Here is a 245,488-nt window from a genome sequence, read left to right on the forward strand (position 1 = left end):
AATCTGCAGCAGATCCACAGTCTTGAGGGGTGATCATCTGCCTCAAGCAGTTGTTGTTTGAAGCAAGCAAAAATCCCAAGAGGTCTTGGGGTTTTGACCCTTTTCAAGACTTTTTACCTTTTCTGTGCTGTAATGGTGGAGTCATCCAAGAAATTCCTTCAGGCAAACTTCAAAGGGAAGGAGAAATGAAGAAGGTGTTGTTGCAGCATCTTTTATTGCCTCTCCTTTGTTTGAGTATAAACTGCTTGCAAAATGGGTAATGGCTTGCAGATAGTTAGAGTACAGAAGTTAATTACATGGTCATTATTGAATTGTAATAATGGGCAATGTTTAAAGAGTGACATGGACGATATATGAATATGATGGGATGACTTGTAAGCCAGGATCAGTGCGCGTTTGGCTTGACTGTAGAGTGCAGATGAAAACATGGACATGTATTCACGGTCTGCGCAATACAGCTGAAGGAAGTACCTTAAAGCTGCATTCTCGCTAATGACCACCAGACCTCTAATTGCAGAAAAAGTCCAGGTTTATTTAAATCTCATCCCTGCTTCTCAGTTTATTTATGACCACAGTAAACATTTTCCTGATGAGTTTATAGTTTTGATCACTAGTTCTAAGTCCCACTTAATACAGCATGATGATCATTTTTGTAAACTATTGTTTGATGGGGGTATTTTGCTTTCTTCGGTTTGTCAGTCAGATTGAGGCTGATGATGTCAGTTGTTTTTTTCAAGTTAAAGCATCAGAAGTTGAGAAATCTGTCTGATGTCACAGTAACAATATGTATATGTTTTATTTACATTTTAAAGGCTTAACCAGTCCTAATGGTGACACCACAAAAGGTGTAGACCTGCAGTATACTGGTAATCCGTCCAGGGTGTGCATCACCTTTTGCCCTGTCACAGGTGGGATAGGTTCCTGATTTGGTTAAGTGGTAAAGAAAATTGATGGATGGATGAGTTTTAGTTGGATTTTCAAAGTAGTCTTCCAGTGCAGCATGATAAAACAAAATTATTATTATACTCCATTATAATTATTTTTTAAACGCCCTCATAAAACTCTCAGTGATAGAGCAGAATGATGTTCAGCATGTAGTCCTTAGTGTGGATGCATTTTCTGTCAGAGTTCACTGTCTTAAGAAGTTTTGGATTGTGAAGCCTGTCAGTGCTCATGAGCACTTCACATAATGGGCTGCATGGCTCTCGTTGGCTGCGCGCTCTGAGGCGTCACCATCTGTCATCCTGCAGCAGCAGCGTCTGTGCGGATCTCCTCCCATTGTAGAAACAGCTGTAGACCATGAACCGTGGAGTTCGGATCTGACACGGATAACCTGGGCATTGATTTGAAGTCTGGGTGGGCAGCAAACTGGCAGGACTAGAAAGAGATTTTTACAAAAAAAAAAAAAAACCCAAAAAATTAATTTATTATTAAAAATAGACAAATAAATAATTGTATTGATTGAAAATAATTTTAATAGAATCTGCTTCCACATCAGCTACGATGGAGAACCGGATTTTTTACACCCTGTGTTTACTGGCGGTCCTGGAGTCCAGCTGGAGTTACTTTCAATCTGAAGGTCTGGAAAGAGCCGTGCGTCAAGGTGCCGAAGTCTCTCCGGCTGCAGAGCAGCGCGTCTTTGCGCAAGAAAGCGCGAACCGAGACATGGTCACCATCAACATGTTCAAAGTGTACGAGAAGTACAGTAAAGAGCCGCAGAGCCAGAAGGAAGGGAACACCGTGAGAAGTTTTAAAGCTCTTCCGAGTGAGTGACAACACCTATATTTGTTTAAGTTCACCGATAAATAGGTCAGAGCAGAGCCGCGCGTGGTTTTGTTTAACAAGATTTTCATGCGTAAAACTACAAAGTAAATATTCAGTTATACATTTTTATTGGATGACGTTAATTATTTGGTAAATATGTTAAAATGTTTTAGCACAAATTGAAGCAGGTTTGTTGTTGCTGATATCATAATTACTGTAGTCGAACACTAAGTCAGCGCATTAATGCAATTGGTCGAATTGCAAAAAAGGGGGGAAATTACAGAAGCAACAAAACTAATAATGTGTGGATCTGGATACCAACATGTATGTATTTATCTTTGACATGTCCTTAAATAAAAGTGCAGTTCTCTCACTGTAGGGTTAATTTCATTTTTGTTTCACCAAATATTAACTTAAAAAAATAGAGGAGGAAAAAAATGTCCAAATTAAACTTAAGTAGATAAGATAAGAGACTAAAAGATCTGAATTACTTTTAATCTTTCAAATTTTAACTTTTCATTTCTTTATCCTAAGCATCCTCAGCACAGGTGTTTTGTCAATCGCCCAGCAGACCTCGATTCCCTTTGTGCCAAACGTCTTCACCTCTGTCTCTGCTGTGATTTACTGAACTCAGAAAACTTTATGTCTCAAACACTGTTGTTTCCCCAGTAGCTGTAACAGCTTAGGTGTCAGACAAGAGCCCATTATCACACTCAGACACCGCATAAAGCCTCAGAGGAGCTCTTTCTGCTATAAGCATTTCCATATGTCAATGATAGACCTGCTGGTCCGACCCAATGTTTGTCTTTCAGGCTGCGGTGGAAGTGCAGGAGACAAGATTTGAACTTCAATAGTGTAGCTTTCGAGGGTGAGGTTTTTTGGTCATGCACGAGGCAGGCATTTAACCGTGCCGTGCTTAATGTTTTCCATGCTGCTGCTGCTGCTGCTTATGTCCGTCAGATGTGTTGAGCAACATTTTGCGAGTGATATATTGACATTGTTACTGAGTTGAATCAAACGTGCCAGCGTGACATGATAAAGGAGTTGCAAAGAAGAGAAGGGGAAAGGGTCAAGGCAGCAGTGCAATCACTTCACTCATCTTTATTGTTCATTTCAGAGAGAGGTGCTCCCTCAGGGCTGTAGCATCTGTTCAGCAAAAGATCTGTATAGCTGAGCTCATCACATCACTGTTTATGTGTGTATTTCCTGTATTCGGATCATAAAAAGCACTGTGCGCGGGATGAAAATGTTTTTCTCTCAGACATTTTGTAACCTGAAGAACTTTTTCTTTCCAAGCTTTTCATTTGTCTCCTGATTCCTTTTCATATTCCCCAGGAGTCTCACAGGGCAGAGACATGTTCCAGTTCAACCTGTCCTCAATCCAAAACGCCGAGCTCATCCTCTCCGCCTCTTTTCACTTCCTCTACAAGAGGCCCCGCCACCACCAGAGACCGGCGTGGCGTTTCCGAATGCCTCGCCACCTGTCTGGAGGCATCCAGCATCCCGATCCTGCTCATTCGCGGCTCCTCTTCTATGGGTCGTCCCTAAACTCGGCTTTTCTGACGCCTCTGGGAAACGTAACTCTGTCTCCTTTCAAGAAAAGCTCTTGGCAAACGCAGGACGTAACTGCAGTGCTGAAACATGCCAGAGATGTCAAAGAGCTTGTGGTCATGGTGGAGTTTGATATGGGATTTGGGGGGGCTCGAGTACAGCAGAGGAGCCCTCATGGCCAAGAACGCCTCTCACCAGCCAACCTGCCGTATATCTTGGTGTATGCCGACGATCGAGCTATAGATGAACCAAACAGCGTGGCCATGTCACTACAGAGGTATGGGCCTTTTCCAGCAGGGGATGACTCATCCGCCTCAATGTCAGCCTCGAGGATTCGGAGGGAGCTTCATCTACAGATCCAAACCAACGACATACCGGAGGCGCACTTCAATAACCTGAAGAACCACGAACTGTGGCAGAGCACATATTTCCCAGCAAAAGCAAAAACTGTGGTCAAAACGGGAAGAAAGCAGGGCCTGGTAAGCAGCGAGGGCCTGAGCAAGCCACAAGTGCTGAGCTTTGATGAGAGGACGATGAAGAAGGCCAGGAGGAGACAGTGGAGTGAACCCAGGGTTTGCTCCAGGCGCTACCTCAGGGTAGACTTTGCAGACATCGGCTGGAGCGAGTGGGTGTTGGCACCAAAGGCTTTTGATGCCTACTACTGCGCTGGGACCTGTGGATTCCCCATGCCTAAAGTAAGACATGAAAACCTTCTTATTGTCACTCCAACCATTAGCTGATTTTTTATTTCAGTCAGTAGAATACTTCATTATTTTACCAAATCCACAAGTAGAAAAACTATTAAAACTATTATAAAAACATGACTTTAACTTTATTTTAAGGGTTAGGAAAGTTCTCTTGTTATTGTACTAATAATCAGTCCTTTACAACTCCTTACTTCCTCAGGTGGCACGTCCTTCCAATCACGCCACTATCCAGAGCATTGTCAGAGCTGTGGGAATTGTCCCTGGTGTGCCTGAGCCATGTTGTGTTCCAGACAAGATGAGCCCCCTCAGCGTCCTTTACCTGGATCCAAGCAGGAACATGGTGCTAAAGGTTTACCCAAACATGTCTGTGGATACATGCGCCTGCCGGTAGGGCCACTGCATGAGCCGCTGGAAACTGTGATCAATGAAGATAGGAGACAATGAATACAAAGAAAGTGTAGACTCAGCGCGTAACAGGAAGCTCGTGTCAGATGGAAGAACAGTTGTAGAGAGAAACAGTGAGAATAACTGATACATACAGAATTTTCTTCCGAGATCTTGGCCTTGTTTCGTGTCTGCCAGGATTGGACATTGCCTTAAGTATTTTTCTGCTTGTCTAACAGTGTTCATAGATGCCTTTCATCCAAGTTTATTTTCTGAAAATGCTTGGGTGCCCTTAAAGAAACACGTGTTTGTATTACTTTTAATCTACAAGTTCCTGCAAGTAGATCAAGTTCCCACTGATCCTTAAAAAGCTTTTTTATTTATTTATTTGAAGCAGTTTATCAAGTTTTTTCTCTGTTTCAGTTTTTAGAAGGATGTTGTTTTACCATCACTTTGGACTCAGACTTAACTGGACTTGGTTTGGGAATCTGCTCAGACTCAAAAAAGGCTGAATTTCAGCAGCTAATCAAATGTTCTGAACTGTGGTCAAACTGATAAGAAGAACTTTGGACACAGATGCTACACGGCAGCATATTCATATTCTCTGTTACTCAGCATTTGTCATGGAAATCATTACACACGAACATTAAGTGGTACTTAGCGAGTTAAGCCCATTATCATGCATGAGAGGTCATATCTTCTTCAAACTATATCTCAGCAACTATTTGTTTATATCTTGTATATAATGAGTGTATTTTGCCATACGGTGACTGTTAATGCATTGAAAGCAGGGTTAAGCCCGTTCACCAATCACACATAACCAATGCACTGCTGCCACCTGCTGTGCATTTTGTTCAGTTGAAAGGATGTCAAACTTGGACGACTTTCTGTACTTCCCGTGTTTATTCACTGCTTCCTTTAAACACTAAAACATTATTTATCCATAAAGACATGTACAGTTTTTAATGTGTACAGTAATGAAAGTAGATTTCCACAGTAACTAAAGGAGATATTGCTAAACTGTAATCAAATATTAATGGGATGTGCTGATGTGTGCTTTAATAGACCACAGACTTGGTGTATGCTTGGTGTAAAAATAAACTGAATTGTACATACTGTCAAAAACACTTGTTAACGTAGGTTTTTATGTATTAAAGTATGTATACCTAACCATAACATGCAGTACTTTATACACACTGTACCTCTTGTCATGTAACATTAAATTTCATATATAAAGATGGAGGGAAAAAATTAATCATTTCACTTTAGAGGAAGTGCAAAATTGTTCACCTTCATTTTATAAATACTTATTTCCTGAGGATGATAATGCTTGAATCATATACCTTAATAATCAGCAGATGTCAGTCCAGTTTAAAACCTACTACAGACTTTGGATGAATATGCTCTCAACACTACTAACATCATCAAATGAGGAAATATATTTTGAGGTAATGGTTTCCATGTCTCCAGTAGATTTCCAGACACTTAAAGAACCAGTGCCAAAGGGTATTTGTGCTGACCTGAGACACTTTTGTGAACTTTTCCTTTAATTTCCAACTTTGCTGATGTTTTATTCAGCAAATTGGGACATTGGGTCTGATCTGTAGGTTTACTGATTTTATTTAATTTTATCTAATTTATTTAGAAAGAGGGACAATACATATTAATGAACATTTTAACAAATGGCTAATTTCCATCTGCAGACCCTCTGGCAGGTTACAGGTTTTTGTGTTTTTTTAAATAGTGGCAGGTTAGTGCTTTTTAGTTATGAATGCTAGTCTACATGACCTGTAAATACATTTGATTAAAAAAAGTTTTGTGTTTGTTTTTGTTTGGTACTTTATATAAACCGCTGTGATATATAAGTCACTATTGATGATAACCACAATCCCAGCTCCAAATCCCAACCCTGCTGTCTGGAGACAAGAAAAAAGTATTTAAAAATACATTTTATTTTATTTTATCCCCTAATTGCCAATAATTGGGAGAATAATTTTTTTAAAAAAAGCACTTTTTGATAGCATAGTGTTACAATTAGACTCATCACCAGTGATGACTTAAACTTCAAATTGTTAATGTAATGTATGTTTTGAAGATTCAGAGTAGCTGTCACAGGGCAGGAGTCACTTGTATGAAGCTACAGAGAATATCACCACATAACAGAAACAAACGTAGACCTCATGGAGACTATTAAGGTCTTTAATCTAACTGTTTTTATTGTCTAAAAATGTTTTTATTCAGGTTGGAGACTGATTTGCTACCTGATGAGAAAAGAATTTGGAACAAACATGCAGCATACTGACAAACGCCTGACCTTGAAAACAAAGCTTGGGCCAAAACATATTGCTGGTATGTCACATGATCAAGTCCTCACTACCCTAAAACATTTTTATTATTTCTCTTTTCTTTTCACAAGTTCATCCAACTGATCAGGTGACTGCACTTTAGATCATATTAAAGTTTTCTCAGCGTGTTTGTTTTCCTTCTGCATGCCTACACTGTTTGCTGTACCCATGCCAGTACATTTGCTCCTCGTCTTTCATCACTGATGGACTCCATAGAGCAGACCTCTTAAGACCATGAAAGGGCCACAGCGAAACCATTTTATGAAACCCAGTGTGAACCAAGTAATAAGAGACTGAATGATTGAGAAGAAGAAGAAGAAAGAAATTCCAGTATAGGTTGGATGTAAGCCAACGTCCCCAGACTCACTGGCTTGTGGTTTGGGCTCAACCAGTTCGTCAACATTCTTCCATATGCTGCTTTGCGTCTGGTTCTTCTTCACACCGAAGAAGTGCACAACAAGAGATACAGTCACACACTTTTTTTAAGATTAGTCCACAACATATAGAACTTGCCTGATATGCAATCTCTTATTTTATTTTTGTAGTATCTGTACTTTTACAGTAATGCATTACTGCTATTAAATCTCTCCAAAACTTCACATAGGGTCACATCTCATTGTTAGTTTCTTTCATTTTATGAAAGAGTTTCCATTGAGACAAGAAACTCAACATAAATACATTTTGAAATCAAACACAGATTATATTATTAATATTTTATCAGTATAAATATGATTGTAGCATATATGTCTGTACATACTCTATCACCTCCTTAATGTTGGGACAATCTGAATGAAACAAACACAATCGCACATACAGTGATTATTAATATCTATATGTTTAAAAAGAAACAATCCAAATTCTTTGGCTTTTCGTGTACCGGTATATTATGTTAATTTCATCATCCCCCTGTGAATATGATGTTATGCTCTCCATTGTGTTTGTGTTGCCTGTACATAACTTAATCACCAAAATGTGTATCCTCAGTGGACTCTGTGGGACTAGCAAAAGTTTAACATGAGTATAATGGTTGTAAATAATGGGATTATTAGGTCATTGTAAAGAACTTTTGCATTTGCAAAAACAAGTAGTGTTTGAGCAATAGGCTAGAGGCTAGCAACATGCCAGAGATGTGAAATGTGAAATATACACACTGATAGGATTGGTTGGATCCTGCTGCCTAATTAGAAATTTAATAAAAACATGAACATTTCTTGACATTTTGACCACAGCACTAAAACCACGAGAGCTACAATGCTAATCTAGCTACAGATTTTAACAAGCAAGGCTGTTACGCCTTCAAGCTGACATTTTATCACTTTTTCTTTCTTTCTTTTCTTTTTCTTTTTCTTTTGGCTGGTTTCGTTATGAAGCCACATCCGAGTTGGGGAAAGTAATTTTATAAATGTCTGTTTTTCAGTAACCTCGCACTTTCCAGCACCCCCTTCATTATCCCTGTCAACTGTTTACAGTGTCTTCATTAGCAGACACCCCTCTAATGATAACAAAGCTTTAAAGAAGGCATCAGCTGCAGTGATAAGCATGGCCAAGCTACTATTTTGGTTGACACAAGTCCCCCTGTTTACTCTGGGAGCATGGGAGCGGACACCAGGAGTCTGATATGTGTACTGAGAATTGCCATTTTCAAAATTTGCCACAGCAAAGTCTGTTTTCGCGCAGGGGAGACGGTGAAGTTCTCACCAGTTTAGTCACATTCAAAATGCAGCTCTCCAGAAGCTCCCTGTTCCAGGTGTGTTTAAGTCTGGTGGCTACCATTGGTTCCTGCCACTGTAAACCTATCAACAATGACATCAGAAGGAACATGGAGGAACTCTACTCTCAGCTCTCAGAGGACCTTCTGGAAGAGGAAGAGACAAATTCGAGGATGGAGAACCTCCTGGGAACCATGAAGGAGGGTTTTCTGAGACAGCTCAACTTGTCAGACGTTCCTCAGGAGCACAGCAAGATCATCCCCCCTCAGTTCATGATGGAACTGTACAACAAGTATGCCTCGGACACCTCGGCAGCCCCTCAGTCTGATGTCATACGAAGCTTCACTGTGCAAGGTATCTGAATTGGATTTAACTGGACACAGCAAAAGTACACTCTGAGTTACATGTAGCTGATGGCAGAGGGACATTCATGGATCATGAAAATGAGTCTTGTTTATTCCAGTATTCCAAATCAAGACTCATATCTGGAAAAGCCACCTTGAGAAATGCACATTTGTGTTATATCTGGTTTAGATCTTTGCAGCTAACACAGGTAATACAGGTTTCCCTCTTCAGAGCTACAACTAGCTGATAAATCCACATTGCTATTTTTTTGTTGTTTCTTGAAATGTTCAGCTGGGGTAATATTAACATTTCCTAGCATATATGAGCTGAAACTTCTTAGAAGTAGAGAAATATTTACTTCTAAGCCCTCATCAGTGGCTTTTCCTTTGCTATTACATGATTTTATATATTCTGGTGAAGATGCAGGATGTAAAGTACCAACGAAAGTATCCCCAGATGATTTCCTTTGATTGATTAGCCAATGAGAACTACACATCAGTTTCTGTATTATGGTTACTGCCTGTGTGGTCTTTGGATCTCTAGTGTTCGTAAACTGTTTTTGGTCTCGACAGACAGATATTGAATCTATCAAATATCATAATATTGTCAATGTTAGGGTACTATTTCAGCAGAAAGACTCGGATTTCACTTCTGACTGTAATAGGTACACAGTCCGTGGCCGACCATGACAATCCCTGCTGCTGTTTCAGATCTATCAGTGATCAGGGTGTTTTTTCTCTTTGACAGATTTTACTCTCTCTATGACGAATGGGACAAAGTCAAAGTACAGGCTGCAGTTCAACATCAGCATCCCCAGCCATGAAAAGATCACAACTGCTGAGCTGCAGCTTTTCTTCTTCCCAAACTTCAGGCCAAGAGTCACCTCCCACAGTTTCAAGATCATGGTTAAAGTCTATGAAGTCGATACAAACAACTTCACATCCTCGGCCCAACTGCTGGTGGGCAAAGAGGTGGCAGGCTCTCAGAGCACATGGACAACGTTTGATGTGACCACGGCTATTCAGAGCTGGATCAAGTCAGGCCCTGCACCAGCTGTTTTTGACGTAGCGGTGGATATGAAAGATTGTGGGGATTCTGGAAGCGGGGCGGCAGGGGCCAGCTGTTTAAACATGAGCGTGTCCGTCGGCGATAATACCTCCGCGGCTTTGATTGTCTTCTCAAATGACCTTAGTAACAGGAGGAGGGAGATGAAGAAGGAACTAAGAGAGATGATCCTTCATGAAGAAGAAACCATCCTACATTCAGGGGCTGACTGGAACAGAGGATATCAGCTACCAAACGAGATCCCTGATTCTCAGCACCCACAGAGAACAAAAAGAAGAGCACCGAGGGAATACTGCCGGCGGACCTCGCTCAAGGTCAACTTTAAAGACATTGGCTGGGACAGCTGGATTGTGGCGCCTCGGGAATATGATGCCTTTGAATGTCGCGGCCAGTGTTACCATCCACTGACGGATGAGTCATCTCCATCAAAACACGCCCTTATCCAGACGCTGATGAACATCAGGGACCCCAAGAAGGCCAACATGGCATGCTGCGTCCCAATCCAACTTGACCCCATCACAGTCATGTATCAGGAGAATGGGCGCATCACTATAAGATATCTGTATGAAGAGATGAAGGTAGCAGAGTGTGGCTGCAGGTAGTTTGCCCTTAACTTAGCAAAGGTAATGATCATGCTAAATTTAAATTTTATTCCATTTAGTTCAATGTTCAAGGATAACAGGTCATATGGCAACTTTCATGCCCTGTATTGGTCCAAAAGGTTGTAAAATATTTTTTTGTTTTTTTTTAAAGTCTTTTCTATTAATTCTACTGATTTTTTTTTATTGATCTGTTGATTCAACTGATATATGCACATGACTTATATGTAGAAAAAAGTTCAGTAGCAAACTATGGCTTCATGTGGGAGTTAAACGCCACCCTCCCTCGTGGAGGTTCATAATAAACGCGCACCACCTGTATTTAGCTTTAAGTTCTCCATATTATTTTATTCTTACCGTGAAAAAAGCTGTGATTAGCTCTTCTAGACTAGAAGGGGTATTTCTAATCTATCATTGTGGACTAGAATTCTCTACAGCGTGAAAAGAGATGTCATACAAGGTACAGGAGTCTGTGCTCAAAATATCTCCCATCCCTAGGTTCAATTTTAAGTTAAGCTAGGAAGAAGCTAAACTTCAAGACAAGAACTTTTCTAGCAAATATTCTAAATAAATGAATACTAAGGAATAAAGAATTGCTCTAAACTATGCACATATTTTTTGTCAGAAGTAAGGTCCTATGCATAATTGATGAAAAAAACAAAACAAAACTGGCAATCACTTAAATTAATACCCCAATGCTAACAGCATGACAGACTTGCTGCTTTTGAGAGTTCATTGTAAGATATGCGTGACGGTTTGTCAGACCAACAGAATAGTGGAAGAGCAAAGGAAAGGGACACATTTTGCATTTATTGTATTTAATTCTCATTATGTGTACATTAAAGGTTTTCCCTGTATGTGTGGAGTACATAATAAAAAGCATGTAGAAAGCAAAGTTAAACAAGTTTACTATTACAGGTAAAACAGGTATAATTATTGTTTGTAATAAGCTGGTGAAACATAAATTCACATATAATCACTGCTCATTTGCTGATATAACACATCTGTATATTGATATTGTATGTATAAATTATTTATATTGATATATATCTGGTATTAGTCTGTAAATTATTAACAATGCATTCATTGACAGCATAAACATGCCCACCATGGGCTACTACAGAGGGGCAGAAGAAAAAAATTGATAGGTGTGTATCTGTACTTATGATCCCTGAGAGAAAGAAATTACAGAAAAATGTATATTTAAAAGAAATAATAATTATTAGAATATTTGCTCTCAGTGTGCAGATTTTTACTCTCCTATATGTAGCATGATGTCATCATTTTGTTTCTAAGGCATTCCAACCCTGAAATTAATAAAAATTCTTGGGCTCTTCTCAGCCAGAAGTCTCCTTTTTGACTTACTCACCTCCTCACCTGTTATTGATATTTATGGCCAATAAATGAAATGCTGTGAGTGTCAACAGGGCACAGTTTGTCCACTAGAGGGCACTCTGCCACTTCCCTTTTGGCAACATCCGTGAGTCTGGAAAACCACAAGCACATCAACCAGCTGACCTGACCGTAGCTGTCCAGTGCATGAATTAATTAATATGTTCCTAAAACAACTGTAAACAAATACATATAACAAATGTCAGGGAAATCTGTCTTTTACATGCATATGAAAGGAAAAAACAGCCAAAATATCAGATTTTTAATCATCAAATATCACCATTGCTCCTAAAAATCCGATATCAATTGGACTCAAAACACAAGATACAGTTGGGGAGACTGGCTGATCCACAAAGACAATTAGTCATTAGGTACTGAAACAGCTGCTATACAGTGGAAGACTAATAAGATGATTAGAGGCAGGTGATGAAGTAAGAAATATCACAGTTATTCACATTGTGCAATGCTGACTTTTTATTGCACAGAGTAATAGCGTTACAAAAAAGCCTGTATAATGTCTCCATGAATGCTATTTTCCAAAAGTCCACAAATTATAGAAAACAACAAAGAGAAAGAGAAAGTAAGGTTCTACATTTTAATGTAATCGTGGAAAAATGACTGTATAAACTAATGACTATGTGGAAAAAACAATTAGTTATCCCCCTTACACACACTCATCATACAGTAATCTATACTGTCAGCTGTGTAAATATTAAATGTCAGTGACATAGTCTTATCTGAGTTCGACCCACCATGTTGAAATCAATGAGGGGACAAGTTTGTGCAAACACTTCCATGTCCTGTAGCACTAAATTGATCTTGTTTTAAAATAACATCAGTGTCGGGGTCAGAATTCCTGTTTCCTGAGAACCAAGGAAAAAGCTCCATTAGTTTTTGCTTCATAACAGTGTGTTCCTTCAATCACCAACAGCATGGGACAACAGAGCCTTTAAGTCTCTGCTTCTACTGTTTAATATTATCATTTAAGAACAGCGATTAGAACAGCCATGAAAGGCAACATGAAATGGACACTGATGATTCTTGTGTTTGTTCATTCCTGAATGTGTGTTGGGAACTCAGCTCTAAATCTTGCTGACATTAATACGTTTTGTTGCGGGACTATCACAGCTAACATCTTAACTCTTACGCCACTTCATTTCTACAGTCTACTTTCTGAATCAGTAATTCAAGAATGTTAACCCTTAGGTATTTTATTATCAGCGAAAATGATATAATCTGTTCTTTTATTTGACACAAAGTGACAACATCAGGAAGTATTCAGTGTTTCAAAGTTCTCGATAAGCACCCTGGGAATTGGATGAGACTGGGATTTGTTATGTAAGGTATGAGGCCGTAATACAGGCTAAGACGTTAAGATTAGCAAGTCTAGTATTTGGAATAAGCTCATGTCTGGCACTATTAGTTGTGAGCTGGTCTTATGATGTCTTGCTGTTTAAATCTGAGTAAACGATGGAAAGTTACCAGCTATCAATTTTCTATTATATCCAAACTTTTCCTTGTTGTGAAAATAAGGCATTCAATAGACATAAAACTCAACTGTTTGTTCCTTTATTCAAAGTGTGGGTGTTACACACACTTTGAATTAAGGAACTTGTTACCCAGTTCTGATCCTGGATGTGTTTTAAGAAGGCTTTGTCTGTAAACTGTGTAATCATGTCACCAGTGAAATGACCCAGACATGACCCCCTAAAGCTACCAACAGCACCAAAATACACCACCATAAGCTTTCGTAACAGGCAAGGAAGAAAGAGGGAACAAGGAGTGGGAGTGTTTCAGTTGGGGCTTTGGCACAAATCAGTGCAGCCTCATTTATCACCTTTTTAGTACTGAGTATTCCACGGGGAGAATTTGGTAAATGATGCAGACTGTAATAGAAAAATAAATAGAAAAATAATAAACAGTAAACTGTCTTTCAGTTACAAGTGTTAAAACTAGAGGTACCAGAACCCAAACCTCTATTACATTTGTGTCAAAAACAGTGAGAAACTGTACCTCCCATTTATCATTTTTCATTCTGTCTGCTATTGTCTGCAGGCTGAAGCACCACATATAATGCGATTAAAGGTTTATTGTAGACAAAAGCCTCTTATGTTGATGTTGCTGCCCAAAAAACCTTTGACAATGACATATTCCTTCCAGTGAAATCCACAGTCTCTGAACACAAATCAACTAACACAACCCAGAAAAAGCAAAGACGGAGGTGGTTCTCTTTCTATCAGCGTTGATGAAGATATTAGAGATGGCGCATACGACAGTGCCACTTCTGTTGATGTTTTTTCTATGTACTCTATCCAGCAACCCGTCATTCCAGCCTGCTCTAGTATTAGAAATGGCCAAGATTCTTTTGGAAAACTACTGCTTCCCTGAGAACCTGGTTGGGATGCAAGAGGCCATCCAACAAGCTATCAACAGTGGAGAAATCCTACAGATTTCAGATAGGAAGACCCTGGCAACTGTGCTCACAGCTGGAGTACAAGGAGCACTGAATGATCCTCGGTTGACCATTTCCTATGAGCCTAATTTTGTCCCAGTGATGCCACCAACTCTGTCATCTCTTCCAAAAGAACAGCTGATCCGGCTGGTGAAAAACTCTGTCAAGGCGGATATCTTGGAAAACAATGTTGGCTATCTACGGATAGATCGGATCATTGGGGAGGAAACAGCAGTAAAGTTTGGCTCGCAGCTCATGGGAAATATCTGGGATAATATTGCTCACACATCCTCACTAATCTTTGACCTAAGGTACAGCACAGCTGGAGAGCTCTCTGGAGTTCCTTTTATTATCTCCTATTTCTCAGACCCTGAATCCATTATTCATATTGACACTGTATATGACAGGCCTTCAAATTCAACCAGGGAACTATGGACCATCCCATCTATAGTGGGGGAAAGGTATGGAAAGAAAAAAGATGTCATTATTTTGACCAGTAGATGCACAACGGGGGCTGCTGAGGCAGTGGCGTATGCTCTAAAAAACCTAAGGAGGGCCATCACAGTTGGAGAAAAGTCTGCTGGTGGGTCGGTGAAAGTCCAAAAAATTAGGATTGCTCAGTCGAAGTTCTACATAACAGTTCCTGTGGCAAGATCTGTCAGCCCAATTACAGGTCAGAGCTGGGAGGTCACTGGTGTTTCTCCAAATGTCCACATCATTGCCAAGGAAGCTGTTGCAAAAGCCAAATCACTTCTGGCTATAAGGAATTCTATTCCAAAAGTTGTCCAAAGAATCTCTGACAAAATCGACCGGTTCTACACGTTTACTGAAAGAGTTCCAGCTCTTCTTCAATTCTTGGAATCTACAGACTTCGTGTCTGTCGTATCTGAAGAGGGTCTAGCAATCAGACTCAACCAAGTGCTCCAGACTGTGTCTGAAGATCCCAGACTGACAATCAAATACATGCCAGAATATGCAGCCAATGTAGAGGAAGGCCATGAACATGACAAAGTTCCAGATGATCCTGGACTATTAACGGAATACATTGATACATTGCTCAAAGTGGAAATTCTCCCAGGCAACACTGGTTATGTCCGCTTTGACAGGTTTGTCAAGTCATCTGCTAAATTAGAAGAGGTCATGGCTAAAAAGGTATGGGTACCCCTCAAAGATACTGCTAACTTGATTATTGATTTGCGCTATAACACCGGTGGATCCTCTACCTCTCTAGCCATTATTTTGTCTTATCTACAGGACACATCACAGAAGCAACACTTTTTTACAATATATGACCGAATTCAGAATAGTACAACAGAACACAACACTTTGCCTAAAATTACAGGACCAGTGTATGGCTCAAAGCGGGAGATTTACGTGTTAACCAGTTATTACACAGCAAGTGTTGGTGAAGAGTTTGCTTATCTGATACAGTCATTACATCGTGGCACAGTCATTGGGGAAATAACATCTGGTACCCTGATGCACTCAAAGACCTTTAAAATAGAGGGGACCACTATTGCCATCACTGTTCCTTTCATAAACTTTATCGACAACAATGGAGAATTCTGGCTGGGAGGTGGGGTGGTACCTGATGCCATTGTGCTTGCTGAAGAAGCAGTGGACCATGTTCATGAGATTGCTGAATTTCACAAAGGACTAAATTCCCTCATACAAGGAGCTGGAGATTTGTTAGAAGATCACTACGCAATCCATGAAGTTGCGCTAAAGGTTAGCAAGGTGCTGGTAAGTAAATGGGCTGACGGATTATATCGCTCGGTGGTTGACTTTGAGTCTTTGGCATCACAGCTGACAGCAGATCTCCAAGAGACTTCAGGTGATCACCGACTGCATGTTTTCCACTGTGAGGTTGAGCCTGAGTCACTTCATGAACTCCCAAAGATTCCTACAGCAGAGGAAGTGGGCTATATAATTGATGCTCTTTTTAAAATTGAGCTTCTACCAGGTAACATTGGCTATTTAAGGTTTGATATGATGGCAGACATAGAAGTGGTAAAAGCCATCGGGCCGCATCTCATAAAATCTGTTTGGAGCAAGATAATAAATACAGATGCCCTCATAATTGATATGAGGTACAACAGTGGTGGTTATTCAACCGCGATTCCACTTTTGTGTAGTTATTTCTTTGATGCAGAACCTCTACACCATCTTTACTCTGTTTTTGACCGAACAACAACCACAATGACAGAAGTCATGACAATTCCACAGGTGAGGGGTCAAAGATACGGATCCTCCAAGGAACTATTCATCTTGACCAGTCATATGACTGGGTCAGCAGCCGAAGTATTCACTTGCACAATGAAGGACCTAAATCGGGCCACAATTGTTGGCGAGCCAACAACTGGTGGGTCTTTATCAAGTAGAACCTATCAGATCAGAGACACTGTCCTGTATGCCTCCATTCCTAACCAAGCTGTTTTTAGTGCCGTCACTGGAAAAATGTGGAGCTTTTCGGGGGTTGAGCCCCATATTGCTGTCCAGGCAAATGAGGCTCTATCTGTAGCTCAGAAAATCCTAGAGTCAAGGTTGCTGAAGAGAGTGCAAGGTAAACAATAAAAATGCAACTAAAATGACTAGTTAATTAGTTTTTCTGCTTAGGCACCACTTCAATGTAAATGTGTGTGTTGTTGTGTTCCATGTGTAGCATGTGTGGCCTTGTAATTAGATGTTTTGTTTTGTTTTTTATTTAATTTCTTTGGCGTTTTACAGCAAAGTGCAGGGATGGCTCAATAGGTAGAGTGTTTGCCCCATGCACGCAAGGTTGCAGGTTCAAATCCACCAAATGGTCTCTACGCACTGCTCCTCGGTTGCTAGATTGGTAGCTACCCACTGAATGAATGGGCATGCTCACTCACTGAGCTAAACTGGCACCTAAAGCAATTTTATTTTAAGTCATGGGTGTCAAACTCATTTTAGTCAATGGGTACTTTCCTCAGATTGATTTTAGATCCAAAATTGTGGGCCAACTCAAGGAAGACAGTGGTTTTAGAGAATCTTGAAACTCATGGGGACCTTGATACTTTCAAAAGAACTGTCTGTGTTTCCAGCACTTTTCCCAAGGTTCCCACAGAGGCAGGCAACTGTTGGTCTTTAAAACAGTCAATAAGTAAAACAGCATAGGAGTGATCTTATATGCTGCACAAAAGGATCAGAGATCATTCAGAGGTCAGATCTTGCAAGAACAAGCAACTGCAATATAACAGAACAGTCTAAAGATCAAAATGGGGTAAAGCAACAAGTATATGCTGGAAATCTTCACATTTAGCACACCGTTCATTTACAAAACTGATGAACAGATTTGTCTCAGTTTCTCAACATTTCTTCAGCTCACTTTTATTACATGCACTGAAAATCACTGGATTTTTAAAGATCCAGCCCTCAAATAATATTACAGTACACTACAATAAAACTATAATAAAATTAAACTTTTTTGTTTTTACTTTTTCCATACATTTAAGATTGCTTAATCACAAGAAGATTTTATTTAAAAATTAGAAACTTTAATTAATTCTCTGCTGTTTTCACAATTGATATTGCAAAGATATTCAGTGGGACAGAGTTGACCAAATGGCATGTTTGACACCTGGATTTAAAGGCAGTGTATTTTAGTAGTTTAACAAAGAAGGTCTTCTATTATACCAAACTGTCATCAGTTGTTGGTTTGTTTTATATTTTTTTGGCATTAGGCTTCACGTAATCTAGTCTTTTTACTTTTTTCGAAGGCCTTTCAACAGGAACTCAACTTCACTTCAATATGAAATTTTAAGCTCCAAGAGCACTTGCTTGTTATTTCATTTAGAGAGACTTTGAGTAACTAAGTAGCACGAATTAGTATTTGATCTTATTACAGAAGGGAATGTATAAGCTGTGGACATTTTAACTGTGAAAAGCATGTGATAGCTGATGATTCCTTTACAATACATTTGCCCCATTTAAGTGTGAATATTGTGTAAGTAAAACAACTTCCAGTTATTCATAACATAGGAAAGGTTTTCGTATTTTTTCTTTCTTCTTTACTTGTTTTCTCTGTGTTACTCTTTAAAATTATCACATTTTAAATTGTATGTAGAATAATGTGGATATTCTTTCGACCCTGTCACGTGAAATCCCTGTTTGTTTTTTGTTTGAGTTTGCCTACTTGTTTTAGTGTACTTTTGCTTAGTTTACTGTAATAATGCTCTATTTTTTATTTTTATTTTTTTGTTTTGGTCTTTAACAAAAGAACAGTCCAGCAGAGGGAGCAAGTACCAAGCAAACAAACCTAAACTAGATCTCCCTCTTTAGTTTTCATTTGTGATGCTTTGCTGTTAAATGTGTATAATTTCTAAAAAATAATAAAGACTTAGGTGTTTCTCAGTTATTGATGGAACATTATTGATGGTGTATTCAGCATTTGCTGGGTTTTTAATGTTTTTACAGTTATTCTCCATTTCCATTGTTTTCCTTCTTCAAATATTATGTAAGATTTAAGATATAATGTTGACCCCCATTTGTATATTGTATTTGCAGGTAGTGACTTACCCAGGTCATATCTTCACTACCCTCAATGCCTTTCTTGACCTTTATCAATTATAAAACTGACCTTATTTGACACAGGAACCTTTCACTCCAGGATACATTGCGTAACTCTAGCACCAGTATCTTTAGCAGCACCTTGTATTACTACATCTACTTAGCTAGGTTGTTATTACCTTGCAGAAGCACTCAGGATAATGCGATTAGAGGTTTAATGTGGGATAAATCCTCTTATGAGTGTACTAACCAGAAACCTTGCAGCCAAAACAGTGCCATTTGACAGAAGACCTCTTTGGGGAAAGAGGTTTGGTTCAACAACGTGCGTTTTGTGTCTGCTCGCTTTTTTGTCAGGCTGAACTGGCAAAAAATGGCAAAGACTCTCATTCTGGTTGCATCTCTGCTAATTTTGGGAAATGTTTTCTTTAGCAATGCCTCCTTTCCCCCCAGTGTCATCGTAGACATAGCAACAATCATCTTGAACAATTACTGCTCACCAGAGAAGCTGGTGGGGATGAAGGATGCAATCGAAGCAGCCAGCAGCAACACAGGTATTCTCAACATGCCAGATGCCGAAACTCTGGCGAATGTCCTCAGCAGTGGGGTTCAGCACACAGTCAGTGACCCACGCCTGAAGGTCTCCTATGAGCCAAACTACGCTCCTGCAGTTCCCCCAAAGTTGCCTCCCCTGCCCCCTGAGCAGCTCATCGCAGTCATCCAGAACTCCATGAAGCTTGATATCCTGGAGGGCAACATTGGCTATCTGAGGATTGATCACATCCTTGGAGAAGAGGCAGTTGAAAAGGTTGGTCCTTTGCTTCTAGACCTTGTCTGGAGTAAAATCTTGCCTACATCTGCCCTGATCTTTGACTTGCGCTACACTGGCAGTGGGGAAGTCACTGGAATCCCCTACATTGTGTCTTACTTCACCGAAGCTGAGCCTCTGATTCACATCGATAGCATTTATGACCGTCCCTCGAACACCACCACTCCATTGTTTACTATGCCGGATCTGCTTGGGCAGAGATATGGTGCAACTAAATCCATCATTGTCCTAACCAGCAAAAACACCAAGGGCATTGCCGAAGATGTTGCCTACTGTCTTCAGAATCTGAAAAGGGCCACCATTGTTGGTGAGAAGACAGCGGGAGGCTCGGTGAAAATTGATAAATTTAAAGCTGGTGATTCTGACTTCTATGTCACTGTACCAACTGCTAAGTCTATCAACCCCATTACTGGCTCCACTTGGGAGGTCACAGGTGTCACCCCAGATGTGGAGGTAAATGCTGAGGATGCCCTTGCTACCGCTATCAAGATCATCAACCTCCGTGCCCAAGTTCCAGCAATCATTGAGGGATCAGCAACCCTGATCGCTGACAACTATGCCTTTGAAAATATTGGGTCAGATGTTGCAGAAAAGCTCAAAGAGCAGCTGGAAAGTGGCACGTACAATATGGTTGTCTCCAAGCAGAGTTTGGAATCGAAGTTGTCTGCTGATCTGCAGACCCTTTCTGGGGACAAGAGCCTGAAGACCACCAGCAACACTCCAGCCCTACCACCTATGGTAAGACACTCACACTTGAGTTTGTTATTTTGTTTCAGTTTGATGGACAAAAGTTCCTGTTAAGCAAATGAACTGGTGAGCTATTTAAAAAATAATGCATAGAAATATTGGTCACAATTATGATACATGTTAAGTTGGTGCCTGTTGCTTTCCACAGGATTATACCCCAGAAATGTACATCGAACTGATCAAAGTCTCCTTCCATACTGACGTATTTGAAAACAACATCGGCTATCTGCGTTTTGACATGTTTGGAGACTTTGAGGAGGTGAAGCCTATTGCCCAGGTTATTGTTGAACATGTCTGGAACAAAGTTCTCAACACTAATGCTTTGATCGTTGACCTCAGGTGAGTAATATTACTCAACATGACAGTCCAAGTTTCTATTAAAAACGTTCCTTGTGTCTAAATCAGTCATTAAAACTGCTATAGCTCAACAGTCTAGCTCTTAATAAAGTGGATTTGATCATTATTGAAGAATGTAGAATGCTTTTTCCTCAAATCGTCAGGTTGATGTCCAGAGATAGCCTAATGTGGGTTGACATCCATCAATAAAAAGAAATCACAAATGACCATTAAATTTAACTAAGAATCAAACCTTTCCATGAATGAATTTGCAGGAACAATCTCGGGGGGCCAACAACAGCCATCGCAGGCTTCTGTTCTTACTTTTTTGACGCGGACAAGCAGATTGTGTTGGACAAGCTTTACGACAGACCATCTGGAACCATCACAGAGCTCCAAACTCTGCAGGAACTCACCGGTAGTTAAAAAAAATCCAGTCTGTGTACTTTTTTGAATATGTGCAATAGATTTCAGTAGAAGACAGGTGTTTCAATAAGAATCTGGTAAAGATTCAAAACCAGAGCTGAAACGAGACGTTCATCTGGTATCCAGAAACTTGTCTCCAAATTGTTCCCATTGCTTCATTTATATATATTATTTATATATTCATTTATTTATATATATATTTATATTTGCAAGTCTGATGAAACAGTGATACGCAGATTTATGAACAGACAAAAAGGCACCTTTGCTTTTTAATACGAACAGACCAGCTGGCCCTGTGCTGGAGGTTGTAATGCTTTCTGAATTTAATACCAGTCTTTCAAAGTTATCTGCAGGGCAGCTGTGGTTAAAATATATCAAACTATTTTCTCATCTGTACCCTCACCTGGAACCCCACGATATAATCCAGCCTCTCTGGCATACAGTTATCCATATCCCTTTTCTACCAGCTTGTTATCATGCTCAAACTTAATCCTTTCCATTATCCAGAAATAACTTACTTCCCTTGTTTACTTGACTTTCAGCCATATCTCTATCTACCTTTCTCCTATTCAGGTGTACGGTATGGCTCCAAGAAAAGCGTAATCATCCTGACCAGTGGAGCTACTGCTGGTGCTGCAGAAGAGTTTGTTTACATCATGAAGAAGCTGGGCCGCGCCATGATCATTGGCGAAACTACAGCTGGGGCGTCCCACCCACCCAAGACCTTCCAGGTCGGCGAGACCAATATCTTCCTCAGCATCCCCACTGTTCACTCCGACAATTCTGCAGGGCCAGCCTGGGAGGGAGCCGGCATTGCACCTCACATTCCCGTCCCAGCTGATGCTGCCCTCGACACCGCCAAAGGCATATTCAACAAGCACCTCGCAGTTAAAGAAACAAAGTCCTGAACAAAGTCATAGGGGACACAATCACCTCTTTGTTTTGGCAGCCAAATAATCTCAAGAGTCTAGACTTGTTTAAGAAGTGAACAATGTAGGTTTTATGTAAAAAAATAAAGTATAATCTGTTGTTCATAACTAAGCCTTTTTAGTCTGTTCTTAAAGTAGAGCAAAGTTTTCTGTAGTTTTCATTTCTGTCAAATATTACTGTGCTGAGGTGGTTGAGAATGAATGGCTCTCAAAAGCCTATGCAATTCTTTGTGAAGTTAGTGTTTGTCAAAGACGTCTGGAAAAAACATCAACAAAACTTTGTAAAATTATAATTAGGAGCTCTGTATAATAATCAATTTGTTACTCTGATGAAGAAACCATCACATGTGATGTTCTTACTGTGGATACAACATGCATCGTTTTTCCACTATGTAGTGAACTTCGTGCCATGTGAACATTTCTGGGTTTTATCAGACACAATAAAAAACAAACTGAAATATATGACGGAGAGTGTCGTGCTCATTTTTTAAAGCATGACATACGATAAAATGTTTTTGCATCACTACAAAAGTTATTTCATTATTTTAACAGTATATTTGGTTTATTTTCATGTAATATGCAAGATTTACAGATTAAGGGAGAAAGAAGACTTTACTTGATGTGCAGATGGTGTTCAGTAGGTAGAGTGGTGGCTCCGTGATCGGAAGGTCGGGGGTTTGAATCCAGTGAACGGCTACCCCGAGGTACCCCTGAGCAAGGTACTGTCCCTACACACTGCACCCTGCAGAGAGGAATTTCCCCACGGGGATAAATAAAGTATATGTTATATGATGTTTAGCTCTGCAGAGCATTTAGTTTAAGGGATTATGTGCAGTTTTTCAGATGGTGTTTTTTTTCCTCAGTGATATTTCAGTTGGGAAGATTACACCATGTTATGTGAGAAACTGAAGAACTGTTTGCCTTGGATAGATAAGTGAGCACATGTTTTGAGCCTGGGGCCACGGGATTAATGGAAAAAAAAGAGACTGTCCAAGTGATGCAACAAGGCTGCTGTTTACTTTTCAGGAATCTATTTTTCTGCCTGGTTTTTGTACAAGTGACAGCATAATAGATCACAGCAAATATGGTTTTGGAAGAGGAAATATGAAAAGAGCCAGAAAACTAGGACTTTTTCCTGGCAATTACTACAAAAAATCAGTGTAAAAAGTGAACTGAAAGAACAAAACAACTAGATTAGATTTTGTCAGATTTTGTTAGCTACACTCAGCCTGAGCTGTCCTTCTGATGTACTCATTTCTAACTCTGTCCATTCTGGTCATTCTTAGCATCTCCAGCTTGGCCTTGTGTATTTTGGACAGTACCACCATCATCAAACCAGACATCATAGCAGGTGTCACATCCATCTTGTAAATCTTGCCGTTCACTCTTGCTGCTATCCTCCTGTCGCAAATCACTCCTGACACTTGTTTTGATCCACTCCACCCTGCCTGCATGCTCTTCTTCACTTCTCTCATGCACTGTCAGTTGATTTGGATAGTTGATCCCAGGTATTTCTACTCATCTACCTTCACTAACTCTACTCCTTTCAGCTTCACAGTTACATCTCTCTTCCTGTTTTCTGTCCTGTTTCTATTAACTGTCATTTCTCCTTTCTTTCAGATATTATTTGTTCAAGATGTTATCAGGGTAGCAGCTGATTCTGTCTTTCCTGGCATACACTTTTGTGCGTCAAAAACCCTTTGGTCATATTGGTATTTTGGAGCCACAAATGACCATATTTGATCATAGAGTGAATGATTACCTATTAGCTAATAAAAGCTCAGATGACAAGATGCATTCAAGCTCCAAAACTCAAAGAAAAGCTAAACAGGTTATTTATTCAAAACAAACCAAACCAAAGCAAAACACACATTTAAAAATAGGACGCCATAATTTCTAATTAAGTCATCATTTAAGTGTATTCATGGCTGTTCAAAATAATCGTACACCTATTTCTAAAAACATATTTTAGAAGAAAGAGATTACCTCATGTGATTGATGTATGGCAGCACTCATATGTGAGGGTTTGCTTTACCCTTTAAATGTGCCCTTCACCATATCTGCCACACTCATTACAGTCTCAGCCTCACTGAGTTGTAATTACTGTGGCTATTGCTGCTTATAGTTAACCATCAGCAGCATGCTGAAAGTAAACGAACAAATGAGGACAAAGTGCTAAAATGCTAGGCTCGGTAAATAAACGCGCTGGTGTGGCTTGAGGACGCAGTGCCACAGTGAATTTCATATACCTTGTATAATTGTAATGATATAAATTGTTGTCACCCATGCGCCGGTCTGCCACGTGAGGGAGGCGCAAAATGGGATGTTGACCCATTTTTTCTTCTTTTTTTTTTCTTTTTGCCTCCCTTCCTCTCTCCTCCTCAAGATGAAATTTGAAACCTGGGCCATTTCAGCCAAGTCTGTCCCCCGGGCTCTCAGTTCCTCCGGCTTCAAACACAGCTCTGCATCACCCAGCTCCATTTGGCTTCTTTAGAACTAAATCACTTTTGACACACTGACAGGAAAATATTATCCGTTTTTACGAACCACCCATTCAATTAACTTTTTATTTTTTGCAGTTTTTTTTTCTTTTCTCTTTCTTTTTTTTGCCTGTCAGTTGCATGTGGATTCAAAACTATCCGAAAAAGAGCCTGAAGACCACCAGCATTAAAAAAATAAAAATAAACCTCTCTGAGTCAAAACACTTCTCCTGCTGCAATCAAGCCGGGATGCGGGTGGTCCTGATTGCACACTGATCTCAAAATAGTTGAATCATTACCGGCATCCTTTCTTTTGTCTCGGTAGCATCCCTGCCTCTCCACTTAGAGTATTGTTTGTGGGATGTAAAGACCCGCTGAAGTACTTTGGCTTGTTTTGGCATTTTTTTCCCTCTCCATAAAGGAATTACGCTGTTTCGCCGGGAGGAGAGATTATGGCAAGATTTTTGTTGAACATAAGTCTCGTTTTGGTTTTGTTCGGATTATTTTTGCTCTCTTTTCCATCTGCAAGAGCCGAGCCGGGGCTGCTGGATGAAGAGGAGGAGGAGGAGAGCTCCTGCCAGGGTGCTTTTGACCTGTACTTCGTGCTTGATAAGTAAGTGGAGGTTGTTAGCAATACACCACAAATAAGCTAACTTTTTGTTGTTGTCAGAGGTTTTTTATTATTATTATATTTTAATATTCTTTTGAAGCATGTCATTCTCAAAGTGTGAACAAACTAGCCGCCGCTGTTTTAAGGAAAGGGGAATGATAGAAAAGTTTAACTTTTGACATAAAAAAAAGACTGAAAAAAGAAAAAAAAAGTCGGGCTCGAGAGCTTGCATTAGCCGATTAGCATCTGCGCGTGTGTGCGCGCGCGCGTGATGACGTTGGAGAGGAGGCTGACTGTCAGAGTTCAGGCTGCTGAATAAGCGAAAACACCGAGTGGGGTTTTGGAAGCAAATCCCGCGATATATGTTGGCTTAAATTGTTTAACCCTCGTCTTCTATATCTGGCAATTCGTTTTTATAAAGAAATAAAACTGTTTCCTTTATTCCCATCCATTCCGAAGGGATTTTTTTAATGTGACTGCTCACCGTTCGCTCTTTCATTTCCACTCTGTACGCCCACATAGGAAAAATGTTGTGGTTAAGTGACATCTTTGAACTGGACTTCAGCAGCTGGAGAGAAAATAAAATGTCAGAGAAACTTCTGGAGTGCCTGCCCTCTCTCTTGCTCGCTATTTTCTAACATGTCATTTTTTCTGCATTTACTTTGAAGACATGAACATGACTGTGATTCAGTTATATTCCGTTTATTTTAGAGCACAAATGGTACAAATGTTGTGGAGAATCTGTTTAAAGTAGTGATGCTGCGCTCATGTTTTGACTGCCAGCAGTTATCTTGAGATAATCTTACTATGATTAAAAAACATTTAATCAGCACCTACAATCTAATTTGCGAACATGAACCAGTGCCAGAAATGGGAGGGGAAAGAAGAGGAGACAGGAAACAACAACATTTATGGATAATGTGGTATTAATTTGGTGAAGGAAATGTTGCACACACCACCTTTTTTTTTTTTTTTTGGTGGGGAGGGGGTGCTTCATGGGGTATTTACAGCATCTCTGTCGCCATTGGCTTTTTCCAGAGGGGAAAAAAAGACTCCATATGTAAAGACAGTAAAAGGGTCTTCCTATGTCCATTGAAGTTTACAGAATCTTAGTAAGGCTTAGTTTTTTCCTGGAACTCAGTCCCAAGAAAACACATGCAAAGACACACACACACACACATACACACACACGCAAAACACAGGACTGCTTCCCAGATGTGGACGGCTGTGTTCGTCTTGTGCTGTGAGGTAAACACTGACACATGCTGCAAATAAAGAATCTGCTCATTTTTGTCTGTGTGTCTGATGCTATTGTTAGCACTCTTGCGTGCTGCGGTGCCCACTCCAAGGTTGACTAACAAGTCATCATTTGCGGACTTCAAACGAGAGGACGCTCATTAGAGACCGGTGTCGGCCTCCTACAGCCGTTGCTCACCACCGATCCCTGAGGCCTCAGCTGGCTTTATGAGACAGTCTCAACCCTGTGCCCTGGTTTATCTTAATGAAAGGTGAAATCATTTAGCTTATTAATACATAAGCACTGTAGTCATTCTCGTTTTTTAAAATATGTGAGGCAACACTGGCTGCAAGGTTGTGTGTTTCATTATTTTTGAAGTGTTAAGTTGCTTTATAGTAAGATTAAGCCAGATTCACAGATTTCAACTCTGTTGTTTTTCACTTTTTAAAGATCAGTTTTAAAGCCTAAAGCTGTGCTTAAGCAGAGCCATACTTTGAGTTAAATCCTCACAAAGACATTGCTAACACGTTGGTGTTTAGCAAGTAAATGTTAGTGTTTATACCCTCAGATCAGTCGGATACTGGCTCATTTTCCAATTCATACTAAACACACAGTACAGTTTAGGTTCTTCTGTTTCAGTCCTCACCATCGTGATGGACAGACTAACCACCTGATCGATCAACTGCAGATCAAATTGGTAGTTTGTAGAAAATTCGATGGATCAGTTTAAATGTAGAAAAAGGGATTCATGCTGTAAGTGGAGTTTATTGCAGACTTGAGCATATGATGTCATGTGATGGCTCAAAGTTGTGAGATGCTACTTGTTTAGACATCTGGGTAGCTGCACTCTGATGACAAGGTGGCTAATGGCTGCATGGCAGTCAGCTGAATTTAAAACATCTGGGACAGTGTTTGGAAAAAGTGGTTGCTGTAGCAATATACCTTATTTTAAAATGGTATGTGCCGTGAAGATCTATATGTGAAATTCTCTAGGAGCATCCAGTCACAGCCTGAAATCCGGTAAATATAGATGTTGGGTCTCATTTTAAGCCCCCAAACCACGCACATCTAAGTTCTACTTTAATACACAGGCCATTACATATAATATAATACAGATGGTTGTGTAAATGGATGCCTTCCAACACATATGATGGTAAGATTTACAATATACATATGTAGAAAACAAAGGGTGTCCAGATAAAATGTTATGAAAGAAGAGTACTCGATGACAAAAACTAAAAATTGTATTAGTAAATAAAAGTTATCAAAAAAGGGTTTTAGGCACAGTAACCATCCATAGTTAATAATGTGACATCATATCCCTTTGTTGTGGTGTATTGTTTATGGTCCTCAAGTTAACACAGAAACAAGACTAAGAAGTGTACGAGCAGCTCTGCGAGGCTGTGCTGTAAGCATGCTGACATGCTGCCAAAACGCAACATGTTTTTATCAGCTATTAGCAAAAAAAAAGAAGAAGTTTAGTGAAATAAATCAGTCATAATATTCATCAGCTTGTTACTTAGTATCAAACCTAACGATTCCTCTCGGTTTTGGAATAGACACGCAGCATTAGCTCAGCAATCACGCAGTAAAGACTCTGACTTCTGCAGTGGCTGTAAAAGTAGGTTAGTGGTTTCAAACAAACAAATCCTTGTTCCCACTCAGTTAAGTTGGTGCGGCATCATTGGCTGCAGGCTGGGGTGGTGTGGGTAGGCCCAGTTGGAATGGTAGATGGACTCCTTAGTGGAGTTTTTTTGTTGTTTGTTTTTTGGGGGGATTGTTTTTTCATCTTCAACACTTTGAACCACGAGAAGAACGTCGCACCACTAAGCTTTAAGGTGTAGGGAGCTTTTTCCCACATGCATGCTGCCCCCTGGTGATTGCATTTAATTTTTATTTGTCTATTTTTTGCATTTGGCAACTGATTGCAAGTTGTTGCAGCAGCCAGCTGGTTGCCCAGAGATGCATGTGTGCAACACTTTCAACCTCGGGGCGACCACTTTCCATCACTAGGCACAGACCAGCTGATAGGAGGCAACCTATTTACAAATTAATCACGGTTCATATCAGACTGACTGCAACCACACTCAAGCAGATTGGAGGTTTATATAATTGCCAATTAATTTCTAAACATGGAGAGATTGCCAACAACTATGGGAGTAAGCCAGAGAACCCACACTAGACAGTGAAAATATGCAAACTCCACACAGAAAAGTCCCATTCTGGTTTTAATACACAGGCCATTACATATAATATAATACAGATGGTTGTGTAAATGGATGCCTTCCAACACATATGATGGTAAGATTTACAATATACATATGTAGAAAACAAAGGGTGTCCAGATAAAATGTTATGAAAGAAGAGTACTCGATGACAAAAACTAAAAATTGTATTAGTAAATAAAAGTTATCAAAAAAGGGTTTTAGGCACAGTAACCATCCATAGTTAATAATGTGACATCATATCCCTTTGTTGTGGTGTATTGTTTATGGTCCTCAAGTTAACACAGAAACAAGACTAAGAAGTGTACGAGCAGCTCTGCGAGGCTGTGCTGTAAGCATGCTGACATGCTGCCAAAACGCAACATGTTTTTATCAGCTATTAGCAAAAAAAAAGAAGAAGTTTAGTGAAATAAAGGTCAGCGATATGGCATCATCAAACTCGTGCTAATTCCACAGAAGTCAGTGTATTAATCTTCGTTCGTCTCTATACTGGGCCCCTGGCTGTGGACAGCCAACCCTGGGCTGTTCGTGGCACAGTCATTTTCTAAGTAAACTGCGCATGTACACTACCAGTCAAAAGTTTGGGCACATCTTCTCATTTTATGGTTTTTCTTTATTTTCATGACTATTTACATTGCAGATTCTCACTGAAGGCATCAAAACTATGATTGAACACATATGGAATTATGTAGTAAACAGAAAAGTGAAATAACCCAAAATATGTTTTATATTTTAGATTCTTCAAAGTAGCTACCCTCTTTGCAAACTCTTGGCATTCCCTTGATGAACTTCATGAGGTCGTCACCTTAAATGGTTGTCCAACAGTCTTCAAGAGTTCCCAGAGATGCTGAGCACTTGTTGGTGCTTTTGCCTTCACTCTGTGGTCCATCTCATCCCAAACCATCTCGATTGGGTTTAGGTCAGGTGACTCTGGAGGCCAGGCCACCTGGCACAGCACTCCAGGACTCTCCTTCTTGGTCAAATAGCCCTTAAACGGCCTTGGATAATAATAAAGGATTTAGATTTAGGCTTTTGAATAGCAATAAATCTCATAGGATGATAGGGTCCCAAGACCAATACTAACATGCCCTGACCTACAGGCTTAGGCTTACAAACAGCGTGCAAACTAAACTAAACCAGCCAACAGATGATGTCCCGACTTTCCAAACAGGACGTTATGAATTTATCATTTAAGTTAGCTTGGTGCGCTGTGCATGATGTTCCTAAAATCATGAAGCCTTTTAACCTCTGTGATAATATGTTGCATATCTTTAAGTCCTATATAGCTGCAGGTTTGCATACTTTTTGCATTTGCTGATTCAGACCGGGTGGGACGCAGCTTGCTGTTTTATATGGAACACATTGCCTGAGGAATGGTTTTGGGTGTGTTCATAGCAGATAAAGGAATTCACATATAGGGTACATGTTAATGTTCAACCTCGAAATGAAGTTTGCATTTCTTTTGATGAGTGGGTGCAGATTCAAATATGGTAAATCAACAGTATCCGGTGATTGAATTTATGCAAAAATGCATTACAACAGTGTTATGCAGTACTAGTCCTTTTTTCCACATCCTCTTTCCATTTTACAGTATCACTTTTATTGACTACAGATGGGGAAACACATTATTCAGTTTATTAATTGTGTTTAAAAAAAAAAAAACCAGTTTATCTGTTATTTTCTCATCAAGTCTTGTCGTTGTTTTTGCAAAATGTTTCTCTTGTCTTTTAATGTAGTCACAAGTTAGCGCTCCGGCTGGGCGTTGGGTCATGCTTCCGGAATCCAGACGAGTCAGTGGAAAACCTTAAGTGCAGCTGCAGTCTGTGAATACATTTCAAATGTCTGAATACGTTCTCGCTGTGGAATGACACCCACTCTGTGTTTTGCTGTCTGGGGCTTTTTACAAAATGTTGCTGTGACGTTTACAGCAAGGACAAATGCCTGTTGACATGATATTGTGTTATCTGTCATTCAAGAATTTGGGTTGCAAAAACAAGACTGGGGGAATAAAAAGTAGGTATACTGTATCTCATTCTAGCTCTAATATTTGATGCAGAAAGAAGAGCATGCTTTGAAGAATACATAATATTCATCAGCTTGTTACTTAGTATCAAACCTAACGATTCCTCTCGGTTTTGGAATAGACACGCAGCATTAGCTCAGCAATCACGCAGTAAAGACTCTGACTTCTGCAGTGGCTGTAAAAGTAGGTTAGTGGTTTCAAACAAACAAATCCTTGTTCCCACTCAGTTAAGTTGGTGCGGCATCATTGGCTGCAGGCTGGGGTGGTGTGGGTAGGCCCAGTTGGAATGGTAGATGGACTCCTTAGTGGAGTTTTTTTGTTGTTTGTTTTTTGGGGGGATTGTTTTTTCATCTTCAACACTTTGAACCACGAGAAGAACGTCGCACCACTAAGCTTTAAGGTGTAGGGAGCTTTTTCCCACATGCATGCTGCCCCCTGGTGATTGCATTTAATTTTTATTTGTCTATTTTTTGCATTTGGCAACTGATTGCAAGTTGTTGCAGCAGCCAGCTGGTTGCCCAGAGATGCATGTGTGCAACACTTTCAACCTCGGGGCGACCACTTTCCATCACTAGGCACAGACCAGCTGATAGGAGGCAACCTATTTACAAATTAATCACGGTTCATATCAGACTGACTGCAACCACACTCAAGCAGATTGGAGGTTTATATAATTGCCAATTAATTTCTAAACATGGAGAGATTGCCAACAACTATGGGAGTAAGCCAGAGAACCCACACTAGACAGTGAAAATATGCAAACTCCACACAGAAAAGTCCCATTCTGGTTTTAAATTCAGGACCTTCTTGCCGTGAGGCAACGATGCTAACCACCACACAGCTGTACTTCCCATTCCAGCTGGTTGTATCCAGAATACTTCAGTAGCTGCGTCAATGTTTGCAATGGAATTTGTGTTTTAGAGTTACTTCTTGGAATTTGAGTGTAAATAGTTAATGTGAATGTTCTGTTTAATTTGAATTTCTGTCGAAGCAGATCGCAACATATTTGCAACAGACAGGAACAGATTTGTGGTTTTCTCCAATTTCACAGTATTATCACAAACAATTCCGTACTCGACCCCATTCATTAGCAAACTGATAGAAGACGAGATTGCAAGTTTATTGCGCATGGTCTTAACAATTTTGGTCACACTGTGGTCGGCAATCACTGTTTTCTCCAGTGTGACTGCAACGTTGAGCAATTTTATTATTACTTAGCCAACTGGAGGTAATAGAGCAACCAATTGATGCAACAATAAAATAATTTTAACCTTTTTCCCTTAATTTAATTTGTTGTTAGGAAATGAAAGCCTTTTCTAGATCATGTATGTTAATGGTCAAATAGCTGTTAAGGTCTGTTTCAGTTTCCACCAGCTCCAAAGTTAATCGTCAAACCCGTCACTAAATTTGTGTGTCAGCTGGTGCTATATAGGTATTTTACATCAGGCTTATTGCTTTCTTCACATGGCTGATGAGAGCAGTGAAGCAAAATAGCCATACACCCAGAGAGGTGAGCTGAGAGATGCTACAACACTTAATAAACTTAATAAAGTGCAGAGCTGTGTGTTAATTATCTGGGTTTGGTGAACACCTGAAATATTTTCCAAAGCAGCTTTAAACTGGTATTTTCTTACATAATGCTAATCGTGTTGCAGTGTGTCATTTATCCCACTTAACCATTGAAAGCTCTGAGCTTTTCAGCTCATTATACTAATTAGCAAATATTAGCAGTCTATCACTCTAAACTGAAATGGCAAGTATCTCTTACAAAGAGATGACTGAAAAGTAAAAAATCATGCGTGTGTCAAGACTGTTCAGTGGATGGAAATAAAAAGAAAGCCAGTGAACGCTTGAACGCTTCAAGTTCTTTGTTCTGTTGATGCCCTACCCTGCTTGTTCTGTCTCCTCTACAATGTTTTTCTTCTTGTCTTTCTTCTGCCCCTCCCCTCCTGCTGAACTTTGTGCTTTCAAGATATACACACAGTCTCTGAGTAATTTTCTGCAGGTCCACTCACTGCGAAATCTACCCAGTCAGCAGAAAAAGACATTACTGAGAATGATTAAAGATATTTTTATTCTTCAGGGCTACTCAAAGCCATGGGGGACTTCAACCCACAAGTCACAGTGTGTTTAGCATCAGTGACTAGTAATGATGCATAGTACCTCCCTTTGTGCTTTTAGCAATTTTGGAAACTCAAGGTTGCTACAAATAATCATACATGTGCATAATGTTGCAGAAGATAAGATGTTCTCAATACTGTATAATGCACAATAGCTTGGTCTAAGGGCTGAATGTAAACTCAGACTGTTGAAAACCTGAATGTAGCACCTATAATGTGACTCAGCTGCAGAGACAAAAGAAAGCAGGACCGACCGATTGTAAATTCAGCAATCTAACCTGAAACTATACGTTTTAAAACATTAGAAAAATAGATATTATCTAAATAGATATTGTCACATTTGATCTTCTGTATTAACAGGGAAATTGAGTTTTCTTCTACTGAAAATCAGATGGAATTGCACCACAAGTAATTTGGATGTTTGAATGCTTCATTCTAGCGTGTCTGAAGCGCTGCTCCCTGAGATCTCACTTTAGTTTGGACAAAGAGCTTAAATGTGTCTCTTACCCGACATTCTTCTTCTTCATTTCCTGTCCTTGCATCTAAAATTATTAGACAAACAATTCAAGAAAACCCCTACAGGTTCCCTACAGGACAACGTAAAAGCAACCATTGCTGGACTTGAGAGCAAAGCTGCAAAAGCCACTGTGAAACGCCAGAGGCCTTTTAGCTGTATTTTCATTATAAACCTACACAAAACCTACATTAAACACCTTTCCTCCATCTGATTTATCTGCAATATGTTCATCAGATTAGTACATTCAATGTTCTTTTAATGTCAAATTATACAGTGTTCTGTAATTGGCTGCCACAGTATTTTTCATGTTAAGCTAAGCGTGCTTACTCTTTTTTTTAATGGATTACAGTGTTTTTCCAGGAGTGGTCTTAAATCTGGCAAAACAACTGAAAACTAGCTATTTAGCAACACAGATCTCCAGTCTCTGTAAAACAGAGAACTGCACAGTGACTAAACAGACTATTTACTTGCTGCTTCGGTCTTCTAGTGGCCATGCTGGCTCAGACAGACCAAAGCAGGTCAGAAACTTGGCCTTGGAGTTGAACTAAATCACTGAACCACTGGCATGTTTTCTTGCAGTTCGATATGAGCCAACAGGTTTTTCCCATTATCTCACTCCCACAGTTGAATTGACTGATAAAGCTCTTCATCTTTCCCTTGCTCTGTCCTTCCTTTTCTTTTGCTTCTTTGTTTCTCGGCTCTCAGATGGCTTACAACAAGACACGTGGTTTTCATCTCATTAGTACAGAGAAAACGCTGTCACTCGGCTATGACAAGTTGCTATGACACAACTTCACACCACCGTTGGGCTTCATCACTTAGTCGGCAATCTGTGGCCGGCCCTCACCTTTCTGAACTTTTGCTTTCTGAGTCCAGACCGCACACTGCTAAACTTCGACGTTCAGCTCAGGTCATTAAAATTAGATCAAGGGATTGTGGTGGGAATAAGACACCGTATAAAATGGTGTCATCAAGAATCAGAGAATGAAAAGGACCACTTCCTCTCCCAGCACTGTTTGGACAGGTGAGTGAAACTGCAAGCTAGGCCTCAATCCCAAGACTGTAGCCACCTCAGACAATCACAACTGCTCCAAGGCAAACATGAGCCGCAGTGGTCCAGAAGCACAGATAAGCAGCTAAAAACTAAACGTGGATGTCCTCAGATTCACCCTCGTGTTAAGTAAATACTCAAGAATGATCCCCACACTTCGTCACAAGTATTAGCTGCAAATTTCACCAGACTTTTTATTCTTTCTCCCCTCCTCTGTTGCTATAATGGAACAATTTGCACAAGAAACTGGCTGCTGCCTTTCCTTCAGGTTTGAACCCGTCTGCATGTGTATGTGGGACTCTTTCTGTTTGCGCTGCACTTTTTATTGAACTAAATGCTACAGTCTACCTCAGACCTTTTTTTTCTTCTTATTTTGGGAGAATTTTGTTTAGCTTGTAGGTCTTGTCCTCTTTCTCTGCTCAGTCAGCCTCCCAGGAATGTAAGCCTTGATGTGGGGGGAGCAAGTCATGTCATCAGAACTGCAAAAACAAAGAGAAAACGCTTAGAAGAGGCTTTTTTCCCAGTTGACCGGCGTTTGTAACCATTCTGAATTAAAGGGTAAAACCACTAAGAGTTACATAATACATAGATATAATAGTGCAGAGGCGTTTTGGCTTCATTTGAGCAATCAATTGGTTTGGTTTTTTAGCATTTGCTCTTGATAAGGTTTTTGTATGAGTCAAAGAAGTTCTGATAAACCATGCTGACAATATTTGAAATTTCTGTGCAGTAGCTGTAAAATAAGTCTTGAGCTTTGTAAGTCAGACATTATTCGTGGGCAGCTGTACTGACCTCTTGGATATATTAAATGAGCAGTGGAAGTATTATTTCCTACTTTAAACAAAAATTATATGAAACAAATACATCTAACAAAGCATTTAATGAAGGCTTAGAGTCTGGTTTGGCACGATAAAAAGTCTTGAATGACTAAGGCATGATGGGAAACTCCCTGGTATTCCCTGGCTCTATCCTCCCCCAAATCTGGGCCAAATTCAATAATTACCCCTCTGCTTCCAAGCAATAATACAAAAACACCAGGGGTTAAAACCTCTTTGACATGCTATTGCAGGAAAATAACATTAGTCACAATTCATTTCCATTTCAAGCCAGGCCATGCAACTGGTGCTGTTTTCCAAAACACCCAACTCCTATAAGAAAGGCTAAGTTGGTTCCTGCAAGTTTAGCTATCCATGTAATACAAATACAAAAACACATAACAATTATCAGCTTAAAGCATGAGAAACCTGTTTGCAAGAAATGGTTGATTCACCTTGTTGTGTCTAGAGGTCTCAGACAGCTATATGGACCGTTAGTGTGCAAGGAACTCATTCAGCTAGAAAGTAGGATAACAGAGTGGATGTTTAGTCTGTTTCCCATTTTCTCCCATCACAAGGATATGAACTTCCACTTTAAGCATATGACATGCCTTTGTGTTTCGTCTCTTTCTTAGAGAACTGCATGGATGAATGCAGGTGAATAAGTTGAATTAAGATTGAAACAAACAAACAAAACGTACTCATATCAGTACTGAAAATAACACTGAATAATTCCTGCTTCATCCTCTTCCAATTTTACCACCATCATTTGGCTCATTTACAAGGTGTTATCTCTCTGGCTTCTTCCCTAGCTACTGACTGGTTACTTTATGCCCAAAACTCTCTCCCCTAATCATCGCTCTTAATAAAATCGCCCCACAGCACACATGGTGTCTGGCTAGAGGAAATGAAGGCAGCTCCACAGGGTATCATTTTATGATAGTTCACTTTTATGGAGGATCATCTAGGGAGACCACGGTCTGTTTCCTCATCCTCAAGGGCCACGTTAATGATACAGGAGTTTGCTAAATCATACTCCCGTTCCTGCCGCAAATGACTATTACCACACATATTTTTGTTACAAAATAATCCATATTCATAACAAAATTAAGTTTTACATTTGTCCCTCTGAGGATCACTAACAAATGGCGTATTAGATTAACTATTTCTTGCTAATGAGTATGATAGGATGCTTGTTATGTTTGGCAGCTCAGGAATGAAAGTCAAATTACTTTAATTAAATAAATTAAAACAGTACTTTTATTGCAAGTAAATGACACACAGTAAAGGCACTGCTAACAGGGTGAGCAGTTCAGTTGTGTTTTGCCTGGCATATATACAGCTTGTTCTTCATGTTGTGGAGCTAATGACTAGACCCCCTGTCATTTTTGGCTAGCGAAGCTCTTATCCTCTTGTATGAGTACTCTAGCATATGAAGGTTAGAGTCTAACTGATACAGTAGATAACTTATGAAGTTATGTTTTATGTTTTAATTTTCTTATTTTTATTTGAACTGCTACAGTCACTTACTATGATATCAAGCAGAGTCATATTTCTCACATTTTTCTTGATATAACCTTTTTTTAAAATGCCATCCGTTTTCTAGATCTGGCAGTGTGAAGGATCACTGGAATGAAATCTATGAGTTTGTGAAGAACTTAGCAGAAAAATTTAAAAGGTAAGAGACACTTAATGAGCGTGTGTGAACAGACACAATTAAGCCAACAGATTTGCATAGATAAATGGGATAATATAGGTGATATACACCGTATAGTGCAAGATCAACATTTGGAACCAACATTGTCAGTCTCCAAACAGCATGTTGCCTCGTATTCGACTTCCTGGAGCCCAGAGATATAAATTACTGAAGAGTTAAGCACATTTTACAGAGTAGTCACTCTGGTAAAGTGAAAAAATCTGTCCTTACAGCTACAGCTTGCCATATGCTAAGTCACTCAGTATCCGGGCTGATGATTCACTCAGTCTCCAGTAGTTGTGTCAGTGACTACAGGCAAAAATGTCTTTATGTATGTGAGCTGGCTTGGTTTGATGGACTGTCTTTAGTTTAAAGTTCTTTTCCTCCAAATGTCTCTAAGATCTCTCTCATCTCTCTAAGATGCAGATATTGCATCTATAATTTCAAAATTGAAATATCATTCTTAAAATATGGCATATATTTAAAAGCAAGAAGTTTCAATAAATAGCCAGCTTTCAGCCAGACTGAAAGGCTTTTCCCCCACACAATTTGAAGGCCACAACACCTGGAGCTTTGTGGCCTAGTCATAGCAAAGAACAGCTCCTCCTCAAAGCTGTAGTTTTTTAACAACTATGCAAAAAGTTTTAAACAATCCAAATCTGTCCTAACTTACTGTCTCAAACAAGCAACACACATTCTTGCTTCAAATAGTTCAAGTGTGTCTAATTCCTTTCACCAGTAAACAGAACTTTTCCACAGCTGAAGATTCAGCAATGCAGCCTCAATATCAACATTAATGTCACTGTCACGCAACAAATGGTTCAAATCCTGCACACTGGAACAACTTCATGTCATATGGCTTCTTTGTGTGCTCTAAACAAATAATCGATCTCAAGCTAGAAACACAGATTGCTGGAGTGAATCAGTTAAGTCGTTTGTCTCCAGTAAGATATCTGTTGAAGAAAAGAGAAGAAAGAAAAGTCATGAATACGAAGAGTTATTTTATGTTTTCTAGAAAAATTGTTATATTGTTTGTGTTTTATTGTTATTACTTAGAATAACTGTTTCTGATCAATCTCAGATGACATAGAAATGTTTGTATTGCTCACACAGGCTGTTGTCCTTAGTGGACGAATACTAATATCTTTACTTCCTGGTCATTCTTTTGGGTGAACCGTTAATAATATGTGTGATGCTTTATTTGCTCTTTCTTTTTACCTTTTATAGTCCTATGCTGAGGATGTCTTTCATAACATTTTCCTCAAGAGCGTCCATCATTTTGAAACTGACGGAAAACAGGTGAATTAATTTTTCTTATATAACCTTACAATGAATACAACCTTTTAATGTCAGTATTTAGACACAGCTAACATTAGCTGAGTGTTTTCGTGTGCAAACTTTTGTAGCATGAAGTGATCTCATGCGACAGTAAACTTAATGCATCAGAATCAATGCAGATAAAACTGAAAATTGGCCCATGTCACTGTGGAACTGTCACAGAATAACATTTGTTGAATAAGAGACAAGAATGAGAATGAGAGCACTGATAATTGTTATTGTGTAAACAAGTTTCATTTCAAACAGAAGTGGCTATAGCTTAGAATAGAATAGAATAGAATAATCCTTAAGTAGTGAAAGTATTCAGATATTTTGCTTAGTTAAACATGTGACTACATTATAAATGTGTTTTGTGTCCTTCATGAATAATAAGCCAAAAAGTTCAAAATTTTGCATCAATTAGAGGTACGTTTCACTCGTTGGGTGCAATAGGTCAAAATCCAGGTCAAGCCCCCAAATATGTCATTGTCAATAAATTCACAGCTCAAAGGAACACAACACATAAGAAGCAACGATTTTAATGCAGTTAAAAAAATTCTTAAATGCAAATATTGAATACATGTAAGCAAGATGGGATCCCCCAGAAGCTAATATTAGTAAATTAAACTAATAAAGACAAAGCTGAAAACAGGAGTGCTAGGAAGTCCCAAGTGAGTCAGTAATTAATAAGCAAAAATGTAAGCAGCAACTGATGCAAAATACTGGTGCTCTGAGAATCCCCAGAGCACTATTTCCTTTGGCTTGGTGTGCAAGTGTCTTGTTGTGTTTTAAAAGTATTTTTGAGAAAAAGTTCTGAATCAGTTTTGTGTCTACACATAACTTTTAAGCTGTATCTATAGGCACTTTGTTATTAGCATCTTATTATTTGTTCTCATTTCCTTAGTTGAATCTACAAGAAATTGGCAAAGATAACATAGTTTAGTGGATAAATAGTATATAAAATAGTATTTTTGCACCAAGAGTGGGATACCCACCAATTAGCTGAATCACCTTGGCATACTCTGCAGAGATATGCCAAGGTGATTCAGCTGGGATTGCTGGGAAGTTAAATAATTGCTGGGAATCACATTGCTCTACATACATACAAATGCTGAGGTATGCCAAAGTATACAAGAACTGGACTGAAAATTAGTGGCAACAGGTCTTTGTGGAATGATGAAATTTCAAATTTTTGGTGCAAATAATCACCCTACATATATATGAAGGAGGTCAGCTGAGAAGTATAACAATGAGCATCTAGAGCCATCTATAAAATATGGTGAATGATCTGTCATGGTTTGGGGCTGTATTTCAGTCAGTGGTAGGAATCTTGTAAAAACTGATGGAATTATGAATGCAGAAAAGTAGTTTCAGAGTTCAGTCCACCATGCAGTATCAGGAAAGCATCTGACTGGCAGCACCTTCATTCTTTGGCTTGACAATGATCCCAAATGCACTGCCAATGGAGTAAAAGCATAACTGGATAGAAAAATACACAATGAAACACTGTCAGTCATGGATTGGCCTCCACAGAGCCCAAACTTCAGCATTATTGAATGACCCTGGAGAACTATTCCTGAATACTTAAAGAAATTATAAGAAAGTTTGAATATAAGAGTTGAGTTTGTGTTGAAGAATAATGGTGGTCATACCAAATACTGACTTTCAAGCTCATTAGAACTGTACAAACCCTGTATTTGCTTTATATACTGTATTTCCATAACCAAAAAAGTTTAATCAGTACCGTAGGTTAGCTTCCAGAAATGCACAGGTAGGACAGGAATCCAATTTTGCTTTGTTACTTTCTGCAGAGTCGACATCACGAAGGGTTTGAACGCACTGAACAGAGAGGTTCCCGGTGGAGATACCTTCATGCACCTCGGATTACAGCTTGTGAGTGTGTGCTGTAATGTGTAACATTTTTACACTGCAAAATCAGTCTGTTAAGAACAGAGCTACTCAAGGCTCCTTCTATTACCTGTTTAAATCTGAAATGTGCTGTGACTTTATTTAAAGGCAAATCAGCAGATAAGGAAAGAGAACTTTGGTAAGCATTAATAAACATAATTATCTCATTTTTTGGACAACAATGGAGCACATGGTGAAGTTACAACACAGGCGTATATGATTTGCAGGTACTGCCAGCGTGATTATTGCTCTGACTGATGGAGAGCTACATGAGCATCAGCTTAGAGATGCACAACATCAGGTAACAAATTCACACTAACACTGATTTTCCAGAGGACTCTGGTTAGAGCTCAGTAACAGGGCTAAACTGGAAGCAGAATTGCTCTCATTAGCTTCATGACTGACAGTTTTCTGGAGTTTGCTCAACTTTTTGCCTTTGTTGTTCAAACAGGCGAATGAAGCCAGATCTCTGGGAGCTATTGTGTACTGTGTTGGTGTCAAAGACTTCAACGAGACACAGGTAATTCAGATGTAACAAATTTGTGCAGTATATGGAAGTTTATTCCCTTTAATTCCCAAAATATAAGACATTTGATTAGGGAAAAAAGCAAAAATTCTCCACAGGACATGTGCTCTACCACATGTGCTCATTATTCTGGAAAAGAAGAAATCTTACAAATTGGCTAACCCATCATTTTCCCTGTGAACCAACTCCAGTGATTTTTAACTATGATATCTTCAAGTGTTCTCTTACTGTACAGTTCTTTACCTCTAAAACATCTGAAATTGCTTCAAATGAGTATGAGTGCATTTGAGGCAGCTTTCCCCCTGTCATGGCCTCATCTTTCATTGTTGAAGTTTATTTAGCCTCCTTTGATTATTTAGTTTGTTAATCCTTCCTCTGTTCTCTTCTGTTTGTATACCTCTGTCTGAACTTCTTTCCCACTGTAGCTGGCCACCATTGCAGACACCATTGAACATGTGTTTCCTGTGTTGGGAGGCTTCCACGCCCTGCGGGGTGTCATTGATTCGGTAAATAAACACTTTTCCTTGCAGAGAAACTAGCCCATACAGGCTCCGTTCAGACATCTGTATTTACATATTCAACACAAGATCCCTTTTCACTGCAATGTCATTTTAAACAGTTGTTTATTTGAAAGCAAAACCTGACTTTTGAAAACACTATTGTACAATTTCATAATGACTGAATATCTCTTTAAGATTTTAGATTTTATTTTCTCTCAGACCAGTTAATACAACTAATTTTAAGCTTTTAAAAGGAGCTCTGACTTGTCTAGGTTTCAACTCTCTGCTCAGTATTCTGTCATGCAACACGCAGAACTGTAACTCTTTGTGTATACTGGCTGAAACACACACAGAGTTCAGTTCAAGCAGGGTAAGCTACTTCAACTTGCGTTCTCTCCTACAGCTAGCATGGTGAAAAAAAAGCTTTTTATCAGCTCACTGAGCAATAGTTTGCTTTTTCAGTTTTGGATCTGTGACAATCACGGTGACAGTGTAGGATCAAGTGAATCAAGGACCAGTCGCGCAGGTTTGAGACTTGTTCACGAACATCTGGCAACCACCGGTCATGGGGGTGAAATTAGTATTCATCAACTGGTGGAGAGTGGTTAGTTGAGGTTGATGGCAGTCACTGGAAAAATGACTGATAAAGCTCCTGGCACATGGTCTTGTTGACTGATCAGTGACCCCCATTTTTCCCTAGCAACCTACCTGTCAGTTGGGAAAAATGTGTGTTCCTCAGCTGGTCGGCAGAAACATTCTTTGTGATTGCTTTGGTCGCTAGGATATTGTTGCGGTCTCCCGTGGTTTGCATGGAAGTGATGGACTTGTCTACAAACACTGGCCAGCTGCTCTCTGAGCTGAAGTGAAAATGTAAGAACTGCAATACAAACCAGAATTGGAGACCTTCATTGTGAAAGTTGTTTCTTTTGAAACATGTTGGCTGAAGCTCTGAGGCAAACCTCCATTTCTGTTTAATACCACTCAGCTAGTAGTTGGAAGTGTTTGCAGACAGACGTGAATCTACAGGCAAAGCTGTCACTAGGATATTTTTGGTTTATTACCCTCTTCTTTCTCACCCACCAACAGCCAGCAACCTCCAGGAACGGCTGCCAATCAGTCTGGGAAAATGTCATTTTCCCTTGAAATCTGTGGCTGTATCACATCCAATTTTAGGCAATGACATCACATGAGAAATCTCAATATACTCAGCTAAATCACAATTTTCTAAAGCCTAATATTCTCAGCTGCAGTCGTCCTTTCGGCGAATAATAAACAAAGGTAAGCTCATAGTCGTTAGCCAGTGACCAGATCATTTCCAGCTGAAATGATTGTCATTTGAACATTTAATCTGTTGTAGCTAACAAGCTCATAATTATCTTATGTAATTACCAAATCATTTTTCCTTGACCTTAATGGAATGCATCATGTGTCTCACTGTTTTATTACGCAGAGTATATAAAAAAGAAAAAAACAGTGAAAAATATCTAAGGCTGGAATTTCTTTTAAAAGATTTTCACTTCCTATTTAAAGGATCGATCATTTTTAAGTCTTGCTTTTATTAATGCTTTAAACATCTCTGATGCAAAAGTATTAAGATTGGAGAACATAACCATCGGAAAGTAAGTTACACTAGTCCCTTCACTTTGATAATTTATGATAAAGTTGTCACAATGAGATGTGCAGAGCGTAGAGTCAGAGTCATAAAAGGCAGGATTCAGAACTCGGAGGATCCAACAAAACAAAGTAGGTCCAACAAAGTAGGATAAAAGGTATATCGATGTAAAACAAATCCATAAAGAGAACTGAAGATCTCAAAGGGTTGCAAAGAGGGGAAAGAATCGCAAGCATTACAAACCATGTGACAAAAATAAAACAGGATTATTTCTATGCACATGACTAACTGGGGATTGGAAACAGAATGGGGAACTAGAGGCTGATGGAGGTAATCAAGACATAAGATCTTTCAAAGCAGGAAATAACAGGAAATAACTAAAAGAGCACTAGTGCTGACACGAATACTTACACTTAGCAAGATCTCAGACAGGGGAACAAAGAGGAACCAACACAAAAACAGAGAAATGAGACAAAGGGTGGGAACTGCAACTGTCATAGATAAAAATCAAGACATTAACCACGACACATGATCGCAAAACTCAAACTCAGAACAAATCAGTCATCAAGAAAAGACAGAAATTAGAGACTCAATAATAATATCACCAGGGAGAAAAACTCATTGTACTAAAATAACAAGGAAATCAAAACATGAAAGTATTCAGCTGTATTTGCAAAGCAGTGAGAGTTTTGAGTATTCTGGGAAGAGGTTTAACCCAAACTTGTTTTTTAGACACACACTGATAAGTATTATTAAGGATTATTTTACATCAGATGACTCCCAAATATACTCAAAACATATTAATTGAGCTCTTGGCTCATGAACAAGGCTAGTATCAAAATAAATGTGGAAAAATCACTGCTGTCTTTTCTCCCCCAGATCATCAAGAAATCCTGCATTGAAATTTTGGCAGCTGAGCCTTCCAGTGTTTGTGCAGGAGGTGAGGAGCTATAAAACTCACACATTCACAATTACAGCTTGAACTCGGTCCCTCCTGAGTCATCGACACATATGCCAGCAAACCATTGCTCCTTCCACTGTGTCATTTTCATTAGTGGGTGCCTGGTCTCGGCTTCTTTGAATTATGACAATCCCAGACTGAAAGAAATGACCATATATGGCCATCCAGGTCACTTACAGGAAATCTGCTGGGACAGGGTAACACGGAGGGAATAATATTACAGAGTCTCATTAAAAGGAGGGACCGTGAGACGGGGGGCAGGGGTGAGATTTCCTGCAGATATGATGTAAAGTAGACAACATTCTTTACTCTCCTGCCAAGAGAAAGATTATGACAGTTAAAGCAACAATAAATGGACATTAAAAGCCACAAATGAACAGATAAAAGCAGGGTTGGATTAAAAGTTTCTGGCAATAGCAGAAGGACTTTGACTGTTTTTCACATCTGCCTTAGCCTTTTATGAAGCAATGAATTACTTTCACCCATAAAGAGGGAACTTATTTAACTTCACACTGAATATTATACCATGGCCTGCTGCTAGAGCAAGCTGCCTCACAGATTTAACCTTATTATATACGTATATGGCTGATATATAACAGTAGTTTCAATTTTTGACAGGCAACATTGTAACTATTTAAGGTCCAGCAGAGACATTAGTTCTATTTATTTTATATTATTCATTTTTATTGTATTTTAAAGCAATGTAAGGAGACTAAGGCCCATGCTATTTTCTCTCCATGACAATGGTGGAAAAATAAGCTCAGTTTCACTCAGGTCCACTACAGTCAAGATATTGTTATTTTCTCATCCACCTTATGACATGGATAAGATGGAGAAAACCCTTGTATTTGCAAAGGTGCATAAGTGCAAGCCAGGGAGGACATTAATAACAGGAGATGTGGCACTGATTTAGTCAGAAACAGCAAGAAAAGCAGGAGCTGCAATAAGGGTGGGTTGCAAGGCAGCTTGCAGACGCGCAGCAACTGTGGAGAGGCTTAAATAGAACGACCTGTGTGAGACTGATAAGCTGAGCTGAGCTGAGCTGGAGGCTTCTTGGCTTTTCTGAAATAATACTACATTATTAGAGAGACATCACACCATGCTGGTGTGCAACTGTGCCACATTAAACAGGAAAGTGAGCTTTGTTTAGGATAAAGTAATAAAGTGTCAGATTTTTCTTAGCAAAGACTGTCTGCCAAGTGTCTAAAATGTAAAATTACCTTGTGTAACCAGAGTCTTTTCAAGTGGTGGTGAAAGGGAATGGGTTTCTCCATGCAAGAAACATCGACCAGGTGCTCTGCAGCTTCAAAATCAATGACACCATCACCATCAGTGAGTACACCTATGCTTTGTTTCCTTAATATAAATCAAGCTGAACTGTGACAGATGCATGTGTTATTAGTATGCAGTTTCTATGAGGAAAAAGTAGAAACCCTCACAAAGAAACAAAATTCACTTTTCACTCGTGTATGTTGTCTGTACGTGCTACATATATGCCACATAGCTCAGTTCTTTTTTCTTGTAGATGAAAAGCCAGCTGATGTAGAAGACACATTCTTATTGTGTCCAGCTCCTGTTATCGATGAAGTTGGAAAGTAAGTCTCTCTTCTTTAAAACTTCATGATTTCATTTAGTTATGCAGATCCCCTTTCATCACCCTTTCAAGCAAAAGTGCTCATACTTCAGTGCCGTCCATGTGCATCTTAGACCACATAAATATATTCGCATGTATATGTGCACAGACCATAAGACGCCTGCTGTACATTAGCTGTTTATGATCCCCATCCGAGGCCAGATTCCTCCGTTCTCGATCCCAGTAGAGCTTACCAAAATAAAAGAGGCTCTCTCACTGTGGCAGCATATTCAGTGGTAAACCCTTCATAAATACGTCTTAGTTCTATCGTAAATTAGAACAGAGCAGTGAAAACTAAAGCAAATTCTTGGTAGACACAGATAGAAAGTACTGCCTCAAGAAGAAAAACGTAATAAAAGCTAACACTGTTCCACATCTGCATGTAAATTGATACCACGTCAATAGTTTGTTTAAAATTTGCTCTGAAGTGTCCAAAAATGAATCAGTTCTGGTATAATGACTTTCAAATTATTGTAGTCCAAGTTTAGATGAGATTCAAATCAGGGATCTGTGCTTGTTGAGGTTCATGAAGCTGATTAACAGTACAATAGAAAAAATGAGCTGCATTTTAAAGTTCAGGATCACAGGGCATTAAAAAGAAGTGTTTCTGTCAGTGTTCAAAGGGGCAATGAAGGGCTCTGAAAACTAAGACAACTGAGGTTGGCCTGCTCGAACTTTGACCACATGACGGTCACACAAGTTTTCGGTGTAACCCAAGAAGGGGCCAGAATTGCTTCTCATCAGCTAGCTGTGTTCTCCTTTTAGAGCCCAACTATGCTCCAACATCAACAATCCACAAACCTCTCTAACCTAAGTCTTTATGGGAAGAAAAGTACACTGGGCCACAGAATACAAGGTTGAGTGGATGGTGGTAAAGACTTTAAACACACAAAGTAGGCAGGCGAGACCTTGTCAGCTAATACCAGAGGTTCTCTTCTCACGCTTTCTTTCTTGACTTTTTTAGGGTACTTCTTGTATTTCTATAATTGTTTACAAATTCCTTTATTTAACACAAGAGGTAATATTTGTGCTGGCTGTGGTACGGTAGCAGAGAGAAGTTGATTTGCGTCCTTGGAGAAAGATTTAGGAAACCTGGAGTGATGGCTCCGATGCTGAAACTTCAGTCGAAGGTGGAAGGACTGTAAAGCAGATGTGGTGGCATTACATCCCCACAACTTCCCACTGATTAGATTCATTTGGATCTTTGTTTGTTGTTCTGATCTGATCTTAGCACTTGTAAACTTTCAAGTTCTTTCAAATCTAAACACTTCAGCTCCAGACTCTCTCTTTTACTCCACTTCTGCAGCTTTTAGTGCCAGGCTGGCTCTTTTTGACCTATTTGCTAGTTTCTGTGAAACCTCACCACAGCTCCTGCCTGCCCATCTGTTTATTTTTCTCTCTCTTTTCTGTCTTTGATCATTACCTCCTTATTTGATCCCATCATCACTCCTCTGCGCTGTCTGCTTCTGCAGCCTCGGCTGATCAAAGCTATGTAGCGCCTACCCTGGCCTTGCCATGTGTGTTTATGTATGATTCTCAGCAGAGTGTAAAAACTTAGTGAGGTTTTGAAACTCTTCTGAAACTCAGACTAATAAAGTAGGTTCTTGACCAATTAATCAGTGTATCGTTTCTATACTGCATATTTTGTGGGCATCTAAAAGTGTGAGTGGGTGTTTATCTCTCCTGTCTGTTTCACTTCCTTACTTAACAGCTGTCTATTACAGTAGCCTACATTTCCTCCCCAAGTTTTCTCTAGCTTTTTATTCTTGTAATAGTTTCCTTTTATGAGACACTACATTATACTACAGACCACTATGATTAGTGATGGTCATTAGCCTTTTGCTCCCATTGGCATTTTTTGCTGCAGTAAACTTGATGACATGGCTCCATATCAAAAGGACTTAATCTCTATTTAGCCCTTAACAGATGCGCTAGTTAGCATTAGGATTTGGCGCTATATAAATGACATTTTTATTGGTTTTATTGGTAATATGAAAACTAAAATGCCATCAGTCAGCCACTGAGATCAGCTAGGATGCATACGTGGACTGATGCTATTAATACCACACTCTGTCTACAGATGTCCAGACCTGAACTAAGGAGACGGAGTCGGCATCCATGCAGAAGTGATCAAACGCATGCTCGGGTCTAGGCTATCTTTAGGTTTCGATCCACTCGTGTCCAGATGTCTGTCGTCAGCACGATCCGTATGATGTTGATCATGAACTTCACCCACTAACCCAGCTCACCTCTCTGTCCGCACCCACCTTCTTTCCATCTGTCAGACCTCTTTCACATCCAGGCATGCCTTTCATCCATGTTTTTATGAAGTGAATAACAACAGGCTTTGGAGAGGTCTCTGGGGGTCACTTGAATTGTTTTTCACCTCTCAAAGGGAGAAGGGATTCAGGCCTTCAGGAAAACCTACATGGTTTCCACTGGAATACAGACACAAATCTGTACTCTGTACTCTTTTTGGCAAGTTTATACATTTTTGAATTGAGAAAAATATTTACTTGAGATCTGTTGAACAAATTATTTTGTAGTTCCAAGTAGATATGATGAACTGCCTTTAAAGAGGAGAAGTGGTTGTTGTTGTTATTCCTCGTGATGCTTTTAGCATGTTGTCATTTCTTGGAAAAAAAAAAAAAAAACACACAACCTGTCCAGAACCATAAAAAAATAGCCCGAACTAGCAGGTTGTGTTTTCAGTTCTTCCCTGGATTGGCTGCCGTGCTTGCTGTGTTGCACAATCAGTCACATGAAAACACTCTAAACTTTCTGTCTTTGTTTATTAACCGTTGCTGATTCTTTTCTTTTTTTTTTTTTTAAAAAAAAGGTTTGGTTTATTTGGAGTCAGATTGCACAATTTGCGAGTGATACGGGGCTTGTAAACAAGAGTCACACGACTCAGCGCATACCTCATCTATTAGGAAGAGTTTTTAATAACATTTCCTCCTGCTGGGTTGAGATTTTCGCAGCTGGAAACAGTCAAAAGCAACCTCTTTCGAGTTACTGCAGAAAAGAAATTGCTCAGATTTCAGTTTTCTCCTAAGCTAAAAATCTGTCACTTTCAGCTCATAATCCTCCGCTCTTGTGGTCGTTCCCTGTTGGTTCAGATTTCGTTCTCACATGTAACAAACCACCTCACCTTTCGTAGACAGTTCGGTGACGTTATTTGGCACGAACCCAAGTTTAAATGACATCATTCCCATCAAACAAAGTCGAGCTTGAGCTGGAAAAACTTCAGACAGACTAAATAAACCGATCTAAATTCGCTTGGCGTGGATTGCAATGTTATACCCAAACACTGATCTACTCTCCTTTCCTTCATCCGTGTGCGTGTGTGTGTTGTTTCAGGGTGATTTATCTCCAAGTGAGCATGAACGACGGTCTGTCCTTCATCAGCAGCAACGTTCACATCACCACCACAGAGTGTGTAAGTGGAAGCTTCATGTATCCACGCAGGGACACTGCAAAGATTTTAATTGTGACAAAATAGAAAGAAAAAACGTTTTTGCAGTTTGTACTCTTCTTCTGCTTCTTCTTCTGCTTTCTCCAACATTTCTCTCTTTTCTTAGTTGTCTCGCTTTCTCCACTCTCAGTTTTGTTTTTCTCCTTTTTTTTTTTGGTAGCCAAACCACAGAGGTTGGTAGCAGTGAGCCACCCAACAAAGACCTTATGAACCTCCGTGTGTCGGGCACAAAAAAAGGTTAAAGAAGCTGCTTGGTGACCTTGGAGTTCCCGGTTTAATATTTTAGTTTTGTGGGTGAAACATCTGTGACAGATGCACTCTTGGTACTGCTATTTAGAGGTGGTGCATGTGTGAAACGGAGCAGCATTTCAGTCCATGAAAACAAGTTAACGAATGCAATTTAAAGCAGTTTAACTAAATGAAGTTGGTATGTTGGAACATATTAAATAGGCCCAAAAAACAAAAAGATATGCAGTCTTTGAAGCTGCACCGCCTCCATTCATGCAGCATCATATCCACGAAGACGCTGCAAATTTAAACAACTATGTTGTGGTTCACGATAAAGAGACCTCAATTAGACATACCATTGCAATTAGCTGCCTCATGGCACTAAACTAAAACATATAGACTGAAGTCACACCAGGCTCGAGAAGGCACGGAAAGTTGTCAGCTGGAGATTGGAGGGCCTGGTGCAATAAACAACATGCAAGTTGGAGTCTCTGAATCAAAGCTGAAAGCAAAAGCCACAAACCCACTGACCCCCTGCATCCTTTCCCCAGAATCTGTCAAAGTGTCACACTGAGGGGTTTCAGCCTTTGTACTTAGCCCACAAAAGACACCCATATTGCATGGGAGAAAACGCACACTTCACATGTGAAAAAGCAGCAAAATGCAGATGTGGCCACTATTAAAATTTTCAGCATTGTTTGCTAGCAGTAACCCTGCCCCATCACCCCCACCCCACCATCTATTGTTTTAACTTTTCTGCAAATTAAGTTGTTGTCACAGGAAATCATAATCTGGGTGATTTTTAATAAATAATCATTTGGCTCCGCTGACGTGCTTTCTGCAGCGGGCCCCACTGCTGAGTTCAGATAAATCCTCCACAGCTTTGCCACAAGATAGATAGATAGGGGAAAGTCTAACCACATGTGATCCTCATCTGTGGTCTCTAATGAGAACCATGTTTGGCCAGCGGACGTCTGCCTAGCTTAAAGCGAGAAATGTCAACATAAGGATTCATTCAGGGATGGCAAAAGCTCACATTAACCACTGTCCTCGAGAAAGGAAAACATGAATATTGGAGCCTATATGCTTTTACTATTTTCCTTCAAATCAGTCATACCACAGCTATGATTAATCTGTTGTCGCTACTGCTATTAGTGCTGAAAATACTGTACTACTTCTTCTTGTCAGCACTACCACTGTGGATAATACGAGCATTCAGTCACTACATCTGGTTCTACCACTACTCCTGTCACAGTTGCTGTTGCTGGTACTAATATTAGTTATAGTTGAAAACAAAAAAACAAAAACCTTCCCACTAGTACCAAAAGTGGAAACACTTATTCTTATTATTTCTGTTTTTATTATATATGTGTTGTCTATCTCACTATACAACAATTAAATCGAGTACAAAGTCAAGATTTCTATGCGCATACATGGAAGGCTAGCACCTTATGCATGAGTGAAGAAGGGCAGCGAGGTCCCAGATCAGAGCTATGGATGTATACATGCCACAAATTTGGTAGTTGAGGTACTTGTAAAATAATTTACAAGTATCTTAAAATTGTCAGCGTTACTTTCCCTTTTTACTTGTACTACTACTTTTATCAGGTGTTGTGCCAGTTGCCATCTTCCTTCTATCTCCTGGAGATACGGCGCCTGCATGTTTTTGTTAGCTAGCATCTATGTCCAGCCTGTGAAACATGATGTGCACGGTGCACTTGTCGTAATGTTCTAGCGTCGTGTGTTTGTGTCTGCCCTCCAGTTCGATGGCACCATTCTCCTGATCACCTTGCTGGCGTTGTTCCTCCTCCTTGCTCTGCTCTTCCTGTGGTGGTTCTGGCCGCTCTGCTGCACTGTGGTAAGAAACACCGACTAGTTTCACAAATAATAAACACTTGCATTGATGTTATGGATGAGCTTTTTAAAATCATGGCATGTCTGTTATTTGTCTAAAGGTGATCAAAGAGCCTCCTCCTCCACCTCCTCCTGAGCCTGTGAGTCAAAACACATGCACATAAATACAGCCTAACTAAGTAATACCCCAAGACTTTCCTGCACCTTTATTTCATCTGTGAAAGACAAACTCTTTTGTGTACCGGTGTTTAGGAGTCAGATGACGACGACGGTCTTCCCAAAAAGAAGTGGCCCACTGTGGATGCCTCATATTATGGAGGAAGAGGAATTGGGGGAATCAAGAGGATGGAGGTGTCAAAACGATGCATTTACGCTGCTGAAATAAAGTCACGATTAAATCTGTAGACAACAGATTACAGTGACCTTTTCTGTTTTTGTATGGTCTACCGTCTTGTAGGTGCGCTGGGGAGGGAAGGGTTCAACTGAGGAGGGGGCTAAGCTGGAAAAGCCAAAGAACGCTGTGGTGAAAATGCCAGAGCAGGAGTACGAACCCTATGAGCCAAAACCTAAGAAACCTCAGAACAAGAAGCCACCTCAGAGCCGGAAGTGGTACACGCCCATCCGGGTAAACACAGCTTCACAGAATCAGCACACAATGGGACACTGTAATGTAAAATATATCCACACACTCTGTTATCCCGTATAGACGCTCGTACTGCTTGCATTTAGTTCAGGAATTCACGCTCACCACTCTTACATAAAAACCCTCCTTTTTTAGAAAGTCAAAAATGTGCTTTGTTTACACTCAGACCACTTTGCATTTTTGAGTTTTCACCCACCGACTTTTTTTAAAGGCATGAGGGCAGCAGAAGTTTCCCAGCACACAGCACACATGTATATACATGCTATATACATGTAATTAGTTGATAGTGCCATAGCACCAACACATGCCCATAGTGAGACTGCCAGCACAGCATAAATATTACTCCTAAAATAAAACCACTCTGTGTGACGCTTTTCATACAGTAAGCGTACTGTTATCTGTACACACTGCTGCATTCATAATTCATTCACAGCAGCCTAACAGCATGTACAGAAGGTGAATGTGAACACTGAACTGTGGGGTAAATACTGTAAATTGATCACTGAATGTGGAAATTGGGCTGTGGCTGGCCCCATCTTTCTAAAACTTTTTGATGTGTGAGTGCACTTCTGTTTAGGATCCATGCCACCACTGCTTATTTGTCCAAGCAAATGCAACATCTTTTAGCATTTTTTTATTCGGTTAATCCAGAAGATTTTATCTCAAAACATTTGCCCTTCAGCTCTGTCAAATGTTAAATACTGTCTACAATAAAATACACGCTGGATTCCTACAGTTGTTTTAGCTGGGATCAGCTCTTTCCTGTCTCTGAGAAGTAAGCCCACGCTCTGATTCTTGGCAGATCGTGTGTTTTATCATGCTTTATTAATTGCTTTATGTTGCTAAAGGTTAAAGCGTTCATGACCGGAGTTAACTAAAATATATCCAGCAGTCTTTGTGACTAATCAGTGATTCAGCAGCTTTATCCAGAGGGGAAGGAACTAATCAGTCAAATCAGCTGCCGTGGTGTTTGTTTGGGATTAAAACCTGGTCTCGGCCTTGAAAAAGAACCACAGACCAAATGTTTGCTGATATAGAAAAGTCAGTATGAGCAGTCTTTTATTAGGTGATAGATTGCAGTGTGGAGAAGTGTGCAATTCACATCTGGCCAGCTGTTTAACTTCTCGCTCCTCTCCTTCTTTTTCAGGGGAAACTGGACGCCATCTGGGCTCTGTTCCGCCGTGGGTATGACCAGGTCTCTCTAATGAGACCCCAGCCCGGTGATCATGTAAGTATCTCTGTTTCATCAGATGTCTAAGAATTCATCTGCAAGGTCATCCCTCCTTCACTGCATTCTCTCCATCTTAAATTATATGTCATGTTTTTATATGTTCGTTTCATATATGCCCTCTTGTTGAATTTTTTTTTCACTGGACAGCGAGAATTCAAAAGTAAAAAAGATTTATTTTTCATCCAATAGTAATACGAGTGGCACATAAATCAAGGGAGTTTTTCAGGAATAATGAACCCCTGATTTCAAAGCCTTGGTTTTCAAGCGTCTCAATTCAAAACTATAAATCAACTGAAACACTTGCTGATAGATTTAATCATCACTAGTTACCAAGGCAACTAAACACACATGCAAAGCCAGAGGTGGAAGAGCAACACCCTAACACAGAGAGCAGGCGTCAATGACAACAGCTACACTGTTCATTAAGTCACATTCCGCATAAAAGGAGGAGCTATAGTCAAGTTGGGTTGCAAAGTTGCTTGCAGATCAGTGGGCAGTCAGAAGTAGCCTAGTTTAGCAGTGCTCATGTGAAGTTTGCCTGTTAAATTTGTATTTTATCACCCCCACCCGGTCATGGCAGATGGCTGCCCCTCCCTGAGCATCATTCTGCTGGAAGTTTCTTCCTGTTAAAAAGGAGTTTTTCCTTCCCACTGTTGCCAAGTACTTGCTCACTGGGGTCATTTAATTGTTGGATTTTCTCTCTGTTATTGTAGAGTCTTTATCTTACAATATGAAGCACCTTGAAGCAATTGTTGTTGTCTTGTTATTTGGTACTATATAAAGAAACTGGAATTGATTGTTGCAAAATTATGACATCACAACATTGTGACTGGTCAGCTGCAATAAAAGTGCATCAATTAGTAGGAACGAATCTAACTCACTAATAATGGATGTATCCATTTACTTGCACAGTTTTGACCAAGTGCATATTGAGTGTCTAAGATGAGCGGTGATCCACTATAGGCTGAGAAGTGGTGCAGTTTTAAAAGTGTCCAGCTCATCTGTGCTGTTTGCTCACCCTGCCCTCCCTTCCACCATCTGGGAGCGCACTTCATTCACTCCTGGTGTGGCTGTGCTGGCTGACACCTCAGCTAGCCCATTCCATGCTGTTGAGCTAGCCTCGATCTCACACCTGCTTCACATTATACGCCATAAATCGGATGTTAAGCCGAACCGCAGCTCACATCCTTGTAGCTCAACAGGAGAGTTTTGTGATGTGTTCGTGCGCGTAAGCTGGTAAAAAGTCTCTCTTCTTCAGCGCAGATAAGCCACATGGTTTAGTTTTAACGCCTGAGGCCTTTCTATCAAAAAGCCTTAGATAAGAGTTTGGGCTGAATGTTGGGAGAGGAAGCTCTCTAGGGATGCTTTAAATCCCTCCGACAATCTTAGCAAAGACCGTTTTAATGTTTAAATGTGTTGCATATTATTTTCATCTCTGTTGGTCTTAAAGGCCACTTTGTAATTCAATGATAGATCATAACTGTGTTGCACTACCCTCAAATTCTCTATGGTTTGACTCAAAGCCATTTTGGTGACATATACAGTTGTTAGCATTTCCTTTTTCCCCTCCCTTGATTCTTCTCCACCTTTTTCCTTTTGCCAGTTGTTTCCTCCCTGTTTCTTTTCTTTCCTCTCCATAGCTGACTCTCCTGCTGATCGGGACCCATCCAAAGCACTAGTTAAAATCCAGCCTTATTAGCGGAAAATTTCCAGTGATCTTCTTTAGCAGGAATTCCACATTTAAGACTGTTTTCTGGGCACAACGAACATGTACAGCGATAGAATTTGCAGCCACATAAACATTCAGATTCCCCAAGACCTAAAAAAGTCACCCTCAGCTTAGAATTCCATCTTCACCAAAGACAACCTGGCACACAGATAAAAAGAGATTTCCTTAATGACAAATTTCTCTTACTCAGAAAAGCTTTTTTAATGATGATTGCTCGGGCAAGCTCAACATGACGCAATGCGTATTTTGTCGAAGAAATCCTCTCTTTCCAACGATGTCGCCTCCACCAGTCATTTGTGGTTTGTAACAAAAGAAGCAGGCCTACAGGCCAGCGTGCCGGCTCGTTTCCAGGCAGAATAATATGTTTTTATTAAAGAGGAAACAGCAGAAACAAGAGTCAGACACCTCATTCCCTTTTATGTTACCTGAAAAGCTGGTGGTTTTCAATTTCATCCTGAGGTTTTCAGATCTACAGTCTCACACTGCAAAGCTGGCACACATTCAAATCCATAAGAAAACTCTCTAAATGAGTTCCATCTGCATTCCCGCATGCATGTTTCTTTATGCTAATTGCAACAGCATGACTGTCACCCTGGGGACTGACTTCGGCTGCAGTCCTGTAACAGTGAACTCATTTTTTTGTGGTTATGCAACTTCCTGTTTTTTTTTTTTTATGATGATAAAAAACCCAAAATATTTTAATGATCAAGCAGTACACAAGCTGTTTCCTATTTGTTGTCAGAAAACTCACAGTTTGCTTGGTTTGCTCATTGGTTTATTTTCTGTCATTAAGACACAAAGTCTAAACCTGTACGCTGTAGACTGCACAGACAGATGTTTACAGTCCTCACACAGCAGTGGACCAGTCAAAAACTCTCTGACCAAGAAAGAACTATTTATTATATCAAAACAAATAAGAAAGCAAATGTGTATGTCTGTTGTTTTTTTTTATCCAAAAGTATCTGATTGACAGTTAATTTGGTAACGAAATGATTGTGATCACTCTACTAGAAACACTGGTATTATCAGACACCCACGCAGTTGCTCAGTAGGATCAGATACAGTCTCAATCTTTTTTGGCTGTTCCATCTTCTTTTCACTGATAACACGATTATATAAAAAATATAGAACTAAAACTTTCCCTTGCTAAAACAAAAGTCAGAGGACATTCAGTGATGATCAAGTATGGCGATTCAGTTCAATTCAATTTTATTTATACAGCACAAAATCAGAACAAGAGTCGCCTTAAAGCGCTTTATATTGTAAATTAAACCCTACAATAATACATACAGAGAAAAAAAATCAACAATCATATGACCCCCTATGAGCAAGCACTTTAGTGACAGTGGAAAGGAAAAACCTCCAGCAGAACCAGGCTCAGGGAGGGGCGGCTATCGGCCACGACTGAATGAGATAACAACACCAAACATGATTGTGCTTTTTTAATATAGGATGATGGATTCATGGTAATGAATGCAAAAGACTTGGATTGACTGACTTGACTAAAATTAGGTCATTTGGTGAGGAACAACCTTCTGCCAAAAAAATACCCAAACCAGCATCTGTTCTGTTAGTGGGACAGCTGGTCCTGAAAGAAGATGCCATTTAAATTAGCAAGTGGGTGATACCAGAGCCACATTTGTGATTCAGATGAGCTGTCCAGGGTTAAAGAGAGGAAGTGTGTTTGTGCTCCTGAGCTTCAGGTAAATTTACTTAAGGATCCTGTAGTGCTTAAAAATATGTAGTGTTCTATAGAGCAATGACTACACTTACTGTTTCTCGCTCAGCAATGAACCTACTAACATCTCTGCTTCTTTAAATTGTTCATCAAAGGAATGTTTGAGGAATTTTTGGTTTCAGCCAGAGACAGCAGCATAGCTAAATCTCCAGCGTGACAATAAATCACTCTGTTTTTAAGCATTTTATTCAGCTGGTATTTGGTTTTTTTTTTCAACTATAACAGACATTTATGTTTGTTGAATAATCAGAAATAACACAAATATGACTTGCTGTCGAATGCAGTAGCATTGACTCTTTGCCATATGTGAGTTTTCATCCCTAAAGGCCTGTTTCTAACCGTGGAAAAATACTGCAGCAGCAGTGTGTGAGAATGTGTGTGTGTGTACTTGAAGAGTTACAGTAAAAGTTTCTAAACTGGAGAACGGAGTTGGTGACACACATTATGCGAATGTGTGTCACCAAACCGCATCCATTACACTGACGTCAGAGTGTACAGTATGAAGCAGAGCTAGTCCACACTGCCTCCCCTCTTTGTCTTTCACTGACATAAACACGGAGCTCTACAGGGAGCCATTTAGCTGGCTGAAGGACACAAGGTAATGCCTTTGGCAGATGTCTGCCAGGCCCGTCTTCAGAAGCCAACTGAACAAAACTCTCTCTCACACACACACACATACATTTTGCGTTGTCCTAGACAATTTAATGACCTTGGTAAGACTGTAGACAGTGGTGGAGGTCAGTGAAAAAGACCAAGCGAGTGTGGCTTTCTTTAATCCAGGAAAATGTTGAGAGGTTCAAAGATGGATTAAGGATGAAGAAATTGAAACAAAATTCACATACAATTAATGTCAACATTTCTTAGTTAAATACTTATCTCAGCCCCCCACAGTGTAATTAGTTTAATGATTTTTGTTATTCTTCAAACACCTTTTTTGAAAAGGTTTTCGAGGCTTCTTGAAAGACGCTCTTCTTTGGATGTTGGCTGCGTTCTGTTCTCTGTTAAGATGATGCCAGATTGCTTCATTGAGGTGTGGGCTCTGGGGAGGCCAATCCACGACTGATAGTTCTTCATTGCGTTTTTTTTTTTGTCTGTCCAGGTGTGCTTTCATTATTGGTGGAGTATTTGAGATCATTGTCATGCTGAAAAATAAATCCACTGCAAATCAAACACTTTCTTGGTATTGCATGGTGGATCAAACCCTAATTGTAGTCTTGACCATGTCTGCACTGAGTTGTTGCAATGAGAGTGGCTGATTAGATATTTGCGAGCTGAACAAGTGCACCTAACAAAGTGGCTGATGAGTGTATGTATGTGTTGCTGAAAAAGACACTGCTTAATCTGCATCATGCTTTTTTTATATATTTACCTTATTTTTAATATCTAAAGTATCCCTTAGCTTTAAGTTACTCTGATGAACGTCAACATCAGTGCCAGGGTGGAGTCTGTTGTAGATCCAGAGATGTTCTTGCTAAATGGAAGAAGACAGGAGAGGTTGGTTGGCTTGAATAAAGGGAAAAACTTAAGAATGGGAAATTCTCTCAGTTCAGTTTGGATTATTCTGTCTTTCATTTCTTCTCTGGCTATTTTTCTCTATCTGTGTCTCACTTTTACTCACTGTCGTGCTTTATCTGCAACACTGTCACATTATATTAACATTAAAGATCAAAATCCATCTTCCCTTGTGCCTAAGGTCTTTTTCATTAGAGTTTTACGAGTGACATCATTTCCCATTCCTTCGTTTTCCACTATGTAAAACCAGGGACCTGCGGCTCAAGTCGCTGATACTGCTTATTAGCAGATTAACATTACTTCATTCCACCCTGACTGCCAACCGCATGCAGCTATGCAGCGGGTAGAGTTTCACTGGTAACAGTGACCTCTGTGAACTCGCTGAAACCAGTGGTTGGTGTAACATTTTATGAGTAACTAAAATGTGATTTCTGTCTAAATAAATTTGTTGCTTTTACGCCCTGATAAGTCAACCTGTTAAAGTATTCCAGCTTCACTGCTAACGTTTACCACCTCTGGCACAGTTCAGCCCCAGCCTCTAACCCTAATCTTCTCTCTCCATATGGACCGTTGGCATTCGGACCTACAGTTCTTGGTACAGAACATTGGACTAGCAGGGATAATTTGGAGTGGGGGCGTAAAAGCGGGGATTTAAGCATAATCTGGAACACCAGCTGGCCACACACACAGACTGGCACACACAAGCATACAAAGAGCAGTGACTGTACCATGACCTGAGCTCGGATGCCTTCTTAGCCCAGATGTAGCCTACTTTAGATTAGACACTTTTTTCCTCCAGTTTTTTTTTAATCTAAATATATATAGATTATGTATTATATATTGCATCAGATGCTTTTTATCAGTAGTATTTTCCATGTTATCGTAAAAAAATACCACTTTTAACAACACATACTCTGTGTCTCAATTCAGATGTTTCATTTAGTACTTTTCCATGTAATACTCTATTAACTTATTTGTGCAATGCTTGAATTTTGGCAAGGTAGTGTGATGACTGGAAATAGGTACAGCAGCATTGGATCACAAATGCCATGCAGCTGCTGCATTTGCTGAACATAAGTAATATTATATTTTTCTATCCTGAAGATGAGAACGTAACATGCATAAACACAGAAAAACCCACCTCACGTACCATCACTGACTGAAAACTACTGCTGTTGCTATGCTACAGTGATCCTACGGATGGAAACTGCTCCAAGATCATATTTACCCTAAATCAACAGCAAAATGACACAGGTCCTTTGTGACCAGTTGCAAAGAAATGACTCTATTTACAAGATTTCTTTGTATCAGACAAAGAGAGCATTTCAAGACGGGCCTTATTACAGCTGGTTAGATATTTCATTGTAAACATTAGCATCGTGGTTGCTAATGCTAGGCGCTGTTAGATATCATTCATCACTGTGACTATCTGTTAATACTTCAGTCTGGACTAAGTTTGGGGTCCAACCAACATGAAAGACCTGAAAACAGGATTATATAATTATTTTATGTTTATTTTAAAAATTATTTTAAAGCTTTTTTAATCCCACTTTTCTTTCTTTTCCTTTAGGGTCGATGCATAAACTTCACAAGAGTGAAAGAGGAGTCAGCGGCAGCCAAGGCCCCACCTCGTACCCCTATCCACACCCCTTCGCCACCACCACCAGACTACCGCCCCATAACTTGCACCACTCCACCATCTACTACTGCCACCAGCCCCCCTGCCAGATCTCCACCATCAGGCCAGGTGCCCCCAGGACCACCGCCATCGCGCACTCCCCCAGGGCTTCCCTGTCCACCGCCATCGCGTCCTCCCCCAAGCCTTCGACCCTAAATCACACAGACAAACTCCTCCCACCTTACCAATGCACCTGCTTTGATATCACATTGATATTACCGTCCTGTTGACTAGTTCTTTCACTTTGAAGGTTGTGGTCCTCACTGCCAAAGGTACTCCTACTATAAGCCAAAGATCAGCAGTATATTGAATGCCAGTTGTTCTGTGTGCCACATCTGGTATGGGATAGCATATCAAGTGAAACTGTTAGCTGACAATTAAACCATTTTAATACAGGATTTCTAACTGAGCTCTGTATGTAGTTTTTTATGTGGCAATCTAAGATTGAACCTCCAAAAAAATAAAAATGTATAGTCACATGAAAAAGTTTTCACAGGCCTCTGTGCAGTTCTGTGAAAAACAAAGTGTAACCCAGGATTGTAGAACCACCATTAGCAGCAATAACATGAAAAGATGGATGGATGGATGTTTATGGCATTGCTTAAGTTCACTTGACTCAGTGACTACAAGCTGTCCAGGTCATTTAACTACAAAACAAGTTGAAATCATCACCCCTCCACCACAGTGCTTGACAGTTGGTATTAGGAAGTTTATGTTTATATGCTTTATATACTCCACTTTGGTTTTATCTGTCCAAAGGACATTGTTCTTCCAGAATACTTGTGATTTGTTCAGATGCAACGTTACAAACCTAAGCCCTGCTGTCGTGCTGTCATGTCAAGCCATACTGGTTCAGTCTTTTTGTTACTTTACCGTCGTGAACTTTAGTACTTAACATATTAACCGAGGCCTGTTGAGTCTGAGATGTAGCTCTTGAGATTTTTGCTGTTTCTCTGAGCATTGCATGGTCTGGCATTAGCGTGACTTTGCTGTGATGATGCGACTTGCTTCTACTTACTTTATGAACTCCAGTAAGGATGTAAGGACTTTTTAACAGAGCTGATTAGAGTCCTGGTAAACCTTTCTTTTTCATATGGCTGTGAAAAAGACTATGTGACTATTTGCTGATAAGCAAAAAAATTGTTTTGCATAGCAGTTCAACTTAATATTCTGTCTCATATAAAGTGAATGGGGCTATTTGGGAAAGTATTTTACTTTGCATTTGTGAAATCAGGGAGGATTGTTGCTGGACAGCAAAGCATGTGGGAACGGAAAAGTCCAAAAAAAAGATTACTGCAATGGATGAAAGTTTTTTGTTGTCTCTATCAACTACTGAGTTAGGCCTTTGTTAAGTTAAAATCAAAGTAACTGTGTTAAGCGCTAGGTAGAATCAATTGGCTTATTTCTCCATTGCTGTGTGACCAATGAAGGGTTTTTAAGAACTGGATTTCCAAGTAATCTTAGCTGATCATATTTTTAATGGTGTTACGTAACTGATAAGAAACATATGTTTTTCTAAATTTCTTCAAAAAGATTTGCAATTTGGTGCTGTTTTGTTACCCAACAACAACGTACCAAAGTAACAAATCCCGACTATATAGTCCAGAGATGATCCAGTTATATAATTTGTGGTCAGGTTTTTGTACCTTTTGTGACAGGGAAGTGTACGGAGGTTATGTGGAAGGTGTGTTTTTACAGTATATGTTTGAGATATGTTTTAAATACTTTGTTGGTTGATATCTTGAGGCTTTGGAATTTGTCCTTAACCGCATTTTCATGTAGTTGATTTTAGGTTACAGCAATTTATGTTTTTTGGTTTGTTTTGATTTTGGGTTTTTTTGTAACTGCGCACATAGACTGCTGGGAAATTACAATGTGTATTTGCTTTTTTTTTTAGCAGTGAAGCTGATGAAATCAATCTTCAAAAATCAGGTTCATGTCTCTCCTCACATTTTTATACACAATGCTGATACTGTACTTTAATACCATTATTATGTGTATTGTATGTCTTCAGTTATATCATCACCGGTCACGTTGCAACTGCAGGGCAGTTCAAAGCGCATCTAATTTATTTTACTCCCCGACAGGAATATAGGAGAGTACTTGAATATTGACAAGGTGTCCAATCACCGAGATGAACACTGTGTGAACAGTTAGGAAACACAACAGATGACCATTTAAAGGTCATTTTAGGCTTACCAGCATTTATCAACCCCTTAGCTACACTAAAAATGAGCATTTTGGTAAATCTGAAAAAGATTTTGTCTACATTAGAAAATCGTTCTAGCTAGCAGATAAAAAGACATTTTTTTAGCCTAGCATTAACTCATCGTAATTGAGATAAAACCTGCCAGAAATTAGCAAAAACATTTAGATTTCTTGGTTTAGGAAAGAGGTTGAAACTGCTGGTATTCCTCCTATATCCGATGCCCTTTCAAGTTTTCTTCTTCATCATCTTTTTTTTTTACAATTACAATTTCAATGTACGTCATTCACTTATGTCCTGTACCGTTGTGTTGCTACATGCATTGGTAACTCCAATTAGCTCATTGTAGTTCATACCTTTGATGTCAACGTGCTAAATCAAACCAGTTGGTTTGTTGTAATGTCCATAAACAAAATGTAACATTAGCAAGACAAACACGTGCTTTGCTAGCAGTTTCTAGCATCATATTTGGCTGCATTGCCTGTTGCTTGGAGGTGTTGTATGGCCCTACAAGGTGTCAGTATATACATCAGGGATGAGGATGAAAATGGAGATTATACCACCAGCCGCCCTGTTTTCTATGGCTCCGTTTGATATCCTGCTATGGATTACTGTTACCTTTTTGTTTTTATGTGCCACTGCAAAAAATAAGATTCTGCCTTAGAAATGTTAATTGTTTTCAGACTCCCAAACATTGTGCTTTATTAACAGCTGGAGCATCAATAAATTACAGATTTTTTTTATGTCTTGCAGACTGGGTATATTTTTTTATATTCTGCTAATTGAGTTCAGCTGTAATAAGAAATAAGAAATGCAGCATACGAGTATAAACAGCAGTACTGAAGCAAATATGAAAGACGTATATAATTTTCTGTTGTTTGATGTGATTTTTTTTTAACAGTATCAATAAAGGTTGACTCCTAAGCTTCTAAAGAAAGTTTCATCTTTGTGGTCTTTGTTAGATTCATATAAATGCCTGTGTTACTGATTTGGACAGTTTCATACTCTCCCAGCTGACTCCCCATATACATTTTGACTTCACTCATAGGCCCAAGATGTATGTACTATTTCCAGTCACTAGTGAAAAATGTTTATTTGCCGATCAGTTGGCATGTGGTCGCTGGCTATTCCTTTTGATTGCTTTGGTCATTTGCAGATGGACGAGTTCACCTGTAGTTTGCGCCTCTCTGTAAACAGAATGTCTGCCACCAAAATAAAAACGAATGCATTACCACTGAAACCAACATGTTGTAAAAGGCACAAGTTCGTTAGAAGGCAAACATTAACTGTTTATTCTTTCTTGCACTTTTCGAACAGTTTCTTTATCATTTGGTCAGCAGTCTGAAAGTGTTTGCAGACAGATCGGCATCTATCATGAGAACTACTGGCAACTATGGCAACCTGTTAGCATCCAAAGCAGTGGCGGAGCGGGGGGGGGGGGGGGCTTACTGGGCTTAAGCCCGGGTTGTTTTTTCAGAAGCCCGGGGTCTTTTGGAGTGTAATTCTTTCATAGTTAGATGCCTGGCTGACAACTATATAAAACAAAAACTACACACAATATTCGAAGCACATAGTGCACACTGTGGGAATTTACGACTGTGCGTAAATCCCCCCTAATATTGGTATGATCCGAGCTCAGACACTAAGTGACTGAGCGAGGGGGCGGGGGGAGCTGCTGCCTGCAAGTGCGCTGTTGGAGAAGCGCAGCGAGGCAGACAGAGGAGAACTGAAGTTCGACCAGGTACCAAAGCAAATCATTCGTACTGTACAAATAATGTAAATATGACGGTGTATCACGAAAGATTGATATCAAACCGAACAACAACAATGCTGTTTCTTTAGAGAGTCTCAGCTTACATGTGTGTTTATTTCATATTTTCAGTTGTTTCCCTCCACGGCTAAATAAATCGGTTTCAGTTATGTACTGATATACAAGAATGGACATAAGGAGCTTCTTTCAAAGAAAAAACTCTGGTAGTATTTTATATATTATGCTTTGTATGTTGTTCAGTATATTTCTATGCAAAACAAAAGGAATTTCAATACACAGCAGTATATTCACAGTTTAAACCAGATATTTACATACACTTTATGGAAAACAGAAGAACATTTTTTTTACTGTACAACATCAATTTAGAGTAAACTTGTTTTGTTTTGGTTAAATAAATATTGAAATATATTTTGAATTAGTTACAGTTTTTCTCAAATGTTAAAACACAAAAGCCAATCCTGTAACCCAAATGACCAGTAGTCTAAACACATTTACTAAATGTAGCCACCATATTCCAGTACCATAAACACATGTCACATGAAGACACAATTCACAAAACACAACCCTCTGTACTCATAAATCTAAACACATTTTTCCTTGCTAAAACACATGTTGCAAAACAACTCTGCTCATATTCTCAAATGAAAGCCCATGTGATGCAAAATGCTTGCCACAGTCACCAATCTTTGAACACAGGGAACACACCTGGCGTCAGTCACTACACACAACGACTCAAAATTGAAGACACCTGTTGCTAATGATGTGACCCCACCTATAAAAGCATAGTTTGGTGAAGATGCCAAACAATCACAATGGATGAAGGCATTCGAGCGTGCGGAAGGAGAAGAGCTGCAGGCCAAAGAGGAAGAGGGGTTGAGATCAGAGGAGGAAGAGGTGAAGGCCTAAGAAGAAGAGGAGTTCGGAGTAGAGGAGGAAGAGAAGGAGGCCAACAAGAGAGAGGAGAAGGTCCAGGTGGGAGAAGAAGACAACCTCGCACCATCATAACAGATGATATGCGAGCAACAGTAATTGATCATGTCATTGGCCATGGCATGACAATGGCTGAAGCGGGACGAAGAGTACATCCAAACCTGAGTAGGTTCACCGTGGCCACCATTATCAAGGCATTTAGACAACACAACAGGTATAGTACGCTATTGCTTTCTTTGTCACACTACAGTTTTACCGGCCTGTGAAAGTGGTCTGTTACTTTACATGTAGTTTTACATATAAATCAGTCAATTGACAACACATGTTTCTTTCTTTAGAGCTGAAAGGATGCCACATAGAGGTGGGAGGGTTGCCATATTCACAGCGGCACAAGAAACCCTCATTGCAGATATGGTCTGTGAGAACAACTGCATTAGACTCCGAGAGATCAGAGACAAAGTCATTGCAGATAATGTAAACTTTGAGAACATTGATGCTGTCAGCGTGTCCACAATAGACCGAGTTCTCCGGCGCCAACAGATGAGGATGAAACAGGTCTACAGGGTTCCCTTTGAGCGCAACTCTGCGCGACACATAGAACAACGTTACGAGTATGTGCAAGTACGTATACATCCATGTCCACAGTACAGTTAGTGGACATACTGTGTTGCTTAGTGGCCTACATTACTTCTGGACAATACTGTGCTACCTGATTGACCGTTCTGAACACCTGTACGCTTTTCCATGTTCACAGAGGATAATGCAGTTGGACGCGATGGCCAGACCCCATGAGTACCTCTTCCTGGATGAGGCTGGCTTCAACCTCCAGAAACGAAGGCGAAGAGGCCGTAACATCATTGGCCAAAGAGCCATCACTGAGGTTCCTGGCCAACGGGGGGGTAATATTACTCTTTGTGCAGCTATGGGTACGGAGGGGCTTGTCCACCGGCATGCTGTCCTTGGGTCTTACAACACCCAACGTCTCCTCACCTTCCTAGAGGAGCTAAAAGACATCCTCCTGGACCGTCAACAACACCATCCTAGGCTAGCACATCACATGTATGTGATCATTTGGGACAACGTCCGCTTCCACAAAACACACCAAATCAGAGAGTGGTTCACCACCAACAGTGACCACTTTTTAAACGTCTGTCTGCCACCCTACTCCCCTTTCCTGAACCCTATAGAGGAGTTCTTCTCATCATGGAGATGGAAGGTGTATGACAGACAGCCATACACAAGAGAGAACCTCGTACGGGCAATGGAGCTGGCCTGTGCTGACATCCCAGTGGAGGCCTTCCAGGGATGGATTCGCCATTCCAGGGCGTTTTTCCCGCGGTGCCTAGCAAGGGACAATATAGCCTGTGATGTGGATGAGGTGATGTGGCCCAATGCAGCTCGGCGACATGATGCCGCACAGTGACTGTGTGTAATACTGTAAAAAGACCGTGTAGACAATAAAAAAGACTTCACACCCTGATCATGTTTCCGAGAGTACTGTTGTGTGCGATAGATTCTGTTTTTGCATTGAGTTGTTACAGTAGTGTACGTACATGCAGGATGTTTTTGTAGATTTAGTCTTCATGTGAAACTCACAAATCTAAATGCCTAATCCTCTGCAGGGTTCTATGACGATCCGTTACTGTACAGTTTATAAAAATATGCATTGGCAGTTATGAACCAAAGAACCTTCTCACAAATTGAGCATTGTGTTTTCAATTGTTTTGCTGTAGTGTGTAATGCTGTGTATAGTGTTTACAGTTTTGACAGCTTCGAGCTGCTCTCTTGGTGTGGGAGTCTGAGTTTTGCAGTGGGAAGGTGTGGTTGTGTTTATGTAGCTTTAGAGAAGGGTGTTGTGTTTGGACATTGGGGGACCTGGTGGTAACGTTTGTGACATGTGTTTTAGCATTTGAGAAAAACTGTAAATGTCAGAAGAAAGAGAGACAGAGCTGTCTATTCTTACCACTTTCATCAAATTTAGGAGTACATGCATATAAGGCAAACACAGAGCCTGTTTCTTTGAAATGGGAAAATCAAGAGATAACAACCAAAACACCAGGAAAAGAATTGTGGAGCTCCATAAGAGTGGCTCAATTTTGAATACAATTTGGTGCCATTTACAATTAAGAAATACAGATAGTTTCTCTCTTTACTCTTAAAGTTATCAAATATGTTTTTTTTATATGTATCAATCTAAAAAAAAATAAACATTTAGTCTGATTTGATGTTACAATTAAAAAGTGTTTTTATCTGAAGACTGTGTAAATATCTGGTTTCAACTGTATATTTGATGATGTTGGTGTTTGGCTTGATTGTCAGCACAAAGAGGGAGAGAGAGGGGGGGGAGAGAGGGAGAGAGAGGGGGGGGGAGAGAGGAACAGAGAGGGAAAGAGAGGAAGAGAGAGGAACAGAGAGGGAAAGAGAGGGAAAGAGAGGGGAACAGAGAGGGGGAGAGAGAGGAACAGAGAGGGAGAGAGAGGAAGAGAGGAACAGAGAGGGAAAGAGAGGGAAAGAGAGGGGGAGAGAGAGGAACAGAGAGGGAGAGAGAGGAAGAGAGAGGAACAGAGAGGGAAAGAGAGGGAGGGAGGGAGGGAGAGGAACAGAGAGGGAGAGAGAGGAACAGAGAGGGAGCGAGAGGAACAGAGAGGGAGGGAGAGAGAGGGAGAGAGAGGAACAGAGAGGTTAGAGAGAGGGAGAGAGAGGAACAGAGAGGGGGAGAGAGATGGAGAGAGAGGAACAGAGAGGGAGAGAGAGGGAGAGAGAGAGAGGGGGAGAGAGGAACAGAGAGGGAGAGAGAGGAACAGAGAGGGAAAGAGAGGGGAACAGAGAGGGAGAGAGAGGAAGAGAGAGGGAGAGAGAGGGAGAGAGAGGAACAGAGAGGGGGAGAGAGAGGGAGAGAGAGGAAGAGAGAGGGAGAGAGAGGAACAGAGAGGGAGAGAGAGGGAGAGAGAGGAACAGAGAGGGAGAGAGAGGAACAGAGAGGGAGAGAGGGAGGGAGAGAGAGGGAGAGAGAGGAACAGAGAGGGAGAGAGAGGAAGAGAGAGGAACAGAGAGGGAGAGAGAGGAACAGAGAGGGAGAGAGGGAGGGAGAGAGAGGGAGAGAGAGGAACAGAGAGGGGGAAAGAGGGGGAGAGAGATGGAGAGAGAGGAACAGAGAGGGAGAGAGAGGAACAGAGAGGGAGAGAGAGGAACAGAGAGGGGGAGAGAGGGGAGAGAGAGGAACAGAGAGGGGGAGAGAGGGGAGAGAGAGGAACAGAGAGGGAGAGAGAGAGGAACAGAGAGGGAGAGAGAGGAACAGAGAGGGAGAGAGAGGAACAGAGAGGGGGAGAGAGGGGAGAGAGAGGAACAGAGAGGGAGAGAGAGAGGAACAGAGAGGGAGAGAGAGGAACAGAGAGGGAGAGAGAGGAACAGAGAGGGGGAGAGAGGGGAGAGAGAGGAACAGAGAGGGAGAGAGAGAGGAACAGAGAGGGAGAGAGAGGAACAGAGAGGGAGAGAGAGGAACAGAGAGGGAGAGAGAGAGGAACAGAGAGGGAGAGAGAGGAACAGAGAGGGAGAGAGAGGAACAGAGAGGGAAAGAGAGCGGGAGAGAGATGGAGAGAGAGAGAGGGGAACAGAGAGGATTTTCCACATGCCTTCATTCTCCTGTGGCTTCTTTATTTCAGATGGAGTGATTTCCCTTTAATTTTCCTGAATACTTCAGGAATACACCATTGGCTGCTTCCTGGTCATAAGCTTATTGCTAACCTGTCAACCTCTGCCTCCCTAATTGTCAGGAAATGGTGTCACAGGAAGACCTGAATTCAAGTGTATCAGAGCATCACCTTCCTGCTCAGTAAATTGCCAACAACCCTGCATGTAACACTGATAAATTAGTATATATGAAGACTTCTTCAGAAGTTTTCTGATGACTCTGCGGTGGTTGGATGCATCAGCAGGGATGATGAGACAGAGTACCGGGCTGTGGTCGACTCCTTTGTCACGTGGTGTGAGCAGAATCATCTGCAGCTCAACGTGGCAAAGACCAAGGAACTGATCATGGACTTCAGGAAGACCAGGAAACACTTGACCCCTGTTTCAATCCAGGGGGTCAGTGTTGACATTGTGGAGGACTATAAATACCTTGGAGTACACATTGACAATAAACTGGACTGGGCTAAAAACACCACAGCACTTTACAGGAAGGGCCAGAGTCGTCTCTATTTTTTGAGGCGACTGAGGTCCTTCAACATCTGCCAGAAAATGCTCAGGATTTTCTATGAGTCTGTTGTGGCCAGTGCGATCCTCTATGCTGTTGCATGCTGGGGGAGCAGGCTGAGGGTCGCAGATGCCAACAGACTTAATAAACTAATCCGTAAGGCCAGTAATGTTGTGGGGATGGAGCTGGACTCCCTCAAGGTGGTGTCGGAGAGGCGGATGCTGTCCAAGATAAAGACAATGTTGGATAACACCTCCCACCCACTCCATGACATGCTGGTCAGTCACAGTAGCACGTTCAGTGAGAGACTGAGATTACCGAAAAGCACCACTGAACGACACAGGAAATCTTTCCTGCCTGTGGCCATCTCCCTGTACAACGCATCCACTTAACACACTGGTTACTGCTACAACTACACGTTTCTTTTCCAGCTATTTATTTATGAGTGACTTATGTATGTATATATATGTATATATTGTACTATTCTTAGTTAGCGTATTGTCTGTCTTGTCTTAATGTTGGTTTATAATGGAGCACTGTAACAAAAAATAATTTCCCCCAGGGATTAATAAAGTATTCTGATTCTGATTCTGATTCTGACACAATCTGCGCTTAGAGCATACTCAGAATCTCTTTGTCTTTGGTTGGTAATGAGTTTAATACAGCCTGAACAGTCCCCATGAGCAGATCCAGCTGGATAATTACTGTGGAGTCTGCGTTTTTCCCCCTCTGCATGCAGAGGAGAGAAGGATGTGGGATGTTGAAAGGGGAGGGCTGAATGAGAAAAAATGGAGAAAAGAATGGAGAAAATGAGGCAGTCGGTCCTCAAACAGACTTGAGGGAGAGCTGAAGAAAGCAGAAAAGTAAGAATAACAGCAGGTGGGACTCTCCCTTCCTGTCGCATCACCTTCACGATCCTCCGTCCTTGTCATCCTTCACTTTTGCTTAAATGTTTATGTCTTTGCTTTTTTTGTTTTTGTTCAAAATAATAAACCACAAATCCCGCCTGGATAATTGGACACACACTGAGAGATTAGCTCAGCCAGAATGCTCTATCAAAGCACAGTTTGAGTATGTCTCAGGTTTATAACAGTGCTCTAACTAAACTTTGTGGCCTTGATTAAAAGAAACATATTTTTCCACACTGACTTCTCAAACCTACAGCTGACAGCTAAAAAGTTCTCTGCATCCTAATTTACTCTTAACAAAGCTGCACGGGGTTACAAGTGGGAATTAAGCGGCCCTGCAGCCACACCACAACAATAATTTTCAAGATAGCTCTCTGTTTGTAGTCTGGCTCACAGATATTCAGACAATATTTGTGGCAAGTAAATTCGGCAACCCACCCACCCCCAAAACACCACAATGTATCTGCGTAAAGCTCCCGCGAAACATTTCTTTATGTAAAATTTAAATCAACATACAGAGTAATGAGAGGTGGGTGAGTTATTGCCATATGATTATGATTGTGACTAAATGGCAGCTGCATCATTTATAGTCCAAGACATGTTTACAGCTGTTTCTTTCCCTCCCTCCCTCTTTCTCTCTCGAGGCTGAAGAAAACCGAGGCCCATAGGAATGTGCTGATGGCTGAGGGTTTCATCTTGGTCTCACATTACCACCAAGACTGAACCTCACTGACCCAGCATGCACGCACACACACACACACACACTGGTATTTGTCATTGTGCCTGTATTTTGATGCCCTTAGTATCCATGGTAACTGGTGTTAGTGCAAACAGCAGGCTGGAAAGATAGAAAGCTGTCCCGTTAGCACTGCGGTGGTTTATTATGACCGTATTCGCTATTTCTGAACCTCCACACATGACTACAACGGATGAAAGTTAATTTTAACTTTATTAATATTTCTGCACAGTCACTTGAAAATGTTAATGCAACACAAGAATCTCTTTTTTCCCATTAAATCACAATTCTTGCTGCGGGTATGTGGGGATAAGTTTGTTACAAAGATCTAGCCATAGCATATTTCTAATGTTGCTTTTTTACTCAGCATTGACAACTTGAGTTGCATCGTAAAGAGGAAAAAAAGCTAAATTTTAGACCTCCAGCATGATTTTGGAAATATGAATCATATATCAAAAGTGCACGTTGCTGGGGTCATACTATCTGTGCTTTCAGCCTGAGATTGAAGGTTGCGACAGCCATCCCGCGATCGGTTCAATAAAGACCACCTGGCCGTCAACTCTGAAGGAGTTTTCCAGCACTGGTGATGTTGTGGACTTTGGAAAACCCCAAGTGTCACGGAAGGCTGCTCCAATCTTCCACTGGAAGCTACTGCTGACTCACACTGCTGCAAGACTGTGTGTGTGTGTGTGTGTGTGTGTGTGCGTGCGTGTGTGTGCGTGTGCGTGTGTGTGTGTGTGTGTGTTCGGCTTTCAATTTGATTTCAGGCTTTCATTCAACTCTTTTCATTTACACTTACTGTAGTAACACTAATCCCTAATCATGCCCCACAGTAACGACTGCCAGTGTCTGGATCTATGTCTGCCAAATCATATATACTCACTGGCCACTTAGCTATGCAAGTTCAGCAATAACACATGTATTTAATAAACTAATCCTATGGCAGCTACTCAATGCATTAATGGAAGCTGAAGTCCAAACCGAGCATCAGAATGAGGAAAAAAAGTAATTTAAGTTACTTTGAAAGTAGTGATGGGTCGGTCGCGAACGAAATGGCTCTTAGAGCCGGATCTTTGACGTGAACGACGCGAGCCGGCTCCTTATCGCGAGCCGTGTTTTTTTTTTTTTCTTTCTCTCACCCTCTCTCTCGCACTTTTTTCCCGCTTCACTCCGCACACGAGCCTTGTGCTTGCGCTGAGAAGGGGAGGGGCGGTAGTTACACTCGCAGTAGCACAGGAACAGAGCAGGAGGGAGAGAGAGAGCAAGAGAGCCAGGGACAACAACGTCACATTAGAAAGGTATAGTAATCATCCACAACTATTTTCAGTTGCGGATGATAAATGATTCAGAAAAGTTTATTCATGCAGGTCCATATGACAGAGAATATGCATCTTCTTTTTGTTTTCATATTTTAATTTATATTTAATTGTGTTGTGGTTTGCAGTGTTTTGTGTTGTTTCACTTTAAATTTGTTTAAAAGGAAAAAGCTGAAAATTTAAATAGTTAAATGCATATATTTATATACAAACATATATAAATAAAACCACTTTTTTTTTACATTAGTAATTCCTTTTGTGCATAATTTTATATTGTTGTTAATAATAAATTAATTAAAGCAACAAAACAACCTAAAGAGCCGGCTCTTTTTAGTGAGCCGAGCCGAAAGAGCCGGTTCTCTAAAAAGAGCCGGAAATCCCATCACTATTTGAAAGTGCCATTGTTGCTAGGACCAGACAGGCGGATGTTAGTATTTCAGAAAGTGCTGATCTGCTGGGATTTTCCCAAACAGCCATATTTAGGGTTTACAGAGAACAATCAGAAAAAGAGAAGAAGAAAATAACAGTGAGTGTCAGTTCTCTGGGTGACAAAGCTTCACTGATATTAAAGCTCAGAGGAGAATGGTCAGAAGGCAACAGTAACTCAAGTAACCATTAATTACATCAAACTTTTTTCAGAGATGCAGAAGAGCATCTCAGTGCCACTCTTGTCAGCTATGAACAGGAAAATGAGATTACAAATCTCACACAAATCACCACAACTGGATGATTGTAAGAGTGGATAAGTCTCGATCTCTTGTGTAGCATTCAGAAGTTAAGGTGAGAATGTGGCATACTTAAACATAAAACATGGATCCATCCTGCCTTGTAACAATGGTGGTGAAGGTGTAATGGTGTGGGGGATATACTTTGCACACTATGGTAGCAACTGAGCATGGTTTTAATGCATCAGCCTGCCTGAGTTATTGTTGCTGTCCAGCCCTTTATGACCACAGTGTTCCCATTGAATGATCTCAAATGGGTTTCTTGAACACGCCAATTCACTCTTTTAACTGCATTCAAATGGCCTCCACAGTCACCATATCTCAGTCCAGTTCTCCACCTTTGGGATTTGGTGCAACAAGAGATTCATGTCATGAATGTGCAGCTGACAAATCTGCAGCAGCTGTGTGATGCTGTGATGTCAATGTGAACCAAAATCTCTGAAGAACATTTCCAGCACCTTGTTGAATGGATGTCGGGAAGAATTAAAGGCGGTTCCAAAGGCGACAGAGGCTCCAACCCAGTATTAGGTAATATATTAGTGTATATTACCTTCAGTTTACTAAAATGTCCTGAATGCATTTAAATTTAATCTTCCACACTCTTTATATTAATCAAGATATAATGGCTGTGAGCTCGTACAATATCCCGTCTTTGTAGCAACAGAAATGACAGTTAGGAACATCCTGTCAGATGTGTTTGTGTGGGTCCACTCGCTTTCCACCAACCACAAATACATCAAACTCGTTTCCAATGTACTTTTGTCACCTTAAGCTGTGTTTGTTATCATAACTCACAATGGGTCAGTCCTCAGCTCTACAAAGAATCTACAACTGCAACATAAAAACCGTCAGCTATTACTAAACTAATACTAATAATTAATAGTTATGAATAACTATCAAACTTCCCACTTTTGTGCCATGTGCAAGTCTCTTGCTTTGGATCCTGCTCCCCAAAGGAAGGAAAGACTCCGACGCACAGCTGAAAGCAACAAATATGTTTTCAGTTCCTGTGAACAACGTGGTTCTCAAACGCCTTCTGGCTTGCCCCAATTTAGAAGCAAATTCTGACCCCCACAACCCACTATTTCTATCAGCCGCCAAACAAAGATCAGCCTGATAGCATCAGCACATTTGTGCATGTTTCAGAACAATCACATTCACGCACCTCATTTTCCCATCATTCACCTGGTTGTCCAAACCCCATGTGCAAACTTTTAGAACAAGTCAGCTGAGCTGCCATTTTAAATGGCAAATTTCACAGTCGCTGGGTAAAAAAGAAAAGCCCGCTTTTGTCGGTCATAGTCTAAAAATGCTAAAGCTATTTTCTGATGTTAAAATGTCCCTCTGTGGGTGTCAGCTGAGCAACGACTGGTCGAAGTAAGTCAAAAAAAAAAAGAAAAGTGAAGCAGCCACTGTGACGGCTCTGCTCTGAGGTGAAAGGAAATACAGTCCTGTGATGCAAACGTGGCACCCGGAGCTGCCCTCCCTCCACACACCCACATGCCCCACTCCCCCCTCTGTGCTTCCTCTCTCCTTCTGCCAAGCCAACATGACCGCTCAGGCCCCAGGGGCAACTTGTGTGGCACAGACTCCCCTCCCCTTCCATTTCCACCTCTTCTCCTTTACCTCCACCACCTCAGTTATACACATTACATGTGCTCGTGATCTTGTAGTGTCTGTCTAACTCTGCCATTACCTTTCACCACTATCTATGCTACTATAACAGCTCTGTATGAGCTATGGAAGTTCTCTGTAATGATTCTAAAAAGCACCAAACCAGCAAACTTATAGAATAATATTTTCATGTAGCACCAGTCACAGTGTAGTTATAAAATGATTGCTACTGTAACATTGTTACATTGTGTTCAGGTTGGTCTGACCCAGACTGTCTCCAGTAGGCTTTGATTGTACCTTAGACCCTTTATTACACTGCAACCCCCCCGACAAGAAGCATAAACAGAGCTCACAGCGTGTTCCTTCCACACGCTCAGGCACACACATGGAGCTTGTTTTCAGGGATCAAGAGAAATGAGGGTGGCCTGGTTTTAAAATGAGATGGTGGGAGGGGGGGTGGAGGATGGGGGTGAAGCAATTCAAAAACTATCATCTATTCTCTAAAGTTGTTTTCTTAAAGGTCTCTGACCAGTGAAGAAGCACAAATACATGGTATCAAAGCTACTACAAACAAATGTCCAGACATTTTATTAGCACATACAGGGCTCTAGAGTGCGACCAATTTGGTTGCAAATACGACCAAATTTTTCAGTGGTGCGACTAAAAAAAAATATTTGGTTGCACCTGTGCGACCAACTGTTCGGGTAGCGAAAAAAAAAAAAAAAAATCTGCAACCTTCCCTGTGGTCAACAACAGACACAGACACACAGACACACATTTTGCCCCTATCGTGGACTAAACCAATCAGAGATAGTAAGGGGCGGGACCTCTCTGATTGGCCGTGGTCCAGTTGAAAGTGCAGGTGGAAGTGGGAGGTGAGTAGCTTGAATAAAGTGATATCAATTCATTAAATCCTGAACCGACTTTTAAATATAACCGTGTTTTGCCAGAAACGCCAGATTCTCAGATTAAAGCTCACAAAACCATTTCAACAACAACCAAACAGCAAATGAGAGCAGGTACACGGATTCCACACAAAGACGTAAACACAGAACGGACCCGACGCATCAGAATTAACTTTGTCTTTCTCGGCTTTCTCACCCGACGGCCCGTAGACGGACACGCTGTCGGAGCTTAGCGATTCTGATGCGTCGGGTCCGCGCTGTGATTACGTCTTTTTGCTCTGATTCTGAGCTGCAGGTTTTGTCTCTCTCCAACCAAAATTCACCGAGCCAGCAGCAAAAGAAGCAGCAAACTGCGCTTCACATTTGATCAATGTCGTCATGAATTTTGCTGTTTTGCTTCCACGACAATTAAAATCACACTTCATGCACAGCTAGCTCTCTCTCTATCTCTCTCTGTACTTCAAGAACAGTTTCCCGTCTCCAATCTCTGTTTTCTGTATTATTCATTCGCTTATTACCCACCAGTCTACCGTTGTTTACAGCGCTGTCGGCTGCTGTCTTTTTCTTTTCTTTTAATTTTCTTTTTCTTTTTTTCACTTACCTCGGACAAGAAAGCCTATTTTTTCTGTTGTTCAATACTGAAGAAATTTAAACTTTATATGCAGAACATTGTAGAATATTTTTAAGGTTATCTGCTATAAAAAGCCAGACCAGGAAAATCTCCTTCATGTTTTTCTGTGTTTTATTCTCAGTTACTTTCACACAAAGGCATCTGCTGTGATGTTCACAATTCTGATGAAGTCAGTACTGATAAGTGATCAGAATTATAATATTTCTGACTGTCTGAGGCTAAGTTGAATCGAATCGGGACTTTGAAAACCGGAATCGAACGGATTATAGAAATCAGTGATGATACCCAGCCCTAGTGAGCAGCCTAGGCACGACAGAAGTGGATCTAGCTGTAATAGGAAAATAATTATTGCTAACTTTTCTGTTAAGTTAAGGTCTGATCCTTCTGAAATTCATAGCCAGTGCTCTGACACGGTGTCATCAATCTTTGAATGCTGAAAAAGCACAGTGTATCCAGAAAAACACATTATATTATATAAATTATTATAAAATTTGTGTGCGCCTAACTTTTGTGCCGGTACGCCTAACTTTTTAAAGTTAGGCGTACCGGTACGCCCATGGCAAAAAGTTAGTCTAGAGCCCTGACATATAAAGCAGAATGAAGTCTGCAATCTGCAGGATTACTTTAATATTATATGTTATGCATCAATAGTGTAAAATACACATTAATGATATACTAGAAGAAAGAAGAGTAAAATAGAAGCACTTGAATAAAATACTTTAAAAACTGGATTTAAGTACAGTAACGTCGTAAATTTATTTTCACCAGTGAATGTGCAAAGAGCTGATTCTGATTTGACATCATTTGTGGTTGGAGTAAATCATTTGTGTGCATTTAGATTACTTTTTAAGACGGTTTCATTAAAAACTGCCATAGAGCAACAGAATTGTGCTGCAGAGGTGCAATTAGAAATGGTTGAAAAATAACAGTTATTGTACTGCTCAGGGGTTACATGTTATTTTCAGCTGTTGAATGTGATATTTATGTGTGTTATCACTGCATGACCTCATCAGAGGCCTGTACTGCAGCAGATTTGAGCTTACTGAGGTCACTTTAAGCCTGCATCTTTAGCATTTTAAAACCAGTGTAATGATAACTTACACTGCAGACCTAACCTGCACTGGATCAGGTTCATGATAAAAGATCGTTAGATATGAAATTACTGCTCACTAACCAGTTACATGTCTGAAAAATTATGTTCATAGAAAAGACATTAATTGGGTTAAGCAAGTTTTAAAAAGTTTTTAAAGTCTGTGTATTTCCTTGACAAGCAATATGTATTTCAAATGTAATATTCAACCACTAAAATTATTTTTTTTTTCTTTTAAGGAATGCAAGTAAGTAGCTGTAATTTTGTATCTTAATATATTTTTTCATTTTTTTGAAATATGAAAATTATTTACATTCAGTTCAACTACAATAGTTTTAGTATTAAAAATATTATTTTGATTAAAGATCATGTGGAATAAATAAAATGTTGCTTCTGAGGAAATCATTGATACTCTCCATTCAGAAAATAAGTAACTAAATAAATCTACGTCCACTGTGACCTTCACTTCCTAATAAAAGCTTCGCATCACTGGAAGGAAGAGCAGATGAGTTCATGTATAAAGACACAGGAGACACATCCAGAGACGGGGAGGACATGATGTGACCAAACTCTGGGATCAGATACAATTCTCACAGTTACACAGCATTTACTTCAGCTAGCTGCACAGCCAGGACACACACAGGCTTGCTCCGTTCTCATGCTTCAAATGCACTCATGTCCCTCACTTTTCCATATTTTCTGGAAGCCTTGCTTGCACAAATCCCCACATCCTATCATCATGCCCCTAGAAAGCAAATGGAGAAGTCATTGCCAGACATTTAACTGAAATAATCAGTGCTTATATAATAAAGAGTCTCCGGTTTCAGATCAAGTTTAAACAACAGTGTTTTGGTTGCAACCATCTCAGCATCTTTTCTTTGTCTTTTTTCTGACATGTATGAAATCATCAGGTAAACACCTGGATTTAACAAAGCAAATAGGTAAGCACTTTCCACTGGATAATTACTACAGCTACCAACAGGCTATTTAACCCAGTGATGCAGTGAGAAGCTTCTCATTTCTCATTGGAAGACATATTCTGTGGTTGTGGAAAACATATTTGGTTTTTCAGAAGGGTCAAACTACTGGCATGCATCAAGCAAAGAAGACAACTAATGAGGTTGTTGAAACTACTATAACCAGATTAAGAACAGCCCAACACACTATGAATAGCAGAAAGAAAAGTGGTGAACCAACATCTTCAGTGTGAAAGTAAAAGCCTCAAGAAAACCACTTCTCAGTGAGGCTAATCTGGAAAAAAAGAAACAGGCCTCAGGTTGCTAGGGAGCATAAAGACTAGTGTCTGGAGCGATGGAAAAAGGATCATGTGATCTGACGAGTCCAGATTTACTCTGTTCCTGGGTAGGAAAAAAGGCATGTGAAGTGATGCCCAGTGCCTACCTTATATAAACCGATGATGTCATCGTTATGAACCAGGGTTCCTTCAGTTGCTCGGGGTTAAGCAACATTATGAGTCCAAAAAAATGAAGCTATCTGAACATACTGAATGTCTGGGTGGTTTCATCAGTGGATTTTTTCTTCAATGGTTAATCTCCCTATAATCACAAAGGACTTTTAGTACTGTCACCAAAGTTGCTTTGAAGACTGCAAGTGGTTGCAGACCTGGTCCCTGTATTTGAAGCAAAAGCAGAAAGACTGCAAATTCAGGTGTGACGGTGTTGAGGTGCTTTGCTGGTGACACCTTGGGGGTTTATTCAAAATTGAAGGCCCACTGAACCAGCATGACTACCACAGCATCCTGCAGAGACATACCATCCAATCCGGTTTACAATGACCCCAAACACACCTCCAGGCTGTTTGACCAGGAAGGAGAGTGATGGAGTGCTTTGAGTTATTTCAGACTTTTTTGTTTAATACATAATTTCATATGTGCTCATTCATAGTTTCGATGCCTTCAGTGAGAATCTACAATGTAGAATGAAAATAAAGAAAAAACATTAAATGAGAAGGTGTGTCGTATTCCATGTTCAGTGTGTTTAGTTTTGTTTCCCCTGTGGTGTTCAGGTTCATTTGTGTCAGCTGTGTTTCCACTTCCCTTATTACCCTTTTGTGTATTTAAGTCCTCTTTCCTTCTCTGTTCTTTGTCAGGTTGTTTGTTGTCTCCACGTCAAGTCACGACTGGTCACAGAGTTTTATTTCTACTGCTCAGATTCATGTTTCGCATATACCTGTTCAGTTTTGGTTTCATGTTCCAGTTATCATAGTCATTTAGCTGCTCCCAGTACGTTTAGCCTTGTTCTCTGTTTTTGACATCAGCCCAAAATAAACGGCTCACTTTTTGTTAATAATTCAGTTCCGTCTCTCGCTTGTCTGCCTTTAGGTCCGCTCCACAAACACACTGGCCATTCTGGCCGTGACATAACCACTAATGTATTTCACAAGAAACCATGAGCTGTAGTGTCGGTATTATCAGCAGTGAGGAAGTGTGAGCAGTGAAGTAATAAGCAGCACAAAACAAAGATGCCTGCAAACCCACCAAAATTCTTGATAAAATAAAACCAGGGAAGGAAGGAAGTCTGTGTTTTTTTTTCCTGCATCTAATTTAACACTTCACTGGAACTTCAAACTGTACCTACATCATTTCCTGTGAAAGAAGATTGACAAATTTTTAGTCAGATATGAAGATGTGGAAAGATCCATGTTAATAATGCACAAATGGAGAAACACCAGTATACCGTTTCTGCTTCAAATCCACAGTGACAGTCAGATGTCATCACAAACCACAGAATGACAAAAACACACAGCAGGGGCAAAACGATAGGACCTCATCTTTCCTCATAAATTGTCATGTTCCTATTATCCTGCCATGTCACGCGGTTTGGATGTAGCAATATAGGCCAGCAGTAATTGTGCATGATTAGGGTTATGTGTGCGTGTGTGTGATTCCATTAAGAATGTTACTGCCCCTCTACTGTGACAGCCAAACATTTATTTGGTTTGTCCCGAAGAAAATATCTGCGGTGATTTCTGACTTATCCGTGTCATTATGCCAAAATATAAAATGTTATTTAAATGGCTCTTAAAATATAATTACAAAGTGCCCTAAATTGATAATGAGAGACTATGGTACAGCACAAGACATACAAGTTTAAGAGAAGCGTAAACACATAATTCAATTGATTTAATTATTTATTGTTTGCTGGTGAGCTGCCTCTTTTTTTTTGCATCAATATCCTTAAAGCTGCTCTCTCAGCGACTCAAACCCAGGAGACAAAAACTTGAATTTTGAATTTGAATTTTGCAAATATCTCTGGTGATTTGCAGCTTCTGAAATTTCACTTTTCTGTAACAGCAGAACATTTTTAAAAGAAAGAAAGACATGACTTTAATGTAACAGCCTGATTTGTTGACTATGTTTCCGTTTCTGTTTCTCAGTGGGGTATTTCTTTTCAAACCACACTGAAATGAGAGGCTTTCTACAAATTATGGAAAGTTCAATTTGATTTTATTTATATAGCAGCAAATAAAAACAACAGTTGCCTCAAGGAGCTTTTAAATTGTAAGGTATAGACACTACAATAATACAGAGAAAATCACACAATCAGATGACCTCTTGTGAGAAAGTGCTTTTGCGACAGTGGGAAGGAAAAACTCAGTTTTAACAGGAAAAAAGGCTTTTTTGTTTGGTTTGGTCTTTACTAGTCTAGGAGGACTGTTAGCATCTGGTGGCTACAACCATTTTTTTTTTAAATTACATGTTCTACTTTTACACCTCAGTTTAGCATCTCACTCATTAGCCAATAACTTAGCTAATGTTTTGTATTTAGACTGGCCGATGCATGGCTGTTTCTACCTTTGCTGATGCAAGCATGAGTAAAGCTAGCCAAGCAGCAGTAAATATGTGAAGCAAGGCAGAAGGATATAAGATGATATAAGATGAACAGAATTATAAGAATATAACACCACTAGCACTGCAAATGTAACAAAAATATGTTGACATCAAATGGTATGTTATTAGAAATCTATATGAAACAATGACACATCTATTTCCCCCCCCCCCACAATTGTCTAAATCAGTCAATCTGGGGCTGGCACAGCTAAAAAGCCGAAGCAGCCCGCTTCCTCTTCTTCTTTGGTTTTTTCTCTTGCACAGTCTTAGCTTCAGTTTTGACTTCAGCTGGCTTGCTAGTAGTCATTTTCTGTCTGTCTTCTGTTTGTTGTAAAGAGTTATGTACAGACACTGCAGTCTTTGGCAGGGAGTCCTCTTTTTCTTCTTTGTCCTGTTCTCCGGTGTCTTTTTCCACCAGAGGCTCAGATTTTTCATTTGCAATGGTGGAATTTTGTTCATTTTGCTCTTGTGTGATTTTAAGGTAGGACGCTTTGGCTGCTTTCAGCTCTCGATCAAGAGTCTCTACCTTCATGTCATGAAGGGCCTTGTTGCAGCAGAGCTGGGATTTAAGCTCACTGATTTCCATGTTCAGTGTCTCCTGGTCCTGCCTATGTTTAACCGCCTATTCTTTGAGTTGGTTTTGAGCTTCTAGGAGCTGTTGCCGGAGCATTTCTATCTGCTCTTGTTGAGTCCTGCATTGGACCTCAAATTCAGCCTCCTTCAGGCCTACGGAGTCCATGTGTGAAGCCTTTGTGCTTTGCTTTGAAGAATCCACGCACTGCTCTGTGGTAGGGTTGCCGACATCTTCATGCAGGACACGGATAATGTCATCCAGTATGACAACTGCTTGGTTGTCTTTTGTGCGAACCTATTTTTCCCTGTTATCAGGCTTATTATTAGAAGCCTCCTCCAGCTGCTCTATGAGCTCTTTAATTGTTTCTTCATGCTTTCTTTTTGTCGTAGTTTATCTGTGCATGACGTTTGTTCACCTTAGACTGGTAATAAGAAGCCCTCTTATTAACAGCTACCGGTTTCCAATAAAGCTCGTTCTGATGGTTTTGGGAGGCTTGAAGTTGATGTCTGAGAGCAGCAATCTCACTCCATGGATTAAACTGGAGTCTGTCCTGTTGGGGTCTAAATCTGGGATTGGGCTAATGTTGCCAAGTCCATTCATTATGCCCAGGGTTTTGCCGGCTGGGGTTATTCGCATTTCCCTTTGTCTCCATATTCATATCCTTCTTTGCTTCTGAAATAGTGAGGGATTCAGGGTCTTCCCTATCGGAAGTTGCTTCGGTGTTTTCTTGCATTTCTTCATTCCTCTGGTTTGTTCCATCAGCCATGTTGTTTTGAGCTTCTAGAAGAGCCCGAGCATATGCCCGAGTAATCGGTCTTCTGGGTTCTTCAGACACTTTTTTCGGTTTTGGCCCCTTTTTTTTCTTGGGTTTCTTCTGTTTGAGCTTGTGCCACAGGACATGTTTCAGGATTTGGGGTTTTGGGGTTTTCATGCTAATTTTTCGGTCTTTGCAAAATCCTTATTTTTGGTCTGACGGCCGTTTCCATTTTTGCTTCTGCCATTTTAGATGCTTCAGCGTTTGCGTCCGCATTTCTCTGCATCTGCCTTATCTTTGTTTTAACAACCAAGTTGTTTAAGTTGGCCGAATTTCTCCCCACTTTATGCATTTAAACAACAACAAACAAACAAACAAACAAACAAACAAACTTTATTTGGCACATACAAAATCATACAGGGTACAACATGTAGTGAAATGCTTTGTGTCCATGTGATGACATCACAGGTTTTGTGCCTTTTGTAGTGCTGTGATTGGATACATTTCAAAATAATATGCCCACAAACCCACTGTAAGGAAAGGCTTTTATTTTTAGTATATGTTGAATTAAAACTATAAAAGCTACTCGAACAGAATTGCAGTAAAAAATAAAATAAAAGCAAAACATAGGTTTTAATAAATGGCTGTTAAAAACAACCCTAGTCAGAGTAGACGATGACTTTTTAGTGGAAAAGTATTTGACCTTCTCATTCATAACTTTATATTTATTTAAAGATATTTATTAACACTCTCCAATGACCAGCACATTTTACTGAATGTCTGTAGGCAGTGGGATCTTGGTGGTTGCCTAGACGACAGACGATCTATGTTTTGTTTTAAATTCAGTTTCATTGCACAATCTAAGAAACAAAAGGCTGTAGAGGGAGACTTTAATAGAGGTTTCCAAACTCTTACTGTCATATCTAATGTGGGAAAAATTGTATAGATGTAGCATATTATATTAATCATTCATTTGAATAATCCAAGTATGCAAACTGAATATCACAGGAGAGCTTATGAGGCCACAAACACTGACAAGGTCCAGCTCAGAGACACAGGTTTAGCAGAGGTGAAGCCTAGATGACATCTGGCAGCTACACCCATGTATGAGAGCACCCACCTGTCACAAAGAGCAGCCTTTCCAAGCCTGACTCTGCATAACTGTAAGCATCGAAGCATTTTAAATGAAGAGTCATCTAAAGAAATCATCCTGTGCACAGTTCTAAGTAAGTAAAATTTGGCTAACAGCAAATCTAACTTGATAATATAGGTATAATATTGTATAAATTATTACAGAAAACTTGAAAGACTTGAGTTTCATAAACACATGTATCTTTTTCTTCTTCCTTTTTTCTATCACAATATCCCAGTTATCATTGAGTACCAGGCTATCATGGCACCCTAGTTCACTTAAAGAACATCAGTGCAAAGACAGACTAACTTCAAAAACACACAATTACACAGGTTGAGGTTCTTAAATATTAGAGAGAAACATTTCTGTTTTTAATTTTTCAGAAAATAAATCAAACTCCTCAGACTTCCAGTCAAAGGTCTGGGAAAATCTTCCTCTGACAGAACTCATATCAGCATCTAATACCCTGTGGCTCCATGGGAGATTCACCTAAGCTGCAGTCGGGTACAGTCAGAGCTCTGACAGTCTGCTGATTAGAGCGGATCTGGTTTCTTGGCTGGTCTGGTCAGTGTGTTGATTCTGCGAACAGAGTGCGCCTAATTGGCTTTACAAACATGCCTACTCATGTGCAGCTGTCCATGTCCTTATGTGTTCTGTATATGTGGGAATGTACATCCAGCACTCCATCTGCTGCCGTCTCACTTCACCCGGGCCTCTGATTTTGGTCATTGCAGGGTTTTCAAGAAACATTAACTTAGCTCCATGAATCCCACAAACATCACTGCTTATGGGGTGAGAAGTCTACATGTGCAGGTGACATAAGCTGTCAGAAATGATTTCCTTGTGAACAATCGTGATGCTCCTTTTGATGTAGCTTTTATGTGTCTTTGTGACTTCCTTGCATCTTTTTGGTGAATATTCTCTTTTGAGGTCATTTTGAGTACACATCATGCCTTCAGAGCAAATTTTTTGTGACGTGGAAGCAACATTTCTTTTAATCCTTGTCGACTTGATAGCATCACGTAGTTGCTGCAGGTCAGATTTATTGGCTCTACACGAACCCTCTTTTTTCATCACATCCGAAAGGCGCTTGATTGGATCGAGATCTGGTGACTGTGGAGATACATTTGAATAAAGGGAACTTAATGTTACGTTTAAAGCACAGGTGTGAGATGGTTTTAGGTTTGTGGCATGTTGTGTTATCCTGCTGGAAGCAGCCATCAGAAGATGGGTACACTGTGATCAAAAAGGGATGGACATGATCAGCAACAATACTCGCCCCACCACAACCAGACGTAAATGTTGACACAAGGCAGGATGGATCCGTGCTTTCATGCTGCTGATGGCAAATTTCTTTCCGTTTGAAGCAATCTGGCTGTTTCACTCAGACAAGTGCAGCTCACTGGATGTTTTCATTCTTTCTTTCAACTCTAGAGATGTGGGAAAATCCCAGCAGATCAGCAGTTTCTGAAATACTCAGACCAACTTCAGCAGGCCATCTTGACCACGACGGCTACATGTCTAAAAGCATTGACTTGCTGCCATTAGGTATGAGCAGCTTGACAGGTGTACCTTATAAAGCAAGTGTATGTTTGTGATTGTTTGAATTTGGTTGAAGACATTTTGCATTTTTTTGCAGGCTTTTTAAATATACTTTGTATGTTTGTGGCCGTTTCACGGATATTTACGTATGTTTCCTTTTTGTTTTCTTTGGATAGTTTTGTGCATGTGTGGACATTCTCTGTTCTTATATCTCTGCGGCCATGTGTTCTCTGATGGTGGTTGCTTGTGGTCTTCGAGGGTCGCTTATATCATCTGCTTGTGGTCATTTGTGATGATTTTTTATTTGTATTTATGTCGCTCTCTCTACATGCTTGCCTGCAGTTTTTACAGACTTTCCAACAAAGGCTGTGGACCAGATCCCCAGACCCATGGCGCCTATGACGACCCATTCAGTAATCCTTCGATGCTTCGCACAGCGCTCAGCTTTGGAAACCTTCCTCATCTTGTAACACCTCTCGCTGACTCTGCTCCAAGTGGGTGCTGTGACGTGTCTGTCAGGCCATGGGGTGACCAGGTTCGCAATAGTAGTTTATGGTAGAAAGTATTAGGTGAGTCACACACATAACATAGAATTAGAGGAGGTTTAGGCGTGAGCTGTGTGTGCAAGGTGAGCGTTAGGTAAGTGGATGAGGGTCCAGTTAAAGAGGGATTTGATTTAAAACCTTCAATACCTAGAGCCAAACACACACACACACACACACACACAAACACAAGCCACCAAGCTCTGCGCTGAGAGGATTGAGCTTCATCTATTCTGGATGAAAGTCTGCTTTGCATAACAATTCCCTGTATTTATCCCACAGGGAGTGCAGACACTCCTCTGATAAACATCCTGATGACTCAAGAATGACCTCTATAGTTCCTGTAAGTCAGTGCGGCTGATTATTGTAGGTTCACTGTAAGTCTGCTTTACACTGAAAGGAATCAGTGTTTGGCCACAATGGCAGGTTCTGTTGTAAAGCAAACCAGCATGACACTGATGACAGAGCAGCTGAGAGGAGAATTAACAAGAAAGCAGATTAGTGTTGCCAGTAAAACAAAAAAAACCACCATGTTTAAGGAACCACTTTTGAATGGTTTACTTTTGCTATGAAACAAATTTTATTTGGAAACTTCTTCTGCTGTCTGACAAAAATAATCAAACTATCAAAGTATTTAAAAAAGCAGCAGTAAAATAGAAACTATCTCATGAACTGAGATAAGATGAAAATAAGATGGAAACAGTAGAAAAGGAGTGAATGGGATCTGAAATTAAATGCTTTAAACTCAGCAGGAGCAACAGCCATGAAACAGAAACCATTCAGTGCCTTTATGTAACTTTATGGTTCTTTTGGTGTTTTCTGGGATTGTGGATTGTAGGAAATTCCACTTAAACAACCAAGGAAAAATGGCAGTCAGAGCTTCAAGATGGAAACAACAGATTTTTTTAAAGACCTTATTTCTTTATGAGCTACAGTTTGTATCAGATGATGGAGGAATACAAAATTTTAACAGGGCATCAGAGCCATTGACTGTATATAAAAGATGAAAGTAGCTGTGTGGAGAGCACTTTTAAACCTTGAGTTTAAGATTTTTGCTTCTTTTACGATGGGTATTGTGTTTTTTTTTAAGTAAGAAGTGATAAGTGTGTGTGTGTGTGTGTGTGTGTGTGTGTGTGCGGGTGCTAGCTTATCAGCTAATGCTAGCTAGCTTGGTTAAATTAAAAAGAAAAAAATCTTTGTACAATTAAAAACAAAACTACATTATCCCTCTATATGGTTGCTTTAAAAATGTTCTAAAATTCCCAAATACCTACCCCTTCCTCAATTTAATTCAATTCAAAATGTATTTGTATAGCACATTTAAAAACAACAGAGTTGACCAAAGTGCTTCACAATCAGTTAAAAACAAGAGCAAACAATAGAGAAACAAATGTAGATAAATTAGAAACAAATACAGGTAGATAAGAAGACAGTGAATTAACAATAAAAACATAAAACAGGCCTGATGGTACTCATACTGAACTCGAATTAAAAGGCAAAGTAAAAGAGTGAGTTTTAAGATGCGATTTAAAAGACTGAATAGACTCTCTCCAAAAGTTGATTCTGTTCATCTGGACGTAGCGTTTTGTGGGAGAAACGTTTCATCGCTCATCCAAGTGACTTCTTCAGTCTCAGCTGACTGCAGGTTTCCCCAATCTTATAAACAGTACATTTGCATAATGACTGAAACCAGCCCACTGAAGGAACAATGGGCTGAGAGGTCAGTTCCTTAATCTTAATTATGCAAATTCTCATGACCATTGATCAACAAGCACTGACCAAAACCCACTGATCAAAGACCACTGATCAAAGACCACTGATCAATGGCCATGAGTACCATTCACAGAGAGTTGGGGAATGGCTGCAATCACAGCATTGTAAGATGGCAAAAGATGTACCCTTAGGCCCCCTCCTCAATTCAGTGATGGTCTTTCCCTTTTCACGTAAATGGCCTCCTTGACTCTGCGCTCAAACCAGCGTTCCTCCCTGTCCAGGATGTTACATCCTCATCCTTGAAAGAGTGTCCACTGGCCTGTAGGTGTAAATAGACTGCAGAGTCCTGGCCTGACGAGGTAGCTCTTCTGCGTTGTGCCATCTGCTTCGCCAAAGGTTGTTTGGTTTCCCCAATGTATAAATCCCGGCAATCCTCCTGGCACTTAACAGCGTACACTATGTTACTCTGTTTGTGTCGGGGGACCCGATGCTTGGGGTGGACCAATTTTTGGCGCAGCGTGTTTTGGGGTTTAAAAGCCACAGAGACGCCGTGTTTAGAAAAAATGTGTCTCAACTGCTCCGATACTCCTGACACATATGGGATCACTACAGGTTTTCGCTTAGGCAGCGGTTGTCCTTCTCTCCTGGATCGGCTGGAGCTTTCTTTAGGTGCCTTTCCAGCTTTGACAAAAGTCCAGCTGGGATAACCACATTTACTCAGGGCCTTCTTGATGTGCTGTTCTTCTGCCTCCCTGGCCGCTGTGTCAGTGGGGATGGTGTTCGCTCTGTGTTGTAGCGTCCTGATGACACCCAGTTTGTGCTCCAGTGGATGATGAGAGTCAAACCTTAGATACTGATCCGTATGTGTAGGTTTACGGTACACGTCAGCTTTTAGATGTCCCCCATTACTGATGATCTCACAGTCTAAGAAGGCTAACCTGCCACTTTTCATATCCTCCCTGGTGAATTTGATGTGTCGGTCCACCGAGTTAATGTGATCTGTGAATTGTGGTACATCCTGAGATTTGATTTTGACCCAGGTGTCATCCACATATCTGAACCAATGGCTTGGTGGTGTTCCAGGGTAGGATAGCAAAGCCCTCTTTTCCACTTCTTCCATGTACAAATTGGCCACGATGGGTGAAACTGGGGAGCCCATGGCACACCCATGTTTCTGCCTGTGGAACTGACCCTTGTATGTGAAGTAGGTGGAATGAAGACACAGTTCCAAAAGCAAACACACTTGGTTGATGCTGAGAGTGGTCCTGTTGCTGAGGTTGGTGTCATCCTGTAATCTCTTACGGACTACCTCCAACGCTTAAGTGACGCAAAATTCAACCCTTTAGCAAGGATGTTGAAGAAGTCTCTTGGATGAGTGATGAAACATTTCTCCCACTGAAGACGCTACGTCCAGATGAACAGAATCAACTTTTGGAGATTTACTTTCCTGGATGATTGAGAATGCATCAAAACTGAATAGACTCTGTTTGAAAGAGACTTCTTCTTCCCCACCATCGCCAAGTACTTGTTTATAGAGGATAACTGCAACACTCTATGGTCAAGATCAATGTTTTGAATTACCACTGTATGAATAAAATGGAATTCACCTAAAGTGAAGAACAAATATTTATTCAATCATGACAGTAAATCCATAAACTGACTAGAAAATTAATCTCAGTTGTGCAGCTGGAAATTATCAAAGTGACTCATTTGCAAACATCCTTACTGACCAGCAAGCTTTAGGTTTGCACAATAAGGTAACAGTCAATAGGAGCAGAAGCCTTAGAATTACAGTGAATAACTTGGGAATTTCCAGCTTTGAGCAGAACAGCATGTCTATGTCTACTGGGGGTCAGCAAATGTGGATTTTCACTTGCATTTTTGGTTCACCTCTTCCTGTCAGGCCTGTGAGTACTGCGTATTAAATTGATCCTGTAAAAGTTCAGAGTTTGCCGTTCATTGGGGAGGATTAGTGTAAAAATTTATGATGTCCACTACAGTGGTTTTGCGGCACAGAGAAAAAAAATTGAACGTCGTACATTCAATTTGGAAGGTTACATAAAACAATATGACTGACATCCAGTCTCCATGACAATGTTAGGACCCCTTGGGCATCTGTGTCTGTCCAAGTTTTCAAATCCTCTCTGCTGTGGAGTCAGGGTCATCCTGGGACTGTCTGTGGGGGAACAGAGTGTAGAATAAGACTTGGACGAGTGACCGCAAACACAGCGCTCCCTGTGAAATTCCACTGTCAAAAGGGGCTTTTTCCAGGCCTGGTGCACCACAACCCTCCGGAGACCCTCTGTTGACTGTATTTGCAGAGACTGAGAAAGAGGCAGCCCATAGCTGCGCTACAAGTTCCCTCTTAAAAATGTAGGCCTTTAAAACAAAAGTGCAGTAGAAAAATGATAAATGCCTATGTTTATTATTTACGGCACCAAAAACTGAAGGTTTGGGGGGGGGGGGGGTTAACACTGCACTCCCTGCGGTTTCCTACCTCCTAGACAGGAAGTGATGCATTTTACAGTTGTACAGTCTGCTCACCACAGGTCAGCTGCATAAGAGAAGAGCGCCACCTACAGAAACCAGAACTTCAACAGGGGAACCTTCTGGAAAGACTGTCTGATTGTTTTGCCATCCACACTTCTGCAGTGCAGAAATATTAATGTCAAGCATCTAAAAAGTGGGATACAACAGAATCCCAAGTACTTTAACAGGTCTATAACACCCCTGCTGATTAGAATTCCCTTATTTTGAAAGGGCTTTAAAGTATGTTTATGAAAGTCAATACTTTTATCAGCTTATGAATTATAATTCCTACAAAAGCTATGAGGCAAGCATGTGAAAATGCTAAAATGCAACGGTTTTCCACTAAAAAGGAATTTTTGTACTCCACAACTCTTTCCCTGAACCTCTTTATTTCAGCAGTACTGTTTTTGAGAAACACACATCCTGTAAATCACGCAGTGTTTCATCCACCTCTGCTGGGACCAGCTCACTCAAGTGTTTGCTTTGGAGCACAGCGCCATCTTGTGGTAAAGAATGAAAGAAAACCAAAAAAATATATATCCTTATTTCTGGAATAAAAACACAAACACATGCTTCATTTGTATAATAGTTTGATTTTATTCAACCTTTTAAAATTATGTTTTAAAAAGAAGTCAGCACAAAAATGAACCCAACAAAGGTAAAATTATTTTGCAGATGTCATTCAAGACATATTCATTAAAAGACGCTTGGTTTTTTTTTATGCACTTGGATGGTGTGGACAATTTCAAAAATATGTATTAGGATCTCTCTATTTTTCTTTTTTTTCATTTCCTTTTTTGAGTGCTTTACATATGGCTGCTCTTGTGCCAGAATAATTAAAGTTTTTTAATAGTAATGTGTGGAGTGTTAATAGCCACAAAAAAAAAAAAGAATTTTAATAAATATCGCTAGCTTGTTATGGCTTTTATAACCAGCTTTACATGGAATTTAATTCCTGGGTATCATGAACATATGTCCCTGATGTCACATATTTATTTCAGTCAAGTCTTACATGTTTGCAGATACGCAGCACTATTCCAAGGAGTTTGAGACCAGTACTGAGTGTGTGTGATCAGTGTCCATTTGCATTGCTCGATTGAAGTTCGACACACTGAGAGTGCTCAGCAAATGACGAAAGAGGCTAAACGGCATCTGATGAGAACACAGACTGTATATAAAAGCTGGACGTAGCCGCAGTGACGTCACCCCTAAGTTATGACCATCAAGGATTTTCGTGTTTAAAACTGGAGGTGATGCGCAATAAACATAAACATGAATTTGACTCTTAATAAACACAACTTACAAAATGAACATCAGTCTGTATGAATGTAGACTTGAAACTAGTGACTGAGCCCATAAAGTTCACCAGGAAAATGTTTAGTGAGATTGTAGATCATGGGAGAAGTAGGGTAATTTTCATGCAAAGATTCTATGCAGCTGGATTTCTGCTACACTGACAGTAGCAGCCCCCTGCTGGATATATAAGAGAATGCAGGTTTAAGGCATGTTCACATTGTCACTGTTAAGACCTGAAAACTATGTCCATGTTTTTTTATACAGTCTGCAGTTGAGAATCACCTCAAAGTGTGGTTAAAGGATTTGCTCTCAAGTCCCTGCCCATTTAAAAACATCTCCAGATGCTCAAAAATATCATAAAGTTGATTTAAGCACTACTTTATCACATTTTTGAGTGCTTGACTTCTCGTAAACTGTGATTACATTTCGCTGAAAAAGATGAGTCACTGGACTCAACTCAAACTAAAGGAGGTGAAGTGGTTCAGGACAGAAGGGGGGGGGGGGCTAAATAAACACACATGTTGCCTGTGCTGATGCATCTTCACAGATTATCTTAAGTCATCTTTATCTTGAATTACCCGCTGTTACTTTAAGAGTGAGCTCCAAAACACAACTCGACTGACAAACATGTATTAGTGCTTAATCTCACGCCTCAGAATTGGAATTTTATCTCATCTTTCCTCTTATTCTAAGGTTGAGAGGATAAGTTATCTCCTTATGGGAACAGATTTCAGTAACTTGTATCTAATGAGACAAAGAAAAGACTATTGTGAGTGGTAACATTTTTCTCTGGGTTAGTTCACAAAGCTGCAGAGCAGTGATTAGAGCAACAACGCAAAACACAAACCTGTCTTAAATTCTGTCTGACCTATATGTGCAACAGCATATCAGAAAGACTGATAACAAGAGAATTTCCAGAGTAACCCAAGAGGGGTGTGCTACGGCGCAAGATTAATGTGTTAGCGAGGTAAGCCAGTGTTTTTAGGCTCCCCTTTAACCTGGACAAGGAATGGTTTCCCATTGACGACTATAGGATGAGAAATCTTTTTATGCAACCACAGTCGTGGCCCCCTGGTGGCCGTTAAAAACAATACCGGTTTAAGGCACTTAAGTGTAGGCTTCAGTTTTTAGTCCTACAAGCCATGTCCATATTTTATATGATATGGTGAGTGTGCACAGAGCCTGGTTTAACAAAGACAATTAATAAAAAATAACCAAGGTTGTGATTAGGGTTCTAGGTTTAGGGGGCTAAATAATGCAATAACTAAATGTCTGGCTGTGCTTTGAAGCACACTCCTATGATGCAACCATACAGATATTTACACTTTGCCTTTAATTGGCATATTGAACCATTAATGGGAGGGGGATGGGCTTTAGTAGTTTGTATACTGTCGATCAGGGGTCCTGTTTGCAGTTCTCTGAGGGCACCTTAAAGCACTTTACAGTGTAATAACATGTGGTCCCTTTAATGTCGGACAATGGTCAGTGCTCAAAGTCTCAAAGACATTAATAAAGAGGACAAATTGAAGACACGGAGCAAGCAAACAAGCTTACTTCAGCAAGAATGGCATAACAGGAGATGCCATAATTAAAACTGTCAGCAGAGCACCCTCAAGTCCGACGACACTAACCTTAACGGCCGAGATGAGCGCCGCAGAATGCTAAATGGACACTAAAATTAAACTGTGTAGGCAAATTTTAATCTTTAGATATTTACTCTAGAAATATTAAGAGCCCGTGGGGACGGGGCGGTCAAGGCGACAGCTAGCAACACATTTTAAAGAGACAACACAAACACAGGTGATTGCAGCACTTCAGATTGTACCTTTTGACAATACTCACGGCTGGTGCTGTTGGATATCAGCAAAAAGCAGAAATCAGACACGAAACTGATGAGGTCTATGTCTATTGTATTGCACATACAGAGACAAACGCTTGTTCAAGTTTGCATACGATAGTTACAAAACATATCCCTTTAGGAACCACAGGTAAAAGGTGAAGGAGGAAAGAAAAACATCCTTAAAACACACACAAGTTAATGAACCACAAGGCTGAAAAGTGGCTAGACAAAGAGAGAAGGAACATCATCTTGATGTGGTGAACTGCTGCTGTGGCTCAGGTCAGTTTTATTACCTCCGCGATGCTGATGATGCAGGATATTTGTGCGACAGGAGCGGAGAATGAAAACAAAGCTCGTCCAGCTGTGGACGTTTGTGACAGTGAACCAGCTGATGCGTTATTCTGCAACGTGACCTGGAACTGATGCACAGAGTGCTCTTGTATCTTTGGCTTTCCTCCTTTGTGTGCAGAAACAGGACAACAGAAAAAAAAAGTAGCTTAAATGCACTTTGAGTTTGAAATGAGTCACTGAAGAAAAGAAAAAAAGAGAAAAGAAAATCAGCTGGGGTGTGCTACGCAGTGACATAAATGTCATGATCAGGATTATGGCTTTTATTTTTCCTCCCATACAGACTCTTGTGCAAACACACTGCTCAGGAAAGCAGTCTCATATCTCTGATTGCAAATACAAGAAAGGGTGATTGTGATAATAAAGCATGGTGTTTTTCCCACCGAGTGATCCATGGCTATTATTCAGGCAAAATCATCTTCACTGAGCTCCAGTGTGAACACAGCCACAGAGATTTAAAGTGGATTCAGATGGTCCAGCATGAGGGAGATGAATGATGAGCTACAAACAAAACAGCCCCACAATCTGGGAGTCCAGCCTCTCGTGACAACATCCAATTTTTCAGGGATTCCAGCATCTGCCAAGCTTATTTTGTGCACTGGTCATCAGTTATGAATACTGTTAAATTTAAAAAGTTCCCAGATGATAGCTAATGCTCTCCATGGGTACATACAAACAAAGACTGCTTAAGGTGAGCGAAGTCGAGTGAACTCCGGACTGCTAGCAGCTATAAATAAAAAGTGAAAATGTTCCACTGCCAAAGATCTTGCAGCTCGTCTGCAAAGTCTGCAGATTTACATACAGATATCACATCTCACTCGTTTGTTTCCTCTGGTGACCGCTGCGGCTGGCGACAAACCTGATGGCTCTCTTCCCTCCAAACAATTATTGTTGCTCTTCAAAAGCCGGTTAGAGTCGGGGCATGAACACTAACAGATGTGCTATGATGTAAAGAAAACAGGCAGTGCGTGCTCACCGCTCAGTGTGAAACTAAGACAGACAAACAAGCTCGGAAAAACCTCTCCTTGTTCTCTGAATCGACACCAGCTTACAGGAAAGCCACCACAGAAAAAAAACATTCTCGCCTTGAAGCACAGATTTTGGTTTGTTTTATTTTTAGCTTTCCAGTCAGATCTGTGAAAATATGATTAAATTAAAATTTGTTAAAGGAAAACTCCAGCAGTATTAGTGCCCCCCTAAAAAAAAATCCCATAAAGCAGCATGCTGCATTTCCCTTTCCCTGCCTGCTTAAGACCATACCTCGCCTACTGCCATACGCTGAGTTTGCTAAATGAATGCTTAGTTCCCAAATCCACCTTTTTTTTAAAATCACTCTGTGGGGCCTTCCTGCCACACAGAAGGCCTTAAACAACTGCTTTTACATGAGAAGCAAACTGGACATCGTGTGGAAATCCCTGGGGTGTGTTTGTAAGCAACAGTCATGATATGTAGGGGATCACCAGTATGGCCAGTTTTACTGAAGGGAGAAAAAAAAAGAAAAAAAGAAATCAGCTTGAGCTTTTTGTTTTCACTCGCCGCTCCGTATCATACCTGCTGGTGAAGAGAAAATGCCCGTTTTCCCCTCCTTTCTTTCTTTTATTGTTCAACATTACCAGACCACATCGAGAGCAAAAAAAGCTGGATTTACATTCATCCGGTGGTGGAAGGGGAAAAACAAAACAAAAGAAGTGACCATAAACAACTGATCTGATCAAATTTAATAAGGCCTGTGCTGCTCCCTCCTGCTAGTCGGGGCGTCACTGCGCAGTCAGCAACGCAGCGGTTAAGACGACACTTTTTTCAAGGGAATTCCGCTTTCCCTTAAATCAATGACATTAATCACTTAAGCTATGACTTTTAGTCCAGTCTCGACTCTCAATGCATCGTATGGGTCAGCTTCGTAATCTTGTCGCACACCCCCTCCACACACACACACCCACACACATACACAAACATTCTCTTCTGTCTGCAAGACTTACGAAATCTTTTAAAAGAAATAAAGGCAACACTTATAGCTTAGGTCCATCTAAAAGTTCCTGAATCTAAAAAAACAAACAAAAAAAAAAGAAGATATATTAGCCCAACAGTAAAATTGCAGGTGATTACCCCCCCCCCCCTTTTGTCTTGTAGAAGGCACACAAACTACCACAAAAGTATAGTACTAATCTTTAAATGTGCAAAAAAAAAGCCCAGTTGACTTTATTTCCTTAGTAAGGGAAAGGGAAAAAAAAGAATATTCAGCACGTTTCTTTTTTCCTGCTTTCCTTTCCTGTTTCTGTGGAGGAGAAAGAGAGCAACAGTGCTGAGTTTATAGGTGTCATAGCAGAAATACGCTCTAGAACCAACGCCTCTGCAGTTCCTCTGTTGGCACTGTGTTAGCAGGCTAAAGGGCAAAGGCAGAGTCTGCATGTGCAGCTCTGATGTGCACGTTCTGTGCACTGAGAAAAGGCTTGCACACCAGCGCGAGGAGCTCTGCTTTAATATGCAACGATGACAGGCATCTCTGGTTAGTGTGATGACTGGAACGACTCAGCAGATCCCCCCCAAAAAACACACACGTGCACACACAGGGACATTTAGAAAAAAGGAAAAAAAAAAAAAAAGCAGCACTTTTCAGTTTCTTCTTTGTCTGTTTTTGTTTGTTTCACCCTCACAGTTTATTTCTCTTTCAGTAACAGTAGCTTTTGTCAAGAAGAATAAGTTATCCAGCATTGGGAGGCACCTCTGGTCCATCACAGACTGCATCGCTCCTCTGACGGTCCTCGGTTACTCGGGCACAGGTGAGGAGGCGGTGGTTGTCGGTGGTGATGGTTTGGGGGCTTGGAGTGCCTGTGGGTTGACGATGACCTGGATCACAAAGTCCTTCTGGATCTTAGTGTCTTGCAGCCGCGTCTTGTCCGTGAGCAGCTTCCCGGAGAAGAACCAGCGCTGGTGAACGGCGTCGATGTCTTCCTGGGCTTGCAGTTGCTTCTTCAGCTGGCCTATGGTGTCAACCATGCTGACGCTGAGACGCAAGTCCTTTCCTGTGGACAGCCGCACCTACAGGGGAGCAGGGAGCAGAAGAGTGAGCTAACAATGCTGCATGGAGAGGTGAGCCAAGTTCCAAATCCAAAGAACTCAAAAACTGGTCCGTGGCTTGTTTTGTGTTGGCATTTTACAGTTTTAACCCCGTAAGAAGTCTTAATAAATGTCAAAAGCTGCATGAATGTTAGTACATAAGCTTCTCTAGCATCTGTTTGCACTTATTAGGCACATATGAGGATATGACTCATAACCACAGGAAGTAAATGTTGGATGAAATCTGTTTTTCTGTCCAAAGGTGAAACCAGCTGCTGATAAACCGGCTCAAACAGCTAGCTAACACAAAAACAGAGTAATGTGTAACTACATCGACTTTCCCAGAGCCTGTCAATCTGCAGCAGTTTAACAATTAATCAGGAGAAGCACAGCCACAACATTAATGATGATTTGACCCAGATGTAGTCACACTCTACTAATATTAAGGTTTTCCATATCAGAACATAATAAAAAATTACCTAGACTTTAGCAGTTCTTGAAACCTAAGACATGCTGCCTTGTTCTTTTTAGAGAGAAGAGACTTTGTTCAGTCTTTGTCTAGTTGTTCTGTCAAGAACTTTAACAGTTCACTTCAGCATGTTAAATGTTAAAGTAGGGCTGTAGAGTCTGAGACGTGGGGGGAATTTTCTGTTACTTCCACTGCTGGGAAGAATGGTGGCTGACATAATTGTTTTCCACGTGAGAGTCATCTTTGTCACTGGAAATGGCCTCATAACCCTTCCCACATAGGTGGAAGCAATTGTTGTTTCTCTTAGGGTGTTTTCATATCTGCAGTGTTTGGTCCATTTAAATTGAACTAGTTCGTTTTCCCCCTTGCGGTTCGTTTGTGCAGGTGTGACCACGGCAATCGCACTTGGGTGCGGACAAAAACAACCACACCACTGTGGAGGAGCTGGTCTTGGTGTGGTTCCAAATGAACTCCAGAACACTTTCTTTATGGTGCAAATGCTGTAGGCTTGAGCTAAAATCTTCCTGGACCCTTGTATGCTTTGTATTCTGGGATGAGGCAAGGTAATATAGATGTACAAAGGTCTGTACAGACAGGCAACTAGTTGTGACGTGATTGTAAATTCTTCATGGTTATGTTCAATAGTCGGGAGCACAGCACCTTCTTCTTGTATTTACTTTAGTTGTTCTCAGCTCAGACACATCTGGCCAATCAGCAAACTGAACACTCTCACTTGACTTGCAGTGAAACATTTTGGTTCACTTGGAATTAATATAGATTTTTCTGTGTGCAAAAAGAAACCAAAATACAAGCAAAAGCTACAAGTTTACAAAGTCATCAACTGATTTGGAGCAGACTAAATGAACTGTAGGTACGAATAATGCTGTCTTTTCTGTCTGGAACTGTGTCAACACACACCTGAATGCTGCAGAATAGCAAACTACTAAAACTTCTGCTTTTATAGAAGTGCTCACACTTGCTGACCAGCAAACAAATCCATTCAAATTACTAGCACCTGGCTGCTATCTACCCCCTTAATTGTTGTGGAAGCAGTGGTGTACTCAGCATTTCACACACTGTTTCTGCATTTTTTTATTGCATGATTAATGGCAGTATAAAAAGTCAATTCTATCAGTTTTTATGACTTGCTCGAGGACTAGATCACTTTTTAGCATGTTCTGATATGCAAAACCTTGGAACTGTAGTTTTGGCATGACTATATGGAGATTTACATATTTCGTTTTTTATGCAAACTTCAAGGAAAACCCCAAAACACAGACTGAGGCAACCATTGCCTCTTGAGTTGCCAACATACCCAACTGAATATTCGTCTAAACTTAATCAGTTACTCTGAATTGACTATGTGCACGTTAGCATATGCTACTTCCGGTGCGTAAACGCCTGTGGGGAGCTTTGTTTCCGGTGTCCTATTCGCGCCTGGTTTACGGTCCAAAACAAGTTAAGCAAATGAATGAATCAAGCGGCGATTTACATTTCTATAGATGTCTTGGGCATTTACCCAATATATCTGTAAATGATGTTCATCGACTTGTCGATATTTTTCCCCCACGCCTCAGAGCAAAAGAGAAAATGGATTCAAATGTTATATTTCTCAGCTGTCCCTCATTTATCGCTGGTGTTATGTTCTAAAAATAACCAGCGATAGGTGAAATCAAGTAGCCAATTTTATTTTTTGACGGTGCAAAACGTTTCGTGGACATCGTGGACATACAGTACTGCACTTCAGAGTCACACTGCTAGCGATCGATGCAGCGATTCTGTACTGTACAGGAGAGACGTCACGGAGGAGATCGTCTGCAGCGATCAGGACGCAGGACACAATGTGACGTAAAAAAAAAAAAGCATGCAAACTTGCACTAAAAAATCCGCGAAACAGCGAGGTGAAAGGTGAACCGCGTTATAGCGAGGGACCGAAGGTAAGTCACAACATACCCTTCGTAAATACTAATGTATAGAAACCCTTACCAGCAATCATTCATTTTGTGTGTGGCTTTTTTCACGGTTTGTTAACATGCTGTGTAGGTGTGTACTTGACTAGCTGATATCGACATAACGGGGGAAACATCTGGTTTGACTATTCTTCACCTGTAGTTTGAATGCTGAACATTTGCCTGTTTAAATCATAAGACCAGTCACTATACAGAGATGTGCTTCTGAATGTGGACGATGTGTCTTCTGCATGCAGTAATGCAGTTCTGCTTGTGTTGAGTGATGTAAACAACTGATCGATCGAAACGCTTTAAACGTCAAAATTGATCATTAGATTTTTTTTATGACACAACAGTGGTGAGTGTTCCCACCTTCTCCTCTTTGTAACTTAACGCAATCTTTCCGTTTTCGAGTTTTGGACATGATTTTGGAGGATATCTTCGCAGTAGCGATTGACCGCAAAGTAAAGCTACCGGAAATGCACAACCCCACATCCGGTCTCAAACCAGGAAGTTAGCATTGTCTCGTGCACATAGTCAATTAATATTAGACCAGTACATCTATTTGATTACATTGAGTACAGTGTTTACAGTGTGGATTAATATGCAGATGACACCATTTAGTCCTAATCAGTTGGTAACGTGACCCGTGTCTTACAGGAGATGTACTAGTCGTGGTACCTTGAGCTGGAATTCCTTCTTGGATGCTGCTGGGGGTTCAGGGCTGTCGCTGGGGTCTTCATCACTACGCTCTGAGATGAGGTTGATGGGTGGTGCCAGGCAGTAGACGGGCAGCTGGTAGCGATTCCCAAGTTCATCGTAACACTCTGTCAGGGTACCTGAGAAGAGGATGCCACAGAAAAACAGGTCACATTGTAAGTTAAGTCTGGTTTAAGCAGCCTATGTGAGAGTGAGGTGAGAACTGTACTGTATAAGTATACTGTGTGTGTTCTGTCCTCACCGTGTGGCAGTGTGATGCTGGCTCCATCCACTATAGCCTGAGCTAATTCATGGTCGTTACACTCCAAGGCCACAGCGGCTGCTTTCAGAGCATCCCAGATTTCCTTGCGGCCCTCGAAGGCCGGCGCCGTGTCCCAAAATTCATCCCGCTTGCTCCGTAGCTGGCCCTCCGTCATCGGGTAGTCACTCTTCCACTTAGGACGATCTTTTTTCAGAGGCTCGTTACGCCCTGTAAAGGTAGAGGAGTGTATTAATTTAATGCTGAAGTTTCACACTCATAATACGCAACAAATAAAACAAACACCCCACTAAATTCTAAGGTCAGAGGCAGAATTCTGAAAACACCCAATTTAAGGTAACATTTGAACACAGCATGAGGTCCTCTCATTACAAAACAAGTGTTGATTAATTCACCCACATGTACAATTTATTTCCCTTCTTAGTATTGTAAAAATGGAGGAAGAAACAACAGGAATCCAAACACGACAGTCAGTGGAAGTCGTTTTCACAACCCTCATTATCATGTGTAAATGCCGAATGCAGAGAGCAGGCAGCTTGGCTAATGAGGAAAGCTCAGCCTTAACTCTGTTCTTTCATCTCCTCACTGTAATAAACAGAACTGCCAGACAGAAACTCGAGCTGTCATCAGAGAAAGATCGTCCTACCCCACCCTAACATGTCTTCTCAATCTAAAATTAGGAGGTCATTCAGAGTTTGCTGTATCCATGAAGCGTATGCTTACTCTATATCTGTCTATGTAACCTTACCTTCATGTTTCCCACTATTCAGTATTAATACAGAGCACACCTAGGCCAGGAGAACACTGACTGATCTGGAGGGAAAGCATAAGGACAACAGGCTAGGATCAGCCACCCATCATTGAAACTTCCAGTGATTTTCCACACCTGTTTGTATTATAGCCGGCATAAAATTCCTCTGACTGAAGCTACGGATGTCCAGAAATAAAATACATGAAGCTATAAATCAATGTAAAAGCTCGACAATAAAACTGAGTACTAAACTTGCCTATAGTTGCTAATGCCTGCGTCACAGCTGCCACACATTGAAGAGTGGACTGATGGAAAATACAGCATACAAAAGGGACACCTCGCATGCAGAGTTGCCTTTCTTCCAGACTAATTATCTATAGTGCAGGAGGCTCAGGACAAGTAATCCTGGTGTAGGATTAGCATTTAAAGGCGAGTGAATCCCAAGTAAAGCAAAGCAGGTTCCTCACTACCACTGAGCAAAAATTAAAAAAAAAAGGCCTGTGGTGTCCATGAGAGCCAAAAACATTTGAATTGATATCCAATGCCGATTAATTGCTGTGTCCCAAATGTTATGCAGCCATCTGCCATCAGATGGAGGATCATTGTTGAGAAACAGCATGAATGCACCAATCTTGGGACTGATCTTATTATTAACACAAATATTGTTAGTCCTTTTAAAGGTAAAAGCACGAAATCGTGGATACAAGCGGCGGAAATGGACTTTCACCCAGGGGTGCATGGTTTTTCCCTGAGCGATAGAGTGAGAAGTTCAGCCATTCAGGATGGGCTCAGGGCCGCTGCTACTCCACATCGAAAGGAAAGGCGGGCAGTTTCTGGGTGAGGTTTCTGGGTGACCGGGCATGTCTTGCTGAGAGGAGGCACCAGATATGCTGGAGAGATTATATCTATCGGATGGCCTAGGAATGGTACAACGTTCCCCAGATTAAGCGGATCAGATTGCAGGCGAGAGCAAGGTCTGGGCTTCTCTGCATAGGCTGCTGCCCCTGCGCCCCGACTCCAGATAAACAGAAAAAAAAAATTGCTATCGTTCTATCGTTTCGTTATTTTAGATTTAAACTTTTATTGAAGTGGTTGGCATGAATATGGAACAGCGTGCATCATTCATAACACACAGCACAATGTGCCACACTTTTCAGTCACAGTTTATTTGTTTTTCTGATGATAATTTGTCACATTTTCAACAGGTGAAAAAGTGTTTTTCTGGAGAACATGAAATGCTCATAATGCTCATAACCAAGGTGCTGCACAGTTAAGCAACATGATTGATTAAAGAATGTGTTAAATGCTTAAAATGCCTTTGTGTAGAGAGTTTTTGACAAATTTAACTTGTTTCTTCATTTTAGAATAGTTAGTTAGTTGACTAAATGAAGGGGAAAAGTACGCTAAGAAATTAGTCACTAGGAACATCCCTAGTTTTAGCTTTATTTTCATAAATTTTATAGCATTACTGATGAAAACCTCCATGGCAATATATACTAAACCAGGTAAATAAGTAATTCATACAGAATGAAATGGCAGAAAAGTAGATTTTTTTCTCTACCTACAACACAAATGTTTTTGTTTTTGCTTTTTTAAAAAATTTATTTATGGGTCCTGGTTAAAAAATGTCATATTATTACAGAGTAACAACCATTTTTTTCTGTGATTTTACACACCTAATATGTACAACTTGGTTCCACAGAGTGATGGTGACAGATTTCTTTAACTTACAATTTCAAAAGTAAGTTTTTCTACATGATGAAGAAAGGTTGTAGTACTTCTTTCCTTAATATGAAGATATCTGAGGGATTCAATGTATGGTTAAACTTCTGTATACTGACAGAAAGGAGTATCACTGGTCTGATTAGGCTGTATGTGGCCCATGATGTGAAGATGTGTTTGACATTTGTGAGCTATAGACATATTGCAGTTATGTCAACGTGGACGTACACAGTGTACAGCAGCGGTCCCCAACCTTTTTTGCGCCACGGACCGGTTTATGCTCGACAATATTTTCACGGACCGGCCTTTAAGGTGTCGCGGATAAATACAACAAAATAAAACTAGTACCGGTACCGAAAAAAAGAAGATTTATTCATAACACACGTGAAAAGACCCAGGAAAACCGAGTTAACGATAAAAACGATAACAAAATAACGCTGAAAACCGATAAAAACCCTCAAAACCATACATTTCACACCTTAGCCTCAACTCTCGCGGCCCGGTACCAAACGACTCACGGACCGGTACCGGTCCGAGGCCCGGGGGTTGGGGACCGCTGGTGTACAGGACACCCAAGTGGGCTCAACCCCGTAGCCAGTCATCTTATCACCACGCTACATCATTCAGCTTTCTGCAGTTAAAGACACGGCCCGCCTCTGTAGTTTAAAAGTGTTTTTAAAGCATCTGTAATGGTACTTAAAAAAACCCCAAAAAACACATGCATTATTACTACAATAGTGCCGCCACTGTCTTTATATGCTCTGTTTACAGATCACTCAGCTCAGAAAAGCTACCGACAGGTCCACCTGCTCCTATTTTGTAGCTCATAGCCCTTAACATGGAACATGCTGGCTCTTAGAAGCTTATTGCATCAGTATCATCAGTAATAAACACTGCATACATTAAAGGCACTATGAGATTCCAAACTCTCATGAGCTCATTGAAAACTCCATTGTGCAACATGGCTCTATAAAACTTGGGTACACCATAAAGACCTCCTCATTTCTAAGATGAAACACATGCTGTAAATCCTCAACTATCTGTTTCCATTCTGCCGAGGCAACGTGACGTAACACTTGCAAAACGCGTCATACAAAAGAGGCTTGTATTACAACAACAACAACTACTTAAATGTCTTCTTTTCAAGTTTTGCATGTTTTGCCTACAGCTATTGCAAACAGTTTTGTTCCTCCCACAGTCTGTGTCACTTTATTCTGCATTTATATCTATTGGTTAGTACAGGGCTGTTCTAAAGTCTTGAGCCAGCCCTTATTTCTTTATATTTTGCTTCCAAGAAACCAGACTTGTAATTTTTAATGGGATCTTGAGCAATAGCTCTCCCGGCTTTCTGAAGGTCTTGCAAAGGTTTTCTTTGGACCCTACTCCTTTTCTGTTTGCTTGTTAAGCCATTTAACAACGACCTATAAATCATTCAAGCATCAAAAAGGCTTCTAACTCAAGGAATGAACCAGTTTTGTGCCTAACAGGCAACTTAGAAAAGAGCCAATTGTGAATGGCTTCTTTAGGCACTTTGTTACTAGCAGCCTGTCACCAAAGCACGAAATACCCATTTCTTTTGCTGAATCTATGAACAATGCCAAAGATTACACATTTTGACAGGCACAGCATTGTAATGTTGCCCTAAAAGTTGATTCCTAAAGAGGAAACCTGACAGGTGGAAGACCAAAGATAAATGGAGTGGCCTTGAATGTCATCTACAGCAAATTAAGTGTCTAAAAGTCATGTTCTTAAGAATAATAGCAGACAAGCCAGCAAAGACTTGGCAAAGGTCTTTGCTGGATGAATCCAGATATGAGATTTTTGGTTCAAAGTGTTATCAGTAAGTACAGATGAGGTCAGGAGTGGTGCAAAGGGCAATGTCTACAGCAGGGGTAGGCAACTCCAGGCTTCAAGGGCCGGTGTCCTGCAGGTTTTAGATGTGTCCTTGATCCAACACAGCTGATTTAAATGGTTAAATTACCTCCTCAACATGTCTTGAAGTTTTCCAGAAGCCTGGTAATGAACTAATCATTTGATTCAGGTGTGTTGACCCAGGGTGAGATCTAAAACCTGCAGGACACCGGCCCTCGAGGCCTGGAGATGCCTACCCCTGGTCTAAAGCAGTCTACTGCCCCTTAGTCAGTGATGCTGGAGATCTTCTCAAAACTAACGGAATTATGAACACAGGAAAGTACCATTAGGGTATAATCTGCCAAGCAGTGCCATCTCTTTCCAAATGGTACTGCATGGTATTGATTCACAGTTGGCATTTTTCACCATGACAATGATCTCAAAAACACTATCAATGCAGTAAAAGCATACCTGGGTAGGAAATATGTACGTGTAACACTATCGGTCACATACTATCCTTCACAAAGCCCAGACCTCAACATTATGTGAGCAGTGTAGTGCACATATAATGTCTTAGTCATTAAGCTTTTTTTTATTTTGGTCAAATAAGGTAACAGAGACTTTGGCCTCATACTGGTTAATCCTCTTCATCTTCCACTGAGATGCTCAGGAGTTTAAAGTTTGAATATTAACAAAATTCATCAGAAGAGGGGATGGGTTGATACACGCAGGCAAACAGCAGTGCTGCAGTACACTCCTATGAATCAGTGTCACTGTGTCTGTACTTATAAACAGTGAGCTAAACTGTATAGAAAAAGAATAGGGAGTGTGACCGCGTGCAAAAATGTTCACATTATAGGAGAATACTGCTGAAACTGCAGTACGGTGAGAGAGCGCGAGTGACAGAAATAAAATTTATGGGGATAAGTGTGTGTGTCTTAAAAAAACCCCAAAACAACAGAAGGCAACACATTACAGACACATGAAGCAATATCAAGGTGTTGTTCATCATGATGGGCTCAGAGAAGCAAGTGTCACGTTATGAGGTTGAACTATTTATGAGACTCGGTGAAATGCCTCATAAAACAGAAACAGCAACAAGGCTTCCTTGTGCTGCAAAAACAGCACACCCGACAACTACAGGTGGCTGATGAAGATTACCTAACGCTAGGAACAAATGCTTTACTTTACCAAGATGTTGCTTTGAACCTGCAAAGACATTTAACAGCTGCACACATTCCCTTTAAATGAGGCAAACTATCAGGGGGGAAGGTGTGGTTGTCCACGTTCTTCCTTTAAAGAGCAACAAAGATAACGCCGCTGCCAGATGACACTGACCGAATTGCCACTGACCAAATCAATATGAGGACGTACTGGCACACACTCACTCACGTGCGGTGAAAAACATGGGCTCATTCTGTAACTGCTTATCTTATCACCACTTTGTTTCCTTCACCTTTCTGCAGCTAAAGATACAGTCAGCCTCTAAAAGCTACTTTCGGCTGCTCCCTTGTTCACAGGGGGTCGTCACAGCGGGTTGCTCTGCATGTTTGATTTGACAGGTTTTTATGCTGGATGCCCTTCATGACACAACTCCAAAGGGATTCATGTCTCCTCCCAGGATGGATCTGGCGGATCTTTTCCTTGTCAAACCAATGTTTACACTACACTAAAGATACAATGAGTCTCTGTAATCTGAAAATGATCCCTGAAGCAACTATAATATTTTACAGAATATTTTCAGCAAACTCTGAGCAAAAGTAATTAATCTTAATATTGAGACTGGGTAATTATTTTTGTTTTTCCAATTATAATTTGGGCATTCAGCAAACATAAAAACAAGATAATCATAAATGCAATAAAAATCAAGCCCAAGCATGTACTGTAAACTGTAAGGCCAGAAGTACTGGGACACCCACATGTAACACAAACTGCTCAGCTGTGCCATACCTTGTAGTTCCCGGTGTACAGTTTTTGTGCTGATGTTAAAACCAGAGAAGGACCCCACTCATTAACTTTAGCTGGCTGAGCAGCTGTCTTTCCACTTTGCAAAAAGATCACATAAAGTCGATCGTGGAATATTTTGGAGGAAAGAGGCTTCATGAACTGACTTGTCACAATGGTGGCATCCTATTATAAAATCATCCTCTTGAGCTCTTTTGAGCGACCCATTCTTACACAACTGTTTGTAAAGGCAGACGGCACGACTATGTGACTGATTATATACGTTGTGACAAAGCCTGCATTCAAAGATTAAGAGGTGTGGCCCATTACTTCTGTCCATGTGTATGTTTATGTTGTTTATGCTGGATTGATCACTCTAATAGCGGTCACCCTTTAAATGGGAATGTGCTTGAGACAGCTGTGAAACGGGTTTGGTTCAACCAGAGCGATGATGTGTTGATGTAGCAGTAACCCTGCTCGGTAGGAGACGAGCCAATAAAGTGAAAATATGACTTGAACGCCTCCAGGTCAGAATCCAGCCTAGACGTGACAATACAACAGCCCAGCTGATTTCTGGTTAGTCTGAGACAGCTGGATACAGACAGTGCTGAGAGCCACTCATGGGAAGGCTGGTTTGAGGTTTGATCTATATTTGCTTTTTACTGAAATTGTAAACCACTGTTACAGAGATGCTTAAAAAAACAAAAACACAACAACACTTGTAAATTATAGACATTGTCAACTAAAACAATGTGTTTCTCCTTAATCAAGCGGTTTTCTAAAGCAATTACATTCAAAATAGATAGACCACCTTGGAACGGGCAGGTTTCACTTTCATTTACAGTTCAGCTTACTTTCCAGTGAATTGTTTTGTTGATTCTTGAGATCCTAATCATTGAGAGCTTTGACATTATCATGGTTAATCAGTCTACCGTTATTATTAGGTGATTTACAAAACTAGCAAGCGAACCTTGTTAATATATATTCAGCAGGTTTTGTATACTCTTATAGCCTGATTGATATTTGACTTTTTAAAAATCAATATTTAAAATAAACTGGAAATTGTGCATTTCTAATCACCTTTCAGTTACATCCATGCTGCTTCTAAATGCGTTACTATCTTATAACGGGTTTCTGCAGATCTTTATTTAAAGTCCAAACATGTTCTTCCATTATTTTTTTCAGCATCACAATGCAAACGAGCCTCCTTTTTGTTCCTTTAAGCGTGTGGTAGGCAGACCTAACACGAACATAGTAACACAAATTATTGAGCTCTCATCCAAACAAAATTGGAACAAACGAAAAAATTGAGATCCCAAATGAGCTATCCAATTCTTCCTCTTATCAAATGGGGTTTCTTTATGAGCATGTATGTAACAGAGAAAAGTCCGTCTCAGTCACTGATACAGCGGGGCATGATGTGACTTGTTCTTGATCGAAGCCTTGTCTAGCAAAGGGAGCGTGTTGAGTCTAATCAAGTTGGGAAATCAACATAAGCCACTGCCAGAAAGCCTGGGTATCTTGGCTCTGACAGCTTTAACTTTAAATAGCTACTCTGGCACACGACAAAGAAACTTACTTTGAAGGTCATATTGGCATCAAAAATCTATGTTAGAGTCTAATTTTAGGATGCAACTATATAAGCAGGGGTCAGAAAGTCTATTCAAACAACGCCCTTTTTTATATGGTGAAAGTTGGACTCCATCTTCAAAACCTCCCATCTTTCTGATGCAAACTGGAGACAATTCCCACTGGAAAAAGGCGGACTGAAAAACTTTCCAGCAGTAACAAATCAAGGGGACAGAACCTGCATCCAAATGAATAACAGACATTTAGTTTCCTGAGCAGCCACTCTAAGGCAAACACTGAGCTCAAGTGTGCTTGCACTGTAGTCACATAACCGAGCATGCTTTTAAAGCAATATGACAGAAATCTGAAAAAGCTGGAAAGTCTTTTCCCATCCCAAAGTGTTTATGTGACCCCCATTCATGAACCTGCCAGGCTGTAAAGCCCTAATCTCCCAATAATGACTGTATCATAACAAGGTCACACAAAATATAATCACCATTGTTTTCTGGAAAAGTAGAAGTTCCCAGTGTCTAATAATTCAGCTGCACTGCGCCTGTGTGTTGATGGTTAACTTTAGTTTGGTTAACAAAGTAGCAGTTTATTATTATGTTAACTTCCAGGAAAGTCCGTAACCAACAGACATAAACTGATGTGAAAAGAGAGCAACTTCTGGAATTAATGTAACGTAGCTCGCTGTTACAGTAACCACAACACAGAGCTTACGCCCTAGATTTTAATATACGAAAATCACCCAACGAGCTTACTGTCATCAACTTTGGTACAGATGTTATCTGAATATACAGCTTCACCAGTCTGAACTGATAAGATGAAAAACTACCTCGTCAAAGCTAAAGAATCAAGCCCTTTTTTACTGATACAGAAGAGGCACACATCAAAGTCAGACAGCTACAGCAGAATCCAGTTTCCTCATGTGTGTGAGGAATCGTGAACGGAGATTTCGTGCACCTGCCCTCTCGTGGCTGCTGTTAAACAGAGGTATCGACCTCTGTTTAACAGCAGCCACGACACAAAAAAAGGATGCGAATCTCAAGTGGTGGCCAGAAATGCACTCTCAGATAAGTCTGAACCTGCTATTGTTATAGCAACACAAAACTATCAACGCCGAAATATTTCTCTTTTTTTGGCATCACTGATCATCAACGGACAGAGACACTGTTGCTGTATGATTTTAAGTTTCCAGCTCTTATATTTCAAAGAAACCTCTCCGCATATTAATACAACATCCACACAATGTTGCCTTACCTCCTCGTCCACCGTTCCTGGAGGAGCCCCGACTCTGCGAGTCTTCCCAGCCTTCTAAGTATCTGCCCATACATCCCCCCATGGCTAACGGGCTCCAGATCGCTTTTACGGGTCTCACTGGCTAAACAGGGGCCCCATTGCGGACGAGGACGATGTACTAGGTCCGATGAGGAGGATGGTTTGCACGCACAGGGACGCAAGCCTGATATGTCATTCGTAACCGCACTGAGGGCGGCAGTTAATATTTAAATCACGTTTTGCAGGTCTATACGTTTGAGATTAGGGCTCAAAGTGCCCTCTTTGTAAATAACTTCTGCCTGCGTGTTGACACGCGCACGCAGAGTTCACGGCTCGTGGCCCGCACCAATGTTTCAAGAGTTTGAGCAATCCCCAGCATCTGCCACCAGCTCGTTGTTAGCTTCAGGATATATACAGTATGTTTCTACTGTTTAACGTAGCTGGGCTGACTTGTAAGTGTTGCTATTAACCCGTCCAGACACAGCGCACCTTTCTCGCTAACAGGCTAACAGGGCCAACACGCTAGCTACCACGGCGTAAGTAAACACAAACTTCCCCGCGCACGATATCATTTCCCCGCATCTTCCGTCTCTGACAAACGCAGCGGGTCATTACAGTCTCCCTCTGTCCGCCGTACGAAGGAGTACTTCAGTTCTTTGACGAGCTCGGTACAGTGTTTTCTTTAAATAGCCCCCCTAAAAAATTCTCCCTACTTCGCTGGTGAAAGGTGACCAGCGGCAGTCTGCTAGCGCCGCCGAACTTTTTTCTTTACGCTTGCGCAAAAGCATCCAGCCAGGTGTTGGTTTCTATTGCATCGGGACTTGACGCAATTATGAACGGAGGAGTCCGCAAATTAATTTGTACAGCGGAGTTATCATATAACAGCTACACGTTCTTCTAATGTCAATACTCTTACTTGAAATTATACTGGTAGTAATTAATTGGAACCTCTTGAAAAGCAAACCTTTAGTGGAAGGGAGAGGACGTGCTAGTTCTAGTATTTATAATGCATTGTTCGGACAGTACTTGAATGCAGCATTAAAGGAAAAATAATATTGAAGATTTTCTTCCACCATTTCTATAAATATGAAAAACGTGTGGAAATAATATTATACTGTTTTTAACGGTTTTATTTTTATCAGATATAATCTAAAACCAATCGCTTTTCGCGATTCACCTAAAGTTTTCGCGCATGCGTAGTGCCAGTGAAGTAGTTAGGACACGATGGCTGCGGACAGTACATTGGCGCTGTCTCTGGTGGAGGAATTTGTGTCTGGACTGCAGGACAGCAAGGCCAAAGATGCAGCAAAAGGTAAAAGGCTTTCGTCGCGGTTTGCCGGTGACATTTACGGTGCATTTTTCATAAGAGTAACACCGGAGAGGCTGTAGAGCTGCTCTCCGAGGATGCGCAGCGAGACGTGATGGTTAACTAGCTAACTTAGCGCCACAACATCCTGTGTAGTGTTATAACCGCAAGATAAAGAGTAAGCATTCGCCGTGGAAATATATTTGCTCATTTTGTCGATATAAATGCACACTCTGAATGTATACATCGAGTTTGAATACATTGCCACTTCACAAGGACTCTTAATTTGATGCTAGTCCGTAGTGGTTAAAGCACATGCTGCTTGCTAGCGGCTGTGTTTGTGTAAGCTAGCCTGTCAATGAACCCTGTGGCCTTACCTTTGAATTATAACCTGGTACAACTACTAGAGTTAGAGCAGCGGTCTCCAACCTTTTTTGCGCCACGGACCGGTTTATGCCCGACAATATTTTCACGGACCGGCCTTTAATGTGTCGCGGATAAATACAACAAAATAAAACTAGTACCGGTACCGAACAAAAGAAGATTTATTCATAACACACGTGAAAAGACCCAGGAAAACCGAGTTAACGATCAAAACGATAACAAAATAACGCTGAAAACCGATAAAACCCCTGAAAACCATACATTTCACACCTGAGCCTCAACTCTCGCGGCCCGGTACCAAATAACTCACGGACCGGTACCGGTCCGAGGCCCGGGGGTTGGGGACCGCTGAGTTAGAGCATGCGTGTACTTGCATTGCTGTAGCTCATCACTTCACTAAACTTATTTGTTTGTTTGTTTGTTTGTTTTGTTCAGGTGTCAAAGATGGGAAGTTTACAGTTCTGCAGCTGGTGGAAGCACTGGGGTAAGCTGTGTTCATCGTCATGTCAGGGGAAAATATCAGCCCGAACCAGCCAGAGTTTGCAATTATATTCCTATCTAATATCAATTTCCATCTTCATTACCTTTCCTGTTAAAGGTCCAGTCTGACCAGTTCTCAGCCTCACACTCGAGCCCGAGGAGTCCTTCTGCTCTCTGAGGTTTTGCAGGAGTGCTATAGAGAGCTTACAGAGAGAGAAGGTACACCTTTCTCCTTCCATATACTGTGCCGGCATTGCACAGCTTCTTGCAAAGTGACAAATCAAAAATGCACTCAAATAACTACATTTTATATTCATATATGTCTTACGATGACGCTTATTCATGTCAAGGGGCGATCAGCACTCAGCATTTCTTCCTGTTCTTCTCCGCAGTGGAAGTGCTTATTGCCTTCTATGAAAACCGTCTGAAGGATCATCATGTCGTCACACCTCCCGTCTTAAAGGGGCTAAAGGAGCTGGTTAGTCGTTCTTTGATAACATTTAGTTTCTGCTCAAATCTGCAAGTTTATTTCAGGCTGGGGGACTTTTTTTGAGAAGTTCCAGATGTGAGCAAGGTTGTGGATTTCCTCTTACTGTTTTGTTAATGTACATCCCCCCCCCCCCCCCCAATTCAGACAAAGTGTACAAACCTGCCTCCTGGCTCAGCTGTGTCCATGTTGAGGTCAGTGTTCCAGGACATCCACGTACAGGTGAGACTGTCATATTGTTGTACATTTAAAGTGTTATTGTGAGGAATAATGACAGTGCTGGATTGATTTTTACCTACATAATTTCATAGTTTTAATACTTAGTTGTGAGCTTTGTTGTCTTTGTGTTCTTTAAAATGGGAATTGAAGAGAACATGGATTTTACAAAGACCGCATGGTGTATTTTACTTAACCAAAATTATTGTCAAGATCAAGTTGTTGCTTATAAATAACTCGCCTAACATCTATAACTAATCTAGGTCACTGTACTTGGAGAGTTATGCTAATGTAAAAATTTACATTTAAGCAATTTGCAGTGCACGAGTTTGCACCATTAATCAAAGAATTTATTATGATTAACCAAACAATTCACATTTTACATTCCACATATGATGTCAACAGTTCCACTGTCTGAGTTGTTTTTTCTGACTTCAGTGGACATTTTGTGACTTTTCCTAGTTTTGCGGTGTTTGATTTTTCCGAAAGTAATGCATTTAAAACCTAATGTAGCACACTGTCGGAAACATCTTGCCACACTTGTTAGATGTTCTTGTTTCCTCTCTGTTATTGTTTTTGCTGGTAAAACTGACTCATCTAAAACTGTTCCTACTAATAACAAATGTATTTATTTCCCCTGCAGTCTCTGATGCTGTCAGAGAGAGCATGTGTTTACAGCATGCTTGTCAACATCATGGAGAACAGAGAGGCGGGTAAGAGATTATGGTTTGATTCACAAAACCTCAGTTAACAGAGACAGAAAGCTCTGTGGAAGGAAGCAGGTCATGTTGAAATAACCGGTGATTTAAGAATTGAGCATGAGTTTTAAAAGTCGGACAATCTCACAGCAGTAATGGAAGGCGCTGATACGCTGTCCTCTGTTTGGCTAATATTTTAGGATAACAGCCATATTGTAAAAAATGAAAATGGAGGGCTGACAGTGGAATAGTTGTGTTTAGCTACCAGCTGTTAAAATGGAAACGCTTACAGGAGGGATGGTACTGTGACCTGGGCTTTGTTCCAGAAAGCAGATTTTAACAAACTTTAAATGTAAGCTCTGATTGTTTGGTTCCAGACCATGTTCACCGTGGCAACGGGCAAGACCCTCCTGTTTAATTCTGTGGATCATGTTTGATTGCGTTGTTTGTATTAACAACAGAAGAGGGGAAAAATATGATTTTTTTTTTTTTTATAAGTAGCAGAGATGTTTACTCATTTACACAGAATCATTTCATTATTATATATAAAAAACAGCTGGGATCTAAACAGATTTTAAATGAGTTGTAAGTCTTCGTTATTCAGCTGTGACCTGACAGGTACAGCATGCAGGTTACAGCAACTGTGGATAAAACAGTTTAATTACAAACTGGTGATATTAATCAGATCCAGTAAGGCTGATTGTAGGTGATTTGTGGATGTGCAGCACCCTGAAATGCATTTAATGACTCTCTTTTAAACTATATTAAGAACACTGTCAGAGTCTTAAAAATCATTACACTCTTCTTCATCTCCAATATGATGATAATCAACATGACTAATCACAACATTCTAATCACAATTCAAACCGAGTCATCAAAGACTGATTTATCAAAGTAAACATGAATGAATCTTGCTGGGATTGCTGGCTCTGATATGAGCTTTGATATCTGCCCTCTGACTTAGGGAATGAAACGGTGTCATACAGCTGCTTCAGGAGCAGTCAGAGAGTGTGTGTGTGTGGGGGGGGGGGTTAAATAAGAGGAAGTGAATGATTGAAAAGAAGATGCAATCATTAGAAAACTGATAAATCCCCTTAGTACCAATGTTTGTTTTTTTTTAGCTGCTGTTACTTGTTTCTTCCATTTTAATATTTTAACTTCACATAAGAAAATTAGTCTTGTGGGGTTTTTTTGTTCTTCATGCCAAAATAATAATCATCCCCACCTGGAGATGGTTGTAAGCTTCACCGATACACCCTCACCAGCTTTCCTAGTTTTGAGGAAGAGACGGTTGGTTGTATAGTTCCTTTATCGTGGCACTCTCATGCAAGCCATTGTTAGTCATTGTGTGAACCAGTGTTTGTCTCAGTGTTGCAAAACTCTTTTTTTTTTTTTTTTTTTTCCCACATGATGTGTCCCTGCTTCGTTTTCCCACAGAACTTAAGGGTTTGGGTGCCGACTTTGTCTTCGGTTTTGTGCAGTCCATGGACGGGGAGCGAGATCCTCGCAACCTCTTGTTGGCCTTTCAGATTGCCAAAAACCTTATTTACAGAGGCTATGAGCTCGGTGAGAACACCATAATTTCTTCTCACCGTCACCTCTTCTGTATTTCTGTGCGTCTCTGACCTGCAGCTCACCTTTTTTCTGCCACAGTGATCAAACTGTAACTCCCATTCATTTCCTATCTGCTGTCTCAGGTAAATTCACAGAGGAACTGTTTGAAGTGACGTCCTGCTATTTCCCAATCGACTTCTCCCCAGTAAGTCCCTGTTTACTCAGCTGGTTTGGACCGAGAACTGAGTGTAGCAGACATAAATGTCATCACTGACTTCCTGTGACCTCAGACAGACTTTGAGGCTGTCTGAGCTCAATGTCACAGAGCATCACAGGTCTCTCTGGAGCAAAGCAGCACATGGGTGCAAAGCTTGTTGTGTATGTGACATAAAACATCATGTAAAGTATAAGAACAGGTATATTTAACCATGTGTATTATTAAGCATTCAAGGCCAGCATCCCTCATCAGTCTAAACCGAAGAGGAAACAGGAAACAGTGAAGGATCAGCATTAGTTTATGAACACTTTAGACAATATATCCCAAAACATCAGTCGACAGATTGGATCATTTAGAAAATCTATTATTATACATTTGCATTGATCTATATGAGCATGCTATTATAGTCATAGTTTATATTTAATAATGATTATATTCACTGATTCCCTAATTAACGACCATTTTAAACCATAACATGTTACAAAGTTTTCGTTTTCACAGCAAATTTTGATTTAGCTTTAATCTTAATCTTCTGACTAAAACATCATTTAGTTTCATTCATAATTTAGGCGTCTAAATTTCCTAAGTTTTTATCAGCTAAATGTTGTGATGTTATCATAGACTAAATCTAAAGGTGACAAAAATTTTAAGTGTAAAAGTTTGTTTCTGCCCCTGAGAGTTGTTTACAACTCATTTCATTTTTATTCGTTAATGAACATGTTGATATGTTAAACTGTAGTGTTTTTGTCCTTGTGCATTTTTTGTGTGTGTGTGTGTGTGTGGGGGGGGGGGTTGTCGATGAAAGCGAATGCATCAACAACAACCATTAGAATTATTGGTTGAGGAAATTAACACTGATGTTAGAACTCCTTTTAGGCCAAACTGGGATACATGTGACAACAACGTGTAATAAATATTGTTCATGTGTTGTAAAGTAATATAAGACAGAGATCTAAAGTTTAACCCTGTGAATTTTGGGCAGCATTTTTGCTTCACGATTGGTTGTCAGTTGATAATGACTGATCAGTGGTCTTTGAGATTACATTTTTATTGTATTATTTCAGGTATTAAATGAAATGCAAACAGAGGCTATATTGTGAGAGCAAGTCTGCAATAGCACGAGTCTTTCTGCATTTATATATTTGTGTTTGTCAGAAATATTGACACTCACCTTGGTGCTTGTATAACAAAAGAGACATCTTTCATATATACATTGGAGTCTTTATATTCATTATTTGATAGCGCCGTGAAGAGGGACAGGAAACTGGGAGGGGGTGTGATGTACTTTCCATTATCTGTGAATGTTTGTAGGGTTCCGCATGTTTTAATAGACTTCTTAAATCTCTTCTCACTTCAGCCTCCTAATGACCCACATGGCATCACCAGGGAGGAACTTGTTCAGGCTCTGAGGGCCGTCCTTACTGGGACTCCAAATTTTGCAGAGGTGAGCGAAAGTATTATTTATTTATGTTTTTTTCAAATGTCATTCACTTTTTCTGTTTTGGAGCTTTTGCTCCTAAGCAAACTAAACGAAGGGCCTCTGCGCTAATATTTGTTGCTATCTTACAGTTTCTGTTACCTCTCCTCATCGAGAAGCTGGACTCAGACGTTCAGAGCGCAAAGCTGGACTCGCTGCAGACTCTGGTGAGAAACTCGTCTCTAAAAATGTTGTGTGCCTCCAGCTAAAACAGGCGCTTACAGTTCAGATATAAACATTTGACTGTCAGCTGCACAGAGTATGCATGAGTAAAGGTGAATGATGCACAGCTCACGATTCCCTTAAGCAGCAGAGTCGTTTGTCACAAGTGGTCCAGCGCAGAGTCATGTAGATAACTTGTGATTATTTTTACATTTTCAGGCTGTTTGTGTGTCACAGTATGAACACAAGCATGTGGCTGAATTCCTGCAGGGACTGTGGACAGCAGTACGCAGAGAGGTCTGTTTGAGATCAGTTTTTAAATGTAAATAGCAGTAGTACTTGTGTATTTTGTGCCTTGGCTCTGTTAAGACATATTTTAATATCTTGCAGCTGGTCTTTCTTCGGTGTGGTGTGATTTTAATTTCTGTTTTTAGCTCGTTCTGACCCACTCCACCCTCATAAAAAAACATAGGCACATTTAAGGCCAGTAGTGCTTTCTGAAACACCAAATACTAGGTTTCTTTTGTAGCATTAAGCGAATGAAGACCTCACTGCTGTTTAACTAACAACAGCAGAGTCAAGTTAAGTTGTGGTTGTTGTGTCGTTGCAGGTGTTTCAAACCTCCAGCGAGAGGATCGAGTCTGCAGGCCTCGCTGCTCTTACCGCACTCACTTCCTGTCTGTCTCGCTCAGTCCTAAGCTCTGACTCTGAGGACTCCCTCAGCACATTCCTGGATTTCATTCTCACAGGTAAAATGCAGCTTTGTTATGCATGCATGAAAATGTGAAAAAAGGTACATTTGTTCTAGAAAGAAACATAAAATGAAATTCTATATACTGATGAGCAGGAATATGGCACTATGTAGTACAGTACACTGGGGAGGAAGTTGGCAGGAAACGTTTTTTTAAATATATATACTGTGTATACCACGGTGGTTATCTGAAAGTTAACCCACAACTTTTTCATAACCTAATATATCATGTTTGCTGTCTAACAGATTGATTGTACAGGTGGGTTGAAAACACAATATTTGAGTCTTAGGGCCCTGTCCAAAAGGCCTACATCCCAACTCCTATGGCAACAATCACTTGCTATGGAAAAATTGGTGCTTCTCAAGGCCCCCTGAGGCTGACTTCAGTGTTAAAATTCCCAACATGACACCATGAAAATGCATTTTTACAGCCTGTTAGAAAAAGTGTTCTACCCGCTGCTTTTTAAATACAGCAGATATATTTGGATACTGTTGTAAAGTTAGGGTCGTGGCCTCTCTGACTGACAGATGTCTACACAGATAACTGTAGCCAGGGGTTCTCTGCCAGGCCTTCGTGAGCTTTTTAGACTTAGCATTAGCTAATAACTTAGCAACCCCCTCTTGCCTAAATACTAAACACTTTTAGCTCCAGAAAAAACAACAGTGCAGTGACCAAACTTGTTTAGTTGAGGCTTTATAATGAGGAGCCCAAAAAACTGAGGGTGATGTCACAGTTACTGGGTCCATCTTTTATTTACAGTCTATACAGTCAATGTAAACACACTGTAATTGTCAGCGGTTCTTTGGAAGAAATCAGTATTTATTGTTAAATGTAGTTTTAAACAATGAGTCTCTGAGACATTCATGGGTCTTGTGTTGTACTGTGTTGTGCTTTTTTTCAGACTGCAAACATCACCTGTGTGAACCAGACTTAAAGCTTGTATGGCCAAGCGCAAAGCTCCTCCAAGCCGCCTGCAGCGCCTCCACTAGTGCGAGTCACATCATTACAGCTGCTGTCATGCCATCTCTACTTGAGCAATATAACAACAGAGCAGAGGTAATAGAGACAGCTGATGTCCACATGTTTAACTGGTTTAATATGAGCTAAGGTTTTGGCTATTTAAGTATGGGTAGAGTAGAGAGAATGTGTTGTATGAGAACTCTAGACCCTGTTTTCTTTGATTAACATCTGGATTTTTATGTTTTTGTTTTGTTTTTAACACAACTAAGTCCATAATCACATCTGTTTCTCTCTCTGTGCAGTGTTCCCATAGAAGGACATTACTGGAGGTGGTGCAGCGATTTATCCATTCAGTAAAAAACTGCCAGTCTTCAGACAATGGTGAGTGCTGTGTTCACTGCTGTTTTTCCCTCTTCTAGTCACCGCTGCATCTCATTAAACTTCAACATCGGCCATAAAATCTTGAAATTATAGCTCTTCATTTGTTACTCTACATTTCAGATATGCACATCCTTGATCCTGTAAATATTTGAATCTTCTCGACTGTGATCAAATCGGGCCTTCATTGCTTTGCTGATATATATCAAACAGTTTTGTTTGTCTTTTGTTTGAACTGAGTCAAGCTAAAACATTCAGTCCAGTGACCAAAGAAAAACTTTACTTGGTTACGGCTGTTGACCTTTAATCATTGTCTGTTTCTGTGTGTTTACACTGTAATTGTCACAAACTTCAAACAGTTATAGTGTGGTTAAAAAAAAGATAACTGTTTACTTGCTGCTTGACTGTGACCAAGGGAACTACAGCTTTGACCTCCTCTGTTTCTCGTATCTGCGTTTCGTCTCTTTACTTCAGATGAGAGTGTGTTTTTAGCCTTCCGAGGAGCTCTGTGCAGCATCGTGTTTTCGGCTTTCTCTGAGAACAACTCCAGCCTGCAGATCACTGCCACCTCTGTGCTCACATCACTGGCACAACAAGCAGGTACTTAAATTAAAAAATATATAATTGCTTAAAAGCGTTATAACAGAGTCAGACGTTTTTCACGAATGTTGTAAATATTTTCCCCTTGTTCAGGTCTGCTGTTAGAATCTGATATTGAGCTAGCTATTGATCATCTGACCAGACTGCTGCTGAATGAAGAGGATGACACAGTCAGGTGAGCTTTCGTTTGTCTTCGATGCTCCCTGTTATCTATTTGAATCCCGTTCATCCTGACACCTCTCTTGTGTTTGTCTTGTTTCTGCCTCCAGTCTTGCTGTGGTGGAGTGTGCTGGAGCCTTAGCGCAGCTGCACCCGGCACTCTTCATCTCCAAACTGATTCCAAGACTAAAGAACGAGATGTATACTGGTAAGCTGCTGAAAATATCATGTATTTTAAGCACAGGAACACATACAAGTAGTGTTTATGTGACCTGGCCCTCCTCTCTGTTCAGAGCCCATGAATCAAGACCAAGGGGAAGCTTCTGAACTACATTCCCATCATGCAGTGCGTCAGCGGTGCTTGTCAGCTCTGGCTGCAGTGTCCATCCAACCCAGTGTTGTCCAGGAGAGCACACCTGTCCTCCTGGAGGTCCTTCGTTCAGCACACACAGGTAATCTGGCAAAAAAGATGCTTTTTTTTTTTTTAGCTTCAAGTACTTATATTTATATATAGTATATTTATAACTGATCGGTGGGTCATGGTGCAAATTTACAATCACACATCAATTCACTGGAGTTAGTCTCCAAATTCAAAAAGCTTTACCAAAGCGTGTTGTCGTCCTATGAAATACTCTAAGGTTAACACCTCTGTGACATCTTGTTCATTTCAGGTGATGTTAGTTTTTCAGTGGATGAGGTGGTGCTGACGTGCCGCAGCCTTCAGAGAATAGCAGAGCAGGTCCAGGACACCGAGGAAGCGGGACACTGCTTCCACAACATCATCATCCCACGCCTGTTGTCTCTGGCGCTCCAGGCAGCACTGCAGGGTGAGAAAGGATCAGTGAAAGGATTGACCAGCTTCATCTTACGTCATCAAAATAGTCTTAATTTGAATCTTCTCAGTATAACTTATGAATTAACAGACTTCCATCCATTGAGTCGTGAAGCTACAGTTATATTTTTCTAACAACTGAATTGAGCTTTCATTTGTAAAACGTGTTCATGGCAAAAACATTTAGTCCCCCAACTTTAAAAAACAATTGCTCTTCAGGTGAGGGATCATCTGGAACTCCTAGTCCTCTGGTAGAGGAGGCGGTCCTGTCTGCCATGGTTCCTGTCATCAGCACTTCCTGCTCCAGACTGCAGCCCACGTCAGTAATCTTGTTCACCTCTTGGCCTGATTTTATTTTGTCTTTTGACACATCTACACATAGTAAATGTTGTTATTCTTATCACACCTAGTGTCTCTAAATGCAGAGATAAACAAAACAAAGTTGCACTAAAGGTGGCTTGTACTTGCTGTATTTCCTCCTTTGTGTCACACCTGCTGATCTAAATATACTATTTCCTGTCTGTTTCACAGTCTCTCTTTTTCTTCTTTGCGAATGCCTTTGATTTGTTTGCACAATGCAGAGCGTACTTTTTGATGAGGTGTGTGTGGCTTCCTTTCAGCCTGGCGGGGCAGACGGCGTCGAGAGCTGTGTCTCTCTTCCTGGATGGCGATGTCTCTTTTTTGCCTGACAACTCGTTCCCTTCACACATGCAGCTTCTCAAGGTCTGTTTTTGTCTGTGCTTATTTATTTTATGTATTAAATATTAGTGACTATATAATTAGAGTTTATAAAGAATCAGACAGTATACAAACTGATGCAGTCAACACAAATGTCAAGGCAGTGTTGTGTTCTGAATGGCTTTTTCTGATTTTAAGCTTTCTAAAATAAACAATGTCAGAACTACATATAGGGTCATAAATGTACATAACCATTAATCCATTCTCTTCAGTGGGGGGCGGAGTCTATCTCAGCTGTCTTAAGCTGGGCATACACTGTGCAATTTTTTTTTTTTTTTTTCAGTCGCGTTATTCACCTCCTGCTCAAACTGTACGATTGACTCGCAGAGGTTAGAAGTTCGTAGGTCACGATGCAGGGTCTCACACTACACGGCCCGATGCTCTGATGCGACCTGAGTGCTCACACTGTGCGTCCATTACATGAAGGTTATAACACAAAATCTGTCTCTCGCTCTCCCTCTCTGTCTTTCACTCACACAGACACGCACACACCACCATCAACTTTGCTAAATTGCTAATGAAAAACATTGATCAGGCAGCTGTGATTGAGCAGCAGCGTAGATCCAACTATTTTTTTTACGGTCAGAGCGGTCGTGATAACTTTGTGAGGCCACATCAAAAAAGGCTCAGACGAGCTTGCAAAAGTTCTACAAGGTGTGCTTTCATCGCTTGTGTCCAGATCACACGCTGCACTGCCGTGCTGCTCCACCTTTTCACTTTCATTTCTGTGTTTGTGCGTGCGCCCTCACGAAGGCCGACAGGATTTCAAACACGTTTGATTTTCTTACGACCAAGCGATTGATGATCGGGAGCTGGTTGTGAGGTGTTAATCGCTTCTCGTTACCCCATGTATACAACACGATGCACGACACACGATTAAGGCGAAACTCGGCCGATCCCCAAAACGGTCGCACGACTGAAAACTGCTCAAAATGGGCCAAAAATCGCACAGTGTATGCCCAGCATTAGAGGCAGGGACCCTGGACAGGTCGCAGGGTTAACACATAGAGACAAACAACCATTCACACTCACACCTATGGGCAGTTAACCTAAACCCCCAACTGGGTATATGCATATTTTTACAATGTTTTTATTTCAGAAAAGCTCAAGTGAAAAGTAATTTGTTTAGTTTTTATTTATTTATTTATTTATTTATTTATTTTTATTTGTTTAACTCTTAAATGTGTGTTTTGCCATTATTTGGCTTGAGAAAAATAGCAGTTGACAAAAGTATTGAAAGCACATTAATGGCAACATTCACATTCCATTATGAGTAGAAGCAAGCTTTAAACTGGAACCACTCCATCAGGTCACGTCTCGGGTAACAAGTGTGATTACTTTTCTCAGAAGCAGGAGGGGGGTTCCTGGAGCCTGTCTCAGCTGGTTTGTCTGCTTATGGGCAGTGTGTGTTCTCTACCTCGCAGCGTGAGTCTCATGTTAAACAACTAATTCAGATTTCCGTTAAATTTAAAGAAATACATTTCCTAAAAGCTTATATTTATGTTGAAGTTTGTTTTGACAGTGTTAAGTATCGTCTGCAGGTGGAGGTGCCCCAGATTGACAAACTGCTGTCGGCACTGGAGGAGATGAGCTGCACTTGCAGCCACCCGCTGTCATACACGTCAGCTGCAAAGTGCTTTGCTGGCCTGGTCAACAAGAAACCACAGGGTCAGTTTGTGTCCTGTCACAGCTCAGCTTTTATTAAATCTAAAAGCTTTAGATCATTTGTTAAAACATCTTCTGTTTCTTCTTCAGGAGATTCCCTCGACAGCCTAATTCAGAGGACGATGAAGAGAGTGTGCAGCGAGCTGTACTCACCTTCCTCCTCTGTTCACACTCAGGCATTTACACTTATGATCTGGGTAAGAGTGACTCTGTCTGTACTGCTCACTCCTAATCATCAGCGCATTAAGAGCTTTTACTTGTTTCACCACTCGCCTTACAAATCCTTTTCAGAATGATAGTAAGGTTGTGCTTGTCCGCAGGTTTCCAAGGCTCTGCTTCTGCGATACCACCCTCTGTTCACAACACTGACCGACAAGGTACAAAACTGTGAGCAGCACACAGTGGAGCTTTCACTCTTACTGTGTTTTTAGTGGAAAACACATTTGGTGTTACTCTCTTTTCTGTGTACCTCGCAGCTCTTCTCTCTGCTCGACGATGCCACTTTAGGTCCGATGGCGGCACACGGCTTCTCTCTGCTCATGAGTGACTCCACCGACGTCCTGAACAGAGCTTGCCACGCTGATGTACGCATCATGTACCGCCAGCGCTTCTTCAGCGAGAACAAAGCCAAGCTGGTGCAAGGGTACAACGCTGCACCCCAAGGTAGAGGCACCAGGATAGACAGTCGAACCTACACAAACATTATTGGCGATAGGTCCCCGTTAATCAGTGTTGGGCAAGTTACTTTGAAAAAGTAATTAATTATAGTTACTAGTTACTTCGTCAAAAAAGTAACTGAGTTAGTAACTGAGTTACAAGATTCTAAAAGTAATTCATTACTGGAAAAGTAACTATTGCGTATAATTGGCCATTTTTAACTACTTTTGATTTGACCTCTACATTTCACCTTTAAAAACTATTTACTTTGCCTTGTTTGGTATCATCCTTTTCAGCACAACCTCACGTGTCTGAATTTACAGTTATGTTTTCATTTTGACATACTGTATTAACACAATTGATCTAAAATCAGGCAGAAAACATAAAATCAGAGTAGAAAAAGTTTTATTTTTACTGTAACAACCACAAACATGTTTATTGAATCATATTTCATAACTTTAAATGCAAATATAAATCGTCAATTTTAAAATCATATGCACAAGTTTTGTCATAAGCAGAGAGTGCTTGCTAGCGCTGTCCTTAGAGAGTAAACGTGACGAAACTACTACAGGAAAAAACGCCGCGTATATATTGTTTATCATGACTCTGGTTTTACGTGGCCTATCAACACAATTTAAAAACTGGTATATATCACATTGTTGCTTTCTTAAAGTAGTCATCAAACAGCAGCACTCATACGATTGTTTTACCCCCCTAGCTCCAGGTGTTTTGCCAAAAAGTGATCGTCTGCCAGAAAGTGATTACCGTCCGCGGGAGCACGCGCAGCTGCTTAAAGCTGTAGCGCCCAGATTACTTACAGCTACTTCCGTGCAACTGATATAAAGTGCGGTAAGCTGAACACAGCTTCAGCCGTCTGTTTGTTGAAAAATAGTAACGCGACCGCACCGCATTTTCTTGTTAGTAACGGTAACGGCGTTGTAACGATAGAAATAGTAATTAGTTAGTAACGCCATTACTTGTAACGCTGTTATTCCCATCACTGCCGTTAATGTTTAGAAGCAAAAAAAGAAACAGCTTTTTATTCTTCAGTACTGCAAATATTGCACCAATAGTTTCTTTGGATGGAGGAGACTTAAAGGCAAAATAGTAAAAGTCTTAGCCAATACATGATGTTCAGGTTTAGAAGTGTTATTCACTAGACCTACTAATTACAGTGCAGTAGCAGTGCTCAGATGTACAAGATTACTGAAAATAAATGTGTAAAAAATGTTTCACCATTAGCAGAAACCTATAAAACTACACGTGTGAGCTGTTTAGTACCCAGAGTAAATACAAAGTGCAGTTTTTAGATGATGATTTCATTGATTAAGAGAGAAACGTCCAAAAAAAGTAATTGCCCCTCCTGTTAAACTATGAATTAACTGTGATTAACCACATTTTGTGGAAAGATGAGTTCAGTTTTACTAAACACACTCAGGCCTGATTACTGGCAGTAACCTGTTGAATCAAGAAATCACTTTATTAGAAGCTGTTTGACAAAGTGAAGCAGGCTGAAAGATCTCAAAAAGCAACACATCGTGCCACCATCTGAAGAAACACCTGAGATACAAAATCCCTGACATCTATCAGTCTGGCAGGGGTTCTAAGGCTTGGGGACTCCATTGAACCACAGTAAGAGTCATCATACACAAATAAAGAAAACTTGGAACAGTGGTGAACCTTCCCAGGAGTAAGCGGCTGACCAAAATTACCCCAAGAGCGCAGCGACGACACATCCAAGAGGTCAAAAACAACACTGAAGAACTGCAGGCCTCACTTGTCTCAGTTAAAGTCAAGAGTTCATGATTCAACATTAAGAAAGAAACTGAGAAAAATGGCCTTCCGGGGGGGGGGATATCAAGGAGAAAAGCACTGCTGACCAAAAGGAGGATAAAGGCCAGTCCCAGGACTTCTGGAAAAAAAAACGTTCTTTGGACTGATGAAATATTTGATTATCTGAAACATTTAAGTGTTACAAACATCAAAAAACACTTTTTTTACACCACTGTATATATTGAAAAGTTAATTGATCGTTGCTGGAATTTGTCACCAAAAACTGATGAAGACAAAGATTTCCATGCTTTAAACCCTGTTTGATCAGTGTATATACAAGATTCAGAATGTAATGTTTTTGGTTTATTTGTGTATTGTTTGTTTCCACCAGAGAAGAAGCCCAACTACCTGAAAGCTTTATCTAACATCGTCAATAAGCTGCCCAAGCAGGTTCAAGTCACTGAACTTCCAGCGGTGAGTAACACAGAGCAGCTCTGATGCTCGTAAGAAATGACTCGAGCTGGTAGGTGCCTGTAATCATCCAAGTCCTGTTCCTGTGCAGCTTCTTTCTCTGCTGCTGGAGGCCTTGTCGTGTCCTGATCAGGACATTCGTCTGACAACTCTGTCCTGTCTGAAGCCCGTCCTCGTCAACCCACCACAAGTTCTCATACAGCAGCTGGAAGCTTTGGTCAACAGGCTGCTGGCCCTCCTCTGCAGTCCAGCTATGGTTAGTTAGATCACCACTGTCTGTTCAGTAACTATTCAGTCTCCTCAAGATTACAGTATAAACTGTTGTTTTGTTTTAGTATTTAATGCTGTAAGTGCTCTATAAAAGCTGGACTGTATAAGGTCATTAAATGATGACAATGTTTTTTCCTTTACACTGCAGAGTGTACGGATTGCTTCGCTGTCCTGCATCAGCACTCTTTCCTACTTCCCTGTACATGAGGTAAAACGTACCATCTTTGAATACTTTGGTTTCAACCTTCATAAGATTTTTTTAAATTCCTAATTTGTGTGTTTTATCTTTAACTGTTTGAAAAACTTTAAATTCAACCAGTTTATTGAAATGTGTTTTTGTTTTACAAAAGCTGAATAAGGACTCACAAACATAAACTACGGTTCCTGAACATGGAAACATTTAGCAATCAGACTGAATTGACCAATCTGACTAAATGCAGTCAGTTATATTGAAGCTAATTACTAAAGGAGTCTTTATGATTGTTGGATTTCACCACAATGTTTGAGTCAGAGAATTACAAGCTACAAATTTGTCATCATGTGACACTATTGATCCTCATAAGTGGGGAACAGTTGGACATAGTGCTGTTTATCAATGGCATTTGTGCTTGGTTGCCAAAAGTACCGTTAAATGTATTTGAGAAGCTCAGCAGTGATGTTTCTCTCTAGAAACCATGAGGTTTTTTGTGAGCAGCTCCATGTGGGACCTGTTTTCTGTCTACTGTGTACTTAAACCAATGAGAAACATTACAGCTCAGCCGAGATGAGCACCATTAATATTTAGATCCTGTCACCCACTCATGAGCATAACAGGATTTCGTGGTGAACTGCCCCTTTAAGGCCTTAGAAGAAGAGTCCGTGATTCTAATCGTCACTTTTCCCAACATTTTTTCAACAGGAAACTTGTATAAAAAGTGTAATGTTAACATATTAATTGCTTTACCGATTTTTTTCCTCCTATCCGTGTGTGATTTAAGGTGTTGCCATTTCGGGCCCGAGTACTTCGAGCACTCGCCAAACCTCTGGATGACAAGAAGAGGCTGGTGAGGACGGAGGCGGTTCAGGCCAGAGCGCAGTGGTAAGAACTACCTTTTCCTATTAACCTCCTAGGACCTGGCGTCCACATATGTGGACATCACATTTTGGGTTATTTAGACCAAAATACTCAATTTTGCTCTACAAGGGCCTGATATCCACTTACGGGGACATTATACTGACACTGTTCTATCAAAATTTTAAACGAATATCCTCATATGTGGCTCTTATTTTTCTTAAAAACAAAAATAAGATGAAAAAAAACCCCTGGTAATTCTTTGTTTTTACATTCATCGGGCCCCAGTCAGCCCAAATATCAAAGAGAAATTAAAAATGCATGCCGTGGAAGAGTTCGGGTCTTAGGAGGTTAAAGATGGACTCATCTAAAAAATCTTTGAAGCTTGTGATTATACTGATGTTACTCCAATTCTTTTTCTGGTCTTGTGAATCTTGCTAGCATGTAAACAGGTGCCATAGCATTTAGTAAAGCATGCGTTTATGGCTATTTCTCTAATTGTCCCTGTAGGTTCCTCTTAGGAAGTCCTGGTGGAAGATGATTTCCCCCCTAATCAACACCAAATTACAGATACCAAGTAGCAGAGCTGTGCTGCCCACTCAACGGCTCACCCTCTGCGGGTAAGCTCTCCAGCAGCCTCCACCCTCAAGGATCTCCCAGCTTCCTTCTGCCCCTCCTACTCTTCCCCTGTATACTGAAATGTTTTAACTGTCTGTATTTTCACAAGTAAGACTGTATAGACTAATGCACATAAATCTGATGGCAGAGCTTAAGTCAAAAGAATGAAATGAGTGTTTTGTTATTATGCAGCACGCCTCATGAATATTGTTGTCCTGTCCTGACCAAACAGTCACATGAAATGAGATGACGTCATTTTGAGTGGGAAATATTTCACTGCTGAAGGTGCAAAAATTTCAAAATGAGATTTTAGGCGTATTTATATTCTAGGTTTTACAGCTGGTAAAATCATAGATGCATTAAGGTCATAATCATAATGAAGGGACACTTGTTTGGTCAGCTTATCCTCTTTCAGCTAACAAAATAACAAAAACCACTTGCAAAGATCATGTAATCATTTGTGTTTCTTCAGAATGTCTCAAATCTAGTGTTACTGTCCTGAGATCATGAACATGTCAGTAGGCACCATAATGAGGTAGTGCCAGGTAATTGGATTTTTCAGCTCCTGTATAAAAAGAAGCAATTTTTTCCCACTGCATATAAAAGCAGAGAGAGTGACGCTGACAAGGCGTCAGTGTGACGCTAGATCTGCCTCCGATGCCTTTTAAGTAGCAGCCATTATTTCAGCAGATTTGAGAACTGTAACGTAGCAGAAACTTGGATACTTAACAGTGGTTAACACACTGTGTCCCAGCAATTTCACACTGCAGACAAAGCAGGCACCTACTCCAGTCTTGGAACCACTTTTCTTCCAACCCCCACAGCAGTGGAAGACACATCAGTGACTTTTTTACACTCTCATGTGAATGTATACCTGAGCAGTGACGTCTCTAACCAATGTTGAGACTTGCTAGAATATGAATGTGCCAACTGTTCATGGATCGAGCACGTGTGAAAGCTTCCGCTGACTGAAATTTTAGGATACTTTTTACAGAATGAAATATCCGTTTAGGTAAATGTACTTTCGTTTGGATTTTAAGTTATGTGAACCTCATGTTCAACATCTGCCTTGTATTCTGTTATTAAATCATAAATGTTGGCTGACTTTGGACCTCACATCAACTTATGCCAAGACAATATTTAAAATGTCTAACTTAAGATGTCATTAAACCTTTGTTTACACTGAAATTTCACTCGTGTCTGTCTGAATATCGTCACTAAAAACGGACCCAGAAATATCAAAACCTTGTTTTATTTTAAGGCGGCGAGATAAATGAAATCAGAGCACAGCTCCAACACTATCACAGCTGGATGTCTGTTTCTATAGCAACTGCAGAGCCTCCAAAACCATCATGAGGTTGCCGATATGAAAATGTGGCTTTAGGGGAGGAAAAAAATAAATTAAATGACAGAATAATATTTCAGTGTCTGATTCACACATTTCAAGGCTGAATAACCAAACAAGGCACACAACCACGTCTGTGTTTAAGGTTCTCTGAAATCAAGAGCTGTGTAGTTGGTTTTTCACTCGTCTTTGGCACCAAGAAATGAGTTCAGGTCAGTGGCTCCCAGTAATGCCAGGGGATGGTTTTTGAAACACATGAGTAGTCGGTATTAAAAACAACTTACAAATAACAATTATTTAAATACTAACACAACACTTCTTAAATAATGTTTTCACGATTTGCCTCCCACAGCTATCTTCTGTTATTTTGAAGACGCCGATCCTTAAACAGAGCTGGAGATTGATACAGTCTCAGCTGCTAATGGTGCCGTGTTTTGCACTTTTATCACTAATTTATAAAAAGCGCATAAAGGTGGCACGCTCTCTTTTACAAGCTAAAGTCAGATTGAGGGGAAGTGTGCAAGTCTGTTTTACAGCATGAACCGAGAAGAAGAGTCTGCTGTAAACAGTCTGCCGACATGACTTTCAGGTCTTCACTTAATAACGATAAAATAGTTTTTTTTAACGTGCTGTACTGTATGCACCATTAACAAGCTTTAACTTTGGCTCCTGTGATGGTGCCAAACCACACCGTGTAACAGAATCCCACAACATTTCATCACCTCTTCAATTAAAGTTGTGTGAACGAGGCGTTACTGAGATGCTGACCAGCAGCATCCATGAATCAGATCAGTCGACAGCTCTGCAGTCACAGCTTAGTCTCACTGTACAATGCTGGAAAAGTGACAGTTGGATCTAAGAAGTTGAGACACTCCTGTGTTTCTCCACTTTTATCAGTGCTGATACAGACACAGCAAAAGGCTGCTGATCTGTGTAACCACAGTCTTTTCTTCTTTGCTGGTTATAAATGCAGGTTTGAAGTTTTTTTTTTTTTTTTGTATATATGGTACGACATTAAAAGGCTGAAAGTCAGATGGCCATGGGGTCTCTCCTGGCGAAGGTGCAGTCCCACACGATGCCGTCTCCGCAGGGAAGATGGCTGGAGGGTAAGAGGACCCGTGTGAGCCAGTGACTGAGGAACAGAAGAACAGATGGCATGAAATGTGACTGAAAACAATGAAGGATGACAAAGCTGTGATCTTTTAAAGGGGACACAACTGACAATTTCAAAAATCATACATACAACAGTGGTAATTTGTGTCCCTGCTTTTCAGTAAGCACAACACTGAAAGAAACCTGCCAGCTGGCTTTGCATGAAAACCATCAAATGTGTCAATATAAAAATATTTTCCTATTCTTTTTCTTTATGCAGTTAGAAAAACAGGTGGAATAATAGTTTGAGCACATGATCCCAGCTGTGACTAATAAGAACCTCTCTCTAGATGGAATACTTGCACATATTCATCAAAATCCCCAAAAGCTGAAGCAGTGACGGAGCTCACCTCCTCTTCTGCACACCAAACAGTAGCTTCAAGTTGTTCATTTTACCGCGATGATATGGATTTCGGAACACCTGATTAGGAGAAGAAGAAAACAGGATTTTCAGAGACCCTCGATGAGTTTGAATTTTGTTCCTATGCAGGATTCATGTCTGGTGAACTTCAACTGGTTTGTCCAATAAAAGACTAAACTTTTGCTCATATATAGCAACTGACTCTGCACAGGAGTGCACGTACCTTTCCTTTCTCCTTTAATCTTCTGGCTTCTTTGCGGTTGATGTGCCGCTCTATGCTGGTTTCTCCTCTGCTGATAAGCATGGCGTGCCACAGGGTGAGTCCACCCAGAGCGACTGCCACAGAGCTGCAGGGAAGAGGGAGAAGGGGCATATTACAATTTGCACTATACAAGTGGCATTATGGACTTTTTGAAAAGGTAAAGTGTCTCACACCTGGTCAGCACCCAGAGGAAGATGATGCTCTTATGAGCAGTGGTTTCTCTGAAACTGTAGTCCGGAGGAGGGGTCTGATAGTAGGTCTGAGGTGGACAGGAAGGACAGTTAGTAGTGTCCAAAGTTTGTATTTTGTGCTGAACTGCTCCTTTAACGTTACTATCCAAAGCCTACAGTTTTGTTTACCAGCTGGCACCCTTGAGGTCCTTAATCAGAGTAAGAATGAAAGCAGAAGGCGTTTCCCTTTGTTGTTTGTTAGATGAGCTCAAATTTTGCAAATCATGCTTTACTGACGGATGCAAATTATTTCCTCATAGCTCCTCACCCAAACTGTGCAGAGGGGTAGTGTTAATAATACCTAGAAAAACCTGCTTAAAGGAATATGTCGTGTCAGAACGGATCTCAGTTGAACTGGAACAATGAGATGCAGCTGCCATGACGAAAACGCCACCCAAACATATGGATGGTTTAATCTTTCCTTATCGAGCCTTACCTCTACAGCGTTGTAGGCATCCAGAAACAAGTTCCTGCTGCTGATGCTGCAGTAGATACAGCCCATGGTCATGTAGACGCAGAAGGAGAAGAAGTAGCGATGGTTGAAATGGCCCACGCAGTTATTCAACCAGGCTGGAAAGAGCTCAGTTCAATACGTGTAACAAGCGGGAACACCAGGAGACACCAAAACAAAAAGTGAACAGAATAAAAGTCATTTTCATGAGTTTTTCCTCGCTCAAAGGATACGACAGTGGTGGTCCATCTTCAAAACACACCTGCAATATAGCAAACATTTTAATATGATAAAAGAAAACAAACATATAAAACACGCCAACTCTCCACATTGGAACTACGTGAAGAACTTACACGTTGCAGATGCTGCAGTGGTGTGTCCTCGGTGGTTTGGGAGTGATGCATTTCTTACAGATGGACACAGAAGGGAAGGGACTTTTGTCCTAAAATAGAAAAAAAAAAAAAATGCAGATATTCAAAAGCTTGACAAAAGCTCTTCTGTCTTCTTCAGAAAATACCACAGCCTGTACATAAAAGATGGAATGATGGCCCGCTGGGTCTGAGAAGTGACACATAAACCTGCATTCTTTCTAATGACCATCAGGGGCAGTTCCTCTGCTTTTAAAAAGTCAAATTGTATAAGTGTTTATAAAAAAAACACTTTACCTACTTCTCACTTGATTTATGACCTTAGTAAATTATTTCACAGGTTTGATGTCTTTTGTTACAATGTTATGTTTTGTGAAAAGGTTTTTGCCTTTTCTGATTTCTACATTTTTTGACTATTTGAATATTTCAGATGAAACAAATTTTAATATTAGACAAAGGTAACCTGAGTAAATACAAAACGCTGTATTTAAAGTCAAGATTTCATTCATTAAGGAAAAAAAAAAGGTCACTCCAAGAGTGCAGCAACGGCTCATCCAGGAGGTCACAAAAGAATCAGAACAACATCTAAAGCAGACTTCAACTTGTCTCGGTTAACCCTTTAAGACCTACCATAGAACCAAGTCCGCCAGAGCTTATATTATATTTTTACATGCTGTGGAGCCATTTTTGGGAGCATTTCAAGTTGCTATACATCAATACAACCATTATAGCCCAAATTTTAATAATATGTATGCATTAAGTGCATAGTAATTACATAAATTACAAAAAAGTGCAATAAACTACAAAAAAATTGAAAATAGTTTTGGTTTTTTTAACATATATTTCTAGTTAGAGAAATTTAAGAGGCTTATCCCTCAAAACTGTAAATACAAAAAAGTTGCACAAAATAGTCTCCCACCACAGGAAATTTATTTTGAGTGTCTTCATAGTTTTATTTTGAAATACACCAATTTTTATTTACTACAGGAAAAACGAAAATAAATATTATAATGCAAATTTGCAAAAAAGCAGCATATGCATCAAAATAAACTATTTCCAGCAGTGCAATATGACTTCTAAGCATCCCAGAAACGACACAGAAAGTCATAAAGTCAAACATAACTTTTAAAAACACCAGTATAGGCTGATGGGGCCCTGAAGGTAAAAAACTACATTTCCGAGAAAATGACGTCACTTCCGGTTTCGGGCAGGTAATGGCGGACGTGCGATAGTTTGCGCTGATGATCTATTCTAACATAGGAAGTGTTACGAACAGCTGATCAGATCGGTAAAGCGTGTTTCTGGAATATTGTGTTTTTATTGCTGCAAGTGGTTTTTATGCCATTTTTGCAAAGCTATATGTGGAAGGAAACTGTGACCTAGGACAAGCTGATGGCATAAGATATAAGTACAACTCCTCCGGTTTCATATGCAAAAAAAATTATTGCGCTAGCTTACCTGGTTGCACTTCTACCGGGATTTAAAAATAGCTACGCAAAACAGAGCGTGCCCGCTCTGACCAGCTTTAAAGGGTTAAAGTTAAAGTTCATGATACAACAATAAGAAAGAGATTGGGCAAAAATGGCCTCCATGGGAGAGATCCAAGGAGAAAACCACTGCTGATCAAAATTAACACAAAGGCCAGTCTCATATTTGCCAAAAAACATCTTAATGATCCCCAAGTCTTTTGGGCAAATACTCTGATGAGACAAAAGGTTACATCTGACGTAAAACTAACACAGAATTTCTAACCATCAGTTAATGGCCTGAAGCTCAAGAACACAGCAGGACAATGGTAAACACACCAGCAAGTCAACCTTCGAAAGGTTCAAAAAGACAAACTGAAGGTTTTGGAGCGATTAGAAAGCCACATAGCCAATTATCACAAATGCTTGACTGCAATTCTTGCTACCAAGGGTGGCACAACCAGTTATTAGGTTTAGGAGGCAACTACCTTTCCATACAGGGGCAGGTAAGTTTGGGTAACTTCTGCCTAATTAAATAAAATCATTAAAAAAAAATTAATTTTCTTGGGTTATGTAACATATAAACATGTAAGTGTGACAAATATGCAAAAAAAAAAAACCCTAAGAAATCAGAAAGGGGGGAAATACTTTTGTATGTAGATTTTTACTTTATGATTTTATGATTTGTTAATATTCAAAAAGTAATTCAATTACAGTCTTTGAAATATAATCACCCTACCTCAAAAAATACCTACAAACTAACGCATAAACCAAAAAAGAAATGTTTTAAATGTTAAAAAGTATTCACATTTGTACTTTAGAAAAATGTAAAAATCAATGATGGCAGCAGAATAAGTCACTATAGCTGTGTCCCAAAACGTAGGCTGCATCCTTCGGAGGACCCAGCCATCGCGGTCTACGTGGGCCGGGTCCTTCAAAGACCGAGAAGGCCGGAAGTGCGAGGCTGTGAAATTGGACGGTCTAGCCTTCAGATTAGCGTCACCGCTGTGTCGGTGGAGTTTAATAAACTCGGCCGTCTGCTCCTTGCTATCTAAAATATAACAGGAGACTGGCGTAAATTCTCGACCGTCTCACACTTCTGTTTAAATCAGTTTTCTGTTTAACGTTTATTCAGCCGTGTGAAAATCCCGGAGGAACCCACCCGATGGATTAATAAAGTTTTATTTAACCTAATAATCTAATAACTTTGATCTCAGCCAAACTGATTTACTCCGGAACAAATAAAACACAGAAAAAGGCAAACAATTACATTTTTAAGTTATCCGAGTGACTTATATCATGTTTAACCTGAGTAGCGAAAACGCGGGGGTCTGAAAACGATGAAGCCGGGAGTCTGCTGCTCTCGTCGGCTGGAGTGACCATTGAACCCCCCGGCTTGCTATCGAGCTGGTGGGTAACAGACGTCTCCGAAAACGTCGGCACACTTTTGCAAATATGCGATATCTTAATAAACCAAGCAGATATTTGAAGTTTACACAGCTACCTTCTCGCCTGAAAAATGTTAAAAGTTTATTTTGTGACCCAGAAAGATTAATAAGAGTAATTTTAAAACTTAGTAGCGGCCGCCATTGTTGGCAGCTGAAATTTGGCTGGCCCGCGCTATGAATTCTGGGATATGGTGGGCCACGAAGGACACACCCGACCCATCCTTCAAATTCGGGGAAATGAAGGACGCATTTGTCAGCCGCATTTGAAGGAGTCGACGAATTGGGACAGCCTTTGTCGCCTGGCTGTGATGTAATCGGCCTTCAAATGCGGCCTCTGAAGGATGCAGCCGACGTTTTGGGACACAGGTCAGCCTCTGAGGAGTGTGACTCCTACCTTTGGTGGGTGTCCTGGAGAGGTGGTGGTCGCTTTGTAATAATGGAACACCACCATAATGAGAAGCCAGTGGCCACAACAGAGGTGCCACACAATCCAGTGTGCAGGGTAAGTGCTGACGATCGTGGGAAGGACAAACAGGTAGACGATGACCACAACTGAGGATGTCAGCAAGACGACAAGACAGACAAACACCTGGGAGGGTAAGAGAAGGAAAAACGATTAAGGAAAGCAGCAGCAGGCGTGGGAATCAAGAGAGGAGGGAAGTGAGCTTACCACTCCAAACCAGTGGGTCACGTTGTCCACAATCCAATAAACGGGTTCAAAAGCACAGTCCAGCAGAGTGTCTGAGTTGGTGAGGCTGTTGAAGTACAGCGACTTGAGCAAGAGCTTGCTGTAACGCCACACCTCTGACAACCTGCCGCCGATCCCCGCTTTGGTACCCCCGCCTTGGCCCCCCCTCTGCGTGCGGCACAGCCAGCACCAGCTCAGCGCCAGTCGCATGGCTCGGGAGAGCTGCCACCTCCAGCTGCTGCTCACACGCATGCCACCAGCGCCACTGCCTCCTCTCCTACACACTCTGCCTTCTAAACACACGCAGACACACAGACACACAGACCAGCAGTTAGAAACACAGGCCGCATAAAACAGCAGCTCCTCGTAACGCAGCCTGACAGATGCGGAGCTTTCCATCGTCACTGAGTGCTTGTTGAGAGCTCCCAGTGTATCTGAGAAGGCAGGCAACAGGAAGACTAGTGAGCTTTATAGAGGACAAGGGATCCCTTTCCCAGAAAGTGTTCCCTTTCCCTAGAAAACACTGAAGTTACTCAAGTACAGTAACAGCATCTCCTGTGTGACATATGCCCATCAAAGCACATAAGGACAAGGGCTATCAGGTAAGGAGTTACGCCCATCAGCCCCTACAAATAAACTTCTCCTCTTAATAATTGAAGGCAAATCTTCATCTGCAGGCCAAAAACCTATTGGGGACTCTCAGGGGAGATGCAGATTGGTAACCTTATAAGAGGGAAACGCAAACGGACGTCTTAAGGAAAATAAAGTGGCCACCTGATCCTGGAGCATCGGGTCATGAAAGTGAGTATTGGTTACACAGATAAGACTTGTTCAGGTTCTCCAAAACAGGATGGCATTAATAATGAGAGCGCATCTCTCATTATTTACATTTAAAAGAAGATGAAAATAAGACGGGACATCCAGCAACAGGTATTCTCTTTACAAATTAAATCAGGCCTATACGTAGTCTCTGTTTGTACTGCACATGTTCAACGAAAGACTAACAAAACAGAAAATGTGACATGTACAGATCTGTCAAGTTTAACATAATCGCATAAGTCAGGGACTACATGTAACATACAGAAACATTGGACAAATTCTTGTTGAGAGGGCCTTTACTTCAGCAATAAAGAGAGCGAACACGATTTCTGGTTGTGTGACAAGTTGAACAAGTCTCACCACTGCACAGGAAGGCTGGTGGGCGTCTGAAGGGTGTTTGAAGGGCATAATATTAACGTGCATGGTTGTATCTGACAGACAGAAGGAGATCGTGCCACACAGATGGGGGATTCATGGGAGAAGAAGCAGTCTCTATGACAACCTGCTGCCCTAAATCTGGACTTAGATAGAATAAGGTCACTACCTCACAGTCTCACTATAATAAGCTTTACTTTGTCCTCTTCCTCTGCACTGTCTTCTGTGAGTCAGAGAGGAGGAGGGGGGATTGTCTGATATTTTTCACTTGTAGTCAGCAGCTTGCTTTTTCATGTTTTTGGACTAACCATTTTGGATTCTGGATATTGGAAATGTTCAAAGAATATCATTCACTATTTCTGAAACTGATTAATTAAACACAGACACAGAGATAATCTTAAGTATAGCCCTGTCTTCAGTCCCTTTGATAGCAGCTTTAGTGACTGTGATGTGGTTTGCGCATTATTGATCATGCTGCTGGATGAAAGGTTTTTATTTCACGTCTTCAGCTTCAAGTTATAAAACTAATTGAGACTGTGAATCAGAGTCTGACTCTTTGCCACCTTCAGCTTGACATGAAGTGAGATCAGAAGAACACAAGAACACTTTCGTGCTATCATATAAAAATACCAGCGTCTACGGATGAATGGAAACTGATGGATGTTTCACAGGAAGGTCTGGCTGAGTCAAACGAACACAAGAGGTCTCCACTTGGTCATCACTTTGACATGTAAGCCATACATTGTGCTCAGACCCCACCACAGTTCAAAGTTTATCAAATCACAGTTCTGCTATTGGTTTTAATGTTATATATATATATATATATATATATAAAACCAACAAAAAACATGTTTCTCACAGTGACTGGTTATGACTGATGAAGTCTACATATAAAAGACAAAACAGTATTACTAATGGCCACATGACTACAGCCAGTTTGACTCGTGTCCATTATATCCAAACAGTCAGACATGTCACACTTTAACGCTAGCTGGCTAGCTGCTAGCTAACTGTAGCCGCTTCCAAACGCCAGCCTTACGTGTTTGTTTTAATAGAAACTAATTGCCGCCCCGAGCCAAACCTAACATCGCTAGACTGTACCTGGTCAGGAGAACTGGGCAGACAGACCTGCAGCACCACGGTCAGGTCATGGTTCGGCTGAACTGGAACCTGCAGCTACTCCTCTGACTGCAGCAATCAGACTGTAAGCGGCGAGACTCACGAAGAAGATCGTGTATTGATGAGATGAGTTGCTCGACAGCAGCAAACCTGGCAGCTTGTTCTGTTTTGGCTCCTAGACTGGAGCGCTAGCGAAATATCTCGAAAATATTTGTAAGGAAAAGTGTGCCAGGAGTTGACAGCAACAGTCAGAATTACGATAAAATCAGTAGCGTTAAACATAAAAAGTCGCTACCCGGTATATTGTTCCAAAGTGGCTCCTCCTGTCTATTTGTTCTCTTCTGTGGCGAAAGCGCGTCGAAAGCTCGCAATATATCCTGGGAAATGAAGTTGTATTTTGCGATAGTTCATTAAAATGCCTCTTAAATCACGCTGTCTTTGTAAAAAATTATAAATGAAATTTAAATACATATTCACAGCGGTATCCATTAAGTGTGGCAGCGATAAATATTTAACTAACCCCTCGACTGTGGAAAAAAACACCCAAATTAAATTAACTTCCGAGCTGAGGCCTGAGGTGTCATATGATGCAGAAAAATGGCTGCGGTGCAGTGGTAAGATGTGGTCTTCTTATTTTACAAACGGTTTATTAACAACTTAAATCTTTAGTATTTAAACACTGAGCCACGCCTGAGCACACGCATGTAGTGTAGATACGATTGTCGTGCGTTTAATGTTCAGTTAGCGTCGTAAACTAAATGTCAACTTTTTTCAGGCTTGCAACATAACATTAAAGACGAAGAAGCTTTTTATGGTATTATTATGACTGTGACTTTGAATCAGACGCCTTCTTCAGTTACGACATTTTCCCTCCTCGTCTTTTCTGACGATTTTTCACTAGTTCTGCATTTGCCTTGGGTCATTGTCACTGCTGGCCGCAGATACCTGGACCCTACAGAGATTGTACAGGTAGTCAAACTCCTCCAAGATGGCATATTAATACGTGCCACTGCCACAAGTTTTGGTATGTCTTCTAGCACAGTCTCAAGAGCATGGAGGTGATTTCAGGACACAGGACCGGAGAAGGTCCTTAACCAATCAGCAGGATCACTATCTGCTCTTTTGTGAAGAGCAGGATGAGAACTGTCAGAGCTCCAGCAGGACACTGGTGTCAATGTCTCTGACCAAACAATCAGAAACAAACTGCATGAAGCTGGCTTGATTGCCCAGCATGGTCTAGTGGGCCCTGTACTCACTGCACGGCACTGTGGCATTTACACTGGCATTTCCCATAGAGTACCAGAACTGGCAGGTCCACTGGCACCCTGTGCTTTTCACAGATGAGAGCAGGTTCACCCTGAGCACATGTGACAGGCATGAAAGAGTCTGTAGAAGTTATCGAGAACATGATGCTGCCTGTAATGTTGTTCACTGTGAATGGTATGGTGGGTGGTGGCTCAGTAATGCTTTTGGGAGACATATACATGGATGGACGTGCACTCTAACTCTACAGGCAGTGACACCCTGACTGCCATCAGGTATCAAGATGAAACCTTTGAGCCCTACATTGGTGCAGTGGGTCCCAGATTTCTCCTGGTGCACAACAATGCCCAGCCTCATGTGTTGAGAGTATGGAGGCAGTTCCTTGAGGATGATACCGATGTCTGGCTTCCACACTTGCCTGACTTAAATTTAGTAGAACACCTCTTAGACTTTGTTTTGGTCCAGCTGCCTCTGTCAGGTTGCACCTCAGACTGTCCAGGAGCTCAGTGATGCCCTAGTCCAGATCTCGGAGGAGATCCCCCTGGACACTATCCATCATCTCATCAGGAGCATTCCCCAACATTGTTAGACATACCTACAAGCATGTGGGGGCTATACAAACTACTGAGTACAGTTTTGAGTTAGTGCAATCAAATTTTGTGTGTTTTGAAGCTTTTAGCCGTCTGTAGGTTGATAATGTACCATCCTTTCACTCCTTACCCATTACACAGTCTTTATCAGTGTAGATATCCAACATATTTCTCAGAAATGTAGCAGCCATTCACTTTCCTGTACGTTTAGTTCTCCAGATTCTTTTAGACTTTTAATTATGAACCAGAGATGATGAAATCAGACATTTCTTTGCAATTTCACATATTCTATGCCTTTCTTTCACAGAGTTGTGCCATAATTAGTTTAGCTTTGTTTGTGTGACTGGGTCATGTTCGTCAGTGCTTTATCAACGATAGCAGGACCAAAAAGCTGTCTATCTCTTTTGCAACCAGGCGTTCGCATGGCCGCAACTATGACACAGAGCTGCAGAGGTGTCGTCTTGAGGCCGCTCTTGTTGATTTTGGAGACTACCACCCACTCAAACCCATCATGGTATCAGTGTTGAGCTTTAATTCACTGAAAACATGCAAAAACATTGTTGTGGTTTTTTTTAATGGGCCTGTGACAGGTTTGACCCTCTCTCAATCCGTCCAGGTGACCGATACAAAGACCCGCCGTGGGACCCGCAAAGGCAGCACCTCTTCCTCTTCATCCTCCTCTTCCTCAGCACCGCCAGACCCTCTGAGCTCCATGCTGGACGGGACCGACCCCCTGTCCATGTTTGCCGCGGCCTCGGCCAGCGAGACGCCACCCATGTCCCACAGCAGCTCCACAGGAGTCAGTGACTTGGACAAATGTAAATCCTGAAGCATGTGCTCATTTGAAAGTGAAGCTAAATAAAGATGTGCTTTCAGGACCTGGGGAGGAGGAAGAGAGAGAAGGAAGAAGAGGCAGTGGGACCAGATTTTGAACCTTGGTCACTGAAGCGAGGGGAAATCCTGGCCAGGTTCACCACCACCGAAAAACTCTCCATAGTGAGTCCTCTATCGTAGCAGCAAGGCTGTTGTTACCTCTTACCCAAGGGCCTGCTGTCTCGTAATCTAATGCTGCTTGAAAACATAGTGGAAATGAACCTGATGGCTTCACCAATTAACAAAATATTCAAGAGAGTTTAGCACTTTTTTGATGTTCTAAAATTTAATTATAATTTGTTTTTTCTCCATAGAATCTGTTCATAGGCTCTGACAGAGGTAAGAGCAACCTGTTTCTATCACATATAATAATTTCAGAATGCTTTCAATGTCTATAGTTATCTGTAGTATCAATAAATCCTGTGACAGCATCAGAATATATTCATTTTACTACCTAAATCCTTCCAAATTGCTTTTTTCTGTCTACCATAACCATAAATGGCAGCAAAAACAAAATGGGCAAACAAAAAGAATGTCAGCATCACTTATTAAGTTGTTATTTGGTCTTTAACTTCACAACTTATACATCACTTCCTGTTTTCACTAGGAAAAGCCACCAGTCAAGGATCGGCTGTTTCAGAGAAGGTTCGCACTCGTCTGGAGGAGCTGGATGATCTAGAGGAGGTAGGCGTCCCACTGTTGGCTGGCCTTGCATTATTCTTTCAAGAAATACGATGGGGGATGTTATTGGATCTTCTTGCCTGTGTGTGTGTGCAGGGCTCCCAGAGAGAGCTGCTGAACCTCTCGCAACAGGATTACGCCAACCGCATCGAGGAGCTGAACCAGTCCCTAAAGGAGGCCTGGTCCTCTGACCAGAAGGTCAAAGCCCTGAAGATTGTCATCCAGGTAATGTTTATTTAATTGGTGCTCATTTTAACTGGTGTCGCCTTAATAAATATCACCCCTGATCTGTGATCTGTGCTGCAGTGCTCCAAGCTTCTGTCCGACAATTCGGTGATCCAGTTCTACCCCAGCAAATTTGTTCTCATCACTGATATCCTTGACACATTTGGTCAGTAAAGATTTTTTTCCACAGTTGAACCTGAACAATGTGCAAGTTTTGTGACTCGGGTCCTTGTTGTTTGCAGGCCGGCTGGTGTACGACAGGATCTGGACCATGTGTTCAGACCCACGACCTTTACCAGGTAAAGTGGAAATGCTGACAATCAACTTAAAGCTTTAAATTCTTCATAGCATTTAGACGATCCTTGCACCTTCTGAAGTCATGTTGCATTGATTTAGTTTTTGTTAATTCACATTTGACTTTTGTTTGCCACCTCAGATAATTTCACAGTTGAAGATGTGAATGACACCGCAAAAGAGACGTGCCTCAACTGGTTCTACAAGATCGCCTCCATCAGAGAGCTCCTTCCCAGGCTGTATCCTTCAACACCCTCACTCAGAAGGATTTCTGTTCATAGTCTGCTTTTGGCAGGAGTTTCATTCACTCACAGACCTGGTTTTAAAATCAAGTTCAATTCAGTTTTATTTACATAGCACCAAATCACAACAACAGTCACCTCACCTCCCTTTTAGCAGGAAGTAACCTCCAGCAGAACCAGACTCAGGGAGGAGCACCCGTCTGCTGTGACCGGTTAGAGGTGTGGGGAGGGAGACAGGCCAAAAACACAAACTTTGAAAGAGAACCAGATATTAATAATAACGATTAAATGCAAAGTGGCTCAGCTACGTATGTTTGTAAGTAATTTGTATGTAAATTTGGTTCTTTAACCTGGTGATACAGCTATGTTGAAGCTGCCATTCTCAAGTGCAACCGGTTCCTCAACAAATCGTGAGTCCTCACAGTTTATCAGCCAGTTTCCACAAGGATTTCTCTTTAGGATACGTAGAGATTTAGCAATAATATTTGGAAAATGTCATTTTAATAGCTGTGATGCATCAACCATGTTTGTAAACTGGAATAAAATCGTTTGACATAAAGAAAACACCATCTGTCCTGCCACTGTCCACAGCGGCATTCAGGAGACCCTTCCTCGGTTGACTGCCATGGTCAGAGGGATTGGAGACCCTCTGGTGGCTGCATATGCCAGAGCTTACCTCTGCAGGGTGAGATGGACTCTGCTCATCTTTCCTTAATTTCCCTGCCTTCCTGTTTGTGTTTGTGGGGTGTCCTATTTAGGCTATTGTTGATACATCTGCAACCCACTGTTACCCCAGCTTCTCTCCTTCATGTTATTTCAGACTTATTTCTGTCTCCTGTCGTTTGTCGTTGATGCCTCTTTTTTCTGAGTGAGCATATTGCAACTCCTCCTGTCCAGAACAGTTGCCATAAAAAAATGCTGCAAATGCATGAACAATGCTATTTTTGACTTGCCCTGTTTACCAGCTTTGTAGGTTTTGTTTGTTTGACACCTATATCCTTGTTTCCAGGTGGGCATGGAGGTGGCCCCCCACCTGAAAGACAGCCTGAACCGCAACTTCTTCGACCTGCTCGGCACTTTTCGACAGATCAGCAGCGAGAACGTCCGGGCCCAGCTGGTGCTGCAGAGGGTGGAGATGCCCGAGTACCTGACACTCTACTCACCTGCCATCAGCTGGATCCTGCAGTGTATCGCGTACAGAGCTCCAGAGGTATTTACTTAGACTTTATTGAAAAAGTGGAGCTCGGTGAGAGCGTCGCAGGGGCACAACCTCAGTGATGTTTCTGCTTTTAATGCTGCTTGTGTTTCTGTTTCAGTCTCTGCTAACAGAGATGATGGAGAGATGCAAAAAACTGGGAAACAAGTGAGTGCTTTAAAATTATTAGTAGCTGTTTCTTGTCATGTGATTTACCTGGAAGTGTCATGATCCTTTTATTTCATAGAAATGACTGTTATTTTAGACAAACCTCATTTAAGATATAATTAGCATGGGTTTAGCTAAAGTTGTCACAGAATGTATGGCACAGCACTAATTCATCTTTGCTTTCCCACAGTGCTTTGCTTTTGAATTCAGTAATGAGGGCGTTCAGGCCAGAGTTTGTTGCAGCCAGAGCCACAGACTTCATCGGTATGATCAAAGACTGCGACGAGGCCGGCTTCCCAAAGGTCAGAGAACATTTCATGTTCACTGCATCTTTTTTCTTACCTTGGTTAAAAACAAGGAAGTCATCTTCTGTTTATTGGATGTGGGGAAATAAGTACAAGATAAAAAAATACTTATGAAAAACAACTTAGCAGTAACATAATTAAAATATCCCAGAGCAAAACAGCTTGGAAAGGGAAAACAATTACACCACAAAAATCATCTCAGAGCTCAGTGAATTAAAGTCTAAATATGGACACAATAAGGAGCTCAAAGCGAGTGGAAATGAAACTGATGTGCTCAGCTGTATGTGCAGGAAGTGATGCAGAAGGTCTACAGCCACGGTTACATGGCCTCTGCATCAGCTAATGGAGGAATCCAGACAGTGTGTTGATTCCAGCTGGATTCAAACTGCAACACTGTTGACAAATTCTCTCCACTCCTTTCCCATGGTGATGGCTGGATCAGATCCAGATCTGAAACCTCTTTGTTTCCTCTACAGCTCCTGCAGGATTATAGTCAACACAATCAACTGGTGAAAATTCATTACTGCCAATAATTTAATGGGAAGGTTTATAAAAGCTGAAGAAAAAGTAGTCATTACACCTTCGCATAATTCACAACGAGTATGAAAAATCAATCTCATTGGGTAATAAAGTCATTAAAATATATAAAGGATAGAGGCAGATGTTCAGGTCATTGTCTAAATCTTTTTGTAATGAATTTTGTCTCCTTTTCAGCATCTGTTGTTTGACTCTCTGGGTCGCAGCCTGGCGTCTGCCGATCCTCCAGAATCCGAGAGGCTGACGATCCTGAATGAAGCCTGGAAAGTCATCACCAAAGTCCGCAGTCCTCAGGTTCTGAACCGCTGACAGTAGTTTTCAAAAGGTCCTGTTATTCCTTCCAGAATGTTCCAGATTGTTACTGAAAATCTCATTTTGGTTTGCAGGACTACATCAACTGTGCTGAAATCTGGGTGGAGTTTACCTGCAGACACTTTACAGTGAGTAGAAAGCAGTCAAACACAAATTGTATTTATTTATGTTTTGGAAATGCACTACCTTTCTTAATCCTCTCTCTGCGTGACTGTCAGAAACGGGAGGTCAACACGATTTTGGCTGACATCATCAAACACATGACCCCTGACCGAGCATTCGAGGACGCCTACCCTCAGGTTGGTGCACGATGCTTCCCCGAATCTCGGCTACTCTCCACCCTCCTCTTTCCTTCTGCTCTGTACTAACTGTCTCGTGTCTGTTCTGCGTGTAGCTGCAGTCGGTGATCAGGAAGATCCTCACCTACTTCCACGACTTCTCTGTCCTCTTCTCCATGGTGAGCTTCTACAGCTTGAGCTGCAACGATGAAACTGTGATTCCAGTGCCATAAGTCGAGCTACATTTTCAGTTTTTGCTCTTTTCGGTTCTTCAGGAGCGATTCCTGCCGTTCCTGGACATGTTCCAGAAGGACAGCGTGAGGGTGGAGGTCTGCAAATCCATCATGGAGGTCTTCATCAAGTAAGAGTTCATTAAAGTCATGAGATTATTGAGAGTTGTGGCAGAAACGTTGATGTTTTGTATTGATGTTCTACTCTGTTCTCCGGCCTTTAGACACCAGGTGGAGCTCACCAGAGACCCGGTGATCCTCAACGCCATGCTGCACATCTGCAAGACCATGCACGACTCTGTCAAGTAGGGTATTCGTTTGTGTGTGTTATACAGACGTATGCTACTTTTATATCTGTGACTTAAAGTCGTCGTTTGAGCTGTGTTCGTGCGGTAACGCATTTATTTTTCTCTTTGTCTTGAAGTGCTCTTACTCTCGAAGACGAGAAAAGATCTTTGGCTCTGCTGATCATCGGCTTCATCCGCATGGTGAGATTATCACATCTATTATATTATGTCAACAACAATCACAACTGCTGTTTCGGCCTCTTGTATTGCATTGTTTTGATCTGCATTTGTTGTTTTTGTTTCAATTTTGGGGTTAAATTTTTTTTTCTCTGCACTTCAGGTTTCCTTTGGTCGTGACTTTGAGCAGCAGTTGAGTTTCTGTGTGGAGGCTAGAGCCACCTTCTGTAACCTGGAGCCTGTCCTGGTGCAACTCATTCATGTAAGCCTGTGTTTGGCATTTCAGCATTAAGTGACAGAAGCCACAACGCCATCTCCTTCATGTAACCTTGTCGTTTACAGACGGTGAACCAGCTGGCCATGGAGACCAGGAGGGTGATGAGAGGGAATCACTCCCGCAAGACCGCTGCTTTCGTCAGAGTGAGTCCACACATGCAGTCTCTAATCTTTTCACATCACCGTACGTTCCTCTTGGATGACTTTTTAGCAATGCCAAAGGAAAAGTCAAAAAACCACAGACTGTATATAAAAGACAGACCCATTATAAAGTAACTCGTGGTTTTCTGGGCTCTGCATTTCTAAGCTTCAACATTAGCGTTTTGGCTAATGCTAATTTATCACCTAATGCTAGCAAGCTTTTTTTATAGGCCTTTCTTACAGAAATAACATTGCATGAAATTTTCCTCTCCCTCTCTCTCTTTTAGGCATGTGCCGCCTACAGTTTCATCACCATCCCGTCTCTCAGCAGCATCTTCAGTCGACTCAGCCTCTACCTGTTGTCCGGTCAGGTTGCTTTGGCCAATCAGTGTCTGTCCCAGGGTGAGTAGCTGTCTCATTCGAGATTTAAGTTTAAGATTTAGTTGATCAAAACTTGTGTCCCTAATGTTTTTACTATATTGTGATCATTTCTGTTTCTCTTGTCCTTCCCACGCCTTTTCTGACTCGTTCTCCACCTTCCTTCTTCCAGCCGATGCTTTCCTAAAGGCAGCCGTAAGCATTCTTCCGGAGGTTCCTCGCTCCATCAGCGTGGAGGGAAAACTTCGCTCTTCTGAAAGCTTCCTCGTGGACTTTATCAACAGCTTCTTGGCAATGCTGCTGGTTATCCCGGTAAGGTTCATTACGGTTCAGAGGTGGGTTTACAGGAGACGGACCACACCTGTAATCGCCCATTTTTGTCTCAGTTCAGCTTGACAAATGTTTTGATTTTTGTTGTTGTTGTCTTTTAACAGGACCATCCAGAGCATGGGGTGCTCTACTTAGTCCGGGGTCTGCTCAACATGGTCCAGGATTATACCTGGGAAGACAACAGCGATGCAAAGGTGCGGGTTTACATCAGTGCTCTGCCCCTGCTGGCAGCCATGAGCCAGGAAACCTATCTGTACTCTATCCCCAAAGGTAACAGCACACACATAAACACTGAATTTACATCAGAGACCGCTAACAAAGACAGGTTCCTCTTTTACAGATTTCCCCAGGCTAATTTCTGTAAGCCCTAAAAGTTAAGAGTTTCACGCGTTGAGCTTTTACTTGTGACGTTTCCTGTTCTTGTCACATGTACAGTTGAGGACAGTGCTGTTTTCAACAAGTCTCTCACACGTCTCCAGAGGGATTCCAGTCCATTCTTTTTTAAGGAATCTCTCAAGCTCTTCCAGATTTGATGGTCTTCTGGCACGAATGTCGGTCTTCAGTTCACTCCACAGATTTTCAGTGGGGTTCAAGTCGGGGCTTTGTGCAGTAACATTCACTTTGGTCTTCTCGAGGTGGTTCTTCAGCAGTAGCAACATATGCTTTGGACGACGACCCAGACCCAGTTTTGCTGCTGACTGTATCCTTCTCTCTTCATGATTCCCAGTTCCAGATGCATCTCCACAGCAGGTCCTCCTTAGTGCACTTAAGTCTGGCTTGAACATGTGTCTTCAGTAGAAGTGGAGTTTTTCTCCAGTCCATTCCTCAGCAGTGTTCTAGTGATTGTCAACTTCAAGATTTAAATTCCTGTCCTAGCTAAGTCATTCACTCGTGACTCAGCTGTTGTTCTGCAGTCTTTAGACACGTCTCTCATAAGATTTTTTTTACAGTCTTTTCATAGGGCCCACCTCACCCAAAGGAAAATATTTAAAAGGTTTAGGTAGCACAGACACTTCACAGTGCACTTCAGGGAGCCCAGACAATTACTTCCCCCACTCCCCTCCTTTTGGATGGCGGTCCCTAAGACATCATCCACTGTCCTTGGCTATCGAATCCCTTCATCTCCATCCCTATGCTTACATGGTAATATTACAGAATTTAACAAAATGGGAAATATAGGAAGCCACTCTTTATCTCTCTATTGCCAAGAAAGCTATATTTTTAAATTGGAAATCCAAAAGATCACTACTCCTGAACCACTGGATCAGTCTTATTACAGAATACGTGACTTTAGAGAGATTAATGTATTACCACAGAAATAATATATCTTCATTTAATGACATCTGCTACATGCTTCTGACTTATCTCAGTTTGGATCAGACGCCAGGGGCTGAAACCAAGCACATCTCCACAAACACACAAACTTACAACTTACTGTTGTTTATCGTAACTGATCGTCCTCAATCTTATTAAGATTTTTTATTAACATGGTTATTAGATATTAGATACATACGTGTGTGTGTGTGTGTGTGTGTGTATATATATATATATATATATATATATATATATATATATTTATTTTATATTATGTATTAGCTAATGTATTACTATTACATATTACAATGTTATAGATAAACATGTATACCCCACAAATAAAAAGCAGTAGTATGTAGTAGTATAGTATAAACATACTAGTAGTATGTTTAGAAATGCTAAGGAAATGAAAAAATTAAAGTCCCTTGTACTGCAAATTCCACAGGGGGTTAATAATAATTCTGTCTTCATCTGTAGTAAGACAGTGAGGAGTTTTCCCCGTTAATCTAATTATTCTGTTTCCTGGCTCAGTGGATTCTAATGACACGCTCTATGGCGGAGATCCCAAATTCCTATCAGAGATCAACAAGCTGTGTGAGACTCTGATTGGACAGATCCTCGACCATCTGAAGACACTCGGTCGTGATGAGGTGAGGACACGGTGCTTTTGATATAAATTCAAAAACAAAAAGCAACTGCTTCCACGGCTGAATGAATTATTGTAAAGAAAAATAATCTGGTTTTAGTGAAAATCCAGATTTCAAGCTTGCCAAAATCTGGATGCTGTGTAACCAAAGTTATGCTGCCTTCATGTACATGTGGGAATGAAAACCAAAAACTGGAAAACCACGCTGACATGCATTTCCCACTCTCTTGCAGCAGAGCACACGCCGCCAGGGCGCTCTGGCCTTCTCCCTGTTTGGTGTCCTGCTGGCTCACGGTGATCTGAGGAACAACAAGCTGAGCCAGCTGGCAGTCAACCTTTGGAACCTCAGCCACAAACATGGATACTGCGAGACCCGCACCTCCGTGAGTTCATGTTTCAGAGCTCTGAGGCCCACTCTGTACACTTTAAATCTGCTTTATTTGTGAATGCAGCCTCACTGACTTCTCATCTTTGTCCGCTGCAGGTTCGGACTCTGGAGTTCATCAAACATCAGACTCAGCAGCCGGACATGACTCATCTGTCAGATATGGTCCAGAGGCTCACGCTGCAGTCTCGCACCTGAGCTCCACACTCAATGACGTGTTACACTGCTCAATTTAAATTTGTGTAAATAAAACCTAACAAAGGAATTTTATATGCCTGTTTTCTGTGTCTTGTGTAGACTTTTATATAGTCTGAGTACTTGAATCAGATCACCTTGACACCTTTAGTGTGTTGACTGTCCAAGACTGCAAGACGGTGGCCTCCAGCTGAGTGATTTATTCTGCAAACGACACAAACAGCCTCCCACCAAACTAAAATAGGCCCTGCTAGGGGAGAAAGGACCCCAGATACTTTTATCAGGAGCTGAACCACCACCTTTAAACCTCTGATAAGCTGCAGCCTCACAGCCCAAGTTAATGACACAAGTTTAAATGGTTTCACAGAGAAACTCCTCTGTCTCGCTGGTGCTAGCTGTTGTTACCAGCTTAAAATTTTTGTAGTTCCCAGTGCTTGCAAATAAATAACAAGGAAGCTGTTTCACATTCTCACACTCTTCTCAGTTGTAGTTTATTTTCTTATTTAGTGACAGCTGAAAAGTCAAACACTTCGCTTTAGCTCTCAAAGGACAAAATGATCAGAAACAGCAGCAAACAGTCGTGATGACGCTCACCGACACACACTGCAGGCCTTTGGTCACACACTTCTTCCTGGTAACAACAGGACACATCTGACTAAACTGACTTTCAGGTTAAGAAAACAAATTTTTTTTTTTCCTTTGCTTACAAAACTCAAAGGATGCTGTGAAAAAATAACACTGAATAAAAATGTAACTGACAACACGGTAACACGTGCTTGGATGTACTCGCCTGAAAGTCATTTTGGCCTGAATTTCCCTTTTGGAAGGTGGACCCGGATCTGTGGGGTAACAGAAGCCAGCAGGATGAACCTAGTTCTGAATGTTTCATGACTAACAACAGCCGTTTAAATAAGAGGATTTCTGACGACAACTGCAGAAAGAAATGGTCTCTCTCCAACACGAGATAAACACTGACGACACGGAGCGTCTACACTACTCAGTCTGTCCCTCTGCAGCTGCCCGATTCTGTGGGGAATGTCAGTAATGATGTGTTTCAATAAATTATTCTGACTGCTATTTATTAGCATACCTACTGTCTTCATTTTATTTAATATACTTAAATGCAAAAAACACAAAAACTGAAGTTCCCCAGAAATTAATGTATTGAATTATCAGACCATTTATTGTTTGTTTTTGTTTTTTTTTAATGTATTTCATTGGTTATTTGCTGTTCTTTCTATTTTGTTATTAATATTGGCCTTTTAGGACTTCCACAGCCCAACACGTAACTACATAAAAGTAAACTAGAACAGCCCTCAGAGAGCAGATACGCTTTATTTTTTTGCAGTTTTAAAAAAAGCGACGGAGATGTGGATTAAAATCTGTTTCTTTGCTGATGGGAAGAAAAATGTTTAACCAAATAAAGATTACTTTACACTGGAAGATCTGTAGACATTCCAAGTTTTCTGCCATTTATTGAAGGAAAAGCGCTGCACACCTTTTTCAAATAATCAGGGCTGAAAAAGGTGTTTTCAGATAACATGGAGCACAATTGGGACTTCGAAAAACAACAGACTGACAAGACCCGAAGTTATCACAAGTCACAATGAGAAGTTCTCAATGTGAGCAAAAGACAAGAACGCTGTGCTCTCCGAGGGCCGATGACTTTAACACTGATAAGCAGCAGCTACTGAATGAATCATGCTTCTTATTTCGCACCGGCTGAACTGATGTTTCACCGCCTCCAAGAAAAACCTGGTTTGGACCTAAAACAGAGGCGCGAGAACGAGAGTGAAGCAGCTGGTTTAAATATTAGCAATTTACAACATGCGATGCAAGTTTAAGTCTAACAAACGTTCGTTTCACAGTGTCCGATTTCGCTCCTTTCATAAAAAAGGTCACTTTTGCAGCTGTGTAAGTGCTTTAAAAAGTCGCCACAATTTGATGTCTTGCAGTTGGAACAAAAAGTCAAATCCGAGGGTTTTTTATTCTTTTTTTTTTTTTTTTTTTGGGGGGGGGGGGGGGGGGGGCAGAATTCATCTTGGAGATTTAAAGCAACTGAGCAGCAGTTCAGCCAGCATAGGGCAAAAAGTTGAACCACACAACAACGGAGCCGTTTGATACAGACAGCTGTGTGTTTGCAGTAGTGTTACACAACAGAAATGACACTGCAGAATAGTTTGTTTGGTGGATGTTTAAGGTGCAACGTGACCTCTGATAATAACTTCAGAGCTCTGATGTTTTGTTTTTTTTTAAAAATGTCCATTAAACCACAGATGAGATGCTGAAACCTGACCTCAACTAAAAAGCATAATTTAATATCCTACTGAGAGAAGAAGATGAAGAAGAAACCTGTAACGGAATAAGTTGAAAAACGCCAACAGCAGCTATACCGTGGCAAGATGGAGACTTGCTGTGAGTCAACTAAACCCTCTTATCTGCGACATTATGTCATGGAGACAGACTTGTGATGTTGTCCTCTCCACTGAGACTCCAACTACCTCCTAGGAGCAGGTTTTCACAAGCAGAGAGGACAGTTGTGATGTCTTGTTTAAAAATCTTACACCCTTAAACAACAAAAATGATGATTAAAATAATTGTATATAACAGTTCAACACAAAAACAGTTTGCAGTTTGGCGTTGTCAGTCCAGGCAGTGCTGACGGGGGTGTTTTTTTGTATTCGTTTGTTTTGCCGGTCCAATAGTTTTTCTCTTTTTTTTGACTGGATGATTTGAGAGATGATGTTTCTGTTAAACAGCACACCCCTGAAATCACAGACCACCACCACCGTGCCCTGACCCCGCGGTGGACCTGAAGGAAGGAGGCTGGGTGGTCTTATTCATTATTTTTCGTGTGTTTGTTCTTGATTCCCTCGTCCCAGGCTGCGTGCTCAGTCTAATTCTATGGGGCTGTCCTCTGGAGGTTCTTCAGTTCCGTCATCCTCCTCACCCGAACCCATCAGGCTGTTCAGCAGATTGCCTGCAGGGTGCAAAACAGCAATCATCATTCTTTCAAAGGCTGCTGCAGAGCAGTGAGGTGAAATAGGGCTGTGCGATATATCGGGATATGAGATTTTGGTCATAAGACATCTATCGTCCCGATAACGATATAAATCACAGAAATTTAACATTTTCTGTAAATTCTGTGAATCGCAGGCAGCTCGACTTGTGTAAAGTGTTTCCAGCTGGGCGTCGTGTACCTGGAGTCGAGTGTTTTAACAGATGCATGAAACGATACATTTTTAGACGCAAGTTGTAACGGCCGCCGTTTTCTTTGTGAGTATTTATTACACGGCGTGCTGCGGGAAAAAGCCTGTTCTAACATTTGAGTCCAAGGTTTATTTTTTAGCACCTGGCGGCTCTTTGCTTCTCATCCGTAAGTACTCTGCATACTCTTTTACGTGACTCAGTTTATTTTGAAAAGTCTCAACAGAATCTTGAGCTTTATTGTGAAAGGTTTATGTGGAAACAAGCGGACACGCGATGGTTTTACTGTTGTTGTTGCTAACAACAACGCATAAAAACAGGCGCTTGTCCGTCCGTAGTGTGGTTATATTAAATATAAGAGAAAGAGAGAACTTTAAGAAATTAATATAGCCACTACAGTGACCATCAAAACGATGAAAAAATATCGCCGTAAACAGTTTATTTTGCGACACCACGAAACAAACGATAGCGTAAAATGAAACGATAGATGTTTTTATATCATCATCCGATATATATCGTTATATCGAACAGCCCTAAGGTGAAATATATCTTTATTTTACTAACAAGGAACACAAAAAACAAACAACTGCAGGAAAACATTTAAACTTTAATAATTTAAAAGATTTGGATTAAACATTTCCAGCGGTAAGCTGAGCCATCCATCACGGTCTCCATTTCTGCTCTTTCGTATTTGGCCACAAGCCTCCTTCTGTCAGAGCATCTGCCACCTTATTAGTCTCCTTCAAATTCCAACAGAGACGTAAAAAAGAGAAATGGAAATCTCAAATAGAAATGGATAAGGTTAATATCCAGCTTTTTAAACTGTTTTTGGTGGTCTGGTGACACAAAGTGTTTATGTCCATGTGGCCACTGAAACTACAGTGATGATATTCCCGTCTTTTTTTTTTTTTTTTTTAACATATAAGTTCCTGGGGGTTAAAACCAGGTCAGACAGCCTACATTCTACATGGGTAAGAGTCACGACTACAAACACTTCCTTTAATTAAGCTGCCTGTTATTTTACATCTTGTCTAATAGCTTTTGAAGCACCTTCATAAATGATGCAGAGGCTTCAGGGAATTTCTTGGTAGCATCACATTCAAAAGTAGCTGGTGATGAAAAACATCACTATCAGTCTTTCTCTTCATCTTGCTGGTAAGTCTATTAACGTGTGTGTGTATATACACATCAGTTGTGTTTGCCAACTCACCTAGTAGTCCGCCATACGATGGGGACTGTTTGGGTGGAACGCCAAAGAAAAGCTGTCCTATTCTGTCGAGATACTGAGGAGTCACAAAAATGTCAAGAGAGAGAGGAAGAGAGGATTACACCTGAGTAGAGTCTGTGTTTACAGGCAGTTTAACCCCATAATGCAACTTCAATGACAGACTTTCTCCAACATCTTTAACCAAATGACTTCAAAGGTTAAGTTAGCCTAGTGCACATGGTGTAGTCATTTGTTACATAAATTCTGGGCAAAGACAATAAACAGTATGAAGCTGCAGCTCAACACTCACCTCATTATACATGGGATCCCTCTTCAGGGAAGGCTGATATTGCTCACATAACACTGTGAAAACTGTTAATTTACCCCTAAAGAAAACAAACAAAAAGCATCTAAATGATGAAAACAATTCACTGATATTTTTAAGCTTACTTCTGTCAGGCATGATAAGCAAACTCAACAATCCCAACATCTGTCCTCACCCGTCCACTGCCAGCAGCAGAAACCAGATAAAGTTTAGTAGAGGCTGCACGAAAGGAGGGCCCCTCTCTATGGACGGGTGTTTCTCTGTGTACGTGCTGAACACCACGGAAGCGCTGTTTTTGTTCTTTAAGCAGAGGAACCTGGAGGGTTTGAGAGTTGAGAGAAGAAAGGGAGAGTTATGGAGATGGCATGATAATAAAGGTAAATGATGCTCAAAGCCTCTTTGAAGAAATGGCTGACAGACTAAAAATAGATGCAGCCGCTGGTCGACATTGTGGAGATGGATGCGTCAGTACCATTTTCTCCATTTCTACCGCTTCTGAACACCGACACTATACTCAATACTCCTGAGGGGTAAACTGCAAACCAAGCTCCACACAGCTAGGCTTTCTTGCATTTAGCTGGTTCAACAAAACCTAAATCCCCAGTTTATAACAGGAATCACTAGCACAGTCATCAAATTTCTCTGTTAAGGTGGAATTTCTGTTTCAGACTCTGCGCTTGGTCACTCACATAAAAATGCATGTCATGTGACTCTTCTGCACAAAAGGATTCCTATGAGCGCCACCTACTCCAATCAGAAACATTAGAAAACCACAGATGAATTTCCCTCTAACCTAATAACTGGTTGTGTTATCTTTGGCAGCAAGACCTGCAATCAAGCATTTGTCATAACTGCCTGTTTAGTGTCATGCCAAACATCTTAATCAGATTTAAGTCTGAACTTTGACTAGGACACTCCAAAACCGTGATTTTATTGAGTTATTTATTCATTTATGTTTAACCATTCAGAGATGGGATGCATAAGTGTACTTGAGCTTCAAGTCATGAACTGATGGTCGGGACATTCTCCTTCAGGAGAAAGCAGAATTCATGATGCCATCAGTTACAGCAAGTCATGCAGGCGCCAAAGCAGCATAGCAGCTCCAGACCATCACACTACCACCACCATGTGTGACTGTTGGTATGAACTTTTTATGAAATGCTGTCTTAGTTTTACCACAGACTATTTCCCAAAAGTCTTGGGGATCATCAAGATGGTTTTTTTCTTGGAAAATGTGAGACTTTGTGTTGTATTTGGCCTCCTTGGAGCTCTCCCATGCAGGCCCTTTTTGCCCAGTCTCTGTCTTATTGTTGAATCATGACAATAAGTGAGGTAAGTGAGGCCTGCAGTTCTGGGTTCCTTTTTGACCTGATCTTCAATGCGCTCTTGGACTGATTTGGGTAGGCTAGCCACTCCTAGGAAGGCTCACTACTGTTGCAAGTTTTCTCCATTTATCGATAATGGCTCTGACTGGCTCACTGGAGTCCCAAAGCCTTAGAAATGACTATCCAAGCCTTTCCACGCCGATAACTGTCAACTTTGTTTCTCAGCTGTTCTTGAGTTTCTGTAGATCACTGCATGTTGAGATCTTTTAGCCTGCTTCACTTTGTCAGACAGATTCTGTTTAAGTGATGTCTTGATCGAACAGATCTGGCATTGATCAGGCCGGGGTTTAGCTAATGAAATCAAACTCAGCTTTCAAAAAAAAAAAAAAAAAAAACACAAACAAAAAAAAACCAACACACAGCTAAATTTAGCTCCCTCCCCATTTCCTAATTTTGCATCCAAGAATGTGACAAGGTGACAGTTCACTTACTGTAGGACGGCCTGCGCCACAAACATGTCAACCTCACTGCGGAAGCCTCGTGATGCTGAATACTCCACCAACATGTGTGCACAGCCCTCCCCGTCAGAGGAATGCAGGAAGTGATAACGAGACTCACTGTAGTTTTGCTCTGACGATTTAAAAGAAAAATACAACAACATCTTAATTTCCAAGGTGGCAACATCAGGACAGTAATGATGTAGCAAGCAAAACAAAACAACGTTACCAGGAAACACACCAAACAGGATGTCATTATACACAGAAGATGTCATGCGAGCATAATTAGTCAAGACGGACTGATACAAGGAGCAAATGCCCCGTGTTTCTAGAATAAGGACACACTCTGACCTTGTGATATGACACTATGTTTTAACACATACAAAGCTATTGAATTTTAAACCCAGTTTCAAAAAGTTGAAACACTGTGTATAATATAAATAAAAACAAAATGCAGGGATTTCATAAACCCACAAACTCCTTTTATTTAAAATAGAATATCCATTGTTTGAAATGAAAAAATGCACCATTATTTTAAAAGATTAGTTCATTTTGAATTTGATGGCAGCTAAAATGTCTCAAAAGTGTTTTAAAGACATTGGATGTTGCACCCTTTTCAACAAAAATGTTGGAAAGGGGGCAACAAAAGGCTGGAAATGCAAGTGGCACAAAAAGAAACAGTGAGAGGAATATTTTCTAAACTAACTGGAAAGCGGTCAGTAACATGATTGGGTTTTAAAAAGGGCATCTTAGACAAGCAGAGTAAAGTATGTAAAGATTGGCAGAGTTTCACCAATCTGCACAAAAAAGTCTACAACTTGTGTAACAATGTCAAAATGATGTTCTTAAGTGTAAAGCTGTGAACACTTTGAATATCTCATCTATCTGTACAGATTTTAGAGCAACATATGCTCCCATCTGGATGTCTTTTACATCGAAGGCCTTGCATATCTCAGTGAGACAATGCCAAACTGCAGCTACTACTACTACAACAGCATGGCTCCTTACTAGAAGATGTAGGTGGTGAACTGTCCTGCCTGCAGTACACTACACTCTCACCAACTGAAAACATTTAGTGCTTCATGAAGCAAAACTTCAGCAACAGTCAGGACTATAAAGCAGCTGGAATCTCTATAAGACAAGAATGGGACCCTTTTGCTAACATTCTTCTCCCAAGAGTCAAAGAACTGCTCTCCTCAGCTCGAGGAGACTTGTTGGAGATATGTTGCTGCCGTCAAATTCAAAATGAGCTAATATTTTTCTTAAAATGGTTCTTCTCAGTTTAAACAGTTGATATGTTTTCTATGTTCTATTGTAAATAACATATGTACTTGTGTGATTTGTGAATCATTGCATTCTGATTTTATTTACATTTCACACAGAGCCCCAACTTTTTTGGAATACGGTGTTGTGTGTGTTCTCTGAGTAGTCACACCCACAATTAAATCTAGTGTGTATGTGCATCGAAACATTTTGTATGTTTTCTATTGATCAAGCCAATCAGCCATTCACAAAGTGTGCAATCTGGCATTAATAATTACTTTGCAGTCATGGGTTCACTGTTAATAATCAATATATCTCACAAACTATCAGTAAACCGATGGTGTCTACTGATGCCTTAATACGTACATTCAAAAACCTTCTACTCTCTGCGCTACATAATCAACATGATCAACTTTTACCTTTCCACAAAGTGACAGCAAGCAGCTGGTGTAGTTTTGGATGACCCAACTTGCCAGACCCTCCTGTGGACCATTTCAAGGCTCTGGAAACAAATGCTACTCTCTCTGGAGAGTTCTGGTCCATCTGGCTGAACAGTTTAGCCAGACATTCTTTTTAAAAAAAATAAATAAATAAATCAGAAAAATATAAATGAAATGCCCTGTTGTGCAGACTTCTTTGACTATCATGAGGATTTATTACTACATCATTTGCGATCAGTTATACACACAGATAGAGAAGTGAGATTTAGCTGATCAATTATTTATTATATGAAGCACAAATCCACAGTTCAGCTATTGCAGTAGTTAATGATCAGGATATGTTTGATAAACTGCACATATTCTATATGTGATTTTAGTTTGGTAATATTTCAATAGAAAAAATGTATTTACCACTATTTACAAGAAGTCTTGTAGATGAACTTTAAAAGTCAAAGTCTTGCACCCACCTAATATTTCATCTTCAACTTTTGTCTCAGATTTCTCCAAAACCTCCAGCACCAGCATGGACAGATCTGCTGCGCTGTTTTGCTGCAAACCAAAACACAGCAAGTGTAATTTTTTTTTTTTTAAATCTACACCGTCAGGAACTGTCTGGAACTTGGGTTAATGATCTACTATAAAATATTATAATTACACAAAACAAGTCAATTATTACAGCCAAAATTATTTGCTTTCTAACAAACTCAGTGCTGCATGTACCTGGTTGTAGCTGAAGAAGAGCAGTGCTCCGTTATACATCAGCTCCCTGGCCTCCGCATGTTTCCCCTGTGACATGTACCTGATGCAAGACAGAGTATCAGTATTACACAAGAGATGACACTATCCGTTTCCAAGGCACACTAGCTCAGTCCTGCTTCCCTTCTTTTTCACAGCAGGTATCAATGAAGGAAAACAATATTTTAGACTCCCTTTATTTCCAGGTGTTAACACTTCAATCATGAAAACCAGTGAATGAGCAGGCCAACACTCACCAACTGTGAGAGAAAGAACGTTTTCAAATTGGATTCAAATAGGTTTATAGCACCTTTTTTTTTTTTAATTAAAAGCTGGTGGTACGCAGCTAAGCAGTATTGCACATTGACTAATAATTTTATTGCACTAAATAGAGCTCAGATTTCATAGTGTTGGAGCAGGGAGTTAAGACTGAGCTTTTATGACAAAAACTGGAACACTCAACAAACGCTTAGGCTTATTCAGGTCTCTAAATGTTTTGCTAGCGATAACACGTCCAGCCATCGCGGTCCAGACCGCGACAGTGCAGAATGTTGCTAACTGGCTAACTCAGCCGGACATCTTCAACTAACAAGTTTTTGCAACCTCAGCAGTTACTAAAATAGTTAGCCGCTAGATTCGGTTATGTACGAATAAAGAGACTTTCAAGTTACACACAAAAGCAGAATATCTGTGGTAGGCATTGTCCGGGTAGCTAACTACACTTCAGCCATCAAAAGCAAACACATAGCTGGCTAACTAGCATTAGTTAGCAGTCCCGTTTTGAGACTAGATGGAAAACGCGACCGTCCAAACAAACACAAGGATCACGAAGAGTGGGTGGGCCCGCTGTGAAAGCAGACCAATCGCAGACAGTCAGGTGTAAAAGCATGGTTGACAGCAGAATGATCTGGAACAGGCAGGCCTCGAAGCCAAACGGCAATTATAACCGAATGAACAAGCGTAAAAACGAAGTCTCACCTAAAAAATAAAGTCCTGTACATCTGATGTGCTTCATAATAATCCCCCTTTTCTACGCTGGCTCGCAGTTTTCCTTCTACCCTCTGTACGCCTCCACGGTTTCTGGCACTGGAGCACCTCAGAGACTCCTGCTCCGACATCGTTGCTCCTCCGTAGCAGCAGCAGCACACCCAGCGACTGTTGACAGGGTGAACCCGGAAAGCTTTAAACTTAATGGACCCTCGTCGCTTGCCGTAGCCGGTGTATCGCAGTAGGTGAAGAAATTATGGAAGCATGAAAACTTTTGAAACCTTTTTCTAACCAGCAGAGGATGCTTGAGGCAACACGGTAACGAGGTTAATTGTAGGGAAAATAAAAATAAAAACATTATTTAAAAAAAAGAGATTCACCGGGTTTTTTTGGCATATATTATTAAATGCCTGGATAGTAACATATTTGCATCCTGATGCCGGACTTTAATTGATTAATTACTGTTAATTACTATAACAGATTGAGTTATCTAGATTTGGAGAAAAACTTGAAAACGGGATTTATAGTGAAGAATAAATAAATCATAGTTTTGTAGAGTGGCAGAGATGCTAAATATGTGTCCCATCTGGTGAACTTATTGTCATACATTAGCTAGCTGTAAAGCCAGCTTTCTGATATGTGTTATGCTTACAGACTGTACTGTTACTGTTCTTCTAGTGTCTGTAGAAAACTATATGAGAAACATTACTAATCAGGAAAGATCAGAGAGAAAGACTTCACAGATAGAACATTTCTATAGATATTTGCTGTAATTACAACAACAGGAGGATCATTTCATATTTCCGAACAGCTTAAGTGACTTGTATCTGTCACTCAACTTTTTTTAACAGTCAAAAACCTGGAATAAATCTGGAACCTGAAAATAGACGAGGTGTAGGGGTCCAGGTGCCTCTCAGACCATGTAAACTACAAAATACTTAAACATTATTATGGGCTTTAATCCTATGTCCTTATATCCTATAACAACTTTTTCTTGTTGTGGTTTTGAGTCTATAGCAATATTAGTACTAATGGAATTTATTTAGCCAGATGACATTTGGCATACTTGGTGACTCTGACTGTAGTTTTTGGGAATGAAAGTATAAGAGCACATAGTGTATTGAATACTTGATGTAACTAACTCTGCTGCACTATTCTTATATTCATTATCATCATTTTAGCTACATTATCAAGAGAAGTCTGTGGAAAAATTTACTTATCAAAGCTAGGTAACCACAGTTGACTGACAGCCATACATTTGAAAAATTTAAGTGATTGTTGTTTCATGAGTATATTTAAGAGTACATTTATTTGTTATCTATAATAACACATAAGTGACAGACAAGTTAGTTCTTTTAAATTTTTATATATTTTTGTAGGTTTTGTAGTTTTTTTCCCCACTTAAATTATGGAAGAAGAATGAAAAGCAGAAGTAAATTTGATAAAATATTCATTTCTAAAATGCTAATTCTCCAAACAGTGACTTTTATGCATCACAGGTAGACAAATTATCATCTACAGCTACAGCTACAGCTAAATATTTGGGCCACATAATCAGCAATCAGTACTTTGCTGAGAAAAGTAAACAGTAAACATTTAAGCATTTAGTAGCTGTAAACAGCTGTCTGGAGAACACAAAGTGATGAAAAATTGATGGATTAATCTAATTAAGAATATAAAAATTAATATGAAATATATTTTTAAACAATCTAGGGTATGTTGGAAACTATAATACATACCACTGTCCACTACTGAACATTGGCAAACACCTCCACCTCCACCATCTTTCCAACTTGTTGCACATAATGCCCTTTCTTCTTCTCTTCTCTCTCTACATATATCCCAGTCTTTTAGCCAGTGCAGAGGTCATATCAGCCAGCAGCACCTCCCTCATGTGGTCTTCTCTTCTCTGTAGCTCGTGGACAAAATGCCCCTTCAGCTCCATTACCTCCATCACACGCTCCACCAGCTGCCTGCGTGTAACACTTCTTTCCTCTGCAGGGCGGTCGGGACTGTTATCCACCAGCTCAGGCCTCTGGCCACACAGTGCCACAGCCCTTTTCAGATTTCCAGCATCTGCATCAAGCAGCTGATCTAAAGTGTTCCTTCGACCCAGACGGTCTGCATGAGTGAGCACTGGGATAATGTACCTCTTGACTTCCACACCGAACAGTTCCATTGTGGCTTGGACTGCTTGGGCAGCATCCTGCTCAGCCCCCTTGGTGAAGCCTGGAGCACGCATCACCAGTAGAAAGGCATGTGGTCCAGGACTGGCGAGCTGGACACTCCTCAGAACTTCCAGTGCTCTCTCTTTGTTCCCTAGTGACGTCCCCAAAAGATCCGGGGTCTGAATTACTATAAGTTCTCTACCATCTATAAAAGCCCTTTGCACAGTACTCTCCTTTAGAGGAACCCTTTTGGTGCTTCTCTCACTGTTGTTCATTAAAGTATCTGCTAAGGAAGTCCGTCCTCCACCAGGAAGCCCCAGGAGGACCAGCCTGAGACCTGTTTTCTTGGGAATGCTGCCGCCAGAGGGATCAAGCACTTGGTTTAGTAAGCTGCTAATGACTTGATCATTCTGTGAGTTCAAAGACCCGTCTCTGGATGAATCTACAGAGATAATACAATATTATTTTAGAATAAAAAAAAGCCTTCAATCTGATGATCTAAAATTTCATTTTTTTTTCATTTTCTCAGTTGGGAAATTTATAAGAAGAGCCTTAAGAACTTGTGTGGAATAACAATATTTGCTGCTGAAAACAATACAATACATGCCAAAGATGGTGATTCAGGAAAAGAGGGCACATCGTTGCCTCACTTACATACAGTCAGTGACATAAGAATGAATTTTGTGTCACATCAGTGAACGCTCTAGGCCAGTTTGAGAGATAGTGTAAGACCATTTGTCTGAAACCTGAGACTGAGCTGAAAGTGGACCTTGTGCTCAGGATAATGATCCTGAACAGATTTGCAAGTACAACAAGAAATATATCTCAGAAAGATGAATCACTCCATAATCCTTATAATGCAAAATGGGCATTATAAGGATGCAAGAACCTGAAATATCCTGAAACTGAAGGAGTTTTGAATGAGAGTTCTTAAACATACCAGAAAGCCAATAATTATGGAAAAACCTCTCATAAGGTTGATTCTGTAAAACCACTAGCTTCTGAGACCATTGATCGTTTTGTGAGACAAATCCCATAAAAGCACAAAAACAAACTACAAAAAATGAACAAATACATATTGATATATAGAGTATGTAGCTAAATATAGCTAATAAAAATGACAACAAACTGACTGTTGATGGCTTTGATGACAGCAGCGATCCACTTGAACCTTGAGGAAAATGCTGAGGAAGCAAGCAGACAGAAATTTACATTAGTGTTGTAATTACTCGCATGTATCACAGAAACAGCTGTGATGCCTTCACATTTTAAACTGCTGTCACATGTCTGCTTGCACTGCTGGGTCACGTCCTCTGATAGCCACTCAGATTCTAAACGTTTTCTTTTACGCTCTCTCCGAAAAAGCCTATTTGCAACACGCAGTGAAGAGAAAACGAAATCCAACAAAGATACGACAAATACTTACTGGCTAAAAAGCGCCAAATCCGAGACAGCCACTTAAACAAGGTCTGGATTACTGAGACACGAGACATGGAGTGGAAAAAGTCAGCTGCAGTTTAACAGATTTTGTTTTAAATGGTAAAATGGGGGATGTGCTTTATACCTCGGAGGGTTCCCACAAGCCGACTTATCCACCCCCAAAGAGTTGACAGACCTGAAGGGAAAAGAAATAATCAGTGTGCATGAATTAACTCAGTTTCATTTTGCTGCTTTTGTCCTGAAACTTGGAAGTCAAAGTGATGTATTAGCTTAGATAAACTCACCAGTTAAAGAACAAAAGAGACGAATCGGCCATCGAATCAGAGCTGGGAGAGCTGCAGGGAAGTGTGGCTAGAATGAGTATCGCAGAGTGTGATAATAACAGGGAGACTTATTTATTCATTTTCTATAATGAACATGGATTTATTCATATGCCATAACTGTAGGATCCATACTGCCCTCTTTTATTTGTTTCTTTTGGATTTACTATAATCAAACTCTACATTCAGTCAGCTGATACAGGACAAAAGACACACTGTAGACATGGCCAAGAGATGAATAGTGACTGATAATGAAATGCTGAGTGGTGTATGAACACACAGAGAGAAAACAGCTGATTAAAGACGAAACACTCATTGAATCATGGGAAGTCTGCAGCATCCTAAGCATATTGCTGCATAACTAAGAGATGATTCAGTGTATCTTTTGTCCTGTCTCCCTCTCTGAGCCTGGTTCTGATGGAGCTTGCTTCCTGTTAAAAGGGAGTTTTTCTTCCCCGATGTTGCCAAATGCTCACTCATAAGGGGTTGTTCTGATTGTTGAGGTTTTCTCTATTATTGTCAGAAAATGCCTGAGATTACTGTTGTGATTTGGTGCTATATAAATCAAACTGAGTTGAGTTGAATTTACCTGAATTGAATTAAATTGAACGGGGCCTGATTATTTATGATCTTCAAGCGAAGAGAAGGAATTTAAATTTGATTATGCATTTAACTGGCAGTCAGTAAAGAGAAGCCAGTATAGGAGAAATACGCTCTCTCTTTCTAGTCTGTGTCCCATTTTGAATCATTTAAATGTTCAGATGTCAGGTTATTGATTCGGTTTAAAGATTTAGACTAGTGTGTCGTATGTTTGCGGTATGTTACTCGCAATTACCCCCTCCACCCCCCTTATCTCCTGTCTTTCGATAACTTGGCCCTGACACCCTGTCAGGTCTGGCATGACAACCACTCAGATAATAATGTGAGATCTAAAATAAAAGATATAAAAAATAAATAAATAAAAGAAAACAACTAACAAGAGGAGCCTATAGACTGTCTACAGCACTCCTCTTGGCAATGCAAATGTGTTTGGCACAACAAAGCAGACCATGATTCTGTTTGCTAAAAGTGCTGGACAGGAGAAGTTTAAAAGAAAAAGAAATGGAAAAAAAAGACTAGTAAGACATCTAGTAAAACATCTGTTTACTACCTGAAAATAGTTCCCTATTACAGATTCATTATTTATTTTCTAGACTCAGTAAAAGTCATTAAACAGTACAAGTGTGGGTGTTGCTGTGTGACTGACTCTGTGAGAACCTGTAGAGAAGATACCCCACCACGGTAAAAAGTCCCATCTGGACACTGTTGGTGTTCATCCACCAGCCTATCAAGGAGAAGGCAGGGAGGCAAACATGACATTAGCGGTGCAGAGCTGTTCACAACTTAGCATCAGCTTAGCCTTTCACCCACATTTAGAGAAAAAAAATAGAAATGAAATCCCCTGAAGGATCCCAAGAAAGCTGTGTTTGTAAAGACAGTGTTTTATGTGTGGTGGGTCTGCAGGCATCAGCTTTTACATTTAGAGCTGCTGCTTTTATTTTTAATTGCTGGCATCACAATAGAATGAATATTTCAGGAAACAGTGTGTCTAGTTCTTTAACATTGTTTGCTTAGTTTTTGTTATAAATGACCAAACCTGTCACATGGTTTTTGATTGTTTACACTTATTTTTAAGACTTAACTACAATGCCTGAACTCAACACTTTACATGTAACATACATTTTGCAGAAATAAAGATGCATCATATGATACTTAAAAAAAGACCAATAAAAAAAAAAAAAAAAAAACATGTCAATATCATATTTTTTGTGTGTAAATTTTTATTTTTTTATGTATATTTTGCCTACCTGCATCCTCAGGGGTGTCTTTCTCACACTGACACTCCATGTCTCAGCAGATGGGAACGCTGTAGTTGGTGTGAAGGTAAGAAGAACAGGCAGCACCACTTCTGCTCAGAGCTAACACAGGTTAAACAAGCTGCTTGAAAAACGCTGCAATGTTTATGTAATTTTCCTAAGTGTTCAGTTATAACAAGGAATAAAAACTCATCTGATAAAAAAGGAAAGGGTTCTGATTAATAGGTGTCTAGACTACAAGACAGAGCTGAAAAACCAAACATAACATAATGTTGTTAAGTCCTTTTTGAGCTTTATCGACAGCAAAATGCTCATGAAGAGCTTTTACCTGATGTGTAGCCAGATAATCGCCCTCCAAGAGTGACATCAGCTTTCAGACTGTCAGTACAACTCACATGGGGTTTAAACTCTAATTTCTTCTTCCTGCTTTTGCGCAAGTATTAGCCTGCGCAGGCCTGCCCTCCTCAGGAACAGTACTTCCTTTTTGTTATGCAGCAAAACAAATCAATGACGAGGCCCAGGCATGCTGATCATGCAGTTTGACCTGGGACACACCTTTTTTTGTGCAACATGAACAACTAGAAATGCAGCTTAAGGTGAACTAAACTGTGTGATTATGTAAATAAAAGGAATCAGGTGAGTAGTATAAAACAGTTTATTAATGCAAATGCAACGCCATCAAGTGTCACCACTAGCTACAGTATTTATAAGATCAATGTATTCCAATGCTTCTAGACTTCTTTATCATTTCAAACACCACTGGAGTGAGTGCTTGATCACAACAGAATGACAGTTCTTTTTAAACATTCAAACAGTATTTATACATAATGGGGCTGTCACGCTGTTCTTATCTAATCAAGCCCAACAGGAAAACACAGCGTCTGGTCCATGTGAGGGCCGTGTAGCGAGTTTAAAACAAGCACAGGAACCATACATGATGACTGCTCAAACAGATTCAAAAATTAACCAGAACTTTGTGCAAAGCTGTTGTGGATTAAGTCTGGTGTAGACTCCTCATGAGCCTAAACGGGCAATCAAAGCATCTATCAGCTCCTGCTTCTTGGTCCCAGTGGTTCGAACCCCAAATTGCTTACAGGCGTCCTTTAGAACGGGCACGGTCAGCTTTGCCAGAGTGCCGTTCTGCACGTGGGCCTTCAACTCATCTTCTGTCAGCTCTACTTTGGGCTTCTTCTCAGCTCCACCTCCAGTATCAGCTGCGAGTTCATGGAGTAAAAGAATAATCAGATTTATCAAATCACAGAATTCCCGAACTACTGAATGATGCAAGTTATTAATAAGTCAATCTGACTACCTGGAAACATTTTGCTTGGGATGTAATTCACAACACATACTAGCACATAACTTTACGTAGTTTCACTGATGGTTCATGCTCTGACCTGTTTTGCGTTTGGCAGCTGGCTTGCTCTCTGGATTGTAGTAGGCAGGGTAGACCAGATCTTTGAACTCCTGGACCAGAGGACCCAGACGCTGGTCTATTTGGTCAACCTTTGGCACTGAGGAAGAGAAAGAGCGCGATGAGTAGAATTACTCTAGCAGCCACAAAAGGAAAACTGGGATCTGTGTTTAGGTCTGCATCTTACTGATGAGATCCTCAATTTCCTCTGGAGCCATCATATCCAGAGCCAAGGCCTCCAGGTTCCTAAAATGCTGCTGGATGACTGGGTTCTCAAAACCTTCACTCCTGCATGACATTACAGAGTGTGAAAATAATATTAGTGGTTACTCAAAAAACAAAAAAAGGAAATGCGTGACTCTGCTATAAACCAGAGTACTTCTTGTTGTTAGTTTTATGAAATTTGATATAACTCCTCAGTTTTCCTGTAAAAAAAGGGGCTCTAGAGTTACCTGTATTTGAACCTGAGTTTGGAGACAATCTCTTTCATCTTGTCCACCTGTGTTTGTGAGGCCGTGGGAAACTGCGGAGGGTCCAGAGTCCGCAAATCATCGGCGAATGGCAGGTAGATGACGTTGAAACCTGGTAAAGTCATGAGCAGACACACTGCAGTCAATTAAACATTTGAACTTAGTTGTGTGTAAGTAATATTTATGTATTTGCGAGTTCTCTGTATTACTGTAAAATTTAGTTATTTTTGCTAAAAGCTGTAAAGACTCTGAAGTTGCACTTAAAGAAGCTAAAATAATTAAATGTAATTAGCCATCTTGACCCCAGCACCACATTACCTGGTGGTGTAATCTGTGCTTTGCCCTCGTCGAGCTCCTCATTCTGAGGCAATAGGGCAACAAACCGAGGTGGATAATTTCTGCGGGAGATGAAACGGCACAGAGCGAACACGTTCCTCTCGCTGCACTTCTTCAGCAAGGCGGAGAACAGACATGAACTGCCTTGAGTGAAAATAAATAAATAAATGAATAAATAAAAATCACAGGATATCTGATTCAGTATCAATGAGATCCACATTTACTATGACTGAACAGACAATTTTTATAGCTGCTTACAATTTAATAAAAGCTTTTACTTTAAACCCATCATCAATTCTATTTTATCAAATGCTTCTCAAATTCAGGGGAGCCTAAGCATAACTCAGCTTTAACTCAGCGTTCTTGGAACAAAGAGTCTTTGCATGCAGGGTGTAGTTGAGTGAAACTTAAGTTAAGTTAAGTTGACTATGACCTTTATTTGAAAAAAATATTTAGAAATATCCAGAGTAAACACTGTGGTTTTATTCTTCCTTCCTAGAATTAAATCAGACATACAACTGCACACACAGTTCTACCTTTCACCTCATCCTCCTCAGGATAGAGGAAGACAGCAGGCCGGATATGGTGAAGCAGTTTGAGCTTTTCCATCGGTTTGAATCCAATCAGAAACAATCCAGGGTCATCAAACTTCTTAATGGCATCCACCTCGTCCCTCTCCATCACAATCTCTTTACCACCATAATACTACACAACACACACACACACAGATACAGTGGAGTTTTCATGTGTAAGTTAAATCTTAAAAAAATAAAAATAAAAGGAAAAGCACTCAAATAATGGAATAAACATAGCACTGCTTTCGATTGGGATCACGAGATTTTCATTACCTGGGCTTTCTTTATCTCACTGGGCAGCAGCAGACTGCCAGTTTGGGTGTGGAAGGTTCGAGTTTTGCTGCGGACTGGCTCGTTGGTTTCCCTGTAAAGTTTGATGGAACCTGGTTTGCGAGCTGCCACAGCAGTTGCATAAATTCCCACGGCTACATTTATGCCCTCCCCGAGGCACAGGTTTAACCTAAAGACAGCAGAAAGAATAGATAGTGTAAAGAACAGCCAAGAGGAAAAGGTAAATAAATACGCTATGGATACAAAGAAAGCCATTGCTTGCCTTGCCAAGGCTCTTTTCTTCAGCTCTTTGGCCCGCACCCGTTTCTGGAGGTCCTCCAGCTTGTCAGAAGGCTGTAGCTGCAGCCCCATCTCACTCTCATCCTCTGGTGGACTTACAATGTCACAAAAGAAGAGTGAGATGTTGAAGCCCCCCGGTTTCATCAGGTGCATTAAATCAATAACGACGCCTAAAAGAAGAGGGTCGAGGGAAGACAGTCCACATACACAATTACCAATGATAACAAATCATCACACTTCAGTAAAATAATGTGAACTTGCAGAATTAGCAGAAGATAGAAACCCGAAAGGCTGGTAAAGTTAATTAATTATAAAAGCAGAGCGGCAGTGATAAAATTTACAGTTAAAAGGGCTTGCGTGAATAGCTTCTTTTAGACCCACCAGTCTCCTTGAGATCACTGGCCTTGGTGCGAGCCTGTCTGTCTTTCACGCTGTCGCCTCCGTGTGGTTCATCCCTGCACGTGAAAATCATAAGCCGCTTGTGCGAGAGGCGGAGCTTGATGTCACTGTAGAGGTTGGCACAGCACCACAGAGCGTCTCCTAATGATGTCTCTCCACTGCCTATGGTCTCTGCCGCCAGCTTGGCACCTTTTTCCCCCCGCAGAGCATCCACCTCCTGGACTCGCTTTGCACCTGTCCAAAGCAAGAGACAGACAAGGGTATAAGAAAGATATGTTCAGCAGTTTACAAACTACTGAGGAAGTATGAGCCAATATTGACTGCAGCTTTGCTCTGCTCTTTTTTAAGTTTTGGTCTAAAATAAAGAAAAAAAGAGGAAAAAGAACTGCAGATAAGAAGATTGCCTACATTTGTGTTTGAAACAAAACAATAACAAAATAAAGTGTAATTATGTGTTTGTTTGAAAGAGCTGCATCTTACCAGGCTCACTGAGATCATGGTACACATAGACATGCTTAAATGAGTTTCTGGGGTTCTTGCTCTGCTCTGTGCCGTAGAAAACCAGAGCCACCAGGTCCCTGTCGCTACTGATGATCTTACTGGTGTACACAGAGCGCACAACCTACAAGAGCAGCACACAAACCATCATTGTTACAAGGTTGCTATATGAAGCAGAGCGAAATAACTACTATAAAATTAAAACTAGCAAAAGAAAAAGATAACCAGCCATCTCACCTGCATGGTCATATCAAAGTTGGAGGGTTCCCCGTCTTCCCCTTTGATGAACATCTCCTTGGAGGCATCAACCAAGAACACCAAGCTGTCTCTCCCTGTAATTTTGTAGTCTCCTATTGAAGATGGAGACCTGGTTGATTCTGTTGTCACTTCAGTATCACTTTTTGTATCAATGCTACATGCCAACATTTTACTTGTGCTGAAGTAGATTTTAATAACTAAAATGTGATAATAAAATGTGATAACAGCAAAAGTATAATTTAACAAATCCTGAGCCACCCCTCAATTCTTGACTTTTTGCCAGGTGCAGCATTTATTGAAACATGTGCAAAGATACAAGGAAATACAGTATATAAGGCAAGTATTCTCACAAAGGCGAGTTTATACTATTTTACAAACTTGAAAGTCAATATTTGGTATGCCAACTTTTATTCATCAACACAGCCCTAACTCTCTAAGGTAAGTTTCTTGTCATTTCATTAAGTAGTCTTTAGGAGTAGTTCTCCAGGCTTCTTGAAGAACATTCAAACTTCCTGACTGTGACAGGAAGATGGCGCCTTTGCTCGGCTTGACTTCTACCTGCCTACGTTTTATTGTATTTTATGCTTTTATATCAGCCCTGACGTTTAATATATGGAGCTATGCCGCTGTGATTTACGACCATTCTTCCATATTGATGATGCCTCACCTAACTCTGCAGCTGAACTTTTAGTGTTAGTTGCCTTTCTACAACTGAATGATTTATAAATCAGTGTTAAGTGAATTAACAATTAAAAGCATTCCTCTGAAAATTGCCAGGTTCAAGAACTGGAGTTAATAAGGGGGGGGAAAGCAGCCAATGTTTAAAGAAAAACTTTGAAAAACCTTCATAAAACCTGGAAAGCTATTGCACAAAACACAACAAAGTGGGGCTCTTAGGAAGCTAAATATAAACAAATAAGTGGTGGCTCAAGACTTTTGCACAGTGGTGTAAATAAGCGTTGAGTAGCGGTTTTTCCTTTTACCCCCTGACTGCTCCCCTTCTTCTTGCTCTCCCTCCTCATCCTCGTTTTGGTAGTAGGCGTTCCACTCTGCCATTGGTGCTGCCTTCAGTCCCGTCTCAGGATTTACTGTGAAAGCCAAGGATAAAAGACTGCCGCATTTACAACACTAGATTCAAACAAAGTATCAATGGCAGAAGGCTTTTCTGTGGCGTATTTAAAAAGTGCATCCTATGTACTCCTACAAATAAACATATGGTGCAACTTTCCCCAGACAATAATTATTATGCACACGACAAGGTATTTCAAAACAGTTTTAATGTCTCGTTAACGCATTACTAATGTTTAATTAACTATGTTTTTAACTTTAGCTAGCAAATTTTAGCTAGCTTAGCTTGTACTTAGCCACTTTTCGTGCCATTTCCATTTAGGAGCCGACTATGTAACAATGTTATGGATCTAATGAGGCACAAAAATTGATAGCCTAAACTTACAACATAAATGAAATACATACACCGTTTTCGTCAGAGAATTCCGTCACTTACCTTGTGCTTCTCCTTTCTGCACACAAGTCCAGGTTAGTTTTAATCACTGGCGCGTTCAGATACGTGAACAAGCACGGTTCAAACGCCTACTGGATGTCTTATCGTCTATTGGCAGTTTATCTGTCAATCTAAGGTATTGGCCAATCCCGTTTAAAAACGCGGGGTTTATTTACCCTAAAGCCGGAAGCCTGCTGTTCACGTGATAGGACAGTAGTGTTATCGTTGATAGACAGTGACACAGCACTGGAATTGACTCCCGGCAACTTCGAGCTAGGTTTTACATTTACTTTTTTATTTTACAGTTATTACTAGCATTTTAAACAGCCTGTAGCCTGAATTTATTATTTCTCACAGTTCCACCACCAGAAGGTTTATTAAACTTTTCTTTGCCACCGGGAAGCTAGCTAGCTGGGAACTCTGTAGTGACTAAGTAACCTTCTAGAAGGTTAGCCGCATTGTCGTTTCGAATAAATCGTTTTGCGTTATCATGGACCAAACTGATTCTTATCCAGTGAAACTTTACGTTTATGACCTGTCCAGAGGGATGGCCCGTCAGCTGAGTGCTTCCATGCTGGGTGAGTTTCTGACAAACTCTGTCATGACTCAGTGGGATGCTTCGGAAGTGAAAGTTGTTGTTTTCTAAGGGCGGAAAAAGTTGATCGTAATTTAAATTATTTTGTCTTTACAGGGAGACATATTGATGGGATATGGTGAGTTTACATAAAGAAAGTTCTATAAAAAGTATTCTCACTGAGCACCTGAGCTGCAGTTAAGTAGTTTAATACCACTGTTTAAAAAACAAATGCATTGGCGTCTAACAGGCACACGGGTGTTGTGGTCCACGGGAAAGAGCACTACTTTGGTGGATCAACAGGCATCACCAATTGTCCACCTGTAAGAATCAGCACCATCCTCTCATATAAACAGTGCACTTTAAAGCCGTTTGATCTAGACACAAAATCTAGAAACTTGTGTCAGAGTCTCAGTGACAAGTCACTGAAGTGTGCATCTGTTTGTCTCCTAGGGAGGCACCCTGTTGGGTCCGCCTGATTCTGTAGTAGATATGGGCTCCACTGAAGTGCCTGAAGACCTTTTTAAGGAGTATTTAACTTCACTGGGAGAGTCCAAGTACAGGTAAAAGAAGATGATGAGATCTTTATTATTATAATTGTTATTATTGTTGATCTTATTTTGGAAAAATACAACTGAACCAAACAGTTACAAATGATTTGTTTTTAAGTAGCACCAGTAGAATTAAGTGCATAGCTTGAATGCACAGAACAAGGCTCATGCGTTACTACCCTGTTTGAGTCTAAATAATAGTTTTTAGGAATGAGCTAAAATGTACATATAGTGTTCTTCCCCCTCATTATTTTGCATTTAAAATGTTTCTGTCTCATCACTTCCTGCTACTCACCTGCTTTTCTCCACCCTGTGTTGCACCTCTCTCTCTCCCTCTCTCTGCGCTTTGAACTCCTTCTTCTTCCCTCCTCTGACTTCCTCCTTCATTTGTTGCAGAGGTGCCAATTACAACTTGTTTGAGAACAACTGCAACACTTTCAGCAGTGAAGTGGCTCAATTCCTGACAGGCAGAAAGATCCCATCGTACATCACAGACCTTCCATCTGACATCCTCGCCACGTAAGCTTCTTAATTCTGTGCAGTCGAATTGAGTCTCTGCTGATACTGATGGCAAAACACTAAAAATGCATAATAATATCAATTATATTATAGATAATAAATATAAATGGAAAAATGCATTTGAAATTATATGCACCCTGAATGTTGTATTAAATACACCATTACAATATGAATGTACAGTTGTCAAAAATTAGAGACCTGGGTTGAGAAACACTCAAAACACTGAGAATGAGAAAACTATTTTTACACTGCCCAAAATAAACTACTACTTTTGGTCAACTATGATCACTTTCAGACATTTATTGGCCTTTTCACATGTAGAACTTTGGTTTGTAATGTAACTGTACTCTCTGCTGTATTTCCTCCCAGACCATTTGGCCAGGCTCTCCGTCCCTTCCTGGATTCCATGGTCATAAATCCTGGAGGCAACAACCTGGCTGGGCAATGATAGACCGAGTCGTGGATTTTAGAAGATAACTGATAACATCCCTGCCTGTGGCTGGCAAGTCACTTCTATATTTAATCAGCCATCACTTATTGTTATTGACTTTTATGGTGTTATTCAACATACTCTGAGGTGTATGCGAGGGGTGAAGGTGTGCTAAACTCTGTGGACAGGGGACTAAAAATGGATCTTATACTTGTTTGTGTACATTAACGTGTTTAAGATTACGTTTTCTTGGGTCAGCAGTAGTGGTGCAACGGATCAAAAATCTCACGGTTCGGATCGGATCACGGTTTTAAGTCACGGATCGGATCAATTTTCAGATCAGCAAAAAAAGACAAAAATGTAGCATTTACGTATTGAAGTATTTTTTGCCTGTTAAAAACATTCAACTCAAGACTCATTCCACGCAATTATTTAAAAAAAAAAAAAAAAAATTATGGTACAATATAGGGGAGTACAGGGCTTTGTATCTACCACTCAATTCAATTCAATTCAATTGTATTTATAAAGCGCCAAATCACAACAACAGTCGCCTCAAGGTGCTTTATATTGTAAGGTAGACCCTACAATAATACATACCGCTCATTATATCGCAATCCGCTGTGATATAATGAGCTGTCACGGTCACGTAGCTTTCCGTTGCCCTGGAGCTCCACCCATTTGTAGTAGTTAGGGCAACAGAAGATGCCTGGAACAGTTCAGCCGTAACTTTAAACTTTTCCTGCTCATACATGCTTGGAACGATCTTGCCACTAAAGTGGACGCGAACGGGATATCATAGCGTGGCTCAAGCACGTTCATCATAGTTTAAACCCCTTGTTTTGCACAATGGTATACGCCCTCCCGTCTGCAGCTAAACACCCCAGTAGCTTTTGTAATAGCTTTAGCCCGGTCGGACTGGGCAGCAAAGGGCTGCTTAAATACCGCAAACTCCTCTGCTCCTCCACTTGGACCGCTAGTGCTGGCCATAACTATCGCTTGACAGACCCACCATGCGCACCATACACATACTTTTTTTTTTTTTCTTTTTCGAATCTTCGGATCACGTGCGTACCGAACCGTGGAGTGGGATCGGTTCGGATTACGGATCAACCGTGATCCGTTGCACCACTAGTCAGCAGGATCACTATACATGCATATCCTCATGCATAGTATTCAAAGTTGTCATTTTAGAGGCAGGATTCCTCCTCTCATGCACTGCTACTTACGAGAGGCGTTTTCAACAGGTATTGTCATCCTCTCACGAGGTGCTCCATTATGTCTCTCTGTCATTGTGGCAGTCTGTCACAAAGTTTATTATAGTTAGATGACTGCTCAAAAGAATCAAATGATGAAGAATCCATGAATCGTACTATCATCACATAACCAGCACTGGCCTTGTCTTCCAATCTTTCTGTTTTAATGTGTCTAAAGGATGTTTTAATCATTCACACAGATAATGAGAATTTGTAATAGTTTTTATGGACAGCAGACCTTATTGTGTCTTTCTCCAGAGATCTTGTGAGGCAGAGAGATGGCATGTAAGGACTCCTAAGTTAAAATCTGACATTTATGGAATTAAAGGAAACCTTTTCTTTGATATTTATCTATATGTGAAGTTTTTATAGTGACTTTTTAAAATAAAATTAGTTTAGGAACTACTCAAATAAGTGCCTAGAGGCATTTAAAGATCACTGGCAAGGCTTATACTTCTTGCTCTAAGACTTTATTACAAAAAAATATTCTTGTTGAAAATGGTGGTGTAAAGACTCTGATTGTGTTACTTTGGTAACAAATTGCTAGATGTGTATCAAAATGCACAAAGTGCCAGGATGTAACAGGATACTTTAAGTTCAGTTGTTTTGGCAGAAATCCAAATCTGAATTTGAGTCCAATGCCAAAAATGAGGTATTTGTTCCTTAGTCCATTGTCACATTTTGGTCAGTTTGTTTATTTAACGTGCCATGCTGTGTTCTGCCTTTTCTTTAGTGTGGGTGTGAAATCGTTTCCACTTTTTCTGTCCGTCATCCCAATAATGTAAAAACTACTAACTTGAATTTCATGGAACTTGGTGGAGAGGGAGGAAAAAATGTAATCTGGTGCCTTAATTCTTTTTATTTGTTTGTTTTTACTGTTTGTATTCCTGTAGTTATTAGAACAGGATGCATTTCAAGGCCAGCTCAGTTAAACCCGTTCTGCCGGCTCGCCTGGCTTTAAAAGTATCGTTTGACCAAAGTTTTATCTTCAGAATGCCACGTCCAGGAACATCTGATGAACACAGGGAATTATATTTTTTTTAAATTCAGGACCACTCAGCTTTACAGCTTTCATTTGCTTTGTCGGGTTTAGAGTTTTTTCAGTTTATAAAGACGCACTGTTTCATATACATTATGCATATTTGACTGTTTATATTTGCATGATTAAACCAGGCATAGGAAAACTATGCGTATCAACCACTTACCTCCATCACTGTTTTGGCAAACTGTGTTTAATTGTTGTGTTTGGGACATGTTTACTCTAAATATTGTTTAACCTGTTGCTCCTTCACCATCCTGATCCTACATAAAGGGTATGCGTAGATCATTAATGCACAAGTCTCAAAAAGGCCATCATTTTGCTTATATTCAAATATAAATAGGTCTTTAGTTTATTCAGATTGTGAATCTAAAATCACTGAATTGAAGCTGAATTTGTTGAGGGGAAAAAAATGTACTCAAAAAAAAGATGTTTGCTTACAAGCAGAGGGTCACACGTGGTTTAGACAAATGTTTGTCTTAAAATGATTAATATATATGTTCGTCTGACATCTAAACCATCATAGGTGGTATCCCTATATTTTGGAAAGAGGCCAAACCTTTTTTGGTGAGCATGTGAGGTGTTTTGATGTGTCTAAGTTAGTATGTTTGTTTATTTATTTTTGTTCCCTGATTCCCAAAACCTGGGCTGTTTAAACTGGGGTGATCATTGATGATGATCTAGACCTCACAAGGCAAATGTTTAACTCTGCACTTTATGAAATGTGTGACATTTTCAAATACTATCTTCCATTAAAATTATTATTCTCTGAAGACTTTTCTGTTGACTTATTTATTAAAATGTTTTCTCTTCAGTTCTATAGTATTCATCAAGCATCTTAAGCCACTTCTAAATTCTTCATGTTTTGCTTCTTGTGTTAAAGAATAAAGGCGTTTATACCAAGTACTAACTTTCAAATCTCGGTAAAATTGTACAAACACAGTTTTTCTGCACCTATTTCCATTTTCCTGGCAAAATATAAAGGAAAGAGGCGGCGCCAGACTTTTTCACTGTACGTCATTAGTAGCAATCGGTGATTCGCTTCAGAAATCAAGTTTCCAGGACTCAAAACTGCTACTGCTCTGGTTCCATGTAATATAAAGAGCAGCCACAAGGTGGCACTACAGGATCAGTCCTGCAGCATCAGCTGTATTTGTCAGTCAGGTCGACTATTAAATGTTTTTAAACGACCAAATATTTGTGTGAGTGACGCTGCTTCAAATATTCAGCATGTACTGAACCTGCTGCCTCTGAAGTAAACACATTTTACTCCAGCTGCTCCAAGAAAAAGTTTCCAGAAAGTGCACTAAATGAATATTTGTCTGATGAAATGAGAGCTGCCAATTTATCAGTGGTCTGAAGTGGTATGCCCATGAGGATCAGAAGTCTAATATTAATTTCATATGAAAACCAATCAAACCAAACTCAAATTTTTCTTTAATATCAATATTTAATAGTTCATCATTAAAAGTGTCTTCTAAACAGTCTGTTAGAAACAACATCTCTAGAATATTTTGGGTATAAAGTAGCTGTTCTGTTGTAGTAAGAAGTATGGATACATACAGCATAAACACTGCGTACTGTATTTCTCTCCAATACACTCTGATCTCATCTGTATCTATTATATTTTATTACTTACAGTAACTGAGGGAGCCAAAGTGGTGTAAACTCGGCAGTCTTTACCTAGCAAAAAATAATTCTTCTAGTTTTAAACATGCGGACAAATGTTCCAAAGCACATCTAGTTCCTTCTCACCACTTCTGGCCATATAGACCTCACCAGTGGCTTCGACAGAGGTACTGCAGTTCGTTTTGCCACTGTGTTTTGCCACTTATGTGAAAAGGCCTGTCTATTGCCCAACTCTGCCAACATAAAGTCAAATATTCTGTTAAAACCTGACAGCAGTAATACTACTACTACTAATAAATACTCTCTGTTCATACAGCCCTTATATAAATAAAATATATAGGAAATCCAATAAATAAAAATATTTACACAATAGTCATAAATCAAATCAAAATGATTCCCAGATGGTGGTTGCACTACATAAAACAAAAATCAACAAAAGACGGAGTAATAATGTACAAAATGTGTCAAGAATTTATCACAAAGACGTGAAAAAGCGGTTTGTTTCATCTGCAAAGACTAGAAGATCAGGTGGAGAAAAATGCAGTTTTCCATACCACGGGGGAAAAGCAAACAAACATTGGAAGCACTTGTTCACTGCAAAGAACTAAACTGCTATTGTTTAAGGGGAAAAAAGCAGCAGCTCTCAACATTTTAAACCCACAACACCGACCGTTTGGAGGGGAAACGGATGCCTGCCCAGGACACTGCGCTGTTGAAGAGGGGAATCGCATAATTACAGACGTGTCCTTCTTGTGTTTACATACAAGGGAATGAAGACAAGAGAGGGTGCGGTGAAAGAGTTGCCTGTTTTTTGTTTTCTTGACACAGCAGGAGCCACAGAGCTCTAAATGCCATTCACTTAATGTGACATCATTGTGAATGATGCAGGTGTTTGTCTCGCTGATCTCTGCTGCTCCTATTAGATTTGGGTTTACTTCAGTTTCCTTCTGCAGTCCGAAGACATGCATGTTAACAGGTGATGTCAGTGTGCGGTAGTAGGTGTGACTATACCCTCCTGCGAACAGAGGAAAAAAGTATCTTCCAGTTTAACGTTTTCACCCAAACACATGAGATATCATTGGAAAGGCCAGGATATCTTCTATTGAGCACATCATGACTTATTAAGTTAGCTCAAATAAGTAAAAAGATATAGACCAAAAACAAATGTCCATTACAGGAGACATAAATAAACAGGCTGGATCTCAGGAGGATATGACAGATTAAGCGATTTGAAGTGCTTAGAGTAGGTGAATGTGGCTCGAGCCTTTATAAATACCAGGTTAGACTTGCACTTAGCTGATGTACCAGACTGAGTATTAGAAACAGTGTTAAATGAGACCTGCTGTGTGTTTTTTATTATTTTCTGCCACTCATGTACTGTTACAGTGGTGGCTACTTATATTAAACATGTCTCTGTTATGGTCATTTCAGGCACATAGCTCCAGCTATGGATAAAGAAGCTCAACCTTCTGTTTGCAAGGGGCAACCAATCAGAACAAAGTTGGGAGGATGGGTTAAAGGGAGAGGAGTTAGAACAGTGGATCAAGTGAGGGGCTGCACTAAGGCTCATTATAAGACATGTGAGGATTGCTTCAAGCTATGGGTTGCTGTCGGATTAAGTCCAAAATTAAAATATGACAATAGGTCCCCATTAATTACAGATTTTGGCTGACAAAAGACACCAAATATACATTTACTGTACTTTTACCTATTATCAAAATTTCTGACATTTCTCCACATGGTTCAAATGAACAGTTTAAAACCCCTGTCACGAATGCCTCCATGACAGCAGCTGACAACAGTACTAGTCACAGATTATCAAATCCCTTTAAAATTGAACATTTTCAAAGTTGCTGCTTTTCTTGCTCATTTCTCCAGGGATAAATGATAACTTCTGTAAGCCTGGTGGCAAGATTTTAAACCTCGTGTTTTTTTTTTTATTAAGAAGTTCAGGTGGAATATGAATAGGTCCATATGGAGAGATGAACCAAAAATGAATTATGATGCAAATGTCCAGCTTAACAGAACATTTTGGTGTCTTAAAAAAAATTCAAGCCTGTTCCATCAGGCAGCTGTTCCAGTGGAAAACAACTCCAAAACTTAGCAGACAGACAAATATAGGTGAGAGGAGAGAAAGTGTTAAACTTTACTTTGGGTAGAGGCCAAAACAAAATGTTCCTCTCGATCATTTGGAAGAGTTGTTAAAATTTTGGTCTGCTCAAAAGGGCAGAATAGGTCAGATTTTTTTGTTCACCTGTCTTCTTATGACATATTGTTAAGGTGCTGTGACCTCTTTGCCATACTCATATACGGATCCTTCATTTAGGAAAATATTAACCATATAACATTCTTATTGTTTAGTATCTTGATTTCATGTTTAAAATACCATACTGCAGAATTGCATTTGACCAACAGTGCATCTATGTGTTGCTGTAGAGCTATATTTGGGCAGTCTTTATTTAGCAGCTGTGTTGTTTTGCATGCGTTGGTCTTGACTCAATTTAACCTACAGCAACCTTTTTTCCTGCCTCTTAATTCAGCTGCTACATAATCAAAGGAAAGTTCCCCCCTCAGCTCTTTCAGCACAAATTCAATTCATGAACCTCATGGAACCATTTCTGGACACATGTGTCGTACATTGTACATCTCCTGAGGGTGTTCCAGTTGTACATCTTCACCAACAAGTGCAGTGGAAGCAATGCAAAAACTGTTGAATGTTTAAATCAACAGCCGCAACTCTGCACAGTGTCCTTTGCTGTCCAGGGTTCAGAGATGAAATGAGAAATGTCTAACGCTCCAGGGCTGGAAACGCCTCAGAAAACTTTCCCACAATGGCGCCTGTAGGTTAGAAATTACATACAGGCATCTGCACACTCTGAATTATGCCTCAGACAGTTCAATAGCAGGAGACCAGATCCACACTGACTCCTTCCCCCAAGGAAGGAAAACATGCAGCAGTGTGTGTTTGTTTTTTATTTTCCTGTTCTCTTTCCTCCTTTTCTCTCCTTTCTAAAGAGTTTGAGCCTCTGGCTCTTACGCTCTTCCTCTCTTTCCTTCTCTTCTTTTCTCTAGCTACGATGGAGGCTGATGGGACCTGACATGATGGTGGCATTGTCCTCACCGTCAGTTAATGTGACCCGCGGGGATGCTGTCCCCGTATGCTTGGCCTGATGGCGAAGAATGCAAAGCGCTTCATCTCAGAAAATTGGTGGGACAAGGAGAAAACAGCTGTGCATGGAGGTAGACTGAGAGCTGCAAAATAGAAGAGGTGTTTTTACAAGATAAACAGGAGGTAACTTGATGCACACAAAAGCTTGTGGGGCCTGAAAATTACCTGAACTTTTACCTCGATGATTGCACTGAATGGTTGATGATATCTATATAGATCACAATGAGAAAACTCTTTAACTAATATGAAAATGATTGCATCAGATTTTAATATCAGTATTTAGCCAGCTCCAATTGGATCACCATCAAAAGCACTTATTTTTAATTCATTTGTACACCAGCCCAAGATTTTTTAAACATGAACGCCAATGATTAACTCTCTTTTAAGAGCCGACCTCAAGTGGCCATTTGAGGAACTGCAGTTTCCAAAACTTCCTCATGGGCTTCATTATTAATGCTGCGTTCCATTTGCCTCAGATGTCAGAGTTCTCCCGAGTAGAGCACGTCCCTGTAGTAAATTAAGAAAAGCTATAAAAGCAAAAGCAAGCAAGTGGCAGAGCCATTTGTGTATCATTAGCATTAGCATTAGCATCATAATATAGATTTTACACATTTACATGCTCTGAAACCATCTTGGATTATGAAGTTGAGGTTGGTGATGCTATTCCATCTTTCTAAGGTGGAAATTTAACTTGGGTGGGAGAAAATTCCAATTAGGAACTCCTAAATTCCAACTTTTGACTTCAAATGGAACACACCATTAGCCACAGAGATTTTATACATTTGTTTAATCCAGATAAATACTGAAGTGTAGATGAAAAACATCAGTTTGATAATTTCCCAGCAAGAAATTGTTGTTATTGCTAAACTAGGCTAACTGTCTGCGTTAGTGTGCTTCATACCTGTGCTTCTCAGGAGAAGAAGCAAGGTGCAGTAGCTAGCACTGTCACCTCAAAGTAAAACAGCTCTTGGGTTTCTTTTGATAACATTAATTTCAAAAAAGTTTTCAAACTATTATCATTTACAATGAGTTCCTTTAAAGTGGAGGAGGTAGTGAGTAGGAGAACACAGAGTTCCCATTAAATGACATGAACACTTCCAATGTTCCTGAGGTCTAACATTTGCAGGTGAATGACAAAAAAAGAGTACACAGAAAGCTACATTTGAGTCAAAATAGCTGCATGCTAGCTGTGACTATTTCTTTGGAATGGAATTAGATTTTTTTTCTAGCTAAATTGGTAAATTGGTAGCCACATGTACTGATCACCTGCTTCACCCGTGCTCAGGTAGAATTATTTTGAATAATACAAACTGACTGTTTCTTTTTGCCTAATTTGACTCGAAGTATCAAGCCCTCTCCTCTAGAGTGTTCTTTTGTTCTGCCCATGTTTCTATATTACGGTGCCCCGCAAGGGACATGGGAGAAAAAAATTAAGATGAACTTTTGCAAGATCTCGCAAAAGTTTTACGAGATCTTGCAAAATAGACTGCATCCTTCGCAAGTCAAATTTGAAGGCCGAGTCGGTGTATCCTCTGTGACCCAACCTTCCCCAGAATTCATAGCACGGCCCAGCCAATTCGTTTCCAACAATGGCAGCAGCTAGTTAGTTTTAATATTACTCTTTCTGGGTCACAAAATAAACTTTTAAGATATTTTTAGGCGTGAATGTAGCTGTGTAAACTTCAAATATCTGCCCGGTTTATCAAGAGATCACATATTTGCAAAAGTTCTCCGGCGTTTTCGGAGACGTCTGTTACCCACCAGCTCGAAGCTAACGGGAGGTTGAGGCCCACTACAGCCGGGGGGAACACCGCACTCCCGGCACATCGTGCCTCGAACTCCCGGTCGGCTTCGAGCTGGCGGCCTCCGAAGGATGCGGCCAAAACATTTGCGAGATCTCGCAAAACTTTTGCGAGATCTCACAAATGTTCATCTTTATTTTTTTTCTCCCATGTCCCTTGCGGGGCTCCGTACCATATGGCCTGTACAACCGCAATTGAAGCACACTGTAGTGGAAAATCTTTAGTAGTTGGACATTTTTATAGCTTTGCAGCCTATTGAAGCCTGAGACTGGATTTGAGATATCCTTGGGTGAAATCTAAACATTTATTATACGAGACATTTGCCCAAGTGCGGTAATAACCTTTACCAACACAGTCCATTTTCTACAAAGTGGTGGTTCTACACTGTTTTCCTCCTGAACCTGACTGTTTCCTCTTATGAAAACACCCCTTTTCATTTTTTCGTGTCTTAAAAAAACTCCTTGTTTAATTAACCACATGTTGGACGAGCTGTCCCAAACTCTGGCCTTTTTGACTTACGCCAAAGCATTTTCGTTTTTGTGTTAAACATGGTGGAAGGCTGCACTCTGAGTTGCTGCCGCTCAGACAGTCACCTCATTTGCACTGTGGGTGGAGTAGCTCTTCTGTCTGGTGTGGTGGTAATAAGTGGGTTGAGATGGATGTTGTCCCTGGACATGTGGCCCCTGTCCTGCTCCCCCTCCAGTTCCTCCATACATCCCTCCATAGGGTTGAGTATAGAGATCTGGGACATTCTCTGTGCTCTGCTGCCTCCGGGTTGAGTAGTTGTGTCTCCGGGTGGAGCTGTGCAGAGAGGTGGAAGTATGCACTGGGGCGGAGGTCTGCCTGTGGACATGGCGGGCGTTTGGCTCCCATGCTTTGAAGGCCGAGCTGGAGAGAAACGGGTGTGTGGTTGTCTTAGAGAGGCGCGATTGCTCGAGGTGGCTGGGGGGGATGGAGATTGAAAGAGGGGAGTGGATGTCGTGGTGTGCTGGCAGGGGTTGGTGATGGATGTATGACTTCTCTTTAGGTGGAATGGGCACAGGCTGGAAGGCAGGTGGGGCTACAGGCTGGTAGTGGGAGAAATCCATGAGAGGGAAGCTCTTGTAGTAGCTCCGAGATGCAGTTTCAGCTGCAGAGAGACAGGGTGGAGACAGTCTGTGAGACAAAGACAACCATCACCGTAAAACCTTTAAATACCCGAGAAGTCTCCCCACCCTCCAGGCTTTCAGTTTGATGGGCATCGAGAAAGATCGGAGCTTTAGCCCAACATTAATCTTGTCGAATGACATTAGTTAGTTTCATGCCTGTTTTGCCCAGAGACTTACCTAAACTTCAGTCTATTCTGGCCTTGCATACTTATTTCATTTGCCCATTTAATGGAGGTTTCAGCTCGGGTTCAACATATCAAAGCATTGAACCCAAATCAAAGGTGAAACAGAGGTTGTTGATTGTCTTGCTTTTACTTTTGTCAGGAAATGTGCAACCAAATCCTGGCCCTGAACTGCAATATTCCCAGACTCCTTCTGATTTTAAAATAATGTCTGGTGTCAAATATATTCATCTTAATGTGCGCAGCCTGCTACCGAAGATGGACATGGTCAAAATTTGGGTTAAATCTACAGATGCAGATGTTGTTATAATTTCTGAAACTTGGTTAACTAAATCTATTACTAATGAAGACATTAACATATATGGGTACAATGTATATCGCACTGATAGGCCAAAAAAAGGAGGCGGTGTAGCTATTTATGTTAAATCAAGATTTAATGCTTCGATTGTTCTGTCCCAATCGATATGCAAACAAATGGAGTTTTTGGCCTTGAATGTAGATATTGCTAATACTCTTTCGATAACCATTGCTGGGTGTTACAGGCCCCCATCTGCTTCAAAAGAGGCATTATCTTCATTAAAGCATCTTTTGGCTAAATTAAATTACACTGAATTACTAATGGCTGGAGATTTGAACTGGGACTGGCTAAATGCAACTTCTGGTGAATTGAAAGAATTTTGCGATTCAATTAATCTTACCCAGCTAGTCTATCTTCCTACCAGGCCAAATCTTAAATGCCCTGAAAAGTCCACATTAATTGATTTGGTTTTAACAAATGTACCTCATAAATTCTCTTCGCTTGGTGTCTTCTGTAATGACCTAAGTGATCACTGTGTTGTTGCTGTTTGTAGAAATGCTAAAATTCCAAAATGTAAGCCACGCATAGTGTGTAAAAGGAATCTTAAACAATTTAATGAACAGGCTTTTCATCATGATTTGTCAGTAGTTGATTGGGAAAAAATCGGACTATTACCAGATGTAGAGCTAGCTTGGACATATTTTAAGGAAAGTTTTATGGAAATTGTTAATAAACATGCCCCCTTACGGAAAGTTAGAATTAAAGGTCGAGAAAATTCCTGGTTTTCGCAGACACTCGCAGTTAGCATACACAAGCGTAATAGAGCATGGGACAAGGTGAGACAAACAGATACTTCCACTGATTGGTCTGTTTTCAAACAGCTTAGAAATAAATGCACTTCTCTTATTAAAAAGGCCAAATCTGAATACTTTTTGTCTGTCACCACTGAGAACCTCAACGATCCACAGAAATTTTGGAAAGTAATCAAGTCTTTTTCTGCCAATAAAATGACTCAAACCTTTCCTAAATTTGTTGTAAGACTCAGTCTCAATTAATGATAAAACTGAAATTTTGAATTGCTTTAATGAGCACTTTTTATCAGTGGGTTCCCTGTTTGATTCTGCAGAAACTTTTTTTAACAAATTCTTGCCCAGAATTCCCTATGTTTTCTGGAGACCGTTTTAACTTTGTACCTTTTAGTGTTTATGAAGTGCATAAAGCTTTAAAGGCTTTGGATCACAGAAAACCTCCTGGTCCAGACTTGATGGAACCTTATTTTTTGAAGCTGGCAGCGGATTTTATTGCAGAACCACTCTCAATTCTATTTAATTTTTCAATTAAAACCAAAGAAATTCCATCGGTTTGGAAATCAGCTTTTGTTTTACTTTTATTGAAAGGAGGTGATCCATCGGTGTTGACTAATTATAGGCCAATATCAAATTTGTGTGTTTTATCCAAAATCCTGGAATCTCTAGTTTGTGACCAGCTGAAAGAGTTTTTGTACTCTAATGATATTGTCTCCAAATTTCAGTCAGGCTTCAGGAAAAAACACAGTACTAACACTGCCACTATGAAAGTGATAAATGATATTATTGTGGCACTTGATAAGAAATTGTACTGTGCGTCACTCTTTATTGACCTCTCAAAAGCTTTTGACACTGTTGATCATGCTGTCCTAAAAAACAGACTGCTCAGCCTTGGATTGTCAGAACATGCAATAGCGTGGTTCTCAAATTATCTGAATAATAGAACCCAGTGCATTAAACTTGAAGGTCTTTGGTCTAAATTTGTTGCTGTCCACAAGGGGGTGCCACAGGGCTCAGTTTTGGGTCCCCTTCTGTTCCTTTTATATATCAATGACTTGGGTCAAAATGTCTCAGACACAAATTTGCATTTTTATGCTGACGACACAGTTATTTACTGTTATGGATCATCTCTTGCTCAGGCCATTGAAACCCTACAGAAAGCCTTTGTTGCTTTCCAGCATTCACTTATCCAGCTAAAATTAGTTCTCAATGCTGACAAGACTAAGCTAATGTTGTTTTCTAAGTCAAAGAAGGTCCCGGAGCCTATTCCAGTGGTGTCCACCCTTGAAGGAAATGTCATAGAGATAGTTCATGAATATAAATACCTTGGTGTCTGGATTGATGACTCCTTCACCTTTAAACCACATATAGAGAGACTTGTAAAGAAACTGAGACTTAAACTTCGTTTTTTCTTCCGTAATAAACAGTGCTTTTCTTTTGCAGTAAAAAAACGTCTTGTCACTGCAACCTTTTTATCTGTGTTAGATTATGGTGACATTCTGTATATGAACGCTTCTTCTTCATGTCTTCTAATGTTGGACACGATGTATCATGCTTCCTTGAGGTTTATTACCAACTGTAGATATCTGACCCATCACTGTGACTTGTACTTAAGAGTAAAATGGCCTTCTTTGGCCATTAGAAGACAGGGGCATTGGTACACTTTTATTTACAAAGCTATGCTTGGATTGCTGCCTCCTTATATTTGTACTTTGGTCACAAGGACAAATAGTGGTTCTTACTCCTTGCGTTCAAATGATCAGCTGCTGCTGTCTGTTCCCCTTGTCCGCACAGAGTTGGGTAAGAAAGCCTTTGTCCACTCTGCGCCTTTTTCGTGGAACCTGTTACAGAAAGACTGGAAACTGACTGAACTGTTGTCTTTAAATGTTTTTAAAACTAAACTCAAAGGCCTACAGACTGCCTCAATAATGTGTAATTGTTTTGTGTAATTTTTTAACTTTGTTTGTTCGTATGTATTTGTTTGGAAATGTGCTGCCTCTTGGCCAGGACTCCCTTGAAAAAGAGGTTTTTGATCTCAACGGGACATTCCTGGTTAAATAAAGGTTAAATAAAAATAAAATAAAAAATATAAAGTTGCCAAAGAGGAAAAAATAAACACAAATGGCTATTATTACTCTACTCTTTTTAATTCTATTTTATTCCTTTAACCAATGGCAACGTGTGTGTAGACTGTGGGATTTATGTACCAAATTTGGGTACACTCATTTATAGTGTTAAATAAATATAGCTTTCTGCTCACTTCTTGCTCTGTCACAGTGCAGTGTTACAGTAGAAGTTAAAAAGTTGGGTCGGTAGCGCAAACATGCTATATTTGGCCTCTTTAAACTTGTTTACACTTTGAAATCATTTTCAATTTATCACAGTCTGATGCAGTTCTGAGTCACATGCAGAAGCAGGCTAAGAAATTAACTGTCAATTCACAAACACATGATCTGTCATCATAGGAGGAGGGCTCAAGTCTGAATCACAGTTAATCCATGATGCATTTCTGGCCTCCTGGCTCCAACCTGTCAGCAATGTCACTATTGTTTGAACCTCTGAATATATCAGAAAGCTTTTATGCAACTCCTGTAGGCAGAATTTAAAAAAATGATCTCCTCACAAATGGACCGTGTTAGCATGAAAATGCCCTTTTTTATATGCGTAAAAGTTTTTAAAAAGTACATTTAAAGGAGCGGAAAGGAGGGAGACAGAGGAAGGTGAAGAGAGGATCTGAAAAAGATCAAAGGGCAGGCTGGTTGTTTAAGTATTTCCAACTGGCATGCCCTTGAGGTGAGTGAATATTAGTGTTGTTAATCTTTTCTTGAGATACTGGAGGGCAGGAGGAGCAGGAGAAACTGAAGAGTGCAATGGAGATGATGGAGGTAAAGGTATGTGTGTCAGGAAGAGGGGACACAGCGATGGAGGTTTATAAATACCCTCGCCCTGAGTCTGACTCTGCTTGTGCATGTGTGTGCGCGTGTCATCGGCACACACATGCTAAACACTGCATAAACTAAACACTGAGGTTATCGCCGCTAGCTTCCTGGTTACATGAACAATAACCTTGTCTCTGAGTGTGCTTTCATTGTTTTTGCTGGAAAATCAGAGTACACCGACAAAGGTTGTTTCCGCTCTTTTCAAAAGCAAATGTATTTAATATCAACATGTCATTTTATTTTATTATTTCATAGAAAAAGCATAAAAAAAAACTTTGAGAACAAGTGAACTCCTATCATGATTCAGTCTGATATTTTGTTGAGCAGATGGTAACAGTTCCCTGCTTCTGTAATGGAAAACAAGCACAAGTAAAAATGTAATTACATTTGCCTTTAATCTTAACTGCGAATGTTAGCATATCCTGGCAACTAGCTTCTAGTGATGGGATTTCCGGCTCTTTTTAGAGATCCGGCTCTTTCGGTTCGGCTCACTAAAAAGAGCCGGCTCTTTCGGCTCCGAACCGGCTCTTCAGGTTGTTTTGTTGCTTTAATTAATTAATTTATTGTTAACAATAATATAAAATTATGCACAAAAGGAATTACTAACGTAAAAAAAAAAGTGGTTTTATTTATATATGTTTATATATAAATATATGCGGTGGCCCCTAGAGACAAAACACGTACAAACTCCAAAACACATTTCTAGCATGAACTGAACTTCCAAAGCAGAGCTACTAGATCACTTAAATTACACAATTGAAAGCATATGTGTGTTGTTTGTGTATTTATACACAAGCATTCATATATATTCAAATAATTTTAAAAAAAGTTCATTTACCTGTTACTACCACACACCAAATCCGGTCGTTGGTACTTGCTGGCTTGTGTAGCCACTAGGTAACAAAAGCCCAACACTGCTTTTATATACTTTTATTTATTCACTCCACATAAAATGTAATAAATAAATCATATAATACAAAAATCAACTATTCACATTTCAACTTTTAACTATTAAAATTTTCAGCCTTTTCCTTTTACAAATTTAAAGTGAAACAACACAAAACACTGCAAACCACAACACAATTAAATATAAATTAAAATATGAAAACAAAAAGAAGATGCACATTCTCTGTCATATGGACCTGCATGAATAAACTTTCTGAATCCTTTATCATCTGCAACCGAAAATAGTTGTGGATGATTACTATACCTTTATAATGTGACGTTGTTGTCCCTGGCTCTCTTTCTCTCTCTCTCCCTCTGGCTCTGTTCCTGTGCTACTGAGTGTAACTACCGCCCCTCCCCCCTCTGCCCAGCGTAAAGCACAACGCTCGCGTGCGGAGTGAAGCGGAAAAAAGTGCGAGAGAGAGGCTGAGAGAAAAAAAAAAAAAACACGTGACGGCTCGCGATAAGGAGCCGGCTCGCGTCGTTCACGTCAAAGACCCGGCTCTAAGAGCCATTTCGTTCGCGAACGACCCATCACTACTAGCTTCAGAGCGAGCTGAGGCATAAGGGGACTAAGGTGCCGTTTGGGGCCCTTATACCAGGAGGGGCCTCCAAGAGCACACGAGACAGGTGACAAATACATGTTTTGTGCTTGTGATATATCAGTAGTTATCATAGAAGAGAGAGCAAGTTATTTAGATAAATGCATTAACTAGGGGTGCAACAATACTCGTATCGATATTGAAGCGTTCGATACAGTGCTTTCGGTTCGGTACGCATATGTATCGAACAATACAAAATTTTTAATTTATTTTATCAACTTTTCTTCTGATGATGCTGTCTGTGTTGAGCGATCAGTGGATCTGCGCTCGACAGTGCAGCCTAGGCGGAGTAGTCGAACACAGATTCACTGACCGCCAGTGTTGGGTAAGTTACTTTAAAGTAGTAACTTAGTTACATTACTAGTTACTTCTATCAAAAGTAACTCAGTCACTTCAAGTTACTCGTTACTTTCAGAGTAACTAGTTACTAGGGAAAGTAACTTTGGTTTTACTCAGAATTCTCTTGTTAATGTGTTGCTTCCGTAACTGGATACCCAGCCAGACTGCCAGTCTTCTAGCTTGCCTACTTGCCACAAGTGCACTGTGCCACCTACCAACAGAAAGGAAAAAAATAATGTGCACACTTCCACGAGAGAAATCCCACGCCTGGACCGTCGTTGACCGCCGCCATGATTCTAGCCTGCTTTTTACATCCAACACAAAAACTGCAGTCGTGGTGCTTTCGATTGTACTCAGAACTCGGAAATTCTGCCTTCTGAATAGGAAGATGTAGGTAACACCAGACTGCAGATGAGCTGCTTACAGGGCTGGACTGGGACAAAAAAAAAATCGTCCCGGGGAATTTGACTAGAGACCGGCCCACCATTATAGGAAAAATAATAAAGCCTTTGAATGAAAACAAACGCTGTTGTGACAGTGATGTACACTGTTCTGATGGTATATATGCATTAATCTATCAATCGTTTGTTGTAAGACTCAGATAATTATTTTTTTAAAAGCGAGACATTTTAAATGAGAATAAGAAAGAAAAGTATTTCTTTGTGCCCACCTCTCCCTGTTAATGCCCTACCTGCCCCCCTGGCAACACTTTGCTAGACCCGCCCCTGCACAGTTACCACCTGTCAGCTAAGTAAAAAAAAAGGATCCTGGTGTTATTTGTCTCTCAGAAACAGTTCATAACTTTTTTTCAACTCATTCATGTCACCTAAAAGGTAAACCTGTTTCTCCATCACCTGTTCAGCTCTGATGATTCAGTAAGGACATCTCCTGGTTTCATCTTCATGTTTCCCTCTCACCACATATCCAAACCGACATCATGACCAGCAGCTTTACAGCTGTGGCTCCAGCAAACATCAGCTGATAGTAGAAAGTAATATTAAATAAATTCTAACAACAGCTGATCAAGCTTAAACGTGCTGCTGTTGTTTAGCGCGACATCCGCTGGTTTCCTCTTTCTGGCGCAAAGTAGGCGATAAATAAACAAGAGAGAAAAGCCGATCAGCTGATCATTGATCAGTTTCATGATTGAAGTAGAAACAGGAGAGGGAGGGGGAGAGAATGAGAGGAGAAGAGGCAGCTGTGCAGCGTAAACACAGAATAAATCCAGCTTTGTGTATTTTTCATTGTAGCTGAAGTCCGGGACAAAATGTTCCTTTTCACCTCAATACGAAACCCGTAATATTTTCTCTGAATACCAGACGATTCTGTTTTTTACGGGACAGTTGGCAACTCTAATAATTAACCTATGAACAAAATAAAGTTCAACATCAGTAACATAGCACCCACCCAGCTGTATAGAAACTCCGTCATGCTAGCTAGTACGCAGTACGAAAAAGTCAGCATAACGAAAATAAACTCCACCTAAACTTGATTTATATGTGACTCAGATACACTGCAGGTCATAACTTCTTACCTGAAGTTCAGTTCACCTGATACTCGGACTGGCGGCTGCTTCGGGTCTCTCCTCTTGGCCCCCTTTTCCTTCATCCACCTGCTGGCTTCCACCACTTGCTAATGTTATTGAATCTGTGGAAGCTCCGCGATAGCCACCACACGAAGTAACGAATAACGAGCCTATCTAAATCCCAGTAACGAGTAACGCGTTCCTGGTTTTGGCATAATAACTAGTTACCGTGCTCGTTACCACAATAATAACGTAGTTACTGTAACGCGTTACTTAATAACGCGTTAGTCCCAACACTGCTGACCGCAGGGCAAGCTAGCGAGACAGAAGTTAAGCTCTCCTTGCAACATGGCAAATTGAACCTCCCCCACCCTCATTCAGATCTGGCGTTTGGAACTATTTTGGTTTTCATGTGAAGTATGACCCTGAAGGTAAGTGCGTCATGGACAAAAGTAAAACAGTATGTTGGATGTGCCACGCAATGCTCAATTACATTGGTGGGAACTAGTGCGTTAGCGCAGTTAGCTCATTAACGTGTTGGCCGTCCAGCCCCACGCACGGGGCGATCCGCGGTAGCTCGTTAACGGAGATTTGCCGTGTTGTGGTGTTAAAGTCATTTCAACGAGATTAACGCTGACAGCACTAGTGGGAACACAACGAATATGACTGCACATTTACGCCGACATCATCCTAGTGCAAAGACAAGTGGAAGCAGACAAAAACAACACGCACGCATGCTACAAACTTTACCCGAGTCATTTAGACAGCCGTTAGCACATGATTCTCCTTATGGGGACCTAATATGTTTAATATGCTGCTGAGACTATAGCCCAGAAGAAGCGTATAGTATAGCTTTTATTTTGGAAAGAGCCATTTCTCTATAATAAACTCTCTTTTCCAAAGATGAGTGATTTCTCGATCAGATAGATTTATTTTTTTTATTATTTTGTTGTTTCAGCAGCATTAAATTTAAAAACTGTACTTTTGAGTTAAAATATATATTTATAATTTTAATAAATGACAAATTAAAAAGGCATGAACATTTTTTTTGTATCGAAAAAATATCGAACCGTGACACCAAAGTATCGAACCGAACCGTGAATTTTGTGTATCGTTGCACCCCTAGCGTTAACAGACTTAGTCAGCCACTATAAAGGTTGTGCTACATGCATAAGTAACAAATGAACAAGCATGTACAACAAGCATATAACGGCCCTAAAATAAATACGGCCCTGTCCCAACTTCTTTGAGAACTGTTGCTGTCATTAAATTCTAAAATGTGCTAATATTTATCTTAAAATGACATATTTTCTCAGTTTAAAAATTGTAATGTTTGATGTCTTCTACTATGAATAAATGTTGTCTCTGTTTTGCCTTCAGAACAGCCTGAATTCTTTATGTCATAGATTCAACAAGGTGCTGAAAACATTGCTCAGAGGTTTTGGTCTGGTGATAGTACCACCATACAGTTCATGTTCCACTGCATCCCTAATCTGGTGGCTATGGAGGCCATTTGTGAGCTTACTGTCATGTTCAAGAGACCATTTGAAATGACTTGAGCTTTGTGACATCATGTGTTATCCTATTGGAAGCAGCCATGAGAAGATGGACACTCTGCGGTCATTAAGGGATGGACGTAGTCAGCAACAATACTCGGATAGGCTTTCTTGTTTTAATGATGCGAAGATTAAGCACCATGGTATCACCCACACAATTTGCAGCCAGCAGAAGTTTGAACTGCTGAAATAAGGCAGGATGGATCCATCCTTTCATGTTGTTTCTAAAAAATTCTGACAGTACCATTCAAATGTTGCTGCAGAACGCAATTGCTTTGAAGATGAGGAGCAGGTCTGCAACCATTTGCGGTCTTCAAAGTGACTTTGGTGTCAAAATGGTGATAGAAAAGCAATAAGTCAGAGTCAGTCTGCTATGAGTTTCTGATTAAATGGGGTCAAGTGGGCGATTATGTCCAATTTATTTTTCTGAAAATGGTGCGATTAACTGTGATTAACTTAAATCAGAGAAAAATCACATTCAGTTACTTGCATTCAGAGTCCAGCAATAACTTCACAGATCTGAGGTTCCAACACAGCTGGTGTTGTAGTTGCTGCGGCACGACAATTTAACTGCAGATGACATAGGAACCCAGCAACCTTGCTTTTATGTAGGAATAGAACAATAATATAACCAGATGGCAGCTAGAATTCAGCTGCAGTTTTGTAATCAGAGATTTGCAGATGTGGAAAAAAGTGAGGTAAGGTGGTGCAACTAAAAAAAAGAGTCTATCATTAAAGCACTGTGTTCTTAGTCTGATATGATCTATTGGATCAGAATATCTCATTTTTTAACTGAAAACATTTTGTGCCAGTCTTGGTAACCGGGGATCAGTCCGCCAGGACCTCTGCTCCTGGCCGCCGCCCGGCTCACAATGCAGCCAACCCCTACGGTGCCTCCTGCGGGTGGTGGGCCTGCAGGAAGATGGGCCGATGTCCCTTTTTCAGGCTCTGCCCGGCCAGGCCCCATGGACTTAGGCCCAGCCACCAGACGCTCTGCAAACAGTCTTAGTTGATTAATGTGCCCATTTGTGATACTGAAAACTATTTTGACTCACAGGGAGGTAGTACACTTTAGCTTCAGACTACTTTCAACCTATCTTTTACAAATATAGGCTTCAGATTTTACGTGTTTTGATTTTGTATTTGAGGTCAATATAAAATTTAGACATTATACAGTAAGTTAAGAAACTGTATGTGCGCTATATTGCCAAAGTATTCACTTGTCTGCCTTAACACGCATATGAATTTGAGTGACATTCCATTCGTAATCCATAGGGTTTAATATGATGTATGCACACTCTTTGCAGCTACAACAACTGCAACTCTTCTGGGAATGTTTCCAGCAAGGTTTAGCAGTGTGTTTATGGGAATTTTTGATCATTCATCCAGAAACACATTTGTACGATGAGAAACTGATGTCGGACGAGAAGGTCTGGCTTGCAGTCTCCGCTCTAATTCATCCCAAAGGTGTTCTGTCTTGGTATGCTGACCCAAGCCTAACTCGTCCAAAATGTCTTTCCTCCTAAAAACAACCCCACACCGTAATCCCTCCTCCACCAAACGTTACACTTGACACAGTGCAGTTAGACAAGTCCCGTTCTCCTGCAAACTGCCAAACCTAGACTCATCCATTGGATTTCCAGACTGAGAAGTGTGATTTGTCACTCCAGTGACCATGTCTGCACTGCTCCTGAGTCCAGTAGTGGCGTGCTTTACACCACTGCATCCAATACTTGGCATTGCACTTGGTGACATAAGTTGCTCGGCCACAAAAACCTCTTCCATGAAGCTCTCAACGCACTGTTCTTGAGCTTGGCCACATGAAGTTTGGAGGACCTTGGCGACTGACTATGAAGAAAGTTGGTGACTTCTGCCCACTATACTCCTCAGCATTTGCTGACACTGCTCTGTGATTTTACATGGCCTGTCACTTTATGACTGAATTGCTGTCATTCACATTTGCTTCCACTTTATTATAATACCAATAACGATTTACTGTGGAATGTTTAGTAGCAAAGAAATGTCATGACTGGATATTATTAGCTGAAATCCTATCATGGTACCATGCGGGAACTCACTGACCTCCTGGGAGCGATCGATTACGTGTTCGTAGAAGCAGTCAGCATGCCTAGGTGATTGATTTTATACACCTGTGCCCATTCAAGTCATTGGAAGACCTGAATTCAATGATTTGAATGGAAGACTTTATACTTTTGGTTATAAAGTGAATCATGGAATAAAAAAATGTAAAGTACTGTGCAACTTTTTAGTGTACATGCAAGTAAGCTAGCTACACATTTTATCTTGAAATAAAAATCATCATATCTGTATTACCTGCACTCCATATATCATAGAGCTCTGTCCTTAGCAATGACTAGGTCTGTGGGGTCAGATCTTCCTAAAATATTCCTGTACAGTGAGGTTTCTTTGAATCAAATCACACAAAGGCCTTACTGCAATAGCTCATGCTTGTCTGCATGACGTGGTACCATGGGGAAGTAAATCTCCTGTGAAGTCCAGTTTACGTCAATCACTTAGTAACATTTAGATGATTAATGTTACTTGAATGGGAACATGGTGGGGGGCCTCTCTTTAAGATTAAATCTGCTTTCCACGAAGTAAAGAGACCCTTCATCATCTGACAGCTCCTGTACTCTTAACTTGTACTGTAAAGGTTGCAATGTCAGTTGAAATAAGCATCATTTAGCATGTATTTGTGTCAGACTTACCCACAGCTTTGAGGGAGGTGTATTTGTTCAGTCCCACTGTGCTGTGGTTGCTGTGAGGCTGTGGAAGCCCTTGTCCAAATGGTCCATAAGCAGAGTTATTCAGCTGGTACTGTTCTGGTAAGAGATAGACAAAGAGTCAGTTGTAAGTACATGCATGCTTTACCTTTAAAAACAGTCTCACAACATATTCCTGTCTCGTTCAGACAACTTCAGCTTTTTAGTGTTTTAAATTGATTGTAACTGTGCTGCAGTTACCAAATGCAGGCACTAAATACATTTACAAGTCATGGCTTTGGGCCATGTGACTTTTTTTAACTGTGAAGTACAAATTTGCCGGGAGCAAGAATGGCCGACGCATCCTTACAGTAGCCTGTCAACTTGAAGCACTGCCAGTGCAAAGTGCCTATACTGTAGCACAGTACATGCGGCAACTTCTTTATTATTTGCCCACAGATTTGTTTAATAGTAATATAAAGTGAAATAATAAAGGTCTGCGTGTGTTGCCTGAAGGTTTTTACAGTTTCAGTTCAGATTATACTAATATTTCTAAACCAACATAATGAATTGTGGCTATGGGACGCTCTATGGTCTGCAGCAGTATATACCTTTGCCTCACCAGAGGCAATATTGCATAAAAGACACTGTACAGACCCACTGCATGTTCATCCAGTAAGCACTTCATTAAAGATGTTATACCATAAATGATAAATTGATGCCAAAACAGCATTTTCAAGCTCTGGAAAGTTACTGTATTTTAAAATCTTTGATCATGAGAGTTGCAGGGTAGAAAGGAGAAATAGGAATGTGTCTTTGGATGTACTCATTTGATTGACCAACGGAGGGCCTTGCTGGATGATACTGCAGCCTAAGGGTTATGACACACCCAGCCAAAGCAACAGGCCACAGCATGCTGCTGGGCTGTCATTAATCGCTGATGAATGTAACTTCATAATGGAGAGATTTCACTCATTTAGAGGAGTTTATTATTGTTTTAGCCTCCAGCTTTTCTCACTTTTAACACATGGAATAGATTTCCAAGTAATTGCTTTTTTCCTTGTTATAAAAAGCATTTTTCCTTGTCCATTGTTGTATTTAATGTTAGATATCCACGCATCCATCCATCCATGCATCCATCCATCCATTTTTTTGGTTCTGTGTTATTGGGCAACAGTCTAAGCAACAATGTCCAGACCAGCATCTCCCTACGCATCTTCCTCTACCATTTCCATGGTGTTCCTAAGCCAGCGGTCCCCAACCTTTTTTGCGCCACGGACCGGTTTATGTCCGACAATATTTTAAAGGACCGGCCTTTAAGGTGTCGCAGATAAATACAACAAAATAAAACCAGTACTAGTACCCTCCCAAAAAAAGATTTATTCATAACGCACAGGAAACCGAGTTAACGATTAAAAAATAACGATAAAAAGCGATTAAAAACCCTGAAAACCATAAAACAGTGGTCTAATATTTATGCCACAAGCTTTTTTTTTTTTTTACCAAAAGCAGCTGGTCAAGGTGTAACTTCTTAAGGGACATTTAATCAAATGTTAGTATAGGGGTATGTATATATTTGAGTCTGCGTGTATACTTTGGACCCAGATTAGAGAAAATCCAAAATAAATTTAAAACTTATTGAGCTTTATATTTAAGATATACCAGCCTGGAAAAAGAACAGTTTAAAAAAATCACCAAAATGATGAGTAATTTATTCTCATGATGAGTGTATGTAAACTTCAGAGGAGAACTGTAAATGCAGGATTAACATGAGTTTAAAAAACAAACAAAAAAATATGCCCTTTTACTTTGAGACTGGTGACTTTGGGTGAAACAGTTCCATCCCTGACAGGCAGTCGGTCCAAAGCTAAATGAACCGAGGTTAATGAACAATGGAACAAACTAGGAGTAAAAGAGTAAATCCCTGGCAATTAGCAATAATGAAGTCCACTGATGCAGCCAGTGCACTTGATGTAAGCCCCAGGGATGGACGGATACACACGAATGTTCACTCTGACACACACATACCTAAACATCCTTCATGAGGTCATCTGAAAGAGAAAGACAAAATTGGTGGAATATAGTGCTTGTATAGAGTGTCACAGTGTTGGAAGCAGAAAACATGTGAGAGAGGTACAGATGTGTACACTGTATAGCTTTTAAATGTTATTCACTAGTGAGAGAGACAGAGACACAGAGTATTACAGAAAATGGTAGGATGTACTAGTCGAATAAATTAGAACATTTTTCAGAAACGGCGGGATGGAGAAATGTCAAGAGTTAGTCATTATGGTAACAACATTAACACAACTCTGAGACTACACACACACACGCACACACACACACACACACACACACAAGTAAATAACCTAGTGGTACTGATGTTCCAGCATTTGCCAGATTAGTGGGGAAAAAAGTCCTTTTTATGCCATCATCGTCGTTATCATCATTATCAATACCTCCATCTTCCTGTCATGAAGCTATTGGACCAATAAATGACCAAGCGATCACAACACACTGGCTATTAATTCAACACTTGATTAACATTTGGTTGTAAAATGGTTTTGATCAGACAGCCACCCAACCTCCAATGGTGAGCCTATTTATATGATCCACTAAATGTGTGCAATGCTAGCTTCCTTATTCCAAGTCACTGTGATGGACCTGTGATGTGTTGTACAGATGTGAAACTAGCCAATGATCATCCAGTGAACATTTATCCCAACACAGAAGTATTTCCAGTAAAAGAATGCATCTGGCACAGATAAAATTGCCTTCTGTTGTGTGCTACATGTGAGAACAGGCAACTTTAGACAATGTCTCGACCTGATTCTCCAAACATTGTCCATAGTTCTTGTGTAGAAATGGCTTCTGTTTGCCATGATTTCCAGATATACTTCCACAGGTTTCATTCATTTCGATCTAAATCTAATGAATCGGTTTAGAGAAGGGCAAGTAACATTATTGTGTTACAAATTGATGGTAAATGTATAGAGTCAAACGTGAGACTGTAGTTCCTGGTGTGGCCATGGCTCTGAAACCAAGTCCGTCCCCATGCCCAACTTAACAGTAGAAATGAACATGTGTACAGCCTGGCACAATTTTTTTTGTCTTTAAAGCAGTGGTATAGGATGAGTTTATAGAAAGGCAAGCAGGAACTCATTTGAAACTTCTCAACTTGCCTGTTTTATGAAAGTAGAGATGTATACCGCTCCATTATCCAGACTTTCCTTACTAACATGCTTAAGAGGTTATTAAAAAACGTTTTCAGACTACGCTCTAATAGCTCTACATCACACATTGCCAAGGTGGTTATTAAAAGAAAATGTGTATGTTAGGATGACGGAGGGCTTGTTTACTTGTTAATGAAAGCTTTATTTCCACACAACACAGCTCATAAATAATCTCAGTGAGATTGTCTCTGCAGCTTGTCTTGAATGATAAACATTAAACTATAAGTTTAGTCAAGCCTGCTTCCAGAGGAAATAGCCAACGATGGCAACAAGATGGGAAACTTCTCTCGCAGGCAGTGAGAGAAGCTCATGAGACACATGGCTGTTTGAGATGCAAGGAGAGAGATTACTTCATGTTTGTTTTAATTGATGTCTGTATTTAGATTACACTGGGCAAGCAGTGCTGTTTGCCTTGCTTGCCATAACAGAACAACACTGCTCTAAGAACTGATGCTCTCTTTCATAACAACTCTAGTTGGTGGATTTTTTTTTAACTTACCCGCTGGGTTTTGTGAAGGTTTAACTTTAGGGCCGGGGTCACTTTGACACACAATAGTGCCAAGACAGGCAACCGTAGCCAGCAGTGTGTCCCTGTACTGGACTTCTCTACAGTCCACATTTGTAGTATTGGTGCCATTTAATGAAATTATCTGTCAAATAATAAGCCTGCTGTGTGGTAGCACATCCAAGATGTCTTAAATAAAGATTATTGCTTTGTTATTTAGCATGAACTACTACCTCTGCTTCTACAGAGGTAGGTGGCGTTGGTGGCAAATGTTTGTTAGAGTTTTCCCAACCCTATTGGAGATTTAGATTTGAGGGGTTTTCAGCTAATCTTTTTTAAAAAAACAAAAAAAACAAAAACCTTTAGAGCATTTGAGAGTAACTTCAGTAAACTGTGCTGAGGAGAACAGCACATTGATTTAAATGGTAAAATAACTGGTGCTGGTAATTGGCCATCATTTTAGGTTCAGATGAAGTCTCTTCTGTTTTAAATAACCGAGACATTGATTATTAATAACACAGACATTTTCTGATTTGCAGCTTTTTATGATGAAAAGGACGATATGTTTTTCTCGCATCATGAAAAATACTAGGTTATCAATAAATTAACAAGCAGGGGCTCATAGTTTGCCAGATATCTTCACTTTCCAGAGTGTCTAACTATTTAGCAGAGTTTTAGAAGGCTAATGATGCAGCAACAGGAGCTTCAAATTCATTTTCAGGTCACAAACTTAAAAGCAGTTAGAGTTTTCAAGAAGTTTAAGTGCTTTTTAATGCAAAGGGATTCACACTTCTTCAGTTTCTCTCACTCTCCCTCCCTCAATAACTTCCACACACACATTCACACGCACCAATCATCTTCCTGCTGTTTGCACCAGCCTGCAATTGTGAGTGCTCAAGACCATGAAACACTGTTTCTGTGCATTGAGTGTGTTTGTGCATCTCTGAGTGTGCGTTGGCATGATACAAATGATACATAAAAGGAGTCTTATGTGCCGTGGGGAAAGCGATAAAGGAGAGAGTGCATTGCATGGCGTCTCTCATCTCCAAGATAACACAGGAGCATCTTTGTGTGTCCGTGAACAGCAAAACTGCAGTGGCAAGAATAAGGAGACATAAGTGCTGGGAATAAAGCGAGTAAGGAGGGTGGGTACAATGTCTAATAACGGTACGATCCAACGTGGAAGTCCGTGTGCATCATCATTGAGTGTAGTAGAGGCAGTGTGAACAAACACAACCTTCTCCCACATCTACTTACTTTATAACCCTCCCTCTGTGCGACTGGCTGAGTCAGGCGTACACGTGCCTTTTGTGAGAATAATAAACATGACAAGAACACGGGAGTACAGATTCGTACTAAGATCATTAAGTAGTTTGCCTCTAATTGACCCCAGGGAAGAGTTGAGAGGGCAGGAAAACATTTTGGATGACACAAGCACTCAGAGTTACTCTTCTGACAGCTGGGGTAACAGGGAAAAAAGAGATGTGGGAGGAGAAGAGGTGAAATTTGTGTTTGGAGTGATTTGTTACTGGGTCACCCTACTTCTGCAGTCGACTTTGATAAATAGGTCATCGCTTTTTGCTTCAAGCTTTCTATCTGCAATGACTCATATTTGTTAGAGACCAAATATTTGCCTCCCGTCTCCAGTTAACATCACGGATGGTTCATGTACATCTCAAAGTTTGTGACTTTAAAGGCTTGTGACTTCTTGACGTTTCTAACCTATAAAGTCAGAGTGAAGCAGAATTCAGAGCTTCTGTAGTGTGACATATTTCCAGATGAAATGTAACGTGGGCGCATGGATTTAAACACAGGTCTGACGACAAAAGCTAACCTACACATACTGGTTACTCTGCCAGAACCACATTTAAAAATATTTATATATTAAAATATGCTTGCTGAAAGTTATTGGTTTGCTTGCTACCCAAGAGCTTAATGGCCAAGTGCACTTTTACCACAATCAGAATCAGCTTGATTGGCAAAGTATGTGGACACATGTATGGAATTGGACTCCGGACATCTTTGCAATGGTGCAAAGAAGTTGGAATAAATGAAGGAGTACGTAAACGATGGATAAGATTTTAGAGACAATGGACAGATGGCAACAGCCAGGGTAACAAACTTAAGGCTTTATGTGGGCGTCCAAAATTCAATGAGTGACATCAGGGTGGTAATATGTGTCTCTTACATCAGTGGTCCCCAACCCCCGGGCCACAGACCGGTACCGGTCCATGAGTCGTTTGGTAACGGGCCGCGAGATTTGAGGCTCGGGTGTGAAATTCATGTTTTTTATCGGTTTTTAGCGTTATTTTTTTTTAATCGTTTTTATCGTTAAATCGGTTACCCTGGGTCTTTTCCCGTGTGTTATGAATAAATCTTCTTTTTTTTGGTACTGGTGGTGGTTTTATTTTGTTGTATTTATCCGTAACACCTCAAAGGCCGGTCCATGAAAATATTGTCGGACATGAACCTGTCTGTGGGGAAAAAAAGGCTGGGGACCGCTGTTTTAGATAGAATCTGTGGCTTGTGTACTAGAGCAACAGGCTGTAAAGAAGAAGGAGCACAAAATCACAGATCTGCAGAACATCTCGTTATGGTGCTCAGTGGAACCAAGTGGATACTTCAAACTTTTTTAACAGCGTCCTATAGAGCAGGTCCAACAGCAGCAACAATCCCAAAGGTATTTTCTGCCTGGTATAGGTTACACAGCAAAAGAGTGCTGTGTAACCTATATTTAGATTAGTTTTCATGTTACCTAATAAGCTATAGTTTAGGATCTATCTGCACTCTCACATAAAAGAATAAAGTCCACAATCTTTTTTAAGTGAATGTCAGCACAAGAGAAAATGGCAGCAGTCCTCTCAACAACCCTCCAATTAGTTCAAATGTGTTCAATTACTTTGTGTGTAATGAGTTTTACTTTTTTCCAAAGCCACCTCTGCTTTCTTGTCTACAGTGGAAAAACCAATAATGTTCATCTGTTTCCTACCCCAGCAATCTATGCAGTGCTCCACTTTGTCCTGTGGCTCAATAACGGAACAGTTTGGATGTTGAATACATGTACATACAGTGTCTGTCAGTTTAGATTCAGTACAAATAGCCTGAAAAGTAAAAAAAAATAAATAAAAATAAAAAAAAATCCTTGAAACAGATGAAGAGCTCAGAAACGAGCGAAGAGCAAATGAATATCTGGGACAGAGGGAGGTGATTCATGGTGCACTGACCCTTAAATGTCATGCTGTGAGTTTGCTTAAAACCATTTTATAACCATATATACATATATATATATATATATTTGTAGATGGTAGACAAGGCAGTCTTAAGGCAAAGACTTTTTTTTCCTTCTCAGTTGATAGTTATGTTTGGATGTTTGTTTTCTGGTTATTGATCAGTAACAGCCACTGGACATTTTCTCCATGTGGGAAAAAATGTCTACTATGTACATAAATATGAAACACACTCCTCACTCACACCTTGCCAGAGGTGGAATGGGGCACTGTCTTACAGAAGTTTCACACCTTGGCCCAGGCGATAGTAACCACCTGCACTTTTTGTCACAACTTGGCTAATGTGAAGACTCAAATGATTAATAATAGGTCAATGACTTTCAGCAAGGGGGCAGTTGCCACTTGAGGATAAATGCCTACTTAAGCCTCTCCATCAGTTGTTTTACAACTGACAAAGACTCTTGAATGGAGACTAGAAATGTTTTCATGAACGTAAAGAAGTCCAGTTGCCTTCTTTTCAAGCACATGAGACAACAAAGAACCCCACACCTGGACAGTATGGGCCCCTGAAATGCCCTCTGACTGTCTAATTGAAGTAAAATAAAGAGCAACAAAATCTGAACACAAGAGGTCTGAACACCTTGGAGATCCACATACATTATATTTCTAAAAGTATTCATTCATCTGCCTTCACATTTATATGAACTCGACTGACATCCCATTATTAATCAATAGGATTTAATATTATGTTGATTCACCCTTTGCAGCTTTAACAGCATCAACTCTTTCAAGATGGCTTTCCACAAAGGTTAGTGATGTTTAGGAGTGTGTGTATGGGAGTTTGGGGCCATTCTTCCACAAGCACATTTGTAAAGTGAGACACTGATGTTGGATGAGAAGGCCTGGTTTACAGTCTCCACTCTTATTCACCTGCCTTTATAGACCTTGCTTTGTAGACTGGTAGTCATGTTGGAACCGTTCCCCCAGCAACCACCAAACCCAGACTCATCTATTGGACTTCTAGACAGAGAAGCGTGATTTAGTAGTGATGAAATTTCACCAGTGGACTGGCACAACTTTCATCCTATCGCTTTACCATGATCCATTCTTTCACAAATATTTTCACATGCAGTCTGCAATGCCTAGGAATGCCATGGAAGTGATTGGAGCACCTGAATTCAATGACTGGGATAGTTGAGTGACTACTTTTATCAATACAGATGTTTTTTGTACAAAATCAACGGAATAATGAACAACCTTTTGTCTTTCTTCCCCTTTCTTTAAATCTAAATTAATTTGCATTTTCACTTTTACCCTGTTTCTGTCCACACTGTCCAATTCTTATACTTCCATCAACTCACTGAAAATATAAAAACCCAACATCCATTGAGCTGCACTCAGACAAACTTGACTAGCAAACCGGACACGAAGTTGATATATTGATACAGCATTATGTAAAATAATTTTAGGTGCACCATTCTCTTTGTTTTCAGTCCTGCATCATAGAAGTGGGTGTTGGGTTGATGGTCGGGCCATGCTAATGGGCATTTCGAGTTCCTGAGGGGGTAAAGAGTGGGCCTAGAACTTGTTAAAACATAACCATTCTTTTTTGTTCCCTACATGTTAAAACTAAAATGTGAGATGTGGGTGTGCTGGATTTGGAGTTGTTTAAAAAAGCTGTGCTGAGTCATACTTTTAGCAATGTAATTTGCAGATGACACAACTCTGCTGGGGCTCATCTCTGGGGGGGGGGATGAGTCTGCCTACAGGGATGAAGTAGAGCGACTGACAGCATGGTGCACAGACTACTTGATCCTGAACACAACTAAGACCAATGAGCTCACTGTGGATTTCAGGAAAGAAAAATGGACATTCAACCACTATACATCAGTGGGGATCGTGTGGAAAGGGTACCAGACTTCCATTTCCTGGGAGTCCACGTGATGGAGAACTTGGTCTGGGATGTGAACATGGCAGAGCTGGCAAAGAAGACCCAGCAGAGACTCTATTTCCTGAGTGTCATCAGGAAAAATAACATCTCTCAAAAACTGTGGGTGTCCTTCTACCAATACTCTATTGAGAGCATCCTTTACTACTGCCTCTGTGTGTGGTTTTCAGCTCCACAGCAGCACAGAGAAAAACACTCCAGTGAATCATTAAGACTGCCCAGGAAACCATCGACTGTCCTCTACTCTCTCTTGAAGAACTGTACAGGTCCCACTGCTGTAGGAAAGCCAAGAACATTAAAAAAAATGTACTTGGCTGAACAGGAGTCATAACAGGGGCATTAAAGCAAGTAGCCATCAGGGCATTATACACCACCTAGCACCATGTGTAAAAGACGTGCAATATTGCCACACATGTGATGGTGTTCCCATGCAATTGTGTTACCACCACCGTAAGGAAGGCACCTAATCTCCCTATATATCATGTATTTATAATGACAATAAAGATATAGAATGTAACAGCATTCAATGACAAATATATTTTGTTCTTAAGTATATTCTCAAACAATAGGGGGGTTAACCTGTAAATTCTGTTTATGATGAATGTTCTCTGCTTGACTTTGACTCTTCACATGATTATATTATCATCTGTGCTTTTCTTTAGTAATCTTACTTTACTGTTTGTATAAAACTAATAGTTTTCTTACTGCTGTCTTAGTTTCCTTGTTTTCCTGTCAGTTTATCTTCATCGTCTCCTGTGTTTTACTTGGCTGTGTCGTTATCCTAACTGGCTTCACCTGTGCTTCATTCCTCAGCTGTGTCTAATTCCCTTGTTCTTTGTCAGAGCATCTATTTCCCTCTTGGTGTTTTCCTATTTTGGATTCTTTTTTTTTCTTTGCTTGTGGACCTTTGCACTCTGTGGATTTTTTTACCAGCTGTAATAAAACGCTTCTAGTTCATCTACCTGTCTCAGAATCCTTCATTTTGCATTTAGGCCCTAATCCAGCAACTCTTGACCTTTGAAAGTTTATAAAAACCTCCCTGGTTACTTTCACTTTCAAAATACTAAATGGCAACAGCAAAAATGCTCAACTCAAGGCTTCATAGCAGACGTTCAGAAAGAGAGAGAGAAAAGTCACACTGCAACAATCGTCCTCTTAGATTTAGTTCCAGCCAGCATATTTGTTGCCCTTTTCAAGTGCATATGATCAATGACTGGATTAAAGTGTCTGCCACATACTGCATGTGGCATCATGTCATTAGCGGGGTGTGAAATTCCACACAGTGAGAGATGCGAGATAGAAGCTGCAGGGTCTCTCATACGAGACGCCCGCCCTCTCCCACCCTTCCACACCATCAGATGCAGAGTACACACCATCACATCGCTAATCAATGTACATGCACCATCAGTTACTGGTATGCACAAACCGAAACAATCCAAGCACACAAGAGGTGGTTTGCTCTGAGTAAAACATGGTTAAAATAGGTGTTTAAATTCCACGTTGCTGTATCTGCTGATGGAAATATAGGAAAAAGGCACATGCTGCCTTCAGGGTTCAGGCCTGCTTACATTAACATATTAATTAAACAGTGCATGTGTGTGCATATTGAGCAAGAGTCACACGTGTAACAAGCATGTGTTCTGCCTTTTATTGTTTTCACTTTGTCCTATCCTGTAAATACATCTCATCAACCAGTGCCAGTAATACGTCGCAGTTTAGGACATTCAGTTTTACCGGTAAACAGACTAACCTACCAAATGTCACGATAGCGTCTGAGTAGATGGGAACACATTACTTTAGCAAACTTGAGGTTGATAATGGGGTTGGCGTACAGTGGTGCATGTAGCTAATTTGCTTTGATCAGCTTCAAGCTGCAAGACAGATGACTGGCAGTTCCCTGCTTATTGAAAAGGTTCTTAACCTAATAAACTTTCTTTAGTCCAGTTTCAAGTGTTTTGTAGACACAAACAAGCAAAAAGCATCCAATGTGCTCCCGCTGCTGCAGATTGTTCTTAGTTCTGTGACTCTTTTTGTTCTCCTACCTGTCTCCCTGCTAGTCTCCATTCAGTGCATTCATTTTTGCTGGTGGATGAATTTTGTAATTCCACTCCTACCCTGTACGTTTTGGCCAGTACCTACACTTTCAGTAAGTCTTTCATATCTAATATGGTCAGTCTTGCTGATTCTGAGGTCAATAAGAGATTTAAAAAAATTGAAAGTTTTAATAAGATTGTATGAAAAATTGTTTCAATTTCATATCATTGAAATATCTCTCAAAGAAGGATAATGAATATAACATGAAGTTCAAAGCAACTGGGTGTTGTTGAGCAAGAGGTTTCCTGGTTCAAACCAATGACTGTAGAAAACTACTACTTTTCTGCAGTCATTGGTTCAAACCAGCTGGCTGGTTGGGGCTTTTCTGTGTGTAGTCTCCATGTTTTCCTTGAACATGCCTGTGATATCTCCTCACACAGTCCAAACGTGCTTTTTGGGTTAACTGGTGATTCTAAATTATTCATAGGATTTAGTGTGAATTGTTGTCTGTCTCTCTGTGATAGGCCTGCAATAGATTAACAAGCGGTCCAGAGTGTACGCTGCCTCTCACCCTATGACACTAGAGACAGACTTCAGAGAGAACGAAACTAGTTATCAATTCAATAAGTTAACGCAGGATATTTCCTGTACGTTCACATGACACGTGAGACTTTGCTATTAGAAAAATCTGAAGCGATTAAACACAAAATAGAGATGAAAAACAACACAGCTGCTGCAAGCAAATCAGTGGCATGAGTGCGTGTGAGAGGAAAAACATTGTACAGGAGTCTAGTATTAAAATACCCTCTCATAAGTTACCATGGCGATATGCTCCGTAACAAGTGAACTATCTTCATAGTACAGAAAACTCAGGCTTAACCCTGAAATTACCAGCGTAAGATGAAATCTTGCTTCACAGTACAGGAACAGTACTGTTAGTTGGTGAGCCTATAGTCTTGCAGTCTTTGACAGCAGTAAACTAATCTTTTACTGCATTACCTTCTACATGTGTACGTGTGTTTACATGTGTTTTTGTATGTGCACAATCTTCCTTTGCACTTACCACTCCTGCTGCGCAGCATCCTGGCTGAGACACCGTTGACTCTCCCTGCACTGGGCGGACTGGCCGTGGCATTTTCCACCGAGCTCACCTCATTCCCTTGCTGTTTCAGCAGGTCTGTCAGCGTCCTGGAGACCAACACACACACACACACACACACACACACACACACAGGTTAAAAACGGTGCTCAACTTATTTTATTTGATAAACCAAGTTAGAGTACAATAGATATTAAATGTATGTGACTTCTTTTTGTGATATTTTATTAATGAAATGCTTATTTTTCTTTTAAATTTGACTACTCATCCAGTCAATTACCCTGATGAAATCATAACAGAATTCTCAATAAAATATATTGACAGGAAACAAAGACAGAGAAAATTTAAGTACTGCGTAAGTAATTTAAAGGAAAGTTTAAGTAATTGTGGGTCATGCATAAATAAATGTATGTATTGCACAACTTCATGTATTTTACAGAAAAGAAGAAATAATGATATTGTAAGTGGTGCCTAAATTATGGAAATTATACAGCAAAGGAGACACAAATTATGCTATCAGTAATCGTAAGCATTGTGTAATTTCATGGTAATATTTAATGTGCAATGTAAGTATATTTTGAAATATAATATAATAATGTTTTTCTGCTAAATGACCATGAAATTGTACACCACCTAAAATTACATATGCAGTATTTATAGGTAAATATAATTTCATGGTAATTTCATTTAAAATACACTGAAATTCCATTTAATTACAGAGGAATTACACACTTGGTTGTGGGCTGTATTATGAAGTGTGACCAACAAACAATTTGAACCAAGCCACAAACATAGTGTTAAGTACATGTGTGCACAAATGACCATGGAAAAAACATTTTTACCACTCTGTGTCAGGTCTTTCTGCATGTACATTATATAGCAAAAGATTTGTGTCAGATTGGAAGACATTTGATGCCGCTGCCTGTATTCTGACAAAGTTAACTGTTTGCATCTTGTTACATTTACTGTAGGAAATATGCTTATGTAATTGAGCCTGAGCAACATATTTTTATTTTCAGGCTAAATCTCAGCCAGCTGTATTGACTGGCGGCCTTTTTGCTGCTTGTCGTGTTTGCAATATGTTCACATTGAGACTTGGCTCTAGAAGAGTTTGAGTGCAAGAAATGCTTCCAAACAAGTGTGAGTGCAAGTGTTCATGTGCACACACACACACACACACACACACACACACACACTCGTTTTCATATCTTAGTGAGGACATCTAATTGACATAAAGGCCTTCAAACTTATGGGGACAGGCATTTTGTCCCTATGAGTGACTGTTTGTCTCCAAAAGTAAAGTGTCGTGCCAATTTTCTGTCCTCAGAAAGATGTCCAAACATGTACACTTTACACATACACACACACCTTACACACAGATGTATGTTTATGCACAGTTTGGGGGACTTTCCCTTCATCCAACACATATCTGCTGCCTGTGTATTTCCCAAAAAACCCCCACTATTGACTCAAAACACTTGTAGTTAAGCTTTACAAAAGGAAGTCCACAGCACCACTCATACACACACATAAATGCACAGGTATACAAGACACAGTGTTGCCAGGGGCCTCTTGTTCACACCCAGATACTGACTAGAAAAGCATGTCCCTTTGGCCACTTCTCTGATAATCTGTAGGTGTGATGATGTGTGTGAGTAACCGTGACACAGATGCCAAAAAGTGGCTTCTGCAGGGACTATGTTGTTGCAATGAAACTCTTTTGATGTACATATAATCCCATCTGTCATCACCCACAAGTGTCTGTTATAGATAACAGACACTAGTCCCGAAGGATCCCAAAGCACTTTACACAACCAGTCATCTACACATTCACACACTGGTGATGGCAAGCTAAATTGTAGTCACAGCTGCCCTGCTGCCACTGACAGAGGCGAGGCTGCCGGACACTGGCACCACCGGGCCCTCTGACCACCACCAGGCAACGGGTGAAGTGTCTTGCCCAAGGACACAACGACCAAGACTGTCCAAGCCGGGGCTCGAACCGGCAACCTTCCGATTACAAGGCAAACTCCCAACTCTTGAGCCACGATCGCCCGAATAGTGCATGTTTGCTTGTCTTTGTGACCCACATTTGACTCCCAGCACTCGAAATGGTGCTGAATGATAAAGCCACTACAAAATATATATGGATGAAACACGTGGACAATGATTTAACAATAATTTCACTGAATGACTGGAACTACAGTACTGTGCAGTCTTGAGTCACCCCTTATTTCTTTATAATTGGCTTCCAAGAAGCCAGACCTTCCTGTCATTTTGAAAGAGGTCTTAAGCAATAGTTCTCCAGGCTTCCTGAATTGCTTTTCCAATTTCATTTTCAGTCCAGACCTGTACATGACCATTTTCAGATGGACTTTTTTCTGTTTGTTTGCATTTTTCATCCCCTTTTAAAAAAAAATTGTACCACCAAGTGGATTCTCAGAGCTGAAAACTTGGGATGTGCAGTGTGTCTTAAATAGTTTGAGAACATTGGACAAGGAGGACAAAACAAATGGCAGGCCTTAAAAAAACTGTCACCTGCCTCTGAAAGAAAAAAACCACAGCAAAGATCTGACACAGCACCTGGAATATACACGACCCTTCAGTTAATTCATCTAATATTTGCTGAAGCTTCACTAGAAATGGTCTCTGTGGAAGAGTGGCTGACAATAAGCTGTTCTTAAGAAATGGGGAAAGTTCACAAGAACTGGACTGAAAATCAGGTATTATGGAGTGATGAATGTAAACTTTAAATTTTGAGTTCAAATCATCATCGATATATAAAAGGGGGTCAGGAGAGAGCTACAACAATGAGCATCTACAGCCATCTGTAAAACATGGTGGAGGCTCTGTCATGGTTTGGGGCTGAATTTCAGCCAGTGGTGTTGAGGATCCTGTCAAAGCTGATGTTGATCCACCTTCCACAACTCCCCAAAAGCATATGATTGGTTTCATTTTAGCATGATAATGATTCCAGACAGTATATGGAACATACCAGTGTTGTGTCTACTTAGCAAAGAACCAATTTTAGATTAGATTTTGGCTGTGTTGAAGAATAAAGGTGATCATACCACGCTGTAAAACGCTCAACCTACTTCGTTCATTTCTTCATAGTGAAATATAAAGATATGAGGGGTGATCCATGGCTTTTGCACAGTACTGTAAATGTTTGCACTGGAATCCAGACACGACTCATCTTCAGTTCTTCATGTTGAAAGCTAAAATGTTACCAGTCTAATTCACTTACATAAAAGTAAGGCAATGGTTAACACTAAACACACTAGTTCCAACATTAATAAGACCCTTTCTCATTAATGAGTCTTCCATTCTTGGTTTCTCACTCTGAACTCACTCAACATTTCTCAACATTTGACACACGAGGAAAAAAATCCAAACGTCTTGAATCATTTTCTCTCATCTTCTTTCATTTCTTTAGTCTGTTTTTCTTTGAGTCTCGTTCTTTCTCTCTCATCCCCCTCCTTTCCTAAACTCAGTTCTAAATCTGACTCTTTGTCTTTTCCCTCCACTTCAAACCATACTGTTTGTCTTCTTCCCTCACCCTCTCTCTGCTCCTCATCCCTTCTGTGACTCACTACCACACAGTGCCTCGGGCCTCTGCGCACGCTTCTCTTGGCTCGCTGCTCAAACAACTTGCTGATTTGGACTTTTAATCTGCAACAAAAACTGCACCTGTCTTCAGGCTGTGTGGTGTTTATGGAGCGTTGGCTGAGCTTCATGAGAGTTTCTGTGGGTGCCTTTAAATAATGAAGACGTCTTTGTCGCTGGTTAAGAGGTTAATACTGGAGTGTGGGCTAGATTAACAATAAAAGTCTGTAGTATCTGCAAAAACAACCCAGATGTGAACATTAAGAGGAACACATTCATTAATGAACCAGAATCAGTTGAAGTCCAGCTAGTGACTACTCTTGGACTTCATGTTTGCTTATTGGTTTACAACGGGAGTGTCAAATTCATTTTACATCCCGGGCCACATACAGCCCACTTTGATCTTAGATAGGCCAGACCAGTGAAACTCCCCTTTCTACCAGTGTAAAGAAGTTACATATTTAGCTGTTTTTCTACATGATAAAGAAAAAGCTGCTGTGACAAAGACATAAATCTGTCAGCACGACTCTTTCGACTTAAATCTCAAGAAATAAATGTGTAAAATTATAATTACAAAAACAGTTACAGAGGTTTTATTAGGGACATAGCTAAGCATTTTGGAATTTGGCATAATTTGTGAAAGTTGACATTTCTTTGGTATTGAATAGCAGAAACTACGCTTTCTTGTCAGAGGTAATTTTTTTGGGGGGGAGAACCAGCGGCTGACAACACTGTACACAACGGTAGATTGTTGCGTAATAAGCAAGCGAATAACCCAGAAAATAAAGATTTTTGATGGAAAACTGGTCTCAAAGCTCACTGATGAGAGAACTGTGCAGGAAGTGGGATTTGAATGGAATTCATTACAATGTTATTCAAACATAACGCGTAGTTTTGTCTTCTTTTGGTTTTGGTTCAGTGAATTTTGGTCGGAGAGTGACAAAACCTGCAGTTTCGGAATCTATGAGATGTCTACTTTCAGCACTTGCATGTCCATGTATGTGCTGTCGGGTGAACAGTGTTTTGAGTTTACATCTTTTCATAGAATCTGGCCCTCTGACCACCACCAGTAGGCAACGAGTGAAGTGTCTTGCCCATGGACACAACGACCGAGACTGTCGGAGCCGGTGCTCGAACCGGCAACCTTCCGATTGAGCCATGATCGCCCCACTTTAGCCATTGTTCCAGAGGTTTTGTAGTTTGTAGTTTGCAGGATCTGACCTTAGGTTGAACTTTCTGATCTGTTCCCTCCTGGGAAGATTGGCAACCATCTTTGTTACACTACTTTTTGTATTTACCCAACAAACTCACATCTAGAAAGCTAATAAAAAAACATGCAAAAGTATCCAGACTCCCAATGTCTCTATGATATGAAAGGGCAGGCCAAAGCTCAGAAGAGTAGCTTTTACTTTCACTGGATTGCCCTAAGGTTCCCTCAACAGTGTTCCCTGTGAAAATGATTGTTTCTGATCTGTACTCTTGGAGAAATCTTATGGAACCTATATGTGTATTATACTTATATATTCTGTGAGTAAGCTTCTGCCCTCACTGCGCTTATTATCCTTTAACATATTATATAAAAGTATTATGCCTGAGATCGGAGAGCTCATCAGTTCTTCCATCCTATCTCATCACATTAAAGCCACAGTGAAATGAGACTTCACTAATGTCCTGTAACAATCAATTAGTCCTCTCAGGTCACCCAGATTAGAGCGTGCACAGTGAGTCGTTCCAACAAATATTAACAGTAACTCTCGAAATGTGAAATCCTCTCTGCTGTATGACTGCACTGATTGAATGTAAGATGTTCTCAGTGAGTACATTACACCATTTCTGTACACTGCACCTACAACCAGTAAATATCTACTATGTAAACATTTTTATAAGCTCTTGGTGATTTTGGTTTTACGGCTTTCCCTAAAAAGCTGTGGAGTCTGAGTGATAAACATAATGACAGATAAAAATTCCTTCTAACCAGGTTAGCAGTTGATGAGTAGTGTTTGTCTCTGACCTTTTCCTGAAAGCGGTTAAGCTCGAGCTGCACATGGTAACCACATTGTAACAGATGTCATTCCACTCTGAGTCTTTCTTCCTCTCATTTTTCTGCACATGTTCAACACCCGTCTTCTGTTCAAAACCACTTTCTAAAGTCTGGAATTCTGCATGCAGTGTAACAAAATACCTATAACATCGGACCAGAGCTCTTCTCGCAACCTTAGCTGTCACCCCTCCATTCCCATTAAAAAGAATGCGTGTTTACAGCACTACCATGCTTTCTGCACTTTTCAAACCTACATCCAAAGCTTAAAGCTACATCCATCTTTACATTGTCTATGATTTTTTTTTCCTTTCAGGCAACAGGACCTTCTTTTTTTGGTTGCTTTTTTCCGCCTACTACTTTTAAGCACTGCTCTGTGGAGATGTGTCAGTTTTCTTTTTGTCAGTGTATCTGGTCGCACCCCTGCCACTTAGGCTGGTGCATATGCAAATCAGAGAAGCTGAGGGCACAATAAGCAGGTCAGTATCTGCAGACATCTCTACAATATTTCAATGCAGGAGCACAGATTTTCACAGAAGGCACAGAACCGCTTGAATAGTTAAGACTTTCAAAAAACTCTTCATTCAGGCTTCCTACAAGCGAATGTTCCCTTCTGTTGCTATTCCGGCATCATATTTTTCCAACAGCAACATCAGTCAATAGAAGTGAATATCAGAAAGTCATGAGAGCGCTTTAAGCTTTTGTTTGTAATGACCAATACACTGAGCGATTCTACAGGACTTACCCACCTCCATGCAGGCTTTTGCACTGAGCACTGATAAACAAGCTGGAGTGTCATCATCATCGCTTTAGTCTGGAGAATGCAGTGTCTGTGTTTTCTGCAAAGAATTTCAAATTCCGATTTGTCTGACCACAGAGCAGTTTTCCACTTTGCCTCAGTCCATTTGGACATTTTGCTTCCTTCCTGCATGATAGAGCTTTAACCTGCATTAGTGGATGGCACTGCAAACTGTGGGAGTGTTTGTAATTTTTTTCTTTGACACGCTGCCTGTCTAAGATATTGTTTTATACCCAATCATGTTACTGACCTGTTGCAATATTTTTCATGACACTGATACTTTTTCTATGTTCTATTGTGAATAAAATATGAGATTATGTGATTTGGATATCATTGCTTTCTATTTTTAGTTGCATTTTACACGGTGTAACAAATTTTATTGAAATTGAAGTTGAAGTACAACAACAAGCAAAGGAAAACTTTGCCAGTGTCTAGACAAGCACACTTCATGCAGTATTGTTTTTGACTGCTTCTCCTTTTTGGCCTGTTACCTGTCAGTCAACTTATGCATAAGGACAAGAACACTTTTCAATTTAGGAAATTCAACATGTTCCTTTATCAACATTAAACCTGCGGAAGTATTACTAATGGACAGACAGCATTTCTGCTTCATAACCCTTTTCAGTTCAAATTTTTCAAAAAATGATCCAAATGTAATAAAATAAAACTTTAACAGACAAACAGACAAAACTCTCATTGTTACGACTCAAATGTTTTTGAAATGCCTTGTTCCAGACATGAGAGATGTAAGGATGGCTATCTTTGATATTTTCAATTCCCAGCACCTTTACTCAAAAAAAGGGGGGGCGACCACAAACACAGAAACAACACAGTGCCAAACCCTTAAGTCAGTGTGCGTTGACCCACATTTAAGTGTGTGTGGGCCCAGTGAAGCCTGGCAGTGGTGAGGAGGAGGAGGAGAGAGGAAGGTAAAGTAGCTGCAGGGTGAAAATTGTCACTTCTGATGGAGCCAGGAATCTGTCAGCTTATATGTTCTTTCACTTTGGGAGGAACTGCGACGAGTGATGACGCAGGCACATGCATATGCACACTTTATCACATTTGTTTGCAAGCATGCATGCATGCAGACATGCTCACGCAAACAGTGGCGACAGGTGAGTGGTGATAGAGAGTGACAGCTCAACCCTGGAGGTACTGAAAAAGTAGGAGAAATTTTGGAAGGTGGGGTTATGGAAGTGTAGGAGAGAGCGGAGGAAACTTAGTAGTAGTAGATATTTACAGCTTGTAGTGGCTTCACTTGCTTCCTGTCTGCAGTCCGTGTACGGGGCAGGCTGCAGGGATAACTTCACATCTATCTTTTCTAGTATACCTGTTAAGCTGTGAACCATGATGCTGTTCATGCAGGTTTCGGGGTGCTTTTCCTTCACAGATTAAGCACCTCCAGTATCAGTTCCAGAGAATCCAATCAAGATCCTTTTATTAAAAGCTAATTAAGAGAGAGATCCCTTATATCGTTGAGCCCCTCAGAGGACAAGCTTGTTTAAATTGTTATTTACATTATAAAACTGCAGATAGCTGTAACGTTATTACTAGTTTCTTGATTTGGAGCCCAAAAATGTGAGCTAAAGTACTGTTGGGTCACTCTCTTGTGTCTTTTGACCATTGAGCGTAGAGCCGTCTTTGTGATGGAGTTATTTATAACACTGGGTTAGCAGGGCTCTGTTTGAGATCGCTTTCAGCCAAACGATGGCCAGGATTCTCCAAAGGCTTTTGGTGTGAAAGGTTGAAAGTTTGTTGAGGTCGCTGTCTGTCACCTCCCATTACTCTGAGCCACAGAGCAAAGAGAACGGCACACAGTGGGGATTTAACTTCATTTGGTGTGGTTGTTGTACTCTGATGACCTTAAGACTCTGTTCATCCTTGATCTTTTTCTTTGGTCCTTCTCTGTCCAGTTATGTGAAATTCTCACTGGTGAGACCTCTCAGTTCACCGGGATTAATGCTGAGCTGTTAATAATCAAGGGCATCTCCTCAAGTTTGGTCTGGTTCAGGTGTGCACAGCATTGTGGATGCAGACTGTCTGATGCTCCTTGGTTTGGAACTTTCAAATGCCAATATCTATTGATTGGATTGAGTTAAAAAGTATGAGACACATCTCATCCCCCTCTTTTGTCCATCCATCCTTTTTCTTCTGCTAATCCAAAATATTTCAAATAAAAGATAAGGAGCAACTTCTGGGTCTGAAAAGTGAAATCATGAGGTACCTGCGTTCTTTGTAATGGCCAGCAGAGAGCAATAACTCTGGTTGTAAAAAGAGCAGAGATTGTATAGAAATCTATTAAAAAGTTTTACCACAGTTCTCTCTCATTGTATGATCTCATTAAAAACATTTGTGATGAGCAGATGTTCTCAGTTGCTAATTTCAAGTCCTCATTAATATGCCTTAATGTTCATTTTGTACACTTTTATCCCATTTAGAGTTGAATCCATGATAAAGCAGGGCATGCTTTAAGGTGTGGGTATTTTGCATGTTCCTGAGGTACCAACTTGTCAATCACAGTCTCCTGTTAGCAGTTGATCAGTAACATCTTCACCTCCCTTATGACATCTGGCTTAAAAAAAAACAAAAAAACAACAACAACAACAACAAAGAAGTGTCCAAAATGCTTATCTCAAGGCTTTAAAATAGCTTGAGGTACAGCTCTTCTCTCGCTCCTCTGCTTGACCTAAGAGGTCAAACACACTGTAACTTAAAAAAAAACACTAGCAAATAGAAAAAAATATTGCAAAACCACACAAATCACAGCAGAAGTAATTTAGTGAGTCAATAACATGATTTAACAGAAGCATTGAATAGTGAACATGTAGCGAGAGCTGGAGCCCCCTGTTGAAGTACTGCAGGTTGGTCACAATAATAACAGAAACTTAGTCTGACATTAGTAACAAATATATATACTTAGATATTAATAAAAATATATTAATTTATATGAAGGGAATTGAAACTGGTAATAGGAGGCGAGTCGTCCCCTAAATCACTTCCGTTGCGTAGTTTTTTTCTTTTGTTTGCTTCTTTTTTAAATTCCGTTTTTCTTCTCTCTGCTTTTTGCATTTCCTATGTTTTCTCAGATCGTGTGTTTGACCTCTCAGGGTCACTGTACATTTTATTTTAAAAAAGTTTACATCAACGTGTCACTAGTGCCCTTGAACTACAAAATGTGACTCAATATTTTCTATTTGGAAGCGAGAGAAAGGGTTAAATAGCAAAGTGATTCTATGTGCTTTGTGTGAGTGGTGATGGACCCATATATATGCCCATGCTATATTGAGTATCACTTATTTGCGGACCTTAATACAGGGCAGAGCAGTCAAACCATTTAAGCAATGGCGTCCTTCGTTATGTAATGCCGACTAAAAAAGCAGCTGGCTTAAAAACACACCGGATAAAGATGACATGCCAGAGCAGTCAAAGATGTAGCTTTGATGCTGGATGGAAACCTCAAGAACAGAAAAGATAATGTTGTGAAAAAGAATTCCAACAGAAGCGTCCTTTGATGTAGGAAGGGTTTTTGTTTGAGGTTTCTTCACCAGAAAAAGTTTTCAATCTTTTAGGGGCACAATTGTCCCCGCATGGGTTCACTCTGAGTACTGCCTCTGTTCACGCACACTTGTTAGCATTAATCAGCGATTATAAACTGGTCACAATTGTGAATGAGAGCATGAATGGCTGTCAGTCACTCTGTATTAGCCCTGCAGCGGCAGTCTGTCCAGGGTGTACGCAGCCGCTTGCCTGAAATCAGATGGGCAAGGTTCCAGTCCCTGTGACCCTGAACTGGACAAGCAGTTCAAAAATACATGAATGAATAAATGGGTCTCTGATGAATGGATCTTTAAATGAACAACTATGTGTATGTGTGTATCTTGTGACTGTTCCCCTGATTGTTTCAGTCTTGGCAGTGTGTTGGGGACAAGAGTAGGTGCAGTGCTGTATTTGACACATTATCTCTGATCAATGACGCCAGAGAGACATCACGAAACTAGCATTTTTGGCAGCTGCTATTATTTAAGACTAAATGAATATTTTATAATCACTTTGGCAACAAAAAGTCACTCATACATTAAATTAAAAATTCCTGTCATTATTGTTGTGCCTTGACACATAGATTAATTAACAGTGGTCACAGCTGTCTTGTTTTCGAAACATGCTAGCTGCTAGAAATTAGTAAAATATAAATAGATTTCGGAAGCGAGGCTTTTTCTATCCACCCAATCTTTTCCTCTCTTTTCTGAGAGCACCTGGAGCGCTGTGTCACACACACTCATTAATGTACTTACTTGCGCAAAAACACAGCCCTCCATCCCAACCATGTGACCTCCACCATGTTGTTTCCAGGTTTTTCCCACTTTGCTAGGTGGACGCTATGTTGCAACACATCTCACCTCATGGCTGTTCTGACCTCTTACTGTGGTGATCTGACCCATGCACATGTAACCCAAATGCCACCGCTATTATTCTTGTTGTTAATTGAACTATAAATCAAGATGAGTGTGAGTGTATGTGTGCGTGTACACGTAAAATCATGAAGGTCATTTGTGTTTGTTTACGGTGTACAACCGGCCCCGCTCCAGTTGAAGCCTTTCATTAAACACGACACGCGTGACCTAAGGCGCTCTCCATTGTTGGCTGGGGATTAGTGCGGCTTGCAAATACCCCGAACCTTGTGCGGCTGGAACGAGTCGAGGGCTATTAGAAGGTGTGTGTGTATGTCCTTGTTTACATATCTTTGTGGTGACCAAAAATTGGAAGTTTACAATGCTACGGGGACAAAATCCCGGTCCCCACAAGTTTGAAGGCATTTTTCAAACTCAAAATGTGGTTTTAGTGTGTGTGTGCATGGAAGGAGAGGGGAAGGAAGTCTGCGAGGAGGATCACTCTGGATTTTAACTTTCAAAGCTGATTTGGGAAAACTGTTAGGATTTTAGCCCGCTAATCACCCTCTGCTTGCAGGATGTTAAGAGAAAGAGAAACCTGTGGTGGGAAGCAGGTGCACGGCATGAGTTTGAGAGCTGCAACAGCACACGTGCAGATTGCAAAAGTCTTGCTTTGTGCTTGGCCGCTCTAACATCCGTCTCTAAAGCGCATGCAGAATTTGTGCATCTCACCTTATGAAGTGTGTGTGCTATATATGAAGTCCTGGATTGCACGTACACTTTTATAGCAGGGATTTATGTCAGCAGGCTAATAACTAAACAAGCAAGCAGGCAGAGTAACCCAAAAATGGTAAAGCTGTAATCTCAGTGAAATTTGTTTAATCTCAAAGGGGAGCAGTAATCTGTCAAGATGGGCTCACGGAGGGAGGATGTTTATGCAGCCACAGTGTTTCTATTTCAGCTTAGGTGCTACCCTGCAGAAAATGTTAATCCTAGTGGTTTGGTATCTGCAGAATGAGTTTTGCAGTTTGAGTTAATGGGAGACACACAAGGACGACTGATGGTCAATGGAGGTTTTGGTGGCACCAGTGCAGCCGTCCTCATGTTTAGCTTCTCAATTAAAATTCAAGTGAGAAAAATGATGTGGGAGAGATGGGATGTTTGCAAAGTGAAATGGAAAAGGGGGGGAGGAATGCATGAAGATCAGAGTGACTGAAAGTAGCTGCTGGTTTCACTTCTTATCCTTGCGAGTGAAAGGGGGGATAAAAAGCAAGAGAGGTTGATAGAAGGACATTTGACCTGGTAAAGAAGGAACAAAGGAGACGTGGAAGAAGGCTGAAGGGGAGGACTCTTACGAACCAAAACAGAGTGATTTGTGGTGAAGAAATTCAGGATGAGAGGGACAAATAGCGCGTGATGAAACAGATTTTCAAGCAAGAAAATGAGATCAAAAACAATAAGCCTGGAGAGATAAGAAGAACAAACTCTATGGAGAAAAGAATGAGAAGAGGCAGCTAGAGAGTTGGTTCAGGATGAAAGCAGAGAGATGTGAGCCCATGCTGCGCTGTAATGATTTCCTGAGGCGAATAGACTGAACTTTGAACCATGTATTTAACTCTATACTGCAGCTGGAGTGTATGCACGATTGCATTTGTATCAGGAGAAAGGCTAAAACTCAAACTACAAATCTTTTTTCTTCTCTAGGTTGTGTTTCAGTAGCTCAGTTTAAAAGCATCAGATTCACAGTGTAAAATGTGACTTCATGTGCTCTTTCTGAAACCCTGACACATTTGTACACATGAGACATTCTAACACAGACGCACAAGTTAAAAGTGCTTAGCTGCAAAAAAAAACAAACCCTCAAAAACTAGAAAGTTGGTTTTCTCTGTTTCATGCTTACAAGAAAAGCAAACAGTACGCATAGAGCTGAAGTATAAAAGAAAAACTGAAAAAGAAACAAATAAATGAACCCTAAGAATAGACAAGAGAATAAACAAGAATAAATATGTAAAGTTTTAGGTGTGTACACTGATGAAGCACTAGCTCAAAGCTTAGTTAACACAGGTGAAAATAAACTAGTTCACATCCATAGCTGACTTTAAACTGAAAATTAAGCCTCACCCACATATAAAGCAATTTGCTCACAGCACATTACTTTGTAGCTGACAGCTGGTCACTATTTGTGACATTCCACCCTCATGTTTGTTTACCAACCCCCAGTTATGTCAATCAACAATTCGCTTCACTCCCATTGGTGGTTGCCTCAAAACCGAGATAAGTTTAACACTGTATGTGCCTATTTTGTGTTGTTGTGATGTTGTTTACGCTATTTCACCTCTCAAATAATACTGACATTGTATTTCTGCAATTGCAAGCGTCTTCCTGTGCTATTCTCTTTCAGTAGAGCTGTCATTTTTAGTAGTGCCATCCATGGAGGCCCCATTCAGTGCCAATTCTAATCTAAACACATCCCTGTAAACCTCTGTAGGATCATACATCAGCATCTCCAAAAACCAAGAAATAAAAAGTGCTGGTACTGCGCAAAATGTAATCACTTAAATAATGAGATGCGTCATTAAGTAGATTCAGATTCAAAACTGATGAGTTAACGAATGTTAAAATGTTCTTTGGGAACTTTTGTTGATGTTCGCTTATGTCATTGAGCTTTGGTAATATTTGCAAGTGATCTTCATTCATGTGCAGATATTTCCCAGGAGATGCCATACTCATTCTAACTTTTCAGACATGTCAATAATGTGCCTGATGTTTGGACTGAGAAGATCAAGTTTTTACTGAATTTGTTCAAATTTGCACTCATAAAACTCAACTTCAGGTTAAAGCTACATCGTCTATTGGATGTTTGAGGGAAAAATATTTGGTGATTTAAAAATTTAGTTACTTAAAAAAAAAAGATAAACACATTTTCTTAAAACTTATCAAGTGCATTTGTTCTATTTCTATACTCTCTTGCCCTCTGCCTGACTCTGCTCAGATCAGCTGGTTGTGATGCTTGTGGGGAAGTTGTGGAGTGCCCTCTGGTGGACAGATGACCCAAGTTTGTAGTTGGAGGGCATTTCTCCATTTCTTTACTTTTAAATTTAAATTTTTCATCATAACATTATAAATGTTGATACCAGTAAATTGCCAAATAGCTAATATTACTCTCCTAATAAATAAGTCAGACTCAGTTTCAAATGGTCAGATGGACTTTCTTCAGCAGCGCCTAGCCTAGTATAGCGATTTTGCGCATCATGTGATACACACATTGCTTGACTCATGTCCACCATATTGGACATTATACAACCAATGGTTGGGTTCATAGAAGTTTCTGGCTGTCTGTAGATGAAATCAGTGGCAAATGGGTATTATACTAATAGATATCCCAATGTTTCCTTTAAAGGCAGATTTTAGTTGCACTTTTCAGTTTTATGCTGCTATCCTGGCTAGTGTTTGCAGACAGACATGTTCCATGCAAAGTACGGGTGACCATAACAATTTGATAGCAACCAAAGCAATTGGGGAGTCCAATATTTTTGCCTGGAGACCAGTAATTACCAGGGGGTCACAGACCAGTCTCAAAGGTCTGTGTGATGGGGGCCTTATTCATTTGACCCTACATTATTGCCATCATTGCCACAAGTGGAAAATTTTGGACAACTTAATATTATGTATTTAACATTCATGTCTGCCAGGGTTTGAAAATTAATTTGAGCACATTCACATATTATAAGGCCTCCAGTAAAAAATTCAAAGTCTGACACTGAGACACAAAATGCTATCTTGGAATTAACAATCTGCTAAATAAATAAATGCAAATCTGCATTTTGTCTATTTTGAGTTTTCTGCTCAATATGCTAAGGTAAGCCAGAGCAAACCCATAAATAAGCAGCCTTTATTAATTTATTAATTATTCATTTGTCTGAGGAAGTGACCTGCTCAAATGTACATTTAAATTCAAAAATGCTTAAATTCAAAATGTGCATTTGTTAACCCTTGACTGTAACTGTTTTGTATTTCAGAATGGTTTTTGCACGTGTCTGTGTTTTGAGATGATTTTTAGGTATAAAGTATAAGGGCTGGGAACATTGTCTTCATTTATTAGCAATCTAACAATAACCTCTGTAAGCTGGAAAAATGAATCCTCACGAATAACCTTCCTCCTCCTTTTCCCTCATGACTACTGCTTGGTTATTAACCTGCTGGTGTGCACAGAGTGCCAAAGGAGAGGAGTACCTCTCCTGTGTCTGTGGTTGGGCTTACTCCAATACAACAAACGATCTATATTCATATACAACAAGAAAAAAAGACCCATCGATAAAGAATAAACATGTCTTTTGTCGTATGTTTTAATTAGGGGATAAATGAGCGTTTTCTAGAAATTTGAAAACCTGTGCATCTCTCTCACACATGCGCGCACACACACACACACACACTTCTTCACCTGGAGTTGAGGTCGGCCTGTGCTGCCCCTCCTACTCCTCCTCCGCTTCCCCCACGGCTCTTCTCCAGGCCCAGTTTAGTAAAGATGCCCACCAGTACCATGATGGCCACCACCCCACAGATGATGTACACGATAAGTTGCGTGCGGTCCCGGTCCAGGTCTCCCTGTCCCTCTGTAATGGTGGCAACTGGTTTGCCAGTGTTTGCCCAGATGGGAGTGTCATAGTTGGAGCAGATGCTCTGGTCCAAGCGCTGCTGACGGAACTGGCAGCAGAAACGGTAGAAGCAGGTACCGCAGCAGTACAGGAAGACACCGGCGTTACAGTTGAAAGGTGGGTCCCACTGACCCATGACATCATAGTAACCCTGGCAACGTGTCCCACCAGCAGGAGGGAGATCCTCATCATCTGTATCTCCACCACTGTTGGGAGTGGAAAGCCCTGTCTCTGGAGGAGTGTTTTGGGTGGTCTCTGTATAGCTGGTAGTTGTCTGGTTAGTCAGTGTGGTAGGTGAATCCTCAGTTACTCCCACAGCTGTAACTGATGGACCCTGGGTGAAGGCTGGCCGGATAACCAAGAATAAAAAGAGGAAGGAGAGAAAAAAGGGGCAGGAGAAAGGGTTGGTGGCTGCCATGTTTCCTGGAGAACCCAACGTCCCACCTACAGGCTTTGAACAGGAGGGAAGCAGGTGGAAGAGTGTTAGCAACAGAGCAACAGCACAGACATCAAATAAGGTAAAAGTAGTTTTACTGAGAAAAGCAAACCAAAAAATCCCCACAGTCTAAAAAAAATTCCCAGAAGTATCTCAAAGCATGTTCCTGTTAAAACACATGACTTATCTATTGATCTGACACATTTATGAAATCAATAATGAAAAGAGGGCAGAGTACATTTTTAAATAGGTCACTATCGGAGACTTTTGTCATAAAATGCGATGTGATACACACTCGCTGCTCTCTCCTACTCCCTGGGTGTTTGGTATGCAGGGGAAACAACAGGAAGGCTACGCAAAGGCTAATTAACACTACCCCCAAAAAACCATTGGCTGCCCTCTGCTATCACTTGAGCCCATCACCAGATCCTCCTGTCTCAGTAAAACCAGGGCCATCACAGGTGACCCCTTGCACCCCGCTCACCACCTGTTTGACCCGCTGCCACTCCGGATGTCGCTTCAGGTCAATCAGGTTCCACACCTGCAGACTCACAAACAGCATCTTCCCCTGGGCCATTGCCACTTTTAACATACAATATCCTGTCCTAATCATCACTCAGGCCCCTCACACACCGACTCCACTCAGACCAAGTGCATTACACTACTTCCAAGCACTTTGCAACCTGTTCTTCTATTGTGTTTCTTCCTCCTATATTCCTCGTGATTATTGATATTTTTCATGTTTGTTATTTACTCATGCTGTCTTACTATTTAATATTTTATTCCAGCACAGCTGGTGTAGAGCACTCACAATTTTGTTGTACATGTACAATGACAATAAAGGGCTATTCTATTCTATTCTATAACTTACTTCTCAAAGATATTAAAAAATGCAGAAAAGCAAGTGACAGTTCAATTTTGTTTAGTTTTGAAAGAGCTAAATAGGCAAGTCATTTCATGCTTGAAAATCATTGACTGGGTCCTCACCTTCTTCGCAGTCCTCCGTCGACCCTGTGCGTTTCTTCCTCAAAGTTCAAGGGCAAAAAAATGAAATCCCTCTAGAAATATCCACAAACTTTAGCCAGCAGCATTTTTGCCCCAAGTTTACCCTCGCTCCTCTTACCCTCACGTGTTCTCCATTTTCAGCCGTTGATTTAATTGAACGACTTAAACAAACCCAAAGCGATGCACTCCTTTGACCGTCTTTACACTCTTCTTTACAGTCCTCTCTATCACCTCTTGCTCTTCTTCTCTTCTTCAAACGCTGTGCAGACAAAGGCGGCTGATGTGAGTTCGGTCAATGACTTTTAGGCTCCTCTACTGCCAAGATCCCCTTTGCGCTGTGTGTGTGTATTTGTCCATATGTGTGAGAGAGAAATCAAGAGTGTGTGTGGTGGTTGCACCGAGCCCTGAAACAGTTCAGGAACCAAATGCGATCTCCTCCTCTGTTTACTTCCACTCAGTGCCAGACAGTGAGAGAGGAGAGATAGGAGAGAGCGTGTGTGGGGGGGGTGGGGGGGGGGGCAGAGGGGCGCTATATCCAGCTGCATTTCCCATCATTCCCAGAGGGAAAAAGGACTGGAAGGAGAGAGATGGGGAAAATATAAAAAAGAGGAGAGGAAAAAAAACTCAAATGTTTGTGTGTGTGTGTGTTTACTATATGTTGAAATCTTGGCCCCTATCATACCACACACACACACACACACACACACACACACACACACACACGCCCCACCTCGTCATCCACCCACCCTGCCTCCCCATCCTTATCCCTTATCCGTCTTGTCATGTCTCTTCCCCGCCCTCCTCTCCTGCCGCAGGCTTAGGTAATACACTTGTTTGTGGATTTCTGTGTCGAGTGTGTGCATGTAGGTGTGTGCGTGTGTGTCTTGTAAGCATCTGTTTGTGTCAGATTCAGGAGTCAGGAGGGTCCAACTCTAGCTTTGTCTACTCCTGTGTTTCAGTACCAACCTGCGCAGGAAATACCGAAACTGGGAGCCGAGACTGGCACACACCGCTGAAGACTAACACACACACACAAACGCACGCACACGCACGCACACACACACACACACGTATATGCTCTGATGGACACATGCATGAGAAAAATATGTAAAAGTTCACGTGTCTCTCTCAAACCTTTGCACTTACTGTGCATGTATGGCTTTGACACGCACTCACACACATATTCACATGCCTCCACTGAGGCCAATTATAGGAGCTTTTCTCAAAGTAAACTACCACATTTACAAATTTTAATGGAATTATAAGCCAGATTGACAAGGGGCTTTTTGTTTTGCTTCCCGCTAATCGCCTGTCCCAAAAATCCCCTTCTTTATGTCCTGTCATTCCAGACTCAATGCTTCCCTCATTTTCCTCCGATTCTCACTGTATATCAGAGGGAGAGTGCGAGAGAGAGAAAGAGAGAGGGGACAGAAAGTGTAACAGAGGGAATGAAAAGAAGAGAGTCAATGTAGGGCAGTGGAGAGGAGGCTGATTGAAAAGAAAGAAAGGAAAGAGAGAGAAAGGAAGGAAAGGGGGGGATGGAGAGGTGGAGTAGCGGAGCGGGGAAACGACCGGCTGAAGATGAGAGGTGAAACACTGAGAAAAGGAAGTGAAAGAAGGTTTTAGAGTAAGGAGTTGGGTGGGGGGTGTAGAGGTGAGAGTTTTGAGAACAAGGGAGCAGAGAGGTGACAGGTACAGGATGGAGGACTGAGAGGGGGGAGGATTAGAAAGCAAATGAAATTAAGGACTTTCTTTTCTGGATGAAGTCCATTTCTTCATCATTTTCAGACTCATGATGGTGACAAACTCAGATGCCTGTTATGTGAGAATAGGACTATAGCGCCGATGGGACAGTGATTTGCAGGTCATCGAGCTGGGAACATCAAACTTTTAAAGCAAGAAGCTTTAAAAGAGAACCAGGATGGAAAAGAAAACCTTTGAATACTGTAAAATTTAATTTGTGTGCTGGGGATGTAAAAGCCCAACCAGGGACAAGTGTTGGAAACTGGCAGTGGCTATAAACTCTCTGCAACATCATCAGTTTCATGCTCTGCACTGGAACTGTGTTAAACTCTCTCATCCCTCTATTATGTCATAAAAATGTAATAAATTAACCCCATAAAGCCCAAACCATGAAATAATTGTCAGATTTTCTTTTTCATTTTTTAAACTGGAGTCTTTATTGAACCATGTGACATTTTTTTTAAAGGAACTAAATAATAATTTGCATATATGAGTTTTAATTTAAATAATTTTTGCTATATTTACTGTTCAGTTTGTTCATGTTCACACTGATGATAAAGAAATCTTATCAAATGTGTTGTATTTGGCATTATTTCTTTATTTCTCTGTTTGCAAATTTGCATCATCCTCAGAATATCATTGTCATGGTTCTGGGTAGGGATGGGTATCGTTTAGGTTTTATCCGATACCAGTACCAAACTGGTACTTTTGAAACGGTGCCGGTGCTTAAACAGTGCTGGAACCGGTGCTTAAAGAATGGAGAACACACACTTTGTCCAAAAACCTCTCATGTTTAACTGTTTTTTTGTAAAAAGATAACAATGTTAGCCTTTTCTGCAGCTATAGGGCATATATGGCATCACTATTGGCTGGAAGCAGTGCTTAAACAATTGAAAAAACACAAACTTTGTCTAAAAACCTCTCATGTTTAGCTGTTTTCCACTTTTTCTTTGGTCATTTTAGCCTTTTTGGCCAGGGTGAAGGGAGCATCTGCCATCAAACAAGAAGACAGCCGCATGTAACTACAACGGTGTTTGCTAGTTCACCTTACATGCATTAATGTAATAACGTGGTTAGCCTACTCAACGTAAATTACACACGGACAACATTAAGCTACTCACGCAGAGAAGAACGGCTGCTGCTGCCATCATCATCCGTCATCATTTCTGCTACACTGGCAGGGCTAGGGGCCAGGACTCTCCTCTTCTTCGTTTTTGGGGGATGTTGCTAACTCCGGGTCCGATAACAGGCACCACACCCGCAGTAGATGTGCTTGGCGTGAGGTCTCGCAGCAAGCTATCAAATACGGCGCATTTCTTGGCTTTTAACAAAACGCTATGCGTCGCCAGGTGTTTCATCAGATTCGAGGTGTTACCTCCTTTGCACAGTATCACCTTAAAGCACTTGTTGCGGGCTGCTGAGTTTGCATCTTTTGCTGTGAAGTACAGCCAGAATTTGACCGCTTCGCCTTGGGCGTTTTTAATCTGTAGCTCTGCTCTAAAAGAACGTACGTACCTGGGCCCGCCTACTATCCTCGGAAAGGTAAAATGATTGGCTAGAATCCAAAGCGCATGACATCTCAGGGAAAAAAAGCACCGAAATGTGCACTGCTTTTCGGTCTGGTTACTACCGTTTATGTCAGAACCGGTGCCATTACCGGTACCCATCCCTAGTTCTGGGTTAGTTTGATCCAGCTTTGTTAGGTCTGTCATGTTTCCACATCTTTGTGTCTAGTGTGCATCTTTGTTAATTGTCTCTTGTTTCCTGTTTTATTTTGACAGTTCTGCCCTATGTTCAGCCTCTGTTCCCTGTCTTGTTTGTGTCATTAGTACCAGCTGTGTTTCCCTTCTGTCTCCAGTTTCCTGATTACTCCGTCATGTATTTTAGTCCTCTATTGTCCCCTACTTGTTGTCCCTCTTCCATGGCTGTGTGTTTCTTTGTGTGCCTCTCTGTGTGTTTAGTTCATATTTTCCCAGTGTAGTTTATTGTAGTTTTCCCAACAATAAACATGTTTTTGAGTTTACATTTCCGACTCCGTGAAGTCTGCTTTTGGTTCCTTTTCCTGCCTGCACACAGCTGCTTCATGACAGACATTCCCAATATGAGTAATCAAAAAATAACATCAGACTTTGTGGATGACTATCAATCACTATGTGATGTTAAAGCTGGGTGACTCTTAAAATACCAGACTATACACCCAGCTGACGAACTAGCGCCGCCTTAATCTTTCTGCATAATCCTGGCACGCTTTTACACTAAATAGTGAATTTTGACAAGGCAGTACTGTCGTGATTCTGGTGATTCTTTGACCCAGTGTTTTGTGTTTTTGGATTGTTATTCATTATTGTTTTGATCTTAAAGAGTGATTAAAACAATAACCTGGCCTGAAAATGCTCTCTCCAAACTACAGGACTGCCTCACACAGACAGACTGGGACATATTTGAACAAACTTTCACAGGATCAGTACTGGACTATATCAAGTTCTGTTTTGGAAATGTGACTGTGGACAAAAGCATTCGGGTTTTCCCAAACCAAATGTGCCTGGATAAAGGACTTTCTCACAAACCGGCCCCTGACTGTAAGACTCGGCCCTCATCTCTCCTCCACTCGCACACTGAGCACCGGCTCCCCACAGGGCTGTGTGCTGAGCCCCCTCCTGTATTCTCTGTACACCCACGACTGCAGTTCGACCCACAACAACAATATCCTCATCAAGTTTGCTGATGACACTGCGGTAGTCGGACTTATCTCAAAGGGAGACGAGGCAGAGAGTCCTCAGGAAGTACAAGCTGAACTCCAACCTGCTCCTAACCTTCTACCGCTCGTCCATTGAGAGCCTGCTAACTTATTGCGTCACGGTATGGTACGGCAGCTGCACTAAGGCGGATAGAGCGAGGCTTCAGAGTGTAGTCAAGACAGCACAAAAGATCATCGCTGCCCTCTCCCCTCCCTGATGGACATTTATTCCTCCCGCTGCCTCAGCAGAGCAGCAAACATCATCAAGGACAGCTCCCACCCTGGTTTCAACATGTTCAGCCTGCTTCCCTCAGGGAAGCGCTACAGGTGCATCAGCACAAAACCCACAGACTCAAAAACAGTTTCTTCCCAAAGGCCATAACCACCCTGAACTCACACATGCACCGATAACACAGCTCAGATGTCTCTCTGAGTGATGTATATATAGTTACAGAAAATCACTACTTTGCAGATGTTTATAGCTTATACGTGCCAACTGCATTTTCATCCCGAGTGCAAAAGTGCAAAAGCAGCTCGCATCCCAGTTGGTGTTTCTACTATCGTAAAACCTTTTAGGAAAATTGAGGTCAAAATGAGAACTCTCTTAGCTTTTGTTAAGCAGTGAATGGAAATATAAAAATGTGTGTGTGTGTGTGTGTCATACAGTTAAAACACAGAAGGGCTGTTGTTGAATACTAAATAATCTTGTTTAATTAAAGTTCATTTAGAGATGTGCAAAGTGGCTGCAGGTCTCTCATTTAATGCAGCAACATTGCCCAGATGTATTGAATATTTAATGTGATGACTTCCCAGAATCTATGAATATTTGCATTTTAGCTCTATGTGCCTCTACTGACAAGTGTTACTCTTAATTCACATCCATACTACTATACAATATTCTATACCCCAATCACATACACCTAGAGACCGATTGATAATCACCAGTCACTAGAGAAAAATGTGTGGAAAATGCTTGTTTGAGATCGCTGGCAGTCACTAGGAGAAATCAGTCACACAGACGTATACAGTGCTGCAGCAGTAACCTACTTTCAATAGCTTTGATCACTACTATAGCTGTCTGTAGTTTGTACACTGACTGTAAATCCACCACTTTGAAGGCAAATATTCTCTGGATCACATTTTTTAGTGTTGTCTTTACTGTTTGATGTCAGTTTTTATCACTTGGACAGAAAAAAATGAATGAACTGGCGCTGAAGCTCCATGTAGGGAAGAGATGAGAAGAAGCAACAACACGGCAAGTGTAACCGAGTCACAAATCACATATTGTTATACTTACACAAAATGTGTTCTAGACCCCAAACCGTTCCTTTTATACCTGACTTTTAGGACTTCCAGGCCTGTAGTTATGTTCATTATCAGTTAGAGCACCTACTCATTCTTCTTCTTCTTTGGTGCAAATATTGGGTAACCCTTTGGCCTCTCCCCTTTTCTACAATTCTCCTGTGGGGGAGGTTGGTGTCATTTCTTTTCCAACACTGTAAAACACACATATACTGTATATTTAACCACCCTGATATTTCTGATTGTGTGTTTTTTACTTCAATTATTGTTATCATTGTGCCTGTCTTTGCTAGATGCTGTAAATGTGTAGTATGTGTGTGCCGCATATGTGTTCTAGGCACCGTTAATGCATTTGGTTGTAAGAGCTGGAGCGGGCAAGTTAATGACTTGGAGGTCTTTCTTTCTTTTACCTTTCATTGTCAGACACAACGCAGGAACACACCGGTAACACAAGCTACTCCAGATATCTTAGCTAACCATAGATGGATGCATGGATGGATGGATGTACAATATATGCTGTTGAGTCACTTAGTCCAGTGATGGGTTGAATGGATTTTATGGTGGATGTCTTTTTTTGCTTTAACCCTCTCAGGCTCAAATTAAGTTTTAGTTGCTAATGCACAACCAAGTCCTGCAGTGGTACTTCTGAGTAAAACTCATAAAATATGTATGTGTGGTAATCAGGTTGTTAGTTTTTAACTGTTGCAAATCGGCAACGCCTGCCTCGAGAAGGTTAATCAGGAAAAAACAAAGTGGATAACTGAAGAGTGCCTGGATTACGGCTCAAAAAAGTCATCACTAAACATGCTAATCCTTATATTATAAATAGTTTTTTAATATGCAGTGAATGCAGTTTGAAAAGAGTACTACTGCCAGTACTACTGTGAGTTGCCCGCTACCCCAATGTCGCCACAACCCTGATTGTGTCGATCTTGTCTGTCTGCACATATCAAAGCCTCAGAGTGCTTCTGTTGTCTTCTGTTTCAGGCTATAGGTCAGTCCGTGTGTGTGTGTCTCTCTGTGACCAGTACTTGTTTCTAGCTTTCCAGCTTTAATTGCATGAGAAATGATTGTGCATCTTGATGTTTGACTAAAACAACTGAATCTAAATGTGTGTGCATCAACACAGCCTTAAGAGTAAAGGTTATTCAGAGAGTTAGCCAGAATTGTGCCACAATCATTGATTTTTCAAGCCATCAAATTTTATTTCATGCGCTGTTATACATAAAGTTTTTGTAATGGTCTGTGACAAGTTGGCTTTTTCTACAGTGTGGCTTCATAAACAGCACTGCAGTATTCCATACATAATATCTGAGAGTCCATTTTCAAGATGTTTTTAAAGGTTAGGTAACCTTTACAGGGTTTAGCTGTTGTGGAGCTAAAGCAAACATTAGTTTCGCTAATGTTTTATCATAGAAATGTATATACATTACATATATATAGTTATATATAGATATAGCATTCTAGCTGCTCAGATATCCTGGCTTTTTGATGTGCCAGATGTTTTCAACAGTGAAAGGTCTGGACTCCAGGCAGGCCACTTGAGCACCCAAACGCTTCCACTATGAGCCATGCTGTTGTAATAGATCTAGTATGCAATTTAGCAATATGTTGCTGAAATATGCAAGACCTACCTTGAAGAACAATTTCAAATTTCCTTTGTCTGACAAAAGAACAGTTTCTCACTCTGTCTCAGTCCATCTTTCCAGAAAAGATACAATTGTTTTTGGATCATGGTCACATATTGGTTTTCTTTATTAGCTTTAACCGGCATTGGGTGGCACAGTGAACTGTGTTCAGAGACATGTCCTCTGAAAGTGTTCCTGAACCCATGCACAGATTTCCACGGCAGAATCATACCTGTTTATAATGCAGTGCAGCCTAAGGACTTGAAGATCACAGATATCTAATATTTATTATCAGATATATCCCTTCCGCACAGAGATTTCTCACGGTTTTTAAGATTATTTTGATGATATTTATGTACTGTAAGTGATGATATATTCAAAGTCTTCTCAACTTCATGTTGAGGGACATTCATTTTGAAATTGTTCCTCAGCTTCGAGAGAGTGGTGAAGCTCTGCTCGTCCTTACTTCTGAGAAACTCTGCCTCTCTAAGTTGCATTAATGACCTGTTGAAAGTTAAACTAATTAGTTGCAAAATTTTCCTCAAGTTGTTTCTATTTTGCACCACTTACTTTTCCAGCCTTTTGTTATACGTTGAGATATATGTTGAGATGTGTATTATTAGCAATTAACAGTTAGACAATTTGCTATGTTTTATGTGTTCTATTATGAATTAAATATAGGTGTGTGTGACTTTCAAATTGCTGGATTTTTAAAACATTTAATTTTACACAAAGTCCTAACTTTTTTGGATTTGGGTTGTAAAAGTCAGATCTAATTCTCAACTTCCAAGGGGTTTGGGTCAGGCAATTATAAGGTCACCTCCTTTAGTGCGAACAGACTGACTAAAAACTTAAAACAGGAAGTTGATTTATCACAAACATAAGCTTATTGATCTTGGCTAATAGAGTGCATGCAACCACACCAGGGCTTGTGTGAAAGTCCTGAATGATACATTGACATATTTTTACAGTACATACACTGAATGATAGTATTGCACAAAAATGAAATAAATCACAATTAAAATAATATGATTGACCTGAAGCTCTTAAATTATGAAAGTGTAAAAAACTGTCCATTCATGGGATATAAAAAAAATCAGAAAGTATTTATAAAATATTCCAGAACAACTTAGCATCGGAAGGCTCGCATCACTGTTTGGTAAAACAGCACAGCTACAGCTTTAGAATTCTAATGAGCTCAGCTAGATAAACTCTCTGTGAGGAAGTGTTTGTTCTGGCTCTATAGTGTTTGCCTGGAGAATAATTTAAATGTGTCAATCTGTTGCAGTTTGTTTTGATGCATCTGATACATTAACGCAGCAGAGACCATATAAGGTCATTCTTTGTCTGGCACTTTAATAGGAGAACTTAAGATGACACATTACTGCATGTTTCATTCGTTATGCACCAAATAGGCAAGAGGTGGTGACTGAGAAAGTCCTTTATCCAGGCACATGTGAGAAGGGGAGGACAAGAGTGGCCAGTTTGGTGATGAGGATATCCGGGATGATTATATTGAAAGCTGAGCTGTAATCCACAAAAAGTATTCTGATGTAACTTGGCCACTCCTCCAGAAGGCTCAGCACAGAGCTATGGCGATGGTGTCTTCTGTGTATCTGTTCGCACGATATGCAAACTGGTAGGGTCGAGGTCTGGGGGATATTCATTCATGCTAGTGATGGGAGATTTCTTCAGCACTGGGATGATTGTAGCTGATTGTAGACCGGATGGGATGGCTGCCTGATGTAGTGAGAGGTTGAAGATTCTGGTGAAGATGAGGGTGAGCTGGTGTGCACTCACTCTTAGCCCCTTGCCAGGTACTCTGTCTGACCAGCAGCCTTATGGGGTTCACTGCCAGGAACTCCCATCTGACATCGTTCATTCGTTTTAGAATTGCATTTTGTTAACTTTTGACTGTTTTTGTTTTATACCTTGTGAAGCACTTTCTGATCTTTTATCTAGAAATGTGCTATATAAATAAAATTTTACTTATTACTTACTTACTTACATATATATATATATATATATATATATATATATATATATATATATATATATATATATATATATATATATATGTATAATTCCCCACTCGCCCTTCAATCCTTCAAGCTCGGGTCCTCTACCAGAGGCCTGGGAGCTTGAGCAGTATCTTAGCTGTTCCTAGGACTGCGCTCTTCTGGATAGAGATCTCCAATGTTGTTCCCGGGATCTGCTGGAGCCACTCGCCTAGCTTGGGAGTCACTGCACCTAGTCCTCCGATTACCACTGGGACAAGAAAGTTCGGGTCAACAAGTCTCTTTCCAGTCTCCGTTCCACCTCCACTGGCTCCCGCTCACATTCTTCACCCTGCATTTCAATGGCTCCCCTCTGGGCGACGCCTCCGCTGCATTTCCTGCAGGACTGAGAGGAGGAGAGCCACCTTTGTCCCCAAAGCCACTCTGCTTTTTAACTCCAGCCAATAAGAACATTTTCCACACCCATAAACATAAACTACACTCTTCCTACACCACTGACACTTTATTCACTTTTAGCCACTTGCAGTTATTTATTCACTTTCAGTCACTTTAATTTTAAAACTGTATATACTGTATATTCTGTGTATTTATTATTTCACTCCTATTGCCTGTTCTTATTGTCCTTATCTTCAACGTATGCTGCTTGGTTGTTTGTTAATTGCCCCTTGATAAATAAAGTCTTCTGATTCTGATATTTATCAATTTTTTTCTTTATTACATAATTCCACATATCTTGCTTCATATATTTGATGTCTTCAGTATGTAGACACTACAGTGTAGAAAGTTATGTGTGTACAAACTTTTGACTGGTAGTTTAAATGCAGAGTAAACTCTTTTGAAATTAGACTGAAACACTTCTCAATGGATTTAAAAAGGTCCGAATGTCAGAGTTGGCTTTTTTTATGTTCGCTGAGAGTAAAGTTAGAGGTTTGTTAGTCACATGCTAATAAGGTATATTTTTGGCAGGGATTATTCAGAAAACCAAAGTGATCTAAATAAAGACTTGTACTTAATCAGATCTAGCCAGCAGTCCTTAAGGTCATGGACCATTCTCTGATTGTCACAGTATTTCAGAAGGTCTTTTTCAGTTACATCATCTTCAGAAATTTTATGTTCTGATAAGACAGAAGTCTGGTTTTCCAGCATGGAAATAACAGCATCCCAGAAGAGACAGAAAAAGGTGTTTATTGAGGGACAGTGAGTGAGAGAGAGAGCAAGAGAGCCAAGTTATTAGAGTCAACTAGGTGAATGATTAGTGACATTTCTCTGAATGTTCAGCTCCACACAGTTGGCCAATTAGAAAAAGCAAAGACAAAGAGGGCAGCAGAGCCCACAGGGCCTGAATCGGCCCGTGTGACCACAACATCCCCAATACGCACACAAATGACTTTAGTTATTGTAAACAGACTTTGCGGCCTCCCCTCACTAAGATATATTGACAAAAATTTTAACTCTAAATTTTAATTTTTTCTGAATTTTATTGCTGCTGCTTATTATTATTGTTGTTATTATTATTATTATTATTATTATTATTATTATTATTAGATTTGTCTATTTATTGACTTTAAAATAATAAAAAACGATGGTTATGGAGATATTTGTGCTTTGGGATGCAGAAAGGATGAGATGTAAAAAGCTGTCTGGAATGAACACAAAGGAGCAGCAATTTCACAAAAGGTAAAAAGGAAGACTTGAGGCTAAATAAGTACTAAATATGTAAAAGATAAGTGTGTGCAGTTTAAAGAGACTGTATGCTAATTGAAAAGGAAAGGCACAAGGGGTCCAAAAGAAAAATAAAACGATGCAGTGGCTCCTTTTGGATGATTTAGACACAAAGCAGGGGCAGCAAAGAGAGAGAGAGTATTGGGTCCAATCAGGGTACTGTGTACATCTCTCTCCTCAGTACCCCCCTGGACCTCCCTGTCAGCAGTGACCTTTACTAAATCAAAGGAGATGCTAATATCCAGCTTCATTTGGGCCTATTACAACTGCACATACAGAAACGTATAGAAGTGAATGAGCTCTGTGCAGACACCCTGTGAGAATAGCTGTCAGTCTTCACGGCCTGCTTTGATTAGCAATTTGAAGGGCCTCGGCCCCCAGCCCTCGACTCTCCTCAACAGACACAAATCAGCCCTGACGCTGCCGCGTCCATTACTGGCATCATTTCTGGAGAGAATTGTAATGAATCTCATTTCCCCACAGCATTCACGTCTCTCTCCACTGCTTCTCTCTCCTCTCATATAGTTTTAACACCAGTGTTGCTACATTTTTACTTTACACATTCATAAACATCTGTGTTCATTCTGTTTAAGTTTGTATATCCAAAAAAGTGCATTTAATTTGTGGGTGGCATGCACCTTTGACGCAGAATATCAGTCATGTCACATAGACAAATGGACAAAAGCTGATAAAACTGAATAGATAGGTGGGTGAAAAAATGGATGCAATAGATCAGCAAATGCCCAGGTACCTGGAAGGAAGGGCATGAAATAAAGTTTAGTAAATTGCTGCCATTCTTCTTAAATAGGGTAAATACTGTAAATGCTCTGCAATGTTACTAACACAATATTTAAGCCATACTTACCAGTCCGTCTACTTCACGTAGTACACACAAAGACAGAAATGTTGAGGCATTTTTACAATAAGGGTTCAAATACTGTAGTTACAAAATAAGGTTTGCTTGTCAGATTCTTCCAGTTCTGCAATGCAGAGCTCAAAGACTAATGGGACTGGCAGAGGCCACCAACAGGCCACAATTACATGTAAGTGTAGTATAACCTCTAGCCAGGGCAAGCAGGATTCTTGACAATCAAAATAACTACACAAAACACCAAGAACAAGGCTTTCGATATATAGATAGAGAACCTTATAAACTGTATTTTTTCACTGTGCAAAGTGATGCTGGAGTGACGTCTTTTATAAGTCATTTTTGGACCCCCAGTTTTGGTTTACTGAAGGGGTTGTTTTGTAACTCAAGTTACCACTGTTGCCTCACAGCAAGAAGATCCCAAGTTCAGTTCCACCACCTGGCCAAGGGCTTTTTATGTGGAATTTGCATGTTCTTGCTGTGTTTGCGTGGGTTCTCTCCGGGTACTCCAGCTTCCTCCCACAGTCCAAAGACATGCCGTTTGTGGGGTTAGGTTAATTGGTCATTCTAAATTGCCTTTAGATGTGAGTTGAGTGCATGTCTGTCTGTCTCTCTGTGTTAGCCCTACGACAGACTGGCAACCTGTCCAGGGTGTACCCTGCCTCTTGCTGTATGGTAGCTGGGATAGGCTCCAGTCCCCCTGAGACCCTGACAAGGATAAGCGGAAGATGATGGATGGAAGAAGGTGTTGGTTTGCAATGCCAGGGGATGTCTTTTTTTCAACGTCTGCTAAACGTCTTGGATTGACGTTGGTAGGACCTCCGTGTATGGGCTGTGTATAGTCCAAATAAATAGCGAGTGGCTGGCTGTGGCTCAGGAGGGAATGCAGACTACTTGCTATTTGGAAGGTTGGTGGTTTGAGCCCTGGCTATCCCAATCTGCATGCCAAGTATCCTTGGGCAAGATACTAATCCCAAGTATGAATGTGTGTAAATGCTTATGTAGAAAGCACTTAAAGCATAGAAGAAAGTGAGTGTGGCATGTTGTATAGATTGCTCTGGGAGAGTAGAAAAGTGCTAAATAAGAATCATTCCATTTATCAAATGTTGTTTTTAGGGAGTGGAGGGTATGTTTTCTGTACAGAAACAGTTATGTGTGAAGGAATGCAGAGTGATCAGCGGACATCTCCAGGATGGCACGGGCTCTTGATGCTAAAACAAAAGTGAGCAGCTGCACCGTGGATTTCAAACAGAAATGCCCCCAACTTCTCACAGACGGTTTGCAAAATGTGCTAATTGACAAAGACTGTTAAGCAGATAGTCCAGTTCATACATGCTTCTTGTACTAATACAGTACAAATACAAACTTCTTGTATTTTCCATCACAACTTCTCTCAGAGCAGGGTTCCGATCAAAACACCACTTACTTCCTCTTACAAAACTTTTCACAATAAAACAGGATACTTGTAAAAATGAACCATAGATAATGCAAATGCCCTTTCAAACTTATGAAACACATTTTTTCATAACCCTGAGCTTCTGGCACGAACTGAACACCCAAAGAAGACACCACAGTAAGTTGTCTTATACTGTCAGCACTTAGAAATCTTTGTGACTCCTGTCTCTTTAACATATTTGCCACTTTACAGTGTCATAGGGCTGCCAAGAAGCCTGGCATGACTGTCATTCACCCTCAGCCCCATATGTGCCGGTATTGGCAACATGTGCACTAGAACGTGAACATGCAGAGGAAAGTCATGTTCAATGAGGAGTCCGGATTCTGCCTTACAGCAGATGGATTATAGGGTCAAGGTGTGGAGAAGATTCAGAGAGGCTGATTGCTGGAATAGCTTTTCGTGGAGGCAATGTGTTGATGTTGCTCACTGGAAAAACAAGGTGACGATGATTGCCTCCAGAGATCACATTTTAAGAAAGTTTGTGTAAATAAAATCACCTTTTTGTTGTTAATTTCATTGTTCTTGTACAATGACAATAAAGGGCTATTCTGTTCTATTCCATCTCAGTCTACGTGGAGACGATGGAATGGCCTGCTTAGCAACAAATGCTGGTTGAAGAATGGGATACCATCCCTTAGCAGTAGGGGTGCAACGATACACAAAATTCACGGTTCGGTTCGATACTTTGGTGTCACGGTTCGATATTTTTTCGATACAAAAAAATGTTCATGCCTTTTTAATTTGTCATTTATTAAAATTATACATTTATATTTTAACTCAAAAGTACAGTTTTTAAATGTAATGTTGCTGAAACAAAATAAAAATAAAAAAAATCTATCTGTTTGAGAAATCACTCATCTTTGGAAAAGAGAGTTTATTACAGAGAAATGGCTCTTTCCAAAATAAAAGCTATACTATACGCTTCTTCTGGGCTATATTCTCAGCAGCATATTAAACATATCAGGTCCCCATAAGGAGAATCATGTGCTAACGGCTGTCTAAATGACTCGGCTAAAGTTTGTAGCATGCGTACTTGTTGTTTTTGTCTGCTTCCACTTGTCTTTGCACTAGGATGATGTCGGCGTAAATGTGCAGTCATATTTGTTGTGTTCCCACTAGTGCTGTCAGCGTTAATCTCGTTGAAATGACTTTAACACCACAACATGGCAAACCTCCGTTAACAAGCTACCGCGGATCGCCCCGTGCGTGAGGCTGGACGGCGTCAACACGTTAACGAGCAAACTGCGCTAACGCACTAGTTCCCACCAATGTAATTGAGCATTGCGTGGCACATCCGACATACTGTTTTACTTTTGTCCATGACGCGCTTACCTTCAGGGTCATACTTCACATGAAGACCAAAATAGTTCCAAAGGCCAGATCTGAATGAGGGTGGGGGAGGTTCAATTTGCCATGTTGCAACGAGCTTAGCTTCTGTCTCGCTAGCTTGTGCTGCGCTCAGTGGATCTGCACCCACAGTGCAGCCTAGGCGGATAAGTCGAACGCAGATCCACTGAGCTCTCAACACAGACAGCATCGTCAGAAGAAAAGTTGATAAAATAAATTAAAAATTTTGTATTGTTCGATACATATGCGTACCGAACCGAAAGCACTGTATCGAACGGTTCAATATCGATACGAATATTGTTGCACCCCTACTTAGCAGTGTGTGACGATGCCGGTGGACAGCATGAGGAGGATGTGCCAAGCTATTGTGGCTGTGTATGGTTCTTCTTCCACATGCTACTAAGGACCCTGTTTGGTAAATGAACAAATTGTTAAATATAGATATCTTGCTTCTTCAGACTTTGATCATCCAATCAAATAAACAACACCAAAAAAAAGTTTGGAAGGAAGATTTGGAAAGTTTTTCATGGTTGCCACATTCATTTTCCTTACAAATTTCCTTACTTTTAGTGCAACGTTTATTATCAGGGTCATTTCTATTGTAGGATTTTTTTTTTAAACTAGCTTGTAGCTGTGTTGTCTTGTAAAGATCATAATATAAAAACAGTATAAAATGTAGGACAACACAATCCCTTGCATTTTACCGTAAAACCCCATTATATAACAGAATGCAGTATTTATAGTTCAGTAACTGTTAACAGCTCAGGAGGCAACTCTCAAACCATGGATGAGTATATGTAGCACCTATTGAATTTTTGCAGTAATATTTGTTACAGTGCAACATTTATTAACTACATTTATCATAGACTGTAATAATTTAAAAATTATCAATATGCTGATTTTCTGTTGTTTTCTAAACTAGACACAATAAAACAACATGTGGAAAAAAGTGCACATCTTTGCAATCTAAGGTTTTATGTGTCAAATGTAATTTTAAAATAAAATCACCTCGTCATTACCAGATTCTAAAATTATTTATTGTGTTATCTTTGTTCCCCAAACTTAATCCAAAATACAGAGGCAGTGTGAAATACTAAGGACTTTGTAAAACCACCTTTATCACAGCAGAGTATAATCAAGACCTAACCCTTCATAGATTGATGGGCCAAATAATTTTCATCATGTCTAAAATCTTAGAAGTAAAAGAGAGCCCACTTTCTTTCAAACATTTTCTGGAGTTTAATTTTACAATTCAATAAAAAACTCAACGCATGAGACATAAAGTCCATTAATTGTGTCAAGTCATTGATTTCTACTCAGCTAAGGACTTTTCTGGGCTGTAGCTGGAAAAGGTCAAGGTGTCAGCACTTCCCATTACATCAGCCAAGCTTAGAACTGTTTTTTTGCTTCAGGCATCATGTGTCAGTCTGTCGAAAAGACACAGTTTTCTATCATCTGAACTGATTTGAAGTGGAAGCTAAGTTGCAGTAGAGAGTTTTAATCTCGAGAGTTTAATAAATACATATTTAAAAAATTGACATGAAACTGCTGCCTAGCGTGTACAAATTCTTTAGTGTGGGGAATATCAGGGGTTAATCTCCATCACTCATCTAAATCACTTAACCCAATGACAATCTTAAACTGACTATCTAATCATGTTCTCACGTAAATGGGACAGAAACGCACGACCGACTGAGACTCGGGGCAGGGATGTGAGAAAATCTGTAATCTGTGTATGAGAGAAAATGCAGCAGAAGAATGAGGGATGGCTTAGTGGATGAGTGCAAAGCCTATATATGTGTGACAGAGTACATTGTGATGAGGTGTGAAAAAGAGGCAGGAGCCTTAAAAACGCCACACACTTCAGCAGAGATTTGCTGCCTCTGCCTTAAACTGTTTCATGTGACAGTCGTCAAGTTTATTTTGTCTGAATCTGAGAACACTTAATGTGCCGCGAGAGTGATCAGTAGTTTTAAATCATTGCAGATACACTGTTAAAAACTGTCCAGGTAACACCACTCAGCAATAGTTGGTAAAAACACATTTTTTTAGTCAAAGACTATACGAGACCACTTTTTTAGCTTAGTGGAAGCATCCAGTCAGATTCATGCATATACACACCACAGTGGTTATTTTGGTGTGCTACCTCCTAAACACAAGAATAACTTAAAAAGTCCTGAAATCCCTTTTTCTTGTAGCAAGTATTAATGCATATGTATGCTCCAGGAGAACGTGACATCATTATAACTGAGGTTACTGGCACATTGAAGGCTTTTTGACTTTTAGACTTGGACTTTTAGAGACATACGGTGAAAGAAAATATCAGAATACGTGAAATAACGTGGCTTCCTCTTGCAGAAGGATTACTAATACATTGATAACAACATTATTTTTACACTGTTTTTGAACAGCAGATCTAAACTAATCCCCCCCCCCCCTCCCTCTAATTTGACTTTTCAGAGTAACTGCATCATGAATGAGCATGAAATTAATGCAAGTTAATCAGTTTGCAGCTATGAAGAAATGTAAAGTGGGAAATGGCAGACAAAAAGCTGATCAGAAATAATTATTCAGATGTGTATATTATTAAAATTTAATAAATATGATACACAGACACAGTGATGTCACGCTGTAGTGAGTAAATGCTCGTCCTACTTTATTCCAGATTGGGTCCCACGCCAGGAGACCACTGGCTTGTGATCCTTAAGGTTGAGCTTACTGGAGACGTTTTGTTTGTCAGACAAATCTGATTATCACCAGACTGTGGATGCAATATTGTAGTAAATAAATAATTTACACACTGTGTTTGCAGGATCGATAGAAAAAAAAAACATAATGTCCTTTTTAAACTTCGCAAATGAATTACTGGTCACAAAATAGTTCATGGTGTGAAACTTTTCTCTGCCATTAAGGTATAAGCAATCACCTCTATGTTCTCTTTAATGGGTGTGCCAAACTAAAAACTTTGCAAGAATCTGCAATGCTAAACTGCAGCAGGTGAGTGGCAGCTGCCGTAGTTGACTCTAATAAGGACTCGCTATTTCAGTAAGTCCTCCAGCAGGCTGCTTTCTCTGGAGTTAATCACACTGAACAACAGCACTGTAGCTCCTCTCTGGGGTCACCACTGGCTCTTCCCTTTTTTTCTTTTCTGGCTCTGCTCTCTTTTTCTCCTCACTGCAGCTCCTTGTTTTTATTTAGATCTATATCTGCACATCCTTCTCATTTACATCTCACACTTCGCTCTGTTTCCCCCACACACACACTTTTCTCAGTTAATCACCCGGAGCCTCTCTGGGATGTTCAGGTTGAATGTCATTGCGCTGCATGCATCACTCCCAGGCCACCAACACACAGAACAGTTTCTTTTGAAAAGCTGGATTTAGAATTAGATTTTACACACATTCGTAGCTGGTAATTAGTTAAACTGCTTTGGTTTTACAGTATTTGTTTAATCAATCGTCACTACTTTGATCCAAAAAAGAGACTCCATGTGCTCCAGGTCTGTCCAAAGCAACAGATAGCAGGATTCAGATGTTTGTCATTTTAATACATTTTGCAGTTTATTGCACAGAAGTACAAAGTCAAAAGTTGAGTTTGTGTGATGATCCAGCTGCTGGTCTTTGTTGATGTGATGGTGAATTAGTGACTGAATGGGAGGGGCATAGGGTTGAGCCCTTTAAGCTCCCACAGTCAGTACATGGCTGCTGTTGTCTGTGCAACAACTTCTCCATTTTGTGCAGTTTTCACATTTTTGACCTATTGCCATTAGCTTGAAGTGATGGTGAACTGCCAGAGGTTAAAAAAAGTTAAGGTTACCCCAAACTGAAAAATAATGTACATTTCAGAATTATAACTTAAAGCTGTTCTGCAGCAATGGAGGTTGATCAAGCCTTGAAACCTGGTGCTACTAATTCCTACAGGTGTTCCAAACTTTTCTTGAACCCCCTCTGTCTGCATAAAAGCAGTGTTGGAACACATTGTGGTACCATATCCTCGCGAGCATCAGCTAAACAGTGCTGTACTGTGTGTTGCTACAAAATTGGTGAGAAAAAGGCAATGGAAGAGAGGCTGTTCACATGACAACAGCTTAATAGTGTTCGTAGTAAACAAGTCCCAGATTCAACTGTGAAGAGAAGACTTCGAGCTACAGGTTTGACAGGATGAGTTGCAGCAAGAAAGCAATTACTAAGTATTTGTACTATGCTTTCATTTCAGAGTGCAATGAGACATTAAAAGCATAACTTCTGATAAAAAACTGGGTTGTTTTCAAACTTTTGACCAGCGGTGTATGCCTTTGGAAAGCTGAGTAGCTCCCAGAAAAAGCCATATCACCAAGCATAAATTACTGCAGTGGCCACTTTATAACTCTCTGTCAGGACAACAGAGCTCTAAAAACATGTTAACATGGTCATGATAACGTGCTGAAGAAAGTGATTAGCGTGACTTTGAATCAAGCACCTGGGCAACAGCAGCAGAAGAGCACATCAGGAGTCACCGCTGTCAGGAAAGAACAGAAAACTGAGGCTTCAGTTCGCACAGACTCTACTTAACTGGACAACAGAAAACTGAAAACCTGCTCTGGTGAGATTTCTGATGCAAAAACATCACAGAATCCTTGCCTGACGGATCAGTGATTTTGTCTACTTTCTCACACTGTGTTATCTACTGTACCCAACATCCCTCTGACATCACTGTATTAATGAATGCCAGTGACTCCGAGTACAATCTGATTACTTCTCTGCAATCTCGCTCTCACCAAGCATCTGAACGAGCGCTTCCCTCCAATTAAACTGAGAGCTTAGGGCTGTTTGGGCTCAACCAGTCAATTAATTGATGCTTCCATTGTAATAAGCTTGCTTTCATATTGCCCTTTCATCATGTCCATTGAGCATTATTCACTGATCCTGCATCAGATCACTGAAACAAACAGTGATCTGATGTTTGTGATTAAAAAACAGAAATATAATATTAGACGGATTTGACACCTGTGATATATGCATGTGTTGTTCTGATAATGTGGAGTGACTGTGCTTCTGGGGACTGTAATATCAAGCTTTTCTTTTAAAAAAAGAAAAAAAGAAAAAAGAAAAGGGGGGAAAAAAGCCTTAAGTCAATTGGGGTCCGATGATGATGGAGAAAGTGGAGGGCCGTGCCTTCATATTCATGCTTTAAGGTAAAAACCAACATCTGTGGAGTTCGACAAAAACATCGAAACCAGGTCATCGTGAGTGCATTGCATAACTCTGCCTCACACAGTTTAGCTGTCCCAAGGTTATGTTAAAAGACACCGACCTCGATTATATGATGTCCAGTGGACCGTGAGCCCAGCTGTCCCTCCCAAAGTGCAGTCAGATCCTGCTAAATTCATCATGTCAGATTACATTTTCTCTGAGAATTAGAGAAGTTTTTGCCTCCCTCAACACTGGCAGTTTGTCCTGTAGATGTTATATCTTCCAGTATGTTTTTTTTTTTTTTTTTCAGGTAATACACAATAACCTCCTTTTTCTTTCTTATTTTTTTAGGGAGGGGCAGATTTGGACTCAGCACTACATGTATGAAAGACGAAGGATGTGGTTTGGAATTGTCTTGCTGAAATAAGCAAGACCTTCACTGAAAAAGGTTGTCATCCATTCAATTTGATTCAGTTTTATTTATATAGCGCCAAATCACAACAGCAGTCACCTTAAGGCGCTTTAAATTGTAAGGTAGAGACCCTACATAATAAAGAGAAAACCCCAACAATCACACGACCTTTGAGTGAGCACTTGGCAGTGGGAAGGAAGAACTCCCTTTTCACAGGAAGAAACCTCCAGCAGAACCAGGCTCACAGAGGGGCATCCATCAGCTCCGACTGGTTGGGGGGTGAGGACAGGATACAAGTTGTGGAAGAAAGCCAGAGATCGAATAGATATTTTATTCATTTATTTATATTTTGGCTTTTTTAAACTGCGGTGTAGCTAGCAATACCAAGCAGCAAAAAGAAGACTTATTTAGTTTGAAACGTTTGCAAACCATTCTCTGTGACCGCGTCACTCTCTTGTCGTTTGTGCCTCCACGCTCTGTTTTCCTTCAGACGAGCAGGTGTAGAGCAAAACAGTGTGTCTATTCTCTCAGCACCTTTCTGCCTCCCATTTTCCTCACTGATCCCCTCTCCGTCTCCCCCTGCCCACCCAAATGTCAGCCCTCACATCTTCTGCTATCAAAGGCTCTGCATTCGCAGCAGGATCCACCCAAACCTGACTGCTCCTCTCACATCATCCAGCTTCACACGAAAACAAGTGAAGACAGGGGAACAATGAAAAAATGAAAAAAAAGTGTTTGAAACACACGATCGGTTCAACATTACGTGTGTCGTGATTTGGTTTTCTGTAATTTTGTGGCTCAGCGTGATGTAATAAAGCGGCACTGGGACGCTTCAGAGGCAATCTTCATGTTAAGTCATCATCATCATGAAGCGCCTGGAAAATAAAATCCTTGTTCTGAGTAATGACAGGTGACACCACCACACAGAAACACAGACATCCATTCTGTGATACTGTGATTTTGCAAAGTGCTGTTTTCCCAGTACATAATTTCATCAACTGTATAACGGTGGGTCAGTTATAGACTCCAAATATACTGTCTATGCAAGTATACACCCTATGCAAGCATCAGGTTAGCCCCTTCTCTCTTCATGGCACAGATTAAACAAGGTTCTAGAAACATTCCAGAGATTTCTGTCTATATTTGCATGATAGCATCGCACAGTTGCTGCAGATTTGTCAGCTTTCGCATTCATCATGTAAAATTTCCTGTTCCAACACATGAAAATGCTGCTTTAATGGACTGACATGTGGTGACTGTAGAGGTTTTTTGAGTGCTGTGAACTCACCGTTATGTTCTTAGTTTTCTTTTTATAGCTGCCACTAGGTGGCACCTAGTGGGGTCATCTGCTGCTCACGTCCTTTGATGGTTGATGTGCTGCGCTTTCAGAGATGCTCTTCTGCATATCTTGGTTGTAACAAGTGTTCTTATCAGCTTGAAGAAGTCTGGCCGTTCTTGTCTGATCTCTGGCATCAACAAGGCGTTTTGTCCCAGAGCACTCACTGGACATTTTCTCTTTTTCAGACAAATGTCTGTAAACCATAGAGATGTTTTTATGTGGGGCAGTATATCAGCACATGTGACACTAGCAACCATGCTACATTTAAGCTCACTTAAACTTCAGCAGGTCATCGTATTCTTGATCATGTCTACATTTATAGTTTCTGTCACGTGATCGGCTAACTAGATATTTATGCTAAGGAGCAGTTGAACAGGTGTACCTAATAAAGCCTGGGCTGAAACTATTTCAAAAGTGAAAGTTTAGTTTTGGGCATGTCAGAACCAGCTATGAAAATTTGGTGGTAAAAGGCTTTTTGAGAATGTGTGACTAAAAATCCTGTGTGACGGCTGGCTGCGGGGTGGCAGGCTCCTGTCAGAGGGATGTGGGATACAGAGGAGAGCTTTAGTCCTTGTGGTGCTGTAGCCCTTTACAGCTCACTGTAGCTAATTAGAGGCATGGCCTCGGGACTTTTATCTGCTCTGTCTGTATATGGGTGAGAGAGAGATGGTACTGATGCTGCTCTGGGGAGCTGCGGCGACCTGTGTGTGTGTGAGTGTGAAAGGAATTTGTAAGAGCACACTGAGCTGGCTCATGCTTGGATCTTGTGCTTTGTTTATCTGCATGTGTTGCAGTTCCTGTGTGTGTGAGAGAGGACGAGAGCTCCCAAGAGCTCATCAGCGTCATTGACAAGGATCCCCTCATAGTGAGTGAGTCAAACTGGATGTTAGAGGCAGAAGTTAAAGAGAAAAGAAAGAAGAAATGATGAAGGTTCAACTTATGGATGCTCCAGACTCCCAAATATCCTTGATCAAGATACTAACCCCTAGTTGCTCTCTGATGCATCCATCGGTATATTTTTTGACAGAAAGTGCATACACATGGAAAAAAGTGCTTGTATGAATGGGTGAATGAGGCACATTATATAGATCGCCCTAGCAGTATTATATATTTTCTATCATAATACAATATTTTATGTATTTTTTATATATAGTACAGTTTAAAACACCTGTTACAGTCTGACCCAGGGTATTTGTATAAGTGACAAAACGTATTTGTCAAAATTACACTGTAATCTAGTGGCTTTTTATTAATGCCAATACTTTTACACCATTACTTTTTGGTCTGCAGATCCATACATGCCACAGTTGAAGCCTTTATTAAACAGCTGATGCTGGGCTTTTCTCATGTACTCTGAAACATATTTAAAGATTCAAAAACCTGCCGACTGTCCCACAGAAATGATCTATAGTGTTCCTTCAAAATAAATTGCCCGAGATGATCAAAAGTAAACTTTTCAGGTGGTTGAGAGAAGCCTAGTTGTTGATCCGTTTAGG

The 245,488-nt window shown here is 40.5% G+C and overlaps 14 protein-coding genes across 17 annotated transcripts; 8 read left to right on the forward strand and 6 right to left on the reverse strand.

The window, feature by feature from the left end:
- The first annotated feature begins 1,234 nt into the window (after positions 1 to 1,234).
- Positions 1,235 to 4,584, forward strand: gdf10b (growth differentiation factor 10b). The gene is made up of 3 exons (XM_084938189.1): positions 1,235 to 1,765; positions 3,100 to 4,010; positions 4,222 to 4,584. Exons 1-3 carry the CDS (start codon positions 1,504 to 1,506, stop codon positions 4,411 to 4,413), a joined length of 1,365 nt encoding a protein of 454 aa, XP_084794315.1. The 5' UTR covers positions 1,235 to 1,503; the 3' UTR covers positions 4,414 to 4,584.
- Positions 4,585 to 7,566: 2,982 nt separating this feature from the next.
- gdf2 (growth differentiation factor 2) lies at positions 7,567 to 11,809 on the forward strand. Its single transcript, XM_084938190.1, has 2 exons — positions 7,567 to 8,814; positions 9,553 to 11,809. Exons 1-2 carry the CDS (start codon positions 8,370 to 8,372, stop codon positions 10,470 to 10,472), a joined length of 1,365 nt encoding a protein of 454 aa, XP_084794316.1. The 5' UTR covers positions 7,567 to 8,369; the 3' UTR covers positions 10,473 to 11,809.
- A 2,236-nt stretch (positions 11,810 to 14,045) lies between these two features.
- On the forward strand, positions 14,046 to 18,759 carry irbpl (interphotoreceptor retinoid-binding protein like). The gene has a single exon (XM_084938191.1). It carries the CDS (start codon positions 14,107 to 14,109, stop codon positions 16,885 to 16,887), a length of 2,781 nt encoding a protein of 926 aa, XP_084794317.1. The 5' UTR covers positions 14,046 to 14,106; the 3' UTR covers positions 16,888 to 18,759.
- Positions 18,760 to 19,116: 357 nt separating this feature from the next.
- rbp3 (retinol binding protein 3) lies at positions 19,117 to 22,569 on the forward strand. The gene is made up of 4 exons (XM_084938192.1): positions 19,117 to 20,407; positions 20,565 to 20,755; positions 21,028 to 21,170; positions 21,752 to 22,569. The coding sequence occupies exons 1-4, from the start codon at positions 19,214 to 19,216 to the stop codon at positions 22,084 to 22,086; spliced, it is 1,863 nt and encodes a 620-aa protein (XP_084794318.1). The 5' UTR covers positions 19,117 to 19,213; the 3' UTR covers positions 22,087 to 22,569.
- Positions 22,570 to 24,526: 1,957 nt separating this feature from the next.
- antxr1c (ANTXR cell adhesion molecule 1c) lies at positions 24,527 to 62,653 on the forward strand. Its single transcript, XM_084938193.1, has 18 exons — positions 24,527 to 25,200; positions 36,792 to 36,863; positions 38,109 to 38,180; positions 40,010 to 40,091; positions 40,215 to 40,245; positions 40,334 to 40,407; positions 40,558 to 40,626; positions 41,058 to 41,138; positions 43,624 to 43,684; positions 44,939 to 45,037; positions 45,231 to 45,300; positions 48,699 to 48,777; positions 50,804 to 50,899; positions 50,997 to 51,035; positions 51,148 to 51,246; positions 51,353 to 51,520; positions 52,686 to 52,766; positions 59,319 to 62,653. The coding sequence occupies exons 1-18, from the start codon at positions 25,040 to 25,042 to the stop codon at positions 59,580 to 59,582; spliced, it is 1,698 nt and encodes a 565-aa protein (XP_084794319.1). The 5' UTR covers positions 24,527 to 25,039; the 3' UTR covers positions 59,583 to 62,653.
- Positions 62,654 to 92,275: 29,622 nt separating this feature from the next.
- On the reverse strand, positions 92,276 to 108,920 carry ubtd1b (ubiquitin domain containing 1b). The gene is made up of 4 exons (XM_084938194.1): positions 108,128 to 108,920; positions 99,010 to 99,237; positions 98,730 to 98,887; positions 92,276 to 95,612 (listed from the first exon to the last, which is right to left on the reverse strand). The coding sequence occupies exons 1-4, from the start codon at positions 108,207 to 108,209 to the stop codon at positions 95,340 to 95,342; spliced, it is 741 nt and encodes a 246-aa protein (XP_084794320.1). The 5' UTR covers positions 108,210 to 108,920; the 3' UTR covers positions 92,276 to 95,339.
- A 422-nt stretch (positions 108,921 to 109,342) lies between these two features.
- mms19 (MMS19 homolog, cytosolic iron-sulfur assembly component) lies at positions 109,343 to 127,238 on the forward strand. The gene is made up of 31 exons (XM_084938195.1): positions 109,343 to 109,457; positions 110,271 to 110,319; positions 110,434 to 110,534; positions 110,708 to 110,793; positions 110,950 to 111,024; positions 111,662 to 111,731; positions 113,154 to 113,282; positions 113,414 to 113,475; positions 114,845 to 114,931; positions 115,057 to 115,131; positions 115,346 to 115,423; positions 115,737 to 115,875; positions 116,780 to 116,934; positions 117,141 to 117,219; positions 117,691 to 117,816; positions 117,910 to 117,991; positions 118,086 to 118,183; positions 118,269 to 118,427; positions 118,647 to 118,802; positions 119,027 to 119,126; positions 119,428 to 119,530; positions 120,893 to 120,970; positions 121,087 to 121,213; positions 121,301 to 121,407; positions 121,531 to 121,587; positions 121,687 to 121,873; positions 124,032 to 124,114; positions 124,203 to 124,367; positions 124,530 to 124,589; positions 125,359 to 125,459; positions 125,943 to 127,238. The coding sequence occupies exons 1-31, from the start codon at positions 109,370 to 109,372 to the stop codon at positions 125,971 to 125,973; spliced, it is 3,093 nt and encodes a 1,030-aa protein (XP_084794321.1). The 5' UTR covers positions 109,343 to 109,369; the 3' UTR covers positions 125,974 to 127,238.
- Positions 127,239 to 127,286: 48 nt separating this feature from the next.
- zdhhc16b (zDHHC palmitoyltransferase 16b) lies at positions 127,287 to 136,449 on the reverse strand. Of its 2 annotated transcripts, XM_084938200.1 has the most exons (10): positions 136,117 to 136,449; positions 133,804 to 134,114; positions 133,528 to 133,722; positions 130,205 to 130,293; positions 130,085 to 130,113; positions 129,837 to 129,970; positions 129,344 to 129,429; positions 129,132 to 129,255; positions 128,898 to 128,968; positions 127,287 to 128,527 (listed from the first exon to the last, which is right to left on the reverse strand). In XM_084938200.1, the coding sequence occupies exons 2-10, from the start codon at positions 134,071 to 134,073 to the stop codon at positions 128,425 to 128,427; spliced, it is 1,101 nt and encodes a 366-aa protein (XP_084794326.1). In that variant the 5' UTR covers positions 134,074 to 134,114; positions 136,117 to 136,449; the 3' UTR covers positions 127,287 to 128,424. The 2 variants fall into 2 exon arrangements, with proteins under 2 accessions (XP_084794326.1, XP_084794325.1); XM_084938199.1 differs by lacking the exon at positions 136,117 to 136,449 and having other exon boundaries at positions 133,804 to 134,235.
- Positions 136,450 to 136,564: 115 nt separating this feature from the next.
- On the forward strand, positions 136,565 to 147,531 carry vps35l (VPS35 endosomal protein sorting factor like). 2 transcript variants are annotated; one of them, XM_084938197.1, is made up of 30 exons: positions 136,565 to 136,748; positions 138,402 to 138,501; positions 138,604 to 138,786; positions 138,864 to 138,983; positions 139,175 to 139,199; positions 139,468 to 139,544; positions 139,638 to 139,766; positions 139,848 to 139,932; positions 140,009 to 140,065; positions 140,203 to 140,299; positions 140,665 to 140,712; positions 140,894 to 140,987; positions 141,312 to 141,512; positions 141,619 to 141,665; positions 141,856 to 141,967; positions 142,685 to 142,801; positions 142,894 to 142,947; positions 143,038 to 143,118; positions 143,214 to 143,276; positions 143,373 to 143,458; positions 143,552 to 143,632; positions 143,752 to 143,815; positions 143,955 to 144,053; positions 144,134 to 144,211; positions 144,496 to 144,610; positions 144,759 to 144,898; positions 145,021 to 145,186; positions 146,762 to 146,880; positions 147,113 to 147,259; positions 147,361 to 147,531. In XM_084938197.1, exons 1-30 carry the CDS (start codon positions 136,732 to 136,734, stop codon positions 147,457 to 147,459), a joined length of 2,901 nt encoding a protein of 966 aa, XP_084794323.1. In that variant the 5' UTR covers positions 136,565 to 136,731; the 3' UTR covers positions 147,460 to 147,531. The 2 variants fall into 2 exon arrangements, with proteins under 2 accessions (XP_084794323.1, XP_084794322.1); XM_084938196.1 differs by having other exon boundaries at positions 136,569 to 136,748; positions 147,110 to 147,259.
- Positions 147,532 to 147,915: 384 nt separating this feature from the next.
- On the reverse strand, positions 147,916 to 157,642 carry get4 (guided entry of tail-anchored proteins factor 4). 2 transcript variants are annotated; one of them, XM_084938203.1, is made up of 9 exons: positions 157,434 to 157,641; positions 156,441 to 156,519; positions 156,188 to 156,269; positions 155,700 to 155,849; positions 154,012 to 154,150; positions 152,371 to 152,511; positions 152,181 to 152,256; positions 151,874 to 151,946; positions 147,916 to 150,436 (listed from the first exon to the last, which is right to left on the reverse strand). In XM_084938203.1, exons 1-9 carry the CDS (start codon positions 157,571 to 157,573, stop codon positions 150,348 to 150,350), a joined length of 969 nt encoding a protein of 322 aa, XP_084794329.1. In that variant the 5' UTR covers positions 157,574 to 157,641; the 3' UTR covers positions 147,916 to 150,347. The 2 variants fall into 2 exon arrangements, with proteins under 2 accessions (XP_084794329.1, XP_084794328.1); XM_084938202.1 differs by lacking the exon at positions 147,916 to 150,436 and adding an exon at positions 150,449 to 151,403 and having other exon boundaries at positions 157,434 to 157,642.
- Positions 157,643 to 157,767: 125 nt separating this feature from the next.
- On the reverse strand, positions 157,768 to 163,625 carry LOC146381982 (GTPase IMAP family member 7-like). The gene is made up of 7 exons (XM_084938201.1): positions 163,218 to 163,625; positions 162,617 to 162,694; positions 161,335 to 161,385; positions 161,175 to 161,225; positions 161,037 to 161,087; positions 160,744 to 160,794; positions 157,768 to 160,052 (listed from the first exon to the last, which is right to left on the reverse strand). The coding sequence occupies exons 1-7, from the start codon at positions 163,255 to 163,257 to the stop codon at positions 159,274 to 159,276; spliced, it is 1,101 nt and encodes a 366-aa protein (XP_084794327.1). The 5' UTR covers positions 163,258 to 163,625; the 3' UTR covers positions 157,768 to 159,273.
- Positions 163,626 to 163,867: 242 nt separating this feature from the next.
- Positions 163,868 to 169,342, reverse strand: xrcc6 (X-ray repair cross complementing 6). The gene is made up of 13 exons (XM_084938204.1): positions 169,251 to 169,342; positions 168,730 to 168,834; positions 167,726 to 167,838; positions 167,471 to 167,612; positions 166,973 to 167,224; positions 166,575 to 166,761; positions 166,295 to 166,481; positions 165,983 to 166,151; positions 165,429 to 165,590; positions 165,093 to 165,222; positions 164,828 to 164,928; positions 164,624 to 164,740; positions 163,868 to 164,440 (listed from the first exon to the last, which is right to left on the reverse strand). Exons 2-13 carry the CDS (start codon positions 168,800 to 168,802, stop codon positions 164,241 to 164,243), a joined length of 1,833 nt encoding a protein of 610 aa, XP_084794330.1. The 5' UTR covers positions 168,803 to 168,834; positions 169,251 to 169,342; the 3' UTR covers positions 163,868 to 164,240.
- A 98-nt stretch (positions 169,343 to 169,440) lies between these two features.
- Positions 169,441 to 174,386, forward strand: desi1b (desumoylating isopeptidase 1b). Its single transcript, XM_084938205.1, has 6 exons — positions 169,441 to 169,825; positions 169,939 to 169,960; positions 170,072 to 170,144; positions 170,275 to 170,384; positions 170,769 to 170,891; positions 171,261 to 174,386. The coding sequence occupies exons 1-6, from the start codon at positions 169,738 to 169,740 to the stop codon at positions 171,337 to 171,339; spliced, it is 495 nt and encodes a 164-aa protein (XP_084794331.1). The 5' UTR covers positions 169,441 to 169,737; the 3' UTR covers positions 171,340 to 174,386.
- Positions 174,387 to 178,898: 4,512 nt separating this feature from the next.
- shisa8b (shisa family member 8b) lies at positions 178,899 to 222,689 on the reverse strand. The gene is made up of 5 exons (XM_084938206.1): positions 222,232 to 222,689; positions 220,595 to 221,259; positions 205,287 to 205,411; positions 193,283 to 193,396; positions 178,899 to 181,342 (listed from the first exon to the last, which is right to left on the reverse strand). The coding sequence occupies exons 2-5, from the start codon at positions 221,224 to 221,226 to the stop codon at positions 180,795 to 180,797; spliced, it is 1,419 nt and encodes a 472-aa protein (XP_084794332.1). The 5' UTR covers positions 221,227 to 221,259; positions 222,232 to 222,689; the 3' UTR covers positions 178,899 to 180,794.
- Positions 222,690 to 245,488: the final 22,799 nt, after the last annotated feature.

This window comes from Perissodus microlepis, chromosome 8 (assembly GCF_051167445.1).
Source record: "Perissodus microlepis isolate ML-2025 ecotype Zambia chromosome 8, ASM5116744v1, whole genome shotgun sequence".
Taxonomy (NCBI): Eukaryota; Metazoa; Chordata; class Actinopteri; order Cichliformes; family Cichlidae; genus Perissodus; species Perissodus microlepis.

What these genes read in the sequence shown, in the direction of transcription:
- gdf10b (XM_084938189.1), top strand. Translation starts at nt 1,504, where the DNA reads ATGGAGAACCGGATTTTTTACACCCTGTGTTTACTGGCGGTCCTGGAG. An exon ending in AAGTTTTAAAGCTCTTCCGA is followed by an intron (nt 1,766 to 3,099) that starts GTGAGTGACAAC and finishes CATATTCCCCAG; the next exon opens with GAGTCTCACAGGGCAGAGAC. An exon ending in GTGGATTCCCCATGCCTAAA is followed by an intron (nt 4,011 to 4,221) that starts GTAAGACATGAA and finishes TTACTTCCTCAG; the next exon opens with GTGGCACGTCCTTCCAATCA.
- gdf2 (XM_084938190.1), top strand. Translation starts at nt 8,370, where the DNA reads ATGTGTACTGAGAATTGCCATTTTCAAAATTTGCCACAGCAAAGTCTG. An exon ending in ACGAAGCTTCACTGTGCAAG is followed by an intron (nt 8,815 to 9,552) that starts GTATCTGAATTG and finishes TCTCTTTGACAG; the next exon opens with ATTTTACTCTCTCTATGACG.
- irbpl (XM_084938191.1), top strand. Translation starts at nt 14,107, where the DNA reads ATGAAGATATTAGAGATGGCGCATACGACAGTGCCACTTCTGTTGATG.
- rbp3 (XM_084938192.1), top strand. Translation starts at nt 19,214, where the DNA reads ATGGCAAAGACTCTCATTCTGGTTGCATCTCTGCTAATTTTGGGAAAT. An exon ending in GCTTTGATCGTTGACCTCAG is followed by an intron (nt 20,756 to 21,027) that starts GTGAGTAATATT and finishes ATGAATTTGCAG; the next exon opens with GAACAATCTCGGGGGGCCAA. An exon ending in AACTCTGCAGGAACTCACCG is followed by an intron (nt 21,171 to 21,751) that starts GTAGTTAAAAAA and finishes TCTCCTATTCAG; the next exon opens with GTGTACGGTATGGCTCCAAG.
- antxr1c (XM_084938193.1), top strand. Translation starts at nt 25,040, where the DNA reads ATGGCAAGATTTTTGTTGAACATAAGTCTCGTTTTGGTTTTGTTCGGA. An exon ending in TGCACCTCGGATTACAGCTT is followed by an intron (nt 40,092 to 40,214) that starts GTGAGTGTGTGC and finishes CTTTATTTAAAG; the next exon opens with GCAAATCAGCAGATAAGGAA. An exon ending in GATAAGGAAAGAGAACTTTG is followed by an intron (nt 40,246 to 40,333) that starts GTAAGCATTAAT and finishes TATGATTTGCAG; the next exon opens with GTACTGCCAGCGTGATTATT.
- ubtd1b (XM_084938194.1), bottom strand. Translation starts at nt 108,209, where the DNA reads ATGGGGGGATGTATGGGCAGATACTTAGAAGGCTGGGAAGACTCGCAG. An exon ending in CAGCATCACACTGCCACACG is followed by an intron (nt 98,888 to 99,009) that starts GTGAGGACAGAA and finishes TCCTCTTCTCAG; the next exon opens with GTACCCTGACAGAGTGTTAC. An exon ending in AGAAGGAATTCCAGCTCAAG is followed by an intron (nt 95,613 to 98,729) that starts GTACCACGACTA and finishes GCTCCCCTGTAG; the next exon opens with GTGCGGCTGTCCACAGGAAA.
- mms19 (XM_084938195.1), top strand. Translation starts at nt 109,370, where the DNA reads ATGGCTGCGGACAGTACATTGGCGCTGTCTCTGGTGGAGGAATTTGTG. An exon ending in AGAGCTTACAGAGAGAGAAG is followed by an intron (nt 110,535 to 110,707) that starts GTACACCTTTCT and finishes TCTTCTCCGCAG; the next exon opens with TGGAAGTGCTTATTGCCTTC. An exon ending in TAAAGGGGCTAAAGGAGCTG is followed by an intron (nt 110,794 to 110,949) that starts GTTAGTCGTTCT and finishes CCCCCAATTCAG; the next exon opens with ACAAAGTGTACAAACCTGCC.
- zdhhc16b (XM_084938199.1), bottom strand. Translation starts at nt 134,220, where the DNA reads ATGGAAAGCTCCGCATCTGTCAGGCTGCGTTACGAGGAGCTGCTGTTT. An exon ending in TGACCCACTGGTTTGGAGTG is followed by an intron (nt 133,723 to 133,803) that starts GTAAGCTCACTT and finishes TTACCCTCCCAG; the next exon opens with GTGTTTGTCTGTCTTGTCGT. An exon ending in GAAGATGGACCACCACTGTC is followed by an intron (nt 129,971 to 130,084) that starts GTATCCTTTGAG and finishes AGCTCTTTCCAG; the next exon opens with CCTGGTTGAATAACTGCGTG.
- vps35l (XM_084938196.1), top strand. An exon ending in CCAGAGCTTACCTCTGCAGG is followed by an intron (nt 140,988 to 141,311) that starts GTGAGATGGACT and finishes CCTTGTTTCCAG; the next exon opens with GTGGGCATGGAGGTGGCCCC. An exon ending in ACGAGGCCGGCTTCCCAAAG is followed by an intron (nt 141,968 to 142,684) that starts GTCAGAGAACAT and finishes TCTCCTTTTCAG; the next exon opens with CATCTGTTGTTTGACTCTCT.
- get4 (XM_084938203.1), bottom strand. Translation starts at nt 157,573, where the DNA reads ATGTCGGAGCAGGAGTCTCTGAGGTGCTCCAGTGCCAGAAACCGTGGA. An exon ending in AGTTGAAGATGAAATATTAG is followed by an intron (nt 155,850 to 156,187) that starts GTGGGTGCAAGA and finishes TTTTTTAAAAAG; the next exon opens with AATGTCTGGCTAAACTGTTC. An exon ending in GGGATCCCATGTATAATGAG is followed by an intron (nt 151,947 to 152,180) that starts GTGAGTGTTGAG and finishes GTGACTCCTCAG; the next exon opens with TATCTCGACAGAATAGGACA.
- LOC146381982 (XM_084938201.1), bottom strand. Translation starts at nt 163,257, where the DNA reads ATGGAGTGTCAGTGTGAGAAAGACACCCCTGAGGATGCAG. An exon ending in TCTCTTTTGTTCTTTAACTG is followed by an intron (nt 161,226 to 161,334) that starts GTGAGTTTATCT and finishes TTTTCCCTTCAG; the next exon opens with GTCTGTCAACTCTTTGGGGG. An exon ending in GATTTGGCGCTTTTTAGCCA is followed by an intron (nt 160,795 to 161,036) that starts GTAAGTATTTGT and finishes TTGCTTCCTCAG; the next exon opens with CATTTTCCTCAAGGTTCAAG.
- xrcc6 (XM_084938204.1), bottom strand. Translation starts at nt 168,802, where the DNA reads ATGGCAGAGTGGAACGCCTACTACCAAAACGAGGATGAGGAGGGAGAG. An exon ending in AAGAAAAGAGCCTTGGCAAG is followed by an intron (nt 166,482 to 166,574) that starts GCAAGCAATGGC and finishes TGCTGTCTTTAG; the next exon opens with GTTAAACCTGTGCCTCGGGG. An exon ending in GTGAGATAAAGAAAGCCCAG is followed by an intron (nt 166,152 to 166,294) that starts GTAATGAAAATC and finishes TGTGTTGTGTAG; the next exon opens with TATTATGGTGGTAAAGAGAT.
- desi1b (XM_084938205.1), top strand. Translation starts at nt 169,738, where the DNA reads ATGGACCAAACTGATTCTTATCCAGTGAAACTTTACGTTTATGACCTG. An exon ending in AGACATATTGATGGGATATG is followed by an intron (nt 169,961 to 170,071) that starts GTGAGTTTACAT and finishes GGCGTCTAACAG; the next exon opens with GCACACGGGTGTTGTGGTCC. An exon ending in CCATCTGACATCCTCGCCAC is followed by an intron (nt 170,892 to 171,260) that starts GTAAGCTTCTTA and finishes ATTTCCTCCCAG; the next exon opens with ACCATTTGGCCAGGCTCTCC.
- shisa8b (XM_084938206.1), bottom strand. Translation starts at nt 221,226, where the DNA reads ATGGCAGCCACCAACCCTTTCTCCTGCCCCTTTTTTCTCTCCTTCCTC. An exon ending in GATGCTGCGCAGCAGGAGTG is followed by an intron (nt 193,397 to 205,286) that starts GTAAGTGCAAAG and finishes ATCTCTTACCAG; the next exon opens with AACAGTACCAGCTGAATAAC. An exon ending in CACCTCCCTCAAAGCTGTGG is followed by an intron (nt 181,343 to 193,282) that starts GTAAGTCTGACA and finishes GTCTCTCTGCAG; the next exon opens with CTGAAACTGCATCTCGGAGC.